This window comes from Hemibagrus wyckioides, linkage group LG20 (genome assembly GCF_019097595.1).
Source record: "Hemibagrus wyckioides isolate EC202008001 linkage group LG20, SWU_Hwy_1.0, whole genome shotgun sequence".
NCBI classification, from domain to species: domain Eukaryota; kingdom Metazoa; phylum Chordata; class Actinopteri; order Siluriformes; family Bagridae; genus Hemibagrus; species Hemibagrus wyckioides.
In genome coordinates, this window is record NC_080729.1 from 3,096,065 (window position 1) to 3,384,422 (window position 288,358).

General features: G+C 39.8%; 16 protein-coding genes, 2 long non-coding RNA genes and 1 other non-coding gene across 26 annotated transcripts in view; 9 read left to right on the forward strand and 10 right to left on the reverse strand.

The window, feature by feature from the left end:
• lg20h7orf25 (linkage group 20 C7orf25 homolog) overlaps positions 1-560 on the forward strand; it is a 2,751-nt gene extending 2,191 nt beyond the window's left edge. Inside the window, exon 2 of the mRNA XM_058419015.1 lies at positions 1-560. This exon is cut by the window's left edge and continues 1,175 nt beyond it. Coding sequence (XP_058274998.1) covers positions 1-117 — 117 coding nt within the window. The 3' untranslated portion in view covers positions 118-560.
• Positions 561-1,246: 686 nt separating this feature from the next.
• Positions 1,247-8,577, forward strand: ralab (v-ral simian leukemia viral oncogene homolog Ab (ras related)). Its single transcript, XM_058419016.1, has 5 exons — positions 1,247-1,688; positions 5,266-5,450; positions 6,473-6,681; positions 6,778-6,952; positions 7,039-8,577. Exons 2-5 carry the CDS (start codon positions 5,337-5,339, stop codon positions 7,156-7,158), a joined length of 618 nt encoding a protein of 205 aa, XP_058274999.1. The 5' UTR covers positions 1,247-1,688; positions 5,266-5,336; the 3' UTR covers positions 7,159-8,577.
• Positions 8,578-10,111: 1,534 nt separating this feature from the next.
• mplkip (M-phase specific PLK1 interacting protein) lies at positions 10,112-12,756 on the reverse strand. Its single transcript, XM_058419017.1, has 2 exons — positions 11,854-12,756; positions 10,112-11,242 (listed from the first exon to the last, which is right to left on the reverse strand). The coding sequence occupies exons 1-2, from the start codon at positions 12,184-12,186 to the stop codon at positions 11,039-11,041; spliced, it is 537 nt and encodes a 178-aa protein (XP_058275000.1). The 5' UTR covers positions 12,187-12,756; the 3' UTR covers positions 10,112-11,038.
• A 25,004-nt stretch (positions 12,757-37,760) lies between these two features.
• On the reverse strand, positions 37,761-52,378 carry LOC131371056 (uncharacterized). Its single transcript, XR_009207491.1, has 3 exons — positions 52,302-52,378; positions 41,051-41,327; positions 37,761-40,034 (listed from the first exon to the last, which is right to left on the reverse strand). It is a non-coding gene; the product is annotated as an uncharacterized LOC131371056 (long non-coding RNA).
• Positions 52,379-62,327: 9,949 nt separating this feature from the next.
• Positions 62,328-70,291, reverse strand: inhbab (inhibin subunit beta Ab). The gene is made up of 2 exons (XM_058372776.1): positions 69,051-70,291; positions 62,328-64,266 (listed from the first exon to the last, which is right to left on the reverse strand). The coding sequence occupies exons 1-2, from the start codon at positions 69,490-69,492 to the stop codon at positions 63,470-63,472; spliced, it is 1,239 nt and encodes a 412-aa protein (XP_058228759.1). The 5' UTR covers positions 69,493-70,291; the 3' UTR covers positions 62,328-63,469.
• A 5,554-nt stretch (positions 70,292-75,845) lies between these two features.
• On the reverse strand, positions 75,846-87,524 carry afg3l2 (AFG3-like AAA ATPase 2). 3 transcript variants are annotated; one of them, XM_058418780.1, is made up of 17 exons: positions 87,322-87,524; positions 85,935-86,025; positions 85,653-85,712; positions 85,409-85,539; positions 83,940-84,089; positions 83,761-83,835; positions 82,833-82,957; positions 82,336-82,609; positions 81,539-81,676; positions 81,032-81,185; positions 80,828-80,935; positions 80,617-80,742; positions 79,936-80,046; positions 79,691-79,806; positions 79,245-79,445; positions 78,351-78,545; positions 75,846-77,361 (listed from the first exon to the last, which is right to left on the reverse strand). In XM_058418780.1, exons 1-17 carry the CDS (start codon positions 87,412-87,414, stop codon positions 77,119-77,121), a joined length of 2,391 nt encoding a protein of 796 aa, XP_058274763.1. In that variant the 5' UTR covers positions 87,415-87,524; the 3' UTR covers positions 75,846-77,118. The 3 variants fall into 3 exon arrangements, with proteins under 3 accessions (XP_058274763.1, XP_058274762.1, XP_058274764.1); XM_058418779.1 differs by lacking the exon at positions 87,322-87,524 and adding an exon at positions 86,117-86,314; XM_058418781.1 differs by lacking the exon at positions 87,322-87,524 and adding an exon at positions 86,149-86,305.
• Positions 87,525-90,021: 2,497 nt separating this feature from the next.
• plcd1b (phospholipase C, delta 1b) lies at positions 90,022-109,699 on the forward strand. Of its 3 annotated transcripts, none has more exons than XM_058418244.1 (15): positions 90,022-90,230; positions 99,007-99,165; positions 100,941-101,169; positions 101,291-101,420; positions 101,527-101,755; positions 102,458-102,659; positions 102,956-103,100; positions 104,169-104,321; positions 106,489-106,632; positions 106,764-106,923; positions 107,026-107,145; positions 107,491-107,669; positions 107,874-108,006; positions 108,638-108,787; positions 109,216-109,698. In XM_058418244.1, exons 1-15 carry the CDS (start codon positions 90,203-90,205, stop codon positions 109,305-109,307), a joined length of 2,253 nt encoding a protein of 750 aa, XP_058274227.1. In that variant the 5' UTR covers positions 90,022-90,202; the 3' UTR covers positions 109,308-109,698. The 3 variants fall into 3 exon arrangements, with proteins under 3 accessions (XP_058274227.1, XP_058274226.1, XP_058274225.1); XM_058418243.1 differs by lacking the exon at positions 90,022-90,230 and adding an exon at positions 97,785-98,058 and having other exon boundaries at positions 106,767-106,923; positions 109,216-109,699; XM_058418242.1 differs by lacking the exon at positions 90,022-90,230 and adding an exon at positions 97,789-98,058.
• Positions 109,700-111,666: 1,967 nt separating this feature from the next.
• On the reverse strand, positions 111,667-128,920 carry ctdsplb (CTD (carboxy-terminal domain, RNA polymerase II, polypeptide A) small phosphatase-like b). Of its 2 annotated transcripts, XM_058418246.1 has the most exons (8): positions 128,124-128,920; positions 122,628-122,791; positions 121,749-121,781; positions 120,237-120,338; positions 117,848-117,904; positions 115,872-115,964; positions 114,310-114,495; positions 111,667-114,175 (listed from the first exon to the last, which is right to left on the reverse strand). In XM_058418246.1, the coding sequence occupies exons 1-8, from the start codon at positions 128,197-128,199 to the stop codon at positions 114,050-114,052; spliced, it is 837 nt and encodes a 278-aa protein (XP_058274229.1). In that variant the 5' UTR covers positions 128,200-128,920; the 3' UTR covers positions 111,667-114,049. The 2 variants fall into 2 exon arrangements, with proteins under 2 accessions (XP_058274229.1, XP_058274230.1); XM_058418247.1 differs by lacking the exon at positions 121,749-121,781.
• A 1,742-nt stretch (positions 128,921-130,662) lies between these two features.
• hhatla (hedgehog acyltransferase like, a) lies at positions 130,663-140,927 on the forward strand. The gene is made up of 12 exons (XM_058417966.1): positions 130,663-130,821; positions 132,751-132,890; positions 134,467-134,534; positions 135,244-135,357; positions 136,468-136,662; positions 136,819-137,028; positions 137,992-138,163; positions 138,740-138,884; positions 138,972-139,007; positions 139,167-139,368; positions 139,949-140,090; positions 140,505-140,927. The coding sequence occupies exons 2-12, from the start codon at positions 132,785-132,787 to the stop codon at positions 140,627-140,629; spliced, it is 1,515 nt and encodes a 504-aa protein (XP_058273949.1). The 5' UTR covers positions 130,663-130,821; positions 132,751-132,784; the 3' UTR covers positions 140,630-140,927.
• A 1,064-nt stretch (positions 140,928-141,991) lies between these two features.
• On the forward strand, positions 141,992-147,054 carry klhl40a (kelch-like family member 40a). The gene is made up of 6 exons (XM_058418829.1): positions 141,992-143,241; positions 143,598-143,758; positions 144,350-144,457; positions 144,553-144,738; positions 145,678-145,827; positions 146,681-147,054. The coding sequence occupies exons 1-6, from the start codon at positions 142,117-142,119 to the stop codon at positions 146,790-146,792; spliced, it is 1,842 nt and encodes a 613-aa protein (XP_058274812.1). The 5' UTR covers positions 141,992-142,116; the 3' UTR covers positions 146,793-147,054.
• Positions 147,055-151,293: 4,239 nt separating this feature from the next.
• zbtb47a (zinc finger and BTB domain containing 47a) lies at positions 151,294-157,508 on the reverse strand. Its single transcript, XM_058418828.1, has 6 exons — positions 157,089-157,508; positions 153,518-154,750; positions 153,163-153,310; positions 152,958-153,073; positions 152,739-152,883; positions 151,294-151,853 (listed from the first exon to the last, which is right to left on the reverse strand). The coding sequence occupies exons 1-6, from the start codon at positions 157,089-157,091 to the stop codon at positions 151,528-151,530; spliced, it is 1,971 nt and encodes a 656-aa protein (XP_058274811.1). The 5' UTR covers positions 157,092-157,508; the 3' UTR covers positions 151,294-151,527.
• Positions 157,509-158,170: 662 nt separating this feature from the next.
• On the forward strand, positions 158,171-158,244 carry trnat-agu (transfer RNA threonine (anticodon AGU)). The gene has a single exon. It is a non-coding gene; the product is annotated as a tRNA-Thr (tRNA).
• Positions 158,245-160,618: 2,374 nt separating this feature from the next.
• Positions 160,619-197,816, reverse strand: vipr1a (vasoactive intestinal peptide receptor 1a). Of its 2 annotated transcripts, XM_058418832.1 has the most exons (14): positions 197,610-197,749; positions 197,152-197,173; positions 192,820-192,907; positions 190,069-190,173; positions 177,857-177,957; positions 176,626-176,735; positions 176,068-176,197; positions 170,450-170,603; positions 168,953-169,013; positions 165,049-165,115; positions 164,881-164,972; positions 163,317-163,446; positions 162,545-162,586; positions 160,619-161,911 (listed from the first exon to the last, which is right to left on the reverse strand). In XM_058418832.1, exons 3-14 carry the CDS (start codon positions 192,905-192,907, stop codon positions 161,720-161,722), a joined length of 1,272 nt encoding a protein of 423 aa, XP_058274815.1. In that variant the 5' UTR covers positions 197,152-197,173; positions 197,610-197,749; the 3' UTR covers positions 160,619-161,719. The 2 variants fall into 2 exon arrangements, with proteins under 2 accessions (XP_058274815.1, XP_058274813.1); XM_058418830.1 differs by lacking the exon at positions 197,152-197,173 and having other exon boundaries at positions 197,610-197,816.
• A 3,106-nt stretch (positions 197,817-200,922) lies between these two features.
• LOC131341985 (polyadenylate-binding protein 1A-like) lies at positions 200,923-206,153 on the forward strand. The gene is made up of 10 exons (XM_058372691.1): positions 200,923-201,380; positions 202,188-202,381; positions 202,487-202,602; positions 202,806-203,136; positions 203,265-203,912; positions 203,994-204,089; positions 204,218-205,294; positions 205,458-205,508; positions 205,623-205,694; positions 206,007-206,153. Exons 1-10 carry the CDS (start codon positions 201,215-201,217, stop codon positions 206,151-206,153), a joined length of 2,898 nt encoding a protein of 965 aa, XP_058228674.1. The 5' UTR covers positions 200,923-201,214.
• A 17,617-nt stretch (positions 206,154-223,770) lies between these two features.
• LOC131371080 (uncharacterized) lies at positions 223,771-225,939 on the forward strand. The gene is made up of 3 exons (XR_009207495.1): positions 223,771-223,847; positions 224,019-224,055; positions 225,607-225,939. It is a non-coding gene; the product is annotated as an uncharacterized LOC131371080 (long non-coding RNA).
• Positions 225,940-228,432: 2,493 nt separating this feature from the next.
• si:dkey-29d8.3 (uncharacterized protein LOC556220 homolog) lies at positions 228,433-236,324 on the reverse strand. Its single transcript, XM_058418833.1, has 7 exons — positions 236,126-236,324; positions 234,061-234,205; positions 233,164-233,277; positions 232,409-232,553; positions 231,196-231,341; positions 230,965-231,104; positions 228,433-229,933 (listed from the first exon to the last, which is right to left on the reverse strand). Exons 1-7 carry the CDS (start codon positions 236,223-236,225, stop codon positions 229,797-229,799), a joined length of 927 nt encoding a protein of 308 aa, XP_058274816.1. The 5' UTR covers positions 236,226-236,324; the 3' UTR covers positions 228,433-229,796.
• Positions 236,325-239,982: 3,658 nt separating this feature from the next.
• On the reverse strand, positions 239,983-248,447 carry dnajc1 (DnaJ (Hsp40) homolog, subfamily C, member 1). The gene is made up of 12 exons (XM_058419019.1): positions 247,914-248,447; positions 246,068-246,169; positions 245,931-245,977; positions 244,268-244,433; positions 244,059-244,153; positions 243,760-243,850; positions 243,568-243,664; positions 243,194-243,354; positions 242,979-243,098; positions 242,851-242,899; positions 240,705-241,126; positions 239,983-240,520 (listed from the first exon to the last, which is right to left on the reverse strand). Exons 1-12 carry the CDS (start codon positions 248,055-248,057, stop codon positions 240,452-240,454), a joined length of 1,563 nt encoding a protein of 520 aa, XP_058275002.1. The 5' UTR covers positions 248,058-248,447; the 3' UTR covers positions 239,983-240,451.
• Positions 248,448-254,317: 5,870 nt separating this feature from the next.
• bmi1b (bmi1 polycomb ring finger oncogene 1b) lies at positions 254,318-263,882 on the forward strand. The gene is made up of 10 exons (XM_058372684.1): positions 254,318-254,773; positions 259,697-259,827; positions 259,940-260,036; positions 261,052-261,107; positions 261,429-261,479; positions 261,559-261,667; positions 261,827-261,869; positions 262,030-262,128; positions 262,262-262,342; positions 262,652-263,882. Exons 2-10 carry the CDS (start codon positions 259,710-259,712, stop codon positions 262,985-262,987), a joined length of 990 nt encoding a protein of 329 aa, XP_058228667.1. The 5' UTR covers positions 254,318-254,773; positions 259,697-259,709; the 3' UTR covers positions 262,988-263,882.
• A 3,681-nt stretch (positions 263,883-267,563) lies between these two features.
• The window catches only part of pip4k2ab (phosphatidylinositol-5-phosphate 4-kinase, type II, alpha b), a 22,447-nt gene continuing 1,652 nt past the window's right edge, over positions 267,564-288,358 (reverse strand). Inside the window, exons 2-11 of one of the 2 annotated variants that reach the window (XM_058372754.1) lie at positions 279,710-279,807; positions 278,619-278,715; positions 277,699-277,851; positions 275,110-275,256; positions 274,947-274,985; positions 273,340-273,438; positions 271,390-271,503; positions 271,010-271,262; positions 270,831-270,934; positions 267,564-270,624 (exon numbers count right to left, since the gene is read on the reverse strand). In XM_058372754.1, the coding sequence (XP_058228737.1) occupies positions 270,544-270,624; positions 270,831-270,934; positions 271,010-271,262; positions 271,390-271,503; positions 273,340-273,438; positions 274,947-274,985; positions 275,110-275,256; positions 277,699-277,851; positions 278,619-278,715; positions 279,710-279,807 (1,185 nt within the window). In that variant the 3' untranslated portion in view covers positions 267,564-270,543. The remainder of the gene's footprint in view (positions 270,625-270,830; positions 270,935-271,009; positions 271,263-271,389; positions 271,504-273,339; positions 273,439-274,946; positions 274,986-275,109; positions 275,257-277,698; positions 277,852-278,618; positions 278,716-279,709; positions 279,808-288,358) is intronic. The other variant, XM_058372755.1, reaches the window with a different exon arrangement.

Genomic DNA, 288,358 nt, shown 5'->3' on the forward strand with positions numbered 1-288,358 from the left:
ACCGCAAACAGCGGGTTCGTGCGTGCTGCTGCTAACCAAGGCGTGCGTTACAGCGTGTTTATCCATCAACCTCGAGCGCTGACGGAAGGCAAAGAATGGAGAGCCACGCCCATATGATGGACCTGAAAGTACAGAGCAAAATCATAACATGAACCCTGTGTGGAGTTACAACAGCACTTTAAACAATGCCTGATTTATTCCAAACACTTGCAAGAGGCATCTTTATTTTGATGTTTTCATGCAGCTGTGCACAATTTACACAGCTGGGCTGCTAATACAGACAGCATCCGTGCTGCATTTATTATTATTATTTTATCTCTTGCAGCATGATTTTTTTTTTCTGAATTCAGTGCCTCGATCTCAGCCTGCAAAGACTGAAACAAACCAAAAGTTTCGTCAAACATAGAACCACAGATATCATGCACTTCGTTTGTATCTCGAGAAAAGTAATAAAACGTTATTTGTTTTGCAGTCTGTATGTGTCGATCTGCAACATGGAAATCACAATGTGTATTTTTTGTTTTGCACAAAGTTCAAATAAACAGCCCCAAAAAAAAAAGTCTTGGCTTGTGTTTCTAAATAAAGTAAATGTTCATGAGGACTAGTGGCAAAGTTCAGGTAATGTGTAATGTCTACAAACACATAACAACCTAAAGAAAAATATGATTTATGAAAAATAATATGCAAGTATTAGTAGATAAGAGGAATTTTAAATGTGTGGAGAAAGTTTTCCAGCCCTGTTTGTCCTAGAGGGAGCACCTACAGTACTTATGCAGAGCCTGTAAACGTCAAGACCGTGTGACGTCACTGTCTGTCTGTATCCTGACATGTTGGAGTCGACTCCGATTCTGATTCAATTGTCGTGGTTTGTCTGATTGTCTGATTCAATCGATTCACGGTTCAAAAAAAAAATAAAAGGAAATATTTTGCATTATTAATTCATACGTAAGACACTTATTATTGGTGGTATTACGTGTGACAGTAATAATCTGGTGGTAATTATTAGAGCTTTAAAATTGTACAGAAAAAAAAAAGTTAACATTTTGCGATATGGCATTTTACGACATGTTTCTTTTTCAGGTCCGTTTTTACATTTTACGCTTCCAAAGAACAGACTGATCATATTTTATTTCCTATTTAAATGAGATATTTAGCAACGAAAACTCATTTTCGTTCTGAATCGATTCCAGAATTATGGAGTCGACTCGTATTGTCCAAAGCTTGGGAATAAGTGAATCGACTCTTTTATTTAGGATCTACTCCCAGTACTGTACGTCACGCGAGAAGGTACAAAACAAAGATGTCAAACTTGTCTCATAGCAAAGGGACACGAAAACCAGAAAACATTATCATCTGGGATATTTTTACACATTTTAGCTCTTAAACCCTTTTTTTAACACGGTCGTGACAAGGATCTAGGGAATTTGGTTAGCCCTCGAGCTAAGTTTACACAAGAATAATTAGGACGGAACGGTTGGTTAGTTTGTTTGGCGCTTTTTAAAAATACATTTATTGAGCGTGTTAGCTCATGCTACGAGTAGGAACGGGGTTCTGGTGACAGATGAAACCCTTAGCAGTGTGAGTAATCAGCTCTGGGCTTTACTGAGTCATCTATTTCTCACATAAAAGAAGAAAATTACCGGCAACATCAGCGGTACAGCACGGACATCATCGGCGCGTGACGCTTGGTAAGCTAACGCCGCTGCTAACTATTTACTTTTTTCCCCCTTCACACACTAAAGAAAAAAAATAAACAAAAACAGTAAGGATAGCTAGCTAACTAGTTTTTTGTGTATAAGCAGAGCGATTAAACTTTACGTTTGGATGTTATGTACGCGTGTAAGTTAATTACCTTTGCATGTATACGTAATAACTGGCTTGTTAGACGGCTAGTCAATTCATGCTAGCCATATAGAGTGATGATAAAATGTTTATTACGGTACAGGTTGCGCGTTTGGCGTCTTGTTTTGGGGGGTTTTATGGCCAATGCTAACGAGCTAATAGTTAGCCGACGGTCTGGTAAAAATGCTGAGAAACATAATGCTTCCGTTTATAGGTGGGAATTTCCTCTAGGTTGCTGCTGGAGCTAAATATAAGTGTGAAAGAGTCACGTATGTCATGATCAATGGCTTCAAGGTTTAGACCAGCAAAAGCAGTGAATACAATATCAGCACCACACCCAAACCACAGACTGGACACACACACACACACACACACACTTCATGAACTGGATTTCGAGGCAAACTGTACACACAGCTGGTAGAATATCATATCATATAATCACTTGCTATTTGACTGACGCCATTTTATACCGGCTGCTGTGATACCAGATTTGATTCACAGGAGCCTAGTTGTTTTCTACACTTTTCTACTGGTTTCTTTAATCCCCAGCATCACTTAAAGGGTTGGGTCCGTATCATTTTTTTTCCGCCCAGCCCTTACTACAGTAGTCTGGATTCCTGCGTAAGTAATTGAATTTCTGTCCAGATTGGTGAATAATGTTGTAGCAGGACGTCTCTAATGATCGTCTCATTCGTACAGGAGAAGAGACGTCCATAGAGATCTCTTCAGGACGTACGCTCATGCTCATACTCATACGTACACCTCATTTCAATACTAACTAATGTTCCTTTTAAGCTGCTTGTAGATCACGTGACTGAACACGTGTATGATAAGGATCGGATAAGTTAGCGGAAATCCACTGGACGCCTCACTTCTCACTAATCTTTTTAATCAATTTTGTGTTTCAGCAAATACCTGGCTCTGGTTTGGTTTTTCTGGCAGCTTCCTGAAGCCTTGATAGTAATAACATGACAGTAATTACATGTCAGTTACTGGCATGCCTGAGTCAGACACGACTAATATCCTGTAATTACTCCAGTAACAACTAGTTTACTAGTAAAACTAATCCAGAGCTCGTAAAATCATAACAATGCCAGGAGGATGTCCGAAAGAGCAAAATCGTCTGTGTTGTCGGGGTGGGAGGGGCTTCACAGTGACGATAGCCAATCAGTGGAGTTTATGAAGTCGTGTATGTGGAAGTGTGTGTGATGTGTGAACAGCAGGTTGTCTGGATTCAGGTAGGAATAGAGTTTTAACACTTTTAGTTCACCTTAGTGCCTTTAGTACCTAAAGTGCAAGCTCCCAAGTCTAAGAACTTTCATGTTAGAGTCTAGTATTTTTCTGTCCAAAAGAATCAACCTTTTGTTTGTCCACTGCAGTTTTCAGACGCTAATTGTGAATTACAGGCCATGTCCACACTAATACATTTTAGTTTTCGACAGTGAACGTATCTTTGTAAAAACACTCGCTCTCCAAAGTGGATCAATTTAAAAGCGCCGTTTTCCTGTCGCCGTGTGGACTGTGAAACCAGAGGCTTTCAAAAACAATGATGCATTTTTAGTCACGTGACCAATTCAGCAATTCTGCAACGTTTCAAAGATCCGGGAATTAAATAAACCTTTCAGTGTGGATGGGAAATGATTGAGGATGATAATGTGGACGCAGAGCGTTAGTTTAGACGGAAATGCCATTTTCAAATTTATCTGGATTAGTGTAGATTTTCTTATGGCAAGTTTCTAATGGCTCGAAATGAGAGGTAAAATCAGCTGGTTGGTGGCATTTCAGACTCACTAGAAACGATTATTGATTTAATTTCCGGAACTGAGCGGATGTGATTTAGGAAGTTTAATAACTATCGAGGTGCTTCTCCAGATACCTTGTGCTGATTACAGTATCCAGTGTCACATGGATGTGATGGTGGTACTGCACTCAAATTACAGAATTTCAGCAGTTTAGGAACGAAAACTGGTTTTGCAAACACGGAGACGTGCAGGTTGAGGAAAAAGTGCTGCTGTTTATCATAAAAAAAATACGTTACGTATAACCATTAAAGATATTTCTGTTGCAGCTGAAAACCAAACATCGTGTCCTAATGAAACGGACAGACGTTTTCCGGGCGGATTTACTATTCACAACCAGTATCCGGTACCTGGAGAGAATGGAGAGTGATGGAGCAGCTGGAATAAACATAATCCTTAATTCTTTTAGCTCTGAATGCAGACGGGAAACGGCGAGTCTCACTAAATGATCTTACATTCAAAATCGTGGGAAGAGTTTTTAATCACATTCCACAAAGCGCTGCCTGAAATCCGCCTCAGAAGCTGCCTTTTTAAAGGCTCATTAGCAAAGAGCAAGAAATGAGCTGAAACAACTGCAGGTAAATAAACCACAGTGGGAGGTGAAGCGGTTTATGTTTCATCCTTCTGTGACTTTGTCATGCATACGTTTTGCATATAGAGAACATGCTGGGGTTAATGTTTAGACAGGACTTCCTCGCTCACCCCGGAGTGCGTCCTCTGACCTTGTCGTGTTTACCGAGGAACAAAAAGGCCTGTTTTTAAGCCAACAGTCTCGTTCTAAACCAGTTTTCAGTCTGCTATAGGTGTGTTTCTCTGGCCTGCTGTGGATCAGTGAAAGAATTATACAAGTAGTAAAAGTCATTTAAAACAAAGTGGCTCATTTGTTTTGTTCTGTTTTCTCTCCCATTGTGTTGTGGTGTGGCGACGTGGCCTCTATAGGGCAGAAATGAAGGGTACATAAGGGGGTATTTATCATTTTTGACACTCCCTCTACATTGACTCTAAAGTGCTGCTTTAATTTCCATATAATTTTTTTTAATCACAATTTGTATTAAATTTACTGTAGGGTTTGCCGATATAAAAATACAAGGTGAGTAAAATAATGCAATATAAATTGGAGAAACTAATAAAAAATTATCCAAAAGGAGTAAAAAAAAAAAAGTTGAAGTTATCGAGTAGCACGTAAAACCTTTCCTTCTGCAAGTGACATCAGAGTTCTTAAATGTTAAATAAAACTATAATCAGACAGCACGTATTAAACAATGTAGAGATGTCTTCGAATTTTGTGATGTTTTTCTGTATTTTAACTCCTCACCTCGAATTCTAGACATGAAGAATATCTAGTGTTTATATAAAGTTGTTAATAAAATAAATAACATCATGGTACAAGTGCCTGGGGTTTTCGTTCATTACCAGCCATTAGTGTTAATGAGTGCAGTGTTTTCCCCTGAATCTGCCATGTGTCTCGGTTTGACTGCATGATGTCAGAGTCAGTAAATGAATAAAAAGTGCTATTGTTTAGTGCCTGACACATCGGGAGCGACACGTCATTGTGTTCCCATCATGCATTGTAATCACTGTGCTTTAAACACTACAGTAAACTGGTGGTTCTTTCTTTCCTCAGATTTCCTTCCCTACGCTGACTAAACCCCGCCTCCTGTCTGGATTACCTCCTGTGACTCGCTTTGCGGAAAGATGGCGGCAAACAAACCCAAAGCACCGAACTCTCTGGCCCTCCACAAAGTGATAATGGTGGGCAGCGGCGGAGTGGGCAAATCCGCACTCACGCTCCAGTTCATGTACGACGAGGTAGGAAAATAGCTAACGTTATTTAATTGTGCAATATTGCATGAATCTGCAGTAAAGTCAGGTTACTAAATGGTCACTATACAAACGGATAGTATTGTAAAATACAATTGTTCCATGGTATGAAGTCCAAAATTGATAAATAAAAATGCTTAAAATGCTCAGGTGGAAAAAAACAAGAAGTTACCCCATATGGCCAAAAGTTAACACCTGAATAACATCCACATGTGGTTCATCCTCAAACTGTTACCACAAAATCGGAAGCACTTTTTTGTATAATCTAGCGTTACAATTTCCCTTTACTGGAACTAAGAAGCCTGTACCTGTTCCAGCATGACAATACCGCTGGGTCAAGGTTGGAGTGGAGGAACTTGAGTTTCCTGCACTCTGACTCAACCCCACTGAACACATTTGGGATGAACTGCACCCCAGGTTACCTCATCCTCTGTCATTGTGTCTGATCTCATTAATGCTCTTGTAGCTGAACGAACACACATCCTCACAGCCACGCTCCAGCATCTAGAGAAAAGCCTTCCCAGAATACAAGAGAAGACAAGAGTGTAGATTATTATAACAGTAAATGGAGAATAAATGTGGAGTGGGAGGTTCAACATGTACACATGGGTGTCATGCTCTGGGAGCACAAACATTTGGTCATATGGTGTATTTAATAGGAATAGAATTTTTATTGTACTGTTGTATCAGTCTAATTTAAGAATGATCATACACTTTTGCCAAAGGTTTTGGGACACCCCTTCAAATCATTGAATTTTGGAACAGGAAGGGGTCATCCCCAAACTGTTCCCACAAAGTTGGGAGCATGAAATTGTCCAAAATGTCTTGGTATGAAGCTGAAGCATTAAGAGTTCCTTTCACTGGAACTAAGGGGCTGAGCCCAACCCCTGAATTCAGTGATTTGGAGGGGTGTCCCAAAACCTTTGGTAATATAGTGTATAATGTTTCTGACATATTAGTGGAGGGTTTTGCTTGTTTACTCACTCGTTAATGGTGTGGTTCTCTCTCAGTTTGTGGAGGATTACGAGCCCACTAAAGCCGACAGCTACAGAAAGAAAGTGGTTCTGGATGGAGAAGAGGTCCAGATTGATATTTTGGATACGGCAGGGCAGGAAGACTACGCTGCCATTCGGGATAACTACTTCCGAAGCGGAGAGGGATTCCTCTGTGTGTTCTCCATCACAGAATCCGAGTCTTTCGCCGCCACTGCTGACTTCAGGTTATAAAAATACCCGAGTTTTGGAGTTAGCGTGAACAATGTGCTTGGTTGGTTCATGATCGTCAAATGACGAATATCTGTGTGTTCGTGTTGTAGAGAGCAGATCCTCAGAGTAAAGGAGGACGAGAACGTGCCCTTCCTGCTGGTCGGAAATAAGTCTGACCTGGAGGACCGGAGGCAGGTGGGAGCGGAGGAAGCCAAAGCCCGAGCCGATCAGTGGGGCGTCAGCTACGTTGAGACGTCGGCCAAAACCCGGGCCAACGTGGACAAGGTTCCCGGATTTCATTTCGCTCATCGCCTAACGTCGTGCTGTAGATTCTGTCTGGATATTAATCTTCTCTTAATGTTTCCTTTCAGGTGTTTTTTGACCTCATGCGAGGGATCAGAGCCAGGAAAATGGAGGAAGGCAAGGAGAACGGGAAAAATAAAAGAAAGAGTTTAATGAAGAGGATTCGGGAGAGATGTTGTATTTTATAAAGACTGACTTGCTGTGATGTCACTTCCTCCCATTTTTAATGTCTGTCTAATTGCAGCTCATTTTATTTAACTTCTTTTCAGAAGGGTAACAAGGGACAGAAAATCAGGTATGTACATGTGTACTCGGGACTTGGAACAAGTCTCGACGAACAGGTTTCATTTCATTATTTAAATGTACATAGCTCATATGACACTACTGTGGGGTTTTTTTGTTTTATTTTTTTCTTTTGCCAGCACACTGAGGACCCAGTACTACCCTGAAAATATCACTTGGGCTGCTTTCACACTTGGAATGTTTTCTTAAGCGTCAGCGCATATATTACAGGAAGTGGATGCAAGCCAGGCAGAATGTGGATGCTTCTAAAAAGCATACCGGTCCTTAATGTTTCTTGGTCATAGCTCTTCTATAGTTGGGAAAAAAAGTGCAGAGTGATGCACACGGGCATCGTGACATTTTGACCAATTCGTTTGCAGGTTAGGGGCGAGCTTGAAAATCAAACATTGAAGGAGGATTTTTTAGGATGTTCACCAGTATATAGAGTAACTTCACTGTTAGTTCTCTTGAATTTCTGCCTCCAGTGTTACAACAAACGTAAACAACCTCCTCATCAGAGTCTTTAATTCAGTTAGGTTGTCTTTATTTGTCACATACATTACTGCACAGTGAAATTCTTTCTTCGCATATCCCATCCTTGGAGGTTGGGGTCAGAGCACAGGGTCAGCCATGATGCAGCGCCCCTGGAGAAAGGTGGGTTGGGGGCCTTGCTCAAGGGCTCAACAGTGGCAGTTTGTCGGGCTTGAACCCCGATCTTCCGGTCAACGACCCAGAGCCATAACCACCGCAACCATCATCTACATTACTGATTATAATCAGTCTAATTAGAGGGATGGGGTAGCTTAGAGGTCAAGATGTTGGACCACTGATCAGAAGGTGATGAGTTCACATCCAAGGTGCCCTTGAGCAAGGTCCTTAACCCTTAAATGCTCAGGTGTATGAAAATGGGACAATGTAAGTCACTCTGGATACTAGGACTGGTATGAGGAGTGTTGTAGTTATAGTCTGTTTTTTGGGCCAAACCAGTAGAACTCTAATCCTTTAATCCCTTGACCTTGTTTTGGATCGACAACAAAATGTTCATCAGGTAATAGCAAATATTCAAGTCCTACATTTAAGCACTTATTTCTAAGGTAATAGACTGACAAGACTTACCCAACAAAGTCAAACCTGGCCTTGAGATCTCTGTATGAGCAACAAGAAGGACGCTATCGAAGGAAAACTGTTTGACCTCGACTCTGCCAGGATCAGTTACAAAAATCAAATCACTTCATGCGCCAGAGGCATAAAAAAAATGCCAAGTGTAAACGCAGCCTTAGTTCACTACACGGGTTTGAGGTTATTTGGGTTCTGTGCATACTTTAGAGAAAGGTATAGAGCAAACACTCAAGTGTCCTCCTCACACAAGGATATTAAAATAAGAGACACTTTCTGGCTGGAAAATCTCCACACATAGGTCAAACTTTGGTCTGGTGAGGTCAAGGTTCTGGGTGAAGATCAGTGAACTAAAACGAGTGCCTTGACTTACCTAAAGCACTAAAGGGAAGTGTGACGCAAGTGAAAGTTTCAGACAGGTCAACAATTACAAGTTTCTCCTCACACTAGATTAGACATGCTTTAGATAAAGAGCTCAAGCTCTGTATTCAGCACCAAGCTTTTATAAACCTTACTTACCTCAGCACACTCAGAGTGAGGTTAATGAGGTAGGAGTGCCTCGTGTGTGTGTGTCTCAAAACAACCCTAACACTACACACAACTTTATCACATTAAATAGATCCTTTGGAAACAAATGTTTGCTGGTCAAAGTCGTTTTAATCCGAACTTCAGTAACTCAAAAACAAATAGCATTTTATTCAGAAAGCTGGATGAATTTCTTTTGTACCAATAGCGTGGGTGGCCTTCAGGATGAATGAATAATGTACAGTACTGTGCAAAAGTCTTCGTCACATGCACATGCGAAGAAATGCTGTGAAGCAAAGATTCCTTCAGAAATAATGAACATTTCTACATAAAAATCTATAAATCTGTTCTCAGAGATTCTACCAGAGTCCTGGAGAGCGTCCTACTCACCTCGGTTTTCGCAGATAATACTTACGGCTTTCATTATTATTTTATTTTAGTCTTAAAGATGTGTTTTATGTAATCTGCTACTTTCTTTACTAACGCAATAAATATTTCTGTAGTATAACCGGAAAACTTTTACTGAAGTCATAAAATAACTGTCTAAGACGAAACTGAGGTCAATAAACAGTGTGTGAGTTTTGCACAGTGCTGTATGATCACGAGCTACGGTCCCAAAAAAACAGCCAGTAGAACACACTGATGCTCGCTGAAAGAGGAAACACACAGAGACTGATAGCTTTTTTGTTGTTTTTAGCCATTTGCTTTCTTTTACTTCTGTAACGGAAAGGGCTGTTTTCTTTTCTTCCGTTTTCAAAAATCACGTCCATCGCTTTAGCTTCGAAAGAAAGAGCCGATCCTCATCTGATGCTCTGGTTTCGTATGGAAGTTTATGTGTAATATATAATGACAAGCGTCACTCCGTGTACGGCTCTGTCTTTCCTTGAACGATCCGGACGCTCGCTTCCTGCTAACTCTGTTCACTCCTGTGCCGCGAGCGCTGTTAGCACTTCAGCGTGGATCATTCCTGTGGCTTGAACTTTTTTTCCCTCTAGCGTAATAACTGATTTCTGGTACACGAGGGTAATGACGCCGAACCACGCTGTGCTCTGCCGAAGCCCTCGAGTACTTTTTCTTGTGTTAATTAACATATCTGTCTAACCATGAGCCGAAAACAACTATGAAAATACACAAGATTTTATTATAACTTTTTGTTTGGCTGGTGTGGTCCTTATATATCCGAACGAGTTTTTCAACAAAGAGTCAGACAGTCTTGCATGACTGAAATATATTTATGAATGGCGAAAGGATTTACAGAAACTTTTTTTAAAAAGAATTTTAAGATATAAAACAGTCGTGTGTTTTTTTTGTTCTTGTTTTTTTTTTTGTCTGTGGAACATAAAAGATGCCTCCAAGTCAGTAAATCACATCACGGAGGAAAAACATCGACAAAAGGGTTTAAATACAGTCTCTATTTTTTACCCCAAGTTAAGAGCAACTCGATTGAGGTACCTAAGCATTTAGGAAACCCTGAGAAAGTTAAAAAAAATACTAAAAAAAAAAACAAAACATTTTTCTAACTTTTCTTTTGTTTTTAACAAAAAAAAAATTACAGGTCTGAAATAAAATGAAAGACAAAAAGCCAAGGTTTTTTTTTTTTTTACAGAATGTACAAAATTAGAATAAAATCTAGAAAAAGGTTGTGCTGGTTGAGTTTAACAGCATGGGGTCAGAGGTAGATTAGACCTCTTAATGCTGTACACACACACACACACACACACACACAGAGCAATGATTATTTATCCCGAACAATTCCCTGACAAGGAAGCTGGGATGTGTTCAAGTTCGGATGTTGTGGTTTTTCCTTTTTCCTGATTTAACACACATTTTAGTGTGAAGTGATGAAAACACTACGATGGGAATTCTAAGAAATCCAGTTTAGAAGCTGATGGAGAGGTAAAGCACAACCATTCTTTAGTGTGTGTGAGCCAGTACGCCTGTTTGGATCCTATACTTCAAATTAAAAATGTACAAAAATGTACAATAGGATAGAGATATCCAGGATATAAAATCTAAAAAAGAAAATGCTGTAAACAGTGAGCACTGGAAGTGTTACTGCTGCTGGTGAGTCCAAGTCCGGGTTTGTTGTGTCCAAAAAAATTCTAAAATAAAATATTAATGGTGGGAAAAGAAAAATAAGTCTGTTTAAGCAGTGGAGTTTTTGTTGTAGTACCTCCCTGTCCTGCCTGTGTGTGTGGCCTGCTGGGAGCTGCATTTGGACTGGGTCTGGGTCACTGAAACGGGCTGGAGGTTAGCCCACGGGTCCTGGAGCATGGACGCTTTGTAATACTTATCCATATCGTTTGTGCCTCTGTCCCTGCCGTACGGCGTGGATGTCCGCGGAGAACCCTTTAGGAGACAATTTACTTCATGTAAAAAAAATAAAGACGACAAAAGAGAAATGTGTTGCGCCTGTGGCACAGTGTTGTGAATTATTAAGCACATTTTAAAGGGATAATTACACTCAAATCTGAGCTACTAGGAGTCTATATAAAGTTTATTTAATAGCTTCACTCTTTAAAAAAGGGGGGGGGGTAAACCGTACCTTGGTGCTGTAGTTTACTACAGGCTTGTGTAATTACATTTAAATCTACAAGATAACAACTATCACTTCTACAACCTGCTAAAGAAGGTAAAATAGAGGATGTGTTAGTGGAAAGAGCTCGATTTAACATCTATCCCTGTGTCGAAATAGACAACGACTTATAAATAAAATAAATCAATAAAAATAAAAACAAATTAATTTAATTAATTAATTAATTAACAATCCGTGGGGAAAATGAGAAGATTAAAAAATGTACAGAAATTGATGCAGGATTGAGGTTAGTGCTGTGAATCAATGTGGATCTAACACAAATTATAAGCTATAAAAGTGCCAAAAGAAGCCAGGCCAGAGAACAGTTTAGTACCCTTTTTATCTCTGAGTGTATCATGGCCTTTGTGAGGTTCTGGGTCTCTACCTGATATCCGCTGTGTGCTCCTGGACTCTGATATGGCGAGTGTCTGGAACTCGGACTACCGTTCGATCTGCGCGGTGTGTGTCCCGGGGACTTGGTGTTATATATCCCGCAACCAGCGCCTCTATTACCGCTAAACTCTCTTGGCGAGGTGTGTGTCACCGGAGAACCGCCATACGACCCGAACCTGGGTCCGTACGGCCCGTTCGGGAAAGCCCAGGGCGGAGAGGGAAACCTGCTGCCCCCTGCCCTGTCCATAGCGGGCGGAGGAGTCCGAAATCCTCCACCCCTCTGACCAGCTGCTGGATACGGAGATCGGAAATGTGGCCGCTGCATTCTGTCTATCGAAATCGCTTAAAAATGTTCCGAAACGGTTGATCACGGTTTCACCGGTGGGTTAAATGACCACACGCCGTTTCAGCGTCGAAACCAAAATACGCAAGCTTACACTAAAACCGGAACCGGAAGTTGAAATAAGCTGCTTTATCCGCGACGATAAATCTTTCTAATAAGCACGTTTTTTAATTTGCTCTTAAACATTTATTATACATTATGCACTAAATATACATGTAAATGTAAAAGTTTACTGTATTATTTTAAATGTATTCCAAATTAGCCTTTAATTTGTAGTGAACCGTACCAACGTTACAACCAAACAAAAAAAGAGTCCGACCTAAACACAACCCAAGTGCAAATTAGTTCCGCACACCAAACGCCGCAATCCTCTTCTTCTTTTTTTTCTTCCTTTATTTTTCTTGAAGCTATTGAAGCAATCCCAGAGGCTCCGGAATAATTTTTAATTTGCATTTCTAGAATGAAATTTCCATCGCTGTCCTTCCGTACGGAGATTTCCTTCAGTCCAGATCACCGCCGTAAACAGCCGAACAACACAAACCCTCTGCGCTCCTCGCGCTGCGGTGCATCCGTTTAAAGGACCAGAAGGGAAACGCGCAGCATTGTGGGTAATGTAGTATATTATTGTCTCCGTCATATCATTAAAATGTTAAGTTTTATTTTATCATTTTAAGTTTACACTTAAGTGTTTTAAAACAGGGGACAGCTACAGGGTGCAAATGCATTTTATTAGAGAGTTGTGTTTATGATCATAAATTGTGTTTTAATTAAAGGCTAAATATTAAAGGTACAAAAGATATATGCTTGATAATACCATCTCAATGATAAGGAAAGGTACAAGTCAGTCCTATATTTTTGCAGAGTGCATACTTTTATTTTGATGCACCCACAGATTACAGTCTAACTTTCCAATTTTCCTGTATTTATGTAGAATTACATACACCGAACAAGTGACAGATAAACAAACTTGTTCATCTTTATACATATCTATAATATAAAAACTCCAATCTAAATTAAAATGAATGTGATAACCTTTTGATTTGATTTTAAACAGAGACAGCTCATGTCGGACGTTTGGGTGACGAAGTTAGGGAGGCCAGATTAAGATGGTTTGGACATGTCCAGAGGAGGGAGAGTGAGTATATTGGTAGGAGAATGTTGGACATGGAGCTGCCAGGCAGGAGGCAAAGAGGAAGGCAAAAGAGGAGGTATATGGATGGAATAAATGAGGATATGAAGCTAGTGGGTGCAAGTGTTGAGGATGCAGAAGATAGGGATAGGTGGAGGGAGATGGTTCGCTGTGGAGACCCCTGAAGGGAAAAGCCGAAAGAAGAAAAAGAAGAAGAAATAACTGAATGAGAAATGTTTCAGCAGTTAAGTAATTGAGAGCAAGACATGGTTTCTGTACCACACAGAAATTCATTGTGGAAAGAAAGCTGCCAGAGAATGTTAACAGGCCCATTAACACCTCACAGGCACAGAGAAAAGAAGAACCCCACACTTATATTTAACCCATTCACACCTTAGTGTTTCACCGAATCTAAATGTAATGCAGTCAAACAGGCACTGATTTGTGCAACATGATTTAATTAAGCAAAATAAGTAACATTATTTTTTATCACCTGTAAATAAATAGGATATTCCATACATATTAATTTAATACCACACATCCACCATTCGAGGCCGCTGTTGCCCGTGTAACAATTCTGAATCTTTTCAGTGAGTCGAATCTTTCTCACCAACAAGAGTCGATTCTTTTTTCTTTTGTCGATTGTTTTTTCATTTTATCCCTCACAAAGTTTAGCTAAATTATAATCATTAAATGTTCTTTGCCTAAATGCGGTTGATTATCATGTCAGGAAATCTTTCTCAACCTTTAAATGGAAAAAAATCACATACAAAAATCGCCCTCATGTCATTAGCGTAGATGCTAAGATCACCACATTTTTCTAATTTAGTTCCAAACTTAATCCCGTTACTCATTTGAGAGCAAAAGGTGTCCGAGAAACCTCATCAAAATGACACAGCCGCCTGAGATGGATTAAGACATACCTTCTTCTTTTTTTATATATATTTTTGATGTTTATATATAGTTTTAAATAACATAAAGTACAAGTTAAAACAGTAACAAAAGCACCACCAGTGTGGGATCACACTGTTAAGGTTTACTGCTTACATTCAGTCACTCATTTATCTAGAATAGCTGCTTTATCCTGGTCAGGCTAGCTGGCACCATATGTCGGCAATACACCTACTGCCATTTTAGGGAAGATGGAGGAAACTGGAGAAGATGGAGTAAACCAACACAGCTACAATAAGAACATATAAAACTCCATACAGACAGAAACCTGATGCCACATGATAGAACCCCAGGCCCTGGAGCTTTCTGTTTTATAGGCTGTATGGATTCCATGTGTATACTTTGAATAATAACTTCCAAAGCTACACCCTCAATAAATAATGCATGAATTGGGAGATATTTTCTGCCATCAACTTAAAAGTAGGAAACATATTATCCTTATATGAACTCCCACAACTATCCTGTCTGTTGTGGAATGCCCGGGCATGGCCATGATGACCCATAATTGATTTGTTTTTATGTATTTTGTAAATCTGCACCAAAAACATTACTCTACTCTCCCAGCAATGTGAGCGATTCTCTCTCCAAGTGACCCAATTAAATTTCGTTCTTACTCATATGAGGGTCAGCAGCTCTCACATCACTGTTCTCATTAACAGAGAACGGATTAATCACGACCGTGACCGACGCCACAAAGGCACGGCTAAAGTAAGTACATCCATCAACAAAGCACGGATTTGTGCTTCGCCACGGCCTTGATGTGGATGTGACACAGAGGTTCATGGGACGGAAAAGTAGGAGTGAAGTCACGGACCGATTGTCCGACCAATGGACACGCTGTACTCTCTCATCGCTGTTCCAGACAGTGACCTCTTTCCTGTTTCTTTTGGGTTTCAGATAATCAGGATTTCCCAAACACAAGAATGACACCCAATACATTTACTCTTACTCCCAAATATCCCAGTTGGGTTGAGAGCTGGTGAGTCTAAAGGTCATAACATATCATTTCCATCCTGGTCAAACCCTTCCTTGAGATCTTGTGCCCAGCAGATGAGGGGTGGGGTCATCCTGGAACAGACCACGCCCATCTGGATGGAAATATGTCATTGTAGGATAAAGAAAAACTTCCCTTCCTTCTGCAGAAAAGTTCAGCCAAAGCAAAACCTCAGAGCATTACAGAGCTACTGTTTTAACTCAATTATGTTCTTAAGTCTTAAAGCAGTCAGTTCAGAGTTTTTAGGTATTTAGGTATATTTTTCACTGTTCATGTAGGTTTCCTTCAGGATGAACTCTACATTTCCTCTAGGTGTGTGTATAGGTGCTTGTGTGACGTCCTGCACTGTGCTGGTGTCACATCCAGGGTGTATTCCGCGATCACTCCCAGTGCTCCTCCATCAGACTCCGGATCCAGATGACCTTGACCAGGATAAAACACTTATTAGTATGAGTTCATGAGTTTAATCATTAAAGTTCATATTGAATGCGGTCATTGTTCAATATCAATTTTAATTCATGGATTTCAATTTAAAATGGATTTCAGCCTCCATATTGACATGACTTCATATGCCAAACTCGCTTTTCGTTTCTTTACTTTTTTAGAAAACTGTCCAGCTTTTCCGAAGAGAACATTAAGATCTTTGGTTTTTCTCAGTCAAAGGTTGGAAATTCTGAATTATGGAGCACAATGAGTCAGTAAATTAGGGCCTTGAGCACTTGAGTGTGACCCGACGATCACGACATCGCATCCCAAATCTGATCTAAAGCGAATTCCTGTTATCTGTCATTTCTGTATTTTATCAGAACATCTCGTTTCTCTTTGTCTGTTTTCTCGCTCTCTGTTATTCACACTGTGCTTTTTGTCACTTCTTTTTAATAGAACACAAACCTCTCATGAACCTGAGCCAGTGTCTCATCAGTAAAACAATGTGTGTGTGTGTGTGTGTGTGTGTGTCCAGACCTGAGGCTGGGTACAGTCATGCTCTAATAAATAATAAATCAGATCTTGTGACCAGGCTTCATGCTTTTCTGCTCTCATGCTATTCACACTCAGCGCTGTGGTGTTTCACGCTTTTCTCTTCTGGGCAGTTTGAAGTGAGAATTACTCATTCCTCGTCGCAAACACACTTTTGTTCATTTCTTAAATTAAAACCTGCAGGGCTGATATTTCATGAAAGGATGAAAATTTGTCAGGAAATATTTGTTTAGCATTGATGAAAGGAGTCTCTGGTGTCAGCAGGTAAAGTTTCTAGCTACGACAACAAGAATTTGTTCCACAGACATTCCACAGAATTGAACTCTAAATGGCTAAAAAATAAATGGCGAATGTGTGTCATATACACCGATCAGGCATAACATTATGAACACCAGCCTAAGATTGTGTTGGTCTCCGTTTTGCTCGTCCTGCACTGTGTATTCTGACACCTTTCTATCAGAACCAGCATTAACTTCTTCAGCAGTTTGAGCAACAGTAGCTCGTCTGTTGGATCGGATCACACGGTCCAGCCTTCACTCCCCACGTGCAGCAATGAGCCTTGGCCGCCCATGACCCTGTCTCCGGTTCACCACTGTTCCTTCCTTGGACCACTTTTGATAGATACTGACCACTGCAGACCGGGAACACCCCACAAGAGCTGCAGTTTTGGAGATGCTCTGATCCAGTGGTCTAGCCATCACAATTTGGTCCTTCGTCAAACTCGGGCTCAAATCCTTACGCTTGTCCATTTTTCCTGTTTCTAACACATCAACTTTGAGGACAAAATGTTCACTTGCTGCCTAATATATTCCACCTAATCTATCATGAGCAGATAATCAGTGAATAATACTAATTATGTCCTCATCTTGGCACCTATATAACAGGTGTCATGATGAGGAGATAATCAGTGTTATTCACGTCACTGATCAGTGGTCATAATGTTATGGATGATCAGTGTAAGTGTAATAAAACAGTTCAGGCTGAAAAATAATTCTGCTTTAACATTTGACTTTAATTATTTTCAACTAACACAACACCCTCAAATGATTTATTACACACTTAACTTAATGATTGTTAATAATTACGCAATAACTGCTCAGTAATTATCTCACCAAGGACACTCTGCTGAACTTCACCGTATGTGCAGAGAAAACTGATTAAGGAAACTTCGCCTTCACTCCCTTTAATACTCCAAAGGTGTGTATCTCTTCTCCATATGTCTGGCACAGCGAAGAGCCATCTGTTTGAGGATCAGACGGAGGAATGTCATAATCTCATTGTAACAAAATATTCATCTTAATCGGACAGATGATGACGCCGATCCAGCCAAGGATCTCAGGTGTTTGTCCCGAGACGGTTCCCTGACGGACGGGACGGACGTAAAGAGAGTTGATGGATGCGGCCGTTTTACAAAACCACTCACGGATGTGTGAAGCGAACGTGAGACAGCTCTGAATTTAAGTCCTCTCAAGGTGCTAAATATTTCTCCTCCACGCATCGTTTAGCCAAGCCGAGCAGGAAGTCGAGCGTTCACACTTCAGCCGACGTTGAACTTACGGCTCTGTTGTGATTCAAATCGCCGCCTGGGGAGCGTGAAGACTTAGAGCTTTTTTCACGGTGGAAAAGCAAAACAGAAAAATGACCGTGGGATCCAAACGACCTCGAGGATGAGTCGCTTCAACTCTTCAACTCAGGGAAAACAGCACAACATGTCATAACACGGATATTCATCTTCGATCTGCCTTATCGATGACCTTTTCGGAAGATTTTATAGGTCACAGTGTAAAGCTACACAACACAAAGGTTTCATAACTCTGTTCGATTTCAATAAATCAGTGTAGCTTTTTACTCTGCGAACAGTTCTGACATCTGACAGTTTCCAGGAGATGAACTGGATGTTTTAAGTAAAGAATAAATCACTCAGTGTCATGCATATTACAGGAAACTAATCAACCACTGGCTGGTTTGATGAAGCGCTGACTTTAACCACCCAAAAGATGATTATTTTCCAATAACCTGTCTCGAAGCATGTCGCAAAGTTTTTTATTCCTCCTGTTAAATTTAATGCTGTGGAACATTCAAGGTAATAAAAAAAATAAAAAAATAAAAAAAATAAATAAAGCAGTCATTCTCTCACCAGCCTTCGTTTTTCTCTCTCTAGTACAGAATAACTCAAAAATATGAAACTTAATAAAAAATAATAAATCAGAAACTGGAATAAATAACAAATAAAACAAAATATAAAACTGTCATGTTACTGATCGCAGCGTACCAGAGTTCTGACACTGGAGACTCCTTCGCTAAATATGAGCTAAATAAAGGATTTCCATCCAGAAACGCTGTGTGTAAAGGCCTTTTATATTTCTGCATCAATGCATTAAAGAATTTTTGCAACTCAGACAGGGGGATCATGGGAGAAACAATAAAATGCTAAACCAATCAAACTGGCCGTCTTCTCGTGCTGTGAAATGGATTTGTGTAGTCTGTGAACAACCTTGAAAGAGGAACACTACATTTGGCAGATGCCCTTAATCAGAGCAACTTACATTTTATACATCTGAGGGTTAAGGGCCTTGTTCAGGGTCAGCTTGGTGGACCTGGGATTCAAACTCACAACCTTCTGATCAGTATGCCAATGCCTGAACCACTAAGCTACCACATCCACTAGCTAACATGACATTAGCTACAAGCTACAAATACAAATTCAAACACGTCAATGCCTTTAGTCAGAATCCACATGGCTCATAATTTTTCTTCGGTGTATTGTTCCTCCAGTGAAACTTCACATTTAAGCTATTCTTCTCTATTTCGCAAGAACAATTCACACAGAAGTATAAATCCGCACTTTATACCCTTTATACAAAACATCCTCTATTGAATCTTCTGTTTAAGTAACATGTTATAACCGCGGTAATGGAAAATGAGTCAACAACGTCTGACCAATCAGAGTCCTGCGGTTACTGTTTTTGGGTGTCCCCCATTTCTGAGGATACGTAGTCAACAAATATTTAAACCTCAGTGACCTCGAAGTATTGGAAAGAATTTGAAAAACAGATAAAATGAAGACATCATGATCTCTTCAACTCGTCCACGGAATAATAAAAGAAAGAAATGTAAGTGAAGGCGAGACAAATAGAGGCATCTATTGACTTTGACACATCTTTTGTCTTCAGTGTGAGCGCTAAGGGAGAAGGTTTGGCCGAAGAAAGCCGCAAAAACAACATGAAATGGATAGAAATCCTCAGATTATACACGGACAAAAAAACAAAAAAAATATTACATAACAAGCATTTTGTGGTTCTTAATATGACTGTCATTCCTTCATATAATTACAGTACATAATAACTCACTGGTATTATATTATGTCCAACATTTCATCTCTTTTTGCCCATCAACCAACAGCAGCTCATATTTTAGTTAATCACATGCTGATGACAACAAAACAAAGGGCACACTGTGTTTTACACACAGAAAACCCTGTGGGTTGATAATTGTTTTTTATTGCTCTTGAGTAAGTCGGCCGCTTTTGCACGCTTGCATATGGACGGATGATTAATGCGTCGGTGCACTAAAATACGAAAAGGCCTTTCCAAAAATAAACCTCATTCTTGCTTAAAATGGAGAAGAAGCAGTTTTTGTAACCCTTTATGTTCCCAGAAAACCCAGCAGCTGGTCAGAGTTATATGTCTCACACTAGTAACTGCTGTAGCTGCGTACGGGTAAAAATCTCAATTAAAATGCAAAGAGGTGTTATAGTGATAGTTATGACACTCTTTTATATAGAAGAAAAGAGAAGGAATCATTTATTTGGCTCTGGGTTGTTGCTCGGAGGAGCGGGGTTCAAGCCTCACTTGGGCAATTGAATAAGGCCCTTAACCCTCTCTGCTCCAGGGGGCGCTCTATCATAGCTCCCCTGCACTCTGACCCCAATTTCCTCAGCTGGGATATATGAAGAAAAGAATTCCAGTGGGGTGTATTGTATGTGTGGCGATAATAAAGGCTTCATGTTTGTCTTTACCTACAACTGGGGGAATTAAAGCATCCACTAGCCTCCATGTCAGAGCCAAACCATCTCTGTCCATCAGCTTTCCAAATAGCAGAGTTCATGAACAGAAATGTTAACAAGCCAAAAGGTTCCACTCTTGTCGTGATTGTTGTCATGAGCTAAGTCAAAATCTTTCATTTATAAATCTGGAAATAATCACTCACTAGCTGAAATAGAAAACCAGTTCATGGTAGTACTCAATAATTGACTAGAATCAAACAGGTGCTCTACAGAATTGTCCCTCCATCCATCCATCCATCCATCCGTCCGTCCCTCTGTCCATACGTCCATCTATCTGTCCATTCATCCGCCCACCCCTCCGTCCCTCTGTCCATCCATCCATCCATCCATCCATCCATCCACCAGTCCATCCTTTTTCAGCCTATTACTCACATTTTTTGGAAATATGCTAACCACGATCCCGCAGTGCCCCTAGAATCATACATAAATATGAGATTTGAGACACAATGTTCCAGTTTGTCGCAGTGTGACCACAGTGTCATTTGCTGCTACATTTCCTCCACTGTTTACGTTGGGATTTCACCACACAGACATTTATGATAATTACTGCTATAAAAACGAGGATATCTACAGCGGCTATCTTGCATACTTTGATACTTATAGTGGGTAAACTGACCCCTGACAGGTCTCTTCAAATCTGAGTCACATCTGTCTATTCAACATGGCAGCTCCCAGACTCAACAGTGAACGAAGTAGCACTTCTTACGTTTAGGTTACGGTTGTATGTGACATTCTTCCGTAAACGAGACTTTTCAGGTTTATTTTTTACAAACTCACAAAAACATCTCTCTAATCTGTCATCTGATAAGGTTTATCAGTTCTTCAAGCTCCAACCCAATCTTTAGTGCACAAATTTATTAAGTAAACTTTATGATGTAGAATTTACACTTTAAAAGCTTCTGATGTGTTGGAAAAGTTTAGCCTGCTAGTTAAGAGTTGGAACTAAACCCAGGAGGGTGGACCGGCAGGATTCCAGAGGTTCAGCACCTCTGTGGTAACATCTGGAGTGACTCCAGTCCTTATCTGACTCTGATTTGATGACTTGTTAAATGTGGATCATGATAATACGACCTTTGTGAAACATCCCCTGATGATACGTGATCATCCAAAGCCTTTCTTCATTTCCAAAGCAGCATCAGTGTCCAGGATGCGATCTTCCTGTCATATTAGCCAGGGTGGAGACTACGTCAGGGTTACGGACTCTAGCCTTTTCCCGTATGTACGTTTTCACCTTCCTCGTTACCCGCTCGGACGGTCCGAGGCTGTTTCTGTTGGACGGTAATTAGAGAGGTTTTGTCAAGTACATGTCAGAAACACACCTCTTGTGGAAGTTTATCCTCACACACACCCTGTTTACCTTGGACGCATCTTCTAGGAGTTATCTGACAGATGAACGGGGCGTCACCCTTTCCTGCAGGAGTGTGAATAAGGGGCATGAGAATTACATCACCTATAATGCTGTGCACAAATGAACACAACATCTGTTTGATGCATGGTGTTGGTACGCCAGTGTTTTTGTGATAGTTATTACAGGAATTAGCTAAAATCTGCATTATGGGAAAATCTGGTTTATAAAATAATGGAAGTGAAATAAAAAATGGACAATTTTGACAGCTGAGGTTCGTTTGTTGCTTCAGTAATTATGCTGTAACTTCTTCTTCTGATTTTCTTCGTATAATTATTATTATTATTATGATTATATCAATTATTGTACTGCTTATTTCTATTTCTATTAGAAATGACAGAATTTTTCATATGGTGTAACCAAAGATTTTTCCAGAATGTTTTTACTAATGCATTGTAATCTGTTTGTTTATTTATTTATTTATTTATTTATTTATTTATTTATTTATTTATTTATTTATTTATTTATTTATTTTTGTACTTATTTATTTATTTATTATTTTTTATTTTATTTTATTTTATTTTATTTTATTTTATTTTATTTTTGTACCTGCTAACGTGTGACCTAATTCGTCAGGAGATAATAAAGCTCTTCATGGCTTTTATTAAAATCACACTCTAATACTCATCTGCATTTCTCCCGCTTGTATCCATTTAGACCTTTAGACTTTTTAAACAATGAACTTCACCGAGGTTACAGACAGAGAAACACAGTCTCCTCTTGTTTATTACCGAAATCCCTGAGGTCCAGATGATTAACAGGAAGACTGATCAGCACACGAGCAGGGATCAAAACATCCCCATAGCATCCACTTTTCCAATTTTCTTTCGTTTGCTGCAGCAGTTTGATTCTCTCTGACCGCGAGTCTGACCTGACCTCACGAAGACCTCGGTGTGATTGTAATGACTGACGGCGGTTTTATTGGCCGTCCTGCGCAAAAGCCTTAGGAGATGCTCTCACATGCTGTCCTCAATCTGTAACTTTTCAAAATAAATTTGCTTGTGCAATTTGTTTCCTCGCAGCAGCAGGAGCAGTTGTAAGGTCATCTTGTGTGGAATTGTAGTGGAAAACGGGCCGGTAAACATTCCAGCTGTACTGATGCAAAAATAAAGAGAAACATCAAACGAATGTCACGGGAAGAAAAGTAGTCAGACAGTGAGGAGACAAATATGGAGAGGAAAAACAAGAGGGAAAACTTGCACTGTCTTGAGGTTAACTGAATGGAATATAGGTTGGGTTATAGTTATTACTATTTAAATTCCCAGACAGAATACAGCTCACATGTACACCGATCAGGCATAACATTATGAGCACTGCCAGGTGAAGTGAATAACACTCCTGAATAACATCTCCTCATCATGGCACCCGTTAGTGGGTGGGATATATTAGTTTGACGAAGGGCCCAATTGTGATGGCTAGACCACTGGATCAGAGCATCTCCAAACCTGCAGCTCTTGTGCGGTGTTCCCGGTCTGCAGTGGTCAGTATCTATTAAAAATGGTCCAAGGAAGGAACAGTGGTGAACCAGATACAGGGTCATGGGCAGCCAAGGCTCACTGATGCATGTGGGGAGTGAAGGCTGGTCCGTGTGATCCGGTCCAACAGACGAGCTACTGTTGATCAAACTGCTGAAGAAGTTAATGCTGGTTCTGATAGAAAGGTGTCAGAATACACAGTGCAGGATGGGTCAGGGCTGTTTTGGCAGCAAAAGGGCGACCAGCACAATATTAGGCAGGTGGTCATAATGTTTAGCCTCAGGTCGGTGTATTTGGTTTCTAAAAAGTTATAATCTTTTAGTGCTTATTTAGTAAACAGGAATTCATGAAGTCTCAGGGAGTTTTTCCTTTGCCATCGTTACCTCTGGTTTGCTTAATAGACCATATCTATTGTTAAAAGGTCTATACAAATTGAATTAAAACTGAATTGAATGAAAACATGATCATTACCACCCCAAAGATTATTCTTTTCCTTTAACAGTACATACTGTAGGATTCTATTCCTCTTACACCATTTTCCCTTTCACACAACACAAAACATTAATTTACACCTTTACCTCCGGCTGTTACAAAGCGCTGACACTGGGGACTCCTTCCATGCATGCTAAACAAACAGAAAAAACACCTTATACACCTTATCTATAATTCTATATTTTTTACTAGACTATATGATGCGAATGGCTGCTAGAGAAACAATAACATATAACAAGGGTATTAACTTATTAACACCTTCTGACCAATCATATTCGAGAAGTGCTGTAGTAGAATAAATTATAATTTACATGTTTTATGTTTTTCTATAAACAGTTTGCAGTTATTTTATATTTATAGACATATATACAGGGTTATGGATTCAAACTGTAGCTATAATTATTTAATGATTTTATTTAGTAATAAACAAATGAACTCAAAGAGAGGGATGAATATATTTTTTATTCTAGATAGAAGAATATGGCATTTATTTTTATAAATCTTAAATATGTACATTATTATGCTATTATAATTAATTTTGAAATATATATATATTTCTATTTCTTATATAATTTTTGTTTAAAAATTATAATATATAATAATTAATGCAGTATATAATGATTACAGTGTGATAAGATATTGTGAGGATAAAAAACAATCCTGCACTTCCAGAATTTGTTTAGAATTGAATAAGAGTCAGAGCTGTATTTCTATTTTAAATTCTGTAATTTTAGAAATAATTTTAAAATACCGGACTACAGTTACAGTTCATTATTTCACTGAGAAATTGTATTTTCTTTGGGTATTTTCAAGTGGACACCATAAAATGCTTCCATGCAAAGCCACACAAAAAAATCTACACACACACACACACACACACACACACCAAAACAGCAATTAAAGAAAGAATTCAGAGCACAACAATAAAGTCTGGACCGCTCAGACTGTTCCAGCCCTAATTGACCGAGTCATAACGGCCCAATTCTGCCACATCTCCACTATGTGAGCTCGGGTCAGAGTGTGTGAACCCGGATTTTCCCCACCAGCTGCTCCTTTGTTTCTATATTCAAAGGCTAAGTGTTCCCTTTTTTTAAATATCTCAAAAACAAAAACAAACCCAAAAGCAAAGCGAGTTATAAACTGACACACTAGTGATACTGGACAGAAGAGTTCCTGTTATGGATCTTCAAACCCCAGACCCTTCATCGTATCTGCTTCATCTCAGTCCTCATCGTTATCCTGCCTATTTATACCGTAAATGAGGGTCGTCTGAGTTACTGAGTTAGAGCGCTTCCATTTTGGGAGCTTTCCTTTCAAAGGAAGATCGATGAAACTGACTCTTAGAACAAAGAGCATGAGAGAAGAGAGAGAGAGAGAGAGAGAGAGAGAGAGAGAGAGAGAGAAAGATCATGAGAAGAATGGGTGGAAATAGGCTAGGCTTGCCAGGGACTGCCAAAAAAAAATCCTAAATACCTGAGTTACTGTTCTTAGCTTCTTTTTGTTCACCTTAGCTTATTGATGCTAGACTAGGAATCAGAATTTTATTTAGTTTAATAGTGTGGTAAACAAAAATGACTAGCTAGCTCTTATAGTAATCATATTACATACAGCTTCTTGGTTACAAATGCAATGTTATTAGTGAGGGAATCCAAAGGGTAAGTCAAATGTTGAAGAAAAAGCATCCAGGAGACCAAGCATGTGCTCCAAAGAAAAGCCAGGAGCCATACTTCACTGTATGAGTAGACAACAATTTGACGAAATCTAATCTGAAGAAAAAATGGTGCATAAATCATATTATTATTATTATAAAAAGGAACTGAACAGTGAGCCGTCATACGAGGACCTTTATGTATGGACACAGGGGTTAGGGGTCATATGCCAGGATACTTTTTATGTTCTAGGCACGTACAGTGGATCTTGAAACACACATAAAAGTCAGGAATTCTTTGTGCACAGTATTAAGGATACACTTTCATAACAAAAAGAAAATATTCATTTTGCCTGAGCTGCTTTTATACCAAACAGTTTGATATACTTTGTTATAGTCCAAGTATTACTGACAAAAATGTCCCAGCATGCACTGGTTCGTCCTTTTCAACAAATTGTTTATATTGTATATTGGAAAATAATGACCAGTGTAAGGAAACGTTTGTTCAAGCTTAACGGAAGGAGTCTCCAGTGTCAGTGGAAAATAATCCAGGCTGGTGAGAGCTATAGTTTGAAGCTGCTTTAATATGCTGTTGTTGTTGTTGTTCTTTTCGGCTGTCCCCTGTTCGGGGTCACCCCTGCGGATCGTTTGGTCTGCATGTTTCGATTTGGCACAGGTTTTTACACCGGATGTCCTTCCCGACGCAACCCTCCCATTTAATCCGGGCTTGGGACCGGCACTAAGAGTTAACTCTTCAGTGGCTGTGTTAGCGCCCTGCCCGGGAATCAAACCCGGGCCGCGTCAATGAAAGCACAGGATCCTACTGCTGGTCCACAAGGAGGTTCTGAGCTGCTTTAATATGATGATGTGGGGAAATGTTTCAAAGACTTTCCTTAACATGAACTGTAGCTATAAATGGATAAAAAGTGACGTGTCTTGAACGTTAAAGAAAGATATTTAAAAATCGTTAGTGTTAGCCTAATGAATGTGGTGTAAAGAACTGGAATAGTTTGGGATATTATGGGGTAATAACACTTCAGGGTAACCCCATGTTATTTTCTTATAATAGGGTTTCTTAAACAGCAGAATTATTACTATTATTGACTTTGATTTGTGTTAATTCCTCTAAAAATAAAAATTACAGCTATTCTACTCCATATGAGATTTTTAATGTTGCTATGTTCCTCTGTTGCAGCTATCTGGTTTATTTCTAATTATCATTTTAATACTAAATGGTAACATTCACCTCAAGCATAACCTCAAACTCACCTCTACACTAATCCCAACTTTTACCTCCAGCTGTTATCCAGAGCAAGACGTTTATCCTGAAAGTAGGAACCTGCAGTAAATCTAAAGAGAACTTTCCCAATGAAGCAGAACCCATATACAATATCACAGCCGTGTTCTCGTATTATACCAGGTCTCTGGCTGTCCCGTGATGGTTATAATGTCAAGTTTTCCTTTTTAGCGTTTCTAGGGATGAGGACTTTTGGATAACACAAGACCTTTTTGTAGAGAAACCACAAGAAAGCGTATCCAAGCTGCCGTACCTGCACTGTTGAACCAGAGAAGTCAGGACGAGAGCCAGAGACGGAGATTTATAGATCTGGCCATGAAGCAATGGGAACTGCTTTTGTTCTTATCCTCGCCTCGCAGGTGTGGGATCTGTGAGGGGGAAAATGAGGCAAGGATTAGAACACCCAATATCAGTGCACGTTATCCAGCACAGTTCAAAAGGCCAACATTAAACAAATGCTTTTGTCAAATGGTTTTCGGTCAGGATTAAATCTCTAGGTGCTGACCTGAATCTAGAATGTTTGAGTGAGGGCAGTAAAGATTATAGCAAACAAATAAAATAGGCTTATGTTTACTGTTAGCCCAAATATAGTGACATATATCTGTTAACTAATTAACTGATGCTAGTTAGTTAGCTTACTTGCTTGCAATATGTTTATAGATTACGTCTATTAAATACCCAGGAACCAAAACATGGGAGATTTTGCTTGCCTGGTTGGCTAGCAAACATGTTTTACTGTGATATTCATTAACAACAGTGAGATTATACACTGACCAGGCATAACATTGTGAGCAATGAGAGGTGAAGTGAATAAGACTGAGTATCTCCTCATCATGGCACCTGTTAGTGGGTGGGATATATTAGGCAGCAAGTGAACATTTTGTCCTCAAAGTTGATGTGTTAGAAGCAGGAAAAATGGACAAGAGTAAGGATTTGAGCGAGTTTGACCATAAGGGCCAAATTGTGATGGTTAGACCACTGGATCAGAGCATCTCCAAATCTGTAGGTCTTGTGGGGTGTTCCCAGTCTGCAGTGGTCAGTATCTATCAAAAGTGGTCCAAGGAAGGAACAGTGGTGAACCGGTGACAGGGACGGTCAAGGCTCACTGATGGACATGGGGAGTGATGACTGGCCCGTGTGATCCGATCCAACAAACATGCTACTGTTGCTCAAGTTGCTGAAGAAGTTAATGCTGGTTTTGATAGAAAGGTGTCAGAATACACAGTGCAGGACGGGTCAGGGCTGTTTTGGCAGCAAAAGGGGACCAACACAATATTAGGCAGGTGGTCATAATGTTATGCCTGGTCGGTGTATGTTAGTGAAAGTGTGTAATTATGAAAAAGTATTTTTCTTGATTATGGATGATGTTTGGGAATCAGCAGGATGATCATCCAAAATGGGAAAAATAGGGAAATAAATAAAGATAAAAAATAAAAAATAAAACAAAAACCAAAATGGAGTTCTTTAAAAGGCATTTCAGTATAATGACTTTATTATTTTCCAGTAAAATATTTTATTTCATTGACTAATAATGAAAAGCATTAATTTGGTATTTAATCTTAATTTTTTTTTGTATTACATCACTAATTTGTGACATTTCTGTAGCATTGAAGAGTTTTAATTAAGAATACATTAAGTTCCCTAGCTTTTCTCAGTCACATTAGAACGAAAGCTATCCAGAAAGTTCCACAGGGCATCTGGTTCAGAGCAGGTATGACCTGGAGCGATGTAGCTGAGGATGAAGAACTGCAAAAGTTGATTAAAACGATGGAGTGCTTTATTTATTAGTGTAGACCACGCCCACTTTCAATTTAAATCCCAACAAAGATACAGGTCGATAGCATGAATGTTACATTTCCGTACCTGGAACAGCGACAAAGAAAAAATGTCTAGCTTTTTCGGCTGTTTTTCACGTTTCACGTCTTTAACCATGTCGTTTGTTGTCCGGATGAAAGCGAGTGATTCAGCGAGGCTCGGAGCTGGTCTGAAACTCTTCCTGTATGTTTTTTTTCCCCCTCCTTTCTTCATGTTCTCTGTGGAGGGGATTTGGTTTTCCAAGAATCTTGGTTTGGCTTTAGTGAGGAAGGAGAAATCCCCCTCTCACATCCTTACATCCTGTCAGCTCTGACTTTTCCATCATGACCACTTCGCTGGCACCGACAGCGTTCATTATTTTACAAAAAGGTCGTCGGTTCGAGCAGCGTAACACGGTAGTGGAGCGGCTAATACGCCGCTGTGATGGCTGGTTCCTGTTACTCGGACGCAGAGGGTGGTCAGTGCAAACCGAGGCATGGTTTGGGGGGTGTAGCTGAGGTGTAACTTCAACCTAAATTATTCCAAAAGAATGAGAACTGTATTTAAAAAATGAGCTCAATTTTTTTCAGCTACATGATCAACATTTTTTTTCTGGATGGAATGAAAAAATTTTTTTTACTGGTCTGCTGATATTCCAGTCTGAATTATTAGTAAAAACCCAGCAGTAATTTGGTGTGTGTGCTAGATTTTCGGCAGATGTTTCGGATATGACAAACCCTCAAACTTCATCCAAATGCCTTTGGTGAAGCTGCAGACGTCTTGGATCAGAAGCGTGTATGTCATATTCCAGACACACACACACACACTTTATTCCATTGTCAGATCAGACCATGTTTTCCGTCCTCCCCCAGCGCTTGGCCCGCACACTGTGGATTTAATAACCTCTCTAATCCAGAACTATGAGCTGTTTTTATTTCAGCAGTTATGATAAATTAAAAGAATTTGTCACTTTATCTTTCCAAACGGGTTCTGTTTGACGAGTGAGGAATGAAACGCGACATGTTGTGCTGTTAGAGGAAAATAATAAACTACAGGGTTATGTGATGACACGGATTTACTCAAGCCACCATGGAGTTGATTATTTTTCAATAACAGAAGTGTTTTGTTTTTTTTCCTCACAGCATTTTGTTAAAGATTTCATTTAGAATAAAAGTATGATGCTTTTTTTTTATCCATTTACAGTTACACAAAACAAACTAGTCAAAAGAATTCTGACCACTACATTTAAAAAAATATTTTTTTTATATTTGTTGAAGTGAACAAGTGACTAAAGGAGAGTTTTCAGACACGGTTGCCAGGTCTTTACGAATTCATCCATCTGTAGTTATTCATTTCAGAGCAGCATGGTGGCTCAGTGGTTAGCACTGTTGCCTCCCAGCAAGAAGGTCCTGGGTTTGAATCCCCTTCTTTGTAGAGTTTGCATGTTCTCCCTGTGCCTGTGTGGGTTTACTCCGGTTTCCTCCCACAGTCCAAAAACACATACATTAGGTTGACTGGTAATTCTAAACTGCCCATGAGTGTGCGTGGTCTATATATCTGGCCCTGCGATGGACAGGCGACCTGTACCCCTGCCTTTTGCCCAGTGTGAGCCCCGTGACCCTGCCCGTGATAAAGCGGGTATAGAAAATGGATGGATAGTTATTCATTTCCAATTTGTGATTTTCTTTCAGTTACAGAATTTTAGCTGATTTGTGAAAGAGTGAAAGTCAGAAAGATTTCTTTTCATTATACAACTTTTGGATGGGATTCTTTGACACCTTATCAGAATTGATGGGGGGGGGGGTAGAACTAAACGTTCTTATTGCATGGTTCGGGTTCTCTCATGCTCTTTTCCCAATCCTCTTCCCTTTCTATGATCACAAAGGATGCCCTGGCCTTTGCTCTTCTTACTGGTATTTTGATAGAGCTTATATTGATCAACTGGAAATCACCAAAACCTTCCTCTTTCTCAATGGATTAGAGATGTACTTTTTTTTTTTTTTTTTGGCAAATTGGAAAAGATTAGATTTTCATTAAGGGGTTTCTCCTAATACATTTGAGAAAATATCTTTTTGGAAAATATTTTTCCAGCTGGCTAAGAGGATAGATTTTTGACCCTCCTTGTTCTAACATGACTTTCTCGGATTGTCTGAGTGCTAGTATCATGTTTAGTGTAGTGAGGGTGATGGTCTGGTTGTTTATTTATCTATTACAGATACACTTGAATGAGAGTTGAGAGGAATTTTTCTTTTCTTTTCTTTTCTTTCTTTTTTAAGTTAATTTCTTTTTTACTTTATCTATATAAAATGTATCTAGAACTCTTATTATTTCTTACAATTGTTGTGTTGGCAACTGTTTTGTTCTGTAAAACCCAATAGAAAAATGTAAAGAAAGAAAGAAAGAAAAAATGAAAGAAAGAGAATGAACGTCAAAGTATCACATACAGAAAGGTCCGAATATCTTAAACCGCTAATAAAAATGATTCTAGGTTGTTTAGTACATGATCCTGAATTCGAAATGATATTATCAGCAACAACAGGAGTGAAAAGTAGAAATATTTGACACGAATTTCAGGATTTCTGAACATTTCGGTATATTCGAGTTTTGCTTTAATGACGGTGTGAATTCAAGTTGGTGTAGACTCGAGAAATTCGTGAAAAACCTAAAGATAGACCAAATCCATCAGAGTTTGGACTCTTAAACGACTTAAAAAAAGCACAGAATCTTGAATTTAGAGTATTTAATATTTAATATCTTGAACGTTCCTGTTCTTTGTTTCAAAATTCTCAAAATAGTAAAAAAAAATTCAGTTTCCAGTTATACATATACATTAAAAAAAATTCCAGCATTAGTGTAGAAAACAATTTCATAGTCTCCGAAATTTAGACTATCTCCAAATTCTCTCAATATTGAGCAACATGTTTTAAATATGTTTTAAATCAATGATGAAATAAAAATCAGTGGGTTCAAATAAACCCCTGAATCCCTACGGTCATCTTCATCACCCTCGTCATCATCCTCAGCAGCACCGTGTGAGAACGACTTCTTACAAAATAAAACAAATAAAGCTCCATCACTGACATTCCAAATGGACCTGTAATTTCCCGTCCTGCAGGAAACTGATCACACACCCGAGTCCTTTAATGGCAGATATCTTCACTCTCATGTCAGCTGCACAGCGAGCTCTGGACTTTTCTCTCTCCTCTGTGGCTCCCTGTAGTACTTTATTTCTAGTGATCTTTCAGTTGAAGGATGAAACCAAACTCACAGATGGTGTTTGAGTACACTAGTGTTTGCTTTTCACTTTTCTCTTCTTTCTCCAGCTTCATGCTGATAAAAAAAATAAATAACTGGTGGATCCAGAAACGCTGAGGTTTGAAAGGTTATATTAAACTGCGTCACAAAGTAGAGGTGCTCAAAACGAGCAAAAGGATTTACATTTAAGGCATTCGGCAGACGCCCTTATCCAGAGCGACTTACAGTTTAGCTCATTTTATACAAATGAGGGTTAAGGGCCTTGCTCAGGGGCAGCTTGGTGGACCTAGGATTTGAACTCACTACCTTCTGATCAGTAGTCCGCCAGCTTAACCACTAAGCTACCAAGATTAAAAGATAATACAATGGTAATGCAGCTAATGATAATTAGTTTTAGTAATAGTTAGTAGTAGAAGTAGACTCCAGTAAATCTCACAATGTATCAGCAAGTTCACCTGGTTTAATGCTGGTTATGGAAAAATGTGGTTTAAAAAATGTGGTTAAAAATGTTTATTTTTATTTATTTATTTATTTATTTATTTATTTATTTGTCAGTTAATTAATTATTTAATAAATTTATTCATTCATTTGTTAAAAAGTTTAATATTATTTTAACATTAGTTTAATATTTAATGAAGTTTAATAATATTCAATAAACAGTCGTGTGACCTGATTTTTCTTTTCCTCCTAAAATAAATATGTAAATTTTCTGCCTTTAAAATTCAAGAGTAAGTTAAGTCAGTTCTGCTAGTTAAGTTTTACAAATCAGTTTTTTTTTTTTATTAATTCCTCATTAAATTGGCTAGCTCGTGACACTGGGTGAATGATCTTGTTAAAATGACTAGCTAGTAAAGTTTTGTAAATTATTCATTAAATTAGGTAGCTAGTTATGTTTTGTGAATTGGCTGGCTAAATTAACTAGCTATAAAAAGATTTTGTGAATCGGCTAATCACAACATTAGCTAGATCTTTTCTCTCTTTTTTTTAATTAGCTTATTACATTAGTTAGGAAAGTAGCAAGTAAAATATTTGGAATTAGCTAGCTAGGTTTTGAATATCATTCTGTTAAATTAGCTAGTAACATTTTGAAGTTAGTTAGTTACATTTTGTTTGTCCAGATAGCTGGCTAGTTTTGTAAATCAGCCTGTTAAATAGGTTAGCTAGTAAAGTTTGATTTCTCTTCTTAATGTGCATTAGCATTTTTTCCCTAAAAGATAACTCAGCATTAGACAACATGCAAGACGAATTCCAAGACTGCAAGTCTGAGTTAGCATGTTTTCCTAGCTAGTGAACTTGTGGTCAGATCTTTAGAACTTTTTACACTTGTCTATGTTATAATGCAGACAGGTCACTTTAGGTCATTTCTGCCTCCAGACTCCTACTGTTAATTCAGTAAGAGATTAAAACAGTAGACAATAAACTTTCATTTGTAAGTACAGTGTCTCTCTCCATCTCTGGTGTTGCGTAATAAAACTCCCCAAGACAAAACCCTAACACTTCACATGATTCTCATTTTGCTTTGGATTTCAGATGAAACACCATCTTACCATCCTAACAGGAGCTTCAACCTTACAACCAGTGCTTTCTTTTAACCACAAGATGGCATTCTTATTTTTTTTAAAAAAACCCTCACATGCTTTATTTCCAACACAAACCACGTTTTCTACGGCGCAACACTGGAAAATATTTAGTTGTCAGAAAGTTCAGAGAGACCGTTGATGCTCACCAGTCGTCATGAATGCCGTTTTGTTTACACGTGCAGATGTTCAGATGCGTTTCAGGTTCTTCTAAGGTTCATGGAATTTCAGAGACATTGCGAAGCTCTTCAGGATACGAGACATTAGCTCTCAGCCTGGATTGTGTCTTATGGCCTGACAGAAAAGTCATGAATTTCCTATTTTCCTATAATCCTGTAATGTGGAGGCTGCACATGTGGACACGGTGGATACTTTTCACGCAATTTATTATTTCAGAAATTATTTTTTCACATGATTTTTCCGCACATTTGCTAATTTTCACGTGTCAATATTCCACATGGTCATTTTCTTGTGCAAATTTTTCACACAGTTTTATATTTTGAACATGATTTTAGAACTAAGATTTCTTTTTACACACATTGTATATTTTTATTCTTAATTTTCATCTGAATTATTATTTACTATTTACTATTATTTATTACTTATTAATTTAATTTAATTTAATTTAATTTAATTTAATTTAATTTAATTTAATTTAATTTAATTTAATTTAATTTAATGTAATTTAATGCCTGAACTTCTTGTGATATTCTTACATCCGTATTTATTTATTTATTTATTTTTGAGGTTTTATTTTATATTTGGGAATTTTCTTCTTCTCTGAAGTGCAATACATCAGTTTAGTCAGAAACTCAGCTGGTGTACGCAGACATTCTCAGGTTTTCTAATGAAGGGCCTTGTTGGCTCACACCTGCCATCTATTATTACTGTACAAACAAAGTAGTTAAAGCTTAAAAACATGTTTCCTTCTGATTACGGACTGCTCAGAGGGGCAATTTTAGCGTACGGTTTAACGGTAAATGATATGTCCAGGCACTGCGTTCACATTACGCTGGCTCTAAAATCACAGACTGCACCTTTAAGCTTGAAAAAAATCAAAACACCTGAAGGTATTTCGCTCGATATGGGATATTGAATCATGCAAGCTAAAGAATTTTATTGTCTTGTGGAAGATGAATGGTGGATGGATTTGGGATGGAAATGACATTTCCTGAGTAACAAAAACGTTCAGGATAGTGCTTTTAAAAAAAATGAAAAGAAAAAAGGGGGACAATGCGCATACTTTGGCCTGACTGAAACCACATGTCTGATGGTCAGATTCGGCTGTTTTCACATGTGCTCCACAGGAAAGGCCTGAGAAAATTAGCATCCGTTCCAGTTTCCAGGTGAAGTCGGATACGCTAAAAGGGGAACCTGTTTACAGCAGCAGGAACAAGCTCTTCTTTAATTATCACTTTGATGAAGATTCCCATCTGAGGAGACATCTCAGCATCCACGGTCTGCGCTCTCTGGTAAAATCACAAGCTCTGATCTTTTAAAGCTTTTCTTCTCCTTTGGATTGTTAATAAAAAGCATTAAAAAATTCCTTACAGAACTCACTTGTGGTTTTTTAGGCAAGTCACATGTTTATGTTTCACATTTTTTCATTTGTTTTAAGTGTTTTTATTTTTAACATATGACCCTGGTACGAGATTCCCTCATTTTCTCATGTGGAGAACCAACGATTTATTACTTGCATGTGATTTTTAAACATGATTTATTTATTTCATCATCTGATCTTGACAAATGATTATGTGATTGATTTTCATGTGTCGTATTTGAACATGATTCATTTATTTTCATGTGCGATATGTACAAGTGATTCATTGATTTTCATGAGTCGTATTCAAACATGATTCATGTATATCCATGCTTGACATTTACAAGTGATTCATTGATTTTCATGTGTCGTATTCAAGCATGATTCATTGATTTTCAGGTGTGAACTTTACAGATGATTCACTAATTTTCATGTGTGATCTTTACATATGATTCATTGATTTTCATGTGTCGTATTCAAACATGATTCATTGATTTTTATGTGTCATACTTGAACATGATTCATTTATTTTCAGGTGTGATCTTTACAAATGATTCATTTATTTTTATGAGTCATATTCAAACATGATTCATTTATTTACATATGTGATTTTTTTTTTTTTTTTACAAATAATTCATTGAATTTCATGAATCGTATTCAAAAATGATTCATTTATTTCCATGTGTGATTTTTACACGATTCATTTGTATTGAAATATGAGTTTAAGTGATTTAAAAAAATAAAATAAATAAATAAAATTCATTTTCATCATGATTTTCACACGATTCAATATTTCTTTATGCCAATCTGAATACATGATTCATTTCTATTCTTCTGTGATTTTTACACTTGATTCATTTTTCAATATAAAATATACTTATATTGACCTTTGTTTTTTCTTCCACACAATCATATATACCACACACAAGAAAAAAAAAGATTTGGCATTCTGGGTCGGAATATATTTATATTTTTATATTAAAAATATTCCTTATTTACAGAGGCTAGTAAACACTTTATAAAAGACCATAAAGGTAGCATCGGTCCTAAAACAAGGGACGAAAGTGTTAAGTGTTTTGTTGAAAGTGTCTTGCTGTACGTCCCTGTAATTTGTCGAACGCGAGCATTCATTCAACCCTGCTGAAGTGAACATGAGGATGAAGCGAGCGCCGAAGAACAAGGGATTCATTCCCTAGAGGTCACCTTGATGTCACAGCCAGCATGTTGCCCGTCGGACGTCAGCATTTCACAACATGAAAAAGCCCCTTAACCCAAAGAGCTTCCTCTGATGCCTCTCTGACTCACTGCAACGAGGAGGAGAGCAACAGGAGTCACACCAGATCAAGGAGAATACAAACACGCCATCAAACCCATGGCCACAGGGCCGTCTTTAGTGGTGGAAGCCCAATCAGACGCTTCCGATACGCCGTTAAAGCGGTGCTAAGCAACAAAAGCTAGACAGGAGGAAAATACATCAAGTCACAGTTTACAGGTTCATAATTAAAAAGTATAAAATTGGTTCCAGCTGTATGCTGTGCGGTATGTTTCCTACATATGACGCAGCCTGGGGGACCAAGGGCACAAAGAGTGAGTGAATCGAGATTAAACTGGATAATATATATTTATTAGTATATTATATATATATATATATATATATATATATATATATATATATATATATATATTGAGGAAGAAAATTTGTGCAGTGGTCTGGGAAAACCCTCCGTATGCTGAAATGAATACATTCTGAAACCTATAGACTTTCCTAAACTGAAACTATAGTCTTCATTATAAAAATCTGAAACACAAGGAACATTATGTAAGGAATAACACACAAGTGGGGTGTGATGATATATGAAAATAATCAAGGCGGAGTCAAAAAAAACGAGTTGAGGCGGAATTACCGATACCATACCAAAGTTAACTATTTTCCGTGCCCTAATTTGATATAAATAAATGAAATAAATAAAATAGAAAATTAAAAATAAATAAACAAAAAATAATCAGCAGCATCTGACCAATCAGACTGGAGAATTCAGCAGCACTGTGGTATAAATGATTTTTGTGCCAAAAAGAGGATTTAAAGGATTTAATTTAAACACCAAAACACTGATGATGGAAAAAAATTAACTAAATAAATTTGCATTTCAGCTAATATGTAATAAATAAGATAATATATAACATGACCATAAGATTTTATTTATTAGCAGCATTTATTCATAGCCTACAGACTGACAGGATTTTGCAGAAGCTCCACCCATCCAACCGTCATTGCGTGTTTTGTAATAATGTTTTATTTTATATAAAAGGGAAAATAATTTAGATTATTAGAAATAATTAAATAGAAGATTTGTAAGAAAAAAAATCGTAAGACTGCTTAATTACGCTTAATAACCCTGTTATTATCAGAATTATCTTAAACTAATTTAATATTCTAGCCAACAAACAGCAATGCCCTGCCTTCGTACTTGTCCTAACCTACTTATGGAAACACAGTGTTACTGCCGAAATAGTAAAAGGTCAAACGAGCTCATACTTTGATCCTCATCAGTTAGAGAGCATCACTTTGAGTTTTCATCATCATCATCATCATCATCATCATCATCATCATCATATGTACATGTGATTCAGTCTTGTTATTAACATCTTTACTGAGTCATTGAACTCGTCTATACAGCATCAAAGCGCTCTTCTGTATTTTGGTGACAATTTATTAATAATAGACAATTAAAAAAATAATTTAGAGTGAATATTTTTACTCCTGTGTTTTGTTAAACCGGCTCCTTACACAACAAGATGTTTACACTCAGATGCCAAGGAATGGGTAGAAATAGACTAAAAAAAATCAAAATGTAATTTAGGTAAAATATATTTACATTAAAAGAAAATAAATAATAATAAAAAAACAACTCTAAAAGTAAAAAAAAATAAAATATTTTTTATCCAGGAATCGCCACAGCAACATTTTGGCAGGTCGTTCGAAAATTAAATTAAATAAATTATTAAAATTATTTTTGCTCACAGATTGAGTTGGCAGTCCTCGTTAGGAACATTGTTATGAACTTGATTATGAAGTGTTGAACAATAAACAGCATCAAGAACAGGCAGCATGTCTATAAAAGCTCTGCATCTATCACACTTTTGGTCAACATTTACCACATCTTGAAGAGTGAAACGCTCCTGCCAACAGCTCCAGATGGGCTTCAGGGAATTATTAAAGAACTATGTTCATGGAGTGAATACAGCTCCCAGATGCATTGTGGGATACATCCCGAAACTGGCTGATGTTAGTGATCAATCACGGCACCTGGACACTTTTGGAGCTCACTGGACAATGCAACAGTTGTTGTGTTAAAAAGACGGTTAAAGACTCAGGAAGATTTCTGCTGTTGGAAAGAAGCTTCAGGACTGACCGAATGATGCGTACTTTGAAAGAATGTGCACATGATTAGTGTGTGTTCTAATGGTGCTTTTTTTCTGTAACATAGCCAGAGTCCACACCAGACACTCCCAGCTGCTGCTCGTATCAGATTAGGATATATAGATGATTGATTCAGAGGTAATGAAAAAATTTATGGAGAACAGGTGGACATGAAATGACTTCTGCAGTTTCACAGAACATAGAGAAGAGCATTAAAATGAGTCATTTTTCTTTTCATTATTGTTTCTGGGAGCGATGAAGAAATCAACAAATCAAAATCCACAGGTGATCTCGACGTACCTGCTCTCATGACAAGTTCACTGAGAAGGTGTTTACGTTCTCTCTTTTCTGGTCTACTTCCTGAAGTTCCCCTGATCCGAGTGATCCTTCAGTTCATGGGAAGCGGGGAAGTGACTAAATCTGCCTCGTTGCTATCTGTCTTCACATCTACATTCATCTTCGGTAACTGCTTTATCTTAGTCAGGATTACGGCAGATCCCGAGCCAATCCCGGAAACAGTCAGAGCGAGACGGGAATTCACTCAGGATGGGACTCAAGTCCACGACAAGGCTCCATGAATACCTACAAAGGAAATGAGAATTTCTTCCCAGACTGTAACTCAAGCATAACAGGGACCCTGGAGGTGTGAGGTATTGAGAGCTGGGGATAATGTGAGCTCGAATCCCAGCTCCACCAAGCTGCTGCTGTTGGGCCCCAGAGCAAGACCCTTAACCCTCAATTGCTCAGTTGTATAAATGTAAGTGACTGTGGATAAAGGTATCTGCCAAATGCCATAAATGTAAATGTGAGTTAATGCTACCAATCTCTCACCGTGAACCAGCATATGAAAACACTTCTGCAACATCTTGATGCACTAAAAGCATGAGGAATTTCTCTCATAACATATCCACCTGAGTGTGTCTATATACAGCTCAGCTCTTCATTTTGCAGCTGGTTAACCAACGAAATGCCACTTTGGGCTAAATCCAGTCAGGACCAGTTGGTTACCAAGCATTTGGATGTGGACACCACTCCCCAGACCTGGCTCCAGGTAGATTGGTAACCCTAGACCAGGCATTTTCTCTCAAAAACCATTTTCTCACCCAACTACATTCCCTTCAAAGGTGTTCACTGGGGTTGAGGTCAGAGTTCTTCTACTCCAACCTTGGCAAGCTATGTCTTGAGCACAGAGACAGGAACAACCTTTTAGTTCCAGTGAACCAACTGTGTCCTTTTAACTTTGGCAACAGGTTGAGAAGGAAGCAGATATAGATGTAAGGTTTCCATATTCTCCAGTGAACAAAAAAGCTTAAATCTTGCTAGATAGTGTTCTGTCAGATCCAGGGATATTTTGCTGACTAAATCTCTATCTAGAGGATATCTAGAGGTTCTGACCTGATGCTGCACTGGCGATCCTAACCTGTGTGTAGTTCACTTCTTCCTAAATCTGTCTTTGTGAACTTAAAAATGTCTGCTCTTTCTCAAGCACTGAGGAACACTGAATACCTGACACAGGTACGTTAGGAACCGGATGACCACAGAAATGTCGAACCATCTGGAGAAGTTTTTATCCGGATTCAGTATGTTTTGGTAAGCGTGCAGTACAGAGAGCCAGTGTCTGGTCCACCTGAGCACGTCTTTCGGAGGTTTACTTTAAATAAACCTGGATGTCGACAGCACCATCTGCAAGAGCGATCTGCCTCCGAGGCTGGGGGTTGGATGACATGATTGGATGAAAGTGTCACTTAGCATCCTGTTTCAAGTTTTAGGGAAAAGGTATGTTGTGGTCAGTAGAGGAGATGGAAAGCCTTTTCGATGTGGAGAAAGAAAGAAGAAGAAAGTTTAGCATGTTAAACATCTCTAATATAGGCAGATTAATATTATTTATAATATCGCACTTTAAAACGAATATTATTTTATCACTAATTTCAATTCTGTATAGGATTAAAAATTATAACTGAATATATTCATATTATGTAGATTCTAATATTAATCATTAAAGTATTTATTTCTAGGAAGGAGCAAAGATAATAGAATAATTGATATCAGTATATTAATATACAATATTATTAATATTAATATGTAAGATTCTTAGGAATTTTCACTGTGCTGTAATGTACATGTCGCACATAAAGCTTGTTTTGTCTTCATAATTAAAAAAAAATAATAGACATAATTATGAGATATAACTAATTGCAACAACCTCATAACTACACTGAATTATTTTCACACCTCAAGGATTTCAGTCAAGCCATAAATCTGTCAAGCAAAAAAATATATACCTACACTGATGGCTCGCATCCATAAAAACAAAACCCTCAGATTTTGGATATGGACCTGAATTTGGAAAGTGGCAACCAAACAACGGGAAAAAAACACATTATTTTTTAGGACACACTGCAATTTCAGCACAATCTTCATCAGGAACATGGTGTGCTGTTGCCACCCCTGGCACAATGCCGTGTAAAGTTGCCAATTTCAAGGACTAGCACCGGTTAAAATGAAATAAACGCTACATTCATGTTGTGTGTTTCTTTGTTAAAGTGCTGTCCAGTAATGAATCGTTCATCACGTCGAAGTGGAACAATGAGAACGTGTTTAATATTCTGACCGTGTGAAGAGAAGCGTGGATCGAAGATGAAAAAAAAGAAAAGGAAATTCTCACATACTGCTCTTCATTTCCTTTTTTAATGACAGTAAGGGGTTAACAGTGTTAAGAGTGTGTGTGTGTGTGTGTGTGTGTGAGATACAGACTATGTCAGGAAAAAAAAACTGCAAGTCACTTCTATCCCTGCTTTAATGTTATGCGTATAATATTCCTCACCTCTCTAAGTGGGCACCATCATCATCATCATCATCATCATCATCATCATCCTCTCTGAGTGATGGAATAGACCACGGGGTGTAGGTACACACAGTGTGAGAGCCACTAATATGAGAATGACACCTCTGCGCCCACACATGGCCTGTTCCTCACCAATCAGAGTCACTCACCGAGGCCTGGCAGGTGGGCGGACGCATCACGCAGGCGAAGTAATGAAGGTGTTGATGGAGAACACCACCGTTTTTCACACGTCACACTGGGAAGATTGGTCATAACGCTGAAAAAAAAAATAAATAAATAAATAAAACACAGTAAATCAGTAAATACAGACAGAAATAGTAATGATTCGCCTGAGACACATTTTAATTAACGAACATGTTCCCCCTCAGATTTGCTGCCCACATCTTTCCAAAGCCCTGGTGGCCTTTTTGAGGACCAAGTCTCTGTTTCTAGTGATTCATCTGTTCCCTGAACCACACATACACACACTCTGGCTCACCGAGGAACCACATCCTCAAAAGGAATCTGCTTTTCCAGTTCCTTTTAAATGAAGCCCTGAGGTTTATCTTCAAATCTGTTTAGATGGGCAAACTGAAACTGGAAAAAAGTCTTTCTTTATATCTTTATCTGTCCAGTTTTGATTCCTGCTATCAGTTTTTGTATCCTATTCTCCCTGATGTGCTGTGAGATGCTTTTCTGCTCAACACGGTTGTAAAGAGCGGTGAGTTTCCTGTCAGATTGAACCAGTCTGACGGCACCAGAGACTACTGTGCGTGAAATTCCCAGGAGTTTCTGAAATATTCAACAACCATGCCATGCAAATGAGATCAGATATTTGAAAAATATATTCTGATGAAGATGAAATGAAGCTCTTGAGTTGAGGTGTTGAAATTCTGATTGGATAATTGCACATTTCAGCAGGTGTACAGGTGTTCCTAATAAAGTAGATGTTTAGCGTATATTACCTGGGGTCATTTCTAAAAGGACCAAGCATCCACGTTCACTCGAAGTCCGTAGAAACCTACCGAAATGACGGATTAGGGCGAGACCTTACCTTACCCACCTCCGCAAATAAACCTATAAAGACGATCAATAAATCGTCCAATAAATGTCCCTTACTGTCACTTAAAAATAACTTACTCTACTGTAGCGTTGAGATTCAGAAATTGTTTTCTTTCACTTACCAGCTGGTCTACCAGCTTGACCAGCTCGGCCTGTGTTTTTGGCAGCTGGTCAGACGAGCTGCATTTTTCAGCAGGGATAAACTAATCGAACAAGATTTCTCAAAAGGGTTTAACTTGTAATCATCTTCACTAGATAAACAACTAGAATTTCTTGAATCCTTTGAAAGACAAAAGATTACACAAACACTCATTATCCTCATTCCCACCTAACGTGAGCTAGTTGAGCTGATTTGGCAGGATATCAAAGAAACCTTACCAATTCGAGTCCATCAATTATACCACTTTTATGGGCTGGGCGCTAGAATTATTTGACGGGCGTGTCTTTGAGGTCATGTTGAGGACACGCCTACCAGATTGTAATCTGCAGAAAGTCACTCCTTGTGCATATGAGGGTTAAAAGTTCAGATATCATATAAAACACTTAAAATGGTGGTTTCTGAAATGTCTCCCAAGATTTCTTCCTCAGGGAGTTTTCATTCACTCATCCTGGTGGTCCAGCTTGGTCTACCCTGATAGCAAAATATAGCCCGAGACCGTGTTTGAGAAAGTTTTGGAATTGCAGATACCAATTATTTTATAGGAAATAAGAAAATCTCATGAAATCTCAGGAAGCTGGGAAATGAACCAAATTCAAGAGGCTGGATCTAGTTTCCACAAATCTGCTCTAAAGACAAAAAAAAAAATCAAACAATGTAAACTGTAAGAAATAATACGGATCATTTTGGGACAATTTCTTTCTGTTAATAATCTTTTAAAATAAATCATTGAAATCCTGAGGTTTTCTATGAGATATTTATGAACCATTTTGGAAGGAGTCTCCAGTGTCAGCACTTTGTAACAGGCTGAAATCCGGTTTTCGGACATTAGAAAAGTTCCAGGACAGAGGGATTTGGATTTGTGGCTTCTTTTGTAACAGCAAGACTTTATTTAACTTTATTTATTTAAGACATATTTAACATAATCACATAATATCCAACTAAAGAAACTGTAAAATATAACAAGGTAACGTAACCAGTGAGGAAACAAATCTAGCTGCTATTATTAGCCACGATGATGGACATTCCACAAAAACAAAAGCAAAACAGACAAAAAGTACCATGTTATCCTTTCAGAAATGAAATAAAAAAAAAAACGACTGTGGTAAAAGTGGAATGAAACTAAACAGGACTTGCTATTATATACTGTGGGTTGGTAACATTTAACTTTGTTCCTGGTCCCTGATTGTTTCTCTATAAGGTCACGCCCTGATGTTTTATTCCTGAAATAATGTAGCAGGACATAATATAATCATAGTTAGGATTCATACCTGTGAGGAAATTCCTCAAGGTATATAATTAAAAAAAAAAAACACGACCAAGATAACATGTTAGCTAACACTAATGATGTTTTCTTTTTTCCAAGGAAGACTAAATGTGTGTCATCTGCTGCTGTAAAGCAGCCCATAAACAAGTCCAGAAGATCAAAAGAATTCCTGATTAGCCATCTAACTTTGCCAGGTGAGCATGTGTGCCTTAATGCAGGGACTAAGAGCAGAAATTCTTTCTGAGGCGTTACTTAAATGAAACTAAGCCAGTGAGTCATGAACCAACAACAACCTCTCAGACGCCATGAGACTCACAGAGAATCACAATCACAGCTCACCTGGCTAAACGCTAGACACTGCGTCACAGCAGCGTCTTCGAACGCGACGACAACCAAGACCGCTAAGCCACCGCTTACACAGCACTAAATCGTCCTTAAACTATACATTCCAACACAATAAAATGTATTATCGTTCGTTTTCGGGTCTGGAATATCTTCAGCAGGATGTTGAGATCATATGGGCAATGCGTGGTTACGGGTCGCGAATGCTCTGATGTCACACGCCATATATTCTTATTATAGACGTGTACTGTGCAGGGAGTGTATAAAGCAGACGGCTAATTTCGCAGCACTAAGTAATGAATGATCTCCTCTAGAGCCCACTCTGTGATCTCAGTGAACTATGTAGGAGTGTATTTAACACCGACTCTGACTCAACTGTGCATCTATATTTTTCCATTAACCTTTACTTTTTAACTTCATTACAAGTGAAGAGAGAAGGCAGGAAGCTTATTGTATGGAAGCCCAGTATTATACAGTTCTTCTAGTCTGGCGGCTTGATTATCTAATATATAAGGCAGATGTATAGATTTTAAATCTAAAACGTTAAAAACTCGACAAACTTCTGACATGTTGTGTCGGTTCTTTACATTTTAATGTGGAAGTACGCTGTAGGACGAGTTAACACACAAAAATGATGGTCCCCAAGTAAAAATGCCACATCGGCATATGTATTTTAAATTACTGACTATTATTATTTTAACCATCCCCCCCCCACACACACATACACACACAAGCTTTTTTTTACCTTTATACTGGTGTTGAATGGAATTGGACTCATTTTCAATCAGTATAAAGGAATGAGTCTGATCTAAAATGAGTCTGTTGGCTTTCAGTGTGTTTGAGACGTGTGTTTTTCCCTCTGTTGGAGAACCCAGAATTTTACAGGTTGAAGATGAAATCTGAGCTGCTTTGTAGATGAACAAACACTCGGAGCATCTCAGAGAGTAGGAATGGGTTTGATATCAACATTTACTTTGAAGATAGAGACATTTGTGTGGAAAAAAGTGGGTTTTTTTGGAACTTTTCTATGAATATATTGCTGCTAGTAGGCTAGGAAAAAACTGAAATACTTCTGAAACACTGCAAATTCTTAAAGACCTAGGTGTCTACTTTCATATGAGCTTCATATTAACCACCACTGTGGAGTGAGACATGACAAAGACATTCAATCATCAACACACACAAAAAAACCAGGAGCAAACTCCATTATTTGGACTTAAACTAACCGCATGGAAGCCACACCCCCTTCCCTTCCCAGTATCTCACATTATTAGACTGGTGCTCTCATCTTTTCATCAAATTTTCCTGAATTATAATAAACTAGAGAATGTATTAATGTGAAGTATGTCCAATTTTGGCCAATAAAAATGGTCAAAAACATTTCTTGGTTTCTATGAGGGACATTTTTGAGTGCACTATAGCAAAAACTTTACCGTTTGATTTGTTTACAGTTTTCTGTATTTTTAGCCTCTGCTTCCAAGCACTATTCATTTGCTGCATCCCAATTCACCTACTATCTGTCTTAAGTAGTATCAGAGATTAGAATTAGTGTGTCCCAAAATCGTAATATGCTGAAATGAGGATTGCAAAGGTACTGGGATGGGCTACTATTTCCATTTTTAAAGCAATACTGTTGCTAATTCGGTCTGAAACATTCCAGACAAGTGTATCAACATTGATGCAAGCGTAGATGTTAAGCAATAAATAAGTATTTTTATTGTCATGTAGGATTAATGGTTGGATGTTGTGTAGAAAGAGCACAATGTTTATCTTGTAGGCAACAATGTTCTCTTCCACACTAACATGAAGCTACACCTTCTAAAGTATGTATTGTAGGTGAATTATAGGATGCAGCAATTATTCCTCTTCAGGGTTAGCAGCCTTTGTTATTATCACCACACACACATTACAGCACAGTGGAATTCTTTTCTTTGCATATCCAAGCTGAGGAAGTTGGAGTCAGAACGCAGCGGCAGCTATGATACAGCACCCTTGGAGCAGAGAGGGTTAAGGGGCCTTGTTCAATTACCCAACAGTGGCAGCTTCTCAGTGCTGGGGCTGGAATCCCAGCCTTCTAATCAACAACCCAGAGCCTTAACCACTAGAGCTACCACTTGAGCTACCACTGTCTCATATTATAATCCTATATCAATATTCCATGGGCTTCTGTATTAAATTCAACTCCAAGTTCCATTCAAAGCTCATCTGTTTATTTCTGTGAATACTGGGTACTGGATGGCGTCCTTCTAGTTGGGAAACAGCTACTCTGATGTGGCTACTATCACATCATCATTCAGAAAGAGCCAAAACCACTCCACCCAGAGGCCACGGCAGAGATGTCAGAAGTGCGTGATAGTCCCTAATTAGCAAAGATTTCAGAAGGAAAAACAGCTCCAGGCCATTTAAGCCTTCTTTTTTTAATCTTTTCTATTATTCCCTCCTTTTTAATCCTCACATAAACCTTTAGAAACCACTGAAAAACTACAACCGCCATATCCGACAGACAGATACGTACTTGCACCGTATGAGATAATCGGCTATTGAGTCCTGTTGTTCCTTTCTTTCATCCCTTTAACGTCACAAAGAATTGATTTTCTATGCTACTGCATTAAAGTTTTTCCCGTTGTATTGTCATATCACGCTACTCTACGTTTAGAATTTTCAGTTACGCCAAGATCGCACAGGCTATTTTTTGTGTCCATTAGCAAACGCAATGATTTATTACACGCAGTCTAAAAGGAAAGGACATTAGAGGGAATGTGGCGGCTTTTTTCAGGCACCATAAAGTGACATTTATTGCATTTAAGTTCCCAACCAATCAGGACGCAGCTGTGAGGGCAAATGAAAAAACTAAACAACCAAAAAAACATTTCCAAATCTGACATATATCGGTATTTTCGATCCCAAGTGGCTGGTGTCCATCAACACATTGTTCCTTTTCGAAATCAGTGTCAGACTGTCCACGACCGAGTGAACTTTGACTTAAAGCATCAGGAAAAACAATTAGCTGCAATGAAACATACTACACAGGATGTCCTCGAAGACTTTCCCCAAATATTACGCGAAAATGTTATTTGGAGCAGTTTGTCTTTTTCAGGGAAAACATGTGTCTGGAAGTCTGCGTGGTAAAACGGCTTAAATGTTCATCACCTCAACCACATAATCTGTTTTGCAGTTCTTTGGTGAATATTTTTCAAGCCAACCTTTCGTTTACTATAGAAACCAGGAAACATACTCAAACATACGGAAGGATGGCCAAACCCTAGAACAAATCTCTTCTTGTTCTAAGTGGTGCTGCTGCAGTGAGGGGTAGTTCACTGGCAGCTCAATGACATCGTTGAAAGAAGAAGAAAAAAAACAGGAAAGTTTAGGAGAGGCCAAAGTGAGCGGTCAAAAGGTGTTTAATTTTCTGAAACAGCAGCTTTGTCAGTGGTTCCAACAGAATTGCTTCACAAAGTCAAAGTCATTCAGGCTTAATTTGCCCAGTCTGTGAACCTTTCATTAAAGAGTTTAAATCTGGCTATTCCCATCCACACGGGATGAACCCGACTAACCGGATGTTCCTCTGCTACAAAATCTGCTAGCTTTTGCTCTTTATCTGAAACTACGATAAGAAAATTTAAGGAAAATCCCGAACATTGTGTACCTATAGACACATCCAAAATTGAAAGAATGTCTTACCTTAGGCGTTTTTTTTATCTGTGAATCCACTCTGTGGTCTGTTCCTCTAGAGGTCTTTCTCATAGCTATGAGTCTGAATACCTTCACGCAAAGTCTCCTTATTAAACTGTCAACAAATCAGGGCAAGTGGGAGTTATTTGCATTGATCCGGCAACAATATGTGCACCAAAAGGCCTTAGGAGATTGGCTCAGAGCAATCCATCACTATTAGCATATCTGTCAAAAGAGCTAGTCAAGGTAACACTGGACCAGTGAAGCACACAATTGCAGAGATAAAACAAGAGTCTGCTTGTGAGAAACCTAGAGACACTATAAGCGCACTTTCTCTCAAAAATATGCCACTTGTTAGATAAAAACCGCAAACAACATCCTGAGGGCTTTCTTATGATAGAAAATGTGGAGAAAATTGGTAGAAAAAAATTACAGCTTTATTGTAGATTGTTACAAAGCACTGACACTGGAGACTCCTTCTCTCCTTCAAATGTGAAATAAACAGAAACCTTGGATGACCATTACACTAGAAATGCTAAGAAATGCATGTGAGAACATATGAACATGTGATTCGTGTTTCAGCCGGAACTACGGTCCGAGCAGTTGTTGTAGAAAACTAGGCAACATTTCCTGACCAATCAGACGCATCTGTAATATAAAGAGTTTTCTAAACAGCAGCAGAGTATTGTCAAATGCCACAGTGCGTCTAAAAACAATCCAAGCTGACTTTCCTTTTCTTCCGGTCATTCTGAGATGACTGAAATGCCGAAGCCTCCCACGCTCAGGCATTTTTAAGTGGAGTAATAGACTCGAATCAGTGAAGGTGTTTACTGACAGTAGGTCCAACCCTGCAGTCGCTCGTGTATGACTATGAGCAAGAAGCATCAGCACATAATACACCCAGCTGGAAGTGTGGGAGGGGTAATAGGTGGAGGGGAGCCGAGGGCAACCTTCCAAGGGCAGATCTGTAATGATGTTATTATTTTTCCTCTCTCTTAGGAGCATAGTGGGCAGAACTGACAGAGAGAACGAGAGAGAGAAAGAGAGAGAGACCACAAGTGAGTGAGAGAGAGAGAGAGAGAGGCCGGGCTTTAAGTGGGTTGCACTTGAGGGTGTGTATGTGGGGGTTAGGGCAGCACCATAGGGACAGCGAGGACGAGGAGAGGCATGTTGCTGCCTCGTGACGGATGTGTCATCATCTCAGCCAATGGCAAGACTGCACTCATTGTCAACCTCTTCAACAAGTATATATCTCCTTTAAGGCACTGTGAAAGGTTCAGAATTCATCATATAGCAAAATCAGTTTCTGACTCGTCTCATTAGAGCTTATACCCATGTAACAGCCCCATAAAACCAGTCAAAAAAACAGCAAAGGATGAATTGTACCTCTTCAACTTGGCACATACTCGAGTATATAATAAACACCAAGATGTCCTGGAACATTAAGAACCTGTTCATTAGGCGCATTAGCCTTTTAAAGGAGAGCTTGTTTGCCCATAAAGCATTAACTGCTTGTTTAATTTCTAAAGGTATTGTTCACTTACAGACTCTATCCTGTGTTATTTGGGATTCGTGTTTGGAATTGCAGGGCTTTATTCTCATTACTCATCTGACACATCCTTAAACAGAGCAAGTCTAAACTACAAACACACTCGCAATAACACTTTAGCCATTATTAATGAGCTCCCACACACCACGTGCTCCATGCTAATGGCTGGGTGTAATTTGCCACGGAGAGAGAAGTGTGATGCACATCAGCGTACTTTTGATTTAACTGACCTATAAAAATGGCAGCGCGTTTACAGGAACGTGACAGACCCAGGCAATAATGCAGGACGTGCACGCTGTATAGGTCTTCTTCTAGAGGATATGCGCTCTTGTATGTATGATTGAGTGCGTGCTTCCTGGCCTGGCACATGTGTGTGTGTGTGTGTGTGTGTGTGTGCATAGTATGTGGAGGTGGCACACATGGCATTTACACTTTAATCACCCACAATTGCTGTGCGAGTGAGTCAGCATCTCCAGGACGATCAGAGGAAAAATGCATGTGAGGCCAACACACCATGTGCAACTCACCATAATCACTTTACTCTTTCCCTTATTCACTGCCATTCAGTCTTTTTGTGCTCTGAATTCATTGATTCATTATATTTCGAATATATTCTTCAAAAAACAGACAAAAAAACTGATTATTAATAATTAAAGATCATAGAAGGTGCCTTTAGTTCATCTTGTATGTTTTATAATGCAGGAAATGCACTATATCGATTATGTACACCCATTTAGGTTGGCATGCTAAAGGCTACAAATTAATATTTGCTTAAATTAGAAAAATAAATGAATGCTCCCAATGCTACAGATATTAAGCTATCGAGACAGCCATGAGTCTTTCCAACTGTAGGAATCTGAGATATGGAGGAGATCTGAGAAAAAAATCGAACAGATATTCAGTATAAATATTCACTTAAAGATGTATTCGGATCGAACTAAGGAAAGAAATACGTTCATATTTCTTTTATTATTTTGCTAATAATAGCTCCATTAATACATTATTTTACCTCAGGAAAAAACTGTAAGATTGTTTGCTAAACAAATTTTAGTAAATTGCTCCTAATGCTTTACAAAATGCCTTTAAAAAAGACAAAAACAGTTGTAGTGTATGTTTTCTCGACAGCTACGAAAAGTCTTGTTACACAGAAAAAGAACAAAAGACACACAAAACAGTTAAGCTAGCTAGCTAGTCAGTGAGGTTGGCAGCTGCTACTGTAAAACGTCCTACAGTCAAATAAACACATATTCATTGGACGAAATGTAGAAAGCAAAATGTTTTATTTCTGATGATGTAGTCAAGGCAAAAAGGATTTGAGTTAATATACATTTAAATTAACTTATATTTTACCTCAGAGGAAATCGTCTGGTGATTTATTAGCAAACATTGCAAACATTACTGAACAACCAGAGTGTTTTCCCTGAGGTAAAATATGTGTGTTTTACTGTTAGTAAATTGTTTAGAATATGAGCCATTTCGTTAAAGCCCTTGAACAAGAAGAAAAATAGCTAAAGTTCTGGTTAAATACACACAAACTAGTTATTAAGCTAGCTAATCAAAAGGTTAGCAACTGTTACTCTAAAGTTTCAGATATGGAGAAAATCACATGAAAACATATTTACTGTTTTAAAGGTTATTTAAATATAATAAAGCTGTACAGATGGCATGATGCCCTAAATTTAATTTCAGTGTATTAAAAACTAGAAAGAATGACAGCTCGCCTAAAAGCACGCTAGCTCAAAAGCCGACAAAGCGTCAACAGATCATCTAGTGTTCTGAAGGTTATAGCTAATAGACATGAATCTGAAATTTTAGATTTAGGTTGGACAGGATTAGGAACGAGTACATCAGAGGGACGGCTCATGTTGGACGTTTGGGGGACAGAGTTAGGGAGGACAGATTAAGATGGTTTGGACATGTCCAGAGGAGGGAGAGTGAGTATATTGGTAGGAGAATGTTGGACATGGAGCTGCCAGGCAGGAGGCAAAGAGGAAGGCAAAAGAGGAGGTATATGGATGGAATAAATGAGGATATGAAGCTAGTGGGTGCAAGTGTTGAGGATGCAGAAGATAGGGATAGGTGGAGGGAGATGATTTGCCATGGCCACCCCTGAAGGGAAAAGCCAAAAGAAGAGAACAATCTCTGTAATGTTTAATGCAGTAAAATGTAATGAACAGATGACCGAGATATAATTCTGCTCCCTTTTTTCTGCTCTAAAGCAATAAGGCTAACTAATTAAGCTAATGAAATCTTAGTAGTGGTCAGTGGCACCATGCTAACTGCAGTGTGTGTTAAAATCATCTGCATGCCTGCTGTTAGACAGATTTGTGCCATGGTGATGTTATATTGTGGTAGTGAGTCAGCACAAAGGCGAGTCTATTTTAGTTTACTTAATGACCTGTTCGATGGAAGCCCGAGTGAAGTTTTCAGCAGTTTTCATTAGATATGTGTTAGCGACTTAAAGCTCTAATGGACAACTGAAGAAGCAAACTTTAAACACTTGAGGTAAGTGATCAATATCTGTATAAATGTTTTTTTTCTCTCTCTCCAAACCATTTCCTCTAACTGGATAATTCCCGTCTATAAATAGGGCATTTTCGAATGACCCGAGACCACAAGACACAGGAAAGCCAAAAATCAAGATGGAAGCAGCACATGTGCCAAAGTCATACAAAACGATTAAGCAGACACAGGCTTTTAACATGAATCGTTCAAGTTTAATGTTCTACAAGTGAAACCCATGCTGTAATCACATGAATTTGTGATATTTTGAGAGCTCAGTTCAAATTGCATGCTCATATATTATGGAGTAAACTGACATTTATTTTAGTAAACATATTTTCTGAGGTTGTGTATTTAGCTCTAGCTCAGTGTTCAGCTTATCTGGGATTTGATCCTGGGTGGCCATTGTGTGGAACGACAAAAACAGAGAAGCGGATCTGCTTAATCCTGTAAATTTGCCATAACCGTACCTTGCCAACTGTTAACGCAGTGCTTACACCTGATCATAAACATTTCAACACATCCCGAGTTAACTCCTGAAATTCCGTCAAATGAAATCTCCCTAGAAACCCATCCCAATTTTCTCGGATGCTGTTACAAAGTGATACCCAAACCTTATGAGAAAAGCTTTAATCAGATAATATTTTAGTGTAAAAAAAATAGACACAAAGAGCCTGTCAGCGAGACACTGGCAGCTTACCTCTCTTACATCTCTTCCTCCTGGGCTCAGAATAACAGGACGGATGAAGCACACATCATAGCGTGTCTTCAGACCTGGCTGCTATCCCAACAGTCCAACTCGTGCATGAAGGTTTGAGAACGGCTTCCCAAAGCCATGTGTCCCTCCTGTGGTCATGACTAAACTTCATTTCCAAAACCTCAACTTTCCAGGAGATTACAAACACCGTACGTACATTTCTCATGGTTTTGGTCAAAGCATACTTCTAACATGGGATTGACCCACAACTCTGAGATTTGCACGCATCCTTCTAGTGTGCTTGGTGCTTTGATGCTTAAGGGTTTGGCAGTGAAACTAATAAGTCATTTCCTAAGAAAATTACCAGAATTGACTTTTACAAATTGGCTCAACTTTGTGACTTACTTTTGTTGGGAACCATAATGACTTATTGCTTGGTGCCAGGGATGTTCTAGAAAATCCAACAAAAATAAAAAGGAAAAAATACTTTGAAAACACAAAGACCAAATGGGATGTTCTAGAAAATCCAACCAAAACAAAAAAAATGCTTAGAAAACACAAAGGCATGCACGTTTTCGTGCGTTATAACTCTGAATTAATGCAAATATGGTCAAGAATAATCCGCAAACGAGGTTCGTATGTAGCTGCTGCTTGTTAATTCTTATGTCTTGATTCTGATCAGAAAGTCTTTATTAAGTTTCTATAAGAAAAGCTCTGACAATAGTGTAGCTATAAATACAGTTTTATTGTACCAGCTCGTTCACAGGGTCTTGTACTGCATGTGGTCCACAAAAATCAGATCTAAAGATGTGTGTAAGTGTGTAATAATATGGTTCGTTTTTCAGTAGGGATTTTTGGAAGGAGTGTCCATTGTCAGTCATGACAAGCAGCGATGTCACTGATTGGTTAAAACATGCATTCATTTACATTTCTAGCATTTGGCAGATGCCCTTATCCAGAACAACTGACATTTATGTCATTTATACAACTGAGCAATTGAGGGCCTTGCTGAGGGGCCCAAACCCAATCCGAACCCTGGCTCAGATGCATTGCAGTGGCAGCTTGTTTGAAACGGGATTCGAACTCACAACCTTCCGATCAGTAGACCAAAACCTTAACCACTAAAGCGCTAAAGCGACCACATCCCCCACTCCTCCTTAAGAGAAAGAATACAAAGAGGCTGGTGAAGGAACAATTGTTTGTTTATAGCTGCTATAACATAAGTCAGAACAGGAACTAACATTTTTTTAGAGATGTTACATGACTTTGAACGTAACTATGCACAGAATTAAATTTATTGAATATCTAATTATCCATGAAAAACTGTAATTACAGTGCCATGAGGTAAACGTTGTGTATTCTGACATGATAATTGATTTGTTTGGATAATTTGTTTCACATGATATTGTTTGAACCATTCATTTGTTCTGTACCTCATGGTTTCCTGTTCCTTCATCCTAAAGACACGCACACTAACCATCCTGCCATCCACTATTTCTCAATGAAAACTAATACGACTAAAATGACAAGGAATGCTAGCACTCCCTAGGTTGGAAAAGAGAAAAACCACAAGACAAATACACAAGAACACTGTTTGCTGCTCTCATGTCCAGCCAAAGTGTGGTCAGAGTGTTCATGCTATGCTTTTTTAAAACCACTAGTGGTTTACAAATCATAGACAAGACTGATATGTTTTCACATGTCACTGATTTGCACGGTGCTTTAAAAATACAGTGGTGGATAAAGATAAAACATAGGCATGATCAGATTGCCTTTTATTTTCTGTGTGAGTTCTTGCTCTGAAAATTGAACTAATTACAAAATGGTCCAGTAACTTAGCGGTAACTCTATGACGTCTGTGACCTTAAAGCTGTAACTCTTGTTTTTTTATTAGGAAAGATGACAAGCAGAGGCAAGGGCAGAGTCTAGTTAGTTATTAAACTTATTGAAATGTTATGTAATGAGATATCCGTGTATGTGGCACTCCAACCCAAGCCAAAGTCGTTTATTTGGAATTCAAATGACCGCCATTAACGTGTTATGGTAATACTTTACATATACTGTACGTTTCTCTGAACTGCTATTATTTAACATGTTACACAACTTTCTTTGGAATTTTACTCAGATTCATTTGAGTCATGCATTTCTGGAGAACATTACTCTTACAATGTGGTCTTCTCTGCATCTGAATCATGATAATAGACAAACACATTCTGCCTTAGTTAATAATAAACTGATCAGGCATAACATTATGACGACCTGCCTAATATAGTGTTGGTCCCGCTTTTGCCATCAACCCGCACTGACCCGTCCTGCACTGTGTATTCTATCAGAATACACAGAAAAAGTACACTTTTCTATCAGAACCAGCATTAACTTCTTCAGCAATTTCAGCAACAGTAGCTCGTCTGTTGGATCGGCTCACACAGGCCGGCCTTCTCTCCCCACGTGCATCAGTGAGCCTTGGGTGTCACCGGTTCACCACTGTTCCTTCCTTGGACCACTTTTGATAGATACTGACCACTGCAGACCGGGAACACCTCCACAAGAGCTGCAGTTTTGGAGATGCTCTGATCCAGTGGTCTAGCCATCACAATTTGGCCCTTCATCAAACTCCCTCAAATCCTTACGCTTGTCCATTTTTCCTGCTTCTAACATCAACTTTGAGGACAAAATGTTCACTTGCTGCCTAATATATCCCACCCACTAACAGGTGCCATGATGAGGAGATCATCAGTCTTATTCACTTCACCGGTCACTGCTCACAATGTTATGTCTGATCGATGTAGATAATAGCTTTAATTTGGGACATTCTCCTGTAAAACATCAACTCATCCTGCTCTCATTAATCGAAGGCAGTTCTGGTTCCTGAAACAGGAAAGCAGCTTAAATCCACGATGCTCCCAACAACATGCTTCACACTGTGGACAAAGTGTTGGTATTGAACAGCACCACAGAGGACACCACAGTTTTCCAAAGTCTTTCTTGGATGTTCCTCAAGGCACCAGGGACAGATTTTCTGTGGGATCTTTGTAATAGAAATGTACAATGCTTTAAATGCTTTTAGATTTAAATGATAAAAAAAGCAAGTTTCTTTGTTTGTCTTGCTAGAAGATGAGAACATATTTCATGAGAAACTAAAGCAGAAAGTTCCAAAACAGAAAGTACTTTTATACCAAGTGTATAAAAGTACCTGGAAACAGATTAAACGCAGTATTACACACGATATCATCTTGCCACCCGGAAGGCTTTTTTAAACAGCACTGCCCCGCGCTTTGCTTTACCGTAAACTTCTGACACCGACGTTGGCTGCTGACCAAGACGGTCAATACACTCTTTCTGCTTGCTGAATAGAATCCTGAGTTTGAGTGCGGTTTCAGCTGGCTTTGCACACCGTCTTTGCACCAGCGCCATCGTTATCAGTCCAGCTCCAGTTTGCACATGGTGACCCTGGCTGACAGCGACACATTAATGAACTTTAGCCATTTTGTATTTTTTTTTCTTCTTTGGTTTGCTTCAGGGCAGTTGATTCATGCTCTAGTTATATTAAGGCTCTGTAACAATCTGTTCTATCTGTTCTATCTGTTCTATCAAAAGTGTCTGCGTTTTAATTTCGCCGGTACTGAGTGTTAAAGTAGTGTGTGGATTTCATAACAGAGACTTTCAAAGAGTGACTCAGCATTAATTGTGACCTTTTCGATACCTGCCTTCGGTACAGGGGCTGGAGATATGACAGAATGATCATATTTCCATTATTGAAGCCATTTACATTACACAATACATGATTGCATATATTGGGCCTTTTGGCTCATATGTAGGTCAGAAAGAAAAAAAACGACATGTGAAGTGTTTAAATTCATCGACCGAGCTATTTTTTTATTTGAGTGTTTAGATTGATCTCTCTTTTTTTGTTAAAGTTTCAGCAGATGTTTCACATTAATGGGTTTTAAAGACGTGGATATGGTGAATTTATTTGTTATAATAACTTCCAAAGAGAGAAAAAATGATGTTCACATTATATGTAACTATAAATAATGATTTAAAATATATCATGCTCTTAAATAAATAAGCAATTTTGCCAGAATGCTCAAAATGCTGTGGAACAAGAGGAATAAAACACTTCAGGATAATAAAGTTAATTAGGGTTATGCAAATATGCAAAGAAGGTCCTGGGTTCGAATCCCGGGTTCGAACAGACAGGGGCCTTTCTATGTGGAGTTTGCATGTTCTCCCCGTGCCTGTGTGGGTTTACTCCGGGTACTCCGGTTTCCTCCCACAGTCCGAAAACATGTACATTAAGTTGATTGGTAATTCTAAATTGTCCATAGGAGTGAGTGTGTGTGTGTGAGTGGATGTCTGTCTATATGTGTGGCCCTGTGATGGACTGGTGAACTGTCCAGGGTGTACCCCTGCCTTTCACCCAATGTCTGCTGGGATAGACTCCAGCAGACGCCCATGACCCTAATTAGGAATAAAGTGGGTATAGAAAATGGATTGATGATGTGGCTCGGGTTCTGATATAGTGAACAAAAGTTTATTTATTACAAAAGTGAATTAAAATTTCAGCACTACAGAAATCCAGTAATTTTCTTCGGATGTTGTACCTGCACTTGTGTTGACGGGACACTATTAATAATATATGTAATGAACGGTTAGTTTTAGTGCAAGAAACCTTCTCCTGAAGAACATCTGGAGCTCAGAAACACTTTTTCACGTACGTGTCACATGACAAAAACGGTACATTGATGAGATTTACAGGTCAGTGCGCAGACCGACCGGGTCGTGTAGGTCTTGATGCCAGGCTGTGTCTTATCTGGGTCCATTCTCTTGTCCTGAATGCACTTTCTGTGCCCATGGCAGGTATTACATTCCAGTCGTCCGAGTGCGAGTCGGTATACAGCGCACCATAAAGGAGTTCATGTCTCAGCAGAGAGGGAAGAGAAGGGTTCGTCGCGATAACACAGGAGCCACGCAGTCTGAACGTTGCCGTTCTAATTTTTCCCCCAGAACAAAGAGGCGAGTGTTAGATTTCCCAGTCACTCTCACTCCCATTGTGGAAGTGAGAAAGCCGACCAGGCCGGTGGACATGATACGCCGTTGTTCTCATCCTTGAAAACAATAGACCACCTTGTGTGGAGTTCTGCCACAGGTCAGTGCAGCAGGGCCGACTTCAGAACCAGTTTCCTTTCTTTACGACCTTTCTTCCCTTTCGTCGCTTGAAAACTGTCGAGGTTGGCATGACATGAAACCCTCGGCAGCCTCGAGATAACGACGATGGGAGTAAGTGTCCGTGCTAAGGTGCGGTCAGGGCAGGGGAGACGCTGTCTCAGGTGGGATGCGTGCTCGGCTTTTTTGGGCGACAAAACGTCACGGTCGCATGTAGCAGGAGGATATACAGCGATACAGCAATAATCAATAACCTCAAGGGAAACATCATACAAGCTTCATGATAGATCTTACATAGAAAATGAGCTTTTAAAGAAAACATGCTGATAAGAACTGGTTATTTTTTCCAGAATTTAATATATCATTGTTATTAGTCATAATCGTTAAGCAGCTTGCCATTAAAATAGAAAACACTTGCAGTTAAATTCTAAATATTATATAGGTAATTTCACACATATTTCCCATGGTTATCATGCGTGATTGTGCATAATTAGTCATTAGTTTTGTCTGCATATGTGGACTGAAAATAATTATATTAGAAAATTAATTATCATGTGTTTTTTGTGAAACAATAATATGTGAAAATCATAATGATGCTTTAAAATCAGGTTAAAATATATGTAAGAATCGTTCTTAGCGAAATAAAATAAAAATCATGTCAAGTAATTGTGTAAAAATCATGTTTAAGGAAATGACTTCTGTAACAATCGTGCGAATAGAAACGAATCAAGTTGAAAAAAAAAATAACATCCTCAAATAAGTGAATCATTTGAAAATATCATGTGAAAAATGAATCAGGATAAAAATCGTGTCCAAATAAACAAATCATGTGTACAAGGATAAAATCACATGTGAAAGTAAGTAAATCGTGGAAAAAATTTGAACTACAAAGAAATAAATTGTGAAAATAAATAAAGCATGTGAAAGAAATTACATGTGAAAATCAATCACAAAATTTCAAAAATATGCAAATAAATGATTTGTGAAATTAATGAAGTTCAATTTATGAATCTAAATATAAATGGATAGTGTATAAAATGCCACATGTGAAAGGAAAAAAAAGTGGTTTGAATGCAAATTGAAATTGAAATTCAAGAAATGTAAATAAAATTTAGGGAAATAATGAATATTTATCTTTCTTGACAGTGTTTAATGGTGCAAAAATGTAAAAAAAAAAAAAAAAAAGGAAACAAACTTTTAAGTATTGTACTTAAACTCAACAACACTTTACATTAAGCAGTCGGTCTTCATTCATTCTTTAAAAAGCATTTTTATTTGACATTTTATTAGTTGTTCTTCCTCCGTATGTGTATTTGTAGTCAATTTCATTTTACTTATATTTAACTAAATAATTTGAAAACATATTTTAATGATTTTTTATTTTTTATTGTGTTTTAATTTATTTATTTATTTCTATTGTTTGCACATGTTTAATTCTAGATTTGTGGCTTATATTATTTCCTTATATTTATTTTCTGTACTGATATTTTCACTTTTATTTTTTCCTCTATATTTATTTAATAAATTCCTGTTTACTGTGTAACTGTGCAGCATGTTAAGCTACCACGAGTGTGAAAAGTATTCCCTAAAGTATTATAATATTTTTATTATAATCAGGTTACTGAAATGGGACTTTACAGACAAGGTAAATATTGATTTTAGGGTCAGCTCATGTCCAGAGAGAGGACAACACTGTGTTCTCACTCTGAACTGTCACACTGTCTATGAGCTGAGAAATAGGTTAGAAAAAGATGCAAACAACTGAAAACCTGTGTGTGTGTGTGTGTGTGTTAACCTCTGGAATGTCTGCTGTTTCAAGAGCTTCTCCTTCATAGACCTTTAGGGTATAAAGCAGGCACTCTGAACACATGGCATGTGCCCTTGAAGGAAGAGGAATGCTCAGGCTGATGTTTTTTATTTGTTTGCTTGCTTTTTTTTATTTCAGCATGTTTCATCGTCTAGTCAGTATTGTATAACCTGCAGGTTTGATTCTTTCTTTCTTCTTCTTTTTTTTTTTTATTTCAGCACGATCTTACGCAAGGCATTCTCCGCATTCCATTAAGTAAATACAGACATGATACTTTTATTTATTTTTTTTAATTCCCTGACACATTTTTCTATACGATTGCTGCAAAGACAAGACCGACATGTCAGCACAGGTACTTTCGCAACCACTGTTTTTACAGTATGTCAACACCTTGCATATATGCACTCTGTGGATTAGCCAGAGTGCATGCAAGGTTTATATCCTGCTGAAGAAGCAACCGGGATGAGCATGTGTTGAAAAGTTTCAGCTAAGGCGTCTCAACTTATTTAGGTGGAGATCTGGCATGGCTTTTTGTTTTTTTACTCAGTTGCACAATGGGAATGTGCTCATGCTGTGAAATCCCGGTCCAGTTGGAAGAGAGGGTTTAATAATTGTAATAATGAAAAATAAGTGACTAAATAGCTAGAGAATTCTGTTGCCAAAAAACGTTGCAATACAACAATATAGTGATGAGTCACTATATATATATATATATATATATAATTATTATTATGTAAACAAATATGTGTAGAACTAAATCTGTTCTAAGATTTTCATTCTCTTTTTATACTTTTTATAATGTAATTCAGAAGATCCATGAGTGCAAAAAGTTCAAGAATGCCTGGCCTAGAGGTGTGCACATTTTTTTAATCCTACTTCTATCCACTCCCAAACAAATTCTGACCAATTCTTCCTGAAGAAATGTCTAACAATCCCACCTGCTCTTAATGGAATCCTGCCCACTCTCCAAGGAATTCAGACCAGTCCTGTATATTCCCAACAGAATTCTGAGGTCTCTTGCTTACTCTGAAGGTTTCTACTATCCTGCTTGCACTTTAAGGATTTCTGGCCAATTCTGCCTGTTCCTAAGGAATTCTGACCCATCATCAACTCCTAAAAGGAGTTTTGATGAACTCTTCTGAGGAAATCTTTACCAAAACTGCTGCCAAAGATAATCTGACCACTCCTGTCAAGTCTGAAGGAATTTTAGCCAATATAACTCAAGTCTTAATTAATTCTGACCACTCCTATCCGCTCCCAAAGGATTTCTGGCCAGCCCTGCACTAACCCAGCGGATTTCTGACCACTCCTACCCTAGCCCAAAAGATTTTGTATCAATCCTGACCACTCCCAAAGGATTTCTGACCACTCCTAACCTATCCCAAAGAATTTCAGATCACTCCTGCTCAATCCCCTAGAATTTCTTCCCACTCCTATCCAATCCAAAAGCATTTCTGACCACTCCAACCAACTCCTAACGGATTTTTTCCACTCCTACCAGATCCAAAAGGATTTCTGACAACTCCTACCCTATCCCAAAGGTTTTCAGATCACTCCTACCGAATCTCAAAGGATTTCTTCCAACGCCTTCCCAATCCCAAAGGTTTTCAGATCACTCCTACCCAATCCCAAAGAATCTCTTCCCACTCCTGCCCATTCCCAAAGCATTTCTGACAACTCCTACCCTATCCCAAAGATTTTTAGATCACTCCTACCCAATCTCAAAGGATTTCTGACCAGCCCTGCCCTATCCCAAAGGATCTCTTCCCACTCCTACCCAATCTCAAAGGATTTCTGACCAGCCCTGCCCTATCCCAAAGGATCTCTTCCCACTCCTACCCAATCTCAAAGGATTTCTGACCAGCCCTGCCCTATCCCAAAGGATCTCTTCCCACTCCTGCCCAGTCACAAAGGATTTCTGACCAGCCCTACCCTATCCCAAAGGATCTCTTCCCACTCCTGCCCAGTCACAAAGGATTTCTGACCAGCCCTGCCCTATCCCAAAGGATCTCTTCCCACTCCTGCCCAGTCACAAAGGATTTCTGACCAGCCCTGCCCTATCCCAAAGGATCTCTTCCCACTCCTGCCCAGTCACAAAGGATTTCTGACCAGCCCTGCCCTATCCCAAAGGATCTCTTCCCACTCCTGCCCAGTCACAAAGGATTTCTGACCGGTCCTACCCTATCTCAAAGGCTTTCAGAGCACTTCTGCCCACTCCTAAAGGATTTCTAACCACTTCCAGCAATACCTGAATACTTGAATTTATAAAGTTTGTATGCGCACTTTTTATTTTTGTTTGTACTTATCCATGATATTTCCTAGTGGCATTAGTTCATTCTATTTCCTAAAATATAAACAAATTAATGTTTTAGACCCAGTAAATTCCCATGGTAATGAAAAGGGTGAGCTTCATATCTGAAAGCCCACATGAAAGTAAAAAAACGCTCACTCCTGCCACTTTTTTGTTAAGTCACACTGGATTTCAGTCCCAATGCACACCTATAATGTGGCAAGGAAAGCTTTTTCGAAAGGTCCCAAAGAGAACTAGATAGCTTTCATTTGCTGAGTGATGAGAGCAGTAATTACCTCTGCACCTTGGCTCTGCCACTCTTATCCTTACACAGCAAGTCAGCTCAGAAGGAGATCTACAAGCAAAGGTTTTTTTAGACACAAATGAAACGGGTTAGATCTCTTCGAGTTGCATCTGTTTCTTTTTTTTGTTCCACTGAACACGTCTATGCTGATGAGATACATATCACTAATAAATATCAAATTGAGATGTTTACCGAGCATGGTTCCTTTGGTAAAAGTCAAAAATTAATTCGAAATTCAATACGTTCTCATGTCTGAATGGCTAACGTCCATTTTCCCCAGTCAGAGAATGTTTTAGCACTTCCTGTCCATCTGCTAAGCATCAAACCCTCTAATGAACAAATCAACTCCAGCTTCATGAACCTCAAGGGATACAGCTGCAAATCCTTAAATTAGCCACAACTGGCTGGGTCTCTAAATTAATAAATAAACAAAAGATCAGCAAAAGAGGATTACTTTTACAGTTCAGCTTTAATAGTGAAGCAAAGAGTATGCTGCAAAATAAATTAGATATAAAACATAACAAGCACATTTTGTACAACAATGCATCGTGTCACCTCATTAGAGATCTATACATTAAAAAGTTCATCGAAACATGTTCAACAATCCAAAACCTTCCTTCAACATATCATGGTTTGTTTTGTCAGTCATTTTCGTTCGTGGAAAGTTCATATTTTATCTTGGTGCATGGTGTCGTGATGTGGGTTTGTATGAAGGCTGTACGATCATGGCATCAGATCATCGCCTGGACTTTAAATTTGCATGAAAACCTGTACATTTAGGAAACACTGAAGAAAACTTAAAACTGGATCAGACAATGATGCGGTCAGTTGGCTGTGTATTTGTACTGTCGCTAATTGGGCGAATACCACAGTCAAGCTGGGTGTTGTGAAGGATCATTCTGAAAGCTATTATGATATGAAGGATCTTTGGTATACTATATATATATAAAGTTCCAAATGTACATCGTATTCTTGGGTGGCTGATATAAGAATGTTGGTTTAGTGCAAATCTTGATCACTTTTCATCAACATTCATAATTTATAGTGATAAGAAAAATAAGAAGTTTGGCTCCAGTAGCTGGTCCAACTACTTTTCTTCAAGTATTTTCTCTTTTTTCAAAACAGAAATACAACCAACTCTTTTTTTTTGTTGGAAAAGGGTTCACAAAAGAAAACCATAAAAACATGAATGACAAAATGAACATCCAATAACACCAGTTGCATAGTTCGTTTTTTTTTCCCTCGGATTCGTATTTCCGAGATGCTTCTTTTTATTGCAGCGCAGAGAACACGGAACAACATTTTTATCCTGACCATGCACCTGTTCCCTCATATTTCCGCCTTCCCTTCAAATAACAAAAATATATTACGCCTCTTTCTCATTTTTTTTTTTTACATTTATATGAAAGTGCCACAGAGATCACTCAAATCAAGAGTCCTGAATAGAACAGTTCATGAACAGAGCGTGTTCAAGTCAAAAAACAACGTCAGTTCGAGAAATGCTTGTGGGCCAGCCTAGGCTGCTAATCCACCAATCATGTGCTTTGACCTTGGCTAAGCAGTTTTAAACAGTTCCACAGGATTTGTGGTTAAGTTTATTAATTTTATGAGCAGCCACATTCTTCTACGATCATGTTCTGGATGTCCTTCTTGATGATCTTTTGCTCTTCGTTGTAGTAGAGCATGGACATGGCGCGGAGACGCGTGGGAACGCAGCACGACCGGATCCCTGCGAACGGGCTGTAGCCACGCATGCGATAGTGGTTGATGACGGTGGAGTGGAAGGAAAGCGCCGTACCCGCCATGTTAGCAGCGTGGCCCGGGCACTCGCCCTCGCAGTAGTTGGCGTGGTAACCTGAGGGCGCAATGATCCAGTCGCTCCATCCGATGTCCTTGAAGTTGACGTAGAAGTGGCGTTTGCAGCACGCACGCATGTTGCCTTCACACTCAAGGCCACGCTTGCTGCGCCGGTGTTGCCGTTCATCGGCCGGACGTAGCGCCAGCATCAAAAATGGGCGGTGTGATTGCGAGTGCTCCTTCCCTTTTCCTTCACCGAGGATTGGCACTGCACCGACGTCAGCGCACAGCGGGCACGACACACGAAGACGCAGCTCTCCGCCGCCCCTGTCCAGCAGTGCCTGCACGCTGGCTCCAACAGACAGGGTGTGCCAGCCGCTACGCCGGGCATCCACCATCTTCTGAGATACCAACACCTCATCCTGGGGGTCTGGATTTGACTCTGTGCTCACACTCGGGGTCTGCAGGAGCTGTAGGGAAACTTTGCCCTTCGCATGGCTTCCCTTTGCCAGTTTAAGGAAGATCCAAACATTGGCCTGCTCCACCACAGACTGTGGGGCACTCTCCTTTGAGATGTCAAATTTCACCATATCAGGAACATCAACTGCCAAAGACATAAGAGAAAGAAATTAGGTCAGATTTGAGCACTCTGAAATTGGTATACCGTTCTCCTAAATCTGGGAGAACTTGAGGTACTAAGTAGCAAAATATTACGTAACCTTTCTAGCATGATATTGTTTTGCAAAAATGCCCACGAGCCTCTCTCGAGTTTCAGTTCCCAAAATTTAAGCAGTTGATTTTCAAGTAAACTATCCGAATAATTTGGTGTTAGTTCGGTGTATTGGCATGCTAGCAACAGCTGAGTGGAATCAGGATCCCAGTCCAGTCTTAACACCACTAACAGAACCCAAACACTCTGTGAGAGAGTCAGAGCTGTTCTCCACCATCTGCAATCCTTCGTCAACACCTAGTACTTCTCCATAAAAACATTTCCTGCTGCTAAAATCCTGGCACTCCGTTTGTGTACATAAAGCGTGTCGTGTTATGACAAGGGCCTTCCCAATAACTTGCACATGACTGTGTAAGTCTGTAAGCCTGCTCTGATTCAGTTACAGCACATGATTTATTGATTTGAGATACAGCTCGCTCTCACACCACTCTCATCAACAGCAATGAGTTAGCGTTCATTCCAACTATTTAGTCAACACGTCTGCTTAAGATATATGATGTGTTACCTGATATTGGTAAGTAAAAGCCGACATAATATCAAAACCTCGCAAAGTTTTGGCCTCATATATACAATATTTTAGATGTATGTATCCGAGAATTTTCTGGAAATGGAACTGATGCTGAGATTTGAAGAGGAATCCAGGATATTTTCTTTCACCTTGTCATCTGATATTCCACTAATGACAAGAGCTCTTGAAAGTAAGAAAAAAAAGCCTTTTTTTATTCATTTGCTACAGGTTATCCAGGCGTTTCTTAACAATGTAGCAGCGATGATGCTATTCCCCTCAGAAAATCTGGCTCGATAGACCGCTGATTACATTCGCGACTTTGTGCTCGCTTGCCCTCCGGGTTGCAGAGTGGACCTGTATCTTCAATAAAATCTCTCACCAAACATTCTCACTAGGTCTGAAATCTTAGAAGGCTCTTCAGATCTAACATCAGAAGAGGGGTTTTTTTTAAACAAAGCAGAGCAGTGATACTTTTCCCATCCATGGTGGATAACAATGTCAAACACACTGCTTAGTGAAAGATCGAGTGTCACGATGATGGAGGGCCGACTTTACTAAGCTTTGAATTTCCTTCTCACTCTGCATGACTGATGGAGTGGCCTTCTTTTGATTTTACTCTCAGAAGTGTTGGCGAGAAACGGGTCTCAGGAACATTATAAAAACGTCAATCAATTCGCTCTGAGCAGAATTCTTACATTTCTATTCTTGATTTCATAAATCATCACAACATTTATAAGCTGGTTAGAACAAACTATTGTAGATCTTATATAGTCCTTAAAACGTATTAAATAGCACTGGTGCATTATACACCCATTTTCTGTAGTGCTTATCCTTCACAGGGACGCTGGGAACCTTTCAGGGGACTCGGCACACAAGGCGGGGGACACCCTGGATGTGGTGCTAGCCCATCTCAGACACACTTTAGAGATAATTTGGCAATCAGATTACAACACATCTTTGAACTAGGAGCGGAAACCTTAGTACCCAGAGGAAACCCACAAACCACGGGAAGAACTTGACCACAGATGGGAATCGAACCCCTAACTCAGGAGGTACAAGGCAAACATGCTAACCACTAATTAAATAATTAATTACTGCTTTTTTGTATTTAAGCATGACTAAAGAATGATCTGTCTGTAGCACAGTTTAACATCATGAGCTTTCATGGTAAGGAAACCTTTACATTAAGTTCTTTAAAAGCCATTACCGGTAAGGTTATAGCCTTGGCTGCTTACAGAATTTGATTTATTGACAGAAATGACGTGAGATTTGATCTAGATCCAGAAACACTTAGGAGATTGAATGTAGAGCGTAAATACTATCTGTAGTGAGTTTTTAGTTTTGTTTTAATAACAAAACGAGAAAAAAGAGAGAAAAATAAGGGCTAAGTTTGAATTTAAAAGGAATAAAACACATGAATCTGCCTCACTGTTAACTCTCCTATCCCTAATGACATAAAGCAACACAGGTAAGTATTTTATCATTTTGATTCAAGGTCTCTGACACACTTTATTGGTTATATAAGGGGTAACTTAAGTTCTCTCAGAGTAAAACGATGGCAGAGAGATACTACAGCACCGTTATCTCAGGTTTATCGACACTGGTTCCTGTTTGAACAAGATTTGACAATCGGAACTGCAAGCAGGCTGGACTTTATTTCTTCAACTACAGCGACTAGTTCTGTTTGCTCTGACAACTTTTGGCACTTGCACTCACATCCGTTCTCTCCTCTTTGTGGACTCCGATGTGACCTTTCATTGGTAGCATTGCATTGGTAGAGGTCACGTGTGAGTCTTAGCACGTAAACAGAGGGTCACGCCCCCCTGAAACGTCCACTGAGCTCCAGCGGTCATATCAGGGTTATCATGAGGTTGCCTTCCTGTGCCCAGTTTATCTGTGGAGCATGCTGTGCTGCTCCACAGATAGGCAATGTGGGATCTTTATTAAACAGTCAATCACAAACAAAAGTGCTTATGGGGTCAAAATGCTCACTAGACAGCACAAGATCTCCAACACTGCAAGGTAGAAAGACTCATACTCTCATTTGAAGCGAACCATATTTGAATCAGATCTGAATAAAAGGTGACTTTCCCATCCAAGGTGTATTCCCGTCTCATAACCAGTGTTTCCAGGATGGGCTACGGGTCAGTCTTAAACATGCCTAGGATAGAGAGCCTTACAGAATACAAATGAATGAAGCTTTTCCCTCTCCCAGGAATTGTCCTAACACTGTCCCAGGAATAGTCTTTAGTGTCATCTGACACTTCTGGTCAACTAGAATTCCTAACGGTTTCTCATGTCTTCTCTCTTTGACAAAGTTTGCATAGGGTCAGGCAAAGTGGTTGGTCCCATGTCTGCATAGTCAGTTTCAAAGAGCAAGGGGCAAGTGGGGAAATCCTGGAGCTGACCCATCATTGGCTCGGAAATGCTCTCTCTCTCTCTCTCTCTCTCTCAATCTCTCTCTCTCACCCCCTCACTTTGTCTATCATCTTCATGAATGAGCAGGCGGCTTGAATGGAACTGGTTTGATTGGAGAGGCGTTGTAGGGTGCTGCAGATAATCACAACAGCTGTAAATAAAGCTCCCTCGACACAAAGAAGCCGCTTCGGATTCCCTGATTTGGGAATGCGGCAATCTTGTTAATGATGCCTCTGGCTCATTTGGGAGAACTAAGGATGAGCCTCTCTCTCTCTCTCTTTCCCTTTTCTTTCAGTAAGCGCTGAAAGAACCCCCCCCCGTCACTTCCCCAGGCTCAGCTGATCCCTGAGCAATTATCGGGACGCATATTTTGATGAATGGAGTAATTATGTACAGCTAACAACCTTGGTGTTTGTATGGATGCAAAGCGACCACCCTCTGTGTCCTATTGCCTGGAGTATCGTTAACGCCCTCTGATCTCATAAAGATGTAGAAGGGTCCCTTTTTTTTCAAGCACAGGTCCGTTGAAACGGGGCTATTTATAGCTACAGGCTCTTACGTAAGCTCGCTTGCGTTCGTGTACACTAATATGCAATTAATCAATGCATAGGAGCACTATTAGACATGCAAAGAGGGCAAATTGTATACAATGGGGCTTTGTGCACTAAAAATAGACCCCACTTGTTATCTTTAGAAACATTCTGCCAGAGAAACGGTACCTCACCCCTCCCAAAAAAGGATTCCATCAGGTTGGTGGGCAAACTTCTTCACTGATAGAATAGCAGTGTAAAGAGGGTACAAAAAAAACAGAATTGCCCCCTTTTTGTAAAGGTGCCATTCTAATTTGTAGCTTGGTGACATTGTTATAAATAAGTCATGAGGAACCAATTAAAAACAGAATGCCTTCGCAGCGCCGGTCGTCCCACACTAACTGTGCCGGAGCCGCTGAGGCTATTAATGATTCCCGCAATGTATTCTGCAAGCCTGCACACTTTTCTTTAATGACCGGTTCCCCTCGCTGCGCTGAAGGCAGCGATGACATCCTCCTGTCTGAGAGCTACGCTGTGATTACAGGAGCAATGTCACAAATCAGAGAACGCCTCGAGCAAGCAGAGCGGCAGCTCCACAGCAGGTAGAGACAGCCTTGGAGAAATCTTAACTACAGGTCTGCATGAGAAAGCAGTCAAATGGAGCTTTAAACTTGGGCATAAATATAGTTACAAGCTCACTCTTTTCCTCAACGACAAATGCTGCTTGTCTTGCCAGTGATGACTAAGTTGCAACCTTTTGGTTTTCTAAAGCAGGTGGAGTTTCTCAATCTACAAGTGTGATTTTGTTTAATTAGGACTAATCCCTGGATGTAAATCTTCCCGTACTCTGATTTACAACTTACACAGATAGCGGATTTACAAGTGCAACTTCAAACAAAGCCCAAGATTAAGAGCTGCCCAGAAGACAATTCTGTCAGCAGCACAGCAGATCGTTACAGTTTCCTAGCTGAAAGTTCCACAGCTGGAGAGCATGTGTTTATTTCTGTAGCATTCTGGTCGGTAGCAATCTCTCTCGCTCTATCGTCTGTATTGCTGGATGAGAGACTAGACCTTGTGATCTGTAGGCACTCCACAGTGCACTTTCAGAGCTCATCAGAAACAGGACTACTTGCTAAAATCCTATTCTCTAGATAGCGGACCACATCTATAGCTATTTTCCCCAAACCCACTTTTTTACTCACCTGGCTCTGCAAAGGTGATGATTTCAGATGGTGGCTCGTCACCTGGAGCTCCAAGCTCTTCTGCATCATCCTCGATCTCCACCGTGCCGTCCTGTGCGACACGGCCCACGTGCAGCTTGCGCAGGGCATTGAGCAGGGCAGCGCGGGGCACCGGATGACTAATGTTGGGCGGTGCACTCAGGTGCAGCATGTTCAGGATGTGCCTCTTCACTGCCTCCACCATGCCAGGCTCTGAATCCCTGTCTAACTGAGCAAGGGCGCAGGATGGACACGGACTCACCACACCACCCTCCTCCTGCCGCTCAGCACCCTGAGACCCTGCCTGTCTGTCGCTCTCTAAAGGAGTCGTGCCTTGCATGCCTGAGGGTGTTGGGGAACAGCGTCCGGACAGGCAGCCGGAGAGGAGCAGTGCCAGAGCCATCAGCAGGGTGAGAGAGGGCATTGTGGGCACCGCCGCTTCTCGCGATCAGATGCCAGCTAGAGGGGACGAGCGCCCAGCCACCCTCAGGGAAAAAAAGTGAGCGTGGAAAGAAAGCTAAATTAATCCTGATCCGAAAGGTGTGAACATGCTGAAAAACAGGAAGCTGTTGTCACAGTCCTGGAGCCTCTGATCCTGTGTTTTTAGTCCTGGTCCTGGTTACGGTTTGGTCCAGTGAGCTTGGAGAGACCAGAGATGGCAGAGCTCTGAAGAGGAGAAACCTGACAGAGTGCAGCTCGTTACACCGGAGCTGAATGGTTTTGTAGAAAGTGGGCAGGGTTAGACAGTTCTCTGACTCTTTCTCTCTCTCACTGTCTCTCTCTCCTCTCTCTCTCTCTTTCCCTGTGTCTCCACTGTGTGTACCCTCTCGCTTTCTCTCTCTCTGTAATTATACCTTCCTCCCCCTTCTTTCCTCCCTCTCAGTTTATTACTATCTTCCTCACTACTTCTGAGTCACTAACTTCTACTTTCCTTTTTTGCGCTCTCTCTCTCTCTCTCTCTCTCTCTCTCTGCAACTCCCCCAGTAATATGTGTAACAGTTTTTTTTTCTTCCCTGGCAGAAAGATCCTAACACTCACTCACGCATGCTTTCTCTGTCACACTTTCCTCACGCCTGTACATCTCTTTTTCCTCAGCTCCGATCTATCTGCTGCTGTCCTGCTTAGTGTTTTAACTCCGTCCCGGGATGCGGCATTATGGAGAGGCGAAGGCTCAACATAGCTATCTCAACACACACAGACTCATTCATGCGCCGCGTCTCTCTATCTCTCTCGTATGCACACACAAGCACAGCTTGGGCATTTCCTCTACCGCTGGGGGTGTTCTCTGCACCGAATTAACTACTCTGCAGGACATTATCATAGGCCACATGGCCCAAACCTCCAGTTTGCTACATATTTAACATTTAATCATTAAACCGAGAGTCTGACTGCTCGCAGGAGTGATGCAAACATATGTCATGTCACCTGTTGGACTTTGTTAAAAATAGCACAGCTATTTATCCCAGCCCGTTGCTCGCGAGCAGAACCGAAAAACCTACTGAGCATGAACTTGTTTATTATTTTCAAACGGCCTGAAATAAATAGGAGTTTGTGTGATGGGATGACGCTGGAACAGAGCAGAAACATGACACCTGTGACAGGTTCCACCTGTGCCAAACGCAGCTTTGCTCTCGACAGGAGGCGTGAGAGTGACACCACATGACTCCCTCTTGTGGTACATCCCCTGTAACACCGGTTTCATTCTGTGAAAAAAGTTCCCAAATGATGTGAAACAATTTAAGAAAGGTGTCTCTGATAGAAGATTCCCAAATTCACAATAGGTCAGTTTCTCAATCATAAAAATCTGTAAAACAATCAAGGAAGGTTTTTTTTTTGCATGAATATCATGATGACTACGTTAGGTACGTTAATGCTGTGATATCATTGCTAGCTATCACAACTCTCCCTTTACAAAAATAAAGTCAAAACATGCATCAATCCAGCCTGATCTCTCCATCTCAGACTTCAAGACTATGCCAGATAGTAACACTTTTCCAGATGTTCTCACACACCAGATGTGAAGAAAACAATTGCTCGGCCACAGCCTGTGAACATGTGATAGACTGAGAGTGAGAGAACACATCACACCATGTGCCACAACCAGAGATAAACTGAGATGTTTGCACCTTGAAAATACTATTAGGCTGTACATTGTTTTAGCTAATAATTAGCTAATAACCTGGGTTCTCTCTCTCTCTCTCTCTTTTTCTTTCTGTCAAGCTACACATGCTGATCCTGAGATACCAGTGATCCTGACCATTACTACTCTCCAAACCTGCCAGGTCCATCATGATGCCTCACTTCTAGTTGGAGTTCTCATCACCTGAACACCACTTGCTGAGGATGGTGCCAGATGGACAGCATAAAGATCCATGAGATTACGGTGGATGGTACCACTTAGAAACCATAAACATGTCTCTGGACCACAGATTTGCACCAAGGAACAGTTAATTACTTCCACAATATAGACTTCACGATACAACAGAAATAACCCAATGCTCATCATTCCTGGTTAAACAATTGCAATGCTTTTTGAAGAATAGAAGCCTTTATTTGTCACACATACATTACAGCACAGTGGAATACTTTTCTTCACATATCCCAGCTGAGGAAGTTGGGGTCAGAGCACACAGGCAGCTTTGAAGCAGCAGAGGTTGCCCAACAGTGGCAGCTTGGCATTGCTGGGGCTTAAACCCAGACAGTCCAATCAACAACCCAATGCCTTAACCACTTGAGGTACCACTGACCTTTACCACTGACCATATAGTGCACAGTTTCCTTCCTCAAATCTTCTCAGAGAGTTTTTCCTCACCACCGTCACCTCTGGCTTGCTCACTAGAGATAAATTTACACATTTATATCAGGAATTTAGATATTTCTGTAAAGCTGCTGTAATGAGCATATAGTAACCGGCTGTACCAGATACCAGAATCAGTATGGGTGGATCCCTACTCAAAACACACTACAATATTTGTTCATAAACCAGTTTGATTAGCAAAATGTGTGAATATATGGACCTGTCATTCAGGTATAAGGAGTTTCTAAGCACTTTAATGTGTCTTGTAGGCTGCAATGTGTGTGGATGTGTCTGTGCATCTCTGCAAATTCTCAAGAAAACCAAGGTGAATGGATTTGCACTCATTGAAGCCTTTATTGATGTTAAGTGGAAAAACACAGTCCATATTAAGGCTCCGTCCCAAATGGCACCCTAAACCCTGTGGTCTTAATCCAAACCAGGATGTTAGTGACATCATTGAGGTATAGACTTATTTGGCACAGTTTTCAGAGAGCTGTTGCCAAGATCTCGAAAACAAATACAAAAACATACCAAAAAAATAAATCTTCGGTCCGTATTAAGGCCATATCCGAAATGGCACTCTAAATCCTCCTGCAAGTTGGTGACATCATCAGCCGTCTAGTGTACTCAAAAAGTACTCAAGAATTTGGGACAGGCCTGGACAAGTTCGACTACTTGTGTACAACCTCAGGCAGTGTTTCTGCCTCACAGCTCCAAGGTCCCTGGTTTAGTCCAGAGCTCTGGTTATTGTCAGTATGAACTTTCGCCATGTTCTGCAACTTCCTCCAAGTACATGGCTGTAAATGCATTGCCTACTTTGCCCCACACTTTGTTTGTGTACCCATAGTCACCAGGGATAGATTCTGGCTTGACCACCACCGTAACCAGGATAAATAATTTGATCCAGATGAAAGAATGATTTCTATATTTCAGAACTTTCACTCTGCTCTGGCGAACACCTAATCTTTTCACATCTTTCTGCTGTCTGGAATGTTCTCCGTTTCTGTAGCAGATCATGGTGATCGTTATATGATGTGGAATAAGTTGTAACTGTCAAGATATTCAGTCAGGACCGGAGACGCATCATATTTTCCACATCTTGTGATCCTGTTTATTATTACTTATAGCTTTGGGTGACTGTTGAACTTTGTAACTTTTCCCTGCTGCTATACTTTCTTACTTTAAAGTACAGCAGCTGATCTGTCAATGATGTGGGCAGAGGACACGGGCATCCCCCCACTCTAACCTCCAGCATCATCACATCTATTCTGGGCATGTTGTTCGTAAGCAAACAAGCACACTTCCATATAACTCCTTAAAAATCGTATTCTTAGCACAGCCACATGTTTGCCTGGGCAGTGTGTATGACTGACTGTGTCTACGTGCGCATGTGTGTGTGGTGAGCATGCTATTTCTGAAAACTGCCCATAAGGTGCCATCACACATCCCACTGACTGCGGTAGCTCCTCTCTGAAGCTGACACACTCTCACTACGATGTGTGTGTGTGTGTGTGTGAGTAATGATGTCCTTGTCATTTATAAACTTCACGTTTCACCGATATGTAACTGATATGAAACTGATATGAAACTTTCACTTTGCTTTGCATTAAATAAGAAATTAAACACTTCATGGTCCTATTAAAAAACATCCTGAAGTCCATCTTACACTTTGAATACATTTATGTATTAAATTACAATACAACATATCTTACTTTTCATCTTTTCACAGTTGTCTGTCTTTCAAAGGTGATAAATAATACAACCAGTGCAACTCGTCATGTTCCAACAAACTCCTCCAGCCTGAAGAGACTTTCCCATGGAGGAAAACCTAAAGTTACAGCTTTCCATCTGACTCTTACACCGACCCTTGAGACTCTTTCCATAAAAGCTAAAGAAACATCTTCGATGGCAAATAATGTTGTTACCATAGAAACCTGTGATTTGCTTTAAAGCTGGAAATACTGGCAGAGCTGCTGCTCTTATATGAAATCTTCTGACCAATCAGAATTAAGATGTGAGAAGATAGAATTATTGAATGAGTGTTCCACCTGGTTGACAAGCTGGATGGAGACCCTGAGGTAGACCCAGGGACCTGCTGGTGAGATTATAGTTGCCTTGGAAACAGCTTGGGACTATGTATGGATCCTGTAAGAAGAGGTGGCCAGGGATAGAGAACTCTAAAGGACTCTTATTAAGGAAAAAGAGTAACATTATGTATGAAACTTGCTTGTGATTGGTTAGAGACCCTTTGATTGACAGACAAAGGCTATTCACTCCTCTTAGAGAGCAGGACAAATGCTCTTTCTTGGCTCCTTTTTTTGGCTATGCATGGCTGTGGCATCATAATTCAAATGTATGATATTTAGTAACACTAGGCGCAAGAGATGAATACACCCTGGATAAAACACCACTCGTCTGGGAGGTAGGATGAGAACCTGGAGAACCCGGAAGATCTAACATGGAGGCAACATTAGAAAACACCACATTGACAGTAACCCAAGCTCAGGCTCACAACTGGGAACCCAGAGTTCTGAGGTGACAACAAAACCCATTGCCACTCCGACATGCCACTCCACCAAGATTCTTGGCCCCAATCATTGCTGCTACAGCATTATTTAGACCTCAGTGGTCGGTGAAGGGAAAAAAAACCCTCATCTGCAGTGATCCAAGGAAGTGTGAACAAAGTTGTTCTGAGAAGCAGTCACATGGCTTTGCATATTTACATACACAGTTCCTGTGGTGGGGTGTGTTTTACTCACGTTATGATGAGACGTAACTGATGTGTGTGTGTGTGTATGACGATGATGTTCATGATGATGTAAAAAGCAGTAACGAGGTGGCGAGGTGCGAGTTTTGGCAGGATAGTCCTCACCCACTGCTACTGTGCTCTGATTCAGAGCCTGGGAGAAATTTGGGTAGGCGGGATCCCTCCATCTCTCTCGCTCTCTCTCTCTCTCCTCACTCCAACGCACTCTCTCTCCCTCTCTTTCACCCTCTCTACCTGTTTCTTCACACATGCTGCTCAGAAGCGCCTTGATCGCCATGTCTGACTCATCCTCAAGTCACGTTTGTGTCCTTCCACCTCGGCCCTGCCTCTGCATCTCCCGTGGGAGCGACATCCTCATCTGCGCTCGCAACTTCTCCGTCATCGACAACAACATGAGTAACAGCTTCAGTAAAAACTCGCTCACTGACTTCAGCATCTCGAACGCGTGCAGTGTTAGTCTCGGTCTCATCCCTGATCTAATGACTAATTTAGCTTCTTCGGGGAAAAATAAATAAAACACAAAACTAAACACAGACGATGACTAAGCCGAGACAGAACTTAGCTAATCGCTAACTCACAGACGATCTGCGTGTGATGTCGTCGTCAGCTGGTGGGGAATCACTCCCTCTCAGAGCGCTCGGAGTCAGAGGCGGGAGTGAGGGAACCCTCTCCATGCCGGCCGTGACTAAACACGGACATCCTCCTTCGGCTACTGAATCACACGCCGCATGGTAGCTATTTTTTGATTGCTGCGTGTTTTCATGACAGCTCAACACGTGCACTCGAGCTGATCGTGCTGTCAGATCAGAGGTTTCATTTTTGTTTTATTTTCTCAGGGAGCAATAAGTACAACTTTTACTGCCAAAGGACGAAGAGTGCAAAAGTGAACTGACTCGTGAGTTTAACAGTTAAAGACACTTTGAAAACTCTGAGCACCGAGAAGGCCCGAGGATCCCTTATTGCTTGGGGAAAAATGAAAAAAGGTTTATTATATAATAATAACAACAACAACTCTATAAGGCATCCAGATTACTTCTTCAACCCTTTCTATTCAGAAAAAAACACATCTTTTATGTCACTCCTACAGATACTTTATATTTTATAGAAATATATATAATAGTATATATTTTATACAGAAAACAAAATCTCTTCATCCATCAACAATATTTTTTTTAAAAATCATTGTGATAAATAATCTCAAAATCACTTCCAATATCATAACCACATATTTATCTACATTTATTCAAACACTGCACAAAATACAACTACAATTAATAAGCAATGAATGAAACCCTCGGTGCTGAAAGGTGTGTGCTGTAGGTAAATAATCCATGGCACAGATTTCAGTTACCTCCTTGAAGTTGATTCATTTCCTATAACAGCATGGCCTTGTTTTTAAATTAAGAATTAAATGCCATATTTTAATCTGTCCATCATAACATTTGATGTCACGGAACAGCAGCTAGGTAAAAAGATGGTCAGTTTTAATCAGCGAAGGGGTGTACTATTGAAATTACTAATATATCCAAGCCAAATCATAGAGTAGGATTGTTTTTAGACAGAAATATACATTTATATATAATGGCTTATATGTTACAAAGCGCACAGATGATGTAAGTGCCTGCTTCTTCGCAATGTATTTTAAATCTAATATCCATCCATACCTCTGTGGATGTATCTGTACTGAGAAAAGAAGAAGGAAGTAAGCAAGATCATCACTTTGGCAGAGACTTTTAGGCTTCATTTGCAAATACACTTAAGCAACAGTCTTCATGACTCTTCATGATGCTTTATGTACATCGAGGACAGTTATAGAAATACAGAATCGGTTCCTCTCTCAGTACGGGGAAACTTATACACTACAGATGTAGTAGATAGACGTTAGATTAAACAACTCTGACGTATTTATTTAAATTAAAAGAAAACACTGCAGAAAATGCAGTAACCGAGTGCTCGACAACAGTGTTAAGATGACATCATGCTTTTTGTTGGGGGTTTTTTTCAGCTTTTTTCTCATATCTAGTGAAAAATCACAACAGTTCTGTTCCTTTCTATTGATCTGATTTGAGAAAGCAGACACGAGCGATGCACTGTGTGGTATGCGATCTTCACAGAAGCAACTATGAGCATTTAATTCCATTTTTTGTTTCTTCATACATCTTTTATATACATTTTCTTAAGGAAAATTCGTCATATATTACTTCTGCTCATTTTTTTTAAGTCAGTGAAGCAAAATTCCAAAATATGGATCTTCAGTGGCGCGTTCCCAAAACCCACCCGAGCAACAGCTAGAACATCTCTCCATTTAAAAAAAAACAAAACACCTTTCCATCTATGCAGCACACACACCAACCTGATACAGAGAAGGTCTGTGTGTGGATTCAGGAAGGTCACATGACCAGCCCCGACCCGACCCAAACCCAAACCTCATTACATTTCCCTCTGGCTCACTACTGTAAATGTCACCCTCTGGTGGAGGATTGGGTTTAGAACGGCATGCCGCCTCCGATCTGACGCGCCACCTGCTCCTCCGTGCTCTCCTCCTTCTCGCTCCCTCGTTCCTTATTCCAGTCTTTCAGTCCCTCGGGGAGCGACGTGTCCTCGTCCAGTCCTCCTGTGCCCTCCACGAATTCCTCGTACGTCGACTTTTCGGCGAACGGCCGCCGGCCCAGGAGCTCCACCATGTCGCTCTTATCCAAGACCTCCTTCTCCAGCAGACGTAGCGCCACCTGGTGGTTAACACACTCAAGATGATACATACAGCATTTAATCCCAAGTACCTGGTTTTACTGTAAAACCCTGTGTATGTACACCCCCACACACACACCGATTTTTACAGCAGGTCTGACCATGCTGTTTTAACATGTTGCACTGATGGACATGAGAGAGATTTTGATCACTTACGGTGCCTGAAAAGTGCACAACAAATCCGAAAACAAAATAAATCCAAAACCAAATGAACAAATCCCAAAACGCAAGGACAATTCAGACAAAGCGGAAAAGGTAGGTATAGTTTGTGAATGGAATTCTTACCTCTGATTGGACGAAACATCTGTCACTCAAGATATTCAAGAATTAGGAAATTGGGTATGTAACTATTTCTTGTACATGTGTATATTTTTAAGTTCATTCAGCGCTACTGTGAGGAATGAGGTTCATATGGAGTGATGTTGGATATACTGATAGCGTGTCATGGAGTAAAGATTAGTTTGCGATCTCTAAAAACACACCTGAAGAACGCAGGTATGTTCTGAAGACCAAACTATTCCAGACTAAAGGATGTAAGGAGCGCTATAAGAGCAGAGCTGTGTTCATACACACACCAATCCATTATCTACTGCTGCAGCTACTGCTGGACTTCCTGTATATCCTGAGTGACCGATGTCTCTTCCAATCAGAGGGAAGAATTCCATTTGCAATCTATACCTACCTTTTCCAGTTTATCTGAATTGTCCTTGTGTTTTCTGATTCGTTATTGTGTTTTGCACTTCTCGGCCACCGTCCTCTCTCATCATTAAAATTTGCCTTATACGATAAAAATGCTTACTTTCTACTTGTCTAATATTAGCTAAGTCATATGGAGACCCTAAAAAATGTATGTAAAAATAGAAAAATTTATTTCATTCTGGACTGTTGACTGTGAAATTTCTCTGCCTCCGGAATTCGAAACTGAAAATAAAAATGAAAAGAACAAAAGTTTACAGAAGAAGCCTTGTACCTTCTCCACGTCGGGCTTCTTCTCCGTCAGCAGCTTCTTTGTGCGCTCGTAGGCGTTGTTAATAAGATCCCGCACCTCCGAATCGATCAGGCGTGCCGTTGCCTCGCTGTACGGCTTCTCCAGAACCAGATCTCCCTGCCGAGGGAGGTCGAACGATACCTGACCCACCTTCTCGTTCATCCCAAACTGCACTATCTGTGGAGGGAAGTGCACTAATAACTCGTCTCATAATAGATGATAATTCAATTGACTAGATTCACTTCACTTCAATTCAATTTTATTTGTATAGCACTTTTAACAACAGACATTGTCTCAAAGCAGCTTTACAGAACATAAGAAACAAAAAACTTAGATGTTAGACAAAATCATCCCTAGTGAGCAGGCCTGAGGTGCCTGATGGCAAGGAAAACTCCCTTAGATGGTAAGAGGAAGAAACCTTGCAAGGAACCAGACTCAAAAGGGAACCTCATCCTCATTTGAGTGACACCAAAGAGTGTGATTATAAATGATTATAAACACAGAAGAGTGTGATTATGAACAATGTCCTTTCTGCAGTCATGTGCAGTGTGATGCAGATACAGCATATGTAGAATGTTTATTAATTAGGAGGTTGTTGTCATCCTAAAAGTCCACAGAGGGTACGTAAGGGGACGTAAATATGAAATGGAACAGTAAATCTTTTCTGGATCAATCTCGGGTTATTTCATCCACATGAGGAATTTATAAAATGATATAATAATCCCAAGAGCAAACCCAAGAACATATAAATAAATGAAGACTTGCATAGTAAATTTAAAGACTTGGCATTTCCACAAGAAAGAAAAGTCCTTAAATGGGAGAAAAAAAGAGAGAAGAAATCCTTTATTTAGTCCTAGCATATTAAAACTGGCCCACCTGTGCATATGCGCTCTGCGTCACCTTCCTCAGGTCGTCCTGTGCTCCGGTGGTGATGCGACCGAAGAATATCTCCTCGGCGATACGGCCGCCGAGCGTCATGCACATCCGGTCCAGCAGCTGCTCCTTGGTGTAGAGATACTGCTCTTTTGGAAGGTACTGGGCGTAGCCCAAACCTTTACCACGTGGGATGATGGACACCTGAACAGACAGTGTTATAACATCATTAAAATAATACAAGCATGATAATATGCACAGCTAGTCATGTGCTAGGCAAATAAAGAGGACATCCATTTGATGGCATGATTCGTGATTCTTTTGCATAACATGTGGCCTGTATATGCATAAAGGAACATGATTGGATCTCATATGTTAGTACGCAATAACAGTAAACACCCATAAAATCAAAAAATAGAAGCTTGATTGAGAAGGGCATTTATTGGTACCTTTAACAGAGGATCTGCATGCTCCAGGTACCACCCAGCTACGGCATGTCCAGCCTCATGGTATGCTACCGTTTTTTTCTCCTCAGGCTGCAACACCTGCGTCTTCTTTTCTAAGCCTACACACACACACACACACACACACACACACAGCATCTAAAGACTCAGAACCAAGGACAGCGGCTGCATTCCTAGTGTTCTGTTACATTACATTACACAACTATGTGTGGTTTTGTTTACACACTCACCTCCAATCACACGCTCGATAGCTTGCTCAAAATGTTTCTGTGTGATGGCGTCAGAGAGGTGGCGAGCTGCGATCAACGCCGCCTCGTTACACACGTTAGCAATGTCAGCGCCTAGCAACAGCAAAAACAATACCTGTCATGGACATTTCCCCTGCCGGAACACCAGAGGGCGGTCTAGCAGGGTTTTATTTACATCACATTCCCATGTGCTTCTGTTTACATAGTGCCTGCCCCACCCGATCCTTCCTCCCTTTCCCACCTCTGCACACCTGTTCATTATGTCTCAATAATTACCTTCCCTATAAATACCTGCTGCCTTGTGCTTGTGTTTTGCTGAGTCCTTGTCTTTTGTTACCTGGTATTGTTTCCTGGTTTCTGCTGTTTGTTTTGTGCTTGTTATTTTGTACTTAGTTGCCTAGGTTTCCCGAGCATTTCAAGGTGTCTGTAGTATTTTATTAATAAATCCTTATTTTATCCCTGCATTTGGGTCTGGATTTTGTATCCATGTAGGCACCCACTCCTGACGATACCATGTACCATCTCGTGTAGCATCCTTAATACACTGGTATTAAAATAGTACTTGCACAAAATTAGTGTTTGTTTGCTTAACAAACGACACAACAGAAGTCCAGAGGAAGTGTTGTTATTTTTTATTTAAGTTTTTAAAAAATGAACTTTTACCTGAAAATCCAGGTGTCAGAGCAGCCATCTTCCTCGCTAGATTCTCCTTGTCCAATTCTTCATCCAGCTTCAGTGGTCTTAGGTGGACTTTAAATATCGAAGCTCTGCCTTTGATATCTGGAGGACCTGCACAGAACAGTAGGGGTGTTGTTCCACTGATATGACAGAAATATCACAAATATATCAGATAAATCTGAACTGAACTACACACCGATGTATATCTGCCTGTCGAAGCGGCCAGGTCTCAGCAGTGCTGGATCCAGGATGTCCGGTCTGTTCGTACCAGCCAGAACCACGACGTTGGTGGCAGTGTTAAACCCTGAAGAGAAACAATACTCAGACTGAGTAAACACTGTGTTCACAGATAATGGTTGTTAATAATCAGGAACGTTAATCGTAAGCATCAGACACGAACCGTCCATTTCCACTAGTAGCTGATTGAGCGTGTTCTCCTGCTCACTCTGCCCTCCGAAACTGCCCCTGCCTCTTTTCCTCCCCACGGCGTCGATTTCGTCGATGAAGAGGATGCAGGGGGCGTTCTTGCGTGCCAGAACAAAAAGATCTCGAACCTGACAGACGATAAAAACAAATCTTCTCTTACACCAATTACATGAATTAAACATATGACTACATGTTCCGTTGCCAAAGGCATCCTATGAGGGATGAGACATTAATGGTCAGGAATTGTCATAGGTTTTATTGATATTTTGTAGAGATGTGGGCCAAACAATGGCATGACACAGAGGAAGTAATTATGTCAGCATGGATCATGTTTATATGTAGGCCCTCATACATGTACCCTCAGGGATGTCAAATTGCATGTGGCAGACATCTTGATTTTTACAGACAATATCATGACTTAGTAACAAGGCTCAGAATGACTCTGGCACTCACATCCTCATGTCAGTGTGAGGTCACTTACCCTGGCTGGACCGACACCCACAAACATCTCTAGGAATTCAGAGCCATTAACAGTGATGAAGGGGACGTTCGCTTCGCCTGCGGTCGCCTTCGCTAACAGGGTCTTACCAGTACCGGGAGGTCCGGTCAGAATGGCACCCTGAAACAAAACACAGTGACTTTGATGCTGACAGTCATTAAATGAATTTGTTGACTTGGCTAACAAAGACTGAAGGTAGAATGGGTGTGTTCTCAAAGGTGCCAAATACTGTTAATGAGATGATCCTAGCATGCAGAGAAAGATAGCATGAAGGAAAATAAACCAGAAGCAAATGCAAATGTCTTCCTGCTTTCTATTTTATTCAGGTTCAGTCCCAAAATGATAAACAATACGACTAAACCTGAGGTGTTCTAGCACCTCTGTGTTAGCTTTGTTTATTGCCAAAATGCTAACTAGTCACTACTACAGGTCACTACACTATATTTCCAAAAGTTTTTCAGGGGTTGGGCTCGGCCTCTTAGTTCCAGTGAAAGGAACTCTTAATGCTTCAGCTTCATACCAAGACATTTTGGACAATTTCATGCTCCCAACTTTGTGGGAACAGTTTGGGGATGACCCCTTCCTGTTCCAACATGACTGCACACCATTGACCAAAGCAAGGTCCATAAAGACATTCAAAGAATTGAAAAGGTATCCCAAAACTTTTGGCAATAAAGTGGATTTAGCAGTATGGTTGATATTATATATTTCTTAATTTTGTATATATTTTTGATATAATAATTTAATGCATGAAGCAGAATTCAACCCAAAGTCCAAACCTTAGGGATCTTGGCCCCAAGGTCCTGGTATTGCTTGGGGTTCTTCAAGAAGTTAACAAACTCCATGATCTCCAGCTTGGCCTCCTCGCAGCCGGCCACGTCCTTGAATTTGACGTCGATCTCGTCACGCAGAACTTTTGCCGTGGTCTCACTGACGCTGAACAGACCGCCCATGCCCCTGCCGGGCCGCCCGGCGCCCGCGGGTCCTCGACGCAGCATGAAGAGCAGGAAGCCGATGATAAGCGCAGTGGGAAGCATGCTGAGCAGGAAGGAGCTGGAGAGGGAAAAATAAACTGAATCAGTGCCACAGAGGCTGTTTCACCTTTATATTTATGTACTTACTGATTCGTTATTATAACGCATTATAATCCCACAGTGCTGCATTCTCCATTCTGATTGGTCAATATGTGTTGAATCACTTTCTGCAGTTCTGTGTTTTATTCCTGATATAATAAATTAATATTAAATCAACTGAATATTAAAAGTCGGAAAGTTACCCATCGCTCTCAGTGGAGTAAACCACAGGCAGCCTGTTCTCTCCTTCGATACCCAGCTCCATCTGAGCCGTCTCCAGATTCCGCTCAAACGTGTCCACGCTGCCGATGTTGAACCACACGTATTTCTTTAAAAACAGAGAGAAAGAATGAAAGACATTTCAAGATCATTTGATTCTTTAAGATGCGATTTGAACCAGCTAATATAATTTAGTAAAAAAAAAAAATATAAAAAATAAATTGTGCCAATAATCTAAGCTTCATTCACAACACTACTGTAAACATTATTGGACAAAAAAAAATGTATTAATTTTGTGATCTCCAATTCAGAATAATCTCAGATAGTGATCACTTTGTAAAATGAGATTTAAAGATACTTTTATTTAATGTCTAGAGAAATAACTTTTTAAAAATAAAATTAGAAAAATAAATAGAAAATAAAATAAATAGTAATTTAAAAATAAAATCAGAAAAATTGAGAAAAAAAAAATAATAAAAAAAAACAATTAGAACAACTAAGAACAAAATTAAATAAATAAGAATTAAAAGATAAAATTAAAATAAAATAAATAATAAATTAAAAATAAAATTAGAATAAATAAGAATAAAATTGAGAAAAAAATAACACTTTAAAACTGTACAACATTTAAGATTCATTCTGAAATTTCAACCAAAAATTAGAGTTGGGAATTGTCAGAAACAAAACCTGTAAACATTTTTTTTAATCTTGATATCGATATTACATACTCCTTTATTAGTTTTAGACTTATTTTTTAAAAAGGCCACAATATTTTTTTTTAAAAATTAAAGCATCTTATTTCAAGAAAGAAACTAAACACCAAAAAAATAATTCTGATAACATTTATAACTGCTATGACAAACATGTTTTTGAATTTCTTTGGAAATATTTTTCCTCTGAATAAAAACTCACGCCATCAGCTTCTGCTTTTCCCGGAGCGAATATAACTTTCACAAAGCGCTTGTTCACAACCTCCAACCGGTCGACCTGTACAAGCCGGAATCAGACAATAGAATTACACAACTTTATCCATCACACAGAGCAATAACTTTACGTTGATGAAGACAGAAGGGATACAGTAAGAAACTCACGACTCCTTTAGCCAGGTAGCCATTAACAAAGTCCTTCCAGGTGACTTCCTTTCCTGTATCCCGGAAGAAGAAATTAGCCACTACTGCCCAAAAAATCGCTGAAACCATTACATACATCCGGAAATCCTTGTCGTCCCACGGAATTTCCCCCTAGGGCAGACAGAATGATGATAAACAGAGAAAAAGGTTCCACATCTTTATATGTCAGATTCTCAAATCTGATTGGTCAGAAGGGGTTGATTGATGTTCTAGCACTTACTGATCCTGTCATAGAAACATGCTCATTTACAGGGACTTGATGTGGTGAAGTTTTTCTGAGAGGGTAAGAAGATGTTCATTTAACATTTACTATATGTAAATATGTAAATATGAAGTGTCAGAAATAAAGCTGTAACTCGAAATCTTCAACATTTTCAGGACTAACAAATTTACTCTTTGTAACAAGATGGGAAAAAATGAGGCTGGTGAGGGAAAGACTGTTTATTGCTGCATACATCCCTACATCTCATCCTATCATTCTATTCTATTCTGTTCATACGATTTATTTTATTTGTCTATTTAAATATGTGTATTTCTATTTCTTATCCTATTTTTTTTTATTGTCTGTGTATTGTTGTGCACTGGAGCTTGTGACACGAAAACAAATTCCTTGTATGCGCGAACATAACAGGAACAGGAACTAGCTTGTTGTAGCAGATGTTCAGCATCACTGGATGTACATTATATTGCCAAAAGTATTGGGACACCCCTCCAAACCATTGAATTCAGGTGTTGTTGTTCAGGGGTTGGACTCGGCCTCTTAGTTCCAGTGAAAGGAACTCTTAATGCTTCAGCTTCATACCAAGACATTTTGGACAATTTCATAATCCCAACTTTGTGGGAACAGTTTGGGGATGACCCCTTCCTGTTCCAACATGACTGTACACCAGTGACCAAAGCAAGGTCCATAAAGACATGGATGAGTGAGTTTGGTGTGGAGGAACTTGTCTGGCCTGCACAGAGTCCTGACCTCAACCCCATAGAACACCTTTGGGATGAATTAGAGTGGAGACTGTGAGCCAGACCTTCTCATCCAACATCAGTGCCTGACCTCACAAATGCGCTTCTAGAGGAATGGTCAAATATTCCCATAAACACACTCCTAAACCTTGTGGAAAGCCTTCCAAGAAGAGTTGAAGCTGTTATAGCTGCAAAGGGCGGGACAACTCCATATTACATTCACGTGCATGTAAAGGCAGCCATCCCAAACTTTTGGCAATATAGTGTAACTCTAAAAGGATGTTAGCATTGATATACTGTTGTATAAACACTTCAGGATGGTAAGAATAACTCTGCTTCATCACACTTGCCCGTCGTTGATTATTTTCCCATAGCTGCACGTCCCGGACATAAGATCACTTTTTCTTCCTCTCGCAATGCTCTAAATAAATACAATAGAACTGATCCACAACAGACAACTTTCATCGCACCTTTTGGAGACGGTTATACCAGGTGTTTTCATCCTTCTTTCCTCCCTTTTTGCCTCCACCCCCACCAGCTCCTCCTCCTCCTCCACCCTCAGACTTCCCAGAGTTCTTCTGCGCATTGTTCGGCTTGGCCTCTGGATTTAAGATGAGAAACAGAATGCATGACTAAATCTAATGTACAATTTCAAAGCTAGATGAAATAAATATAGAAACGTTTGTGCGGTGGTTGTGAAAAAGGACACGTCACCTTGGGCCTCTGCGTTGGGAGGTTTGGACTCGCCATTCTTTGGGAAGTATTTTTCAAATCCTTTTTTTTTTACAAGGGGAAAAGAAAAGACCAGACCCAGGCTTGTGAGTAACAAATAATAAATAAATCATTTTTTTCTTTTCTTTAAATTAAAAAAAATTATTCTAAGCATGTATATAAGGCATAAGATTTAAAGTTTAGGTTTTCAGGCAGCATTAATCCCTGAGTCTCTACATTTATAAGAACATCTACATTTTTTTTATTTTAATGCATGTAACACACCTTTCGGAGGCTTTGAGCATAACCTTCTGTACGTGTCCAACACCTGAGAAAGCAGCACTCGTTTCTGCAGGGCCTCGGTCTGCGTAGATACCTGAAAAAAATAAAATAAAATAAAATAAATAAATAAATTAATAAATTAGCCTCGTTCATCAACATTCACTAAAGTTTTTTAAAGGATTTACCAAACTTTCAGAAATGCTGATTGTCTTCCTACCCGTGTGTGTATGTTGATCGCCAATAACGTGCAAACTGTATTCCTGACACAGCTCATTTACAGTGAGCGACACCCACAAAACTCCATAAAAGGTCATGTGTACAGAGAGGTGGGAGCATGAAATGAACAATCAGGGTAAAACCTGAAAGGTTGAAGTGGACATTTGCCTCACTTCTCTACCAATAAACATATTTAATAATTTATTATATTAATAAAAATAAGTGTAAACATTCATTTGAATGTTTACACTTATTTACAAATAATTACATGATTTACAAATAAATCAGTTCGACTGACGAATGAGGCGCAATGTTGCCTGGTATTATACAAAATATCATAAGAGTAAAGGTTTATTTATTTATTATGGACATAAACTCACTATGTAAATATTATTCAAAGAAAAATATTTTTTATCTGAATGAGGTGTTTGTTATTTATTTAGAGAAACTAATTTGTAGAAAGATATCATAGACTACTATCAAAACTCCCAGAGCAATAAACTGTCTTTAACAAACACTCTCTAACAAAACTAAACGAATAATCTACAACATAACAAACATTAAACATTAAACTGGATAAACTGTGCAGTAACACAACGCTTAGATATTTTTCCACCCGCATTCTCACTAACCCCGCCTCCTGTGCTTCAATTGGCTCATCCCCCGTACTGACGGCGACAGTCAAACAAAATGACCAATCGAAACGCTTGATGGTCTGCGTTACTGACCAATCCTCGCTCATTTACCGGAATATGGTTAGGAGAAAGAAAGAAACACTAACATCTAGCATTGCTAACTAGCGGGTCCGCTTTATCACACAGCGCAGGGAGCTAGCAACCTGCTAACACAGCAATGTCATTTAGACTAAACGCTTTGTAGGACATAAACAACGACGCAAGGAAGAAATCTTAGTGTCTATTTTTTGTAAATAAATCATAGAACAAAACCGTTAGGTAAATGATATGAAAGCTACTTTACGTGTACTGTTAAAGTGTAGCAAATACTTGCTAGTAAGTGCAAGTCTCAGGCTGAATTCCAAACGACTGCACATTCCCTATATAAATACATTACATTGCCTTTGAATGTAATACCAGTTTAGTCAACCTATCTAGGACACTAGATATTACTTAGGAAGGCGTTTGAGATTCGGCCCACGTCACTGCTTGCACCTTACCAGTCGCGCCGCTTTTAGTGATCTGAAATTAGGCAGAAAAACGCTGTAAAGGTTCCTGCAGCCTCTGTAGAGGTGGAGATATCTGTGTGCCATGTCAGCACTGAGCGCACAGAGCTAAAATAAACAAAAATTGGTTTTAGATACAGTGAATAACTTCTGTAGCCATCCTACAACACATTCAGTTACAACACATTGCACTTCCGGTGCACGTTCAAGTTCAACACTAGGGGGCGAGTGAGGGTTCCATTCTCCAGCATGCTACCTTCAACGGCACCCAAGGTTTTTCAGTTTTCTTTTTGAAGAATCTTGGTATTTAATATCCTAATATTTTATTAAAGTGTAAAAATGTAAATAATACACCAAGTATTGATATATATAATCCCCTCCCAATAATAATTATTAAATTAAAGGTGTTTTTTTGAGTTTGTTCTTACACTATGCTACATTCAAGTGCTATCTGATTTAAGGTGAATATGAGTTTCCGACCTAAATACTGTACTGTTTTCATAGTAAGATTCTTGCACAGGTCTGGAACAAAATATCCATTCATTCATTCATTCATTCATTCATTCATTCATTCATTCATCTTCAGTGTGCTTTATTACAGGATCATTATGAACCTCACAGACACTGTGTGAGGAAGTTATACACATTGAATAGGTGTGCTATCACAGTGTATTACACATACACATGTTGACACACTGTTTTATACCTAGAGGGAATTTAAAGTACCTGCTTGTATTGGAGAGGTGGGAGGAAACTAGATAAGCCAGTAACTCACACAAACACAAGCAGAACATACAAAACTTTGGACGTATCTTTGTATGTGATCAGTGGATCCAGCCTCACAAGCCAACTTGCTTTCCACATCATGCCATACTGTGACACCGGTGTCGTAAGAACACACAATGAGGAAACAGCAGCTGAAGATTTGAAATAACACATGCAATAATAACCAAATATTTCCAGCTGGGCTTTCATACTTCGTAGCGTACTTACACAATTACATGAAAGGCAGAGGAAATTCTTCATAGGTTCATATGTTAATTATTCATTTTTCTTTATAGCCGAGCCCCATTCGCGCCAAGGCACACAAAGCTCTGCCCCCAGGACCTACAGTGGTCCCATTCCTCTGACATAAAATTTACAACTCTGTAAACATGCACAGTTTACCCTGTAATGATTTATGAGGTTGTAAAGGGGTGTGGGTGGTGGGGTTTCTGTAAAATTACTGACAAGGCACTAATCCATATACAAACATTCTGGTTTCCAAATTATGAGCTTAAAACATTATTTTGTATCATCGCTGCATACACCAATCAGGCAAAACATTCTGAGCAGTGAGAGGTGAAGTGAATAACAATGATGATCTCCTCATCATGGCACCTGTTAGTGGGTGGGATATATTAGGCAGCAAGTCAACATTTTGTCCTCAAAGTTGATGTGTTAGAAGCAGGAAAAATGGACAAGCGTAAGGTTTTGAGCTTTGAGTTTGACGAAGGGCCAAATTGTGATGACTAGACCACTGGATCAGAACATCTCCAAAACTGCAGCTCTTCCTGGTCTGCAGTGGTCAGTATCTATCAAAAGTGATCCAAGGAAGGAACAGTGGTGAACCAGTGACAGGGTCATGGACGGCCGAGGCTTATCGATGCATGTGCATCCAACAGACGAGCTACTGTTGCTCAAACTGCTGAAGAACTTAATGCTGGTTCTGATAGAAAGGGGTCAGAACACACAGTGCAGGACGGGTCAGGGCTGTTCTGGCATTAGACAGGTGGTCATAATGTTATACCTGATTGGTGTATTTTTCAACAAGGACTAGTAAGAAATTAAGAATTTTAATCATTGCACCTTTAAATGTGACTAAGAACAAATAACAAGCATATGGTGTTAATATATTCTGAATATAGCACGTGTTGTTCGATAATTAAAACAAAATTGTATAGTAATAAATCCCTTGCCACACGCGCTGTTTCCATCAACCAATCACTAATCATAATTCTTCACATGGGCCAATCACTGACCACTGTTTGTCTCACCCTCTTATTTTGAATGCATTTACAAGCAATAAAACTGAGTTTTTCAATTTCCTTTGGATAATTTGTCTGCGTTCTTGATAGAAGGTAAATTATTCTGTCAGTGCATTTGTGGTGCCGCGACCCGAGGCAATTACTTTCTTCTTTAAATAAGTTATAATATATTATTGCGCATTGAAATTTTTATTTCATTAAATTCTAAATGCCTTCAGATAATCTGTCTTGTTCATGTAAACTAATTCGCAATTCGATCAGCAAAACTGATCATGAAGATCCATCCATCCATCCATCCATTTTCTTTACCTGCTTTATTCCTAATTAGGGTCACAGGGACCTGCTGGAGCCTATCCCAGCACACATTGGGCGAAAGGCAGGGGTACACCCTGGACAGTCCATCACAGGGCCTCATGAGGATCTATGGATAAGAAATTCAGCCCGTGACGTCATCTGCGCGTGCTTTTTTTTTTCTTCTTCTTCTTCTTCTTCTTCTTCTTCCTAACAAGTGGTAATAAGGCTGTTTGCCTCTACAGGTGTGTTCGTTAATTGCCCTAATTATTCTCTTCACCTAGACCACCCTTGCAACACAAACAGGTGACTCCAGAGGGCGGCGCGGGTTTTCATCATGTTTAAACACAGCTCTATTTACAAGGTCGAGTGTTGTACCTGTGAGCAAAGTTTTAGAGCACAAACTCGCGTTAATCTTAGTCTCTAAATCTTATCAACCAGCTGTGCTGCGTTCATTAAACGTACAGGTTGCAGCTCTGAGGTGTTTGGTGCCGCGTTCATCAGCTTCGTGTTCAATCCTGTTTTTGTTATTTTTTTCCTTCGGTATTTCAGACAGTATGGAACCCAACGGCATGGCAACACAAGGTAAACTGTTTAAAGTCGCATTATTCATTAAAAACAGTCTATTTATTACTGAGAATTTATACTTTAAGCGGTTTCGGTGTAGCATGCTTCCACACAGGAGGAAAAGGGCGTGTGGTTCATAAGTTTTGTTTGATATAACAAACAAATCGGAAAAGTTTACTTAACCCTTTGACTGCTTGATTTTATTTATTTATTTATTTATTTATTTATTTATTTATTAAATATGAAGTTTCTTTACATGTTTTCTTAAACTGCATGTGTTACAAGGTGTGAAAGTGTATACCAGAATCTAGAACAGTAAACTAACTTACTACATACTAAACTCACCTGGTTTGTATCTATGGACCATTTTAAAGTTTCAGCTGTATTAAACTGTCTAACTGATGAAGCAAATAATTATAAAGATTTCCAAAAACCAGACCAGAGAAAGCTTGCTGCTGTTATGAGCTTGTTTCATTGTAAGCACTCTTCTTTGAGTGTTGTTTCGGACACAGCCGGACAGAGCATTCACATGAGAGAAAAGTGCATTGTGCTCTAGCCTGTACTTCAACCCAGCTTTATTCTTTTTATTTGTGTACAGAACCTTCAAAGTGTACACACAGACCTGATAAAAATGTTTTAATTCATCCTCCATCATGTAGTTTGCATTTATTTAGTATTATGGATTAGCCACGATGGTGACTGGGAATCTGATTGGCTGGCTGTTACTTTTTGGAAGGGGTGTGTTTGGAATTGCTTTTCAACAATTTCCTTAAATTAATCTTTGCTTATTCTTCCACCCGCTAGTTAGGTCCTCCATGTAAAAAAAAAAAAAAAAAAAAAAAAAAAAAAAAAAATTCCACAGAAGAGTTTGTTTGACTTCCTGCAGTCGAGTCGTTTCAGGGTCTGACTCGGACATGATGAGAAACCTAAATCCACTTTTCCACGAGTTTCCCCGGATGAACCTCCCCTCTGTTCATCTGTCTCCCCTCTCACACATCACACCTGGGTAACTGGGCTTTTGTGTCTCAGATAATTACAAGCTCCCAGACCGCAGAGACAGCACCTGGTTATGTTGAGCTCTTGTTCTTGATGAGCACAGGCGCTCAAATGTGTTGTAATAAGCAGCTTGTGGACCGGGTTTCTTCATAAACACTTATTTGTCAGCGGTGAAGACAAATAGGCATGCGTTGCTGGAAGGTTTAATATAAACCCCTGCCTTATTAACTCGTATGGTGTTGAACTGGTTTCAGTGTACATATTAAATGTTTGAGAAAGCCACAGCACCACTGCTCACCTCGGGGCTATTGTTAAAGTGACCTTGTCTGTCTTAAAGGACTCAGAACTGTTTCGCTTAGCACTTTGTTCGTTGCATGGGTAGTGTTGAGGATCTGTGCTCAGGAATGGAAAGTTGTAAGATTACACTAAAAGTTTTGGGATGTCTGCCTTTACATGCACATATGGAGTTGCCCCGCCCTTTACAGCTATAACAGCTTCAACTCTTCTGGGAAGGCTTTCCACAAAGTTTATGAGTGTGTATGGGAATTTTTGTCCAGTCCTCTTTAGAAGTGCATTTGTGAGGTCAGGCACTGGTCTGTCTCACAGTCTCCTCTCTAATTCATCCCAAAGGTGTTCTATGGGGTTGAGATCAGGACTCTGTGCAGGCCAGTCAAGTTCCTCCACACCAAACTCACTCCTCCATGTCTTTATGGACCTTGCTTTGGTCACCGGTGTACAGTCATGTCGGAACGGGAAGGGCTCATCCCCAAACTGTTCCCACAAAGAGCATGAAATTGTCCAAAATGTCTTGGTATGAAGCTAAAGCATTAAGAGTTCCTTTCACTGGAACTAAGGGGCTGAGCCCAACCCCTGAAAAACATGAATTGAATGACTTGGAGGGGTGTTCCAAAACTTTTGGCAATATAAGTGTAAATCCTGAGACTTGAAATGATCTCAATCCCAGAAATCTCAGTCTGCAGTGTAGTTCAGATTTTATATAAATGTCTCTAAAGGAATAATCTGAAAAGACTATGATTTTTAATCCAAAAACGTCTGATCGTATTCCCTTATTTGCTGTGTATCCAAATATAATGGGCAGATTATAGCTAACATGAGAAACAAATAATGTTCCGTGTGTAGATAGAGAAAGATACATTCATGCCACCCATTGGAAAAGGAAACCTATGTCTTTATATATCCATGTTTGGACTTGGACCCACTTAGGGTTACTTCTCCTTACTTCTAGCCTTAAATCATCCTCTTTTTGGTGACGTAATAACCATCAGATCACCAAGAGCATGTTACTCAAACTGGAGGAATACACTTAACAGCCGTGTTCATTCGTCAAGCCACATTAATTCCTAAATTACACTCTGGTATGTGCGGTATCCTGATTGCTTGCTGGACTCTGACGCAGCAGGACCGACTCCAAGCCGATGGATTTGTGTCACCGCAGTATGAGACCATCACTCGGATGTAAGTTATGACACTTCTTTGCACATTTAGATGGATTATGTACTTGTCACTGAACCACAGATTGCCTAAATTACTGTCAGGAATGTTTGGCTGTACTAATTGCATACACAACTGTGTGTGTGTTTGGGCTCACTCGAAGCTTTCTATCCTTCCTACTCCCTGTATTAGTGCACAATGTAGGCAGTGAAATAACAGTTGGTGTCTCCACCCTATGTAATGCACTGTGTAATCAAATTGTGAGTCATTTGGGATTCATCCAAACGGAGATAACTTCCAAAAAAAGATGATCTCGGTGAAATCGGGCACTGTAGTCAATCTAACACACACACACACACACACACAATTTACACCAAGTAATGTGTATTAATGCTTTAAAAAGCTGTTGATGGCCACAACACAAATCACAAGTGTACAATTACATGGTATGTAAGTAAGAAACACGCATGCAGCTCTTATTTAAACATTTTCAATTCTTTTACTTCAGTTCAATTGTTGGCCATTTGTGATTTTTCTGTATTATAACGACAGCATGTATACATTCACGTATTTGTTTACTCGTGTTATTGCCTTTATTTTTGTCCACCCATAAAAGCAGTTGCAGGAATAACCCTTAGCTAGGTTTGGTTCATTGGTGTTAGACTGATGCACACTATTAACACATCACTGCCGCCTAGTGGATATATTTGGAACTGCAGTAACAAGCACACTTGAATCTTGTTTCGCTTCCTTTTTAAGTCTGGTTTTGAGAACAAGCTTCTGGAAAATGGCTAGGGAGACTAACTCTTACTATGACTATGGAAAAGATCACTAGTGACACTTTAAATTTTAGTCTGCGATCCATGTATAAGCAGAGATGGCTCAGCTGTTGGGATTCTGCACTAGTGACCAGAAGGATGTGGTTTAAAGCCCCAGTACTGACAGGAAGCCATTTGACCTTTAAGTCTATAATGAACTCCCTGAAACTACACTGGCCAATTAGTTCAAGAGCCTTTGGTTGCTGTTGTAGAAAAGACATTATTTACATTGACATTGAGGATGTCACAAATGAGGATGAGGTTCCCTCCTGAGCCTGGTTCCTCTCAAGGTTTCTTCCTCATGTCACCACCGTCGTCTCGGGCTTCTCATTAGGGATAAAATAGTAACTTTGAACTTCATAATTTTTTTTTTTCTCCATGTTTCTATATTTCTGTAAAGCTGCTTTGAGACAATGTCCATTGTTAAAAGCGCTATACACATTAAATTGAGTTGAATGGAAATCTTTTTGGACTCCTAAGCAGTAAAACTCACTGTCCTGTCTCTTAAAGTGTTCAGAGATGATCTGGGGAAGAAAAAAATATGTTCCTACTATTGAAAATATTAAAGTATTGGTTAGATGCATCAACTTGTCTAAAAAAATTTTTTTTAGATAATGTCATGTTGCCTGAAAAACATCATTCAGTCTCTGTATTAATAAATTAGATGGCTTCTAAAGGTGATGCACTGTTTTTACGAGACTTTGCTTAATCCAACATTTTCCTAAGAAAGGGCTCAGGCGCTCATCCTCCACTTCAGCACTGCTGACCCTATTCCAATGCACACTGACCTCTAGATCACACTATATATAGCTTTATAACTACAGGATGAACTTGACTGGATGCTAAAGCGAGCCCATTCGGTTGATGTACAGACATTGGCTGGATGAGGGAAGCAGAGACCTTTTTTAGCATTTTGTAAGAAGGTCTAAATAAAAATGCAATGAACACAAGGCAAGTTTTGTTTCCTGGAAATGTAATTAGGTAAGTGTTCAATTTCTCTAACGCTCAATTAAGAATAGTAAGCATGTACAATCACTCAAGTGTTTTCCAACCCTGGTGAGGCTTCATCATGGTGCAGTGTTCATAACGAAAGCGACGGATTCTGGCACTGATGTGTTTACGTTACTTCTAAAGGCGCATCGTTAATGACTGTCAGGAATGTGAAGCATCCGAATTGCATGATGGACCGATAAACATATCGCAGTGAAGTAAACATCTGTTCACTTTCAGAGGATGGACTGTCTGCATCCGTTGATATTTTTTTTTTTTTTTTTTTTTTAAATAAAAATGATCCTTTCATACAGTATTCTTCTAGTTAAGAATCATATCTGAGCTTTTTATATGTTTTATATATTTAAATATTAAACCCCGAACACTAGTCAAATAATCTTTGGCTCATTTAGGGTATGATGGCTAGATTAAAATGTCTGTTTTTATAGTAATAAATAAATGTGGAATAAAAAAAAAGGAACTAATTTGTTTTGAGTCAGGAAATGTGTTCAATGGGTTACAGGAATAATATAATTTAGATCTTATCAGAAAACTAGAAAATTATTGTATTTTCTTTCTTTCTTCATGTGAAAGGTGTGTATCATAATATACAAAATAATATGAAAGATGCAAAATGATATGGAATAGAATAACTAATCTCTGGAGGGAAAAAAGTTGGATACAGAAGGGATCCAAAAAAAACAAAACAAAATGGATGATGAGCACAAAGTAATAAACAAAAAAAGTGCAGAGTGTAGTGGGGATGTGATGCATGGTGTGAGAATCTGTACAGTATATGCAGTATATTCTAACATGTATACAAGATAAGATCATGCATAATGAGACTATATGCAATATGAGATGATATACAATATGACATGCAGGATGATGTACTGTATTATATATTGTAAATATTCTATATACAATACAGAATGTTAACCTTGTGTTTAATATGAAGTGTGAGGTTTCATGATAAATATGGTATGTGGATAAATCACAAGTGTGAATCTCTGCACCTTTTGTGTTTGTGTGTGTTACTCAGAGTGACCAGTAGATTGCGCTGTTACCCTTAATGTAAGCTTTAGGTCCTTTTTGTTAGTTCTTTATCATCACACGGAACTATATATAATGTACGCTATATTGCCAAAAGTTTTGGGACGTCTGCCTTTACATGCACATGAATGTAATATGGAGTTGTCCCGCCCTTTACAGCTATAACAGCTTCAACTCTTCTGGGTTTCCACAAGGTTTAGGAGTGTGTTTTATGGGAATTTTTGACCGTTCCTCTAGAAGCACATTTGTGAGGTCAGGCACTGATGTAGGATGAGAAGGTCTGGCTCACAGTCTCCACTCTAATTCATCCCAAAGGTGTTCTATGGGGTTGAGGTCAGGACTCTGTGCAGGCCAGTCAAGTTCCTCCACACCAAACTCACTCATCCATGTCTTTATGGACCTTGCTTTGGTCACTGGTATACAGTCATGTTGGAACAGGAAGGGGTCATCCCCAAACTGTTCCCACAAAGTTGGGAGCATGAAATTGTCCAAAATGTCTTGGTATGAAGCTGAAGCATTGAGTTCCTTTCACTGGAACTAAGGGGCCGAGCCCAACCCCTGAACTCGATTTGGAGGGGTGTCCCAAAACTTTCGGCAATATAGTGTATGTCCTAGGTTATTTTGTATGTACAGATTAATTACTGCGTGCACACAACTCTGATAACCATACTGCATCTTCACCTTTATCTTAACTTCAAACCTCAAACTGCCTGTTTTGCACTGGTCAATTAATATAGAATTATTGTACAGTTAATGTTTCCACCTGCACTGACTGTAGTGTTGGTAGTTTAATTGTTTGCATTTTCACTTTTTATACAAAATACTGCACTATTAGTGCATATACACTAAGCAGGCATAACATTATGACCACCTGCCTAATATTGTGTTCTCCTTTTGCTGCCAAAACAGCCCTGACCCGTCCTGCACTGTGTATTCTGATTCCTTTCTATCAGAACCAGCATTAACTTCTTCAGCAGTTTGATCAACAGTAGCTCGTCTGTTGGATCGGATCACACGGACCAGCCTTCTCTCCCCACGCGCATCAATGATCCTCGGCCGCCCATGACCCTGTCTCCGGTTCACCACTGTTCCTTCCTTGGACCACTTTTGATAGATACTGACCACTGCAGACCGGGAACACCCCACAAGAGCTGCAGTTTTGGAGATGCTCTGATCCAGTGGTCTAGCCATCACAATTTGGTCCCTTCGTCAAACTCGGGCTCAAATCCTTACACTTGTCCATTTTTCCTGTTTCTAACATCAACTTTGAGGACAAAATGTTGACTTGCTGCCTAATATATCCCACCCACTAACAGGTGCCATGATGAGATCAGTGTTATTCACTTCACCTGTCAGTGCCCAGTGACCATCCTGCCCATCATGAAGTAAGCGCATGTGTTGCTAGACCCCTTTTAGTTGGGCACGAGACCGCGGTAAAACTTTCCTGATGAATTATTGCATGATGAGGTGAATTACAGTACAGTAGCACATATGTCTGAAAATAGGCTTCCCTATTCATCGAACATTATCATTTGAGTTATTAAAACGTGAAGGATCCTGCGCATCCTCTTCAATCACAGGCCCCTCCCTTTCACTGTACTCTTCCTCAACACACTTTTTACACTTTTATAACTACACAAATTTGTAAGTACTTTTCTAAGCCTGTACTCCCAGTATTAATCAAACTCCTTCGACTCTGAAGATGGATTTTTGCATGCAAACTATGTTGAAAACTTAGTTTAAACTAAAAAGGAGTCACGTGAAGATTGAACACACTCAGTCTTTTACGCAATCCTGACGTATCACCAGGAGTTCAGGAGTCTACATATCCTTCCTTTATCCTGCAGTGCTTTTATTCTGGGCGAGAAAAACGTATTGAAATTTTTGGTATGGAAGAATTTCCGACTAAACCGCGATATTTTTTCTAGACTATCATCTCGGATTGTTAATGCGTTTGGGTGTAAACACACAAGATGCGTAGTAGTTTTAGAAAGTAAACCGTACACGTCGTTAACCCATTACAGTGTGCTCGTAAAAATGAACAAAAGTGTTGAGTATATTAGCGCAGGCTGTAATGAGGAGTTTATGTAGTTGCGCCTATTTTTCCTGAAACGTGGCGCGTGCGTCTCCCTCGCGCTCTCGCATACATACTCTATCCTGAATACGTCTCCTATCCCCTACATCCGCGCACTACCCAGGGTTCAAATGGACCTCTCCAACGCCCTACCTAGTGCACTACGCCTGCAGCAGGTGGTTATTTGCGACAGGAGCGCTGATCGGCGCTCACAAAAGCGTCTCGCTCCTTCCAGGTTGTTTTGCTTTGTAATTCTAGGAGTGAACTTTGCATGGTCCACGCCCCGGGAGTGAGATATGAGCTCTGCACTTCCACGGCTGTGTCTTTATTCATTGGGGATCCTGACGGGGAAAAAGGGCCGACATGCAGTGCGTACGGAAGCAGCCGAAAAGGAGCAAGTCGCAGGAATTACTCCATAATGAGCAAAGCCGGAGTATAACCAGCGATAACCTGAAGCTCCTGGGTAGGATCGGCTTCATTCCTGTTCAGACTTGGGATGCTGTATGTCATTAATGCGCAGTGTTTACATATCCGAATGCGTTTTCTGTTTTGTTTTTAATGCTGTTTGATGTTTAGTTGCTTATTTATTGCTCTTGTATAGCTCCAGAAGAAATGTTGCACGGAAATGCGCCCTTTTCTTAATCCATGGAAACTCCTGTTTTCCCCCCGGAGTTACACATCCTGACTCGCTTTCTCTATGCCAGAACATAAAGATAAAAGTCAAACACAGCCTCCTGCGTGAAAGCGCATTCAGTGCAAGTCACTACATGTACATTGTGCTCGTGTTTTTGTATTTCTGTGAATGAATCGTGTTAGTGGGCTTGAAACTGAAACCTTTCATGTGGTGGTTGTTTTCATAGAGCAATAGGGTTTCATAATGCATAAAGTTTCACTTCCTGGTCTGCTTTTTGGTGTTAAAGACAAAACTGGATACTATTTCGTTTCTCACAATAACAAGTGATGTTGGCCCGATGTATTAAAATGCATCCTGAACTATGCAAATGATTCCTGCAACCAGTCTCTAAATGTTTAAGTGCTGTGATTATCCTGACCTTCATAGCCTGCAAGCAAATTTGTGTGCAATGGGTAAATCGCATTGTTTTGCATGAGCCAGTAAATGGAAGTTAGGTTTAACAAATCCAGGTCCATCAAGGTTTTAGTGTGTTCGCTAAATTGAGGATTTGATTCAGTTCTGATTCTTTTATACAAAGATACAATGCACTGTAATATCTTTTGATTTGATTAGACGTTCAGATGTGCTTGAAAATGAGCCCATGAAGTGGGTGGTATTTATTATTGTTCTAATAATGACATTCAATCTGTTCAAATCACTTTTTATATTGCTCTATGTTGTGCAGCTGTTGCTCAAACATCTCCTCTGGTGTGTGTGTGTGGGTGTTTCTGTTTGCAGGCATGGATGGAGATCCTGATTTGAATTTTCTCCTGAAAGGCGCAGAGCTGGTGAAGGTTCGTTCAGGCTCATGGAGGAAGGTGCGATTCTACAAACTGCAGGAGGACTGCAAGACCGTGTGGCACGAGTCCAAAAAAACCCTGCGGCCAAAGCACACCTGTGAGTCCATCCCACACTCGTGTACACAACGCAGTGACCGGTGTTATTTCAACACCTACTGTGTTTATACAAGTCCAGCTGGAGCCAGCCTGTAAGAGTTAGATGAATTCATAGAGCTCTGTGTCGATTGCGTTGCTTATAATAGATATTATTACACAACAGTGGAACATTTTACTGGTTGTGTGTGTGTGTGTTTTCCCACCAAAATGATGGGCACAGAGGCAACGCCTCCTTCAGTAGGACTGTCCAGCACAGGGGTCATGCCTTTCAGTAAGACTGACGATCATAAAGGACGCACCCCTTTACTACAACGCATAACTGAGGACACGCCTCCTCCTTGTGACTGGAAGGCACAAAGGACACGGCCCTTTGCTTCTGCCTTTGGCCTTAAAGTCTACCACAACTGGTCTTATTTATGTTTTCTGTTTGAGCATCCTGCTTGCCGAGGCAAAAATATAAATCATATAAAATAGTTAAAGCCAAGGTTTATCTGACGAATGTTTACTTGTTTAAGCGCTTATAACACCTCACGCTCATAAAAACGTACGGGAGGATGTGAATGATTCACAATCACTACTGAAACTGAATTTTAGATGATACCCAAAGGACTTTCTACTTTTAATGACTTGTTCTGTGTTTATAGATTGTCATGATTTCTATAATCTCTATTTGCAAGTGTACATCAGCCGTGAAGGGGAGGGGGGGGCACCATAGTTGCCATAGAGATGTCAGTTTATTGCTCCGACATCTGTGATAAACCATTAAGACCAGCTGGCTTTATATTGCTTTATGCAGGTTTTAGTTTAATAGACCTGATCACGCTTCAAAGCACAGACTACATACAGCACTGTTTATGGAGTGAAACCGAGCCTCTGCGAGACGATTTGTTGTGTATTGTGTCGGAGCAAAGTTCACCATCAACAGGATTGCCATCTGCTTCTGTTACCTGACACATGTACCTTTTAGTCCAGCATCCTGATCATCAGTCACTTCTTAACCTAGCTTAGATCTAGTGTGTGACGGTCTCTCGCCATGAATATAGCTATAGAAGCTGGCATGGCATTAAGAAAGAAAGTGTGTGATGAGAGCGTATCATGTACAAGACATTTTAAACATTTAGTGCAATCAGGACCAAGACGTTTTAATTGACGTTTGTAGAATTTACAGTTTTAAAGGGCTAGCACACATCAGAGGGCTTAATATAATTCTACAGATTTATTGTAAGGAACAAAAATGATGCTAGTGTTGTACCACTGATACGATACCTATAGGTCATAGGTTTATATTAATGTACATGTTTTAGTTAATGTTGTAAGTCACAGGGACTTGACTGTATAGTGGATGCTGTACATAAATCATTTTTTACATTTCTGTTAGGAGGGGGAAAGGAAAGTCTCCAGTGTTGGTGCTGAAGTTCCTGCCATGAAAATGGCTTCAGAAATACTTTTTTCTTCCTCTAGAGAGGAAAAAAGGGCTTGTGATGGAATGAATATTTATAGCTGCTGTAATATAAAGTATAAGTAACTTTAACATTAAATGTGTCTATAAATGAAGTAAAAACTATGCAGTGGTGTTTCTTTTCAAAAATTATTGCCAAAATTTGTATCATATTAGAGGGATACAACAATTCAGGATGATTCAGATTATAGGAAAATGATTATCTCTGAGGAGTTGTAACAGTGATCACTCCACACTGTTGTTGATGATTTTCCTATTCCAGCATGTTTTACTGTTTTGCATTAGCCCTAACTGGACCTTTCTGCTTCCTCCCACAGTTTCCATTGAGGATGTAGAGTGTGTGCGTGCCGGCCGGCACACGGAGGGTCTCAGGAAGTACACAGAGGAGGTGATGGAATCGCGGGCATTCTCCATTCTGTTCAAGGGCCACCAAAAAAACCTCGACCTGATCGCCAACTCTGAGGAGGACGCCAAGCACTGGGTGTCAGGCCTGGAGAAGGTCATCTCCAACACGAGCAAGCTTAGCCAACAGCAGAGGACTGAACAGTATCCTTGGCATTTTTTCCCCCCATCATGTAGCTTGCTATCGATTAGGCAGTGTCTTTAGGAACTTATAATTATACAGTGATGTGTGTGCAGTGGTGTTAGCCTTACATCAGTGCAACAGCTGGATCTTCAACTGTCTGCGTAAGGCTGACATAAACTGTGACCAGAAGATGAGTCCAGAAGAGGTGAAGAGCTTCCTGCACAACATCAACGTAGACGTGAGCGACGAATACTTCAAGATGCTATTTGAGGTGAATTTATTTGTCTTTTTCAATAGCTTACCTAACGCTCCTTATATTCTGTATACACCTTGCTGATTAGGAATTAATGAACATGCTTATCTTTTTCTATTTGCAGAAATGTGATGAGTCCAAAACTGGCTTGCTGGAGGGGAAAGAAATTAAGATCCTGTATGAGATCCTGACCGACAGGGAAGAGATCAGCGTGATCTACGGAACGTACGCGAAAACTGAAGGACTGATGAGTGCTGCCAACCTGCTGGACTTCCTGATAAAAGAGCAGAAGGAGAAGGTGGATCTCATTCACGCCACTCAGCTCATCGAGAAATATGAAGTAGATGAAATGGGTAAACACACGCACACCAGATGTAGTACATTAGACATTAAACTGCAGCAGTGTTGAATCCTTGCATCTGATTTTTACATTTTCATGCACTCATGCTCATCATATTGTTTCTATGGTAACAACTTGCACAGAAATATGCTTTTACATTATTTACACTTTTCGTAATCATTTATCACCGCCTCAAATTCAGGAAGTTCACCACTGCACAAGCCCAGAAAGGAGAATTAACACACAAGTTTGTCTAAAGTTCGAATGTTTTCTAAAACGTTTTGCATGATGCTCTGCAAGCAAATCTCAGCGCGGCAGTGGGTGTGTCCGGCAGTGTGGTGTTTCTGTTCGTTATTCTCCAGAAACAAAAAACCTCAGTAAAACTCAGACGAGTTTTAAGAGGCATACAAAAAGACTGCTGCAAACTGAATCCAGTTCATCGTGTTTAGTAATAGAATTATATAAGCAATATTAAACAGGTTCGTTCAGTAATATGACAACTAATTTAAAACCTGACCCAAACACACACTTCCTTTTTTTATTTAGATCTCTGTTAAAGATTAAAGTCTATAAACCTGGACTTCGCATTTAACAAAACATCTTCGTTCAAACGGCACCTTTTTTTGTTAGAAAGGGTTTCTAAACATTTGCTTTTGCTCATCATGCGCTCCTGCGACTTTGCATACATTTGCTTGTCTTGCCTCCACCTTGACAGCCAAAGCAAAGCAGCTGATGACGGAAGACGGCTTTCTGATGTTCCTGCACCAGCCCGAAGCGCTGATCATGAGCCCGGCCCATAAGGGCGTGTACCAGGACATGAGCCAGCCCTTAAACCACTATTTCATCTCCTCCTCGCACAACACGTACCTTCTGAAAGACCAACTCAAGGGCCCGAGCAGCACCGAGGGCTACATACGGTACGTCTGGCTCGGTTTCACACGCAGGCTGGACGCAGAATGTTGTTCTGTTCTAGTGTTAGTACTCAGAACACTCAATGTCGTACGTTTTTGTAATAGAAACTATATTTATGAAAATACTCCCAATATCATGTTGGAAATGACATGACTGAGTGACACCAAACAAATTTTATTAAGTTATAAAATCTTATTATTATAATAGTCACTGAACGTACAGCTCATGCCAGAAATCTCCTCCTGTGGTCTATCTGCCGTTACATATTCCACATGACGACTCTGTTCGATCCTCCTGACAGAGCTCTTACGAAAGGCTGCCGCTGTGTGGAGCTGGACGTCTGGGACGGCGCAGATGGGGAGCCGGTCATCTACCATGGCTACACGTTGACCTCCAAGATCCTCTTTAAGGATGTCATCCAGGCTGTTAAAGACTACGCCTTTAAGGTAACTGCAAGAATTATTAGATATTTCTCTTTCCAGCATGCAGGCAATCGAATATGATGTGTTTCCTGGTTAGTGCTTGATTTTTAACCCTACTGTTACCCTGAAATTTATAAACATCTTTTGCCCTTGGTCAATTTAGCCCCAGCAATTTTAACCTCCAGAATATAGTTTGTCTGGTAATGTATGTTTCTTTTTTGATGACCTCGATAGCTTTTTAAATAAAACACAACCCCAACCCTAAAACAGAGGGATGGATTAATATAGTGACCTCAATATTATCTTAAACAGCCTGAGGCTGTTGACCCCAAGTCAAAATGTGTACTGGACACTGAAAACATTTATATTATCGTGTTATGCTTATCTGGTTGTCCCCATTAAATTAGGAAAAGTCATTAAAAAGGAAGCAAAAAACACATTTAGAGACATTAAACATTGTTAAACACTGTCTAAGGCTTACATGGCAGAAAAGGAGCTAAGATCAGCGCACTAGCTAGCCAAGACCTGGTCTATAGGTCAGCATTAATTGTTCCTGGTAATGAAGATGAAATAAATATTGGTCCAAATCTGATGAGTTCCTTATATTCACTCACTAACAAGACAGCACTTGGTTAAAAGAGGTTAAAATAAATACACAAACATTTATCACTTCAGAAGCCATGTCTATAAACACTTTGGCTTCACAATGCCTGGTGTTTCTGCTCCACATTGTCCTTTTGGTCCAATTTCCCCTGTAGAGCATGATCTATTGTTCCTGTTAAAATATTCACAGTGCAGCCTTCATAGTGCACATGCTTTGTCATTTTTACACAATGTGCATGTATAGAGGTCATTAGATTTTGTTTGTATTCATTCAGCTCCTTTGTGGGCTTCTTTCCATTCCCTATGCTTGATATTTATCTCCTCTCCACCTCGTCTGCTGTCATAGTGACTGCTTTGAGCAACTCGTCTGACTGCATGCTGTGGTTTGTTTGGAAATAAAACCCCTCTTGTGACTTTCCAGGGTTTATAATGACATGTAGTGATTTGTGAAGAGTGTGAGGTGATGGTAAATAGAACGTTTTTCCTTAGACATCAGAGTATCCAGTGATCCTGTCCCTGGAGACCCACTGCAGCATAGAGCAGCAGAAGCTGATTGCAAAGCACATGTGCTCCATCCTGGGTAGTGCTCTGGTCACCAAACCCCTGGGAGAACACATGCCCACTGCGTTGCCCTCTCCTGAGGTCAGTACCTGCTCAGAGCGTGAGGAATTTCACCCTTTCTGCCACCCCCCCCCCCTCTCTCTCTCTCTCTCTCGCTCACACACACACACACACACACACACACACACTGACAAGGCTGTATTGTCCCAAGTTCGGTCAGTCCGAAGGCAGCACAGTTCCCAGACCAGTGCGGTTTTCACACTTCTGTTTATAGACACTTCTTGAGCTGTATTTTGCCTGAGCAGAACCAAAACTATAAAAACACCTAAATCGTTAGTCTATACGTCACTAACTAATATAGTGGTCGTAAAAAGGGGACACTTGAGGGTCAAAGACGATGTAAAAACATTTCCGATGTCAAATTTGTCATTGTTTCTCTTAAAGGGTTTTTAGAGGGGTTTAAAAAAACATTGACTATTTAAGCATATTTATAATAATTTGTATTTTTGTAATATTTTAGCCATATTCAGTAGAAACTTTTTTTTCAAAGTTTTGACACGCTAGATTGATAACTGAAAGACATTCTACATACACCGATCAGGCATAACATTATGCCCACCTGCCTAATATTGTTTGTCCCCCTTTTGCTGCCCATCGAGGCATGGACTCCACTAGATCCCTGAAGGTGTGCTGTGGTATCTGGCACCAAGATGTTAGCAGCAGATCCTTTAAGTCCTGTAAGTTGCAAGATGTGGACTCCATGGGCCTCACTTCGCAACTTACAGGACTTGAAAGATACTTTTGATACTGACCACTGCAGACCGGGAACACCCCACAAGAGCTGCAGTTTTGGAGACGCTCTGATCCATCACAATTTGGCCCTTCGTCAAACTCTCTCAAATCCTTACGCTTGTCCATTTTTCCTGCTTCTAACACATCGACTTTGAGGACAAAATGTTCACTTGCTGCCTAATATATCCCACCCACTAACAGGTGCCATGATGAGATCAGTCTTATTCACTTGACCCCTCAGTGGTCATAATGTTTTAATAATCGTAATGCCTAATCAGTGTAAATGCTTTACTGTGATCTGAGTAGTAGTGAGTCTGGATTCTGGGGGAAAAACTGGGTATAATGCAGAATTGCACCTTGGAGGGGATGCCCTGGGGGCACATTGCAAACACACACATTCACATCCAGGGGCAAGTTGGTCACCAATCCACCTACTGGCCTATTTTTGATAGATAGGAAGAAATGGAGAACCTAGTGATCATCCAAGTAACTGGATTAAATGTGAGCAATGCATGAAAAACCACTGTGCTGCTGGTCAGCCTGATATTTTAAAAGGAATCGAAGTGTTTACATCCCTCTTACAAAAAGTTGACGTAGCATCGCTTTAAATGCAGGTGTGTCTTCTGACTGAACACTAACCAAACCCAAGTATGCAAATATCCCTCCTGATGCTGGCTGCTTGATTAGCATATGCCCTTAAAAACCCTTTTGAGCCAATTGAGTTGTTTTTCTGAGTTGAGTATCAGAACTGAGTAATATATTTTCATTAGAATAAAAGAACTGTAAGGCTGTAGATGGAAGCTGAGAAGTGTGTGTGTGGTTGGTTTTGCTGGGATTTACGTTCTGTTGCGTTTTCATTCCAAACATCACTCCAGAATGCGAGGAATGCCGTGTCCACACCTACACACAGAGAACTAGATTTAGTTTGCGGCGGCAAGTCGGTCGAGCGCTTTCCTCAGTGACACATGGAGAGATAATGACTGAGGAGTTGTTTCGCTAGCAGGAGGCAGGCTTTTGTTTGCTCTCTGTTCACCTTAGGCAAGGTGTGGCTCTGCTTCTTAGCTACTCAATCTCAGAAACGCCATGGTAATATTTCACCCTCTGGCATTAATCAAAAACATGTGATCTACCTCCTTGGCTACCTCCAACATGTTGTCGTTCTGTTAAAGGGAAAAATAACAATCGTCTCTAAAGTCGATCATTTATCTTGTTACTAAGAAACACCAAAACTATATTTTTTTGTAATGAAGCACTGAGACTGGAGTCTCCTTCCATAGTTACTCTCACCATTACATTTAGGTTTAGATCGTGCCACGTTTACCATACAGATCAATCCTGAGTGACATTTATATTAATGTTATTGTTTCTAAAGTAACACATGTTGATTGAAGGATAACTGAAGACACAAATCGCAAGATTTAAGCATTTGATAAAATGTGTTTTTGTTGGTCATCAGGAGCTGAAGGGTCGGTTTCTGGTCAAAGGCAAGCGCCTGAACAAGCTGGAGGATTACTTCTCGGACCAATCCGCTACAGCAGAAGAACAGTCTGTGACAGAAGATGAAGATGATGAAGCAGTGGAACATTCTGAAAATAATAAGGTTTGCTAACACCTAGATGTCTGCATGCAACGTTTATTTATTTATTTATTTTTGCTAGAGTGGTTAACATTTATTTATTATTATTATTATTATTATTATTATTATTATTATTATTATTTCTCTGGCTTTAGAAGTCAAAGAAGCTGAAGCTCGCTAAAGAGCTCTCGGACCTCGCCATCTACTGCAAAAGCGTCAAGTTCCACGGATTCGAGCATGCGCGGACTCAGCAGTCCTTTTACGAGATGTCCTCTTTTAAAGAATGGGACGCAGTGAATTTCGCGGAGAAGTCGGGTAAGACTGCGTCGTATGGGACGTTAAAGACGGCGTCGTTTATATACACGTCTGGCTATAGGATCTGCAACTGATAAGGTTTTTTTTTTTTTTTTTTGGCAGCAAATGAATTCATCCATCATAATGTGGACAAGCTGAGTCGAGTTTACCCCTCAGGAGCAGGAAGGACAACTTCCTCCAACTTCAACCCCGTGCCTCTGTGGAACTCCGGCTGCCAAATCGGTGAGACTGAGGTGGTGTAGTAACGTGCAGGGGGTACAGTTTGGTGGAACAAAATGCAAAACAAGTTCCTCATGTTACAGCGGCTATAAACAATAAAACAGTGTATTGTGTTAGCTTGCAAAATGTAACCATTACAATGACTATGGGCTGTCTACACGGTCCACTTTAACAGGTCATTTACACTGTTATATCATCAGCCAATCATGTGGCAGAAGTGCAGTGGAGATGACGAGTGTGGAAAAATATGATCTAACTTGTGTTGGACCAAATATTCCCAGTTTGAGCAGACGGGCTTCTCGATCACGTTTCTGATTACTGTGCATCATCTTTCCGTCTCTCCTCCAGTGGCCCTGAACTTCCAGACACCGTGTGAAGAGATGGATCTGAACCAGGGCCTGTTCAGCCAAAATGGACAGATCGGCTACATCCTGAAGCCAGCCTTCCTCCGAGAAAAGGAGAGCGAGTTTGACCCCATCACGCTCATCAGAGGACCGTGGCTCAAACACCTCGAGTTCCATGTGATGGTCAGCACACTATTTCAGTCTTAAACCTACAACATGGAATTAAATAGGAATTTTTTGATTAAAAGTAAACACCTGGAATTTGAGGAAGTTTAATTGATTGAAACCAAAAAATGTTCAATGATTTGTTTCTGGAGCATGCTTAAGATTTACACTCTGTTAGAAAAGCACTGAGGTTTTTTATTCTTCCTCTTTCTGTGTGATCAGGTGATCTCCGCACAGCAGCTACCCAAACTGAGCGAGAAGCCGCTGTCCATCGTAGATCCTCTGGTGCGAGTGGAGATCCACGGCGTGCCTGCGGACACGTCCAAAAAAGAGACGCGGCACGTTAAAGACAACGGTACTGTCGCTAATGCATCCTTTTTCCAAGACGGTGGATATTTTTCCTAGTGGAAAAATACTGACTGAATCCTCTGTTTCAGAAACCTTTTTTTCTCCGGAAGGTTTAAATGAATTTAAGCTTCATATTAAAAATATTCAAACTCCCATAGCGGTGTCCTTCCAGTTGTTGAAGCAATTAAATTCTACCAGGAATCAAACAAGTCCGCAATAGTAGTTATAACTACAAGTTCATGTGAATTTACTTCCCAAGACCTTTAGTGAATTAAAGCATCAGAACAGGACTGAGTGGTTTAGGTTTTATATCTGGCTCAGCAATATAATTCAAGCGTTTGCAGAGTCATCAGAAAAGTTAGTGCCTCTGACCTAGTTTCCTCTTAGTAAACGGAAACTGGCTTAATACTGTTCCCTACAGAACAAACGACACCTTTTATTACTGTAATAGTCTGACAATCCCCTGGTCCTGAGTTAATACATGTTTGTCTCCTGATAAAAACGCTGTAATTTATAAAGTGGAGACGTCTGAAATCCTTCGCTCGAGGGTGAACCAGGATGTTTGAGTCTCGATAGTCCTCCATAATTACTTACTCCACAAAGAAATCACTCTCTCTCTCGCACTCTATTTTCAAAAGGTTTCAATCCCATGTGGAACGAGAATTTCCAGTTTGACCTTTACGTGCCTGAACTTGCGCTGGTGCGCTTCGTCGTGGAGGATTACGATTGCGTGTCCAGCAACGACTTCGTCGGCCAATACACGGCCCCCTTCGCCAGCCTACAGAACGGTCAGTGATCGCACCGCACCATTCAAACCAACCTTAACATATTTACTAATTAATGAGACTGGATTGTACTCGATTAACACAAATGGGGGAGGCATTTAAAGTGATGAGACAGACCTTATTGGACATCGAGTCCAAATGATGGTCTAATTCATTCCTGTTATCGTTTCCATAGTAACGACTTGCTCAGTCAGACGACCCCAAGAGTTGTCAATCTTTCTAATAATGTTTTGTTTATTTTTGTAAATGGGTGCATAATCCTGTTCACATTGTTTCATGACAAAGCGTCAAAAAAAGGCTGTAGTAGTGAGCCGATGTCAGCATGTGAAGTCGTCACATGATCGATTTTGAGCACAGGAATGTAGACAGATTTGGATTTCTCCAGAATTTTCTTGAATGAAAACACACTCTGTCCTTGTTTTCCTCTGCAGGATATCGCCATGTGCCGCTCTACAACCAAAACGGAGACCTCCTCCCTTCAGCTCAACTCTTTGTTCACATCATGGCCGTGGAAGCAGAATAAGCCTAAAGACCTGTCTTTATTCCAGCACTTCCCGTCCAGAGAAAGCCGAGCACAAGACTGAACTTGGAGCTGGACCAGAACAAAAAGAAAATCCTGAGCTGGATTGGGAACTGCTGTTTTAATCATTTACCCAGCGAGACACTGCAGGACCGTCAACTTCCTCGTAAACATCCATCCTGGTCAACTTTACCCATGTAGCTGTAGTACGATACACTGAGCAGTTAATGAACTAGATGAATATTTTCTTATAGATGGTTTTTAGATGTTTTTATGTTTGAGTGCTACTTGGCTTCTTAAACATTCCATTATTTAAGATTTTACGTGTGTGTGTATGAAGAATGTGTGAACTGAAAAACTAATAAATCGCCAGCTGTAGTGAAAACTACAAGCTGCTACTGATAAAAAATTTGCTGGAAGTCATTCCTCCTTCTTTCATACGCTGCCAGGTTGGAATGGTGAGCTGTAAACACAAGCTGTGCCAAGAGGATGATGGCATGCAGAAAGCAGATGAGTTCAGCTACTCGAGAATGAGCTGAGGAGTCTCTGCAGACAGCGTGTGTTGATTAGAGTTTATAAATACAGCCAGGTGTTTCCTGTTGGATCAAAGATGGAGAATTAAACCATTTCCTAAGCTGGCATAGGCATGTTTGTGTGAATTTAAGTGCTAGAAAGTAGAACCAAGTAGAAGATAATGTTTAATCCAATTCTACAAGCCACCAGAACATCTTGAATGCACTGGTGTTGATGGTGCGACTCTCTGGAACTGTACTGGAGTGATGGACACCATTCAGCTGGAAGATGTTGCTCTCAGTTGGTGCTTAGATAGAGATGCTGGCTGAATCTAACACCCAAAAAAAACCTAACTTTCTCCCCCCCAAAAACCTATGTTGAGATCTGGTGAGTGTGAAGGAAAAACTTATTTAGTAAGAACTTCTTGCAGTGAAAGCTGACAAGGTGAAGAGGTAACAACCCATGTGATCATAAATAAATGCCCACCCATAGCTAAAGTGTGTGTGTATATCTATATACATGTATACACTGATCAGGCATAACATTGACCACCTGCCTAATATTGTGTTGGTCCCCTTTTGCTGCCAAAACAGCCCTGACCCGTCCTGCACTGTGTATTCTGACCCCTTTCTATCAGAACCAGCATTAACTACTTCAGCAGTTTGAGCAACAGTAGCTCGTCTGTTGGATCAGATCACACGGGCCAGCCTTCTCTCCCCACGTGCATCAGTGAGCCTTGACCGCCCATGACCCTGTCACCGGTTCACCACTGTTCCTTCCTTGATAGATACTGACCACTGCAGACCGGGAACACCCCACAAGAGCTGCAGTTTTGGAGATGCTCTGATCCAGTGGTCTAGCCATCACAATTTGTCCCTTCGTCAAACTCGCTCAAATCCTTACACTTGTCCATTTTTCCTGCTTCTAACATCAACTTTGAGGACAAAATGTTGACTTGCTGCCTAATTTATCCCACCCACTAACAGGTGCCATGATGAGGAGATCGTCAGTCTTATTCACGGCACCTCTCACTGGTCATAATGTTATGCCTGATCTGTGTATATACACACTTCTTTGTAAGGCCTTGAAGGGTTGTGGCTACATTGATTACACATTGTGGTGACATTTCAATCACAAACTGCAATTCAATTACTTTTACACATACATTGTGTATTAATATGGAGGCCATACACAAACCTGCTGGCCTCAGGCCTAGTCCACAGATTTTTTCATGTGAAAAAGCAAAAACTGGACCAGCCCTGTCCACCATAAACTGGTGAAATGTGAAAGAAGGACAGGTCTAATATGGAAAAGACAGGGATTCTGGTGCTTAAAGAATCAGGATGTAATAAGACACTGTGACCTAGGTGTCAGGGCTCTGATCACACCTCTGCAGATGATGATGATCCCTGACCTGTATGAACAGGAAAGCCTAATCTGTGAGTGTGTTCAGCGAGAAACCCCACCCACGCGGTCATACGAGAAGTACGCACCACTCCAGTGTCATGCGAAACGTCCCAGTTGTCAGCAGTTGGTTAACGAATGGACAAAACCAGCAGTGGATCCATTCCTCCAACAGCTTCTTTTTTTTTATTCATCTACCACTCTATCAGAAAAGGGTAGGAGAAAGAAAGTGATCCTAAAAATAGGTGCAATGAATAATCACAGCACCTGTGTGAGTTTCGGAGCCAAAACAAACACTTATTAATACGGAGTCCAGGGGGGTTTTCTTTTGGTTAATATTAAATAATTCATCGACAATGGTATTAACGTCTTTACCTTTGAATCCACACACAATAGAAAACCTGGACCTGTTTAAACGTGAATGTTGAATTATAAACAGGAGTCGTTTCTTTCTTTTTTTTTCCTAAAAAGGTGCTTTAATATAACATCATAGTTTGGAAGAAAATTTGCAACAAACCATGGATCACATCACCTCGAAACAGACTGCAAAACGTGGCACTGCGCAGCATCTCGACGTCGATTTTCAGCGCTGCAGTGAATGTCTACATGGCTTTCAAAAAAAAAGAATAAAATAAGAACAAACAAAAAAAAAAAAGACAGAACCCCAAGTGGATGTAATGCTTAGCAAGTCTAAATGTAATCTGGACACGATAACTAGTTGTGCCTTTAAATATTAGTGAAAAAAAAAACTAACAACCTGGAAGAACAAAACGACGACAACAAAACATCCTCGACCGACACCGAAAGTGCTCCACCGCTTACAGCTTGGTTTATGTGAAAGGGGAAAGAAAATGTCCGAGATACCGATGAGGTAAGAGAAAGATCGGTGAAAGAGCAGTGTTTTGTTTTTAAATGTGAAAAGCAGAAACCACACACAGGGTTCAAATCAGGAAGAAGAAGAAAAAAAAACAGCAGCAGCAGGGTAATAAAAAAGGTGCCTGTTTTTGTAATGAAATACTGACAAATTAGCTGAAAAACTCTGGTGGAGAGAGAGAGAAGGAGAGGGAGAAGGAAGGAGAAGGAAGGGAAGAGAGAAGGAGGGGGGGGGAGGTAGCATGAAAGAATAAATTAAAAATAAAAATTGTGTAAAAATGGGAAATTAATGCGAACAGGTCATGGTGTAGTGTGTACAAGAAAACAGAACAACTTAAAATAATAAACACAGAGAGAGAGGTTATTGCGTGTTTGGCGGCTGATACACCGCTGCTCCTCTCCTAGGCACCATGGTGAGAGAGGTTCAACACACACACACACACACACACACACACACACACAGCACCCGGGGCAGAGAAGCACCTCTGCTCCAAACAAATCTGCAGATGGACCTTCAGTTAAACTGCACAACTGAGAACATTCTCACTCTCACACACACACACACACACACACACAAGAGCAGTGAGAGGGATGCTTTGTGTGTGTGTGTGTGTGAGGTACTGAAGTCTGGTGTGCCATAGCAGCGGCAGGGTGCAGCTCAGAATGAGTTCGAACGCTCACGTGATGAAGAACGCAACATGAAGCAAGGAAACTGTTCGGAACTAAACGGCAGGCATGTGCTGATCATCTGCTAACATACAACATACAGAGCGCAAAATACCATCCCTCGTATTAAAAGAGGGATGCTGCTGGGCAAACGTGTGTCGAGCCGTCGCCATCTCGCTCGCACGGCTTCATACAAGTTCTAGAAAGAACTGCATCTGTGATTAAAAAGATAAGATTATAAACTGATGCAATGACATGAAAGAACACATCAGCAAACACCTGAGGGACACGTTGGCAATATTTCTGCATCCTGTGATGATCAGGATGCGATTCTTTCGCTCTTTCTTTAGAGATATATACAGATATAAAATGAAAGGAGTAAGGGCTACGTTACACCAGCTTTAAAACGCAACGTAAAAACAAACTAAAAGCTTATCCATAACTAACTTGCGACGAGCGCTGAACCGGCCAGACACGATTGTCAGCATCTTCTGTACCATCGCAGGACCTACGCTAAAATTAAACTAAACAAGCCTCGGCGTGAAATGGCGTGGCGATCCGTTGGTACGATTTAGACAATCTCTGATCGCTCCTTGTGTTAACAACCCGGACTGAAGGAGTCGTAGCAGAGCGTACGATGAACAAGTGCAAATGCATTCCTTTGCTTTTACGAGACAAAAGTAGACACGTCTATGAAAGGGTCGATGTTTGTATAATGGCGCGAGTGAAGGCAAAAGAAAACAAGAACACTGATGGAGACAATTAAAAGAAAGACAAAAAAATAACAACCCTCCAGCCTTCGATAACACTGCCTTTTGACAAAAAAAAAAAAAATAACCTGCCTCTGTTTTTAAAGAGTAGAATTCTGAAAATCTCTGGAAATATTTTCATGTACAAAAATGTTTTCCCAGTAAAAATGACATTCAAAAAAGGCACTTCGTCGTGTAAGCAAAGAGGAAAGAAAACCCACAGTCCTTTAACGCCTGCATAGCAACAACCCAAAGATCTGGATTCTCTTTCGCTTCGTTAGGGAAAAGAAGGGGTTTGGCGTTTTTTTGGTTATTATTAAGCACTTAAGCAAGTGGGTCTCTTGTGAGCTGTAAAAGGTCTGTAGTGGACGTTCGTCGGCATGTGGGCCACAGACACGGGGGGAGTTGGGGGGCGGAGGCGTCTGCGCTTCCTGTGTAGTGAGCGGCGGGCTGCTGGGAGGTGAAGTCTGCGAGAGCAGGGGCGCCCTTTGCCCTCCGACCTCTCTGCTGTGCCCTTGTAAGGCAGGACGGTGCAGCTTGCTACCTGCCTCTGAGGTTCTGCAGAACTCCGTACACGTCCTCTTCCTTGCTCAGTCCTTCAAAGAATGGAAGCAGGTCCAGCAGCTCGGTGTCGGCCATGTCGTCGAACCACGACTGGACGGGAACCTACAAAGGAAAACACACAGAGTTACAGCTAACAGCCGGTAGAGTATCTGAGGCTGAGACTACAAGAACTGAAAACGAGCAAACAAATAAAAATGAAGCGTCTGGATCAGACTGGTGAGAGTGGTGAGGCTCACAGCGTTCTCGGGGTGGAAGATGTAGGAGGCGGGCGAGTTGTCCACTATGATGACGTTACGCAGCTCTCTGCCGAGGCGACTCAGGTCTTTGACGTAGTTTCCTCTGTGGAACACACAGGATTCACGAAAAAGTCGCGCCCGAAATACACCCCACTGGTCCAGCAGGTCAGCCACAGGGTCAGCATACTGCAGAACAGAAGAGAAAGTTCCAAGGTTTATAAGTTTAGCAGAGTAGCAGATTGGTGCTGTAACACTACAAGCTATCAGTAAGAACAGAGCAAATAGAACTGGTTCATCTGCTAGTTTCTAAGAAGAACCACAAAGTGACATGCAAATCCTCTGCTCCATAGTGGTTTTAGCCTCAGGGGACTTACCTGCTTCATTTAAATCAGGATAAATAAAGTCAAACGAGAGCGTTTAGATCAGAAAAGCCTAGCTAATAAGCATACAGCCGTTTGACTCTCAGCCTACCGGACATTATAAAAGGCAGGCTAGAGAGTGTCCTAGCAAACAAAGCGCTAATCTAAAAGCGCCAGCCTTTGACTCTGCGCCATATACAGCTAAACAACACAAACAAAAAGCAGCGTCTGAGACATCGGATACGATTCACGGCAACAAAGGAAAGCTTCACGAAGCATCCGGACTGAAAAGAACAAGACGTGAAAGCTGATGTAGGCTCTAGGCTCTGTGGGCTAACACGCTAAACACTACCAGCGCACATTCTGTACGAATCGTGGAGGCTGGAGAGACACTTACCCATGCATTAGCGGCTAAAACAAATGCTGGCCACACAGAGACAGAAAAAAAGGGTGGGGAGGGGGACAGGGTCAGATATCAGGAGGAAAAAAAGCAGAAGAGTTCACAACTCATTCACAAAGCTTTCTGTCTGACATGCACACATCAAGAAGCCCTGGCGTTCAATGAAAAACTGTTCGAAGGATTAAAAATGATAAATCAGGAATACAACAAGAAAAAACAAAAGGAAAAAAAAAAGAATCAGGGTAAATTTCTCACGAACTGAACTTCATATAAGGGCCTTTTTCCACTGCATAAAGCACAAAGGACAGAAACTTGCACCAGAAACTTTTTATGGTGCTGCCATCAGGTGCACCATGACCAAAATAATAATAATAATAATAATAATAATTTTAGATGTTTGAATTTTGGTTCCTTCTTAAACCTCAAACTAACCAGAATTAATAGCACTGAGGATGCAATTAGCAGGATTGTCAGTGGTTAACGTTTAATAATAGCTTGTCAGGTTTGTTTGGTTAATATCTGTCAATATGCTTTGCATTTATTTTTTGACTATTTATTTTTACACATCAAATTTCACAATAAAAATAATTACCAAGACTTTTTTTCTCTTTGCTGCCAGTACAAGCTGGTTGATATTTACTGTGCCGATTGTTGAAAAATGAACCGGGGCCTCAGGCATCCGTCGACATTTTGTCTTTGAATGCGCAGCGGAAAAACGATCTTAACGCAAGCACCTTTGTAGTGTGTATGAAAGTAAAATGTATTATTGAGGGGTATTATGGGATGTTGTGAGGGGTTCGAACCTTGGCTAGGCTGGCTGTGAAGAGCACGCACTCGAACAATTCTCCCATCTTCTGCAGGAACTCGTCTACATGTGGTCGCTTCAGGACGTACACCTGAAACGCAGACACGCCCTTTACTCCCACTGCGAGCAAACACACACTCAAATCCACTCAGGATGTGCATTGTACAGAGACGGAGGCAGACCTGACTATGCAAACACATGAATAATGGCGGCAGGAGCGCTTCTTTGTAGATGTAAAGCTGCCACCCAGTGCAAGTAATCATGAATAGGCCAACCAGGACAGACACAGCCTATCCTGGATTACTTGAACAAGGTAGCAGCCATCTTAAAGCTGCATTTTTTGACACTGAGTAACATTTCAAAACACATTTTTAAAAATATTTTTCTTATGATTTTTCTGAATCAGATGTACACTGTGTTGTCAAAAGTTTTGGGACGTCTGCCTTTCCATGCACATGCATGTAATATGGAGTTGTCCCACCCTTTACAGCTATAACAGCTTCAACTCTTCTGGGATCCACAAGGTTTAGGAGTGTGTTTATTCATTTTTGACTATTCCTCTAGAAGCGCATTTGTGAGGTCAGGCACCGAGATTGGATGGCTCACAGTCTCCGCTCTAATTCATCCCAAAGGTGTTCTATGGGGTTGAGGACAGGACTCAGTCAAGTACCAAGTTCCAGTCAAGTTCCTCCACACCAAACTCACTCATCCATGTCTTTATCTCTTTAGCCTGGCATACATTTAACACTTCCCATAACCTTGTACTCCAGTACATCTGATTAAATGCACATTATCATCTAGTGCTGCTAATATTATGAACAGCAGCTACGCTAATTCTGTTCCATCGTTTCCCTTCTTCTACCCATCTCGAGGCATACAGAGACTGTACCGGCTCCAGTGGCATCCAGAGATGGACCAGCTCCAGCTGGGTTCTACTTTGTGAGGATTGGGGTATTCAAAGCAACGCTGTCAACCTTATGTGGACGACAACAACCTCCTTATTAATTTACATAACATTCTACACATGCTGTATCGGCATCACACAATTGACTACACATAAATGCACAGTACAATCACACTCTCCACTGTCACCCAAATGAGGATGGGTTCCCTTTTAATTCCTCTCAAGGTTTCTTCCTCATACTATCTAAGAGTGTTTTTCCTTGCCACAGTCACCTCAGGCTTGCTCACTTGGGGTAACATCTAGGACTGTTTGTCTGTTTATATGTTTGTTGTTTCTTATGTAAAGCTGCTTTTAGACAATGCTCTTTGTTAAAAGCGCCATACAAATAAAATTGAATCGAATCGAATTTATGGACCTTGCTTTGGTCACTGGTGTGCAGTCATGTTGGAACAGGAAGGGGTCATCCCCAAACTGTTCCTACAAAGTTGGGAGCATGAAATTGTCCAAAATGTCTTGGTATGAAGCTGAAGCATTAAGAGTTCCTTTCACTGGAACTAAGGGGCCGAGCCCAACCCCTGATTTCAATGATTCAGAGGGGTGTCCCAAAACTTTTGGCAACGTAGTGTATACTGACTCCTCTAAAGAACTTTCCGGCTTTTGTAGCTGTTTTATCTTCATGATGCTGTTTGTTCAGATCTGGGTTCTTCCAGGAACATGAACAACAATACACTGAGACTGCATGACATTTAATCACACACAACTCTATTTAACAAATTCTATCCATCAGAACTAATTTAGGAGTTTCACAACAACGATTCAGATGGGGTGTATACATATGAAATAGTTACTTTTACAGTATCATTATTAGCAAATAATTTCATAAACTATACTAATAATCATGTCACTTCAATATAACTTCTACTTTGTGTAGATTTATTACAAATAAGTCCATTTTAGTTTCAGATATCACCACTACTAAATGTAAACAAATCAAATTCAAGAGGTGTAAATACTTATTCACTGCATTTTAGGAGTTTTTGATGAGCCAACAGCACTTTGGGTTACAGTACCTGATGCACTGTGCCGTCGATCTCCACCGGAACGATGAAATCTGCATTACTAATAGGCTGTGAGGAAAGAAAATGGCGTAATAAATCATTACTCACCAAAAAAAAACACCTCTATATCCGTAATCAACTCTAAAAAAAAAAAAAAACCATTTATAAAACAGACACTTGGAAAGTGGTGGGAGGGAAAATAAATTATTGTGCAACCCGAGTGACATACTGTACACACTGTAGTAGTTACTTTAACAAACAGCAGGGGGCGCCCGTGTGCTTACAACGCTCAAGAATATAAATAAGGATAAAAATAATACAAGTATGTAGTAACACTACTGTAATACAATAAATTATACATCTACATTATCTTGCTGAAGGCAGTACACATTAGGCATACTTTGCAAAGCGGGACTCTCTGAAAGCTGGATTATTTAAAGCAGAATTCAAGACCGCACATGCCCGGTAACTATTTGCCTCCTGGACAGTTTTGACTTTCGTCTTAAATTATCAGCCAAGAGACGAGGAATCTCCCGTCCTAAAATACGTGTTTAGTCAGAGCTACCACCAGCCTCTCCTAAATGTTCTTTTAACCGGGATTAACCAGATGACTAAGGAGGATTAAAAGCCCAGACAAATTTAATCTGAACAAATCGAGCTAAGGTCAGTGATTTGCTCAGAAGCTTTCGCTGACCTCTGCTGTACTCAAACACTAAAGCTCAGAGTTCAGGCACACAGAGAGCAGGATGAAAAGTTCACGTCTCACTCGAGGCGGCAGTGATGATGCTCTAAATTCTCAGCAAATTTTTAATCTAAGCCATCATTTAAAGGATTAATCATATATATATTTAATATTTATTTAACATATTTAATGTTTATTTTTAGATGAATCCAGACACCAGTTAAACTCAAAAACAAAGAATACACTAAATTAAAAAAAAATAGTACACACAACAGATTTTATTTTATTTTTACAAAATTAAGCTTTCCGTTTGCCTCACCCTCATAAACACGAAACACAAGTTTAAGCCAGCTGTAATAATAATCCAAATCTGTACACACATGTGCATACTATTTTTTCCTCTTCTATTTTTGTTTCCTCTTCCTTTTCTTTCCTTCCTTTTTTTACCCTCTCGGTCTCGTAGCAGTGGGTTCAACGTTCCGAAAGAACGTAACTTTATAATAAAGTCCTTATTGTGTTCTGATTAGAGAGGGGTGAAAATATAACTTAAAAATAAAACCCTGAACTGAAATGAAACTGAATCATACAGCAACGAAAAATGACATATATGAAACACAATACATTCCTTGCTTACATTTCCATTCCAGTGCATGTTATCTTTAGAAAAAGGCTGAGAGACGAAACAAACACCATACAGCCCCGACATGTGCTTGAAGCTTTTTATCGCAACTTAACTTAAATAAAAAAAAAACCTATAGGGTGTTTAAAAAGTCAGAAACAAAGGAGAGTAAAACTACATCTACTTCTATTCTCATTTACGATTTAGCGTATACGCTCTACGCATTCGTTCTACCCTCCACTGTGCCATGTTTCTGGGGGATTTTGCCGGATCCGTATTCTCAGGTTGGCTCGACATCTTCCTGTTTCTTCCTGACTTTTTGGGAACAAATAATCTAAATCATTCCTATAAAGCAAGCACAGAGAAGGGAAAGAACCTACAGAGCTGAATTTCACTCCAAGGGATGAATATTTCATTTCAACATTTTAACAACTACTTTCTTTTTAACATTTGGAATAATGATCCACGTTCCTTGCTAAATCCCATCTGGGATAAATTATTCAGTGATTTTTAGCTGCAATTTGCATCACACATGCACCAGACACACCGACAAGCACCTGAGACAAGCTGAATTTTCATGCTTGTGACTTATTAATGTTTTATTCCTAATTTACAACCAAGATGAAAGATTTAGAACTGAATTTATTTTTTGGGATCTATTTTTTTCCCCCTCATCCACTGACCAGAGAATGAAAATTAACTTTCCCAAAGCAAATATTTACGTTTTTATATAAGACGACATTCCAGTAGTGTCGTGTGCGTCACGATGGAGCCACACGGTCATAGCACACTCCAAAAATAACGAATATATAAAAAATAATACCTTTTATTACATATTGAATAAAATAAAGAGATTATTAGGTGTAGATGAAGACTACTGCTATGCACACCATCCTCCCATCTCCCCTGTCTCAGGAAGCACTTATTTTCATTACTCTGCATTAATGCATTTAAGTAGATAACTAGATAACTAGCTCAGGGTTCAATTTTATTAGCCTGTAGGTTCCTAAGCAACCAAAACACGAGACAGAGACGCACAGGACTGGACTTTATAATGAATTTACAGTTTTGCACTGCCCGGATGACACGTGTGAGGCTACCTTAAAGGAACTGTGCACCAGAGTCTCGTCCAGGTCTATCACCACACACTTCTTTCCGTAGTCGTTGATGTTCACCTCAGGAAGAAGGTATTTCTCTGGAGGCTGGAAGGGACAGAACACAGAGGATGAGTGTCCTGGGAAGGGAGAGGGTGTTAAGAGAGAACCTTCTGAAGCTGCAGGAGCTAATAAATGGATGTTAAAATGTTAAAAAGGAATGCAGTCAGCAGCAACATTCCAGCTCTACACCACAGAACCCGTGAAAACAAAAAAAAGGGGGGAAAAGGTCACACACAAACAGGAGGTGACGGAGGGTGGAACGGATGCAGCGCCATCACGTAACAGCGATCTTACGCTTCGGCGTGTCGGACAAATAAACACTAACGCGCATGTCCATGCTCTGGAAGGACAAACTCTTGCGAAAGTCTGATAAGCACCGCAAACATTAGAAACGTCCTGCAAATACCGCAGCGTTTTAAGGAAAATAAATCACTCTTCTATTCCGGGCTGGAATTTTATTAGGGAGACCATGCTGTAAAACTTTGCCTTGGATTCTTCATCTCCAGCGAAATGGGGCACGCATAATTACAACATTAAATCCAATTACGCAGCGGCGCGTGTGGTATAACAAAATATCCCTTAACCGTTACATCTGATGCTTATTACGATATACAGAATTAAGGGGGAAAAAACACAGTAGCTGGATTGGAAAATTATGAACGGCAAAAAAAAACCAGAAAGAGATAACAAAAACGGAGAAAATTTGAAAGAAAAAAATCTGAAAAAACTGACTGGTTAAAAATGTATTTTTTTTTTTTTTTTTTTTTACATTTAACAAAAAATTACCTGCTTCTAATAAGAGTTTTTTTTTTTTTTAACAAATAAAATAATTTTGCTAAATATTAACATTTTACAATTTTAAAAAATTATAAAACAATAAGAAAATGTTTTTAAATATTTAAGATTTGTACAAGATTGTAATGACTACTGTTTACATGCAAAAAATGTAATAAAACTTACATCTTTTTAAATAATTAAATACACAATCACGACACCTGATGCATTGCAGAAATTGTCACATGGTGCCTTCATCACAATACCGACATTATATCATCATGAGCACTAATACATACAAGACGAATACTACGCTACTGTTTTAACGTGTTTATTCCGTGTCTTATAACATGAACACCTGGTTTGTGAAAATATAAAGCCTCAGTACAGCCTACGCCTGCTTTAAAAGAAAAAGGAAAAAAAAAAGACCCAGGAAGTGTTGTCAGAAACATTCCAGTCAGTTCAGCGATTTTGGAAATGTAGCGCAGCATGTGTAGAGTCCAAAGCAAACAGGAAGTAGATTGGTGAGAGGAACTGAGCACCAGAGCCAGAACAGGGGAAAAAATGCAGTGTGCTTCGGTCCTTTGGCATGCAAATAATAAATTCATTAAAAAAAAAAAACACACACTCGCGCGCACACACACACACAAGCATGAGGAACAGAAAAGGAGTAATACATACACCGGGCACAGGGATGACCTCAGCCTGCTCACACTGGGCCACGACACACCGGGAGAGATGAAAACAGAGAGAATACATAAACACGGGACAGGGGTGAAGGGATACAACAAACACAACACGTTCCAGTGCACAGAGATGGCTGAAATGGGAAACGCAGAGCAAAACTAAATGTAAACAAAAAAAAAAAAAAAAGGCACGGGACGGTCCGGGTGTTTAAGATACATTCAAAGTGGAATATACACAAATCAGGCATAACATTATGACCACCTGCCTAATTTTGTGTTGGTCCCCAAGAGCTGCAGTTTTGGAGATGCTCTGATCCAGTGGTCTATCCATCACAATTTGGCCCTTTGTCAAACTCGCTCAAATCCTTACACTTGTCCATTTTTCCTGCTTCGAACAGATCAACTTTGAGGACAAAATGTTGACTTGCTGCCTAATATATCGCACCCACTAACAGGCGCCATGATGAGGAGATACTCAGTGTTATTCACTTCAGCTCTCACGGCTCTGAATGTTACGTCTGATCGGTGTATATGCAAGGATGATGCATTGATTATTATTATTGTTGATAATGTTATACTTTAAATATTATTATTAATAATACAATGATCACACTTGCCTCAAAATAAATGTAGAAATAAATTAAAATAATAGCCATTATCAATAAAAGCTAAAAACCTAAATATACATATTAATTATAATATTTTTCCCTATGATTTAGAATATTAGATTAAATAATATTTTAATATTTAAAATATTAAAGAGGCAGATCAGAGCTTCTCCTTGTGTCTGGATCAAAGGGGAAAACTTTAATTAATTATAATTATGACTAACCGACTGTATCACTGTATGTGTCTGTACGCTGCTCTTTCTCACCTTCGGTGGCGCTCCGTTCTCCTCCACGGGCGGAGGCAGAGGGCTGCTGGTGTTGTTGTTGGTGCTGGCAGGAGGATCGGCTTCATAACTCCGCAGGCAGCAGAAGAAAGAGCTGAATAAACTGCGGTGACTTTTCTTCTTCAAGCTGCTGCTGGACAGCGAAACTGGACCAGGAGAAAAGAGCCACAAAAATGTATTACAGCAAAGAATTAATGGGGGAGAAAATAACCTCAAGTACCAAAAAAAGCACTAGGGTGGATGCTATTACAGGAAAATAATCAGCAAAGGACTTGTGATGAATAGAAGCTATTGTTATTGTTTTTTTTAATGAATCAAAATCAGAAATTGAGAAGCACAAACTCTTTTGTCTTGAAGATAATAATACTGGACAATCCTTTCATAAATGTTCAACATCTTCCCCCATTAGTCTTAGATAATGTAGAGCAGCCATTACAGACCAAAAAAAAAAAAAAAATCAAAACCTTTCAACCGAACAGAAGTGAGAGTTCAACACTGATGTGGTATAAGGGCGATTACAATTAAATAAATAAGGTTTGGTTGAATGATTCGGTCAGTCACACTGGACTCCTCAGTTTAGCTTACTGGTGCACTCGAGTCATGGAAAGTCGACAAAAACATGCCTTTAGAACGAATATCCGAGTTTCCAAACTCTCCAAACTTTAATAAGAGATTTAAAGGATGTAACTGATAAACATGAATGTGAAAGATTTTTATAATTCGCTTTACAACAGCACTTGTACATCAAGTAATAATGGTTTTTCAAAACCACACAAGTGGCACTATAGTTTTCTCTCTGTACTAGCGTCACATCAAGACACATGAGAGAGGGTGTGTGCTATAAATATAAATAAAATAATAAACAGCTACGTGGTGCTTGGTGAGATGAAAGCTACTATCCTGCACTTTTCTTTCCCTTGGACTAAGAATGAATTCACGCTCCGGTGTGGCGAGATGCCATCCGAGTCACTCGCAGCTCTCTCTCTCTCTCGCACTAATAATAATCTTGTGCATACCAGAGCCCTTCGGCGAGCGCTCCAAACGCCGACACTGAGGTCACTGACGAGAGAATGCCCTTTTAAAAATAGGGACAGGAGAGTGAAGGGGGTTGGCGGGGGGAAAAAGGAGAAAATGAAATGAGAGACCCTCTCTTCCTGACTCCACCCTGTCGTCTATGGGCCTCTAGCTCCATTTTAAGGGCATGCTGGTATTTCGTTTCTTTTCCGGACAGAAGAGAGAAGGCTCCGGTGTGAGGAGAGCAAGCAAGAGATAGAGGAAAGAGAGAGAAAGAGGCACCACCAAATGAGGGAGGGGTCAAACGGATCTCACAGCCAATAGAAAGGCTGGATTCCTCTCCTGCCCATTTGGTGGAAAAAACACAGACAAAAATATTACAGCAATCTGTTCAAACTCTTATAATCTTATTAACCTTACCACTTAATTACTACAAACATGTTTATGTTAAAGTTTTTTTTAATATATTAAAAAAAAAAAATTTTTGATTCAGAAAATCAATAAAATACTACAGAAAAAAAATTGTATAATTATATTTATTTATTCTTTTTATTTTTTGTGTATTTTGTGTGTAGAAGACACTTAATCGTAAACTCAAACAATTTTTCTTTTAGTATTTTCCAGCTCTGATACACCCTACATGTAGTTTAAATGCTACTAAAAAGTTTTTTAAATGTTGTTTACATTATCATGATCTAATGTTTCTGTCTGACTTCCTTTAGAAAGTTCAGACTTGTCCAAAATAGCAAAAACACGTCTGTTTTTCTCCCTGATTTGGTCAGCCAGCTTGGGGAACTTACTCTGATGAAGTTACTCTTATTTCAGCACAACTTACTCTGATGAAAGTGTTATCAGCTATCTTTGGTCAGTGTTAGTGTGACATACAGAAGAAAGCGAGCACGCCCCTCCTCCTACATAGAAAGCACAACCGATTTTACTCCCAGCCACGGATAGCTGTCGCATCGTCGGGTTCCGAACCCAAGATCTCTTCATAAACACTCATCCGTCGCGCCATTCGGGAGCTGATGCGGCCTTTCTAAAAGGACGGACTTTCCATTAAAGAGTACCAAAATCTCATCGCTTCACAAATAATTCAGGAGTATGTACTGAACACAAATAAAATCAGTTTGATAAAAGAAAACACCAAGTACAAAAAACGAGCTGTCATAGATCATGCTTAAAAGAATCCGAGTTAAATATGTGCAGCGTGTCAGAGAGATATTATATATCCTTTGGTTAAGGTTTAGCCTAAAGGGTTTGTTGAAAACACACACACCGATAGTTTAAACTTTCTGTTCCAAAATTATTGGCACCTTTCACAACCCGAGAGCTATTTACGTGCTCAAACCTATAACAATATAAGCAGTATATTTAATTTCCTCTCTTAAAAAACACTGCTTTTAAAATTATTGCATCATATAAAAGCATCAGTAAACCTAATCCTTTAATATCCAACAAGGTTACAGTTTCTTTGAAGAAGAATTTTTCTATTCTTACGCTTGTGCACGTGAACATCAACAAATTTAGACCAAAGGGTTTCACCAAGTTTGGAAAAATATAATAGAATGACTGAGGGATTTAAATAATAGTAATAACAACAACAACAACCCAGCAGTCATCCTGGCTAAAGAGTTCAATTTTTGTTCTCATCAGACCACAACACACATTTCCAAACATAGTTCTCATATTTGTTTTTCCCCCGAGGAGGATTTAATGGCCTATGTTTTGAAATATTTTAAGGGATAACAACGCTGCATGTTTTGGAAACACGAAAACGTCTTGTAAGAATGAAGCATTAGAGGAAAGCGGTTTCTCTAAATTAGAACAAAATTCCAACGCTTGTGTGTAATGTTTCTATAACACAATCATTTTTGCCCGTTCTCTCTTTCTCTCTCTCTCCTGGAAGGTGCCGGTTGTTCGAGAGTGGACTGAATACCTCACCAGAGGAGACGAACGGACGGAATTACAGCATTTTACCAAACACAGTCACAAGCTGTGGAAGTAATGAGCTGTTCACATAAGTTTGTCTTTTCAAAAACACACTTTTCTCTTTAAATGACTTGATTCGAGTTGTTCTGCATCAGATCCCGTGATAAACTGACCAGACTTGTTCCTCAAGGGTTCCTTGAACAGTTTTTCCAGCTGTTAGAGAACTTCATTTCAAAAAAAAGATGTTTTATTCAGAACTTACTGCTTATTTTAAACCAGGCAGAGTAACTTAAGTGATTTAATTTCCAAAAGCAGAAATGTCAAGTTAGAACAAAAGAAATCTGGCCTAATAAAAACTCTTCTTAATTTATATTCTCAAAGTACTCTGCATCACAGGACCTGTCTTTTATTAAACTTTGATCCAGTTATAAGAATGACTGGAATCCATCTTCCTAAACAATTCAAAAAATTGTCTAAATCCCAAAACCACAAAACACCATCTTTACGTCATTCCAGATGAGAAAGCTGCTCTCTCGGGGACAAAAATGCTTAAAGCACTTACACCGACCAGGCATAACATTATGACCACCTGCCTAATATTGTGTTAGTCCCCCTTTTGCTGAAAAAACAGCCCTAACCCGTCAAGCACTGTGTATTCTGACACCTTTCTATCAGAACCAGCATTCAATTTGAGCAACAGTAGCTCGTCTGTTGGATCGGATCACACGGGCCGGCCTTCGCTCCCCACGTGCATCAATGAGCCTTGACAGCCCATGACCCTGTCTCCGGTTCGCCACTGTCCCTTCCTTGGACCACTTTTGACAGATATTGACCACTGCAGACCGGGAACACCCCACAAGAGCTGCAGTTTTGGAGATGCTCTGATCCAGTGGTCTAGCCATCACACTTTGTCCCTTTGTCAAACTCGCTCAAATCCTTACGCTTGTCCATTTTTCCTGCTTCTAACACATCAACTTTGAGGACAAAATGTTGACTTGCTGGATAATGTATCCCACCCAATAACAGGTGCCATGATGAGGAGATCATCAGAGTTATTCACTTCAACTGGCACTGATCAGAATGTTACGGCTGATCAGCGTACATAAACACACGCCTGTTGAAGACTGTAATATACAGAATAACTCATTACCAACGTGTCTACTTGAGGTAGATATGTTTCACACAGAAAATGTCAGCGTGCCGAATCCTGACCTCTGCTCTCTGCCTGAATGAAACAGCAGCTGTCCGAGAGGTCAAAGGTGAAAGCCTTGAAGTGTTCGCTGCTTGATTTGTCAGAGAGACCCGACACCCAGATCCGAGTCAGGTGAACGACGAGACAAAAACCGCCATCGGCCCTGTTACTTTTCACCACGTACGGTGCGGCATAAACACGTCCGGCTTTGCGTAAGGTGCAGACCCATCATTACGGAGGAACTGAGAGAACCTCAAAATGCAGGGTTACACTTACACAGTTATCATGTAACTGAAAAGCGAAGGTTTTTAAATGCAAAGTTGTGTTTTGAAAGCATTAAAAATGGCACTAATCTAGATTTCAGATTTTGTATGTCGTGTGGATATATATATGCATGAGGGCTGTGAAGGTGCCACTGTTAAAGGGGGGCGATTAAAATAAATTTCCATGTTTTATAACCAGCTTGTGGTCAGGCCACTTGCTCTTGACTGACCACAACACTGCTGTTATATTCTGGGCGAATGGACATCGTCTGTGTTTAATCCGATTCACGTTACGTCCCTGCCTCTATAACTTTATCATACACAACAGATATCAAACTCGTAGAACAACACGGCACAACTGAACCAAACAACCTTCTATTCCTGGCTCAAGCATGTCACTTTTCCTCCCAGCGCGCACTCTCTCTCTCTCTCAGCTCATTATGACAAAATGATAAATACTGACACTGAAAGAGATTTTGAGGAGAAGTCTTTCGAGAGCAATTAAAGGAGTTGATTGTTTTCTTGGTTACAAACAACATATTTTCTCTTGTGTTTCCTTTTAATACCTTTTTATATTTTTAGTATACCAACACTAACAGTTTTATTTACAAATTCAAGTAAACGACATAATGTATTCAAAACCTTTAAAAGCAACCCAAAATCTCATTAATTAACTCCCACAGTCATGGAGAATAAGCTTAATATCAATTATCAACTGATATCCAAGTGACACTAACACACGCACACAACAATAAAAAAAAAAAAGTATATCGTGTTATAATATCGCGATACTGATGCTGTCATATCGTCGAGCCCTGAACTGAATCGGTGTAATCGGAAATTAAATATTTCAGCTTTAAACTTAAAGTCTCGGAATGAAAAGCACTTTGTGTCTAAACAATAATATTATTAATGACCTAACCTGGCTAATATTCTAATAGCACCGAAGTGTGAGGAATAATTCCAGTTAGTTCGTAAATAATCTGAACCGCGGTGCCAAGCAGCTAGCTAACAAGGTTAGCTTAGCAAAGCGCGCGCACACATGTACATTAACGCACAACAACAAAACTCAAATCTTACCTTTTTCAGGATTTGACGATAGGATCTCCTCCTCCTTTGGATTCGTAACTTGCGTTATGATGGACGTGTTGTCCATGGAAACGACAGGTTCTTCCTGTTTCCTAAGCTAAGCTAAGCTAAGCTAGTTATAACGTTATATTCTCCACTCCGAGTGCGTAGACGTAGCTAGGGGGAAAAAAAGGGCTAATCGCGAAAGCAATAGCGGACTGGCAAAGCGAGTCCTGAGATTTTCTTCTTCTTAGTAAATCATTTCTCTAGCCCACTAACCCTGACGCGCACCGATTAGCTAGCTAACTAGCTGTGTGCTTGTTGTTGTTTTTTTGCGCTAACTTGAGTCGCGAGCTAGCAAAGCAGCGTTGTATTGAAGTGAGCGAAGTGGCGCGCGCGCGCTGGTTTAGCTATCTCGCTCACTCAAACCCCGTGTTACTGAGTCATTTGAAAAAAACAAAAAAAAGAAATATCCACATAAAAACGTTCGTCTAAGCTTTATATATATTTATATTTCTCTTTCTATATATAAACGCTATGTTGCTTTATTACTAGCTAGATAGCTGACTAGTTAGAGCTTCGCTACTAGAGAGTTGCAAACTGCGAGTTTACCATTCACCACGAAGCCCATAAACATGGACGGGTCCAAAAAGAATAAAAAGGGGGGGATTCCGGTGATCAAAAACGATGTAAGAAATCAAGTTATCATCAAAGCTGTTATTGCAATGTCCGTGTTTTCAGTATTCTCGTTCCAATATGGTGGCGGTGAGTGTTTAAAATGCAGCAGATACATCGCAGACACAGCAGGAGGAGGTGGGAGTTTCTAGGAACCCCCTCCCCTCGGATTAAAAATAAAAGCATGCCGAGCATAACATAACAGCCACCGCCTCCAAGGACTTTTATGACACCTCTTGGATAAACGTTAGTTAATTTTTTAAAAACATATAAATGAGGCAATATAATAAAACATTTCCAATACCGATTAGAGATTAATACCTCTCCATCTGTCTACTTTTTTCCCCCAAATATCAATCCACGCACGATAAACGCATCACACGCAATTTGATTGTGTACGCTTTCCATGAAGCATTACAGAACATTTGTATGAAGTATTATAAAATGAAAACGAGTTTAAATGCTCAGAAATGACCGAAAAGTCCTGTTCTTAATCTGCCAATGTTGACGGGGATTTCCTCCCAGTAAACTCTGTTATGTAGCGCCCTCTAGTGCTTAAATGGTGTTATAGCATTTATGTCCCTGTGCGTACTGCGCATGCGTCAAACATTCCCTATGTAATTAATAGTCCGACATACTGTACATCATTAATATCTATTAGCGGTGATTCTTTATATCCTAAATATATTTACCTGATGTCTATTCCTAACATAAATTAATTAATACTACACACTACACTACAATTAATATTACACTTAAATATATTTAAATTCCATCCAAATAATGGATTGTTCTGTCTGTTGTGGTCAACTGCTCTCCTTGAAGGCCAGCACAAAGAGAATGAGGAGGAGCTTCTTCCAACAGAACATCCGGGCCATGAGCAAGGACAACACCTATGAATAGACCTTGTATTTGTTTGCATCCACACCCACTACATTCCTGTTAATACACCTTTATTAACCATATTTATAAAGATGGTGGCTACTTCTCTGCAATCACCTCAGCTCATTGTTGCACAGCATTATCCTGCATACATCTGTACTTCATTCCACATATAGTCCATACTAATCCCATACAAATCCCCACAGCCACCCTCCAAAATCAAGTGGAAAGCCTTCGCAGAAGAGTGGAGGTCATTATAACGCATCAAGAGAATATATCTGGAACTGGATGTTCAACAAGCACATGAGTGTTATAGTCAGGTGTCCACAGACCTTTTATAACAATAGCTCTTTATTTATTTTTTGAGACAGGTATGCTTTTATTATTAAAAAAGATTCACTCATTAATTCATTCATCTATCCATCCATCCATCCATCCATCCATCCATTCATTCATGTATATAGTAATTAATTCATCTATTCACCCATCCCTCTATCCTTTCATCCATCCATCCATCCATTCATCCATCTATTCATTCGTTCTTCCATCCACTCACTTTATTTAACACTTATGGAAGGAGTTTCCAGTGCCAGCTTTCCATTTTAAGCACGCCTTGCGGTGAAGACATAAGTGGAAACCCTTTGAGATGTACTGTGAGAGTCCAGCATCCTGTAATTGATTATTTTCTTAAAACAGCACAGCACAGTGAGTTTTATTCCTTACACCCTCATTTTTTACACCTTAAAATTCCAGAAACATTGTCCCTTTTTTTTCAGACGGACAATTGAGTTCTCTGAAATGAAAATCAAACATGTACCCACGATGACAACTTCAGTGTGTAAAATGGCATGCTGGGCTTATCTTGTAGCTTACAGCAGGTTTATCTTACACAGTGCAGCGCAGCACAGCCATCCACTGCAGTGCTGGAGTGAGTGAGTGCTAAATATACCCCACACCCCCCCTCCTCCTTCCTCAACATCCACCACCAGCCGCACTGCCCGAACATCGGCACTCTCAATTCAGTACGGATGCATTAAGACAAACTGCACTTTCAACCCTCCCCCCCTTTTCTTTTCTTTTCTTTTTTTTATTTTGGTGGAAGGTTGATATCAGCTCTTCAAATATCTGGGCTTCCCACAAGAGTGGACCTGAGGTTAGTACTTACTGATCATCTTTCTTTAATCCACACATGCTTTTACTGCTACTATTTCTCATGCAGACCATCATTAAAGATAAATAAAAATGCAGTGTGCATGCTCATCATATTTACTTTTAGGTAAAAGTCATTAACTGCTTTAAATGAAGAAACCAAAATCAACTGAGCGCTATAGTTAAGGTTCACTGGGCGTTATTTATTGGACGCTAATATAAAGACCCCTGTAGTGGACTAAAAGCCCTTGTAGCAATGGGCAACTGCTCGGTCTATAATAGGAAGAGGTTGCTCCAAGCAGCTGACGGTGCTGTTTCTGAGGAGCTGTGAAATAGACACTCCCATTAAAGTCGCTCTACAACCTTTGAGTTCCTCTGAGAATTTGACAGGCAAATGGTTGCACTACATTTACTGAACTATTTTGCATCTAAATAAGATGTAATAAGATCTTTAGGTAATACATGACACATTAAGGAACGGTTGTTTATTCCGATTAACTGTCGGTGCTTATTTATGTATTCCTTACCATGATAAAATAAACATAAAACTATGTATATATACATTTAAAGTTATTTTTGTGAGAAATTGGATCACTTAGGGACATGCATTTATTTTGACTGGAGAGAATAATGGTGCATCAGATCATTACTCCCACCCATTCCCAGTAATTCCACTGCAATATTATCCAGAAGTCTGATGCCCATTATGAATCAATTTACTGAATCGAATCTTTCGAACAATCCGGTTTAAGAGAACGGAAACTCCGCAAAGTTCAATTCCTTTAGCTCAACACACAGCGCGGAAATATAATCAGAATGACATTTTCTTTAGCCACTTAATTAAATCAATAAATAAAAAAAGTAAAATAATTATTTCTATGGCTTGAATTGATTCACTTGAACAAATCGACAAGAGTCGTTTAAAAAGAACCGATTCGTTCATTCATTATGCATGCTTCAGAAAAGAATCGCTGAGCATAGCTTCTGCATAAATGATCATAATGTTTAACCGATTAATTGGAAAAATATCGATTTTTATAATAAAATAAAATAATGTTTACAAAATTAATAGGTTATAATATCATTCAAAATCCTAAAAACAAAGCTATTTGTGCTAAGTTACTCTGGAGACGCCTTGCCTAGTTAGTTTTTCCGTCAGATTAATAATACTTTAAATCGACACGGCTATACAAAAATATTAATATCGGCATTTACAGAAAATCCTCGGCAAAAGATTTACAGTACATGTATTTAAAATGACGGATGAAACCGAAAAAGTTTGCGATACACGATGCAAGCTAGCTGACTCACGGGAGAGCGCGCGAGCTCAAAATATTGGAAATAGTAGGCCACCTACGGTAACCATGGAAACGAATAGAGACGCGCGAGGAGGTAAAAAACTTTCAGCCAATCAGCGTTCAAATTGCTTGCGCGTGGGGAAATATATGAAAAGATCACAATGCCGGACATTTTAGATAATTGGTAAGTCTGTGCTACTAATCTAACACTTTTGTACTGGACTGTAATCGAATTCTGAATGTTTTTTATATTATCAAGAAGATTATAAGACGATATTCTTGTATTTTAGACCTAATATGTAGAAAAAATTGAAACCAATAAAGCAGAATTGAATTATTTTATGAATTATTGCATGAATGTCAGCAGTGCTGATCTCTACCAAGCAAGATTACAGATTACAGAGTAACTTAGAAGCTATTTAGTCGAATATAGCACCATCATTTTGATAATAATATATTTTCTGTTTACAGTAAAAACAAAATGCTGAACATGACAAAACGGTCTCATATGTTGCTTGTAGCTGTTTTTGTATTAAAATGAGTTGTACATTAAGGTCCAGTAACCGTGCTAATTTGAATAATATTCGCCTGTCTATCTGTTTGCCTGATGTTTTCATTTCTCTTTACGCCTGTAGTTTCCATTTTGGATTTTGGTGCTAGATTTGAATCATGGGGATCAAGGCGGCCATACCTAAGGCTGAGCTCTACCTCTATACCGCTGTCCTCTCTCTGGCTCTCCTGTGGGCAGGAAGCTGGATCATCGAGGCATCCAGCGGTGAGTTATACCACGTTTCTGGAAAAAGTGATGGGAATGTGGTTAATTCAGACCGTTTTGTGAAGGATGAGGCTATATTATACACCGATGAGAGGTTCAGACGAGTATATCACACACACAGAAGGAGGTCTAATTAATGAAAATCCCACAAGGAGGTCTAATTAACGTAATCTAATTAACATAACCCCAGGGATTTTGTGCTATTTTCACCATTATAGAATATTAAAAGGAATGAACTTCAGTGTAATTTTAGCCCAGTTGTTGAAAGTTGAAATGAAGAGCTCGGTTCAGGATCGGATTCGGTCTCATTTGTAGGTCACTTGCCAAAATGATAGATGAGAACTTGAGTACAGGCAGTGCTCACGAATCTGTATTTGATCTTAAGCCATTTTTATTTTTTAGTGACGTACCCCAGAAGATGCCGTCAGCATCAGATTGACCAGTTATTCATACTGACTCATGGATCAGTGTCATTTCTGAATGACATAAATATCACAAGGGGTTTTTAACGCCCACCATCCACCCACGTATTATGTAATATCTGTTTATTATTCATTTTCCAAAGAACACAGTCATGTTTTCGTTAAAATAGATGAGAGAGATGGAGATCTGAATGATTACTGATGAATAGATATATTGGTGAGATCTCTGGGTATGGTTTAGCTCAGTAGTCTTCCAGCTATCAGATCTAACTCCACCGTCTGGATGTTTGGATCAGATCTGACCTCACTCTCTGGATGTTTGGATCAGATCTGTCCCCACTCTCTGGATGTTTGGATCAGATGTGACCTCACTCTCTGGATGTTCAGATCAGATCTGACTCCACTCTCTGGATGTTTGGATCAGATCTGATCTCACTCTCTGGGTGTGTGGATCAGATCTGACCCCACTTTTTGGATTTTTTGATCAGATCTGACCCCACTCTCTGGATTTTTTGATCAGATCTGACCCCACTCTCTGAATGTTTGGACCAGATCTAACCTCACCGCCTGGATGTTTGGATCAGATCTGACCCCATGCTCTGAATGTTTGGATGGATCAGATCTGACCCCACTCTCTTAATGTTCGGTCCAGATGTAACTCCACCGCCTGGATGTTTGGATCAGATCTGACCCCATGCTCTGAATGTTTGGATGGATCAGATCTGACCCCACTCTCTTAATGTTCGGTCCAGATGTAACTCCACCGCCTGGATGTTTGGATCTGATCTGACCCCACGCTCTGGATTTTTGGATCAGATCTGACTCCACTCTCTGGACTTTTGGTTCTGCAGCTAGGGGTACTTTCTTTTCCCAGGAACACTGGATATAATGTACCTCAGAAGGGATGGAAGTTCATTCTCACACATTCACACACTCATTCACACCCATTCATTTTGCCAGTCCACATACTGGTATGTTTTGGGAAGTGAGAGGAAACCAGATGAAAGAGAAAACCTACATAAATTCCCCGTAGACAGTAACCTGAGCTCAGGATCGAAGCATCTAGCTGTGAGCTCTAAGATGCAACATTAAATCTACAGTATTTCCTTCACTAAGTGCATACTTTAAATTATTATTTTCTTTTTTCTTTTCAGAGAATGTTAACAGGAAGGCTTTTAAGGGGAGTGTGAAACCAGGATGGCACTACTTTGGCAGAAAAATGGTGAATATGCTAAACGTTTACTCTAAAAACATGGGGCTTATTATTTGCACCAAAAAAGCCATAATAAACAGACTGGGATTGCAGACATCAATTATTCAGTACAGTATTAAGCTCCATTATTACTCTTGATACTTGATATGATTCAACTGTGTCAGGAATAAATTATTTAGGAATCTGATGTCTCAGTCCCAAACCTGATTATTTTTCTAACATCACAAACTGAAGTGTCTTATTTCTTCTTTTAAAATCACAGCAATTTTGTTTTTATCAGTTTATAGTTACATTTGAGATTCATGTGAAACATCCGGGAAACTTAGCATAAAACAGTTTAAAAAAAGATAGCTGAAATGAATGATATAGAATGTCTACATGATTCCACATAATATAATAAGTTTTTAGTACAGAAACGAGCGGTATTTGAATAAACACATAAATATAAACTACTGGAACTGGTGTCAGAGCTCAAGCATTCAGATGCATGATTTTTGAAGGAGTTACATTATTATAATATACATATAATCATTATACTATCATTATATTATAATATTCATGTGATTTCTTTTTTAGAATAGTTACACCGTTTTAGCTGTTTGCCTAAATAGTTATTTAATAAATATCCTTTTATTTATTTTCTTATTAAATAGGATCAGCTCTCTGTAAATAGACGTCTGGGTCTTTATGTACTAACTTATTTTCTGTCTTCAAAAAGGACGTAGCTGACTTCGAGTGGGCGATGTGGTTCACCACCTTCCGCAACCACATCTTGTTCGCCCTCTCTGGTCACGTGATCTTCGCCAAAATCTGCTCCATGATTTCTCCCAAGGTGGGTGGGATTGTTTCCCAGTAGCACATTTCTCCATAACAACTAATGTGCATTTACAGACAGAACGGCTTGATATATATCGATATAGCTTAAAACTTATTATTTTTTTATTAGAGTGTAATTAATAAACTAGCACCTGTGTGTTTATGACATGAGTTCTACAATAATTCTCTTTGAGTAAAACATTAGAAAGCTGTATCTTACTGCCCCAATTTTGTAATAAATAGCACATGCATTGTGATTTTTATTTTTTGCTGTCTGCTTGCTGTGAAGATTGGTAAAAATGGATTGAAGGTAACATTGTGACGTGCTTTAACATTTGCGTATTTCATTTCCGTTAACTCATCTTAATATATCTTATACTGCGCATCACATTGCTTATTACTTATTATAACATGCTTATTACTTAATATGCATGCTTATTACATTTTACTTCAAATCATGATTCAAGTCTCAATTCTGATTGGTTAGAAGATGTTCAGTCAAAGCGCTTGTTCTAGCATGCTACTGTTTCTATAGTAACAGGGATTAGTATGATGGAAATTCCACATGAATGGAATGAAAATAAATAAAGATGCACAATTGCTGATATGTGGAGAGAAATTTTCACTCGTTATATCCAGTAAGAGTCGGAAATAAAGCTTTAAAATTGTTCAGGACCGAGGGATTTTAAACTTCTTGGCAACATGAAAAACAGCATTTATTATAAAGAGGCTACAGAGGGAAGGACTGTATTATTAATATCTTTTTAGTGATAACAGGAACTTGTGTTTCTATAGACATTCGACAATAATTAATGTAATTGTAAATGGATAAAAAGCCATTTTTATTAATAAATAAAGTTTCTTAGCATAGGTTGTATAAGAGGAATAAAACACATGGTGTTGATGTGTTTTATTCATAACAATGGTAAGTATATTATTATATTAATTATTATAATAATAATCCTGTTAATTTAATACAACTCATTATATTGTCCACTACCATCAATATATTGATTTATAATAGTACTAATGCTCTTTTAACAAAACCTTTTCTGATGTTTAATCTTAGTTCTGCTCAGAACAGATTATTTAGCTTTTCTAATACGTTCTTTATCCTGATCCACAGCACAGGTCTCTGATGTACATGCTGTACGGCTTCGTGACGACGCTGGTCATCATGGGCTGGACGTACGTCTCTCTCATCCTGTCTCACTGCATCCTCCTGTACAGTGTCGCTCTCATTAAGAGGAAGTGGCTGTGCTTTCTGGCTGGACTCACCAGCCTGGCCACCTTCAAGATGGAGCCCTTCAGCTCTTGGCAGGTGGGCGGCTGAGCTAATGATTTATTCTCCTTCATTTCTCGCCTACATCTAAATATACCGTAAATAAAACGCCACCATTTTACGTCACCCTGTTTAAACATCTCAGTAAACTAAGCTTTGATTGAACATTCTGTTAATGTTCTTTATTTTTCTTAGGCTGGATTCGTCACTGGTACCTTCAACCTTCAGGATATCCTGTTCTACGGAGGCTGTGGGTTCTCCATCATGCGCTGCATGAGTTTCGCTCTGGAGAACTGCGAGAAGAAGGATGGCCACTACAGCTTCATGGATTTGATCAAGTACAACTTCTACCTCCCTTTCTTCTTCTTCGGACCCATCATGACATTTGATCGATTCCATGCGCAGGCGAGTTCCTTATGTCTCACTGCTAACACCTGAGGATTAAATTTATTGCTAATATTAAACACTAAAGTGCTACATAGTCAGTGAAATAGAGGATTATGTTATCCTGCTGAGGAAAGGGCCTAATGGAAGTAGTTGCTAAATCCAACAATAATGCGAGTGGAAAACTATCATCATTAAACTATAAAGCTCCCAAGATGATACATACATGAGAGTAAACCTCACCAAAGTTCTTGTTATGGATTTTTATCTTTCCAACATACCTTGGTTTGCATATACAGTGGAACCTCGGCATACGAATGCCCTCCTTTCTGAATTTTGACCTTAAGGATTGAAATTTTGCAAGGAATTTGCATCGGCATACGAAGCATACAAGCGAACCGAACCGAACCCTGGCTAAGTTGTGCGTACGTCCATGAGCTGTTCAAAACTTGTTAGCGCCAGTGGAAAGCCACGCTAAGCCAACCGAAGCGAATTTTACAAATTTTTTCAGGCAGTGAAAGACGTTTTGAAAGAGTCAACGTTGCCTTCATCATGCGTCAAAAGCTAGGTGATTTTCCGGGCGTTATTTCGTTGACAGATTGGTAGTGTGGGTGGTCTGTTCTATTTTTAACCCAAGCTTGGTGGGATGACTTCCTGTGAGGACCCTTGACATTAAATGCTTGGCTTGGGTTAGTTCTTTGTGAGCAGCCGTACAGTTATTATCTGCATCTACATTATTTCTTACGGGAAAATTCGTTTTGCAATACAAATTTTCACCTTAAGAACTCGCCTCAAGAACTCGCCAAGGTTCCACTGTACTGTAAAAAGTCACTTTTTCTAAAGGTTTTGTATTGTCCATGCAGCAACAGATCCACACAAGCAAAAATCCAGACAAGATGATTGTCTCTGATGGTCACATATATGCTACATGTACATTAGGTGAAAGCTTAAGTGGAAAATAACAGGATGTTGTTTTATTTTCAGGCCAACAACCCTAACCTGATTCGTAAAGATCGAGAGATGTGGAACATCACCATCCACGCTTTGGTGCACCTTGGAGCCATTTTGGTGGTGGACGTGTTCTTTCATTTCCTTTATATTTTGACTATCCCAAGTGACATGAAGCTGGTGAAAGACTTGTCTGATTGGTCATTAGGTCAGTTTCGACTTCCTAATATAACATAACACAGTCATCAGAAGATATTGGATATATGCGACAAAACTGAATGAAGCATCCTGAATTATCAGGAATTATCTTGAATAGTCCACAACAAAGACTAGATTTGCCATAGACCCATTTTTGACATTAGTAAAAGGTAGAGCAAAAGAAATGAAAGAAAATAAAAATAAGAGTTTAGAATAAAAGAATTCGGGTCTGGTAATTAAAAATTAGCAGCTTTTTCCATTTTTTGATCAACCATAGTGATGAAATTATACCTGGAAATTAGAGGATATGGGTTTTTTGTTTTTCTTGATGGCTACTTTTTCTGAAAAAGCTAAAAAGCACACTTTTCAGGTGTCTCCTGAATCACCTGTATACAATAAACTCAAAATACAGCTAAACAGTAGTTATTCACACCTCAGTGGGCGTGTCTGGGGTGGAGCCAGATTAGTCAAGACTGACAAAAACCTGCCAAGGCTAGCTGTACACACCGCAAATCAAATTCCTTTAAGTAGAACTTTTCCAGAAGTTTCATGCATCGACACGGACGGTGTTTTGTCTCCCTTCCAGCTGGCTTGGCGTACTCGAACCTGGTGTACGACTGGGTGAAGTCAGCCGTCATGTTTGGCGTTATCAACACCGTGTCTCAGCTAGACCATTTGGATCCACCCCAACCGCCTAAGTGTATCACCATGCTGTATGTCTTCGCCGAAACGTAAGTTTAGATACGCTACATGTACTTTGACACAGAATTAAAAAAAAAATTCTATTCAACTCATAAAATTTTGTTTTAACTTTCCAGGCACTTTGACAGAGGCATCAACGACTGGCTGTGCAAGTGAGTGAAAATTCCCACTCGTGTGAAATGCTATAACAAAGCTAACAGATATCTTATCATATAAATATACAGAATATATAGAAACAAATGTTCAGAATGGAAAAAGGGCTTATAACTTTACGCTGTGAGCTACAAGTCTTCCTTTTGTTTACAATCAAGGTATGTGTACGACTACATTGGTGGAAATCACGATGGAATCTTCAAGGAGCTGGTGGCTACGATCTGCACCTTTAGCATCACTACTCTGTGGCTTGGACCTTGCGAACTGGTGTACATTTGGTCCTTCTTCAACTGCTTCGGCCTGAACTTTGAACTGTGGGTGGCTAAGCTCTTCTCCCTGCCTCCTTTGTCTACCATTGAGGTATGACTGTCAATCACCTGTCAATCAAAATTCAGTTCTTTACACAATGATGAGGCACAGCAGTAGTTTTGGATTATAAGGAACATTACTGGACATGCAAACACACCTCATAGGAACATAATAAAAAGGCAGGGCACTGTGATAGATCCTGTAGTAGATTATTTCCCTTTTATAACATGCGCTGAAATGTTTTATTGCGCTTATACATTTGTTTATTACGTTATAGCAGCATAATTATTCCATCATTCTCTCCGAAGCATTTCTTTTTCTCTCTTGAAGATCAAAAATTAATGAAGACTTTCACATGGTGGAAAACCTAAAGTTACAGCTTCAAAGTGTGAAACCAAAAATGTCCTCATGGAAAACTTCACCATTACGAAAATTAAACCTGTTATAAAATATTTTGGGTAAATGTTGTGTCTGATGTTTAAGGCTTTGTGTAAGTTGTTACTACAGAAACAGCCTTCATTATAGAAAATCTTCTGACCAATCAGAATCCACGATTCAACAGTGTTGTGTCTATAAATTTGTTTTAATGCAGTTAAACTCAACATTATCTTCTTGTTGGGATTTTGTATAGGGTCTTATGTCTGAGGCAATGTCACGGCGTATCCGAGGGCTGTTCAACGCTGTTAACTTCTGGCAAATCGTCCTGTATAACGTCCTCGCACTGAACAGCCTGGATTTTGCCAAGCTGGTGGCTAAGAGACTGTTGTTCAAGGGTAAGTCACATTTTAACATACTGTAGTATTATAATAATACAGAAATATTTCTAGCATAGTCCAGTGTAGTACAAGTGTCATGCTAAGTCGATACTTTTAGCCGAAAATGAAATACTCCATTCTCTGAATAGTGTTGATTAGAGGACGGGTTTTTGTTTGTATTTTAGTGTGAACTGAAGCTGTTAAGCTTGTAGCTATCAAAGTCACGCAAAATCTGTCTTACCTAACAAACTGGGTTCAAAACATGTGAATTTACAACTTATTACGTTTGTGTAATAACAATTGTTATAAACAGTGAAAAAAATAAAATTCCTTCATGAATAGGCTGAAAGGTGATCTGTTGCAAAATAGTGAACAGAACATGACGATCCTTTTCTAAAATCTGCCCTGTTTGCTGTTGTTTCTCCTCCTCAGGCTTCCCCGTGTCCACTCTCTCAGTGCTGTTAGTGACCTACTGCGGAATACAGCTGATTAAAGAGCGCGAGCGAAAACTGGCCCTGCTCGAAGAACCCGAGCCGAGCAAACCCAAAACCGATTAGACGAGCCGACAGCGCCGTTTTGCCGTATCCGAGCTTCTCATACCAAAACCCAAGCAGCTCCCGTTACCATGGTTACTGCTCGAAACAAGCCTGTTTAATAAGCACAGGGTGTTTTTTTTTAACTGTGAATAGGCCTTAAGTGCACTTGCTGTACAAGTTCTCAGAGACTGCTGCGTGTGAACCAAGTGCATTTTTTTATTCATTTTAATGAAATCTATTATGGATTTTCTGGAGAATGGGCTTGCCAAATATTTTATGCAGATATAATATATTGAATTAAAGATGGAAAAAATCTTTACGAATCTGTGTTTGTTGTCTGTTGTTGTTCTGACCATCATGAAATATGGCTCAATCTCTTCAAATCTGTTAACCCTCGTTCAAGTGTTTGCTGAAGACACAAATATATTCATTATATAAAAATATTCAATATATTCACACAAATTCTTTCATAAGAACCATGCCCTACATAATCAGATATAAACCTGAAACTCTTGACTAGTTACTGATTTGTGTGTGTGTGTGTGTGTGTGTGTGATATTTATAAGCTGTGTGATAAATATTCTATATCTGATATTCAGTCCACTTCATCTAACATTCATTTGAACAAAAAGGATTCATGCTAAAAAGTGAAGGAACCTTCTGTAGAAACCTTCATCAAAGAATTGTCCTTCTCAATTAAAATTCCTTGTAGAAACCACACAAAGAACTCTTAAGGAACCCTTTTAAGATGGCATAACAAGGTTCCACAGTTCATATACTGATGTCCAACCTAGCTTTCTCTGCTCTAGCACCACAAGGTGATGGACTGGTATCCCATCCAAGGTGTATTCCTGCCACATGGCCAGTGTTCCTGGGATTATCTACCATGACCCAGACTGGGATAAAGCTCTTACTGAAGATGAATGATTGAGTAGTCGAGTTGTGAAAATGCTCTGAAGACACCATATCATGAAAAGGAGACCAGAAAAATGAATGTAGTTACAGAAAGAGTTAAAAATATCAACATTATGGAAGGAAGAATGGATGGTAGAAAATTGTCCTGGAGCCTCCTGGGTTGGATTGGGAAACAAGTAAATAATAAAAAAAATTCAGGGAGGACATATACACTCTCATATGTTCCATTATATAAGTGATTTCCATTCAAACTCATGTCCCTGAGTATTTCTTCCTTGGTATGGTCGACTTCACCAACATGTCAGCTGTTGGAATGAGCCTTCTGGTCAAGATGGTGGCAGTAAAGGGGGAGGGAAGATAACGTTGTCTCAAATGTCAGGCCCTCCAAATGTGAGTCCTGTGGCTTTACTCAGGGCTAAAATTAAACACACCTGATAGCCAGTGGCAGCTGAGTGGCAAAGCTACACTACACCAGCCTCTATTTCTCTCTCACAGTGTCACACTGTTAATCCGACCAGTCCAGCAGTGGGAAAGGAGCCGGACACCCTCCTACTTAAATACCACGCTAACGGTGCCCACGAAACCTTGACAAGATGGCCGCCGTGCCAGTGGACCCAGAGACAGAGCCACGTATGTACCAGCAGTCGCTTCTTCTGGGTGGCCTCTGTGAACTTCTCGAGAATGACAAGTTTGTGGACTGTGTCCTGAAGATTAAGGATCAGGACTTCCCTTGCCATAAGCTGGTGCTGGCTGCCAGCAGCCCTTACTTTAAGGCCATGTTTCTGTCTGACATGGAGGAGAGCAAAAAACGAGAAGTAATCCTGAAGGATGTGGAACCAGGCATCATGGGGATGATCCTGAGGTACATCTATACCTGTAACATCGACCTGACTGAGCAGAACGTCCAGGATATCTTCATAGCGGCAAACATGTACCAGATCCCTTCCATCTTTAGCGTATGTGTATCCTACCTGGAGCATAAGATGGTCCTGAGCAATTGTCTAGCCATCTTCAGGCTCGGACTACTGCTGGAATGTCCGAGACTGGCAGCAAAGGCTCGGGACTACATTTGCGAACGTTTTGAGGTCATCATCCGTGACCAGGACTTCCACCAGCTGGGACCTGGAGAACTGGCTGCCATTATCACATGTGATTCCCTTAATGTGGAAAAGGAAGAGAAGGTGTTTGAAGCTCTAATGCAATGGGTCCAGTATGATCAGGTTGAAAGGCTGAAGGATCTCCCAGAACTTCTACACTGTATACGATTTCGTCTGATGCCAGCTGCTTATTTTAAGGAGAAAGTAGAGGGGCATCGATTGATCAAAACCAACCAGGAGATCAAGAAAGATCTGCAGCTTATCAAGGATGCACAAAAGGGACTGCTGCCCAAAGTCAGCAGGCCATCAGGCAAGAAGGCAGGAGCTGCAAAAGGTGATGATGAAGATGAGGATGAAAATGATGAGAATCTGCTTCCTGGGATCTTAAATAATAATCTACGCTTTGGGATGTTTCTAACAGACTTTATATTACTGATTAGCGACACAGGGACGGTTGCCTACGACCCTGCTGAAAATGAATGCTACTTAGCTTCCACATCTACTGAGATACCAAAAAATCACTGCAGCTTGGTGACCAAAGAGAATCAGATCTTTGTGGCTGGAGGACTCATTTATAACGAGCAAAACACAGAGGAACCGTTCACTTCTTACTTCCTACAGGTAACATTTCAGAAAACCGATCATTCATGTGATCTTATATTGGTGTTATTTTTTTGCTTAGTTGCTTTGTATAGTCACTAAATTCGTCTGCATTACAAATGCATGCAGTATGTCACGCATCACGAAGCCTGTGATTCATCAAGCTATCAAAACAGCTGTTCGTGCTACAATGCTCATGAATCATTTTGCCTATTTTATACACCGACTTCTCTGATCCTATTATGACATCATGAACTTTGTGAGCCTTAACTGTTTTCCCCATCTCGGCGATTTAGCCGATCATGTGAACAATTTAAGCAAAGAATAGCGCTAGCTCATTTGTATGCTGGATGTTCTTCCACTTCTCTCTCTGCCAGTTTGACCCCGTAAGCACTGAATGGCTCGGGATGCCCTCTCTGCCAACCCCCCGCTGCCTCTTTGGGCTCACTGAAGCCCAGAATGCCATCTACATCGTAGGTGGAAAAGAGCTGAAAGAGGGAGAGCATGCTTTAGACACTGTCATGATCTACGACCGACAGTGAGTACAGCCGAGGATTCGTTTAGAAGGTTCATAAAATGTTTGTTATTAATGTGTATATTATCATTTCTATAGTTTCAATAGCAAATAGGGACTTGAATAATGTACAAAATTGGGTAATTATAGATAGGGCGAGTTGCCAGATACCACTTTTAGTAGTTTTGGAAGGAAGGAGTCTCCAACGTCAGTGTGCGGATGTAGAGGGAACAACAATTGTGCAATATTATAACTGATAACAGGAACTAGCTTGTTTTTTTGGGAACGTGCCACCAGATTATGAAAAACATCAGTCATGTTTTATTGCCAGTAGTAACTTTGTGAGCTCCAGCCTCGTGGCACTTGATTTTTGATTTTGAATTACATGTTAAAATGTAATTATACTATAATTAAATATAATTATAGTTATGGTGCCGTGCATGCTGTCTGTTTTCAATGTAATATTTGACTACAAGCATTAAGAGGCCTGTGAACAGGAAATACAGATATTTCATTCTCCTACACCTGAATTAAAAGCTGTTCTTAAGCCAGGACATAAATATGTTCTCCTCAGCTGCAATAAAAACCTCTGTGTGTTTGTTTCTCTTCACATAGATCTTTCAAATGGGGCGAATCAGACCCGCTCCCGTATTCAGTCTACGGCCATGGGACCGTCTCACATAACGGCCTCGTTTACGTCCTGGGTGGAAAATCAGAGAGCAAGTATGAACTAGCTAAAGAAACACAGTGATATTATGTTAGAAAATCCTTTAGCCATCTATCATGACCACAGATTCGGGGTCTATGTTATATAACAGGAAGTGCCTGAGGAGAATGTGCGTCTACAACCCCATGAAGTTTGAGTGGAAGGAGCTGGCGCCTATGCAAACCGCTCGGTCCCTGTTCGGTGTCGCCGTCCACAAGAACAAAATCTATGTGGTGACCGGAGTCACTGATGACGGTCTAACCAGCAAATCCGAAGTTTATGACATCGCTAAAAACACGTGAGGTTTATCACACGCTCATCTCAAACCAGACTTTTCTCCTTTACATCTCGCAGTGAGCTTCCTGATCTTAATCTTCTCAAGCCTGAATTTTAAGCCAAATCTGGAACAAAGGGGTGGATGTTGATCCCACCTTTTTTACAGAACTTTTCTAAAGTGGCAGAGGTTAGATGGAGCTGATGCCATCACTGCCATCTACTGGGCTGGGGTGGAGGTGCAGGTTATGTTTCAGGGCATTTTCTAGAAACTAAACGCCCCATACATATGTTCTAGATCCAGACAGAACACCTAGATTTTCTTAGTACTTTATATACCTAGATTCTCAGTGCCACAGTTTTCTAATGCTAATCATAACATGTGTTACGCTAAATCCCAGCTCCACCCCAAGACCTACTGTTTGATTTTTTATTGAATACAGTATTTAAAAATTTTTACATTTATTTTATAGTTAAAAACACAACAATTACTCATTGTGATGGACGAAAAGTTAACCCAAGCTAGTTGTTAGGCAGCCGGACAGTTAGTCATGCAGTTACAGCAAATATAGCTACAACTAATATGCTAATCAACAGATCTGTTAACTTAAAACCTACAAACATAATGTATACACCACAATCAAACTTAATCATAGATTTATATAGCTATAAGCCTTATTAATCCTTAGTAATATTAATAATATAGCTAGCTAGCTAGTTCCCATGCTAGCTCTGTTGATGTGTGTAGAATGAAATATTTAAAAGGTTAAAATATGTCTTATATACCGGATTTCCAAATCATCGGCTAATTATCAAGACCTGGGCGAGTTTAAACAAAAGTCAGTATTACAGTAAGAGTAGATTGTGTTGTGGCTCTATGTTCTGTTCACACTGTCAAATGGAAATTATGATGATTTTTAAAAGCAGGGTTAAAAACTAAAAGAAGCTCTGTTCTGTGATCCAGGTGGTCCGAGTTTGAGGACTTCCCCCAGGAGAGAAGCTCTCTGAACCTGACCTCGCTAGCTGGCTGTCTGTACGCTGTGGGAGGCTTCGCCATGATGCCCAACGACACCACAGAGAAGCTGGAACCCACTGAGATGAACGATATCTGGAGGTGAGTGTTGTATAATATTAGAAGCTGCTGGACCCCTCGATTTTTAAAATAAATATCCACTTTATTATATTTTGGTGAAAACTTTTATATCGCAGGCAGCTACACAGGGGAACCTTGTGTGAAAAGAATAGAAACTTTTTTTTAAATGTTCATTTTGTCTTTTTGTTAGTGTGAATCTTACTTGGCTGATGATACAATATATTCCCAAAAGTTTTGGGACACCCCTCCAAATCATTGAACTCGTGTTGTTTTTCTTGCTCGGCCCCTTAATTCCATAGAAAGGAACTCTTAATGCATTAGCATACCAAGACATTCTGGACAATTTCATGCTCCCAACTTTGTCCTTTGTCCACAGAATCCTGACCTCAACGCGACAGAACACCTTCAGGATAAATTAGAGCAGAGACTGTGAGCCAGACCTTCTCGTCCAACATCAGTGCCTGACCTCACAAATATACTTCTAGAGGAACGGTCAAAAATTCCCATAAACACATCCGCTCTAATTCATCCCAAAGGTGTTCTGTGGGGTTGAGGTCAGGACTCTGTGAAGGCCAGTCAAGTTCCTCCACACCAAACTCACTCATCCATGTCTTTATGGACCTTGCTTTGGTCACCGGTGTGCAGTCATGTTGGAACAGGAAGGGGTCATCCCCAAACTGTTCCCACAAAGCTGGGAGCATGAAATTGTCCAAAATGTCTTGGTATGAAGCTGAAGCATTAAGAGTTCCTTTCACTGGAACTAAGGGGCTGAGCCCAACCCCTGAAAAACAACACCTGAATACAATGATTCGGACGGGTGTCCCAAAACGTTTGGCAATATAGTGTACTAATCCTGATCTCCTGGATCTTACAGGTTTGACGAGGAGGAGAACTGCTGGTCTGGTATGCTACGGGAGATTCGCTACGCTTCAGGTGCCTCAGTGTTAGGAGTACGCCTCAACACTTTACGACTCACCAAGATGTAATCGTCAAGCCCACGACACATATCGCACATGAAGCTTAGCGTGTGATGAGCACTGGAACTGTTAGCGGACTGTTGACACAATCGACTATACCTGCATGATGTTTGTTTGTTTTTTTTCTCATGGAAGATGTATGAGTGTAAAAACTGGACAGCAGGTGGCGCCAAAAGAAACGGACCATTTTTTTTTTCCATTCAAGACGTGAAATGCAGAAAGGTGTGATGTGATTTCTACACGTTTGAATTAAAGACATCTTTATTAGAGAGTTATGCTGGATTGGATTTTGAGTAGTATATGCTTTCCAACATCGCAAAACCGCCATGTCATCCATAAAACGTACGAGGTAACATGGACGCCATTGACGTCATTATAGCATGTTTAAACAAAGAGAAAACAAACAGAACAGGACAGAATGATAGAGCGTTCGGTGAAAACACAGAAGTATGAACAAAAAGGAACTCTCTTTTGGCTTTCACAGACACAACAGTACAGCAGAGAGAATGGGAAAATACAGACCAGGGTTAATTACACTCGATAGAAGGTCCTCTTTCAATGCACGCCACGTACAAACGGTATATCAGACACGCTGGTATCAATAGAAACACTGAAATCCTTTCCATTTGAAATAATCATAAAATGACAAATCTTCATATTAAAGGAAGGAATAAGGATTGTAGTTTCTGGACTATAACCATACTGTAACATCGTATGTAGAACATCCTGAAGTGTTTTATAGTGTTTTTATCAGTTTAGAGTTATCTTTAACATTGAAACAAGTTAATTTCTATCTTCACTTATGTTATAGCAGCACTCATTTCCCTCACTAATCTCTCTCTGAAAGTTAATACAATAAAAACTAGCTTGTCTTACTGTGTTACTAGAAACTGCTGCTGGAACTTTTTACCTCTGATTGTTACAAAGGGCTGACACTGGAGACTCCTTTCATGACTGGAGTCTCCAGTGTTGTCTATATAACTTTATTCATCATATAAATGATTGCATCTCTCTCTCTCTCTCTCTCCCTCTCTCAGTATGTACTGTTAATTCATTGAAACGTAACATCCTTCAAATTCAGCAACATCCTAATGATTTCTGCCACACAGTTCTCCAAAATACAATCCTTTATTTGTCGCATAAACATTCCAGCGCAGTTCTTCGCATATCCCAACTATGGAATACAGCGCCCCTGGAGAAGTGAAGGTTAACAGTGGCAGCTTGGCAGTGCTGGGGCTTGTCACCACTCATTAGTTTTCATATATAGGACAGTAACACTCCATTAATTAACAGTACATACTGCATTGGTTCACATAGGAACAACCCATGAACTTTAGTGTTAATAAACTAGAAGCATCTGGTGTTCATCAAGGAGCTGACCGCATGTTCTTTATTTATAATCATTCATAGAACCTCGGAGTACGAACGTAATTTGTTCCTAAATTCTGGTCGCGACCCTGTTTGATCGTAGGCCGATCTATTTTTTCCCATAGAAATACATGTAAATAGAATTAATCACTACGAACCATATGTAACGTTTTATTAAGTTTGATGGTTATTTATCTTTATCACCTTCTTCCCACCATCACTACCACTCTGCACCCCCTTACGGGCCGTGATGGAATTATTTTGGATAGTATAATACGAATAAATTCGATAACGTTCACAGCTAGTATGTACACGTAAGATCACGACCGAAGTCTGATTAAAACTGACGCTGTATGACGCATTGTGCATTTGTTTACCTGATAGCGTCGGCTTGGGATGGCGGTTCCCGGGTTGTACTCGGAAAAAATGGCCGTAAGTAGAAGCGGATTTTTTTGCGGAACCCGATTTATACGTATTTGGGGATGTTCGTGCTCCGAGGTTCTACTGTACATATTTTTTTGTAAAGTATAAGACAAATCAATTAATATACTGTTAATCTTCATACCTGTGTATAATCACTGTAGTACATGGCTTCTTCATGTCACTTAGAGTAACCTTAACGTAAAGCTTTTACTGTTTGCTGTTATGTGGAACATCTTCTTAATCTTCTCCACCTTCTGTAAGGATGGGAAAATTTAAAAGCTTTAATTGAAAAAGCTGGAGAATGAATTGGCCTTTATAGTCCAGAAATTATGGCACTCTTTGTAGAATATTATATAAAAAAGAAGTTTTAAAGATAAACTGCAGCAATAGAAGGTGGGCTTATACGATACGAAATCACATTAAATTCTTCAAACTAAGACAAGAGAATATTTGGCCTCAAACAAAAACTCATCTGACGCAGTACAAGATATTGAACACTGTATTAAACAAGTCCGGTCCAGCTCTTAGAGGCGTGGAGGTAAATGTGCTGAGTAAATCTTTACCTTTTAAATCATTCGCAATCAGATTATATTAAAAAGAAGAACGTTAAAGATTAAAATCTCGACTTGTACTGATATAGTGATGGATTATAATAATCAACATTTCAGCACATCAAAATATTGTTTTTAATACACAGTATTGTGCAAAAGCTTTAAAGAAAGCACTTGTAAAGAGATTCTGGAAAGTAGAAAAATAATTCAGATATGAATACAGTAAAAAATAAGCAAAACTTTACATCACGACGAAATTCGCCTTTGGGTAAATTAAAGGTAAAATCCAGGGCCAGGAAATTGGCTAGTAGGTTGTTTGAGGCTACATTTCTCCTCCAAGCTTGTGCCAAAACATATTAAAAAATTTCTCTCTTCATATTTTTTTCATATCAAATCATATCATTTCTATTTTCTACTACATGAATATAAAAGACATAAAACAAAAAATACGCATTTAAGGAAAAATATCTATAGAAAATATACTCTATGTTAATACTTTTGCACAGTACTGTATATAATAACGTATGTGTTAATCAGCCATCGTTTAAAATCCTAAAATTCAGCACAGGCTTTATTTGCTAATTTCCAATATTTGCAGAGGAAAAGTTTTACTTTTGGCTTAAGTTCTTTGAGATTATAAGTTTTCTGCTTAAGTGAGCGTACGATGAACAAAGCTGTGAATTCATATTTAAGTACAACGTATTTATTAGTATTTAAAGTGTGTATATACACCGATCAGGCATAGCATTATAACCACTGAGAGGTGACGTGAATAAGACTGATGATCTCCTCTTCATGGCACCTGTTAGTGGGTGGGATATATTAGACAGCAAGTGAACATTTTGTCCTCAAAGTTGATGTGTTAGAAGCAGGAAAAATGGACAAGTGTAAGGATTTGAGCATGTGATGGCTAGACCACTGGATCAGAGCATCTCCAAAACTGTAGCTCTTGTGGGGTGTTCCCGGTCTGCAGTGGTCAGTATCTATCAAAAGTATCCTTTAAGTCCTGTAAGTATCCTTTAACCCTCTATGGAGGCCCACCTCTCAACTAAAGGATCTGCTACTAACATCTTGGTTCAGGGCTGTTTTCGCAGCAGAATGGGGAACAACACAATATTAGCCAGGTGGTCATAATGTTATACCTGATCGGTGTAGATTTATTTCAGTTCATACAGTCAGTTTTTAGTGCTACATGAAGATCGACCTGATTCATCAGGAATGAACAAATATGTCTAACTGATAATAACAGTTTGTCTCGATATATCACATAACCGTGATATATTATATATACTCCAGACTACACTCATCGCCTTTACCGACCGTAAGCACCGAGTTGCTACATCCATCTTAAGAAAATTCTAAATAAGGCTTATAATATAGAATATTTTTTATCTCCATTTCTGCTTTGAGCATGGTGAATAAATGCCTTGGCACTGGTTTGGATCGTCTTGGACAAACATCCCGCTCCGACAACGAGGAAGTGCTTCAAATTCTGATTATAAGGTGCAGTATGCCTTATTATTATTAACACACGCTAACGTATATATCATGACATCAGATTGGAAATCACGTGGCTTTTTTTTTTTTTAAACACTAACAAACAAAAGACCAAATAAAAAGAAAGCTTTCGATATCTAAGACAACTTAGAAAGAATTATAGAAGAAAATAATATTCTGATCTCTAACGCGTATCATGAATTAAATAAAAATATAAATTTGCCAAAAAACGCTATTCTTTCTTCTGTCGCTACAGAATAAATGGAAAAAAAGGCATACATTAACATCGCTCCAAACGTTCACGTACATTCTTTTAACAATCTCTAAAATAAATCTTAGCACAAAGGGCATGAATAATAATCCTTCAATTTGGTACAATTCCAGCTTTATAATTGAAGTAGGCGGGGCCTACCTGGAAACTCCATTTCAAAATAGTTATGTCATTTTTATCTTCTTTGTCTTTGATCAATAATCATCTATCTTGTCACGTGTCCTTAGATCAGGTCACATTCCCAGGGTAGGTTTTTGATTGCTTTAGTCGAGTTCATCTAAAACAAATACTGCATTTCCATCCTCCTGGATTCCCATGGAATGCTAAGACAAATGTAATGCTATTATATGACAAGTAAGGACCTTAAACGCAGCTATAATTCTCCGGTATATTTTATATATATATATATATATATATATATATATATAGCAAATATAACTATACTTACATACATAGATATTTTGATTTTAATATTAGTGGCAGCTACATCTGAAGGCTATTATACTGTAATACCAAATATGGCACACTAAATTTTTTTGACCTCTGAGGAAACTGAGGAGCTTTAGATACTTGGTTTACACGCAAAAGCTAAACAGGAAGTACCTCTAGCTTGGCAAAGGAAACAGTTCAGTAGTTACGCGTCTCTCGAGTGGGTCCGTGCGCTCGGGAATACGGAACATGTTCCCGGGTCCTTTGGTTCTGAAGAACTCTGATCAGTCACATACGACGGCGTATCGTCAAGGGCGGGGTCAAACTCTGTGGGCGGGGCCTCTGTGGTAGGGTTCCTGACCTGAAAGCACTTCTCGCGGTGAGCTTTCAGCATGTTGGAGAAGCGGAAGCGCTGGCCGCACGTCTCGCACGGGTACGGCTTCTCGCCGGTGTGTGTGCGCCGGTGCCTCTTCATGTTGGGACGACTGGTGAAGCTCTTGCCACAGATTTCGCATATGTACGGCTTTTCACCTAGGACATGTGAATAGGAAGGCTTAGCAAACACCTACAGCTCAGATATGAAGAATGATAAAGAAATAACATGTAAAATACTGTTTTTGGTTGTGAGTCCATTGTAATCTGTGTCGTGAAAGGAAAGGAAACATGGAAAACAAGCACTTGATCCTTCACTTTTTAACTTGATACACTTCCCCTAAGTAAGCCTTGAAGATTTTAGCAACAATTCAATCACGTATTCATTCTTCTTTACTAACTACTTCATCTGATTAGGTCAGCATGATTACGGAGTCTATCCCGAATGCTAGGTGTGAGGCGAGAATACCCCCCGAACAGGCCACAGTTCATCACAGGACACTATATATATATATATATACACATTCACACCTTGGAGCAATTTAGAGTCACCAATCCATCAACAATGTTCTTAAGAGACAGGAGAAAACTGAAAAACGCAGAGGAATCTCATATAGACATAGGGAAAGCATGCAGACAAGCAGTTTTCTGACTATTAGTGGTGATGACATGTCTCTTTGGTGGCAGTTCCTCTGTTCTCGTGTCCTGGTCTCAGAAAGAGGAACTAGGGATGCAAGGAAAGGATACGCGATTCAAGGCTTGTACACCTGAGCCTCTAAGAGGTCATGTGACTCCTGGGAATCATCAATGTGCACAGAGGAATGTTCTTTGAGGTGTGAGTGTAGAAGTACACCTGAGGTCAGGATCGTATATCACAGTGTCACCTGTGATAGGTTGAGGTTGAGCATTTACTGCTTTCAACAGTAAATTGACCATTAAATGGGAGCTCTAAGTCAGATTTCTGCTTTTTTTTCCCCGGTAAAAACAGCTCTCATTAAAGAATGAAGCATAATGGAGATGAGTAAAATCTTAAATCTGTGTCACCTGTGTGAGTTTTCATGTGCTCGTCGAAGTACTGCTTCATGTTGAAGTCTTTGCCGCACCACTGACACATGAACTGCTTGTGTCCAATGTGGATGCTCATATGCGACCGCAGCTGGTACTTGTACTGGAAGCGTTCGTTGCAATTCTGCCAAACATGCAGCCAGACATTAAACAGATGCCGTTCGTCTAACGTCTACGTCTACAACGCTAAACACTTACCTCACACGTGAAGGGCTTCTCTCCTGAATGCTGGAGGAAGTGGACTTTGAGAGACATGCTCCGTTTGAAAGACTTGCCACACGTCTCGCAGGTGAACGGCATTTCCTTCGTGTGAGCTGAAAACACAAGCAACTGTTCAGGAAGCTTTAAAACACGGTGGCTTCTGGAGGAGGTCCAGATGAATGTGGAAAGGCTGCTAACTCACCAACCATGTGCTTGCGAACATGAGCCATGGTAAAGAATTTCTTTCCACATATCTCACACGTGAACTTTTTCTCGGCATAACTGTGGACGATTTTATTGTGCTCGTGCAGGGACCAAAGCTTCTTGAAGTCTTTGCCACAGGTAAGACACTGCAGAGGATGGAAGACAAAAGCATGAGGAAGAAAAGATGGCAAAAATAAATGGCAAAACGTTGTATACAGTAAATTAAATCAGAATTTAGGAGAATTTAGGAGAATCGTGCTTTATTATCACTTTAGTAAGTAAGGATATGTGTATGTTGATGTCATTGCTACTTAAGCAGTGCTCTGTGTGTGTGTGTGTGTGTGTGTGTGTACCTGTAAATTTTTCTCACAGTCAGTCTGCTGATGCAGGAGCAGCTCACTATCCAGAAGGAAGCGGGTGCCACACTTCTCACAACCCTGCATGTAGTTGTGTTCGACGTTGGCGTGCATCTCCATGTCCCAGCTGTTGCTAAAAACCTGTGGGCACCTCACGCACGGGAAGCTCCGCCTCTCCTGCAGCCTCACATCCTGTCCAAGCCCTTCCTCTTCTTCCTCCTCGCCTCGCACACCCCCACGTCCGCCCCGCCTCACCCTCATACTTGTTCTCATCGTTACTGTAGCCATGGCATCCACCGAGGATCTGGTTTGTCTGCGAGACCTCTGAGGCAGGAATTTGGGAATGCTGTAATCCAGGTGCGCTGCTTCTCCTGCCTCGTCCTCGCTCGTCCCTCCGGGTACCTCGTCCTCGCCGTCGCTCTGCTCTCCGTTTTCCTCCGAGTCGCCGTTGTCCCTCTCTGCCTCAAAGCCGGTGGACGCCGTCGAGGAACAGCTTCCTTCCAGTCCTTTGGACAGATTTAGAGTCTGGTTGTTGAGATTGAGCTCGACAATGATTTGCTTCCTGTTGAAGGAATCTTCCGAGTCTCTCGATACCTCCATATTACACTCCTCCTTGCCAGGCCCCAAATGCTGTCTTTCTCCAATGTGTGCGACATACGGACTCCTTTCGCTCTTGGTGCCAAAGATTTTGGCGCTGGATGCATCCTGCTCCTGCTTGATCTCCATTGAGAAGTTAGAGTCACTGCCTCCTCCATTTCCGTTGCTGCTGCTCCAGGTATGAATGTCCCTCTCAGGCTGCTCATCCTGCAGCGAGCCGCGTGAGAGCAGTTCACGGCATGACGATGCCACGTTGGCCATCTGAAGCACGGTGGCCGCGCGCAGCACATCCCGCGCATTTCCACTGTTCACAAGTAGCCTAGATGTGTAGATGAAGTCAAGGATCTGCACGAATCCTTGCGGTCGCAGTGCCTCTAGAGATAGCTCCACGCGCTGCAGCTCTTTACTAGAGGCGAAGAGCGAGTGGAAGAAGGGGCTGTAGGCAGCCAACACGCCCTTGTGTGCCTGGAACGTTGCCTTGTGGCGCAGAAGCACGATGTCCACGTCGCACAGGTCCGGCTGCAGCAACCGCTGCTCGTTCAGACGCTCCATCAGGAAAGTGCAATGCAGGGCCATGTCCTCCACCACGGAGTACTCCCCTGATGGGTGCTCAGCGGTCTTCTCCACTATCAGCTGCATGGAAACAGGACAATATGTGAATAAACATGACCGTGTAGCACTCGTACATCCGCATGACAAAGAACTGGATTCTTAAAACATGCAGCAATTATTTAGTAAGATTTTCCGCAAGTCTCTTTTTCCTATCCAGGCTCCTGTATCAAACTCTGAAGGCTGATTTCCACTAGAATTTTATGTGCCTGATTGAATTACGGCTTTCTGAAATCCCCAGGCTCAGCCAACAAACACCTTGTTATTCACAAATCCAGTCGACGTCAGGCCCGTGATTCAAATTGAAATCTGTTTCTGTCTCAAAAGCTCCTTTAATTCTATAAAATAAAGAACCCATGCATCCTGAACTAGTTAGTGTTGAACAAGTGCCTGAGAGAATAATGATGATGAAGAGACATTAAAAATAAACGTGTTAAGGTGGAACCTCCATTCTTTGATCTAGAATACCAGCAAAATGGCTTCTTGAACACTAGTGCAAGACCACAAATACTTTTTTACTCATTTAGAAATGCCTGAATTAGAGAACTTTTTAGTCCTGACTTAAACATCGCTGCAAATATATCTAATGCATCCAAGAGACAGAATGTCCTTCGGCTTTTTGTTCCGATCCATTACGGCTTTCACAAATTACTCGTAGTAAGTGTGATGTGTGAACTGTGCCATTTTATCCACTCTCCTCTCGAACTCTTCTCTTTCAAGCATTAAAAAGCAGCAGTTTGTGATTTTAGAGGTCACCACTCTCCGTGACTGCGGTGAGAAAATTGACAAGGCATCCCCTTTTCCACTAGTAGGCTGGCTTTTTAGAGGGGTGAAAGGTGCGAAAAGTACTTTTCTAAGTGAAATTACAAGAGCATCGTCTGAGATGCATTAGCAAACCAATTAAAAAAGCAGGAATGGCATTTACAAACAAACTTCCTTCTGTGTTTTTACACCAACATGATAATCTACCTCAGCGGTTTAACTGACATTCTACATAAGAGTTTCAGATAGACATTTATCTATCGACATTTATATACTGTTTAATTTTTTTCTTTTACCATAAACTGCAGTAAAAATGCCAAGGAGAAATAAAGTGTAGATTTTTCATATTTGAGAATTAGTGTAATGTCTGTATATTAAAGTTATAGACTGATCAGGCATTACATTATGACCAACTGCCTAATATTGTGTTGTTCCCCCTTTTGCCACCAAAACAGCCCTGACCCGTCCTGCACTGTGTGTTCTGATTCCTTTCTATCAGAACCAGCATTAATTTCTTCAGCAGTTTGAGCAACAGTAGCTCGTCTGTTGGATTGGATCACACGGACCAGCCTTCGCTCCCCACATCCATCAATGAGCCTTGACCGCCCATGACCCTGTCTCCGGTTCACCACTGTTCCTTCCTTGGACCACTATTTGATAGATACTGACCACTGCAGACCAGGAACACCCCACAAGAGCTGCAGTTTTGGAGATGCTCTGATCCAGTGGTCTAGACATCACAATTTGTCCCTTCGTCAAACTCGCTCAAATCCTTACGCTTGTCCATTTTTCCTGCTTCTAACACATCAACTTTGAGGAGAAAATGTTCACCTGCTGCCTAATATATCCCACCCACTAACAGGTGCCATGATGAGGAGATGTTATTCAGGGAGCGTTATTCACTTCACCTCTCACTGCTCATAATGTAATGCCTGATCTGTGTAAGTGCATTAAAATGCTGACTTAATTGTTGTTGTGTAAGCATCTGATTTTGGACAGAATTATTTGGCTGTCAGTTCATTATAGGCGATTTCATTTCCTAAAAAAAAGTTGAACGAAATGGGCTCCTGTCAAATATCCTTCTGTGAGGGGCGGAGCCAAATTCCGGTCCGAGAAACTGTAAACAGGGGCGTAATTTGCATAAATGATGCATAATCAATATAGGGAGATATTCCAAATAACAGCGTCCTTTAAAGAGTTTAAAAACTTTACGGATTGCAAGGAGCGTTTTTAAAGAGACAGGTATGTGTGTGTTAAACAGGTTCCCAACCTTCTGTCCTGTACATTTTGAGCTCTAATACACCTCCATCATATCAGTTAGATCGAAGCAGGTGTGTTAGGTGCAGGAAAAACACTAAAATATTCAGTAAACAATGCTGAGATCTGTTTACACACACACACACACACACACACAGGCAGATCTAAGTAGAAAAGTGAGGCACAAATAAATCATGCACTTGAAAGCTTTGGAAATGATTGACTAAGAGAAATGAAAGTATGCTAGGAGCTGGTCAGGCCTAGAGCCACAGATATCATGAAAAGGTGTAAAGCGTTTGCAAAGGCCTGAGCTGTGAGAGCGATCCAGAACAGAAGATCAGACCATTGTAATGCGCTGCTCTTTGGTGCAAACCAGCTCCGATTCTCCTCCCCGGGATGCACGCTGTCCCTCTCCATGAAAGAACCGATTTTTTCCGCTTCACATCTGCGCGGCGTCCTTTCCATTCACCCGACTGCCCTTTTCCTCGCCATGTTCGCGTGCGGAATGAGGGAAGTGGTGATTGGAGCTCGAAAATCATATGGGGCGCTCCGGTCCGGTGCAGTTAAAGCGACAGCGGTGTGATTTCCCTCCGCGCGCGCGCGCATTTCAGTCCACTTAGTATTTTATTTTTTAATTATTATTATTATCATGTATTATTCCAACTCACGTAATTTTGCCTACGTGTCAAAACTTATAGAGCTATTATTTTTGCGACAGGTTTGTGTTGAATTTTCACATAATATTAATATAAATTAGTGCTCCAAAAAGTTTTTAATACCGCATCTCTCTCTCTCTCTCTCTCTCTCTTGCGCGCACGCGCTCTCACGCCTCCTCCTTCCTAGCGCCGGGTCGTGCACGCGCGCGCGACTGCCGGGTTCAGCGAGTTCGTGGCAGAGTTGAACGGGTTCAGCACAACCGAGTGAACTGAGCTCGGTCATTACACGGACAGCACAGCTCTGACCACTGGGGGGCGCGAGAACACCTTAGACGTGACTGCTGCGTCCGAGGAAAGCGCGCGAGGTTAAGAGGCAGATTTGCAGGGAATTAAATTATCATTAAGCTTCACAAATCTTCTTAAACATCCGGTGATTTATTTAATTCCATTGGAAATACGTTACTTTTCTTTATTTTTCATTACATGTTTTCTAAAGCAATTTTTTGAGTTTTGTGAACCTTGAACTTCACTTATTCACATTATCACTGTTAGTGACGCTGCAGATAAATTCTATTTTTTCTGCATGTTTAAACCATTTTAATTTTATTACTATTATTATTATTATATGTATTTTTTCTGATCCCTTAATCCGTTTTAGTTGGTGGTTTCTGACTCGCCAGGTGAACCAAAACAGGTAATGATATAAATAATCCGGTTATTTTTGCATATAACGACGCTGGTCTAAATCAGGAACGGCTTTGACGCGCACGGCGCCGTGGCTTAGTTGGTTAAAGCGCCTGTCTAGTAAACAGGAGATCCTGGGTTCGAATCCCAGCGGTGCCTTGATGAGGGGCCCCTTGGAGTGGCTAAATTTTCCGGATCTGTAGATGGATATTTCATGAACCATTATCAATAGAGCGCAAGCTACAGAGGGGTGTGAAGATGAGGCGATTCAAATAAATCCGTTCAGCCATCAAAAAGCAGGCTAGCAAGATGATTTGTCCTTAATTCTGATAATTACTAAAACACTCCTCTGCATTGTTTGAGTCTTAACAGTAGATCTACCCCAGATTCTAAACGAAGTTGGGTTAATTAATCGAATTGTATTGTTTCATCATGCCACTATAGCAGATACAATGTGGTCTCATCAAATCTCTAATTATTGCTATCAAAATCATTATCATATTTTTTGTGTGTGGATGTCTGAGGTTTTCACACATAACAGACAGATAATCAAACAGGTTATTGTCTTCTAAAGATAGATAGATAGATAGATAGATAGATAGATAGATAGATAGATAGATAGAATATAAACTGATGGTTATATACCTGATATTTAATCACACACTATGCTGATCCTACAATATGCAATAACACACTACACAGCTAAAGATTTGTGGACATCTGACCATAACATCCAGTCTCCCTGTGCTGTTATAACCTCCACTCCTCCATCCACAAACATTTGGACATATAGCACTAAAATGTACAATATAGTACAGTAACACATTACTCACAAAAATGTCAGAATGTAGGTGACTTCGAAATATGGGCGCTGTAAAAGCAAAGTTACTGATTTATTTACTCTATTACATGTTTATGACAAATATGACCCCTGAAAATGTAAAAAAAAATAAATCAAAAATTACAGAAAAAAGTCATCACTGTAATAGAGTAAGCTGTGTGACTGAATCTTGTAGACAGAAATGGTTTATTAAATTGCTATTCCATGTGGCAGATTAGCGTGAAATCTCCACTGATTGCATTGTTTTATTATGTAATACATCACCACGTCTTGGAGACAGCAGCTAATTATTTTCTCTTTTGTTCTCGTGGTTCAGGGAAACGCATTTAAACTGTGAGTCAGTCAGTTGTGCGAATAAACAAATCCAAAATAAGCCGAGTGTTTGGCTACGAGTTAATAAAAAAACGATTGACATTAGCCAAGGTTCGGATCTTCTGAAATTACTGGTTTATATTAATGGGGTTTTCATAATACATTAACATTTCTAAAGAGACAATTCAATCTACGCTCTGAGAGTAATAATAAAAAACATGTTCAAAAGTGTTTATTATTTAACAAAGAAAGCATCTGATCATTGAGATGGTGAAGATTTCTGAAAATAGATTAGGGGAAGGTGGAAGATTAGTGGTTAAGGTGTTGGAGAACTGATCAGAAGGTTGTGAGTTTGAATCCAAGGTCCTTATCCCTCACTTGTATAAATGTAAGTACAATATATTGCCAAAAGTTTTAGGACACCCCTCCAAATCATTGAATTCAGGGGTTCGGCTTAACCCCCATATTTCTAGTGAAAGGAACTCTTAATGCTTCAGCTTCATACCAAGACATTTTGGACAATTTCATGCTCTTTGTGGGAACAGTTTGGGGATGACCCCTTCCTGTTCCAACATGACTGCACACCAGTGACCAAAGCACGGTCCATAAAGACATGGATGAGTGAGTTTGGTGTGGAGGAACTTGACTGGCCTGCACAGAGTCCTGACCTCAACCCCATAGAACACCTTTGAGATGAATTAGAGTGGACACTGTGTCAGGCCTTCTCTTCCCACATCAGTGCCTGACCTCACAAATGCGTTCAAAAATTCCCATAAACACACCCCTAAACCTTGTGGAAAGCCTTCCCAGAAGAGTTGAAGCTGTTATTCCTGCAAAGGGGCGGGCCAACTCCATATTACATTCATGTGCATGTACAAGGACATGTCCCAAAACTTTTGGCAACATAGTGTATCTCTGGATAAGTGGGTCTGACAAATGCCAGAAATGTAAATGTAGTGTTTTGTAGCTGTAAATTTTTAACACCACAGACATTTAGTTAAGCTGGACTAGGACCAGCCTCTGCTGGCGGATCATCCAGTTTATTAACAACGGGATGCTCAGGATTCCTTATTAAATTAGAGGTCGAGTCTGGCTCCTGCATCTGGTGGGGTCAAGTGCTGCGTGTCGGCAAGCAGGGGGCAGGGGATGGGGAACGTTTGGTTTATTGGGGGTTTGATTTAACAAGGGATTTAGAGGATAAATAACAGATGGAATGTATTTAAAAGTGCATGTAAACAAAGATGGTATCTCTCGTACACTCAACCCCCGGCGTCTATTTCATTCTTATTGGCTGTGTTCATGTCCAACAGAACCGACAGCCATCGTTCCACTTATTACATGAAATCTAACAGCGAAAATTCAGCAGACGTGAGTGCAAAATATCTGCAAAACTATTTATTCGACCGATCTCAGCATAACATCGTGTACATAAATAAGCGCTCTCTTCTACACACGTATTCAGAGCATGCATGTAAACATTCATGAGACTCCACAGAATAAATCATTTTTGATCAGTTACAGACATTTTGGTCCCTACGTGTAGAAATATAAAAACAATCTGAGTATTCTAAACTGTCTGAACTAATATAGCACAATAAAACACTTCATGTACAATACAAATCTTACAAAACGTACAATGGCAACATTTACAGAGAGATCTAAAAAAAATAATAATAACAATTACAGGCACAAAACACCCTGAATATATACATACACGTGGACGGACATGATAAATAAACAGGAATTCAAAGGAAACATTCTTTATGACTGTCAGTGGAACAGACCTTATAGTCTGCAATTACAATAAAACAAGGAAAGGATAACAAATAGGAAAAGCAGACAAGAAGACTGATTGTTCATGCTGGGTGCATCCAAGTAATAACGAGAGCACTAATCAGGAATAAAACAGGCCTAATACACACCTCTGAGGTCACCGCACAGGTAATTAAGGGTTTGAAAACAGACAATCGGATCCAATTTGTGTGTGTTAATGAGGCAGAGATGAAAGGAGATGACAGCAGTAAATGTCAGCTCACAAATCCTTGCCCCGAACCTGGGGTGTGTGTGTGTGTGTGTGGGACAGGACAGGATAGGACATACTTCACAGAATGTAATCTTCTGACTCTGGTTTTGACAACTGATGCTGATTAATAATATTTGCATGTCACAAAATGTTCCTGATTATGACATTTCCCAAAACCATAAACGAAAGACCCCCCCATCCCTGCCCCCTCAACACACACACACACACAGAGTCTCCCTCGCTAAAGGCTAGCGTCTAGAATGACTAAGAACATCAGCGTTCACATCATGGATGCACTCAACCGCATGCCTATTTAACACCGACCGTCTAAACTCGGCTGCATTCCACTGCCATGCCGGTTCACATTGCGATGATGGAAACCAGTTCAGGATTGAACTCGGCCCAAAACTGTGGGAGAGGTCGGGATATCTGGATATTAGCTCATTCAGTAAGTCATCTCAAATGGTAGAGAATTCGTCCATGCAGCTGGAGACGCGGTGCGTGGTGGGGCTGCACTTGGTCAACATGGTGATCTGGGTGTTGGAGGTGCTACCGTTGCTGGCCAGAGAAGGATGGTGGTATTTGGTGTTGGTGCCCAGAAACCTCTGCATGTGCCACCGCCGCCACTTCCGCTTGATTTCAGACTGGACCTGAGGCGCAATTTGAGAAAAAAATATTTTTACAAGATTTTAACTGAGGAAATTAGCAATGGTGGTGATCATAGGCAGTTTGGGACGTCTCTTAATCCAACATGCACAAGGACGTTTCTAACGTCCATCAGATAATCTCATGATGTTGGTGGTTTTGTGGGCGGAGCCTGATTGGTTTGCCCATGCAAATAGGAATCAAGACAATGGGAAGTTCATTCCAACATGGAGGCTTGGTCCATATTTGATGCTGATTGGCGGTGACACCAACTGGACACCTGTTTACAACCATCCTTTTGTTGTCCATTAACACATCACTCAGAATTTGCTTATTTTGTTGACAGAAAGGACGATAAAATGCCTTTATGCTAATTCCAGCCCTGCATGCAGGTACAGTTTGTCACAGCGATATCATAATTAACCACCATTTTATATATCCTCTTTATGTTCATACAAAATATATCCAGTGGGTGGCGATGATGTATCAACAAAATTGTATTAACACTAACGAGCTCTGTTCCATGGCTGTGCTGCTTTCTGAAATTTACAAATGCCACCTTTAATTTGTTACACTCTTTACTAAACCCAGTGGTTGGTTAAATATTGAATAAAAAAGAGAGTGAATGTTAGTATTACCTCTCCGTTTAGGAAACAGTACAGGATGGCAACGCAGAAACCCTGAGGGAGGAAAAATGGTGAATGATGAATTATTAAGATAAGATTCATTATTGTTATTGTACATGAGCGGGAATTTCATTTAGCAGTAATATAACTGACCAGAAATGTATATTTATTATAATATATTGTTGTACTTGTGAAATTGTAATAGAACAGATTTATTTATTCGAACATGATCCACACTTTTTCATACTGTAAGACCACACGTGATCATTGTGCGTTCTCTACGTTCTGCTTGCATCGTTCGTCCCTTTAAAAGTATGGATTCTCAAAACAAACAGCTGAACTTGTTTGCTCCATAACCTTTCATAATGCTTTGGGGAATTCTGCTTATTAGAGCCAATCTAACAGATCCAACAGAGCTATATTTACTGCTTAAAGACATGGTCATATTTCACGCTCTACATATTTTATTAGACTCTGGAGAAAGAATGATGAGATGGGATGCTGCTTTTTTTTCCCCTTGACAGCCATTTTGGGCTTAAGAGCAAACAAGTCTGGATTAAAGGGAGGGGAAATGCAGATCCCAGGATGAATTCATCACTGCCAGTTTATGGATATTCCTGGCATTTCAGGAATCCGAACCGGATAAACAATGAGAATGAAATAAAGACTAAATTAATTTTGTGTGTGAGTGTGTGTCTGAGTGTGTGTGTGTGTGTGTGTGTGTGTGAGAGAGAGAGAGAGAGAGAGAGAGAGAGAGAGAAAGAGACAAACCCCAAATGTATACCTGAAAAGAACCCAGGATAAGATCAACCACGAGCCGCATGTAAGACTGCACCTGATGAGGTATGAAGGCGAAGATGATGTAGTTGATTCCAAACAGAGGAATCAAAAGCAAAGTGGATTTCGCCAACCTCCTGCAAATCACAACAAGCGATAAACAGCATCCTTATTATCATAAATTCAGAAACTTAAGTTCATTTGTTACATCAGTGTTTACATGAGGAAACCTCCTTGCATTCAGAATTGGTTTATGCACGCAAACAATCTGCGTGTAGTTCACTTCAGTAGAAAAGTCTAAGACTGGTTTTATTAGCATCTAAACCGTCGCCTTTAAACCTAAACAGCTGGATTTAAGCAAATAAAAAAACCTCGGATAGAAAATACAGACTGCAGAAACAGATTGAGTTTGTTTCTGAGTTTGTCAAATGTAGTGCACATGTAGGAATCTGGTTTAATTTAACAACATGACTTCCAAAGTCATGAACAGCACATGATACCGTGATTATTTTACATTTCATTATTTTATAATCTGAATATACAACTGATTATATGCACGACCTATGCATAATTTAGCTAGTTACATTCACAATTAATAAAGTAATGCCAGTGTTTATGTTTTGGTTCATTTGATGCGCTTTCCTGTGAAGAAAACGTACCGCTTTAAAGGATAAGCTTACCAAGTACTCGTCTGCTGCACTGACAGCTCACTCTAACTGCTGTTCACATTATTAATTAACGTTTATCAAAGAACATTTCAGTCCTCTGATTAAGATGAGTCTTCTCTAATGTTTGTGGAATTTTGAGGAAAGATACCCTAGTTTGCCAAAAGTTTTGGGACATCTGCCTTCACATGCACGTGAATGTAATATGGAGTTGCCCCGCCCTCTGCAGCTTCAACTCTTCTGGGAAGGCTTTCCACAAGGTTTAGGAGTGTGTTTATGGGAATTTTTGACCATTCCTCTAGAAGTGCATTTGTGAGGTCAGGCATTGATGATGGACGAGAAGGTCTGGCTCACAGTCTCCACTCTAATTCATCCCAAAGGTGTTCTATGGGGTTGAGGTCAGGACTCTGTGCAGGCCAGTCAAGTTCCTCCACACCAAACTCACTCATCCATGTCTTTATGGACCGTGCTTTGGTCACTGGTGTGCAGTCATGTTGGAACAGGAAGGGGTCATCCCCAAACTGTTCCCACAAAGAGCATGAAATTGTCCAAAATGTCTTGGTATGAAGCTGAAGCATTAAGAGTTCCTTTCACTGGAACCAAGAGGCCGAGCCCAACCCCTGTTTTTGGTGTCCTAAAACTTTTGACAAATTTGTGTGTGTGTGTGTATGTGTGTGTGTATATATATATATATATCACTTCGAGGTCAGAATTATGAGAACAAATATTATTTCACTCAAACTGCTGTATATGAAAAAAGCTCTTTAAATAGCGCTGGAGTCTGGAGATATGTGTGCAGTTTCTATAAGTGAATCCTCATTACAAGCAACATCAGTGTAATGACACGACACAATTTAACAGAGTTTCTAAACCATCTCTGATTTCTGTCATGCGCCACAAACTCACGAGTACTGGTTCGATTCGTTTCTGCCGATGTCCCTGCAGTTGATTTTCTGCCGAAGAATCCGGATGATGCATATGAAGAGGATGAAGTTCAACTGCAAACATCAACAATCGATTAGGACACATTTCCAGCTGCGATTCTTGGCTGTAGTGAAAATCTAAGCAACTCACCAGGATTATTAGCAGAATGGGGGTTTTTATAATCCACCACAGATTGTCGTCAATAATATCCCAACATCTGCAAAGCAAAGAAGACAATGCTAGTTTTTGTTGGATATATTCAGATTTTTCCATTCTGATTGTCATTTGGTTTGAACAGAATGATCGCACTGGTTTAATGATGATTGGTTTAATTGGGTCAAAATGAATTTTTTTTCCCCAAAGTACCTCAAATCAAAGACATGTGTGAATTTTTATTTTTGTTTATGTAGTTTACAGACTGAAAAACGCAGCTGGGCTCAAAAGTGCCAGCTGAATTTAAAAAGCTTTTTTAAAAAATATTAAATAACAAAAAACATATTAAAAAAAAACATGCACTTATACCTCACAAAATAAAATGTAAAATAAATAAATAAATAAATAAAATAAAATAACTGTTCAAAATAAATCTCAAATGACTCGAGGACTATATTTTAATTCCAATCACATATAAAAATTTTCTTATTTTTCATTTAAAGATAAATTAATTAATTAAAACTAAAAAAAACTATTAGAACAAAATACAACACATTCGATGAATTAATAAACAGGAAGAAACATACACACATAACTTAATAAAATAAAATAAAATAACTTTAAAAATACACACAAAAAAAAAATAATAATAATAATAAACCAAATGACTCAAATCACATTACATACAAATGTTCTTCTTTTTTATTTCAAAATAAATATATAAATTAAAAATAAAAAATGATTTAAAAAATACAGTACATTAAATAAATAATAAACAGAAAGAACCATGGTCAAATGGCTTAATAAATAAATACATAAATAGAATGTAATTAAATAAAGTAAAATAAAAATAAAATAACCTGAAAAATGAAATAAAATAACCTTTAAAAATAAATCTGCAAATGACTCTGGAACTATATTATCATTCAAATCACACTCGTCTTCTACACTCTCACAAAAATAACCTGCACTACACCTTGTCTCTGATGTGCTAGCCTCAAGCGCACACCTTTAGCCATTAGTATGTATCTCCTAGATAAAAAGCAGCTTGTCATGTAGCTTTAACTCTTAAATCCCTTTCAAAGACACACTATACACACATTATATACAGTATATACTCACTACACACCCAGTGACAAAATAGTTTGATGAATGTTTGAATCATTAGAATTTATATATTACATACACATCATATACTGATACACAATAAAACAAGTAAAGGTAAAGTTTAGTAACCCTAACCCTAACCCTACTAGAGACGATTCAGCAGCTTTTTGCTCAGAGTCATCACTTTGTCCATATTTACAGAAAACGGAGTTTCAGACGTCACATGTCTGCTGAGTAAGTTTTTTTGATGAGGATATTTTTGGACAATGTTAAACTACTGCTTTACAAGCAGCCATCATTTATTATCTATCTATCTTGGCTAATCTCCTGCTTTTAAAGAAGGTTCGAGCAGATTTGTGTCATTTTGTGTTTTTTTGCCAAATTCTTCGTTCACTTCCAGGCAGCGTGATTCATGAACTGAAACCTGGATCTGAGTTTCGTTGCTGCTGAGCCGCGCTGAGCCTTATGTCTACCAGATTTACCGAGGGGAGTTAATCCTGTTTTCGATATATTTCTGAGGCTGAATTACGAGAAGAAAAAGGACTGGCTTGTATTTCTGCTGGTCCAGGTGGATCTTCTAGGTCTGGACAGCGTTAATGGACATTAAGCATCTGTCTGTTTACTCTGAAGAATACAGGGCTGCTGTGATCGGTACAGAAATGACAGGGACATATATCCGGATTTGTTTACACACACACACACACATACACACACACACACACACGGGCAGGCAGACGTTATGCAAGTAAGTGTCTGAGTGATTAAGATTTTGTGCTTCTAGGAGTGCTTTACAATAAAAATAACTAAATGTGTGAATACTTTTATTATTATTATTATTATTATTTTTATTAGTGGTGGAAGTAATAGAATAGCACCTGTCATACATAAAGTACAAAGCACTTCACATAGAAATTTGAAAAATAAATAAAAAACACAATAATAAGAGACAGATTATTATTATTAGAGACAGAATATAAGCTATAATAGTCCATTCATCACCGTGCCTTTCTGCAGTATGCAAGGGATTTTTATATTTATATATCATTTGTTATTTTGTTTTAATCAAACCGGCAATTTTCCACTCGAACGGTTTCCGTAACGCAGGGGTTGGCAACCTCGTGACCTCAGCACCGACTTCATCTAAAGAACAACAAGGCAAATTTCTACCACATGTTCCAAATATGCTCCATTTATTCAAGCCATTAGAGCAGTTTTATTCCAGAACTTTCCACTCCGTCACATGAAGGAACAGCTGGCATCATAGTTAAAGCAGTGAGTAAAGCTGAAGCTGGATTCGAGTTAACGTTACGAACTTGTGTTTAGATGAATCCCTGTCATTTCTCTCATGGTTTATTGGCCCGTTAACACTTACTGAGCTTACACTGAGAAACATGGAGGTAATGATGTCATTTCCAGCAAATAAATAAATAAATAACCTGATATCTAATGTTCTTAAGCAGAAATTTACAATCTTGCAATATTTTCAGCAAAATCTCACTAGGTCAGGGATTTAAAGAACCACAAATCAAATTTTTTCTTACATAACAAAGCACTTATTCACTAAAAGCACTAATGATGTGTAGTTTCAACGTGTGAAATGCTGAAACTTTTTCATTTTTAAACTAAAACACACACATAATCCTGTCCTCATGACTATAAATAATTAAATAAGACACATCAACATACATAATATTGCCAAAAGTTTTGAGACACCCGTCCAAATCATTGAGTTCAGCTGTTGTTTTTCAGGGGGTTGGGCTCGGCCACTTAGTTCCACTGAAGGGAACTCTTAATGCTTCAGCTTCATACCAAGACATTTTGGACAATTTCCAATGACTCCTTCCTGTTCCAACATGACTGCACACCAGTGCACAAAGCAAGGTCCATAAAGACATGGATGAGTCCTGACCTCAACCCCATAGAACACCTTTGGGATGAATTAGAGTGGAGACTGTGAGCCAGGCCTTCTCGTCCAACATCAGTGCCTGACCTCACAAATGCACTTCTAGAGGAATGGTCAAAAATTCCCATAAACACACTCCTAAACCTTGTGGAAAGCCTTCCCAGAAGAGTTGAAGCTGTTATAGCTGCAAAGGCGGGACAACTCCATATTACATTCATGTGCATGTAAAGGCAGACGTCCCAAAACTTTTGGCAATATAGTGTATTTGTGCCATATACTGCCATACACTATCACAACAATGTTTTTTTTAATATTATTATTTATTTTTTGTACTGCAGCCTTCATGAGAAGAATGTAAGTTGTGTAAGTGTATCTTGTGTGAGTGATATCGGTGAGAGCGACGCTGTTATATCATAGTTCAAGGCTCTTAATCCGCGACTGGATTAAACTCCGACTCATTTGTGGGCTGCTTTAAACATAAAAAGCGTTGGAGAGATTAATAAATATAAATGTGTGCTCTGTTCTATAAATATATATCTGACCTTTCAGATGATGTGTTATCTCCAGGACAATAACTCTCTCCTCAGCTGTTTGTATAAATGATGTATATACGGTTTAGTGTGTACTCTGGACACTGAGCTCGCGTTGTAGGTGAAGACGCCTTCCTCCGTCTTGTAAACACAGCCTTACGACCCACTCAGGAATGTGTTTTGACGCGACATTTCTTTTGTGTACACTGAACCCTGATAGTGTACTGCATGGAGGTTGAGTAAGATTCTCGCCAGCCATCTGCACGCAAGACCTCTTCAAGAATAAATGTATGTTAAACAAATGTGTGTTGGGTTTTTTAAAAGGCTCTGGGGAGGAAAAAAACATTAAAAAAGCACTTACCCGACATCATGCAAGTAGGCTTTAGTAATGCTCCATGTGGTGATGAAGAGTGCTGGGACTCCTGTAAGAGAGACAGGCGAAAGGAGAACTTTCTAAGCACAAAGAACTGGTTGCAAAAGAAAATATTTTAGTTGATGAATTTGATGTTGAGGAGTGAAGATAACTAGACTTGCATATTAATCTTGAAGATATTTCCCCAACATTTCTGCAGAGTTTTATCAGTTCTACCAAACAGTGCTGATTCAAATGTGTGTGTGTGTGTGTGTGTGTGTGTGAACAGGACAGGACATACTCCACACTTAAGTGCTTCACAGAGTGCAATTTTCTGACTCTGTTCTTTGCTTAATGATGCTGATTAATAATGTGTGTGTGTGTGTGTGTGTGTGTGTGTGTGAGCGAGATTCACCCCGGTGATATCATGAAAAAGTTATAACGCCGCGATCCAGAGATATGAATCAGCGTATACTGTTTTCTCTCACAGGACCGACTCGGACTCCTCACTACTATTTCTTTTCCACATATCAGATCACCTGTCAGCCTAGAAGACCATTCAAATGTCAGATTAACCTTTTTTTCCCTTTTCGCAAGTTTCGTTGTTGCATCAAGCTGATTTATTTGATAATAAATAAGCCTTTACGCAATTTTAAACCAGATCATGTGCACCAACACAGAGATCGAGACCTATGATATTTAAATAAAACGTGATGGAAAACAGATTCATTTTGGAAAGTTCGTACTAGACTGTACAGCATTAATCAACCTCGTAATCCTGATATCACTCGCATTCATCCTGGGCTATTCATCACATTCTAATGTTTATTCGTGGCTATGATAACCTCTGCGCTGTTCAAGTCTCCATTCTGATTGGTCAGAAGGTTCTGATGAATTTTCTATAAAAGCAGCTCTGCAGAGGGAAATCATAGGTTTATATTAACACACTTCTCCTAATAGAAACAGCTTTTTCTCAATAGATACTGTATTTATTTATCATTTATGGTCTCCGATGTCAGTGCTTTGTAACACTTAGAGATAAAGCCTTTAAAATGTAAGCTTTCCAGTAAGACATCATGGTTACACTTTAAGGTTTGGGAGTAAAAACCTGCAAATTTAAATGCAACTATAAACAGATAAAAAGTACACTCTGTTCTTTAACGATTAAAAAAACGTAAAGATTGGCTTAATGCTGATGTAGAAGAGGAATAACACTTCAGAATGTGCAGTTACTGTAAAATAACCAACTCAGAGACCACCTCATGGTTGATTAATTTCTCATAACAGCACAACACAGTGTTTCTTACTTGTTTCTAAGCATAACCTCAGGCCATTTTACTTTACGCTGAAAAAACCCCCAATTTATCTTCCTAATAAAACCTCGTTTATGTTTACTCCGCTATATTCTGAAATTCCAACACGCAGCTGTTGCCACAACGTGGCTTCATAGTAAGCGTGGTGTTGATACGGACATCACCACAACCATAAATCTGCTGGCTCACTCACCCCAGCCAATCAGGATGTACCACCAGAAGTACTTCCTGTGGGAGAAGAAGGAGACGGCGAGGAGTGCATGTAAGTAGAGGCCCTCCACCAGCAGCCAGAAGAAGCTGGCCATGACGCCGTACTGGAAGAAGACCATGGCAGCCTTGCAGCCTACCTGTAATAAATAAAGCCCTTGTTTACTATGGTGTGTATAAAGAGCATCACGTTACTGCCACATGTTTATCTACAGAGGACACATGGCTCTACAGCTGCCAGGACATCAGGGATGTTAGTGTTGTGTAACGTCAGCTAAAAAAAGAGGATGTGAAAGGAAGTGAAAGTCGCTTGTCAGATAAAAAAAAATTCAGTGTCAGGGTTATTAGGGTTGGACTGTTAGACTGGCATTAATGTGTGACGATATACTGGGATAAAGAAATCTGAAATACTCAGATACTGACGTTACAAAAAAGATAAACATGCTTCGAAATGTTAAAAGAGTAAAAAAAGACACATTTCTACAGAAATATATAGAAATATTCTAGGATTTTTAATGATTAATGGTTTGTTAATTTCACCAAATGCATTCAATAATCAAGATAAGTTTATTTACTTCATCGGTTTTGTGCTAGATCTGTGAGTCTAAAGACACTTTTATTATCCAAAATGTGGCTCATGATACGCACACTCATCATAACAACCATTATAACCAGTTATAGCAACCATAACACTGTACACCATAACAGCCATAAAAATGTAACCATAACGACCTCACCACTAAAACAAACATAACACTGTAGCCATAACAACCTCACCACTATAACAAACATAACACTGTAGCCATAACAACCTCAACACCATAACAGCCATAACACTGTAACCATAACAACCTCACCACTATAACAAACATAACACTGTAACCATAACAACCTCAACACCATAACAGCCATAACACTGTAACCATAACAATCTCACCACTATAACAAACATAACACTGTAACCATAACAACCTCAACACCATAACAGCCATAGCACTGTAACCTTAACAACCTCAACACCATAACAGCCATAACACTGTAACCATAACAACCTCACCACTATAACAAACATAACACTGTAACCATAACAACGTCAACACCATAACAGCCATAACACTGTAACCATAACAAACTCACCACTATAACAAACATAACACCGTAACCATAACAACGTCAACACCATAACAGCCATAACACTGTAACCATAACAATCTCACCACTATAACAAACATAACACTGTAACCATAACAACCTCAACACCATAACAGCCATAACACTGTAACCATAACAATCTCACCACTATAACAAACATAACACTGTAACCATAACAACCTCAACACCATAACAGCCATAACACTGTAACCATAACAATCTCACCACTATAACAAACATAACACTGTAACCATAACAAACACAACAGCCATAACACTGTAGCTATAACAACCACAACACCATAACAGCCATAACACTGTAGCCATAACCACCTCACCATAATAACAAACATAACATTGTACACCATAACAACCACAACAGCCATAACACTGTAGCCATAACAACCACAACACCATAAAACCCTAACACCATAACAACCATAACAATACACACCATAACAATAACAACCACAACAACATAACCATAACAACCTCAACACCATAACAACCATAATACTGTAACCGTAACAACCATAACATCATAATAACCAAAGCACTATAACCATAACAAACCCAACACCATAAAAATCCTAACACTATAACAAGCATAACAATGTAACTATAGCAACCACATCAAACTCAATAGCATAACAATCCTAACCTGATAATTTATCAGCAAAGCTAGTTAACACAGCTAGCTTTAGCTAGCAACTGTTAGCTCACTTTCTTAGCCAGCACAACCCACATCTACAGAAGATATTTACCTGTAATACAAGTTTTATGCTAGCTAAAAAGTAAACAAGCTATCTAAATCAGCTGTGGAGTTTTATATCAGCTCACTGATATCAGAACTGAAATGATAGCGTGTTAACTACCAGTAACAGGATATCCGAAGTTGTTCATAGATTTACTGCCTCTTTGAAGTTGACAGGAGTTTATATATTTCATCTCACAAACATGAACCGTTTGCACTGTCGAAATAATCACATCAAATCCTGCCACATATATTTATTCAGTAGCTTTACAATAATGACTGATCAGGGATCTGCTTCTGGGGTTTGATTGTCATTATCAGACGTTATCGGTGTGGTTTTGACTATCAGAAATAGTGCCATAAAGCCAGAGCGCTGCATGGAACATTTCTAGAGCTCTTTAATCAGGTGTGGCGTGTTGACCAGCGCTGGATGAGTGGGTGAGCTGGAGGAACTGGAGTGTTTGCACATCGCCGCTGTGACAGACGTGACGTATCCTTCTGGCCAGGCAACACGTGGAGTGTTTATACAATAGATTACTGACTTAAACTACTCCATACCACACACACACACACACACACACACACACATACACACAAGACAGAGGCCTATAAATGTTTTGTAGCAGACAAAGCTGAAGAGAAGCACTTTGTGGAGTTTCACAAGCCTTAAGTAAAGAATAAAACACTCAGGGTGTGCTGTCATAGGAAAAGAATGAACAACCGGGTGGTGTGATGTGGCTCGATGAGAGGAAGAGTAACTCTTATCAACCTTCATCTATAAAAACACATCCTGAAGCATTTTGTTCCTCTACTAAGTCAGTAATTCTAGAGCCAATCATGTTAGCCCTCTAGCTCCTAACTACACGTGATGTAGCTGGAAAACTCTCAGAGCTTCTGTTACAGAAAATCAATCAACACTTTCAGTTATAGAAAACTTTATAGAAAACTTCGACTCTTTTCTGTCAATCACTTTCTGACCAATCAGTATCAAGCATTCAGCAACACTGAGGTATCATCCAGAGTAACGTACAGGAATCAAACCAAACCAGTTACGGTCACAGCGTAAACAAACCAAGAGCAAACATGGGCTCGTTACACACCCTGTTTAAGCAGACCATTAGCAACCTCTCCAAATGCTCTGAAGGATCTGACAAACACCGTGCCTCACACTAAACCCAGCAAGAGAGCCCACGGACTGATTTAACACTGTTTGTTTCAGGGGTAACGTTTTCTCAAGCTCCACAGATAGAAAAACGCACCTCAGAAAGAAATGATAAATTTATAAAAAAAAAACAAAAAAAACATGCGGCACTTAAATTGTACCTAAGAGTAAAAATTTTACCTCAGAAAAAAATTAATTAAAAAACATTTGGGACTGAAATTTTAAGTCACAAAAAATAAACTAAAAAACACCCAGGACTGAAATTTTGCCTCAGAAAAAATCATTTAAAAAAGCAGGACTAAAAATGTTTTTACCTCAGAAAATAATTGATCAAAAACCATGCAAGACTGAAATTGTATCTCAGAAAAAAGAAATAACTAAAAAATGTCTGTGACTGAAATTTTACCTCAGAAAAAATAAATAAATAAAATGTGCAGCACTAAAATTTTACCTCAGAAAAAATAAACTAGAAAACATGCAGGACTGAAATTTTACATTAGAAAAAATAAATAAATAATATGTGCAGCACTAAAATTTTAACTAAAAAAAAAAATTAACTAAAAAACATGCAGGACTGAAATTTTACCTCAGAAAAAATATGATGTGAATATGAAATATTGAATATGAAATATGAAAATAAATATGATGTGAATTGTTATGATTCAGAAAATGTGAAAAATCTTCAATTAATCCAGAACTTTCTACATGAGACACATTAAAGTATCTGTAGATAATTTGTCACAGCAGTTTGTTTGTGTCACTTGTAGTGCCTGTAGTGTTAGCAAGTAGCTTACGCTACTGTTGACGCTTGTGGGTAAGATAAATCAGTTTGAAAATTGGTTGTTTGTTAATTGTTTGGACATGCTAGACATCATTCTCTTTTCAGATTAGCAAAGCAAGATAATTTTGCTAGCGACTTACGCTAACCACAAGCACCAAAAATCTCCACTAATACTTCCCCCCCAAGCTTTTTTCCTTTTTTTCCCCCCAATAATATCTCCACACACATTTAATAAGAAATGATATATGACTGATGGCAAAGGATTTCATAGTGAAGCCACAAAAGTTAATTCATCAAGAATTTAAAAAAGTACCCCACTGTAACGGCGTGTATAAAAAGTAGCATTAAAAGTCACTCAGAGGGTTAAGAAGAAGAAAAATCCCCTCACGCTGTGCTGTGGGTCTCAGCAGCTGGAGTTTGTCACCCGCAGGCGGATTTCTTTTCATTAGGTGTCATCTGTTTGTCGAATTTGGAAAAGGGCTCCTGAGAGAACACTAGCGAAAAAAGCTCTAAAAGCCTCCCATCATTGATCCCAGATGAGAAATGGGACTGCAAAAGGTGCGATTGTGAACCCTTAAGGCTTCACCACCGGTCTCGAACGATATAAAACTGTCTCGCGCTAGAGAAATTTCAACACATTAGCAAGGTGTAAAGCCATGGGCTGGACTCAGGACCAAGAAAAATCACAAAAACAAAGCGCAAAAAGGGTCTAGGGGATTTATGGAAAGGATGAAAAAGTAAAGTAATTAAAGTAGAGAATAAAACATAAAAGTAGAATACATAAAAACATGCCCTGGAAGAACAACGAGCAGTGATCAATGGTGTAATATATATGTAAGAAATAAATCACTCAGGAAAATAATTACAATAAAAATATTCCCCAGGCCACATCCAGCTCTTCAGTAAAATCACTCAAACTTCCAGAAGTGATTTTAGGACACAGTGTGACGTACTGAAATCTCAAACATGAACAAAACCTGAGCTGAACTGGAGCCTAACGCAGCCATTTTGGATAACAGGATAACCTCCATCAGTGAGAACATAATCTGGGACATAATTAATACATATAGTAAATAGATTTTTGATCTTTGATTATGGATAGTTGCTATTTTATGTGAAAATAACACTAATGTTCAAAGCAGGTATACAAACTTGATTTAAACTTTTGGGTCTTTTGTTAGCTGAAAGCTCGACTAGCTTTGTAGAATAGCAAAGATCAGACAGAGAGAGAGAGAGAGAGAGGTTGTTATTGGTGCTGTTCAGCTTTCTGAGGTAGCAAGTAGCATCTGAATTCCTCACAGAAGGTTTAACAGCTCTGAGCAGCGATTTAGCCTCATGCTATGACCATTAACCCATGACAGACACTCCATTAGAGCCCCAACAGATCAGCAGTCCTGATATGAAGCACAATAAACCGCTCAAGCGCTGACTGTAAATGCTGAGATAAAGCGTGAGGTGCTATCTCTCCCGAAGGAGCACAGAGGTGAAGCTGAAGGTCGGATGTTTCTTTTAAAATCAAAGGCAGAGATCCCACACGGGGATTCAGGGGCGATTAGCAGTTTAGATTTGTTTACACTTGATATGTAAATTTGCAATAAGTCATATATTACATATTATATATAACAGTAATAAATATCTATGTGAAATAATTGAGATTTTAATGCTGAAAAAATAATTTTTGTTTTATTTGTCGGTCAAATTACCCAAAGTTTGATTTTTTTTCTTTATATAAAAATGATGTAGTGAAACTGCTTACAGAACCAGGAATGCACTCATCCGGATCCACCTCATAGAGCGCCACGTCCTTCATTATCACCGCAATGGCCTTCAGGATGAATGACAGGAAGAGGTGAATGTGGATGAAGTTCCTCGTACAGTGGAGTTTCCTGGACATGAAGCATCATAAAACCATCATCTATCTCATCATCATATATCTGTCAAATACACAACTTGCTTTCGTTTCTGCCACACGTCCGAGTCTAGCTATTAGTGACTGCCCTAGAGAGCATCTACACGCAGAGGCCATCTGGTGTGTGTTGTTTCCGTTTGGGGGACGGCGGCGTGCGTGAGGCACATTTTATTGTTTAATTGACTGTATGATGCTTTAAAAGGCACAAAAAAGGAAGCTACCAGCAAACTGAGGTGTGTTATCAGAGCCGCCTCTGTGTGATGGGAAAACAATGACGCCTTCATCTAGCGTTCCTGCTAATCGTAATTCTAATGGACAGTAAATTGCGTAATTCAGTGACACACTACGAAAACAAATGACTGCATGCCGTAACCGGTTCGAACCGGTGTGAGATCGCTGGCTTACCTGAAAAAGCACAAAATAAAGATGGCGATGACGAGGGACGTCAGAGACACAGCGTGGCCGATGGTGTACCCGATCCTCACCGAGCGGAGGAATTCACCGTGAGAGAAATCCTGCACAGAGAACACACTCGTATGACTAGATACAGGCTTCATTTTCAAAATAGTTATGAAGTAATAAATAACTAAAGAGTATAACACATGGGTTGTGCTGCTACAGGAAAATAACCAACGACAAGGTGGAGCGATGAGGAATGAGTTAATGAGAAAATATACTGCTTTAGTATTACATATCTAACAAATGCTTTTACATTTACAGCATTTGGCAAAAGTCCTTATCCAGAGAGATTTACATTTTTATCTAATTTTATACAACTGAGCAATTGAGGGTTAAGGGCCTTGCACAAGGGCCCAGCTTGCATCCCAATGCCTTTTATTCTGCTTATACCTCAACAATATGGGAACAATTACAATTATTCATTAAATAACAACACATACCATATTGTATGTGTGTGATTTGTATAAAAAATGAGACCAAGATAAAGATATTTGTTCAAGACAAGCTTCAGATGCAGGCTACAGCGAAACATGGTGGTGGTAGCATCATGATCCAGAGACCCTTTTTATCACTTTTCATTAAGAGCACTTGCTTCATTTTGCAGAAAAATAAACCCAAAACCTAAAGCCGGTAGGAAAATACACATCAAACTTCCAAGTACTCATATGCAGGGGTTGAATACTTATTTATTTATTTTTACAAATAATGACTTGGAATATTTCATTTAAGCTCATTCTGATCAAAATACTGACTGACTTTCTGATCCAGAGGAATATTATAGCTCTGGGGGTTGAATACTTTTCAAAGGTACTGTATATGAAGAGAAGTCGTGATTTATCATTGGGTGTAATGTTTTGATTTATCATAGGGTTTAAATTGGCATAATTAGCTTCATTGTTTTTGGAAAACGTCAAGAAAAACAATGAAATCCAGTGTTCGAGAAATATTTTAATATTAAAAATACCCAATGTAATCTGTTAGCTTTGGTTGCTAAGCAACATACCACCCAAAAAGGGTTAGTCAATGGATAATATAGCTTAAGATTAACGAGTTTATTGGTTAAAATCCTGCTGTATTAATACATTATATGATTATTGTGATGCAGTTGTAGGTGTGTGTACAGTATATTGACCTTGACAAAGAATTATTTATCCATATTAAAAGAATTCTTTATCACCTCCACTTCGGTGATGTTGAGGCTGTAGCCGCAGTTCTGAGCGCTCACGGTAGGGTCAATGTTCATCCATCCCTCCTCTGTGCATAACCTTGATATATTACCTACAGAAAGATGACAGGAATTAGCTAAGGAAAGGATGATTCAGTGAAATAATATCTCTAGCAGCAGGAGGAACACAGCTAGCCTGCAGAGAAAAAGAAGCCGAAATCAGCCTGTAGGTAAATGACAATAATCCTTCGCAGGTTTTAAACAGAGCAAAACTTTTTACAAACTGCTCTCAACTCCCAGATGTTCACATCATTAGCAGCTCCTCTGAGGTTTCATTTGTTGTGAAATTAAACACCAATGACAACCAACTGGAGTGGCTGAGAGCTGACAGTTCAGGATTCAGATCCTGCTAAATGTTCTTGGAAATCGAAAAAAGAAGAAGAACCAGAGAGAAAAAGTGTTTGAACAGGGTCTGATTTAGTGAGGAGGACGAGAAGATGAGAAAATCCTTCATCTCCAGGGTAAGAGGTTCTTCTGAAGGTGAAGAAAGACCGAAAGAAAAAGTTAATAAAGTTTTTAACTTTTCATTTCCACCTGCAGGGAAGTGACAGAGAGACCCAGGAGCCGAGAGTGAGTTTCCGGACACATCTACCTGATTTCAGTCACGTTTGACCAGAGCAATAACTCCATAACTCCATAACTAATGCAATTTATCTCGAGAACTTTTCCTCCGATGGCTTAATTGGATTTGCGCCGACTTTTTTAAAAAGTCACCTAAAAAAACGGCAAGATGAAACGTAACGTTTCCTGTTCAGTGAAAGATTTTGTAATTAAAGGCGAATTAATGTGTTACTTTGCTTGTGAAGTGCGAGATTATTCACCGCAAGCAGAGAGATGAATTGAATAAAATGAATAAAACATCGTCTCCTCTTCTAGAAAATTCTCCTCTAATTAGGGCTCTATTTACTCCCGAGGAAGACGGGAATCAAGGCGTAGAGCTTTATGTAAATGTCACGAGACGCAGATGCTCTGAATCCAACGTCTCTACCTGGTGATTAGTCTAGTTATTTTTCAATTTTCCTTGTTATACACACGCTAGTATGTAATTATCTCATTTCCTGTTTTCCTAGATTTATTCCAACTAACTTGGATGATATAATGACATGATCCTGTAATACTGTATGTTGCACTTTAAATATTTCTTAAACTTAGTTATTAGATGTCACAGTCTTTTTATTTTGTTATCACTCCACCAAATACCCCAAATTTCACCACATAAATGGATTTGCATTATATTTGGTTTATATTTGGTTTTGTTCTGGTTTTACCCACTTCTCCTTTTATATCTTCCTGATTATCTCTCCTAAACCATTCTTTTGACGTCACAATTCTCGGATATCTAACATCGACTTCAGCGAATTCGCGCTGATATCATCAGCATCAACCCCTTATGGCATCTGGCATAAAATGCAGCTACATTATTATGGTGGAAAAAATAACTTTCTGTGAATGTTGGAATTCGGTGTAATCAGGAATAACGAGCAGCATGTGGGAATCGTTAATCATTACTCAGCAAGAAGGAAACAAAAACAGGAAACACATACCATATGAAAACAAAGCAGAGCTCATGTATGAACCACGTGATCATTAGTATTTATTCAAATTATGCTATTTTAAGTTATTCAGGACTGAATGCAAATAACTGCAGTGCCATTTTCCAGAGCGTTGCTGGATTATGATTGCTCATATGGTGGTAACATTTGGCCCTTATCCACAGTGACTTACATTTTATTTCATTTTATACAACTAAGCAATTGAGGGTTAAGGGCCTTGCTCAGGGGCCCAGCTTGGTGGACCTGGGGACTTTCAGATCAAAACCTTTTATCCTGCTTATACAACAACAATATGTGAACAAAAAAAAATTAAGCTGGTTAGAAATTACACATCAGACCTCCAAGTACTGGTAAGAAGGAGTTACCTCCTTGCACTAGTTATAAGTAACTAACTATAAGTAAATAACTAGTTATAACGAGAACAATGTAGCCTTTTCTGATTTAGCTGTAAGTGATAACTTTTATGATGAAGGTCCACATCAATTAAAGTAACTGTAAATGGATAAATTATGACAGAGTATGAGGTGTTTTATGGTTTCTTGGCGACAAGCTGCCTGAAGAGAGGAAAAAAAGAGAGATGCTGGTGAGGGAATAATGTTCGTGTTAAACGACAACAGAATAAACTTGTTCCACAACACTGCGATCGTTAGCGAATTGCTGTGTTATAAGAAACATAAAAAACGTTAGGACATGCTGTTATTAAAAAATAATCAATTCCAGGGTGGAAACAGGAAGGATTTCTGTTTTGTTTTACTATAATAGCATAACCTGTGTTTTATTCCTTATATATATTATAATGACAGGGACTGCATATTGATTTAATATGGATTTCTGCAGAGATGTACACACCGATCAGAGAAAACATTAAAACCATTGTGTAGATCCTCCTTGTGCCACTAAAATATCTCATCAAAGCACAGACTCCACAAGACCTCGGAAGGTGTGATGGTATCTGTGCCCAAGATGTTAGCAGCAGGTCCTGTAAGGTGTGAGGTTGGGACTCCACGGATTGGACTTGTTTGTCCAGCACATCCCACAGATGCTCCATCTGACTGAGATCTGGGGAATTTGTAAACCGAGTCAACACCTTGTCGTGTTCCTCAAACTGTTCCTGAACATGTTTTGCGGTGTGTCAGGGTGCATTATTATTATCCTGCTGAAAGAGGACACTGCTGTTAGGGAATACTGTTGACATGAAGGGATGTGGTTGGTCTGTAGCAGTGTTTAGGTAGACTGTATTGCCAAAAGTTTTGGGACACATGCCTTTATCATGCACATGAATGTAATATGGAGTTGGCCCGCTCTTTGCAACTATAACAGCTTCAACTCTTCTGGGAAGGCTTTCCACAAGATTTAGGAGTGTGTTTATGGAAATTTTTGACCATTCCTCTCTAGAAGCGCATTTGTGAGGTCAGGTACTGATGTTGGATGAGAAGGTCTGGCTCACAGTCTCCACTCTAATTCATCCCAAAGATGTTCTATGGGGTTGAGGTCAGGACTCTGTGCAGGCCAGACAAGTTCCTCCACACCAAACTCACTCATCCACGTCTTTATGGACCTTGCTTTGGTCACTGGTGTGCAGTCATGTTGGAACAGGAAGGGGTCATCCCCAAACTGTTCACACAAAGTTGGGAGCATGAAATTGTCCAAAATGTCTTGGTATGAAGCTGAATCATTAAGAGTTCAGGTGCCAAGCCCAACCCCTGAAAAACAACACATGAATTCCATGATGATTCCAAGAGGTGTCCCAAATCTTTTGCCAATATAGTGTAGGAAGTACATGTTTAATCCAGGATCCAAGGTTTCACAGCAGAACTGGTTTCCCAGAGCATCACACTGCCTCCGCCTTCTTCTCATAGTGCCTCCTGGTGCCATCTCCTCCTCAGGAACCCATGACACTGTAACCAATTCAACTGTTGGCCTTTTGTGGACCACTTCTTGTAGGTTCTAACCACTGCATCCCAGGAACACCCTACAAGACCTGCTGTTTTTGGAGATGCACTGATCCGTATATTAAGGTCATCGATATTTAAAGCAAATCATCACCTGTCAACTAAAGCTGCATGAATATTAAAGCCACCGTATAAATGATTCATGGTCATCTGTTCGAGGCAGCTCATTTTCCTCAAGAAAAAGAAAACTGGTCAATAGCTCTTTAGGGAACGTTCTGTAAGTTCCTGGAAAAGTCTGATGTCGGAGATATCACTGGAATTCCTCAGTGGAGCAGCTGAATCGCTCTCCCTGAGGAATGGATGTAATTGATGAGGGTATCATGTTGTCCAGAATTTCAACTCGCGTTTAAATAGCATGAGACGTCTTACAGGCTCTAAAAGCATTCGGATCATGGAGATATCTCTTTGGAATTTGAAATAGTTCGGAATTCATTTCATCTTACCTCAACGGATGGAGTAAAGTGATAGCATGTGATATTAATGTTATACAAAATGATGTCAAGTCATACTAGAAGAAAATACTTTGGGGAAAAAAAGGGCAGAAATGAAACAACTTGTCCAGACTAGCAAATAAATAACAACATTTTTAAAAGCTTAAACACCTGAAGCTAACTCAGATACCAGTTATTGCATCAATATTATATGATCTTATCACACAGTCTTACTGGAATGTAAACTACAATCCAAACATGTTTGTGTATACTGTTGCACATGACCTAGTTCTCATGAAAATCTCAGACTGGACAGACGAGCTAGACAAAGTATCTGCTGCCATTACGGGTCATGTTGTTGGCATGATTTCGTCAGTCTGAAGTGCAGGAGTAAGAGATTGGGCGTGTTGTGTTGTTGTAGTGAGTGCTTTAGCTAAACACAGGATGGTGCATGCGATAGTACAGGCAGAGAAAATTAAAGGTTCTACAATCTCACAAGTGCAAAAAATTCCAAGAAGATATCGTAAGCGGAGTCATCAATCTCTTCACACGCACTGTGAAGTCCTGAAAGTGTTTCTCGGAAGATCTGAGTGTTTAGGATTTGCCTGAAAGTTATGACCAAATGGGAATCTACGGGATGAACAAATATCTGGAAGCTCACATTAGAACTCAGAACTCATAGTCAACCCTGACATGCAGTTTTATTAGGCCACACTTTTGTCACCATGAACAGAAATCTGCTCAACTATACTAACTGTTTAGTTACACTGATCCCATGTCAGATGTTGCTTCAGATTCTCGTTCTTCACGGACAGCATTGGAACGCTAATGCTGCTATAGACCAGGATATGTCCAAATGTGACAAATCTTGTGTCCTGATATGCTTTTCAGGTCACCACAGCTGTACAGAGTGATTATTTGAGTCATCAGAGCATCTCCTAAACTGCAGCTCTTTAGGGGTGTTCCCAGACTGCAGTGGTCAGTATCTATCAAAAGTGGTCCAAGGAAGGAGCATTGGTGACAGGGTCATGGGTGGTCAAGGCTCATTTATCCGATCCAACAGATGAGCTACTGTTCCTCAAATTGCTAAAGAAGTTAATGCTGGTTCTGATAGAAAGGTGTCAGAATACACAATGACGGGCCAGGGCTGTTTTGGCAGCAAAAGGGGGACCAACACAATATTAGGCAGGTGGTCATGATGTTATGTCTGACTGGTGTATATTTCATGCCATTGTGCTATAGAGTGTTTTTGTAGCACTTTTACTTTTTAAGTGTAATTCCTGATGAGTAATTCCATCAAAGTGCTAATACAAGTGGTTTAACTATAAAGTGCGAAGACACAAATTCCCCTGATTCCATGTAATAAAAGAAAAGCTAAACAAATAAATACAAGAATGGAATAAATGGACATGTTTAAACGACAGGCAGAAATAGTTTCTTTCCACCAAAACAAAATAAAACTAGGTATTTATCACAGTGACAGGTCAATCCCCAAAACAGTCATCTTTACTGATCTGCTCTGACGGTTCCTTCTTGCTAACGTGGCAGTGGTGTGAGAACGCTCTCTGTTTTCACAAAGCTAAGTTATGACCAAAGAAAGCACTTTGTTCATAAAATAAATGACTGTCTACTGTAAAGCTTCTGGGTAAAAAGTTCAGATGTGTCAGGACACGCGAGGGCTCGGCCTCTCTGAATTTATGACATGTTCCTGGATCTAAGTGGCTCAACGTTTCGTAACACTTGTTTTCCAGTTCACTTTGTTGCACTGCGCTGATTCGACTTTATTTGCCTTCGGATTGCGGTGAGTGAACACCGTTAAAGGCGATTCAACATCGAAGGTGTCGCGCACGGAACAATAAATTCAACAGAAAAGGTATTAATTCAACACTGCGAGGGGAAATTTAGCTTTTGCAGACTGAACTCAAATAAAGCTGATCAGATAAACACAAAAATGAACACCAAACTAGCTTGCTAACAACCTTAAGTAGCTTGCTAACAAACAAAACTAGCTTGTTGACAACTTAAACTAGCTTGCTGACAAACCAAAATAGCATGCTAGCTAAGGTCAGCTGAACCACAACATTTTCATGACATTCTCACACAAAAGAAAATATTAGTGCTGTGTTTCATCAAAGCTCAGAGTTATCTCAGTTCTTTTAATCTGGCTTCTGAACTAAACCAAAAGCCGAGAGCTAGCAAGAAGGGTGAAGTCACTGCACTGATCACTAAAACAGCTCAGGTTAACTCTTTCAAAGACTTTTTCTTTATTAGAACGTGCTAAACTAACACCTACACATAGATAGCAGTTTCAGTAGCTCTTTTTTCATCTTGTTTTCTCTTAATTAGGTCATGTTTTGTCAATTCTCACCTGTTATAGCTAGCTAACTAGCACTAGCATGTACTTTATTTGAGATACAAAATGGTAGGCTTGGGCTAAGGAATGCTCATGGATGATCAAGGCTTGCTAAATTTACTCAGATTTTTTTTAGATTTGTGCTCTTTTGGCTTGGGCTATCATTTTATAGGGTAAGTTTAACATAATTAGACAATTAGGAAGTTAGAAAAAACGCATAATGGACCTGGTTAGAGAAAGGCATGATGGGGCATGATGGTTAGAAAGCACCTCACAGCTATTTATCATCAGAATCAACATGAAGCCAGATACAGAAATATTTCCGTGTGCACTTTATGCTCCTACCTGAGTTTCTTATCAGCAGGTGTTGTAAATTCATAAAAGCTTCCATGTCAAAAAAGTATTATGACTTTTAATGTTTTGTGCGCTGCCAATAAGACCGGATTTTCAGAAAGACATTCCTGAAAGGTCAAAAGCAAAGTAAAGCCAAATATTAATCTCTCAGTCTGTTTGTTGTAAATTTTCCTGCACCGATTCGCTTTGTTCCTTTTTTTGTTGACGACTCAAAGAACGTCAATCGTTCAATAATATATAGGGCTTCATCCTCGGTAGAGTGCAGCACGACATTCCATTGATTCTTCATCTGCTTTTTCTATAGTTACCCTGAAGGGGGGCTGATTGTATTGTCAGCTCATCCCACCCCCACGTCTGCAACAAGCTTCTCTCCCATCACATCTGGCTAGTATCTCCAGAGGCTTTCGACATCAGGACAATAAATCCTTGCCACTTTCGCCCTGAAGCATCTAAATCCCTCAAACCCTGTTTGGAATGAGCTTTGAAAAGAACTCTCTCAGAGGCCTGGTTTACAGGCGAAGCTCGTCCCTTTCATCGAGAAGGAGCCGTGACCTGATTGACATGAAGTATCTCTGGACTGGGTTTGTAGGAAAAGGTTAAAGCTAGACGTGGACAGGGAGCCAAAAAAAGTTTACAAGACAGTCACGCTAATAATGAAAAGAAAGCACAGATTTATATAATAATGCGCTTTACACAATTTACACAGGAAAGTATTTCCATAGTAACAACCTACACAGGAAAGTGTTTCCATTGTAACAACTTACACAGGGATTTGTTCCCATGGTAACAACTTACAAAGAGGACGTGTCTCCATGGTAACAACTTGCACAGGAAAGTGTTTCCATAGTAGCAACTTACACAGGGATTTGTTTCCATAGTAACAGCTTAGTAACACAGGGATTTGTTTCCATAGCAACAACTTACACTGGGATGTGTTTCCATAGTAACAACTTACAAATATCCATGTAGCCATAGTAACAAATTACAAAAGGATGTGTTTCTATAGCAACAACTTACAAAGGGACATGTTGCCATACTTACAAGTTACACAGAAACTTGTTTCCATAGTAACAAAGTTTTCTCTATGGAGATGTTTCTGTAGTGTTTTTGTAACAAGTCTAACTTTTTCCGACATTTTTAAGACAAAGGATGGTTTATTTCTGCAGGAAACTATAAATGGATAAAAAGGTGCGTATTATACAGTACATGGTTCTATACTAAATATTTAACAAATGAAGAAACACTTCAGTGTTTATTGTGAATAAAAAGAGGAGTAAACAATTCATGATTTGTTATTTGTGGCACTTCACATGAAAGTTATTTAATATATATATATACACTATATTGCCAAAAGTATTCGCTCACCCATCCAAATAATCAGAATCAGGTGTTCCAATCACTTCCATGGCCACAGGTGTATAAAATCAAGCACCTAGGCATGCAGACTGTTTTTACAAACATTTGTGAAAGAATGGGTCGCTCTCAGGAGCTCAGTGAATTCCAGCGTGGAACTGTGATAGGATGCCACCTGTGCAACAAATCCAGTCGTGAAATTTCCTCGCTCCTAAATATTCCACAGTCAACTGTCAGCTGTATTATAAGAACGTGGAAGTGTTTGGGAACGACAGCAACTCAGCCACGAAGTGGTAGGTCACGTAAACTGACGGAGCGGGGTCAGCGGATGCTGAGGCGCATAGTGCGAAGAGGTCGCCAACTTTCTGCAGAGTCAATCGCTACAGACCTCCAAACTTCATGTGGCCTTCAGATTAGCTCAAGAACAGTGCGCAGAGAGCTTCATGGAATGGGTTTCCATGGCCGAGCAGCTGCATCCAAGCCATGATCATGAGAACGGCGAGGAATCAGCCCAGAATTACACTGGAGGATTTTGTCAGTGATCTCAAGGCAGCTGGGACCATAGTCACCAAGAAGACAATTGGTAACACACTACGCCGTGAAAGACTGAAATCCAGTAGCACCCGCAAGGCCCCCCTGCTAAAGAAAGCACATGTACAGGCTCATCTGAAGTTTGCCAGTGAACATCTGAATGATTCAGAGGAGAACTGGGTGAAAGTGTTGTGGTCAAATGAGACCAAAATCCAGCTCTTTGGCATCAACTCAACTCGCCGTGTTTGGAGGAGGAGGAATGCTGCCTATGACTCCAAGAAGACCATCCCCACTGTCAAACATGGAGGTGGAAACATTATGCTTTGGGAGTGTTCTTCTGCTAAGGGGACAGGACAACCGCACCGCATCAAAGGGACGATGGACGGAGCCATGTACCATCAAATCTTGAGTGAGAACCTCCTTCCCTCAGCCAGGGCATTGAAAATGGGAAAACGTAGATGGATATTCCAGCCTGACAATGACCCAAAACACACGGCCAAGGCAACAAAGAAGTGGTTCAAAAAGAAGCACATTAAGGTCCTGTAGTGGCCTAGCCAGTCTCCAGACCTTAATCCCATAGAAAATACATATGTGTTTTCTTCATTGGTAGGGGTTTAATAGAAGAATCCTGTGCTTGTGATTTCACCAATTCAATAAAAAAAAACCTCTGGAAGTTTGCAAATACACACGCGCGCACACACACACACACACACACACACACACACACAAACACACACACACACACACACACAAAATTTGAATTTAAAAATGAATTTAAATGAACCAGCAAAAATCTATTTGAATATGCATTTGAATTGACGAGTAACACTGTAGATTTGCAAGTAGAGTCTGTGTGTGTGGTTAGTGAACGTGTTGCAGTTATGAAACAATGTTCTTCAAAGACTTCTTATATAAAAGAAACAATTTTCGATGTATTCTCTGCCGCCCAGACATCCACTCTATGCACTCGTCTGTTTCAGAATTTAACTCATCTCTGGTTGGATTGGAGTGGATTGTGTCTTTAAAGCCAGGACTTCCACACTGACCCCGAGTAGCCATCTGTTGTTTGTGTAAGATTTATTAGACTAAAGTCATAAAGCAAGTCAGGTCTACACTGAAGTAAAAGCACATCATTTTCATATTATACATATATATATATATATATATATATATATATATATATACATATAAATTCTGAAACAGACGAGTGCATAGAGTGGATGTCTGGGCGGCAGAACCTACATTGAGAATTGTTTCTTTTATATAAGAAATTTTTGAAGAACATTGTTTCATAACTGCAACACGTTCACTAACCACACACACAGACTCTACTTGCAAATCTACAGTGTTACTCTTCAATTCAAATGCATATTCAAATAGATTTTTGCTGGTTCATTTAAATTCATTTTTAAATTCAATTTTTGTGTGTGTGTGTGTGTGTGTGTGTGTGTGTGTGCGCGCGAGTGTGTATTTGCAAACTTCCAGAGGTTTTTTTTTATTGAATTGGTGAAATCACAAGCACAGGATTCTTCTATTAAACCCCTACCAATGAAGAAAACACATATGTAATGACTTTGTAGCAGAGCTGTACTCATGTTCCACACACACTTGAACGGAAGAGCGCTTTGGCTGAACGTGTGTTGTGATGACATCACGTGACACGACTCGGCCCAAAATCTGAAATATTTTAAGCTCCTCCAAATGTCTAGTCGTTGGCGTGCTTATTCTCTACCTCTACACTATCTCTACACATAAACAACCGAGCATCTGTGCAGATTCCTGCTGGGGAAGACATCTTACTTACCAAAAGCAGAAGTACTCGAGGTGAATTTAAAGTAAGCAGCTGCAACTGCGTGGTGTCATAAATCTCACCGCTTTGGAAAAACGACCTTTCCACTGGGAGGTCTGAGGTTAGACTCGTGTGTACAATTTATTAACCAGTACCACGTAACGATGCTTTCTTGGGAATGACATGAGTGCAGCAGAGTACATGTGAATACTGAACAGAATTTCATCGAACGTATGCATTCAAGCCACTGGACACTGACATATAAAGCAATTTCTAGATGAGAATCAGCATCTCAGCAATATCATCTTTCTTGCTGCTCCACAGATCCACTGCAGAGATGGATGGATGATTCAATGAATCTGTAGTGTAATTTGTGTTCCACTGATAACAAATACAGTGGAACCTCGGCATACGGGTTTAATTCGTTCTGTAGGTTGAGTTCTTAAGGCGAACGTTTGTATTGCGAAACAAATTTTCCCATAAGAAATAATGTAAATGCAGATAATCCGTTCCAGCCGCCCAAAAATATAACCGATACGAAGTGTACGTAAATGGCTGCTTACAAAGAACTGACCCAAGCCAAGCATTCCATGTCAAGGGTCCTCACAGGAAGTCGTGCCACCAAACTTGGGCTAAATGTAGAACAGACCACCCACACCACCAATCTGTCAATGAAAAAAGTCCGAAAATTCACCTAGCTTTTGAGCCGAAGTCGAAGGCGACGTTGGTATTGCGGGTTGACTCTTTCCAAACAGCTTTCACTGACTGAAAAAAATTTGTAAACCTGTTTTGGTTGGCTTCCAGAGGTTTTTTTTTATTGAACTGGTGAAATCACAAGCACAGGATTCTTCTATTAAACAAGCACAGGATTCTATTAGGCTTTCCACTGAAGCTAACAAGTTCTGAACGGCTCCCAGACATGGGTTTCAGTTTGTTTAGTTTTGTTTGTATACCGAAAATGCTTCGTATGTTGATGCAAATTTCCTTCAAAATTTCAATTCCTAAGGTGAAAAGGAGGCCATTCGTATGCCGAGGTTCCACTGTATGTATAGAAAGATAAAAGATATTTCAAATAAAGCATTAAACACTGGTCTAAATCTACAGCACATAGTCGTCTCATGATCAGGTTTTTCCATAAATTATCCAGGACAGCTCATAAAAAATGTCTAGTTTAGTTCCTTCTTTCAAGTCTGTTCATTTACCTTCCACACAAGGCTGATGTTTAGCAGGAAATTCAAATTTCCTGAAGATCACATGAAGAAGAAAACGACCATCTCTCGTTCTTTTTCACAACAAATAACAGGTCCCAAATAACTGGCTGAAAGTGAAGTATTCGTGTAAAGGAATAAAAGGTGCGGGCCAAATCACACGCTTACCCACGACCCTGTGAGATTTTTGAAATGTTTTATACAAATGTTTTCTTAGATTCGGTGTTGGAAATGAAAAGGTATACTTCTCAGTAAGATCACACCGGTATAAATGAATTCAGCGTGAAAGAATAGTGCCATATAGGTCTGTGAACACTACAAGCTTCACAAATATTCGCTACTCGGGAATGACGATGCAAATTTCTTCGGACGAAAACAGAAAGAATCTCAGTGAGGATTTCAAGGCTTTTAATTCAATTCAGTTTCAATTCATTCAAACCGTGTGCTCTTCTCTCCTTGACCTTTCCACTTTTTTTTGGTTAATAAAATCTGCACAACCAATTACGAATTCTTTTCGAAGTCTGAATGTAAAATTATGAGGAAATATTTGCTCACAAAATCGCTACAGCTTTCACTAAATTCAGCAATGACGTAAACCGTTGTTTTTTAAGCATTTTATCTATTACAGTAAAGAAGTTACCTTCCCGGTCACTGACATGAGTAAAGTATTTGGGGCAGGGGATGGTGACCAGTTGTCCAACAGACGCCGACGGCCAACACGCAAAATCCCACTCACCGCTGCAGCCTGAGGAAAAAAATGGTAAAAAAAAAATTAATTACAAAAATAAAATAAAATTTCATTATAAACATATAAACTCAAAAACCCTTCAGATTCAACTGTTCGTTTTCCTAAAAATAGAATCAAACAGAAAAATAAAAGAATAACAATAAAAATTAAATTTAACTGTACAGATAGGAAAGAGGAAATAGAAAATATAGAAAGTAAAAATATAAATACAAAAAGATCAGCCCAGAAAATTTGATCCACAACAACTGCACATTCTCGATTCTGATTGGTCAGAAGCTTTTCTACAACATCTATTTAATTTATATTTATGTTTATATTAATGCGCGCATTTACATGGTATGTTTGCATTCCAAATAATCCAAAAATAAATAATGAAATGTAGTAATAATCATTCAAATAATACATTAATAACAGTGGTAATAATTTAGGAATACATTTAAGAAAGAAATGTTGTTTTATGGTACTGTTTTCTCTTGGGATATATTTGTTTAACATTTATTCCAGTATCAGTAAGTAAAAAAAATATATATATATATTTTTTACCTCCAGAAAGACTGACAAAAAACAGACTGGTGAATGAAGTGAATGCTTATAAGTGCTGTACCATACGTGAGGATTTGTCTTGTGGTTGTTCCGCAACATTAAATGTCACTAAAAACGGATAAAATTATGGTGTAACTGTAATTGTTGACAAACCCTGCGTCCCAATTTAGTATTATCCGTACTGTTAGAGATTAGAATAAATGAGTCCTTAATCGCAGGATATTGAAACGAGTGTCCCTGAGGTACGAATTTCCAGGACATTTATAAAGTGTGGATTTGTGGACAGCTAATATTACCCACAGTTGTGCCAGATTTCTTCTTCTTCTCTCAGCTGTTTCCTGCTTCCTGGGGTCACCACAGTGGATCATTTGGTCCACATGTTTCGATTTAGCACAGGTTTTACGCTGGATGCTCTTCCTGACGCAACTCTCCCATTTTATCTGGGCTTGGGAACGGCACTAAGAGTTAACTCTTCAGTGGCTGGGTGAGCACCCTGCCCAGGAACCCAACCCGGGCTGCAGCAATGAAAGCATGGGATCCTGCCGTTGGACCACCAGGAAGCTCAGTTGTAAATAATATGCGAAAAAATAAAGAAATCAAGGAACTATAAAAAGCTGAAATGCAGCAGCGTTCTCTTCAGTGACATGACATATTTCAGTATGTCCCAGTACTCGCATACTCTTTTGCTACACACTCAAAAGTATGGCCTTTTGAGTGACATGAAGCATAAGTGAAATAAAACACCTCAGAACATGCAGTTCTTGGAAAGTACTTAACTTTGTTCAGGTAACAGTATCTCCTCTCCCTCTCACCCTCGCTCCGTCCCTGTTTATATTCCTGTAATGTGATGTCCCACTGTGTTCTCTTCCTTATTTTCACTCCACTCATCATTTAAGAAACAGTATACACAGCTCACACCAAACCCAAAGCAATTATTTCAGAGCTTACTCACATACCCTCTCTACCTGACAGGGCGCCAGAACGATTTCTCCTACGTTACCCTGCGGGAATTCTGGCCTTTTTTATATTAAAGTTAGCGTTCCACTTAATCAACGCTAAACTTTAGACTGTCTCCACTTGTCATTGCTTCAGCTATTAAAAATGTAATCAGTAGATTAGTTACGTCTGGCTGAGAGAATGGACTCCACTTCATTCTGATTAGCTGCAGCTGAGAGACCGACAGGACATCTTCTATTAAATAGTCAACAAACCCAGATGTGCGTATAATTCACCGCTGCTTCCTATCCTCACGTCTACTTCACAATTACTGACACCAAGCATGCATAAGAGAACGGGATGTGATGCGGTAATATTTGGGGTTGTGTCAAAGGATGGGAGATACACTATATTGCCAAAGGTTTTGGGACGTCTTCTTTTACACGCACATGAATGTAATATGGAGTTGTCCCGCCCTTTGCAGCTATAAAAGGTTAAACTCTTCTGGGAAGGCTTTCCACAAGGTTTAGGAGTGTGTTTATGGGAATTCTTGACCATTCCTCTAGAAGCGTATTTGTGAGGTCAGGTACTGATGTTGGATGAGAAGGTCTGGCTCACAGTCTCCACTCTAATTCATCCCAAAGGTGTTCTGTGGGGTTGAGGTCAGGACTCTGTGCAGGCCAGTCAAGTTCCTCCACACCAAACTCACTCATCCATGTCTTTATGGACCTTGCTTTGGTCACTGATGTGCAGTCATGTTGGAACAGGAAGGGGTCATCCCCAAACTGTTCCCACAAAGAGCATGAAATTGTCCAAAATGTCTTGGTATGAAGCTGAAGCATTAAGAGTTCCTTTCACTGGAACTAAGGGGCCGAGCCCAACCCCTGAAAAACAACACCTGAACTCACTGATTTGGAGGGGTGTCCCAAAAGTTTTGGCAATACAGTGTATTTAAGGAGTTGGGGAGGAACTGCATTAAGACTGACCCTTCTGGACAATCTCAGTGGATAGATGGAAACCAGGAGAACCCGGAGGAAACATACAAACTCCACACACACAGAGCAAAGACGGGAATAATCAAATATTTATTTAACTATATTAAATATTGTGTGTTACATATCACCCAAACACGAGCGCTATTATAATGCGAAAGAGATAACCAACCTGATGTGACATTTTGCAGCTTGGCCAAGCACTCATCTCTCTCCATCTCCAGGTCTATCCTGATGTCGCACATCTCCACCGATAACATCTGGGCAAACAGATAAGACGAAGGTTGCGGTATTCTGTACGCATTTCAGCGATTCGCATTTTCATTGACATTCACAGAAAAGGTTACTGATGACATCATTTTGGACGACGTACAGCATTAATTCCCTGCTGAATGCTGAAGGGCTAGGAGTGCTTCTAGAAAGTTCTCTTTAATGAATAGCAATGAGAAAAATGAGTCGTTTATGCTAAAAGCTATCAACACACACACACACCTTTATACACAGACAGCTGCATTCCTCATTTAAATTTATCATAAGTGTGTCTTCATGCTGTTTCCTCCGATACTGTAACCCTTTCAAAAGCAGTAACCCCCCCCTCTTTCTCTCTCTCTCGCGCTTTCTCGCTGTCTCTCTTCTCTTTCTCTCTCTCTTGCTCTCTCTCTTACTCTGTCTCTCTTTCGTTCTCTCTTTCCCTTTTGTATAATTTGTGCATTTGTGGTTAGTCTGTCTATTATTCTTCCTCTTCTCTTCCCAAAGCATTATGGGAAAACCATAACAGAGTAAATAACCCACCTCGTTCACATTCATTACTCCCGGGACTCGATATAACGATATTATTGTCTCTGAATGATTTCACACTTCTATGATATCCAGTGACGTTTATTCCAATGATATAATATTACCAGACCTGCCCATCTTTGTGTATTTTGTGTAAGAGCTCTGTATTTTAACATCGGCGCTTGCTAGGATGGGTTATCGCTCAAAAATACACCAGTTTCTCACCAGTAACAGGGAGATAAACAACACAGTAAACTGGTCTGATCCACAGAAGTGTTTTTAGGCAACTCTCTAGAATTAACTCACACTTCTAAAACCCCAGCCATCCTTCAATGCTTGCTTTTAGTTTTTTAAACATCTTCATTTCCGTTCGTTAATGTGTAATAAATCTATCGATCATTCGAGTTAGCAAAGATTAAACAAGTAAAGAGTCATTAAGAATGCTGCTGAATATGGTAAAAAAAAAAAAAAAAAAAAAAAAAGCTAGCAATTTTGACCTTAAAAGATTAACAGGCCTCAAATCTAACACTCTAACATACACTGATCAGGCATAACATTATGACCACCTGCTTAATATTGTGTTGGTTCTCCTTTTGCTGCCAAAACAGCCCTGACCCGTCCTGCACTGTGTATTCTGACACCTTTCTATCAGAACCAGCATTAACGTCTTCAGCAGTTTGAGCAACAGTAGCTCGTCTGTTGGATCGGATCACACGGTCCAGCCTTCTCTCCCCACGTCCATCAATGAGCCTTGGCCGCCCATGACCCTGTCTCCGGTTCACCATTGTTCCTTCTTTGGACCACTTTTGATAGATACTGACCACTGCAGACCGGGAACACCTCCACAAGAGCTGCAGTTTTGGAGATGCTCTGATCCAGTGGTCTAGCCATCACAATATGGCCCTTCGTCAAACTCAAATCCTTACGTCCATTTTTCCTGCTTCTAACACATCAACTTTGAGGACAAAATGTTCACTTGCTGCCTAATATATCCCACCCACTAACAGGTGCCATGATGAGGAGATCATCAGTCTTATTCACTTCACCTCTCACTGATCAGAATGTTATTGTTAATGCTGATGATAATTAAAAAGTGGAGAGCAGAACAATGAAAATGTCAGACACGTGGACATCATGCGTAATGTGATTATATACTGTAGTAAACACACTGTGTTAGGCTTTGTTTACGGTACATTGCTGCAGAATCTCCTAAATCTCCATCGTCCAGCTGAGGTTTACACACTTGCCACTGCCAACAAGCAGCACACGACTACAGCTGGTACCATTATTATTAAACTCTCACCTGCTCTCCTTAAACCGGGTGATAATGCTCATTTTCCTGTTTTATTTTCACTTCAATCCTTAGTCATCATTTTATAACACTCACACAAGCATAACAAAATGTACTGTCCAGTGTAGAAGCCACATGACCGCACGTATCGTGTTTAATCTGATTATCTCGTCATGTTCTCTCATTGGATTCCTCACGACACGCCCAAGGTTGATGAGATTTATCAGCGCTGTCCATATTGACATAAATCTTTTTCTCTGCTAATGTTAGCCTCAAAGGAGAATCACGTCTACTCCTCCGAGTCCGAACCTTTGATACGAGCTACACAGCTGGACTACGTAGAGCCCAGTGATGACTCACTCACTCACAGGCTTACTTCATCTAGTCTCGGTTACATACAGCTTCTCTCCTTGTGTCAACGCCTTCGGTAAGGATTTGGGAATATTTTGGTTCCATCGGACCGGGTCGAACATTGGCAGCAGTGCGTACAGATGTGGACAGCTGATTCGATGCATGCTTTATTGTATCATCAATAAAATGTGCCATCTATTCAATGAAAAGGAACATTTTAAATCAAGGACATTGCTGTCGTATCGGCACGTAAGCAGCCGGTAATGAAAGCGGTTGCCATGGTGTTTCATCTCGCATAGAAACCTAAGGCATCGTTATTCTGAATGAAACATTCCTCTAAAGAAGATCAAACGCTCACTAAGTATCGTGGATGCGATTGGAAATGAAGAGACCCCTCTACAGCAACACAATACTCATGAAATGACATCGATAATCAGATACGCAGAGGAAATCATGACGTAAACCGGTGACGCAGGAAAGTCTAAGAAAGTAAAGCACAGCTCGATGGCCATGCTGCTCTGAGTGGAGTCAATATATTTACTTACTACAGCTATAAGCCTAAAGGGCAATTAACCTACAGTATATAAAATAAATACTATTTAAGGTCAAATCTGAAAAAAAAAGCTACTACAATAAAGATTACAATGCATATTTTAACACTGGTTTGTGTTCTCCAAGCAGAAAACTCAGGAACAAAAAGCTCTCATGAAGTGTGTTCCTTAGCCAGGGCGTCCTTACTGATTATTTATTTAGATATTTATTTTATTTCATTTTATCATAGTGGTAGAAATCACATACTGTTAATAAAGTTATTCTATTTATCCCTAAAAGTCTCTAAAGTTTGCAGCGCTCTTGACTCGTCACTTGGATTAAATGGTTTCAACTGAAACCTTGAAGTAAATAATGTGAACTTAAATCTTTACTAAAAATCTAAAATCATAAAGAGTAAAAAAAATCTATTGCTTCAATAAAAGCCCTAAAACTTGAGTAAACATTTTAGAAACAATCCTACTAATAGTATAATTGGAATATATTCATAAAATGAATATGTTCATAAAGTAAATCTGCACACGAAGAATCTTTATGAATTGATTTTTTAATTAATTCTTTCTTTTTTTATGTTTGTTTTTCTTTATACAAATAAGGGGTTCTCTATGTGCTAAAGCTTTGAGAACGTTGCTCTAGATTCAGAAATGAGAAATGAATAGAAATCCAAAAAATCTAGCGTATTCATGACACCTATTTGCGATAGATCTGTCGTTCAAACACCTCATCTACGACCGTCATGAATCTTCCTGAGCAGATAAAGCAGAGTTAACACATCCTACAGCAAAACTAACGAGAACAGAAAACCTACAGAGATCATTCGTACCCAGACATGTATAAATGTCTTTAACTAAACACTTTCTTGTTTCTACACAAGAAGTTTATCCAGTAGACAGAATATAGAAAAATTCCCACTTCGAGTGTTTACGTAAGACCAGCTGGATGCAGACGAACACCGGAGTGAAGGCTAAACGGTTAGACCTCATTCTAGCATTTCAGCTTGTCGTTATATCAGTTGTTATAATCAAGTAGCTGTGAAAGGAACAAGATTTAGCCGGTGGATCCATTACAGCAACTGTGACCAGGAGAAAACGGGTGAAAGACCAGCTAAAACAATCTCCCTCTAATCATAATCTCTATGATAATAAACGGACTGATTAACACATCCTGTGCTTAGAAATAAAACCTGAACTTTAGTCTCCTACAAGGTGAGGAGAAGACACTTCTTACATGGATGTAGAATGCAATCTTGTAGTATTCAAGAGCATAAATTTATTGATAACATTTACACGTCAAAGCTCCAGGGTTTCATCCTGAGCTGAGGAGTTAAACATGGTCTCCACATGTCTGTGGAGAGGAATCCTCTCTGGGTTTTTCTCCTGTCTCACAAAAATGTCATTATTTAAAAAGAGTGTAATGAGTGTGAATGTGTGTGTGTGTGTGTGTGTGTGTGTGTGGTGCCCTGTGATAGACTGCCTTCCTATCCGGGGTGTCTTCCTGTCTCACACACAGCATTCCTGGGATAGACTATGGATTCACCTGGATCCTGATTAAGCTCTTTCTGAAGATGAACAAAAAATATATAAGACATTTAGCTTATAATTTTAATTAACACTCCGTTATTTTATAATAGTTATTAGTTATTGTGATTTATTATTATTATGTGGAACAGGGATCAATAAGGCAATAAGGCAAGCTCATTATTTCATTTCAAACTATATTATTATTGTTGTTGTTGTTGTTATATTTGTTTACATGTTATACGTGCCATGCAACCAGCAACATCAGACTCAGAAAAGCAAAAGCATTTGTATGAATGGAAAAGTTGTGATATTTGTACTCATCAGTCAGCGATGTGAACGACTTAAACAGCACACTGGAAAATAACTGCACACTTCATTCAGTGCACTTTTCTAAATCAGGTGTGCTTGAGCAGATTTTTACACTGAAACTATTATGCGTTTGTGAAAAACTCAGAAAGCTCAGCTTTAACTCACCGGTCCGAGTGAACAGGTCAAACACAGCACGAGCGTTCTCCTGAACACCTCCATTGTCTCATTTAGATCTGTGGGGTTTTTTTCTTTGTGTGAAATAATAACAATAAAATAAACTTCAGCCCCCGCACCGGAGCCCCGCAGTGTAAACTCCGCTCGTGACCCTAAACCGGATCGTCCGCGTGCGCAGCCTTCACACTGAGAGCCGCTACGGGAGAGCACGCGCTATTTAAGCGCCTCCGTTTCACAACGACGCCAACGTTCAGTCATGTGATCAGGCACGAGCCAATAAGACCTCGAGATAGATAGATAGATAGATAGATAGATAGATAGATAGATAGATAGATAGATAGATAGATTTTTTTATTCCACTTATTTTATTTTTTGCTAATTGTAGATAGGTAGGTAGAGAGACAGAGAGAGAGAGAGAGAGAGAGAGAGAGAGATGAAATGAGTGAGAAAGTGATACAGGTAGATTGATAGAAATATGGAGAGAATGTGTGAGTAATCTATTGATTGATAGAGAGATAAATGTAGACAGTGTGTGGCATTAGATAGATAGATAGATAGATAGATAGATAGATAGATAGATAGATAGATAGATAGATAGATAGATAGATAGATCCGGAAACAAGCACCGGAATAGTCATACTGGCTGAAACACATACACACACAACACACATACATACAATACACATAAACATAATACACACACATGATACACATACACACAATACACACACATGATACACATACACACAATACACATACACACAACACACATACATACAATACACATACACACAACACACATAAACATAATACACACACACAATACACATACACACAATACACATACACACAACACACATAAACATAATACACACACAATACACATACACACAATACACATACACACAACACACATACATACAATACACATACACACAACACACATGATACACATACACACAATACACATACACACAACACACATACATACAATACACATACACACAACACATATAAACATAATACACACACACAATACACATACACACAACACACATAAACATAATACACACACAATACACATACACACAATACACACACATGATACACATACACACAATACACATACACACAACACACATACATACAATACACATACACACAACACACATAAACATAATACACACACACAATACACATACACACAATACACACACATGATACACATACACACAATACACATACACACAACACACATACATACAATACACATACACACAACACACATAAACATAATACACACACACAATACGCATACACACAATACACACACATGATACACATACACACAATACACATACACACAACACACATACATACAATACACATACACACAACACACATAAACATAATACACACACACAATACGCATACACACAATACACACACATGATACACATACACACAATACACATACACACAACACACATACATACAATACACATACACACAACACACATAAACATAATACACACACACAATACGCATACACACAATACACATACACACAATATACACACATGATACACATACACACAATACACATACACACAACACACATACACACAATACACATACATGATACAAATACATACAATACACATACACATGATACACATACACACAATACACATACACACAATACACACACATGATACAAATACATACAATACACACAATACACATACACACAATACACATACACACAATACACACACATGATACAAATACATACAATACACGAACACACAATACACATACACACAATACACACACATGATACAAATACATACAATACACATACACATGATACACATATACACAGTACATATGCACACAATACACATACACACAATACACATACACACAATACACATACACACAATACACCTACACACAATACATATACACACAATACACATACACATGATACACATACATACAATACACGAACACACAATAAACATATATGCAATACACATACACATACACATGATACACATACACACACACATCATACGTATGGTACACATACACACAATACACACACACAATACACATACACACTATACACATATACACAATATACACACACACAATACACACACATTACACAATACACATACACACACAATACACATACACACAACACACATACACACAATACACATGATACACATACACACAATACACATACACACTATACACATATACACAATACACATACATGCAATACACACACAATACACATGCATACAATACACAAACACACAATAAACATAAATACAATACACATAAACAAAATACACACACAATACACACACATGATACACATACACACAATACACACACATGATACAAATACATACAATACACATACACATGATACACATATACACAGTACATATGCACACAATACACATACACACAATACACATACACACAATACACATACACACAATAAACATACACACAATAAACACATATGCAATACACATACACATACACACAATAAACATACACACAATAAACACATATGCAATACACATACACATACACACAATAAACATACACACAATAAACATATATGCAATACACATACACATACACACAATACACATACATACAATACGCATACACACAATACACATACACAATACACAAACATGATACACATACACATGATACACATACACACATGATACAAATACATACAATACACATACACATGATACACAGTACATATGCACACAATACACATACACACAATACACATACACACAATACACATACACATGATACACATACACACATGATACAAATACATACAATACACATGCACATGATACACAGTACATATGCACACAATACACATACACACAATACACATACACACAATACACATACACATGATACACATACATACAATACACGAACACACAATAAACATATATGCAATACACATACACACAATACACATGATTATCTGGATCATCTGGATCTCTGTGTGGAACTGTATTGGGAGATGAACTGCAGCTTGTGGTGTTTGCTGTACAGATGAAATACAGTTTTTATTAATGTTAATAAAACTATTAATTTTTATTAATATTTGTAGCTGTACTGAGTTCACTTTATTGTTGGACTGGAAGCTTGTGCTTAATGACCTCTGACCTCAGGTTTGAAAAAAAAAAAAAACAGGTTTAGAATGCAGTGACTCAGTGACCCATAGAAACAGAATTCTAGGTTCTATGACAGCTATGTTACAGTTCAGTTACCTAGGAAACGCGTTCACTTACTCAGACCATCGATAGATAGCGAAAGAGCAACACCTTTTACAGCGTTTTGTAGCGAAATTTGTTGATATTAGCAGTGTTTAGCAGCGTTTAACAGTTTTATCAGCATTTTCCCAGTGTTTCACAGCATTTTAACAGCATTTTGCAGTGTTTTAGCAGCATTTTAGCAGCATTTCACAGTGTTTTAACAGCATTTTAACAGAGTTTTAGCAGCATTTTAACAGCTTTTTGTGTGAAACCAAAATGGCTGCACTGTATGTTAGAGATCTTGACCCAGCAGTGACAGAGGAGATGCTTGCGTGGAGATTCAGTCCTGCAGGACAAATTCACTCCATCCGTCTCTGCAGGGACAGATATACCGGCTCCTCACTCGGCTGTGCCTACGTTAACTTCTGGCATCGAGGCGACGGTAAGGCAGACCAGACACCAGACACACTGTTTTCTACACTACTTCTTCACTCTTTACACACTTTATTATCAGTTTATACCTCACTTAAGGCAACATGTGTAATTGATCTAGTATTTTACTGCTTTATTTCTTGGATGTGGTCAAGTTCTGTGCCTCTAAAAAGTACAAAGATATTTTTTTTATACAAGAGTTGTTTAGTGTTTTAGAAGAAATACTTCACTTAAAGCTTCAGTACATTTTTTCGTAGTGTTTTTCACTAATCTGTTGTAACGTCCGGGACCCCCGCCCTATGCGGGGCTCGAACCCAGACTCCCGTGGTGTGCGCGCACGCGCCAGCACGCGGTGGAATGAGACCCATTCGCAGGATTCAGTGAAGCACTGCTTTTATTACGTTTAAGACACGAAATAGGGAAACAAACATAACACAAGACATGGCATGGATAACCAAAACGAGAACAAAACCTAGATCTTAACTAGGCATGGAACTTAAACAAAACCCAGACACAAACCACGGTACAGGTAACAATCATAGACAAGGACACAAACACAAGGATCCCTATTTATAGGGGTAGACATTAGGGCTCATGGGATACAGGTGACACAATCAGGATTAGAACAATGGGAAGGGCGTAACACAAAAGACACACAAAGAAGCAGGCTTCCAAGGTTCACCTGCCAGCGCCCTCAACTGTCCAGCTGTTCCTGACATCTGTACAAAGGGTGCCAATAATTCTGGGTAATTCTGAATATGTATACTGTAGTTTTTTATTGAAATGAATGATCTTTCACTTATTTTTCTTCTCTCAGCTGAGCGAGCCATCGATATGTTTCATTTCGAGCTCCTTCTGGAGAGGCCCATGCAGGTGATGTGGTCTCAGTGGGAAACGACCTGGAGAAACCAGGAAGTAGGAAAAATCATCCTGAAGAACCTGGACAAGTCCATCGACAACCTGGCCCTTTACGACACCTTCTCATACTGCGGGAGGATCCTGTCGTGCAAGGTTCGGATCTGAATAGCTGAATATCTGTGGAGCACGATTAGCATGTGTCTTAGCTGAGTCTGATTGTAAACTGTGTGATGACATGCTGCCGTGTTTTTCCTGAAGGTTGTGAACAACGAGTCTGGGTCCAATGGCTGTGGCTACATTCAGTTTGAGACTGCAGAGGCAGCGGAATTGGTCATTGAGCGTTTCAACGGCAAACTGTTGAATGGCACCCAAGTGTAAGTGTAAATGTCAGGATTTTTTTAACACTGTGCTTTAACTAACTGTATCTGATGTTTATTAAACTCTTTATATTGTTGTGTTTGGTCTTGCAAGCGTGTTTCAGTCAGCATCAGGTTGTAATTTTTTCTTGCGAAGACGAAATGTCTAACAGCAGGGTTTAGATAAAGAGTCTAAGAGCAGTGTCTCTGTTGTGTTACAGGACCATTGAACACTTCAAGACTCCTGAGCAGCGTGAGGCTGAGAAGAAGGAGAAGAAGGAGAAGAAGGAGAAGAAGGAGAAGAAGGAGAAGGAGAGAGACCAGGCTAATGTAGAGAGACAGACTCAGCTCAGGAAGAAGACTGAGCAGGTAAACACACGTAACACACACACACACGCACACACACACAGACACACACACACACACGAGATACTAACTCTTCTTTCTCTGCTCCAGAATCTGAATCTCTACGTAAAGAACCTAGATTGCAGCGTGGATGATGAGCGTCTGTACACGGCCTTCTCTCCGTTCGGCACCATCAAGAGTGCAAAGGTCATTTACAGCTAATAATCCCTCCATTTTATCCCTTTCCCAATAATCTCTATCCACTTCCCCTGACTCTAGAGTGTAAAAAACTTCATCTGTGCTCATTATTTTATTCATGGTGCTGCCTCCTACAGGTCATGATGAAAAACGGCCGCTCCACGGGGTTTGGCTTCGTGTGCTTCGAGTCATCCGAGGAAGCCATGATCGCCATTCAGGAGATGAATGGCAGGTTGTTGTGCGGGAAACCTTTGTACGTCGGCGTGGCTCAAAGGAAAGAGGAACGCCAGGCTTACCTCACCCGCCTGCACAACATCCCTGCACTGGTTCATCAGCAGACCAGAAGCACCGAAAATCCATCAAGCAGTCAGGTGCCATGTGCCAGTGACGACTGCACTAAAGTGTCTACACCAACATCTGTAGACACTGCTCCAGTACCATCTGTGGAGCAACATCCAGCTGTGGACAGTGTCCCAGCTGTTGAAACCATTCAGTCTGTGGACAGTGTCTCAGCTGTTGAAACCGTTCAGTCTATGGACATTGTCCCAGCTGTTGAGGAGCTTCCATCAGAGGACAGTGTCCCAGTTGTTGAGACAGCTCAACCAGTGGACACTGTCCCAGTCCTCGAGAACTCGCCATCAGAGGAGAGTGTTCCAGTCCTCGAGACACCACCAGCTGTAGTTACAACTCCAGCAGAAGTTCCAGCTGCACAAGACGTCCCAGAGACAACTCCAGCACCTTCTACGTCTGAGGCATCAGTGGACAAAGTCCAGCCGGACACAAAAGTAAGAATAAAGCACACACACACACACACACACATACACACACACACACAAGAGATACTAACTCTTCTTTCTCTGCTCCAGGGTCTGAATCTCTACGTAAAGAACCTAGATTGCAGCGTGGATGATGAGCGTCTGTACGCGGCCTTCTCTCCGTTCGGCACCATCAAGAGTGCAAAGGTCACTTACAGCTAATAATCCCTCCATTTTATCCCTTTCCCAATAATCTCTATCCACTTCTCCTGACTCTAGAGTGTAAAAAACTTCATCTGTGCTCATTATTTTATTCATGGTGCTGCCTCCTACAGGTCATGATGAAAAACGGCCGCTCCAGGAGGTTTGGCTTCGTGTGCTTCGAGTCATCCGAGGAAGCCATGATCGCCATTCAGGAGATGAATGGCAGGTTGTTGTGCGGGAAACCTTTGTACGTCGGCGTGGCTCAAAGGAAAGAGGAACGCCAGGCTTACCTCGCCCGCCTGCACAACATCCCTGCACTGGTTCATCAGCAGACCAGAAGCACCGAAAGTCCATCTGTGGAGCAACATCCAGCTGTGGACAGAGTCCCAGCTGTTGAAACTGTTCAGTCTATGGACAGTGTCCCAGCTGTTGAGGAGCTTCCATCAGAGGACAGTGTCCCAGTTGTTGAGACAGCTCAACCAGTGGACACTGTCCCAGTCCTCGAGAACTCGCCATCAGAGGAGGGTGTTCCAGTCCTCGAGACACCACCAGCTGTAGTTACAACTCCAGCAGAAGTTCCAGCTGCACAAGACGTCCCAGAGACAACTCCAGCAGAATTTCCAGCTGCACAAGACGTCCCAGAGACAACTCCAGCAGAATTTCCAGCTGCACAAGACGTCCCAGAGACAACTCCAGCAGAAGTTCCAGCTGCACAAGACGTCCCAGAGACAACTCCAGCAGAAGTTCCAGCTGCACAAGACGTCCCAGAGACAACTCCAGCAGAAGTTCCAGCTGCACAAGACGTCCCAGAGACAACTCCAGCAGAAGTTCCAGCTGCACAAGACGTCCCAGAGACAACTCCAGCAGAAGTTCCAGCTGCACAAGACGTCCCAGAGACAACCCCAGCAGAAGTTCCAGCTGCACAAGATGTCCCAGAGACAACTCCAGCAGATGTTCCAGCTGCACAAGACGTCCCAGAGACAACTCCAGCAGAAGTTCCAGCTGCACAAGACGTCCCAGAGACAACTCCAGCAGAAGTTCCAGCTGCACAAGACGTCCCAGAGACAACCCCAGCAGAAGTTCCAGCTGCACAAGATGTCCCAGAGACAACTCCAGCAGATGTTCCAGCTGCACAAGACGTCCCAGAGACAACTCCGGCACCTTCTACATCTGAGGCATCAGTGGACAAATTCCAGCCGGACACAAAAGTAAGAATAAAGCACACACACACACACACGCACACACCAATATCACAATATATTGTATGGTAGACTTTGGTACTAATTGTGTGACAATAATAATAATAATTATTTAATAATTATTAAAACACTCTTGCATTCCCTCACTCCTCCTGTGTGTGTGTGTTGGTAGGTGAATGAAATGGACGCTCTCCTGAAGGCGAGAGAAGCTGGTTACAAGCCGGTGAGGATCTTTAATCAAAACTCCTACTGATTCCTATTTAAAAGGATCTTCTCATCACAGTATACATGTTTAAAAAAAAAACCAAGGTAATTTTCTTCTGCATTTCTCTTTCAGGAAGTTCTAAAGAGAACCTCTAACACCAAGAACAACAAGAAGAAGAAGAAGAGGAAGAACAAGAATAGAAATGTTACATTGATAAATTACATTAGTTTCATTAATTAATTCATTAAAATGTGGAAAAATAAATTGTGTTCATTTATTTATTTCCAACTCAAATCTAATCATCTCATAAATCTTATAAGTGAATAAGTTTGGTTATAAAAATAAAAGAAAAAATAATGTAATAAAAGTATGAACTGAAAAGAATAGTAATAAGAGGAATAAATGGTGGTTTAAATGCATGAAAGAAGGAAATATAAAAGTCAGTGAGGAAAATTTTCCTGAACACAACAACAACAATAAATTAACAGTACAGAGTGAAAACCTGTCTGTGTGAAGAAGATGAAGATGAAGATGAGTAAACGGCTGAGTTGGATACAGAAGGAAGGTTCAGCTGATGCAGGGACTTTAGCATTAACTGCTCCACTTCATCCAGACACAATCTCACTGGCATTGTTCCACTCATCTGCTGCTCAGGATCGCTGAGGCTTCGGGGAAAACTCTGAGAATAATGTCTTGACAAATCTGAGAATAATTTCTCCAACAGAAAGGAGCTCAGATCTTTAATTCCTTTCTTGAACTCGTTACCTGGACAGATGAAATGAACAGTTTGAAATGAAATAGCTGATTAATTCAATTTCATTGAATCAACTCCATATTACATTCATGTGCATGTAAAGGCAGACATCCCAAAACATTTGGCAATATAGGATAGATAGATAGATAGATAGATAGATAGATAGATAGATAGATAGATAGATAGATAGATAGATAGATAGATAGATAGATAGATAGATAGATAGATAGATAGATAGATAGATAGATAGATAGACCGACAGACAGATACATAGACAAACAGCCAAAGTTAAAGAAGAATCCAGGAAAACATCAGTCTAGACTTCAGAAGTGGTATAAGACAGAAATGGGACTGCAGTGGAATTTACTGACACAGAGCCAGTGTTTACATTTATTTTATCTTGAAATAACGCCTACAAGACTTCCTTTCATCATCTTCCATTATCCAGCATATGGACTGAACTCAAACCATTACTGCTGCATTTGGCCAAACCTACAGGTCCTGTTTATTAAAATACATCTAGAGCAGAGTGACATCTCAGCCCTTTACACACACACACACAAAAACACAACAAATTCCTTTTTTTCTCTCCAACAAGTCAAAATACAATTAACCACTGAGTGCAGCCTTTTCAATTCTAGCCTTTATATAACGCTTAAAAGCAAAAAAACTTCTCACAGTGAGAGTCTGAGTGGATCGGTCCGTCACGAAAACAAGCATTAAACAAAGTGTGCACTAACACAAGCACAGAGGAATAATCCAAAACAAATCCTCTCTGGAAAGTGAAATTAATTGTGGATTTCATATGGTATGTACTGGACCTTTTAAAATGTGGCTTGAAGCCAGTATGTCTGCTGTGTAGAAAATTCAGTGATTGCACCCTAAAATATCGTCCCTGAGCTCAGGACAAATCCATCCTGTGAGATCTTTAGTTATATAAACATTTATTACATTATTATTAGTTTTTTATGTGAACTACTTTTATCAACACGTTGATCTATTTTCGACTTTGCTTAACACTTTCCTACATTACCCACAATGCCATGCGGGTGATAATGCTCCAGAGCCATCTCTTTATTTCTACCTAAAGTGAGCAATGCAGCGGCACTTTAGTCCTCTAGTCTGTCCATCTGTTTTTATCTTCTAGTCTGTACACACTATTTAAACAGATCAGCTTCCAAAGTGTCTTGCTAACACCACCGTCAAGCCTAGATCGCTAATTAGCATCTCTGCTGTAACTGGTATAGCACCATTGCATTCTGGGACCAGTGTTTCTTTTTAACATGAAGTTGAACATCAGTGGAGAAATAAAGAGCTCTTTTTATTAGTTAACAGCAAAGCATGAACATTGTCTCTCAGGTCAGTTAATATCAGTGTAACAGCGCTAACGCTAACAACGTCGCCCTGTGATGTCATTATCCGAAGAGAGCTCCAGCTAAAGGTCAATAAATCATGTCCTGTGATGGCGTGGAAACAGCAGGATTCAAACTTCTCCCTGAATAACGCCCTCATGTCATAAATCAATTCATAATCTTACGCTTGCTTGGTGTATTTTGGACAAAACACGCCTAATTCTGCAGATATGCTGCCCGGTTATAACGATTAAAAATACTGTGCTCTGAAAAACGCAAAGCAAACCAACACGCCAAAGCAAACACTCCCGAATCGTACCTTACTGCCAGCTCTTCCCTTTATATGGGATTTTCCCACACTTCCCTCTTTGCAACAGACAGCCCTTTATTTTACGCTTTTGTCCCGTTTCCACTGAATCGGTTTAGTCATCCGTGCACGCTAATTAATCCGGCTAGCAGAAGCTGGCGTGCGTATTGTGTGGATTGAACCCGAGTAGCTTCACGTTTTGTTTACAAATCAAATACATTTTTTTAGGGTTGCTGAATGAGACAGAAGAGAAAAAGTGCTAGGATAATGAATCTACAAGTCCGCCAGGCATCGATGAATAAAATAGTGATTGTTCTTGGCGCCTGGTGTTGACCTTTACAATGCTTTAGAAACTGCATTCCTTTGTAAAAAAAAAAGAAAATCGATATAGTTCATTATATGAAGTCAATTTAAATGATTGGTGGGTTATGAACCGACATTCCGGCGTTTGTTAAAGTTTGTATGAAGAATCGGGACGTGTTTTGTTTAAAAAATCGGTTTGTGAAGATTTATATAAGTGTGCGTATCACATCAAGGACATGTGGACATGCGTATTTTCATTTTACTGGACATTTTTCTTGTATGAAAACCTTCCCAGATGTGTGTGTGTGTGTGTGTTTACCTATTATCAGCTTAACTCAATAAGACTAAAGCAGAATCCTTGAGGATCCCTGAACCCTTTTGTTGAGAGTCTGAAATACGAGCTTTTTATTTTAAAAGCATGTTGAATTCCTCTTAAGGTTTCTCTCCAACCCATTTAGCCTCATCTGTGTGTCAGCGCTTATTCGTTTCATTTTAGAACCCCGTCCGAGGTCGGGAGATGAGGCAGAATTATCGTTATTATTATTATGATTCGTATGAAAAGTCTTTTTTATTACTAACACGTCTACGTCAGCTCACTAAATCATCAGGAAGAGGTCATGATTTTATAACCACTATACCATGAGCACTTCCTCTTCCTATAATTTAAGAGAAAAAATATATATTTACTCAGCTATTTTCAGCTTGAAACATTTCAAAACCTCGGTCGCGTCCGCCTGACTCGAATCCTGGGTCTGATTTCTTGAAAAACAATGCCTCAATTAGCAGAAAATGAATCAGTGCTTTGTCCAAGAATATCAGAGCAGGCAGTAATTGACGTATGAAGGTTACAGGCTCCTCTGTCAAATTTATTGTTATGATGACGCTCAGTCTCGTCGTGCAAAAATTCCTCTTCCTCATTTCACCCACGTATAATTGATGTGCCGCTAACGAGCCGTTAGGAAACATCCTTCTGATTAATGCTGCTAGGTTTTAAAGGAACGAACTGCAAAACCTTCCCAGCTCTGACATCACGTCATAACCATGCAAGATATTTTCTTTCCTCAGTTTCATAACCAGCAGGCTTAAAATACACTCCAGACTTCTTTTTTTTCTTTTCATCATTTGGATCTAAAGGCTATTTTCCACAAGCAGTTTTTTCCCCCTGTAATTTAGCCATTAAATCCATTTTAATTACTATAGAATGTCATTTGGGCAGCATGGTGGCTTAGTGGTTAGCACTGTTGCTTCACAGCAAGAAGGTCCTGGGTTCGAACAGGAAGGGGCCTTTCTGTGTGGATTTTCTCCCCGTGGGTTTACTCCTGGTACTCCGGTTTCCTCCCACAGCCCAAAAACATGTACATGAGGCTTCCAAAGTTTCTTGCTAACACCACCGTCAAGCCTAGATCGCTAATTAGCCGAGTTATAGCATCTCTGCTGTAACTGGTATAGCACCATTGCATTCTGGGACCAGTGTTTCTTGTTAACATGAAGCTGAACATCATTACAAAAATAAAGAGCTCTTTTTATTAGTTAACAGCAAAGCATGAACATTGTCTCTCAGTTCAGTTAATATCAGTGTAACAGCGCTAACGCTAACAACGTCGCCCCGTGATGTCATTATCCGAAGAGAGCTCCAGCTAAAGGTCAATAAATCATGTCCTGTGATGTCATGAAAGCAGCAGGATTCAAACTTCTCCCTGAATAACGCCCTCATGTCATAAATCAATTCATAATCTTAGGCTTGCTTGGTGTATTTTAGGCAAAACAGACAGGGCTTTCCTTCTTTCTTTCTTTCTTTCTTTCTTTCTTTCTTTCTTTCTTTCTTTCTTTCTTTCTTTCTTTCTTTCTTTCTTTCTTTCTTTCTTTCTTTCTTTCTTTCTTTCTTTCTTTCTTTCTTTCTCTCTCTCTCTCTCTCTAACTGTCTGATAGCACAGTCTTTCCAGACTACAGGCCAGAATAAATGTCCCTTCCACAGTGAGTCTCTCCATGCAGTCAGAAATCTACACATGAAAGGTATCTGTGTGTCTAATCTCTCCATCTCTATAACTAATCTCCAGTAAGACCTCCGTCTCTTCAGGATATAATCAACACCTCAGAGGAGGACGTTCTCACGAGTGTCCCTTTAATTGGTCTCAGACACTTGTCCCCTCCTCATCGTCGTCCTGAGTGGAAATCTTCACTCCTCTTTTCAACACTGATTATTCCTCTGGATGATGTGGATCTCCACTGATCTCCAAAATCACTTCTAGTGTCGGTTAAATCAGTGGATTTCATCAGGTGTGAAGATCTGAGCATGAAATCTTACGTTCATTACAAATCCCCAGCTCTGCTCCTGATTGGTCAGGTGACAGAGAGACACGTCTATATTCTGTATAATGAGGAAGATATGCTGTTGTCTTAGCGACCCAGATTAAGGTAGATTTAGCACAGGATTATTTATCAAGAAAACAAATCAAACTTATGGTCATGGTGCTGTGTTTCTACAGAACTGTCATAAAGTCACCACAGAGAAATGAACTGAAACTCCTCCAAATAAACAACTGTTTATTCTTTAAAATGAACATCTATAATACAGTAAACTGATCGTTTTGGATGTGTACACTGACACTGAACTGAGTTTGTACTGGAATGTCCACAAAGAGCCCTTTCTTTCTTTCTTTCTTTCTTTCTTTTCTGATAATGTCTGATTGCACGCACTTCCTTCCTTCCTTCCTTCCTACCTTCCTTCCTTCCTGTCATTCTTTTTCTTTCTTTCTTTCTTTCTTTCTTTCTTTCTTGCTAATGTCTGATTGCACTTTCTTTCTTTCTTTCTTTCTTTCTTTCTTTCTTTCTTTCTTTATTGATAATGTCTGATTGCATGTTTTTTCTTTCTTGCTTTCTTCCTTCCTTCCTTCTTTCCTTCCTACTTTTTTTCTTCCTTCCTTCGAAAACACATCCCACACCCATCCCATCCTCTCATATCACACACAATGTTCCATGTATATTTACATTAATGGAGTAATGTGGCTGTAGAACCTCCATGAAATTATTTGTAGTTCCTGTTATCACAAAAAACCTTTGTTACAAACAGCTGACACTGGAGACTCCTTCCATAAATGATAAACCTCTCCTTACAGAACACTTCATCCATTTAGTTGGAGCCTCTGACCCTGGGTAAGCGGTTACTATAGAAACGATATTAGACGTATTAGAGCGAGCGCATTAAATCTATTATTTGCTGTTACTGAAAATTAATCAACGTCTTATTTTACACGTCTCGGATTGAGGAGCGCTGCGGTATTCAACGGTCTAATGAAAGATAAATTCTGAGAATAAACCTCTTTAAGGCGAACAAATTGTTCCCAAGCAGCCACCAGAACTGTGCTCTGCTAGGAAGAATGCATCATTAAAGACGCTTTTGTTGAGGAGGATAATTGAATGGTGAGGTGACGTGATTGAGCGCTGAGAAATTCTATTGAAGCACAAAAGCTCTGACTAATCAGTTCTGAGTCGATGCTGCAGGGTCCCTTATCCACCTCAATGACCAAATAGCTTACCTCACTCACCTTTCTGACCACACTGAAGCGAACATTAGATCTGGTTAAAGTGGGACTGAAGGGAAGGTCAGGGACAAAAGTCCTGGCTTAGAGTTACAGAGTGTTCTAGGCGAGGCTAATAAGTAAACGAATCGTTTCCTTTCACTCAGAAAAGGAGATTTACAATATGACCCTGTTTAAGAAAGAAAAAAGCGTCAAACACACACACACACACTTCCTAGTATGAATTGTTGACTTTCCATCTGAGCAGGGAACTGAAATTACTGTTCAGGACAGACTCCAAATATGAAATCTCTGTGTGTATATTACACAATTAACCTCTAGAGGACACTGACTTAAACCACCATTTAATTCTTCATTCTGATTGGTCGGAAAATGTTGCGTCAGAAATTGTCGTTCTCATACGTTATTGTTTCTATAGCAATCATTTTTTTTGTTGGAACCCCACACATACAAGTGTACTTTCTAATTTATACAGGTTTCCCAAAAATCTTTCATAACTAACATAGTACAGAAATTTGCATGTAAATTATTATTATTATTATTATTATTATTATTATTATTATTTCTAACCATCCATTTTCTATAGTGTTTATCCTACACTGGGTTTCAGGGTGTCTGGAGTCTCAGGGGAATCAGGGGACACCTTGGACAGGGTGCCAGACCATCACAGGACACCATCACACACCCATTCACACACTATTTAAAGATGACAATCAACTGCATGTCTTTGGACTGAGGGAGGAAACCGGAGAACCCTGAGGAAACCCCTGAAGCACAGGGAGAACATGCAAACTCCACACACACACACACACACACACACACACAGAGAGCAGAGGCAGAAAAGGTGCAAAGGAATATGTAGTTAGTCAGATTTAAGATAATTTTTTAACATTGTCTGGTTTACAAAAAAGTCATTTTAATTTAAACTAAAATTTTAATCCATTTTAGCATGAATGAGGTTTTTTCTTATCAAGTCAGTCTAGCATTACTGTGATGAATTAAACCATTATGTCAGTGCTCTCATCTGCAAATAAAATACAGATAAAAAATTAAAAAATAGTTCTATAAGAAAAGATATTGATATCTAAATGCTTTGATATATTTATATATACGCACTGACCCGTCTCAGGGATAGTGACCAGTGGTGCATATTTTTGGCGCAGAAACACAATCTGTAATTGGTGGCTCAAGTGGTTAAAGCTCTGGGTTGTTGCTCGGTAGGTCAGGGCTCTGCCAAGCTGCCACTGTTGGGTAATTGAGCAAGGCCCCTTAACCCTTTCTGCTCCAGGGGCGCTGCATCATAGCTGCCCCTGCGCTCTGACCCCAACTCCCTCAGCTGGGATATGCGAAGAAAAGAATTCCAGTGTGCTGTAATGTAGGTGTATGTGGTGATAATAATAAAGGCTTCCTGATATCAGGTTAGTGTTCTTGTGACTGTTTAAACCTTTCATTTGAGCTTAATCTCTGACTATAGACTAGTATAACAACTTTTATGCTATACAGCACATGCATACTTATCTATCAAGTCTGCAGAAGTGTTGCTCGGCTCAGTCAGTGTGACACGACTGTGAAAAGCAGGTCTAAGTAAAGGATCTTCAGATTAACCACAACTGGGACAAGCTGTAAAAGCATTAAAAAAATCTTTTGTCTGCAAAAACAGAAGGGAAATAATGTATGTATGAGAAGAGAATAGGTATGCGTTGACAGATCTTTGTGTTCAAACGTCAATTTATGACGTGGGAAGATATATAGAGTAGATAATAGATAAAGTCGAGCTGTACAAAAGCCTGTACGAGGTTTTTAAAGGTAAAAGTCTTATCTCAGATGTGGTTTTTATGATTGGATAACGCAAGACATATCACGTATAGAACATAATCACATGATCGCACAGTTTCTGTGGACTTTTCATAAAATGTCTTCGCCTAGCTTTCTTTCTCCTAGTCAGCCAATCATGTAACCATTTGTCATCTCCTCAAAGAATTAAACATGCTAGTAAGATCATTCTCGAGTGCAATCAAAATGTCTCTACCACTGAATTAAAAAAATTCTAACATTTTAAAAAAATTAAAAACATTTTTTAAAATTAATAACAAACATCAAACTAATTAGGACTAACTAAATAGATTTTTCTAGGGTTTATTTTATATTTCTAATTTGCCCACAAGGTCAAATTATCCTAATTAGTTTGATAATGATGGCCCACATAATTTCTATTTCCTCCCATTTACAAATACTTAAATACCACAGATCGAATATTTTCCTGGTTTAAATAAAAACCCTGACTGCACCTTTAACAATAAAGAATAAACACTGACTGCACCTTTAACAATAAAGAATAAACACTGACTGCACCTTTAACAATAAAGAATAAACACTGACTGCACCTTTAACAATAAAGAATAAACACTGACTGCACCTTTAACAATAAAGAATAAACACTGACTGCACCTTTAACAATAAAGAATAAACACTGACTGCACCTTTAACAATAAAGAATAAACACTGACTGCACCTTTAACAATAAAGAATAAACACTGACTGCACCTTTAACAATAAAGAATAAACACTGACTGCACCTCTAACAATAAAGAATAAACACTGACTGCACCTTTAAGCTTCAGCAATAAATCTCTGGTTTGTTTGACCCATTAACACTCAGGATTCCAGGCAGCAGATATGAAGATAGGCAGTTTTAGGGATTTTCATTTAAAGTATAAAGATATTTATAGCTCTGTCAGTACAGCTCTGTCCTCTGGCTGGCAGCTGGGGGTGATTTAGTGAAGAGCAATGCTGAGAGGGGAGGCGACACAGCAGGCCGTTTTCCCAGGCACTTACCTTCACAAACAGCTCTACTGAAGCGGGAACTCACTAAAAACATCTTACTTTAGAGTTATGACAAGGCCACCTTGCCTGTACATGCACTTCAGTCAGAGGCAGCACAGGTAAAACTATATATAGCTAGGCATGTGAGCCAACACCAGCATAATAATAATAATAATACCCTCATAATGCCTTATAATCACTGTAGGGTCTATAGGGTTTACTAGAATAAACCATGACAAAGACATTACGTCAAAATGTAGACATCTGGCAAATTAGATGACCAGGAAAGAAGATATTTGGTCAAAGAAGCCACAATAAATGAAACAGGCAGGAGGAAATGCACTTCTCAGAAAGGTTCATTTGAAGGAAACTGCAACAAAACAGCAAACAGTTTAATAAATTAGAACTTCTTAGCATGAAATCCATTGCCAAAACACCACCATCCCAGCTGTGAAGCGTGGTGGTGGGAGCATGATGTTGTAGGGATGTTTCTCATTTGCAAAGACAGGAGCTGTTTCTACTTAAGAAATTTTACTGAAGCTGACACCCAAAAGTAAATAAATCGACTGTAGATTTATTGCTGAAAAAGCACTTTTTTTTTTACAGCAAAGGAAATGCTTCCTTGAGAACGTGCAAAATGTCAGCACTCTATCAACAAGGAAGGAAGTGCATCAGGTCAAAGCATGCTTAATCAGTTGTGGGTTTTTTCTTAAGATTATTTTGTCTGATTGCCTTGTGTATTTAGGACAGACTGAAGGCATGAGTTTTTTGTTGCTGTCTAGATGATATTTTTATGCGAATCACTGGAGTTGACACCCAGCATAGCTAACAGACAACTGTGACACGGGTACTGCGTAACACACAAATAACATACAACAACTATAACACTTCTATCCTGTGGATTCAGTTTTTAAAAAATTAAGCCACAGGAAATGTGTTTAACAGTGTCTAAGCGGAAGTGAGCACGCACCTGACTCGGACATACAGTAAGTCCATCTTAAAACCTAGATAAAATCTTTTAAAAAATTTTATGATGTATTGGTGACGGTCGTTTATTAAAGTAAATTATAGTTTTACAGCAAAATACCATAAGGAGCTTACTTCAAAAAAGTAAAAAATATTTATTTAGTGGCTCAAAGTAATTTGACCATGTCGGTAAGAGTTAAGAATTAAACTTTTATTATTTAATTTATTTAAATATATACAAATATATATCAATCAGGCATACCATTATGATCTCATCATGGCACCTGTTAGTGGGTGGGATATATTAGGCAGCAAGTCAACATTTTGTCCTCAAAGTTGATGTTAGAAGCAGGAAAAATGGACAAGCGTAAGGATTTGAGCGAGTTTGATGAAGGACCAATCTGTGATGGCAGATAGACCACTGGATCAGAGCATCTCCAAAACTGCAGCTCTCATGGGGTGTTCCCGGTCTGCAGTGGTCAAAACAGTGGTGAACCGGTGACAGGGTCATGGATGGTCAAGGCTCACTGATGCACGTGGGGAGCGAAGGCTAGTCCGTGTGACCGTCATCCAACAGACGAGCTACTGTTGCTCAAACTGCTGAAGATGTTAATGCTGGTTCTGATAGAAAGGGGTCAGAATACACAGTGCAGGACGGGTCAGGGCTGCTTCAGCAGCAAAAGGGAGACCAACACAATATTAGGCAGGTGGTCATAATGTTATACCTGATCTGTGTATATATTTACAAATACTTATATCTCTGTCAACTTTGGATGTTTTTAAATGTGCTATATGAATAAATTTGAATCCATATTGGAAATCTAAGGTCTGATAGGTGATCCTAATGTGGCAAAGGGGCGGGTGTCCGACCCAGTTTTAATGTACATGCAATAAACCAATTGGAGGCAAGATTTTGAATTTCAACCAACTAAACCGACTACACCACCCTGTTAGGTACAGGGAACCCTTGAACAAGAATTCATATAAGCACAGGTTCGTTAGTCCCAAAAAGGAGGCAAAGTAGTGGATGCAGAAATACAAAAATGCAAAAGCTTTATTAACAAAAACAGTTCGTTACATACTACTCAATACAATTCATTAAAATCCCCAGAACACAAAAATCAACCACTACAATAAAGACCGGAAAGGACTGTCACCCACTTGTCTACACACAGACACACACACACACGAATACAAAGAAGCAAACGTGAATACACTAGGAGCCAAAGTTAACCCAGGCCAGGCAACCCAGCCTCAACTTCCTTATTGGCCTACTCAAAAATACCTTGGCAAATACACACTCAACTCACTCACACCGCACGCTAGTGAGATCAAACACAGCCACACAGCACGCAGTGAAGGAAGCACCACCACCAAACAGGAAGGACAACTTGAGGCCTGCCCTGGGGCTTGACTCCTAGGAAACACGAAATAAAGAACACAATTATACATGCACAAAAACTATACAAAATATAATCAGGCACGTAAAGAAAAAGAAAAAAAAACAATTTACAACTAGATCGCATGAAACACGGAACAGACAAGCCAAACGATACAATGTTGGAAAATATAATCCAGGGCAAAGTGTCCGTAGAAAATACCAAAAAAATAATTTAAACAAAATCAAGAACTACCCGTCTCACCCAGCACCAGGAGACACTGCACCTGCGGAAGCAGGAGGCGCAGCCGGTGTAACACCAGCACGAGACAGAAAAGAAACCAAAACCAAAAAAAACACAGACAAGCAGAAACAGCCGTGTTAGCCAGGCGGCCTTAATCCAATAGCAGTTTCATTAATAAAAGCAACAGTTTCGGCAGTTTAATTCATAAAACCAGTAGCTTTCATGACAGTGAGCGCACTCACAAAATGGGGTTGGGGGGCCAACGGCCCACACATCCACTATGATGACTGAAAAATAAAACACTATCAGCTAAAGGGAAGAAAGACAAAAAAACCCCCAAAGATCATAAAGCAATCTAAATAGCCTTAGCCAAGTAGACACGATACATACCGTGAACGCAGCAGAGGCCCTGAGCTATACCGGAAATAGGCTGTCCCAAAGCTATGATGCACACCGGGTGGCGCCCCATACCCCGGAATATATATACACTCCCCAATCATATTGTGATTAAACTACGCCCTGCTCATTACAGCTCTGCTTTGGCACACAATCCAAGTGTGTGACTCACTACAATCTGCCCCACGCTCTTGGATCGTCGTCCCGACGATCACCAAACCACCACAATTAATCCCAAGGTCTAAAATTGGCCATGATAGCACTAGACCTAGCCTGAGGAGCGCTCCCATGACCCCCTTCTGTGGATCGAGGAAGATGATGGGGATTGGAGTGGCAACCGGCCGTTGCCCGCCCTGTTCTTCGCAACCCCCTCCCAGCCTCTCCAACTGGAACTTCTACCCTCAACTCCCCTCTACTAAGGAGGTTCCCATTAACACCACTTAGATCCTGCTGGGGCCTCTGACCTACCTGTACTGGACTTGCTGCTGTTGACCGGCCCAAAGAACCAAACTGTCGGTGGGCTGTTGGCTCACCTGCTGGTAGTTCAACCCACAATTCCATCTCCTCATCTTCATCTGACAAAGACTCACTTGATGTGGGGTCCTGGGCGCCATCCACTGACCCACTAGCTGCCAGTTCTTTCTGGACTCGACCCTTTAGTAAGGAACGATGCACATTCTTAACTTTAGTCAAATCATCCACTGGGGCAATAGTGTACACTACACCCCCCTCCTTAGGTGCTCTAACCACCTGATACACTACCTGGCTCCGCAAGTCCTGTATTTTATGGCGTCCCCTTAACCCATACTCGCAAAGGTACACCAACTGGCCTCCTGAAAGGTCACTTGCAGTCTAGTCTGATGTTCCACTATCCAGTCATGCACACTGCCTACCGGAGGTTCCAAGTTCCTCCCCAAGAGAAAATCAACAGGCAACCGGGGTTCTTGGCCAAACATCAAAAAGTGTGGTGACTCTCCTGTTGCCTGATGAGGGGTAGTATTATAACAGAACAATACCTGAGGAAGGCAAGCAATCCAGTCTTGTTTCCTAGAAATGGGCAAAGCACGCAACAAATTATGCAAGGTATGATTAAAGCGTTCACACTGGCCATTGCCAGCTGGATGGCACGGTGTAGTATGGTATGTACTCCATACCATAGAGTGCACATAACTGGCGCAACAGTGAAGACTCAAAACTACGCCCTTGATCAGAGTGAAGGCGAGTTGGCACACCAAACTTATAGAACCACTCTGCCAACAATACCTGGGCCAGTCTCTGCACTCTGATCCCGAGTGGGAACCACCAAAGTATACTTGCTGAAAACATCAGTCATCATTAGCACATTCTCAAAGCCAGCACTAGATGGCTCCAACAGAGTGAAGTCGATGGCTAAAATCTCATTTGGCCTTGTGGCTAACAAATGACCCATAAAGCCCTGTGAAAACGGCTGTGTATCTTTCGCAGCCTGGCATCGATCACACTCTTTGCACCAGCGAGCAACATCCGAAGAGACACTAGGCCAATAACACCGCTGCCGAACCAGCTCTGTAGTGCGCTCTATGCCCTTATGTCCATGTTGCTGATGTAACTGCTGCAGTACCTCAAGTTTCAAAACCTCAGGCAAGACCAATTGGAGAAGCTCCTCTTTACCACTGGGGAAAAACACCCGACGATAGAGCACCCCATCCCGCTCTACCAGCCGGTCCCACTGGTGAAGCAAGGACAAAACCGACCTAGACAAATGCCTTCGTTCTTCAGGGCTGGGGCAAACTTTGCGATTCCAAAACCGCAATGCTTCTCTAATCGTGGGGTCAGCGGTCTGTAATACATGCAAATCCCCGACTGCATACCCAGGCAGTGTAGTGACTACACACTGAGCTACCACCATGGCAGGGTCTAACCCTGCCCACTGCCTCAGGGATGCTGGAACTGCAGTACCCGGGGCCAACCTACTTAACACCGTAGGATCTGGTGGATCCAACCGAGAAAGTGCATCTGCGTTCCGATTACTCCTACCTGAACGATACTTGATATCAAAATCAAAAGTAGCCAGCTGGGCAGCTCACCGCTGTTCAGTAGCACCAAGCTTGGCAGACATGAGATGGCTCAGTGGATTGTTATCTGTAAACACAACACACTTATTACCCAACAGGTACTCCCGAAACTTCTCGGTCATTGCCCACTTAAGCGCCAAAAACTCCAACTTCATGGAGCTATAGTTGGACATATTGCGCTCAGTGGGCCTAAGGCTACGACTTGCAAAAGCCACTGGATGCACCTTACCTTCCTGTTCCTGTGAGAGGACTGCCCCCAACCCTTGGTGGCTAGCATCTATCTCAAGTACAAAAGGCTTAGAGAAATCAGCATAAGCCAATACCGGGGTAGTGGTAAGCTTCTGCTTCAATCCCTCAAAACTCTCCTGACAGATCTTATCCCACACATCAAGGAAACTTCGGCCCAAATTCTTCCTAGGCTTATTCCGACCACCTGCGAACTCTCCAACCAACCTATGTAATGGAGCAGCCAATTTAGCAAACCCCTCAACGAAACAGTGGTAATAACTGGCAAAACCAAGGAAAGACTGCAATTCAGTGATGTTAGCAGGTCGTCGCCACTGAAGCACTGGCTCAATCTTAGCTGGATCGGTAGCTACCCCCTGGGACGAAATAACATGACCGAGGTATTTCACCTCTTGTTGGAAAAAGGCACACTTCCCTAATTTAACCTTTAGACCTTCCCACTTCACGCAACTTAAGACAACCTCCAACCTTTCTACATGCTGGTCAACAAAGGAAGAGAACACTACAATGTCATCCAAATACAAAAGTAAGGAACGACATTGCTGATCTCCAAACAATCGTTCCATCAACCACTGAAAAGTTGAGAGAGCGTTACAGAGTCCAAAGGGCATTCAATTCCACTCAAACAAGCCAAAGGGTGTACAAAAAGCAGTCTTAGGCTTATCTCCCTCAGTGACAGGGACCTGATTATACCCACTGGCTAAATCCATCGTGGAAAACCAGCAGGCCCCCGTCAAAGCATCTAATGATTCCTCAATGCGTCGTAAAGGAAACGCATCCTTTCTGGTCTTAGAGTTAAGCTGACGGTAGTCCACACACAAGTGTAGACTACCATCCTTTTTCTTCACTAGCACAATTGGTGATGCATATGGGCTACTACTCTCCCTTATGACTTAGGATTCCAACAGCTGATTAATGTGGGCTCTCAACCTCATTCTGAAGGGGGAATACGGCGATGACGCTGCCGTACAGGAATCTCATCTAGAAGAGGGATATCATGGGAAATAAGATTGGTACATCCCAAGTCACCCTCATAAGCTGAGAAAACTGTCTGGTACTTCTCAAGCAAAGCCTTGACCTTCCCCTGCTCCCTTTCAGGCAACCCTGAAAGGTCCACTGTGCGAATCTGCTCCAAAACAGTTGAACCCACGGTCTGGATGGTTTGGGCAGACATAGTGGCAATTTCTGGTCTAACCTCGGTAATACCTGCGGGTAAGCTGAGTACATACACACTAGTCAGGGTACCCAACACTCTGCGTGGAAAGAGTAAGACATCTGACATGCCCACGTTGACCACTGGCACATACACAGTGCCTCCAGTCACCCACAACAATGAGGGAGATACCAACAAACCCTAAGGTAACCCTGACCCTAAGGGCTCAAGAAGCACGGCACTACTGGCAAAGTGTTCTGCACAGGTGGCTGCTACGAACTTCATAGTCCCACCTGGGATGCGATACGCCCGTGGACCACGCACCTTAACCTTGGCCACACCCCTTGACTGACCTTGACTTTGATGACAGTGCTGCAAAGCTTGAAACACAGAGGTTGGAACACTAGAGACCGATGGAGATTCAAAAAGTGCAGGGCCATGCTGGCCGAAAAGTTCCTGGTAACACCGCCCAAGTACATTCATCCCCAACACACCAGGGACTTGGACATGCAAGCCCCCCAGAGGATCTCTGACCACCAACACCCCACATTGCGGAACTATTTTACCAAATAATTCAATATCCAGCTCCATATACCCAACATAGGGGATAGAAAGACTGTTAGCAGCCTGAATCTGCAGCCAGGAACAGGATCTAAGGCGCTCATAACCCCATGGTTCAAAATGCTGTAGAAAACAACTCTCCGTAATTGTTGATACCATAGAACCTGTGTCTATTAAACATGAAACAGACACATCACCAATAAGAACATCCAGATGTGGACAGGCTGACATCAGGTTTGGGACAGAATTAGAAGGGACATTGATATCAGAGCCAACCTTCCCCCCAGCCGAACTGTGGCTCTTCAGCACGGCGGGAGCTAGTTTTCTGAAGGCTGAGTGGACTGTGGCTGTCCGCCCTCTGACGCCCCTAGATTTCCTTGAAAACACACAGGAGGGTGAGGAAGAACACGCTCTTCCTCACACTCCCGAGCAAAATGACCAGGCTTATGACACCGTCTACAAATAACTGGGCCCTTTCGAACAGGGTGGGAATGAATCCCCTGCAAGCGTGCAATACATTGGGTGAGTTGATTCAACTGTGCCTTCGCCCCCTTACCCCACCCAGTCAAGGTCAAATCAGGTTGGCGATGGACCAATTGTTTTAACTCACAGCGAAGGGCATTATCGGAAACATATTCCACAAATTGATCCCTCAACACTATCTCTGCATTTGGAATAGCATTGGGGGACCTCTGCCTAATTTTCTCCAGCAGGCCCAGGAGGGTAAGGGAGAACTCTAAAAGGGTTTGCCCCTCTTGCTGCCTCCGAGAGAAAAAGGCTTCCTGCAGGGCAACATAGGACTGGGAGCAACCATACAGCTCTCTCAAAATGGAAATAATTTTGGTGGGATCTTCAAGCTCAACTGTGGGACGATAACGAATCTCTTCACGGGCCTCTCCCTCTAAATGGTCAAGCCACTGATAATCGTCGGGCACAAATACAAGCTTGCGCTTCATCCACCCATTCGTCTATACCAACCCCTGACCGACCATTAAATTTTGGACATTTACGATCCCTTGGTATAAACACAAATTGCTCAACCGATCATGCAGTAGCGCCAAGTACTGGTCCAGTAGGGATGGACGAAGTTCCACTAGAAGGGCCCACGGAAAGCCCAGGTGAAGCAGCCTGAATCTGCTCACGTCGCAAATTCTCGTTATCTGCTCTAAGTTGAGCCACCAGCTCCCGTAATTCTTGTAACTCTTCTCCCATTCTCTATCCCTTAACAGCACCTACCTGCACACTAGAGAAGAAGGGAGATGCAAGAAAATTTGATCCCAGGCTACTCCGAATCCGATCCACCCACAGCACTGTTGTTTTACTGCTCAGAAAAGAAAACAACTCACTAAAAACAACCAAAAAAAACAAAAAAACAATGCAATTACTCTTCATCCATGTCTTTACCTCAATATGGAACCATCCTGCTGACTACGCCAAATTGTGGCAAAGGGGCGGGTGTCCGACCCAGTTTTAATGTACATGCAATAAACCAATTGGAGGCAAGATTTTGAATTTCAACCAACTAAACCGACTATGCCACCCTGTTAGGTACAGGGAACCCTTGAACAAGAATTCATACAAGCACACAGGTTCGTTAGTCCCAAAAAGGAGGCAAAGTAGTGGATGCAGAAATACAAAAATACAAAAGCTTTATTAACAAAAACAGTTCGTTACATACTACTCAATACAATTCATTAAAATCCCCAGAACACAAAAATCAACCACTACAATAAAGACCGGAAAGGACTGTCACCCACTTGTCTACACACAGACACACACACACGAATACAAAGAAGCAAACGTGAATACACTAGGAGCCAAAGTTAACCCAGGCCAGGCAACCCAGCCTCAACTTCCTTATTGGCCTACTCCAAAAGGCCGGGGGGGTGGGGGGGTGGGGGGGGGGGTCAGCCAACGGCCCACACATCCACTATGATGACTGAAAAATAAAACACTATCAGCTAAAGGGAAGAAAGACAAAAAAAAAAACCCAAAGATCATAAAGCAATCTAAATGGCCTTAGCCAAGTAGACACGATACATACTGTGAATGCAGCAGAGGCCCTGAGCTATACTGGAAATAGGCTATCCCAAAGCTATGATGCACACCGGGTGGCGCCCCATACCCCGGAATATATATACACTCCCCAATCATATTGTGATTAAACCACGCCCTGCTCATTACAGCTCTGCTTTGGCACACAAACTCACTACACTAACATCCTTTTACTTTTCGGCAGACAGCAGGTCTCACTTTTCTGAATTTTGGGAGAGAGTTAAGGGTAAGACTTTAAAGATCCTCATCATTAATAAATTATTTGATTGCACCAAAAGGCTCAAATGTGCCTACAGAAAACTGAGCTTTGTAAATGAATTAAGAAATAAATTTGTAAATTAAATAAGTCGCAATTTATCACAGGACTTTGATCAGTTTTCTTTATCTTTTTTTTTAGAACTGTGAAGAAATGAACAGAAATCAGTATGATGTGTGTAAGTGATGCACACATTTCTTTTAAGATTATGAATGATTGTCAAAAACAAAAGTAACGCCCAGCTTCAGATGTAAAATGGCCTGCTAGAGTATTTGCCTTTTGAAAGATAGCTCTGAAGGTTAATTTGGATAAAGTATATTTGCTTAAATATTTGCCTTCGCTGACCTACAGCCCCAGCCATGGGTGGAAAATACCCATGTACCCGTTCTTTGTTACAATATTTAAGTATTATTTGGGGTACTTACACTTTTTCTTCACCCAACACTATGCTAATTTGTCATCTGCAGTGACCATCTCATGCTAAACAATACAGTTAGCACTATAGCTATCCATGTGTGTTTGAAAATGAATAATCCACCGGGCTGCAGTGTTAGACATGAGAATGGTCATCTGTGGCTTTACCTTAGAAATGTTTAAAAGCATGTTGATAATTTGCTAACATTAAGTAGTCATATTTAACCGAGTTAGCCTTTTCTATTCTTTGCTAATGCCAGAATAGACTAGCTTCACCTGTGATAGCTAACTTAAGCTAGGTGGAAAAGGTGGGTAGTTTACAAGATATTTAACTTGTGATTAATTAACTAGCAAACAATACAGTGTTAGTCATGTGTCTGACCAGCAAAATTACTAAATGTTGTCAGGCAGAAGATCATAATAATAAAGTAATGTAAATGTCTTTACACATGAATCATGACAATACTTAAATCTTTAACTTAAATACCGGCTGAAAATATATCCTTTTTAATACTTATATAGTTATATGTATAGTTTGGGCTATGAATATTTTCTCTCATTTTTTTTAATTTTGAAAAAGATTTTATATATTTTTACCTTAGTATACATCGACCAGGCATAATATTATGACCACCCGCCTAATATTGTGTTTGGCTACCAAAACAGCCCTGACCCGTCCTGCACTGTGTATTCTGACCCCTTTCTATCAGAACCAGCATTAACTTCTTCAGCAACAGTTTGAGCAACAGTAGCTCGTCTGTTGGATCGGATCACACGGGTCAGCCTTCACTCCCCACGTGCATCAATGAGCCTTGACCGCCCATGACCCTATTGCCGGTTCACCACTGTTCCTTCCTTGGACCATTTTTGATAGATACTGACCACTGCAGACCAGGAACACCCCACAAGAGCTGCAGTTTTGGAGATGCTCTGATCCAGTGGTCTAGCCATCACAATTTGGCCCTTCGTCAAACTCAGGCTCAAATCCTTACGCTTGTCCATTTTTCCTGCTTCTAACACATCAACTTTGAGGACAAAATGTTCACTTGCTGCCTAATATATCCCACCCACTAACAGGTGCCTTCACCTGTCAGTGGTCATAATGTTATATCTGATCGGTCAAATCTCTCAGTACTTTTTCCACACCTAAAGCTGTCTGTTTTTTATGCTTAACTTCTTGTCATTTCTTTTAAACTAAAAAAAGAACATCCTTTCATTTTAACAGTATATAGATGTCATTACAGACATTGTGGGGTGATCTGGGATTTATATGCTAATAAATCTTTTTTTTTCCACTTTCATTCTTGATGTACAGCTTTTTATGCCGATTTGTTTCGTTACCTCTTGTTCTTCAACTGGGCTTTGGTGATTGCACTGATTTGGATTACATACCTGGAAATGGATTTGAAAAGGAAAATCAGAAATTTCCATCAATCTCAAAATTCCGCTGATGCAAACAGCGTTTCTGAGAATCTATAGCCATGAAGCGACCTTGAACCTTCACCACCAGGACATGATGGCACATGTTGTAATGAAAGTCTTGTTCTTTGCTTTGCTCGAGTGATGTATCTCTTCTTTGACCTCTTTTTGTTTTTGTCTATCTGTTAAATACATTATTGTATTTTCACTTCTGCTTTGTCTGCTGTTGCTCTGGTCTCTTAATAAAGCCAAACCTGTGCAAAAAATATTATGACTGTGAATAAGGGGAAGCCTTGAGAGTTAAATAGTAAGGCAGAGTTCAAATCGCAGGGTTGTGATAGAAAAGATGGAATGAAAGATTATTTTGCTCAGTTTTTTATATCTTTGCAGTGTCTAATTTTTCTTTCTGCATTGGTATCTTGGTATTGGGGGAAAAAAACTACTTATCTTCTGCTTATCTAGCTTATCTAGTTTCACACATAACAGTCTCTAGAGATTAAAAGACTTACAATATACAATATATATATATACAGTATATATACATTACACAGGAAATTCTTAGGAGATCTCTCAGGAAATGTTTTGTAGTGACCACGAGTGAGGCTTAGGCTCTAACTGCTAACGAAACTGCAATATTTGCTAAGAATAAAGTAAGCACACACACACACACACACACACACCATCATCATCATATAGTCTGTCGATAACAGGGCTCCAAAATACACAATCACACTATTTACTCTGACACAGGTGTTGATTTCTCCAGGGCGCAGGACACATCCTGTGGTTAATGCCAAGGCCGAAACAACACACTGACCTGGTAGTCAGCAGATAGATACAGCTATGTGACACCTAACACATTAAATTGTTTGGTTTAAAAAATACATTTATTAGGTTCATCCTAAGGGTGTACAAAGTTTTGCACTCCACAGTGAACGCAAACACGAGATTAGATTGTAGGCTCCTGTCCAGCCAGAGATCACATGTTAATACACGATATAAATGAAGCCACATGTGTTCCTGAGTGGTTCCTGTTTCTCTTATCACAACTGGAAATTCAGAATTGCCTCACAAAACAAAATAAATATCCATCATGCAGGCTAATATTAGTCATGTGCTTTCGGCTTTTCACAATTTTCTGTCATCTGGATCGGGAAACACTTTGTTTTCATCTCATCTGTGGAAGCAGCCACAAGCCTCTTATCTTTAAGAAGTACAGACCGTTAGCGAAATCCATTATTATAAACCATGCCAAACTTTCACATACTTCAGCAAACACATCAGTCGTCAGAAGATTAGACCTGTGTTCTGCTAACAAATGAGAAAACGGCTAAATGCACAATGCAGAGGCAGCAACGTGTCCATTGTGGGCGCGCACACACTCCAGAGGCTTGATGAGACACCTCGCTCAAGAATACAAGCACACATAGAGATATCGTGTTAGCATACCATTTCTGAGTATTGATATAGAGGAAATTATTCAGGGTCATCTCTTATCAAAGCTATAGGAAGCTAGCTAAGCGCTTATTTTTGTGCTAGACTAGGTGTTTGAATACTTTAACCAATTACCTTCGGTCCAGTTTCTGTAGCGTTTATCCTACATGGCTCTGGGGGACACCCTAGACAGCGTACTAACCCATGACACACACATTCACACACTAGGGACAATTTAGAGATGCGAATCAACCTACAGCAGATGTCTTTGGACTTGGGGATGTCCCTGGAGGAAACCCCTGAAGCGCAGGGAGAACATGGAAACTCTACACACACACACACAATCTGCTCCAGGGGCACTTCATCATGGCTGACCCTGTGCTCTGACCCCAACTTCTAAAAGCTGAAGGTCTTCTAAAAGCTGTTACCTGTTGAAGCTGTTATCACATTTCTTGGCTTCGGTTAATCACATCATGTGACCAAGACCTACACACCTACACACTGGAAGATGGTGTTTGACTAAGAATTTCAGATTTTAATGATGAACATTTTCTCCAGAATACAGTTATTATACATTGTTCTGGAAAGTGGATCAAGTGACGTTGTTCCAACTCAGTCCAATAAAATTGTTGCCTTCAAGACTCCAAAGTTTGTGTCCTGATAAAGGCCAGAGTGTGGAGACAACATGAGCTGAATTCTACAGACACTACGAGATAATCGTTGATGCTAAGCGAAGGTGATCATCCAAAACTCCTTTCTGTTCTTGTGGTTTTTTAACAGCACCACCTGCAGTACTGGAGAGCTCATAAGTTATACGAAATAAACAACTCAACTCAATGTAAACGTCAGCTCTGTGTTACGGTCAGAGTTTCTGAGGCTGAGAACAGTTAAAACTTTACATGTTCTTTATGTGAGATGGATGCTGCTGCTCTGACAATGTTAAAGTAAAGCTAAACATGCTAGAAGGAGAGCACTAACCTCTTTACTCTTTATAAATATGCTGATAGTGAATTTCTCTTCCTTCCCTGAGAGCAAAGCAAGGGTTTTTTGCACCGATGGATCACTGAGGCCCCATCAGCTCTGAGAAACTTGACAGCTGCCCTATATTTAAATATTCTCAAGCTTAGATTCTGTCTCTAACCTAAATCACTTTCAGCTTCTGCCGAGTGAAAAAATGTCACAGCTTCTAAATATATCTCTTCTTATATCAGTGTGATTTATGTGAGTTTATTAGTAAACATGAATATCAATAAGAGTATCCATGAAACTTTAGAGTATATTCATTTATTATTCAACGTTTATAAAATAATATTATTCACACAGTATTACAAATGTATTAAAGCATCCAATCATGACTTATTTTAGTACATTCTGGCTTCAAGGCAAATCTCAGGTTTATATTAATGCACACGGTCTAATACCTTATTATTTCTATAGTAATAACATTAACACAGCTTTTATAAATGTGTAACTATTAATCATATTACGCTTTCTATAACAAGACACTTACTGGAATGAGTCTCCAGTGTCAGCGCCTTGTAATGGTCAAATGTTTCATTTTTCTGATACAAGAATCCTTATTTAAGTTTCTGTAAACAAATACACAGTTTAATAGTAAACCCGTTAGAGTTAATATGATAAGCTGGTATTAGTGATCTCATTTAACATGAAAAAGAAAATCAGAAATAAACAAAATGACATGTAAGAAATAAACCCTAATGAGACTAATAAACATCGCTGAGGTGCTGTGCAATTTGTGCAGCGTGCGTCATTAATCTGTTGTAAAATGAATACACATGTGATGGGACTGAAGGAGGAAACTGAAGATCACACAGGAAACCTCCAAAGCAAGGGGGGTTGGGGGGCTCATGTAAACTCTATTTGAGGCGCAAGGCAAACATGCTGAACACAAAGCCACCATGACCTATGTATGAATGTACATATTTTTTATGTGTATAATAATTCACGCGAGAATGAATTATTCTTTCCGCACCAACTTCATGAACCATTGCGACACTCGTTGTGACTCAAGTGAGAACATCTTCAAGAAAAACAATCTTGATGAATGTATTTCCACAGTAATTGAGAACCCTTTCATTGCCAGAGCGCCATTGTTGGACTCTTAATCAAAGACCTTATGCTCTATGCTTAGATTATTGTTTAGAGTTTTGGACTGGACACATGCATGTCCTGCCAAGGGAATAAAAAATGGAAATGTTTCAGAACTTGATAAGATTACAATGAATCAATTCGACATCCTGGCTCAAACATAAGGAGAGTTATAACATGAAAAGAATTGCTAGTTTAGCGTACTAGATTTCACGTGGAATTATTCAACGCTAAAAATACGGCCTCTTCGTTACTCTTCTTCTCAAATGATCCGAGCCGACTCAGTGTGGGAAAGTGAGTAAAAAAAATGCCCGAAATAAGTCTGAGCAAATATTTTCTCACGGCCCTGTATGAATGTATGTTTTGGCCGTGTATCAAAGCAGTTTCAGGTTCATATGGTTACTGAACATGAATAAGGAATATGTGGCATACATCATCATCATGGCACATCATGTATTAGTGTTAAAGGCTGGGTTTCGTTACAATGGAACAGGGTCAGGAAAAGGCTTTGGTGTTTCATCCACTGTATTAACAGCCACCCTGCTACTCCTCTGTAGTGTGGACAGAAGTCATTAGCCCTTCAGCGCTCCCGTCTTGGAAGAGAGGATGAGTACGGTGTCTCCAAACCACCAGAAAAAGTCGGACCAGGAAGAAAACGCAGGCCATCGCCAAGAGAACAGCTGCAGTCAGAACATAAACAAAGAAGAACGCTCAGAACATCTAAAAGTGAAACAGTAGACATGCTCTGAACATCTCCTCTGATCAACCTAGCTAAAGCCTTTAAGCCTTTTATAGAAATCAAAACAAAACAAAAAAAAGAGCCAATAAAACTACCTTCATCACTTCCACTCTAATCCCTTAAACTACATAGCTTCATAAAAATCCATGTAGGAGAAACAGGAGCAGTTCCTTGATGGAAAAATGTAAATCACAGAGACAGGTAAATGACCTCTTTGCCTATGAGTCCCAAGGAAGGAGGCGTGGCTTGTATGCCTGTCAGGATTATTGAAAGGGGTGTGGCTTCTGTTTCTGTTGGTCCCAATAAGTAAGACTTGTCAGACCCAGTAAAGTATAGGTGTGGTTTATGTACTTATCAGTTTCTGTGAAGGCAAACAGTTCTGCCAAATGGGGCGTGGCTCGTGTGTCTGTCTGTTAAACAAGGCGTGGCCTCTGTACAACAGCTTCAGTGTAGTGGGTGTGGCTTGTTTGAAGGACATGTAAGGCTTCTATGTGTCACTTTTAGAGAAGGAGGTGTGGCCTCTATATCTATATGTGAAGGAAGTATTGTTTCTGTGAAAGTCAGTCTCAGTGAAGGAGGTGTGGTTTCTCTTCCTGTCGTGGGTTGTGCCACACCTCCAGCGAAGGAGGTACGGCCTTTTACTTTCATTCCCAATGAAAGAGGTGTGGCTTCTCATCCTGTCAGACTGCTGAAATAGGTTTGGGTTGTGCCACACTTCCAGCGAAGGAGGCGTGGCTTTTTACTCTCATTCCCAATGAAGGAGGTGTGGTTTCTGAGCTTTTCAATGAACACCACATGTATCCAAGTAAGGAGGCGTGGCTTTACAGCTTGTCAAACCTAGTGAGGTAGGTGTGGCTTGTGTATCTACGCTAAAATCAAACTGTTTGCATGACTCTGAATTCCACCGTATCCTATCACAACTCTACAAAGAGTGTAATAAAACTGCTACCTACTGACTTCCTGTCCACTCACCTGAAAACACAGCGTTTCTGCCCGGATCTGCTGCATCATAGTGTTTGCTCAGGCTTCCACTCAGAGCGAAGATGATGACGGGGTAGACGGTCAGAATGTAGCGCACATGTTTCTCAATCACAAAGTTCTCAAGAACAAACCTGCACATGGAAAAATGTTGGTTTCAGAAGAATCTGAAACAATACCACAAAAATACATCTAAACTTCTGAGGATGGAGTTTGAGGACTAACCACACAATAACTTCTAACAGTAGAAGACACAGAGACACAGTGGCCGCGTTGGTGGGGGACATGGAATTGATATCCAGCACGACGGTTAAGTTGAGGAGTGTAGCTATAGTCGTCCATGTTGCGTAAGCGGCGATACTGTTCTGAACCTGAAACACAGAAATTCTGTTAGCATTATGCTATATTGTTATTCCAAAAAATATTATTTCCAGATATTTCCAAATATGTGACAATACTAAATGAAAATGATAAATTCAACTGTTAAAAAGTAATATACATTTTCATATCTCATTGTTTTACTCAACCAATAATGATAATATTCAATAATTGAACAGTATCATTAACTCACGTGAAAAAAAGAAGAAGTATATATTGGAAAATAATAATAATAAAACAAGCAAAAAATAGATTTTATCATTTTTATTATTATTATTATTATTATTAGGGGTAGTAGCATTAGTAGTAGTGGTGGTAAAAGTAGTAGTAGTAGTAAGTAGTAGTAGTGGAAGTGGTGGAAGTAGTAGTAAGTAGTAGGAGTGCTAGTGGTAGTGGTGCTAGTAGTGGTAGTGGTAGTGGTGGTAGTAGTGGTAGTGGTAGTGGTAGTGGAAGTGGTGGAAGTAGTAGTAAGTAGTAGGAGTGCTAGTGGTAGTGGTGCTAGTAGTGGTAGTGGTAGTAGTGGTAGTGGTAGTGGTGGTAGTAGTAATAGTAGTAGTAGTAGTGGTAGTGGTGCTAGTAGTGGTAGTGGTGGCAGTAGTAGTAAGTAGTAGTAGTTAGTAGTAGTGGTGGTAGTAGTAGAAGTATTAGTAAGCAGTAGTAATGGTAGTAGTATTAGTGATAGTAGTGGTAGTGATAGTAGTGGTAGTGATAGTGGTAGTAAGTAGTAGTAGTGGTAGTAATATTAGTGATAGTAGTGGTAGTAAGTAGTAGTAGATGCAATATTAATATTAATATTAAAGTACAATATGTTCGTTTATCTGTGATCTTCTATTTCCACACTGTGTGTCATTTACATAAAATAAATCAGAATCATTTTGATTTAAAATTTCACTTTTGAAGCAAAAATTAAAAGTGGCCATTATCAGTGCCTGCAGTGTAATTGTACCATTCATGTTTCATATCACTCCACCGCTAGTGCTGAGGTTATTTATAGATATGCAATGCCACATGATACACACATGTGCTTCACACACACACACCAGCACACACACGTACACACCAGCACATAGATGCAGCAGAGATCTGTGAGATGGTTCTGTTTGAGCCAGGCTCCGTGAGCTCGCAAACCAACACAGGAGAAGAAGATCAGAAGGTAACTGGTGAACGCAATCAGCGCTAAACATATTAGTGCTGGAATCATCAACCTGCAGAGACACACACAAACACACACACACACACAGTATCAGCTCACTATTACTTATCACTCTTCAGACCAAAGACCCACAGCTATTTAAATGACTGTTGTGTTATCTACAACGTAACATAAAACTACGTTTACTTAATCTCTCTTTCTCAGAGTTCGTTAAGTGCCTCGTTTGATTATAGATGTTGACATAAATACCTGAGAATGAGTAAACCTATTCCTAGAAACACTACAAGCACAGTTAGATTAGTAGATTTTTGAATTCTTTTAATATATTTTACAATCTATTACACACAATACACCTTATATATTGTTAACTTACATCTAAGTATTTTTTTATCTGGCTGCTTGTTAAAAATTGTTTTAAAAAAAAAAAGATTAAATCTGAATTATTTAAGTTAGATTTCAAGCATAAGCACAGGCCATATACAAAAAAAAAATGGGTCTAAGATGCAAGTCAAACCTGGGTCAATTCCACAGGATATAACCTGGATCTCTCAAACCTTACAATCTTTAGCAGCACTGCTAACACAGCTAACAAAACCACTTAAGAATATGTCTGGCTGAGTGTATTAATGCTTCTGAGGTTCACCACAACGATTCCTACTTACTCTCGATCCCATAACAGGAGCCAGGTGATGTTCAGGAGCATGTTAATCATCCAGGAGAGGAAAAAGCCGTAAGGAAGTACAGCAGGACTACAATACATCCATCCAGTGGTAGTCCTTCACACAAAACATACAGATATTTAAAAAGGGAATTTTCTAAGCAACACTATATTGCCAAAAGTTTTGGGACGTCTGCCTTTACATGCACATGAATGTAATATGGAGTTGTACCGCCCCTTTACAGCTATAACACCTTCAACTCTTCTGGGAAGGCTTTCCACAAGGTTTAGGAGTGTGTTTATGGGAATTTTTGACCGTTCCTCTAGAAATATATTTGTGAGGTCAGGCACTGATGTTGGATGAGAAGGTCTGGCTCACAGTCTCTGCTCTAATTCATCCCAAAGGTGTTCTATGGGGTTGAGGTCAGGACTCTGTGCAGGACAGTCAAGTTCCTCCACACCAAACTCACTCATCCATGTCTTTATGGACCTTGCTTTGGTCACTGGTGTGCAGTCTTCAGAATTTACTAATATTGGAATAATAGCTAAATAATATAGAATAATTACACCTGCTCGTTAATTATTTTCCTATAAAAGCATGACATCTTAAACAGTTTAGTCTTTTGTGGTCTGAGGAAAATATTTACACAAATGACGCTGATGGAGACAGACGTGTTCATTTGTTTCAAAGGCAACATTAACCTCAGAGCTTCAGCACAAACCAAAATAACATCATTCATCCAACACGTCTCGGGTGACTGACCGCATTCTGACTAATGTGTAAAATTAGAAAAAAAAATACACTAGATTATTCTGGAACGTTCCTTTCATCACTGGCAATATATCTGTTTAGATAAACAACTCTAGTGTATGAACTGATCACTGGTGTGTTTGTGATTACCGTCTGCAGATGCAGCTCAAAAAATACAGGTTCATCAGCAGAAGCCAGGAGTAGATAATCCCCCATATGGAGAAGGTCCAGCCAGCGGGGGTGATTTCTGTCTTATACAGAGCTGACACATTTCCTGTTCTGTGTAAAAACGGTCCTGAAACACAAACACACAACACATGTAACACATTTAAGACTCTTACAAAAGCAAACAAATTAATTTGCCAAAACATTTTGCCACAAGTTTGACAAAGCTGACATAATAATTGATCCTCTATCAACATATGGCAGAAAAGTGCAGGCAGATAAAATGGCATACTATGCCACAATGCTTTCCCAATCAGTATGAACTTGTGCAAAATTTGTGTCAACATTTCCAGAGGTTTATTACAACTGTTTGCCAGAATTTCTGCAATTTTTGTAAAGGTGTTTTTCTGAGCTACTGTATGCATGATGCTTTCATAGCTTCAGATTTGCTGTAACTGCATTGCAAATTAACTAAAGTTAAAAGCTAACAATTAGGAATTGTGATTACAATTAATAAAATTAATAAAAGATTAGGGTGTAAATATTTACTGTTTGCCCCCAGCAGAACATAAGCCTTCGTAGTTAACCATGTAACATAGGGTTTAATGTGAAGAACATGTAAATGTGTAAACAGATAGATAGATAGAGATAGATTTTCCAAAAGTTTTGGGACACCCCTCCAAATCATTGAATTCAGGTGTTGTTTTTCAGGGGTTGGGCTCGGCCCCTTAGTTCCGGTGAAAGGAACTCTTAATGCTTCAGCTTCATACCAAGACATTTTGGACAATTTCATGCTCCCACCTTTGTGGGAACAGTTTGGGGATGACCCCTTCCTGTTCCAACATGACTGCACACCAGTGACCAAAGCAAGGTCCATAAAGACATGGATGAACAAGTTTGGTGTGGAGGAACTTGACTGACCTGCACAGAGTCCTGACCTCAACCCCATAGAACACCTTTGGGATGAATTAGAGTGGAGACTGTGAGCCAGACCTTCTCATCCAACATCAGTGCCTGACCTCACAAATATATTTCTAGAGGAATGGTCAAAAATTCCCATAAACACACTCCTAAACCTTGTGGAAATCCTTCCCAGAAGAGTTGAAGCTGTTGTAGCTGCCAAGGGGGGGACAACTCCATATTACATTCATGTGCATGTAAAGGCAGACGTCCCAAAACCTTAGGCAATATGGTGTAGATAGATAGACATATAGACATATAGATAGATAGATAGATAGATAGATAGATAGATAGATAGATAGATAGATAGACGGACAGACAGATAGATGCATTAAGTCATCTGAGTACATCTGGAAATATCAGTTCAATACTGGAGTATTAACAGTATAAAGCTAATATAACTTCATATATACTGTATATAAAATCTGTTTTAAAAAATTGTAAATATGGAGTCAAAAATGTACTTGATTAAAATAAAAAGATTTATTTAGCTTGCTGATTAGCTAATGTTTAATATCCCCATCGGAAAGAATGCTAAATTGGCGTTAGCAAAGAAAACAGAGTTAGCTAGCAGATTCCCTGAACTTCATTTTACCTCAGATTGCTTCTTTAAACTACATGATGAACTTTTTAAAGATGAATATTGTGTTGTTTATGTGGGAGGGAAATGAGTCAGCCTGTATACAACTTTAATACAAACATGGAAAGAGAATATTTTACAAAAGCAGCGATGTGAATGTGACTGGAGGAGGAGGAGGAGGAGGATGAAGATGTTTTTAATCATTTAAAGGAAGCAAGAATGCCGATGAAATTTCTCATGGCTTTTTAGTTTGTAATGAGTATTCTGGAGGTCAAAATGGGAAGAAATGATCAAAATGAAGTCTCTCTTGTGATTAAAAGGTTTAATTAAATTAATCTCTCACGTGTGGTCACGTGAATGATACGTGACCACAAGCACTAAGCAGAACACAAGAGGTGTATCAAATTTGCATGTGCGGCTTTTCTGCGCTGTGATTGGCTAAAACCTAAGAGTGGGCGGGGTTTCACAGAAAGTAGATTTGGTTATGAATACTCCTGTAGTTTAACTAACCTTTCCCCGATCCAGCCAAAGCGTTGATGGTCAAAGTAATGAGATAAACCAACACAGAGAGAAGAAGAACCAAAATCCGTCCGATGTTATGCTCCTCCATTTCTGAGCTCCGAATAAAAATGCGTCTTTTTCCAGTCTGTCCACTAAACCCGACTGATTTTCCCTTTCGAATTGCTATTAAAGTGTAGTTAGTCTGCTGCTAACACGCTGTATATCTGCACGCAGCAGCGAATATAAATGATCTTTGTTATTTAGTGTAAACTCCGTTACATTAACGTTAACATCCTCAACACGCAACACTGTTTACTTTCAGCTGCTGTAGACACGTGGTGGTTTCATAACTTCTCTACTTCCTCCACTATTACAAAGCGGGACTGAGTGAAAGAGCCAGGTTTATACCGCCACCTGCTGGACGGAGAGTGTAACGACAGAGGATACAGCAGAAAGAGCAAAGCAACAAAAACGGCGTTAATGAAATAACAAATAAATGCAAAGAAAAAAGAAAGAAAGAAAGAAAGGCATCATGTGCATCACCAGTTTATGTAATGAAGGGAAAGAAAGAAAGAAAGAAAGAAGTGCATCACCACTTTATGTAATAAAGGAAAAGAAAGAAAGAAAGAAAGAAAGAAAGAAAGAAAGAAAGAAAGAAAGAAAGAAAGAAGTGCATCACCACTTTATGTAATAAAGGAAAAGAAAGAAAGAAAGAAGTGCATCACCACTTTATGTAATAAAGGAAAAGAAAGAAAGAAAGAAAGAAGGGCATTGTGTACATCACCAGTTTATTTAATGAAGGAAAAGAAAGAAAGAAAGAAAGAAAGAAAGAAAGAAAGAAAGAAAGAAAGGAAGGAAGAGCATATCATATAACAACTGATATAAAAATATTACTAGTATTCAAAAAGAGGTTTAAAACACAGGAAAGAAATTAGGAGAGGTTTTGAAAGTAGGAAAGTTGAAACAAAAACCTACTGCAATTCTGAGAGATTTAATAACTCACAAGCCAGGAAGGATAAAGAAAAGAGAAAAAGAAAGAATTTATTCATAAAGAATTACCATATCTGCATTAAGATATAATTATTATAATTGATTAAAAAAATGTTTTGTCTACAATTTAAGAATGTATGAAAGAAAGAATTAATGAAAGAAAGGATTAAAGACAGAAAATAAATTAATTATGGAAATATAAATATTATAAAACTTTATTATATCTTTATTATAATACAAAAACGAAATATTTATTAAGAATTTATTAATTTATATTTATAATTTAAAATGTTTTATTTTGATGAATAATACTAATATATGTAATGTATTAAAGAAAGAAAGAAAGAAAGAAAGAAAGAAAGAAAGAAAGAAAGAAAGAAAAATCATTAATTATTAATTATGCGGGATCATGTGATTTCTATACATAAAATTGTCAGTGTTTATCTTTTTGTTAACTGAATATTATATATATATATATTCAGTATCTTTCAGAAAACTGTGGAAAGATTGCTGTGTCTATAAATTATACTATATAATATATATAATATATACTATATTATTAAAGAAAGAAAGAAAGAAAGAAAGAAAGAAAGAAAAATCATTAATATGCGGGATCATGTGATTTCTATACATAAAATTGTCAGTGTTTATCTTTTTGTTAATTGAATATTTTATATATGTATATCTTCAGTATCTTTCAGAAAACTGTGGAAAGATTGCTGTGTCTATAAATTTTGCTTTGTTACTAAAAGAGTCTAAACAAAATAAAAAATAATAAATAGATTTATTTTCCTTCTCTATTAGCACGTGCAGCAAATATGTCCAAAAATGAAGGGGAAAAAAACAGAAAACACAGATAACACGTTATAATCCATGTATTTAATATGTATGTAGATATTAAATATAGATATAAATATAGAGTTAATGTATAAGGGTTTGTAAAAGCCTTGTAATTTATGAGAAACAAGAATTTTTTTTTACCATTCGATAAATGTTTATTAATTTAGCCTACACGATCTGTGTCAATATGAAAAATAAATACTGTAAGAGTTTTGTTGGTTTGCGCCCGTAAAAGTATCTCAAACCAAACGAGAACGCATTTTAGGGAATAAAAAAATAAAAATTAAAATTAAAGTCGCAAATCAGACGAGAGAGTAAAGAAAAAGCACTTGATACATGTGCAGTCAAATAGTATGTAATAATCGAAATTAAATGTGTCCATCATAACTCCATCACATGAGTAAATTAGCTGTTTAATGGGTGAACTATATTTTTTTATATCTAATATGGCACTAAATTGTACAAACAGAGCGTACAAAAGTGAAGCAATAATTTCATTTAGATCACAAACACATCACTCATTAAACTGCTTTTCTTTATTTCCTAAAGAAATGTTACCTTTGACTGGATTAGTGCGCCACCTTCTGGACTCTTAATATATTATTATAAGCCCTGTATGTCTGAATTATTCCTAAAATAAATACAGATAATCATTTAGAAAGGGAACAAAAGGTGACATTTGAGATGTAAATCCTGACAAAGACAACAGAAAATATAAATTATGCCCTGATCAGGCGTAACATTATGACCACCTGCCTAATATTGTGTTGGTCCCCCTTTTACTGCCAAAACAGCACTGACCCGTCCTGCACTGTGTATTCTGACCCCTTTCTATCAGAACCAGCATTAACTTCTTCAGCAATTTGAGCAACAGTAGCTGGTCTGTTGGATCGGATCACACGGGCCAGCCTTCGCTCCCCACGTGCATCAATGAGCCTTGACCGCCCATGACCCTGTCGCTGGTTCACCACTGTTCCTTCCTTGGACCACTTTTGATAGATACTGACCACTGAAGACTGGGAATGTGTATGACTGTGTAGAAATAAAATTTGAATTTGACTTATCAATAAACAGAAGTGCTAATCATTTTAAAGATTGTCACTCCTATATTTTTAATGATATTTTATGGTTTAATGGTTTTATAGTTTATGGAGAATTTTATGGATCTCAGCAGGACAAACTGCTGATCTGCATCTTTCACTGACCAAACTTGTTTGAGTTGTAAAAGGAATCTGAGGCAACAGTGGGCACCGGCTCACCGGTGATCAGCTGGAGATTAGAAAAAGGCCAGGAGACATTTTAGGATCTTCACACATCCTGTTTTGTAAATCAGTCACCCATGTAGCCTCAGGTTGTTGTTCCTGGCTGAAAGGAGTGGAACCTGAGGAGGTCTGATGAGGTACAACAGCAGAGCAACACATGGTTGTAGATGCGTTTCTTCTCACCACAGGTGTAATGAGTGGTTAATTGGGTTAATGTAGACTTCTTGTCAGCTGATATATCAGCAAGGTGTTTCTTCCTGCAAATCTGACACTCACTGGATGTTTCATTTATTTATTTTTTGGCTAAAACCTGTCCAGTACCAACAATCGACTGTGATCACCCCCCCAATCATGTTTGATGTGAACATTGACCACAGATCTTGATCAGAATCTATATGATTTTATACTGTACTGTTCGGCTGACAAGACTGTCTGCTGTATACACTCCAAGTGAAAAGGTTACATCTGGAGAAAGCCAGAATCATCATCCTCCCAAAGAACTCTCTGGAACATTCTTATAGTGTAAACTTTTAAGTTCATCACCTAAACCTATTCTACAATCCTCTTTGATAGTAAAGCATCTGGATTACTGTCATTAAATGTACACCAAGACACACCAAACCAGCGTAAATGATTTATGTTTCTTTAACAGATAAAATCAATGCCGCTCTCTGAAAACAGAGGTGGGTGTGAAAGTCAACGAACATCATAAGAAGCTTAGCTGTTTAGTTCCTCGGGTATTAAGATACAGAGAAACGAAGGCCACAGCAGATATAATAAATAATAAAACTGATTTATGCACATATGCAGCTGTACATAATACAGATCATAGATGGGTTTGTCCAATACTGGAGGACTGGTTTATGCTTCTGCATCTACGTATTTGTGAACACGCTTAAAACGCTTGCAAATGAACGGGAACCTGCACATGTGCTTTAGGGGAAAAACAAAACTACAGAATAAACACTGAGGATCACTGCTTTCTATCGGTTCTTAATCATAAATACTACACTTTCGGGTAGATAAGTGAATCAGGTGAAAAAGGAACCATTTGAGATTTTCTCATGTGTGAAAATGGTGAATGTAAATTTGGAGAATTGCATGCGAGTCAGTCCGTGCAGAAGTATAAACCAGGCAGCTGGAGAAGTGCTCCAGCTGATATACAGCACGATTTTTGGCAAAGCTAAGGCACATGACGAGGAGAGAGATGTAGGAACAGGCAGAGAAGAAGAGGATCGATTCGTCAGCTCTTCGCCTGTTTCTTTTTCTGCACCAGTTCGGCCAGCAGCTTGTACCGGATCATACACTCCTCCTGTGGACAACACAGAGATCGTAATGAGGGTCAAGGGTCATGTATCATCACACACATTGTGGAGTGCTGTTATAGCAAAATAATGACCACTAAGCAAATTAATTATGAGGCCCTGACACTGGAGACTCCTTCCACAAAGTTGTAATAATTGTCTCCTTACAAATACATCAGTGTAACAGCTCACCTTGCTTTTTCCAGGCACCACTTTGGCGATCCTGTCCCATCGTTCTGCGGTGCCACGTGGGTATTGCTGCAGCGCCAGTTCCAACAGTCTCTGCTGGCTTTGGGTCCAGACCTCATCGGCAGCGCTCGGCTTTTCCTTCGACTGCTTTTTCTCCTCTTCGCTGTCCTCGTCCACGGCTGTAGGGTCGAAGTCTCTCTGTCTGCGGCCTTTCACTTTTTCCTTTTCCTCCCCGGCACTTCCTGTCCCTGCTGTGGATTTTTTGGCTCGTCTCCTCACGGTTTTGCTCTCAGTTTCCTCGGGTGCGTCAGGCTCCGGTGGCTCTTCAGGAAGCCTGATCTCTTCTCGCTGGGTCATGAGGCTATCTGGGACGGCACTTTTTCCTACCACTGCACTACTTTTCAGCTCAGAGAGCTTCACCAACCCTGAGGTGGAAAAGAGAGAGAGAGAGAGAGCGCGCACACGAGAGAGAGAGAGCGCGCACACGAGAGAGAGAGAGCGCGCACACGAGAGAGAAGCGCTGAGAAGCGCACGAGAGAGAGAAAGCGCCTACGAGAGAGAGAGAGAGAAAGCGCCTACGAGAGAGAGAAGCGCACGAGAGAGAGAGAAAGCGCCACGAGAGAGAAGAGCGCCGAGAGAGAGAGCCACGAGAGAGAGAGAAGCGCCTACGAAGAGAAGAGAGAGAGAGAGCGCCTACGAGAGAGAGAGCGCCTGAGAGGAGAGAGAGAGCGCCTACGAGAGAGAGAGAGAGCACCACGAGAGAGAGCGAGAGAGAGAGAGCGCAGAGAGAGAGAGAGAAGCGCCGAGAGAGAGAGAGAGAAGCGAGAGAGAGAGAGAGCGCGCACGAGAGAGAGAGAGAGAGAGAGAGAGAGAGAGCGCGCACACGAGAGAGAGAGAGAGCGCACACGAGAGAGAGAGAGAGAGAGAGCGCACACGAGAGAGAGAGAGAGAGAGAGAGCGAGAGAGAGAGAAAGCGCCTACGAGAGAGAGAGAAAGCGCCTACGAGAGAGAGAGAGAGAAAGCGCCTACGAGAGAGAGAGAGAGAGCGCCTGAGAGAGAGAGAAGCGCCTACGAAGCGCCTAGAGAGAAAGCGCCTACGAGAGAGAGAGAAAGCGCCTACGAGAGAGAGAGAAAGCGCCTGAGAGAGAAAGCGCCTACGAGAGAAAGCGCCTTCCTACGCCTGAAGAAAGCGCCTGAGAAAGCGCTACGAGAGAGAGAGAAGGCGCCTACGAGAAAGCGCCTACGAGAGAGAAAGCGCCTACGAGAGAAAGCGCCTGAGAGAGAGAAGCGCCTACGAGAGAGAGAGAAGCGCCTACGAGAGAGAAGCGCCTACGAGAGAGAAAGCGCCTACGAGAGAGAGAGAAGCGCCTACGAGAGAGAAAGCGCCTACGAGAAAGCGCCTACGAGAGAGAGAGCGCACACGAGAGAGAGAGAGAGCGCACACGAGAGAGAGAGAGAGAGAGAGAGCGCACACGAGAGAGAGAGAGAGAGCGCGCACACGAGAGAGAGAGAGCGCACACGAGAGAGAGAGAGAGAGCGCACACGAGAGAGAGAGAGAGCGCACACGAGAGAGAGAGAGAGAGAGAGAGAGAGCGCGCACACGAGAGAGAGAGAGCGCACACGAGAGAGAGAGAGAGCGCCTGAAGAGAGAAGGCGCCTACGAGAGAAGCGCCTACGAGAGAGAGAGAGAGAAGCGCCTACGAGAGAGAAGCGCCTACGAGAGAGAGAGAGAGCGCCTGAGAGAAAGCGCTTTACGAGAGAGAGAGAAGCGCCTTCCACGAGAGAGAAGCCTTCACAGAGAAGGCGTGACCACGAGAAGCGAGCCTACGAGAGAAGCGAGAGAGAAGCGCCTACGAGAGAGAGAAGAGAGAGAAGCGAAGCGCCTACGAGAGAGAGAGAGAGAGAGAGAGCGCACACGAGAGAGAGAGAGAGCGCACACGAGAGAGAGAGAGAGCGCACACGAGAGAGAGAGAGAGAGAGAGAGAGAGAGCGCACACGAGAGAGAGAGAGAGCGAGAGCGCACACGAGAGAGAGCGAGAGCGAGAGAGAGAGAGAGAGAGCGAGAGAGAGCGAGAGCGATTTTTGTCACGTCCTTCAAGTAGCAGGTAGGATTTTAATGTAAGAGCAAAATGCTTTAAATAATACTGACCTGATGTGTTGGAGACACTGTCTTTGACTTGTTTTACTTTTGTTGTCACCTAAAACAAATCACGATTTATAAAAAGGTGCAAAAACATATTACATCATAATGAAGTCACACACTGCTCCAACACCCACATCAGTGACTGATCTGCCCAGCTCATGAGCGATCTTCTCCCACCGCCCCGGTGTTCCTCCAGGAAACTTCGCCATGCAGCGAGTCAGCAGACTGAGGTCCTCGTCTGTCCACTCTGGACTCTGAAATCATCATGATTTCAACAACTTGAGTGCTAGAGCACCACTTAGAATAACCTTCTAGAATTCCTTTCAAATGTGACAAGTGAAAGACTAACTTTCTTTTTTTGTGTTTTCCGATCTTCCAGCCAGTCGTCCATTTGATCCTCAATGTCCTCGATGGAGGCTCCCTGGTCGTACGCAGGGATGTAAGCCGTCTCACTGGGCTCGTAAACCGGAAACTCCATTTTGGGTTTCTTCACCTTTGGCCGTTTCTCTCCTGCAGGTCAGTGAAGGTGATAATTTAATTACACAACAGAATATGCTGTTTACTATAGTTCCACTGCACAAATGACCCAAACATGTCCAAATTGCACCAAAGTGTTGGTGCACACTGTATGAGTTGAGGCAGTTCACTACCTGTTCTTTATGCTTATCCATATTGGAGTTTTAGTATAAATATGTCTTCACAATTGTCCTGTAATGGTCTTACTTTGCTGCATTTCTTGCTCTGCTTGTGCTTCTGCTTCTGCTTGCTCTTTCTCTTTCAGTTTCATTTCTTTGTAGTCTTTGTAGTACTGCTTCACGTCCTGAGATAAAAAATAAAATAAAAAAATTGTCAAACATGGACCACGGAGTTAGAAAGTTAGTAAGTAATGGCACCCACGCTGTAGTAGGCACCTACCTGTATGACATGAGGAAGAGACTTCAGTGAGTAGTAAAGCCAGATGCTCAGCTTGAGGGGCAGAATATCATGCCAGTGAGGTTTTTCTGACCTAATGAGGGAATAAAATTGTTAAGAACAATGTTGGGCCATGTTCAAAGCACATGAAATGATGTAAGATTAATTTAGACAATGAGTGTCACCAAGATTAGGAACTGCTTTTTAAATACCAGCCCTGGAGGCTGTACTAGAGTTAGGCTTCTCAAATAATGATTACTGATGTATGAGGACATTTCCTTTGATGCACCAAAGTGGCTCACTTCTCATTTTTCTCTTGCCCAGTCTTCGGCTCCTCGGATAACTTGCTGCTTTGTTTCTTCTTCTTCTCTCGCTTCTTCTTGCTAAGGAGATCGTCCTGAGTAAAACAGACACACACATCGCGTTATCAGCGATGAATCCGATCTTCCTGATGTCACACTTTTCTCAAAGTTGCAAATGATGCCACCCGTGAACATAACGCAACATTCACCAATTGCTTCTCCAAATAAATGGACCAGATCACTGCATAATGGCCCACAGTGAGGATGAGAAAGAGGAGGAAGCCAAGCTCTCCGTTGCTCATCTTCCTGACACGGCGGTAGTAGAATACGGGCTGTCTCCAGTCAGGAAGCCCATTAACCAGGATGTCATCATACCTTTGTGAGAGAAGATTGTGAAAGATTTAACCAGATCGCAAACCAAGTAAGATTCGCCTACAATTCTACAACCCGAATTCCGGAATTGTTTCATAAAAATTGAATGAAATGAAAACAAAGACTTTCCAATCACATGAGCCAATATTTTATTCATACATAGATGACAAATGTTTAAACTGAGAAATTTTACAATTTTATGCACAAAATGAGCTCCTTTCGAATTTGATGCCTGCTACAGGTCTCAAAATATTTGGGATGGGGGCATGTTTACTACAGCGTGGCATCTCCCCTTCTTTTCAAAACAGTTTGAAGATGTCTGGGCATCAGGGTTATGAGTTTCTGGAGTTTTGGTGTTGGAGGTTGGTCCCATTCTTGCCTGAAACCCATACAGCTGCTGAAGAATTTGTGGTCGTCTTTGACGTATTTTTCGTTTAATGATGCGCCAAATGCTCTCTATAGGTCAAAGATCTGGACTGCAGGCAGGCTAATTCAGCACTCGGACTCTTCTACTACGAAGCCATGCTGTTGTAATAGCTGCACACAAGGCATTCCCTGAACCAGACGTCGTCTGGAGGGGCGCATATGTTGCTCTATTATATACCTTTCAGCATTCATAGTGCCTACCAAAACATGCTAGCTGCCCATACCGTATGCACTTACGCACCCCCATACCATCAGTGATGCTGGCTTTTGTACTGAACGCTGATAACGCGCTGGAAGGTCTCCCTCCTCTTTAGCCCGGAGGACACGGTGTCCGTGATTTCCCACAACAAAAAGGTCTTCGGCCTTGTCCTTTACGCACAGAGATCTCCACAGTTTCTCTGAATCTTTTGATTATGTTATGCACCGTAGATGAGATTTGCAAAGCCTTTGCAATAATGTTGTTTTAAATGTATTTCACAGTCTTTTTACGCACTCTTTCAGACTGGAGAGCCTCTGTCCATCTTTACTTCTGAGAGACTCTGCCTCTCTAAGACATCCCTGTTATAGCTAATCATGTTACAGACCTGATGTCAATTAACTTATTTAGTTGGTAGATGTTCTCCCACCTGAATCTTTTCAAAATTGCCTGCTTTTTCAGCCCTTCGTTGCCAACTTTTTTGAGACCTGTAGTCGACATCATATTTGAAATGAGCTCATTAGGTGGATAAAAGTGTAAAATATCTGTTTAAACATTTGTTATGTTCTATTGTGAATAGAATAGAGGCTCATGTGATTTGAAAGTCTTTTAGTTTTCATTTTATTCAAATTTAAAAAAACGTCCCAACATTTCCGGAATATGGGTCGTATAAATAAAAAAATAAAAAATTAATTAAAGCCCTGACCACTAACCTCACTTCATATCCTAACCTTAACTGTTGGCTCATGTCATGAAAGCATGTGGATTGACTTAAGATCAGACATGTAACTGCTGCTCTACACAAACAACATCCCTGTCATGTCATTTATGAGTAGAAATGTAGAAAGCAATTTTGAAAAATTCTAATGTCCTCCTACGTTTTTCTCCTTTCTTCATCCTTAAGAACTTCATAGATGGCCACAAGCTAGAATTGAAAGCAGACACAAATGTTTTATTTTAAATGCCACAACCGTAAATGAGAAATCACCTAGCTTTCTGTTTGAGCTCATCTTACCTGGCGGAACTGGGTTTCAGCATTCTCATCTTTGTTTTTATCAGGATGAAGGATGAGGGAAAGTCTCCTGTATGCCTTTTTGATCTCAGACGATGGTGCATCCTATGAAGGAACATGGCTTTACTAAATTACAACTGCACAGGTTGAGACATAGGAGACAGTAACTCTTCCAACACCACTACTTGGTATCCTGACTCTGTTTGAACCAAGTCATCTGAGCAAAATGTTCCAGTTCTGTCTTTCCATCATGTCTGATGATGCTTGCTATATAACCTACTGACTTTTTTACTTTACAAAACACATTGCACTGCAACATTGATTTGTATCCATATGTAACATTGATATACAGTCTTAATTCATTATTTTGTGAATTATACAAATACTTTCCTGCTTGCAATATGTCTATTAGGATTGCATTTTGATCCAGATATTATGTAATGCACATACACTATATTGCTAAAAGTTTTGGGACACCCCTCCAAATCATTGATTTCAGGGGTTGGGCTCAGCCCCTTAGTTCCAGTCAAAGGACATGGATGAGTGAGTTTGGTGTGGAGGAACTTGACTGGCCTGCACAGAGTCCTGACCTCAACCCCATAGAACACCTTTGGGATGAATTAGAGTGGAGACTGTGAGCCAGACCTTCTCATCCAACATCAGTGCCTGACCTCACAAATGTGTTTCTAGAGGAATGGTCAAAAATTCCCATAAACACACTCCTAAATCTTGTGGAAAGCCTTCCCAGAAGAGTTGAAGCTGTTATAGCTGCAAAGGGGCGGGACAACTCCATATTACATTCATGTGCATGTGGTGTTCTACCGGGTTGAGGTCAGGACTTACCAAACTCACTCATCCATCTATATGGACCTTGCTTTGGTCACTGGTGTGCAGTCATGTTGGAACAGGAAGGGGTCATCCCCAAACTGTTCCCACAAAGTTGGGAGCATGAAATTGTCCAAAATGTCTTGGTATGAAGCTGAAGCATTAAGAGTTCCTTTCACTGGGACTAAGGGGCCGAGTCCAACCCCTGAATTCAATGATTCGGAGGGGTGTCCCAAAACTTTTGGCAATATAGTGTATATGCTTCATTCATTTTATAATGCTTTTAGGAATTAACCAATGCTGTACGTGAAGGTCATTCGTGTAGATCTGTTTAATTTGTCACAATATTCTGTATATACAAAACACAACTAGAACTTAGTGCTCAGATTTCTGTCTAGCTGCTTTCTGATATCTGCCACCACACACAAACATACTAAAATTATAACGACTAAACAAGACAAGTATATGATCCTTAAAGAAAAACAGCAAAACACAACGCATGGTCTTTCGCATAATAAACAGGAGTCTGTGCTTTGGGAAATGTTTACATGACTCATCCACTTTAAACACTTATTAAAAATTAGTTAATTTGCTTTAAAACGCAAATGAGTGAGTGAAATCCTGCCAGACATTTGCTTCGTTTTGAACCAAAGTGCCCCTGCTGCTAGGCCTAAAGCCTCGGTGTTTCTTACACACTGCTGCCGCTACTCAGGCTCTGTATCCGGGCAAGGGGATCTACAACACTTCCGCTAACCCGTTATCCTCAAGAAGAAAATACAACAAACAACTAAACAAACAAAAAAAAGTAAAGATGGTGTGGATTTTAATTTTAGATAAAAGTATTTGTAAATTCAAATGTCCCTGTTTTACATGTGAGGAGCTAAATTTACGTTATATCCTCAAGCGAAATAAACTGCACTACTGAAGACAGAAGTAAAGCCGGCTGCTCCAGACTTCCCTCACAGCGCAAAAACAAGCTAACAAAATAAGAAAAAAGGGAAAGTCGAAGGAATCGGCGCTTTACCTGGTTAACAGACAGGAATTCGTAAAATGTTTGTGGGATTTCCTCAACCAGGTCGAACAGCTCTAAATCTGCGTCCCACGCTGCAGTCGGCTCGGTGTGGATGAAGACAAGGCCCGCGACCAACAACACAAATCTCAAAGCCATATTGTGAACGCTCTAAAAACGTGTTGCGGTTAATTTCGGTGATCCATTCCTGAAAGTCGGTGTCTACACACAGCTTGGCATGGCTCCCCCTGTAGCCGAATCAAACGTGGCCACTTCGGCGACGTGGAAAAGCTCCGCGGCTGCAAGTTTCACACGCAGCCGCCACAAGAGCGACCAATCAGGGCCGAGCTGCTCAGACACGTCGCTGTCTGTGTGCCGAAAACATTCAAACGGATCCCTACAGTGGGAGGAAAAAACACACACCGAAAGGCCGCATCCTAAATATCTGTCTTCTCCCTATATACGTAGTCTACATCTGAAGTGAAACGATATACACAATTGACTTGATGTTGATGGAAAACGGAGTGATTTGAGATAAGCCCAAGAACTGCAGGGATCTCACCCTGAAGCTCTGAGCCATTCAAAAGGTGGATCCCTTGGGACCTGAAGGAGGTGCTTTTAGAAAGAAAGAAAGCACAGTGGTGATTCATTCATTCATTCATTCATTCATTCATTCACACTCTCCACAGCCGAATATTTATCTTCATATAAATTAGCAGCACGTTCTTAAATGAAACCTCTTGGAAGCATTTCACTGATTTCCGAGCAGAAAGCTTCACTAAGCTAATGACATCATCGGGGTGTTTTCAGTGTTTTGACCACAAGCTCCTTTCACATAGAAAAAAAATGCTTTTATTATACTGATCACAGATAGCAAATATCATTAAGTCGGATCTTAGATGATTAAGGTGGCATGGTACAGAATACATTGGAACGTGGGCATGTCATGTATTAATTTCTTTTGAAAATACGCTGTAAACTTTCATAAATTATATTTGTGTCACTTTTATAGTGTGATTTTATCTTGTGAAAAAATACAGGTCTTTGAAAAGACACCGTCATAGAAACTCTTTGCATACATTATACGATAAGTTCAACCAGAACACACTGTAGGACACCAGATGAGCTGAGTATCAGTATCCTGAACCACATTAAGCTTATCTTTTTATTCTTTTTTCAACGCACTGCTTTCCCAAAGTGTCTTTATTCTCGTCTTTTTCCTCCCTACAAACATAAATGTATCCTACCGATACAACAATCGATATTAATAAATATCTAATAAATATGAAATATTAACTTTAGGAAACTTCTTTGCTCCACTACATTCACAAGTTTAGAACACAGACTTTTATTCATTTATTTGTCTGCTTGCTTGTTTATTTTATTAAACGCCGATAAGAATATAAGACTTAAATTAATCAGCATTTTGAAATGAATTCGTGAAAAAATAGTTATAGATTTGAAATAAAATGACATTTACTTACACCAGGAACAGCTAGTCATATAGTTATCACTTTATTATGAAACTCTTAATGACGAGAGAAAAACTTTGTGCATTTAAAACAAATGAATAATATTTTGATCACGAGGGTAAAATATACTGTAAAAGAACACCACCACCACCACCACCACCAATATTATTATTATTATTATTATTATTATTATTATTATTTATAATAATAATAATAATAATAATAATAATAATAATAATAATAATTATTATTATTATTATTATTAGTATTATTATTAGTATTATTATTAGTATTAGTATTGTTATTATTGTTGTTGTTGTTGCTGGTAGTGGTGGTGGATTATTTATTGAAATAAATGTTGAAACTGCGAGGAAACAAATAAGTTAAATAATTGCTAGAAAAAGGTTAAAATAGTGTAATTTAAGACATTTGTAAAACTCAATTTGCATTCATTATGCGCCGGTTTTAAATTCTGAAGCGGAAATTAAACTCCACCGTTTTCTTTTCTTTTTTTTACATTTATTATTATTATTATTATTATTATTATTATTATTATTATTATTATTATTATTATTATTTATCTTATTCGAGATAATGGGGAGAAAAAATATATTTAGTTACCGATATATGAGCTTAGTTTTGGTTTTGTCTCAGGAAAGTGAGTGATGGTCATGCCATCTGTGACTCTGAGATCTGCAAACTCAGCTGCACAACTCGTGACCTCCATCTATCACTTCAGGCACAAATCAATCGATCAGTAGATCAATCAATCATCAATAGATCAGTAAAATGGTTGGGCAACAGATCCTAAAAGACACACATGAACCAAACTAACTGGTTAAAATGTAATTGTGCATTTGTACTTGAACTAGACTTGATTAGACTGTTTAGCATTTTATTTAAATGATTGCCCTTGCCTGTTATTTCCACAATATTTCTAGATTGCATTACTGCACAATATATCGCTTGTTAAGTCTTACCGCGATATTATCATTGGAAATAATGGAAATTAACTTTAATTTTAATTATTTTTTTAAATCTGGGGCCATTTTGATCTCAGAAGCTCTATGTGAGTGCTATCTTGAATTTATTAAAAGATAATTAAGACGGATTATTTTTCACCCATAATGCCGACCTCATCACAGCGCCATCAAAAGTTTTGCGTCAAATGAATTTTTAGGCTGTATATTTAATTTAGTAGCTTGCGGTTGCAGAGGGTTAGTCCATATTGGTTACGTGAATAAAAACAGCATTATAATGTAATCTCAGTGTTCATGTAATCAGGGAGTTTCAGCTGTGCGTGTGGATGTATAGGGGAAGTCTTCGGGTTTGTTGTTGGATGATATGATCAGATAAGTGAGAAATGAAACGCACAAGGCTACATCTGAAGGGAAATTACCGCACTGGTTAGATTATTTACATCGTCACAACAGCCCAAGTTTAGGTAAATACCGAAAAATTTACTTTTAAGAATTTCCTTAAGTACCCATTCGCACCTCTAACGTCTTAAGGTCCGGCGTTGCCAGATTGGTTAAACACGTTACATGTCATCGCTTAGATATTTTTTCCCAGACTCATAAGACATTTTTTCACAACACACTGACCACGTGAGGAAAAGAAAAATGATATAAAGCAAAATAAAATACATGAGCCTAAAAATTAGTGAAAAAAATTAACATTACTTAACTAACGCAATCAGGAGAGTAGACGGTATTAACCACATGGTTACGCAAGGCCATTTGCTGTATTTTATTAAACAATTATTTCTTTCTTGAAATGCAGTCCGAGTGAAAAGACGGGATATCTGGCAACACATGTTACGTCACTGTGTGGTTCGTGCGTTGCTGCCTTGTGCTCTAGTGTCCACACTGCAGTCTCTGACCTGCCTCAGGACCCGAGTCCGATTGTATTGCAACTAAAGCAGAATGATCAGAGACTCTCTATATTATTAAGTTAAATATTATTAATTATTAAGAAAAATAAGTCTGATCAGGTCTTGTCTGATCTGCACGCGTGATCGTTTGATCTTAAACACTGTGGAAGTTAATTGATTAAAAACTGCAGACTTTGCTTTAGGACAAAATTGCTTTCTCATATATTGCTTTCGGAATTTTTCATAATATAAAACAACAGATAAATATTCTGCGACTTCAGTCATTATTAGCTGCGGCGATGGATATAATTTACATTTATAACTCTCTCTCTCTCTCTCTCTCTCTCTCTCTCTCTCTCTCTCTCTCTATCTCTACAGAATATGAAACTGATAATATCTATCTATCTATCTATCTATCTATCTATCTATCTATCTATCTATCTATCTATCTATCTATCTATCTATCTAGTTTACAATTACAATATATCTATCCAGACAACATACTCTCAACATTCTCTCTCTCTCTCTCTCTCTCTCTCTCTCTCTCTCTCTCTCTCTTTATAGAATATGAAGCTGATAATATTTTCCTATCTATCTATCTATCTATCTATCTATCTATCTATCTATCTATCTATCTATCTATCTATCTATCTATCTATCTATCTATCTGTCTATCTATCTATCTAGTTTACAATTACAATATATCTATCCAGAAAACATACTCTCAACATTCTCTCTCTCTCTCTCTCTCTCTCTCTCTCTCTCTCTCTCTTTATAGAATATGAAGCTGATAATATTTTCCTATCTATCTATCTATCTATCTATCTATCTATCTATCTATCTATCTATCTATCTATCTATCTATCTATCTAGTTTACAATTACAATATATCTCTATCCAGACAACATACTCAACATTCTCTCAACATTCTCTCTCTCTCTCTCTCTCTCTCTCTCTCTCTCTCTGTCTCTCTCTCTCTCTCTCTCTCTCTCTCTCTCAATCTCTCTCTCTCTCTCTCTCTCTCTCTCTCTCTCTCTCTCACACACACACACACACACACAGACACACACGCACGCACGCACACACACAGCAAAAATGGTTCGTTCTTTATCAGGTGTCGCACTGTACGGGTGAACATCCGGTCATCATGTTTAAAAATAAATTATGTGTGTGCATGCGTGTGTGTGTGAAAAGGGGATCCAGCAAATTAAATGATATCCAAAGCGGCTGTATTATTAGGCTGTCGTATTTTTGTAATGCATCATTCTATAAGCATGGACATAATTCTGCAAACAGTTATTTTGTTCAGTGGAAAAGTAACAACGCAATACGACGTGATGATGTGATTAAAGATGTAGTTAACTTTTAGCTTTATTCTGTTCAATTTAACGTCCTTTATTGAACTCTGTCCACTCAGGTGTGGTGTTATAAAGCTTGTGCATTACATTACAATTTAATTATCACCACTAATTAAATTTATTTTTTAAATTTATTTTTTATTTTCTGTGAACGCCTTGTCGGGCTGTAGCTTCACCCAAAACCGCATACCAAAGCCTGAGCCTCTTCCGACTTTCACTTCCATTTGCGCAGTCATGGTGACATATTGTTCTAGTCTACTATTCCCACACACGTTCTATCTGATGAGGACAAAGCCTGCGGTAAAGGGCATGTCGGTTCTTAAGGATTTCCCCCAAAAATAAAAATAAAAAAGAATTTTCCCAACACACCCGGAACACGGTCACACCTTTATAAAGCAATCCGTCCTTTCGGGGACAGTAACCAAGAAGCGAGACGATGATTAAATATTGTAGATAATGTTTGCGGGATCAAAAAGGACTTGGGTAATCTCCCTGTTAATATGTTCATGTTTTAGCATGTGTACTTTTCAGGAAAGATACCCGAGACTTCTGCTGTGTTCCTGAAACTTAATACGCAAAAACTGCGAAGCAAGTTTCTGGAGAAACTGTAAGTCTACCTTTGAGGCTATACTAATGACTGAAAAAACAAAAGCTGTTCAAAAATGTTCACCAAAGTTCATTTAAAGTTCCTATTTTATTTTATTATTTTTATTTTTGATTAGTTTGGCCTATCTACATTAAGAGCACACTGTCCATCGGTTGCGACTCAAATATTATGGCTCCTTTATGACCTTTGTAGAGGTTCTCAATAAAATGAGTAGGTACCAAAAACCTCTAGGGAGAACATATAAGGGTTCTGGAAAAAAAATACTTCGAGTTTTTCTTTCTTTCTTTTTTTATGTAAAGCCTTTCTATCTGAGTACGCTCTTTGCGCATATTTTAACCCTCCTCTGCAACCATAACCCTTGACTGTGAAGCTGCTATGAACAGCTTTACATGTTTTTTTTTTCTTCTTCAGTTTTCTTTCACTCCCAGAAGACGAAGAATTTCTTGTCGCTAAGGTGATGCCCTTAAGGCTACATATATTTGAATACTCTAAATTTGGATATAGTGTAGTAAATAAATTATTAAAAGCAGGCAACGTGTAGCTTTTACAATAACGCGTTGCACACAAAGATCCACATACAACCCTTGAGGGTATTGTACCACACTACAACATTAAAAAACAAAGGTACTAAAGATGAGGTACTTGGCCCTGAAGTGGGAAATTTTGGTGTTTATCTTTTACTGAAAAAATGTGCAAGAAATGTATTGTTTTTTAAATGTTTTAGCCGAAACTAAAGGCTAATGAGGTACAATAAGATCTTATTATGGGCTTCTTGAAATCATTTTAGATCATTATATTCATATTATTATGTAAAATATACACAGTAAAGGTACTAGAGATATGATTGCCACACGAGTGCCATGGAATATCGATTTTTGACTCGTTATTAAAAATGGTGAAGGTATTGTTGTAAAATCATAAAGCTGGTGTTTTCTATATATATTTTTTTTGCATATATATTACACTATATAGACAGGCAGTCTCACACAAAGAGTGTATACCGCTGGGTGGATAAGTGGGGGTCTTCTATTGATAATACCCCCCACCCCTTTCTAATTCCCAGACCGCCCGTAAGGAATGAGACCACGTGACCGCGTGCGGGGCGGTCGAACTAAAGCCATTTTGGGGACGGTGGTGTCAGTTTCCCGAAGCAGCACCTTCCTTAACCAGCGCTGAACGGGAACAGAATAGCGATCTTTACCGGGATTTTACCATTAACCTTTTTTCGCTGTTGTTTTTGTTGTTGTTATTGTTCTGAGATCTGTATGTGGATTCCGCACCGCTTGTGGATCGGATCGGATCGGTGTGCGGGGATTTGTGGTGTAATTGTTTCTCTTTTTTTTTTTTGTCTGCGCGTGTGAAAAGGCGTTCTCTCACCGAGGCTGCGATGAGCGCTTCGGCTTTGCTACGTTAGAACCGCTGCAACTGACAGGCAGTGTGCACTTCACTCCAAGATGGCCGCTTGGTGCTTAACGCTGGTTTTTTGCTGATCCGCTCTCAAGTTTCGTCGTGTGCTTTATAAAAAAAAAAGCTGGTGAACGAGCGACTCTCGCGAAGCAGAGCAGGTAGGTGCTGTGCGGTTCGATCGCGCGTGAATACCGACTTTATACCGCGTTCTAAGCTGTGTATGCTTTCTGTTGCACACCGTCACTATGTTGCGTCCTGTTCCTAGATCTCTCATAGCCTGCATGAAGAAGAAGAGAGAAAAAAAACAACGCGTTTATAACCGTCGTAGGTGATTGTTTGCTTAACATTCAAAAGAGTGTCATTATAATATATATAATATATACATATGCGTGATTCTCACGGAGTTGTTTTGTCGTTCACGCGCTTTGTGCATCGACTTTGTTCAAGTTAAAAGAAAATAAAAAACCCCGCAAGAGCCATGAGTCACGCACCCGCACCACTTTCTATCATTTGTTCTGGGCAAAATATTAAACAACTGTTGTTTCAGCTTATACAGTCGTGTTGTCTAGGCTGTGTAGAGTTTCAGAAAATCGACATAACCACTAACTGCCATAACAACCCGATTTTATTAACTTAAACGCACGCAGTGGTCCTTCTTCTACTTCTTCTTCTCAGTGGTCTTTAAGATGAAGTGAAGATGCGGCCTGCGACTTCTTGTAGGTGAAATACAGAATTATTGTAGCATTGTGCTTTTAATAACATTGTATCAGGGGGAAAAATCAGATGTTTTATACAAACGTATTTTATCCGATTCTCTTCGAACAGCAAACTGTGATCAGCATTGTTCAGACTCTCACAAGAATCTGAATTTAGCGATATCGGTAAAATGGATCAGAAGCAAACTTGTTTGTAACAAGTTGTTCAACACACATTGGGTTAGAATAAAATTCGAATGAAGTCGAGAAATAAAACGTCGGGCGAAGAAATGGCACTCCCTCTGTCTGAGAGCTGTCCAGAACTTGGGACAGGTTTTGTGAGGTCTTCTGGGTTTAAAAGCAGGTAGATTGGAAGTTTAATAGTTCATGTATGGACTACTACATGATACATATCTGACAACTTATTGACAGAGTGTCATGTCTCCTCCAGTGCCGCCTTCTTTATTCTACATGTCCCTTAAAAAAGATGACAAGTGATAGGCATGGATCTGTAAACAGTAACATGGTGGATTGTAATATGTAATCTGTCACAATCTTGATTTCTAACTTTAACGTGACATCTGACGAATTCCTGACATCTAACCCCACAATCTTTCTTGCTTCCAACTGGCTTGTCATTTTGGGTTAAGATTATAAATTCATGGGAACAGCTGACAGAATGAATGACAAGCAATTAGCAGCAGATGTGTTGATGAGCATAATAAGGCCATGAGGTCAGAGAAAGTCTTTCGGTTAGATGGCGATTAGTCTGTGATTTCTGCAGTAAGGCTGTAATGTTGCTATAAGAAAATTTGATATTATAAGGATTATGATAACATATTGATGTTTGGACTTTGATGATGATTTTTTTTTAAATAAAGACAATAGGTGACAAAATAGTGTTTTTAAAGGCTGGCACGTTCTTTTTATTATTTGTAATACATGAATATTCAGTAGTATTTGAATTTTATTTGTTTATAGCTAACACCGCTATAAGCTTTTCGGCTTTGTCTTTCCTGCTGAAGAATCTAACGGGACTCGAGGTACAGGCTAAGATTAACGGCACGTGATATATTTATTTTTTAATAAGACATGATGAATAGGATATACAGATCCGGCATGTGGTATTATTTCTGGCGCGTGCATACCCCGGTGTGTGTGTGTGTGTGCATATGTGTGTGTAGAAGACGGCGTGATCGCGGTGCAAGCTCTCGGGCTTCCTCCTTTCGACTCGTAGGAAACGACAAGGAAGGCGGGGTGCTTATTTACGCGCGCTACCTTTTCAAATCCTTCCTACAACTATTCCAGTGAGGCTCAGATGTCTGGAGAGACGCGGACGAAAAGCGATAAAAGACCGTCACGCGTTTATATCGAAATATAGGCGCTAAACAATGGCGCTCGTGCCGAGACCGTGTGGCAAAATGGCAGCCGAGGTAGCGCCTTCCAGTCTGAAACATATGCTGCATCAGAGGGGAGTAGTGAAGCATGGTGTAGTTCATTGCGCCTTATTAATGGTCGTGTGTCATAAGCTGATGATGGACCCGGTGAATCCGCGCAGCTCTCCACCGACTGGCAAGGTGCCAACTCTACTATAGACTAAGCGGGTCGCCATAGCAACAGCGAGCCTCGGTAACCCGTAGTCCTCCTCATCCTCTTAGAAATCACGAAGCTCTGTTTCTCCCCTGACCTACAGTCTTTAGCTGGTCTTAACCTGGCACCATATCATAGCTGTGTCGTGGATTTGTGTTTGAGGGACGCAGCCCCATGCCGGTGTCTCATCCGAACCGACAAATGCACGTGAATTTCATTTCAACAAATGGTTTGCGCTTCCCGATCAAGTCAAGCGTGGGTTGTCGACCTGGTGATACACGTGACTGAACCGTCTTTTCACAACAGTACAGTTCGAGCTGTCTTTTAGCATATTCTCAATGCTAACAAGCAAACACACTGCTTATCTACAGGCTACCTAGAATATATATCGAATAAATAATCCACGGGTCATGATATTATAGGAAAACAATCAACAGTCTAAAGCATTAAAACGATTACATTTTTTTGTTTAATAATTAAAGCACGTGCTCATATATATATATATATATATATATATATATATATATATATATATATATATATATACATATATATATATATATATATATATATATATATATATATATATATATATATATATATAATCAATTCAAGATTCAAGAAGCTATATATATATATATATATATATATATATATATATATATATATATATATTCATAGTTACTGTTAATATTCCGCCCGACAAATTAGTATCTGTGATATCTTTATAGCAGCTATAAATAGTCGTTCCATCACCCTTTCTTTTTGTCTCTCATGAAGTTTATAACATACAAAACACCTCAAAAAGCGTAAACTCCTCTGTTAGGAAAACTTGTAAATAATCTTAAATCAACATCTCCTTATACAAGATTCACTATATAATCAATTACATATTTTTCATGCTTAAATAACAAGACAGGGTTTTTTTCCCCCGTTTATTATTAGGTCCAAACGCGCATTAATACTTGAAAGATGTGATTTGAAGCCGAAGCTGCTGTTCCAGAAAATTAGCCTGCATCTTCTGACCAATCAGAATCGAGAATCAAGAATATTAGCCTTTAACTCTGTAACTGTACAGGGCTGTTAAGAGTAAACAAATGCACAATTTTTTTCTGACCATAAATTTAGGTCATTAGACTAAAATATAAGCAATCAGTATATGAAATTATATCCTAGATGTGCAAAAAAAAATCAAATCAAATCAGGGTCCATTCGAGAAATAGAAATGCAAGCAATTTACCTTCATGAACGTATGACTTGTGAAGGTCCAGGAAGTAAAGTGAAGAGACAGGAGACAGAGCTAAGCATAAAGGCCTGATCAAGATTCTGGTTCTTCATCTCGTTTAAAGAAAAATAATGCAGAATTTGTATGGGGATAGCTGTAAACTGTCATTATTTCCCCCTGGTCTCAAGTTGATTCCTGACCTAAATTGTTTTGCTCATACCACACATTGTACTTACGACGTCATAACACATTCCCAGTTATTCCAAGCTCCTGATTTAGGCTTTTTTTTTTTGTTAGAGGCACTTATAGTGATAATTACAGCAGTTAATGAAATCAGATCTCAGCTTCACACACTGGCCTGACAGTCTATAATCTCTCATACAGTTTTCCTTTTTTTTAAACTCACATTTACAGCTTTTTAAATTTACATCAGAAAATAAATTCAACATTTGTACACTCTAAAAGAAAAACCCCAGGAGCAAATGTATTTGTCTCTCGTCGTATGGCCTTAATGGCCTGCTGTAACAGTTCAACTACAAAACGTCTTATATGAACATAATTATTCCAAATGAATACGTTATTAGTGCCAGAACACAAAGGGAAGCCTATAAAGCGAAAGCTCTGTAAACAAAACGACTTAATTACCTACTAGCAAGATGTGTATTTTTAAGGACAAAATTTATACGCAAAATTTAGTGTCTTTTTTTTTTTTTTACCAGCGTAGTAATAAGGCAGAAAATGCCATTAAAACTATATATCTGTGGACAGATCACTGATGATTAATTACTGGAGTTTCAACTATACAGCTGTGAAAAAGTGTAAAAAGTTTGTTGCTCCGGATTTGGGAACATAAACTAAGGTAAATTACAGACGGTTTTTGTCGGCTTACTTGCATAAAGCATGCACCTCACATTCGTGGATATTTTCCCTAGACAAATTCGCGCATTTTTGAAGTAAGACAGTAATTATATTTGGTTTCAGGGAAAAAAATAAAAAAATAACTTTATAGTATCTCCATACATGATGTGCATACTGCTCAGTTTCTTTTTTATTTGCCCTTGAATCATGCACCACCCTAACAGACTTGCATATTTACCTATAACTCGACATCTGCATATGAGAAAATGTCTGTAACTTTTCATTCATTGAATGTGGAAGATCTTATGCCGCAACAGACCAGGTCATTTTAGAAAAGAGAGAAAATATGCTCTTATCTGCTGAGTTTTGTTCCTCGTGGTTTGGTAAAAGAGACAGGTTTTATTCTGCATGTCAGTGGACTAGTTGACCTTCATGCGCCTCTCACACAGCTTGGGTCCAGGGTCCAGGACATCTAGGTCCCAAAAAAATTGTATTTTATGAGTTTTAAAATTTAAGAACATGCTTAGAACATGTTTTTGAATAAACCGATAAACTTTTTAGTATGCAAGAGAAGTAAAGGCACCCATGCCATTAAGCTCGCCCTTTGAGTTTAATAATATTAGATACAGCGCGAATTTGTTATTATGAATAATTATTTGTATATGTAAACATACCATTTCAGTTCATGTGTCTCGTGTGTGTTTATCGGACAGGTAAGCGAGCCTCATGACGATGCACCGAACCACGCGTATAAAGATCACGGAGCTGAACCCGCATCTGATGTGCGTGTTATGCGGCGGTTACTTTATCGACGCGACCACCATTGTTGAGTGTCTTCATTCGTGTAAGTGCATTTTAATATATTAGCAAGCCCCCCCCCCCCACCCACAGATACACGTGTGTGTGTGTGTGTGTGTGTGTACTGATCGTTATTTCTTTGTTTTTATTCCCCACAGTCTGTAAAATGTGCATCGTGCGGTATTTAGAGACCAGTAAATACTGTCCCATATGTGACGTACAAGTCCACAAAACCAAACCACTGCTCAATATCAGGTACCACATTTTATTGATTTGATAATAAACTCATATCTCATATATAGTGTTTATATTTGACTTTATACTTTATAGCCGGGGAATTAGCTCCAGCTGAGTAATTGCGTGTTTTGCGCATGCTCAGACGCTGCACCCATGGCCTACATACAATATACACCGATCAGGCATAACATTATGACCACCTGCTTAATATTGTGTTGGTCCCCCTTTTGCTGCTGAAGCAGCCCTGACCCGTCCTGCACTGTGTATTCTGACCCCTTTCTATCAGAACCAGCATTAACTTCTTCAGCAGTTTGAGCAACAGTAGCTCGTCTGTTGGATCGGATCACACGGGCCAGCCTTCTCTCCCCACGTGCATCAATGAGCCTTGACCGCCCATGACCCTGTCGCCGGTTCACCACTGTTCCTTCCTTGATAGATACTGACCACTGCAGACCGGGAACACCCCACAAGAGCTGCAATTTTGGAGATGCTCTGATCCAGTGGTCTGTCCATCACAATTATCGGCCCTTCGTCAAACTCGCTCAAATCCTTACGCTTCTCCATTTCTCCTGCTTCTAACACAAAGGACAAAATGTTGACTTGCTGCCTAATATATCCCCCCCACTAACAGGTGCCATGATGAGGAGATCATCAGACTTATTCACTTCACTGGTCACTGCTCATAATGTTATGTCTGATCGGTGTATAAGACTAAATGTTTCTTCAGGGATTTGTCATAGTTAGAAACATGATTTCATGTCTACACTTTTACAAATAAATGTACTTAACTGTACTGGTCACTTGGATGGGAAATTTCTAGCCTTCTTAGTACAAGAGTGACTTCCTCATGCTAGTTCACCAGGTCATGGACTTGGACAAAACATCTAAAAAAAACAAAACAAACCCACGTTGTACGTTTTGTATGTACGTTTTATCTGGAAAGACGCAAATGGTGTATGTTTAGCTTAAGGCAAACATTTTAGTATATAAAATAAACTTTTTACATGTAATTTACATTGCCTGTGAATTCCAGGTCGGATAAAACCCTTCAGGACATTGTGTACAAGCTGGTGCCTGGTCTGTTCAAAAGTAAGTGTTTAATGTTGAAATAAAAAATAAAAATCATGTGTTTTCTGTGCAGTTATTATATGGCATGAAGCCACAGGTTTCTAACACTGGTCCTGGAGACTCTAGCACAGTTTAATGCTTTAACTGCTCTCCAAATTAAAGTAATCACTCTTTAATGAGTTGAAATGGGTGTGTGAGAGCAAGACAGGCTGTTCTCCAGGACCAGCTTTGTGAACCTGTGCATCAGGAAACGGCACCAATTTACTTCATATAAATTATGAATTAACGTTCCACCACCGAGCGTTGTTATTCTGACGTACTCCTCTAACATGTGTCCTTCAGATGAAATGAAACGAAGACGAGATTTTTATGCAGCGCATCCATCTGTTGAAGGTGAAACATTAAAACATAATGATAATAAAATCCCCCTTTCGAGTCACAGGAAAGTTTGACACCCAGTTTTTTTCCACAGCAACTAAAGGATCGAATGAGGATCGGGGAGAAGTAGCTGACGAGGACAAGAGAATCATTGCTGATGATGAGCTCATTAGTCTGTCGATTGAGTTTTTTGATCAGAACAGGTAAATCCAGTTCAACAGCATCATTGTGGTTTCTCATCATCCTCATTATCGTTAGCAGTTACATATTCAGAGCATTGCTGGGAGGTCAGGTTTTGGATTAATGATACCAAAGAAGATATAAATTCACAAACAGTGGATTGTTTCTTTAACTGTTATCAGATTTGGAAGTGGTGATGGAGAACATAAAGAACCCATAAAAGAGGTAACAAGTTCTTAAATTTGTTTTCCAACATACAAGAAATAACTAAACACGTAATTATAGACTTTTTTATGAATCAGTAATAAATGACTCAAGCAAACAATGTAAACATTAAACACCAACTAATGTCTAAAAGTCATTCATAATCATGTCACTTCCTCAGACGACTGTAAAGCGATATCTGCAATGCCCGGCTGCTATGACTGTGATGCATCTCAGAAAATTTCTCCGAAGTAAGATGGATATTCCGTGTAACTTCCAGGTAAGTACTTTTATTCATCTACTCTTTTGCTATTGCAGTGATTTTCTGAAGCCTCGCTTTAACACGTTAATAACAATACTGTACCCAGAATGATTTAAAAGGACATATAATGTGACTTTTTTTGCACCTTCAGATTGAGGTCATGTATGAAGACGAGCCTCTGAAGGATTATTACACATTAATGGACATTGCCTATATCTACACCTGGAGGCGGGTAAGAGAAATACTTTACTCCTTTTTCTACACTCTATTCTCCTACTCACTTTTAGAAACAATATATTTTCCTAAAAACAAAATGAGAACAGTTTGAGACCATGGAGAAAGTTTTCAATATCTTATTCTGTGAATTAACACGCGACTAGATCCGTGCTTGGATTAAAATGAGACATAAATCACTTCAGATCACATTTCAGGTTATTACAGTAAATCTGTCAGATAAGAATCTGAGCCATTACATATCACCCAGACCTTGTAGGAATGTAAATAAGCAAAAGTCGTCTGCTTCTCTTATTTTTTCCCACAGAACGGCCCGCTGCCTCTGAAGTACAGGGTTCGTCCCGGTTGTAAGAAGTTGAAGCTGAGCAGCGCTCCGAGCTGTGAGACGGCAGGTCGGAAACCCGAAACTGAGAGCGACTCGGGAAGTGAAAAGCTCAGCAGCCCAGTCCATCACACTCCTACACCTTCCACATCCTCGTCTCTCATTCAGAGTCAGAGTGCTCCGGTCAAATCCTCACACTCAAGCTTCTCGCATCTCTCACCTGTCAACGGAGTGTCCAACAAATCAGGCCCTAATGGTCAAGTCTCATTCAGCAGCAAAGCCAGCAAGGGCTCGGTCAATGGCTCCAACTCTCTGGGGTGACGAAAGGACTAATGGACACAAAAATCTGTGGAAGAGAAGAGCCGCAAACTCGGACGCTTTAAAGTTTGTATAGGAACTTCAGCGAGCGAGCGTTGGATTTCGTACGTAGAAAAGCTACGACCGCTAACTCGGTCCCTTACGAGTCAGCACATGCAACTTTTTATGACTTTTTGCAATTGGGAGCTGTTTTTCGAAAGGTTTCATTACCGAACCACCGTTTTCCGTTTGTATTATGTATGTTTAAGTATGTATGACTTCTTATGTTTCTGTTTAATTACTAAACTTTCATCGGTTGAATAAAAATCATGAAGTATATTTTGTGCATGAAGAACCCAGGGTGAATGCCGGGAATCTTCTGTTGTATAAACTCCAAATCATTCATGTAGGTTAGGGCAATCGGTGTGTAGGAGATGATTTTCTTTTCTTTCAACAGGAAGCAGTGTTAAAGGACGATTAAAAATGAAAGGTTTTTCTCATATTTTACTGAAACGTTAAGCTACGTCTACTTTTCATATATCTGGGGGGGGGGAGGGGGGGATGAAGGATCAACTAGGAACTTTTGGATGTTCTTGTTGAAATGAATCCAAATTAGAGTTCCTTAGGAAGCTTCCTCAAATGGTTCAGTTTAACCGGCTTCAGTAACCACGATGAAGTATGACCTTCGGACAGGTGGCTTCCTTTCTTCTCACATCAGTGGACGTTAGAAATGACCAGATTAGATTGATTTCTCATGCCTTAGCACATTTCAGTGTATTTTTTTGGCCCAAGAGGACACGTCAGTTTATGTCTTTTGTGCTCCAGAACTGTCTTGACAATTATTTTTGGCCGACACTTTCAGGCCTGTGTATTGTTTTCTGCTGTACAATATAAAACCTGTATCTGAATTAAACATTTTACGTTTTTATTAACTCAGAGGTCGGGTTTTGTTCTCAGCTTTTCGTCTGGTGAAGTGGAATTAGACAGTGATGTCGAGTTAGCAACTTCACCAAGCTTTTATAACTGAGGGAGTATTGTGTAGAGCTTGTTTTTAATGGGGGAAAAAAACGACTTTCAACATTCAAGTTAATTTTCGGGGAAATATATTGTCTGGAGGTCTGCAGCATGAACATGGACTTCCCCGTTTGTTCCACATTATTATAATGATCAGAACAGTGTGGTGTTTGAACACTTTAGGCGGTGTGTGTGTGTGTGTGCGCGTGTGTGTTTTCCGTCGTTTTAGCAGCAGCGAGGCTTCCGTAGCAAAGAAGCAGCTCACGCCTCGCCCCCCCCCCATTTTTTTGTACTTTTTGGAAGTTTCCACTTCATCCCCTGTTTATTAATTTGGTAGCGTCCGAAGAAGCGACCCGCGAGAAAAACAATTCTGAGGCGACATTTTTTATAATCAATCAGCGTCTCATTTGCGCAGAATGAAATAAAAAATAAATAAATAATTCAGGTAAGTTTGAAGGCCATTATGTTTATTAAAACTCCTGTATTTATGTCCTTATGTTGGTTTAACGTCGCTTTATGGACAAGAGGACAAGATAGAGTGTCGTTAAATCGGCGGATATAAAAAAACAACAACAGAATAAAGAAATAAAAATAATTAAAATTATTTAACAGTAACTGTGTAAGCTAGAAAAGACAATATATATATATATATATATATATATATATATATATATATATATATATATATATATATATATATATATATATACATACATACATACATTCATACATATATATATTCATTCCTGGTACAATATTCTTACAGTGTCCCTTCTGTAGAGGTCAGATAATACAGACCTTTCTATTGACAATATATTTTATTATATTTACTGATTTTAAAAATGACTTTTAGCGATGGATGAAACTTAAGAAAATATATTGTTTTTAAAGTAATTAATCTCCGGAAATAATAACCCTGGCAGGCATTTTTACTTTATTTTATTTTATTTTATTTTATTTCATTTTTTTACGTTATATAATTAGGCATAGTGTAATTAGACCGAATAAATAAATAAATAAATAAGCAAACAAACATATAAACAAACAAGCAAACAAACAAATAAATACTGGGTAATAATCCGTGTTCTGGTGTGATCTGAGATATAAAAAAAAAAAAATCCAAAACTCTAAAGATAGAGAATGCATCACATTAAGGACTCTAATAATAATAATAATAATAATAATAATAATAATAATAATAATAATAATAAATAAATAAATAAAGTCGAAAATATATTATTGTTAATTAAGAGGATGGTGTAAACATAGCCGGATAATAAAGTATTTATTTATTTATTTATTTTTACAGGTCTTCAAGAAATCAAATGCTTGCAATTTAACTATAAAACTGGTCTCAAGTCTCCTGACCATGTGCTTAAACACTGCCGATTGTTCCAGGTGTTTATTTAGGAGTTGAATAAAGTTAGGGACATGTATATGGATCATTTAATCATCCTGTTCTTTATCCAGAACAAGAAATGAAAAGCTTTAGAAATGAAACAAGAAATGAAAAGCTTTAGAGTTGTAAGATTTGACCTAAACACATTACATAGAGTTCCTACAGAAAGGGGTTTTATCTGGGGCTTGGAAAGATAAAATCTTGTTAAAACATTCTTTCGAAATTATGAATGAAAGACGGAATCCTGAAATCTAGGGGGGGGGGGTATCGTAAAAAATGTTAATTTAGTTTGCCTTTAGGTGTCCTGTCCTTGAGAAACAAACAAACAAACAAACAAACAAACAGAAGTAGTAGATTGTCATTTATCACACAGTTTGTCACATTGTTCACACAAAAAAGAAGAAGAAGAACAAACAACTTACCAGTGGACAGAAACCTCCAGACAGACGACTGACCGCTGCTGCTAGACTTATTAACTCTTTATTAAATTCGACAAAATGATTATAGACAATAAACAGACGATATAAACACATATATTAATGCCTGATTAGTGTCTATGAAAATCATGGATGCTGATTTTTAAAACAAAAAACAAAACAATAATTCAGCTTTTAAACGCAATTTATTGCACAAAGATTAGACACAGGCTGAGTAACTTTCCATCCAACAGACTAACTGACCTCATCTGCTAAATTTAACTGAATTAATTAGCACAATTAAATCAAGCAGCTTTTGCGCATTAGCGCTGTGAAAAAAACCCCTAAGGCCTCACGCGTTCCTCCTTGCGCCCTCTGCTGGTCACCTGCAGAACTGCAGTCCTTAAATTCTGCTTGAAAACAAATAATACAATCCTGAATCTGTTTGTGTTTCTTCAAGCTTATTAAAATAGAATGGCTCCAAATCATCTGTCATGCCTCAATATGGTCTCTTAATAATGATTTAAATTCATTTGGCATACGCCCTCATCCAGAGAAACATCTCATTTCATGCAATTGAGCAATTACAGGTTAAGGGCCTTGCTCAGAGGCCCAGCAGTGGCCGCTTGGTGGACCTGGGAGTTGAACGCTGACCTCTCACAGAGCTGGAGTGTTTAAGATTCTAACAGATAGGAAGGATTGCCGTAATAATCAGCAGTAAAAGACTTCAGCCACATAAATAAGAAAACACTGTGTATTCAACCATTTTTATTCTTATAAATAAATAATAATAAACAAAGATTTGAAAATATTTTTTGAGGGGTTTTATCAGTTCAAAGTAGTGTTCTTTTTATGCATTGTTGTTTCCATGTATTCTGTCTTTTGGTGTATTGAGGTTTTATTTATTTACTTCAGCTTACACAGTGACCTGTATGTTGACCTGTATGCTCCTTATATGGTGAAGGTTTCTATATTTTCTTTTCTATTCTATCTTTATTAAACATTTTGACATGCAATTTTTTCAGAGAGAGAGAGAGAGAGAGAGAGAGAGAGAGGCGAGTGAGGGAATGACTGATATAATGTATGTGATAAGAAGAAGAACATTATTGCCAGTTTTGGGACACCCCTCTAAATCATTAAATTCAGGTGTTGTTTTTCAGGGGTTGGGCTCGGCCCCTTAGTTCCAGTGAAAGGAACTCTTAATGCTTCAGCTTCATACCAAGACATTTTGGACAATTTCATGCTCCCACCTTTGTGGGAACAGTTTGGGGATGACCCCTTCCTGTTCCAACATGACTGCACACCAGTGACCAAAGCAAGGTCCATAAAGACATGGATGAGTGAGTTTGGTGTGGAAGGGGTCATCCCCGAACTGTTCCCACAAAGTTGGGGGTCATCCCCAAAATGAAATTGTCCAAAATGTCTTGGTATGAAGCTGAAGCATTAAGAGTTCCTTTCACTGGAACTAAGGGGCCGAGCCCAACCCCTGAACTCAATGATTTGGAGGGGTGTCCCAAAACTTTTGGCAACATAGTGTATCTTTTTTCTTGGATGTTGCTCAACATTAAATGCAACTATAGATGGATATAAAGTTCCTTCGTTCTTTAAACTCATTCAGGAATCAGAATAAAACACTTCAAGGTGTTAAAGGAGTGCTTCAGCATGGTAACATTAAACTGATTATTTTCCAGTTCCAGCACTCCTTCAGTTGTTTTCTCGAACAGTGCCGAGGCTCACGGTGCATTATGTAGTATTAAATCAGACAACCAGGTTGAGTAAAGCATCATTTTATTAAGCGATGCTGATGTTCGAGTGTCTGAACACATACATGGGAAAAAAACTGCACACAGTCATGACAGGATTAACGACAGCGATGACGAGCAGGCAGACGGCTGGTCGTGTCGTAGCGTGTGTCTTTCACAGCGTTCTCTTAAAGGGTTTTGTCCTTTTCTCCTTTCTTCATCCACACTGGAAGCATTTCCATATCTTTCCTTTGACACTCGTTACGACACAAAGTGCAACTGGTCATTTTCAGGAGAGGTTTTTGCATTGGAAAAACACATGAGGGGGAAGAGATATATCTTTGTACAGTAGTGTGTGTGTGTGTGTGTGTGTGTGTGTGAGGCTGAAATGTCATGAACAGACATCAGGCAAACGGAGTACGGTCCACGCAGAGGTCTGTAACTTTCAGGGTTAAAAAGTTCTGCCTTAAAAATTCACACGGCATGGCTTATAGTCTTTCGTTTGTAGCTAGGAAATCAGATCCACTGACATTAATACACAAGACCAGCACTGTACTGTGAATACCTTTTTCGAAAAATCTCTTTCAAAAGCTGCACAAGAAACATCGCACTTCAAATATATCAAACACTGAGACACAACTGCTGGATTAACTCTGGAGTCGTCCGGAGCGACGTTCAGTCATTAGATATCTTATACTAATATATTTACACGTCACGGGAAGAGCAAAAGCGCCGCAGGATTCGCCCTGATCACCTGTCCCGTTGTAGAAAAGGACGTCTGCAAACTTCTCTTTAAAAACAAACGAACGAACGAACGAACGGACGGACGATACAAAATTAAATGATCCCGAGTTAAAAAAAGGCACACTCTTGCACAGTGTAAATCGATGATGGCGAGATATACGGGCAGATGGTCTGAGTGCCAGGACGATATTCTGGAGGAAAGAAAACATACAGCTAGAACTACATGGTTATATAATACTAACGTTCAGAGTTACAGGCTTGAGAGGAGAGAGAAAAACACACAGACGGCAAGACGCAGAGCTGTAAGAATCATAAGAATCATTCTCCTGGGTTTAGCTTAGTTAGCTGAAAAGTTAAGCAAAAAACAACGATTATAAGAACATTCCTAGTGGAAGAACGGTCCATTTTAAACCTGCACAAATGCATTGCTGCAAAAAAAAAAAGAAGAAGAAGAAGAAAAAGGGACACAAAACTTTCTCCAAGAATAAAAACATTAGAATGTGCTAATAATAATAATAATAATAATAATAATAATAATAATAATAATCTCTATTCCTTCTATAATCTAATTCAATCTAAATTGAAACACAGCTTCAAGGAAAAATCCACCCTGAATACGTTGCATATTAATCTGCACATCTGGATTTATTCTCAACATTTATGTTGTATAGTTTCCTACATTACCCACAATGCTGTGCTGAAAGCTGTCCAGTGTGATTCAGCCCTCTATAGACAGCAATGCGGCGACACTTTAATCCTTTAGCCTGTCCAGACCTTTCACCAGTACTGCCGTCGCCTCGTCATCTCACAGCTCGCCGATTAGCTGAGCCTGGTTTCTGCTGGGACTTTTTTAGTCTGCGGTAAAGTCTTTGCTTCCTCTATATATATATATATATATATATATATGATGTTGGAAGAATAATGTATTTGTTTTGGCAACTCTGTATTCAAGAGCTATCTCTGAAGGCATCGGCTAACTAATTAGCCCCAGAATCGCTAAACACGTCACAAATATTTCAGAATAAACCTATTCATCTTATCCTTCAGGGTGGAGTTTCCCTCTAAGATCTCACTACAGTCTCACTACTATTGCATAACCCTCGTGTCAGTGGTAAAATTGGCATGACTTGCATAAATATTTTGGTGCAGTAGATCAGCGGTTCTGGAATCCAGCCGTCGAGTCTTCTCCTCCTGATCTGACCGAGTAAGAGGTTTAAGATTGACTGTGTGGCTGGATCGTACTCCGAACCCCCGCTGTAGATCACGTGCAAACGACTTTTATAGGTCTTCTACTTATAAGCTTCTCTAGAATAAACTCTGCTGCCGGCTGTGAATCTAAATAGACTACAAAATCTCATTATTTCTCTGTCTAAAGGGAAAGGGCACAAGTGCTTAGGGGAAGATTAAAAACAATCCAGAATGGATTTATAATTTCAAATGCAGTTAGATCAATCTGTAGATACTAAGGACCAGCGTTTGCAGCGACAGGTAATCATTTGTGCTGTCAGTGTGAGATCCCTGACTGAAAACCCTCGTCAGGCTGCTTTCACACTCGTCGTGCAACATTTCGCATGTAAGCCTACGGGACACGGTTGCGGAGTGAATATCAGGAGATTTACGACATGCTGACTAGCAAATGTTTCTCTGCCAAACGTCGCAGTGTAAAAAAACAACATCAGTGTCCACTTTTGTGATGTCCAGCAGTACGTGATGACACGCCTCAATTTATCTCTTGTTTTTTTGCCTCCATAGCTACAGCGAAGGCAAACAACCTCCTCATCGCAGAGTTTTCGTGTCATCTGCATTGCGAAGAATAATAAATCTAATCCAGCGAGCAAGATAGAGGACACTAGTTAGGAGCGTTGTCATGGTTACAGGGCGACTAAAGTGTAAAAGCAGCCTTGGTCTAAAACAATGCCTTCCCCAGGCTTAGAAAAGTGGCCTTGTCTTCTTGCAGTAAACAAAGACGGAATAAGAGTAAAAAGCAGCTTTGAGGTTTCCACATGAACACACAATGACATCACTCAACATCCCAATCAACGATATCTAATACAGATATACAGCACAGTATAACGCACAGCTATATGTTTGTCCATCCACAGCCATAAACCTATTTATTAAAGTATTCATTTAAAAAATAAACAAAAAAAAACAAAAAACAACTGTAAACAGACAGCTCTAGTAAATGTTCACGGATCCCATTAAAAGCCTTTCTGTAGGTTGGAGGCCTGAACTCAGGGTCTTGATACTGACCTCAGGCAACGGTTAGGACAGAATGGTGGTGATGAAGTCGTACAACCTTTTGGAATATTGCTCCGGATTAACCGTGGAGATTTCGGCTCCAGCCTGAAGCCAAGAGGAAAAACGTTAGAAACAGAAAATCCACATCACATTGGTCAAATTTGGTCACCTGCCAATTCACACTAATTCACGCTTTTGTTTTTAGGTCAGAAGTTTACATTATAAACAGCATTAAAGTACTGTTTCATTTCACTGAACGATTCAGCATTCATGAATTTAAAACTTGTAAGCCTGTTAATGAAATCTTTTACCCCGTGCTTCACTGTCTTAGCCGCATGTGCTGCTTTCTTCTTAGCGTCGTATGGCGTTAGGATGTCGATTACTGCCATGAAGTACACCTCTCTTTTTGGGGCATCTGAGAGGAAGTATGAATATATTTCTCTCAGGTATACTAAACATCACAGCATTAAAAAAATGTTAACACACTCACTCTCGTGACTGCGTATGGCGTAGACGTCCACGCTGGGATCGAACTCTCCCGGCCCCAGTGGCTTGTTGCTGTCGAGTGTGTTGCTGGGACTCTCGGGTGGTGACCCGGTCACTCCTCCATCGCTCTCGGCTCCCTCCTCCTCTCCTCCTTCGTTCTCTTCGATCTCCTCCTCCGGCTGTTCCTGCTCTCCACGCTCCACATCGTGGAGTCCAACAAGCAGGCTGTAGTCCATTAGCTTCAGCTGGGCTAGAAACTGCGTCAACACACACACACACACACACACAACTTCGTTCAGCAATGAGTGACCAAGAAGAAAAATTTAAGAGAAACAAATCACAGTTATGTTTCGGTACTAATGTTTTATTTAACGACTCACAAACCTCCACATCGTTCTTTAGCTTCTCCAGGAACATCTTCTTGTTCTCATCATCTATATAGATCTTCTGTCCATCGTTGATGAAGTCGTTGTCTTTGTACGTTGGGAGCTCCTTAGTCTGAAGTTCACATTGCAGGGGGAAAAGGTATAAATCTTTAGGCAATGCCAGTAAACAACTGACTTTAGAGTAAGAGTGTGTGTTTCAGGTGGATAATATTCCTCTTCTACATTGTCAGTGAACATATTTTGCATAAAGTCACCCTGAAACTTGTTTGGAAGAGCACAAAAACGACAGGAAAACAGCTCAGAAGGGCCTAGAAATCCAGATTCGATGAATATGCAAATTAGAAATGCTCTCAATTTGCATACTGGAAGATCATGGGCTTGAATATTTTATGATGCAACAGCATTTCCTTGTCATGTCTTTCTGTAATAATGCTAACTTTCTCAGTGAAATGCTCAGCTTTATTTAAAAGAACGCAACAACAACTTTCATACTGAGACTGTCTACACAATGAAGATTAAATCCTTGGAAAAGGTTTTCTTATAAAATAAAAATGATATGAGCCCTGAAACCTCGCAACACTGAGCTGTATTAAAAACAGGCACTATTAAGCTTCAGGTAGGCGTTTCTGAGCACTGCTTTTGCACTTGCCGTCACACACATTACTGCCAGTTAAAGTGTCATTCACAATGTCTCTTTTGTTTTATCCCCAGTTTTAGAATAAATGAAAACCTTCAGGATAGGAACACAAATTCAACACTTTGCACAGACTTTAGAGAGAAAATAAAACATTTAAAATAGAATTTTTCTCACAGAGGATCCATTAGACAAAGAAGTCAGTCTGTAGATATTATGAAAAGCACAAAACAAAGTGGACAGGTGAAGACAGTGAGTTCACAGACGTGACATGATATGAAAGATTCAGTACAATAACTGAATAACAGACACACTGGAATCCTGAATATTCCAGGGATTTTTTTCCCTTCGTATAATAAACAAGTTACGAATTAAGCAAGGAATAAAAACACGTGTGGCTGTGCAATAATAAGAAAATAATCAACAACATGATGACGACGATGATGATGATGATGGAGTTACTCTTACCACCTGAAAGCTGATTAATTTTCCATAACAGCACATCCTGTAGTGTTTTATTCTCTTTTATACCACAGCGCTTTGCCAAAATTACAACTTTACATCATCTTTTATCCATTTATATCAACATTTTAATGTTGTGGAACTGCTGTTTTAACCAATCATCCCTTAAACAGGGATGATTGGTTTATGTGACAAACTGCATTTATTTATGTGACAAACTGCATTTTCTTTTTCTTTAAGAGAGAAAAAAAAAAAAGAGAATGGCTTCTTATTTTTTCTCTCTTAAAGAAAAAGAAAAGGCAGTTTGTCACATAAATAAAACAGGTCAGGTTCCTCTGCCCTGAAGTCGTTTTCCATAAACGTTAAACATTTTTCGATATTAAATAACATTTTTATTTTGTAAAAATGCCCTTTTTAACGTACTGTATGCTTCAGCTGCACTACTGTCAAAGCTTAATTATAGAAAAATAAATCTTCTAATCAATCAGATCTGCAAATTCAATCTAAACACCCAGCAGGACCTGATTCTTGGTCACAGAATTGTCTGAAACATTTCAATTCTCATAAGAGCAAGGTCCAGCTTTGTTTGTTTTAAAAAAGCTACACTAAAGTGCCCCTTTAATTATATACTTTAACTAACTGGCTCTAGCCTGATGATTCTTTTCCTCTGCTTAAGGGAGGTGGTAATTATAGCCCCATAAACACACTACAGCTGGTCTGATGTTCTGTTGTAGACACTGTGGAAGAAAGCATGACATAAAGTCCTGGACGTGATTCTGAGCCTGCGCTCTCTCGGGGGATCCGATCAGGACAGGGCGTATGTGTGTGACGTCTTTGCGGGTGTGTCCTTACGTGTCTGATGGCGCAGTAAAAGCGTGTAGCGATCCGAATAGTTTGGAGCTTTTGGCTCATGCGAGATTTGGCTGGAGCTCCATCTTCAGGTGGGCGTGGCTGTTGGAGAAGAAAGGTGACAGGCATGCAGCTTCACTCATGAGCGCATTTAATACATCTATCAGCCTGGCTGGCTTTAAAATAAAATTAGTCGCTTAATAAATTTTAAGGAAATGGTGGGTTTTACAGCTAGTTATAAATATATAAAAGAAAAATGGGTACAAATTATACATAGAGTACATGCATTAATCAGGGAAAAAAAATGTTGTTCACAATGTTTAGAAAATAATGGTTCAGAGAGTGGCAATGATTTCGAGAGAAATTCTTACTTAATAACACATTTACAGACATAACAAATTTACAGAAATAGTTCATATTCGTATGCGCAAAAGAGCACCACATCCGTCTGGAAGTACATGCCAACAGGGGGTACATGCACAACGAGGCAGAGAACAAAGATACACATGCAAATTATTCACATGCCTTCATTTATGCATTATGCATGAGACGTCACAAAGCCAGCGGCCCCTTTGCTGGATCCCTACTTCACCGGATTCATAGTATTTTAGAGCCGATACATTTACTTTGGTATGGGCTTACAATCTGGGAAAAACATGATTTATCCATAAATGTCAAGCTCGACAAATGATTTGGGCATGTGTACATTGGTGTTCTGGCCAAGGCTAGGAACAATAGGTTCGAAATGATCAGCCATGTTTGTGTACTTGAGCACATATATATACGACACAATAAAAAGATTATGGTCAAAATATTTGTGGAGCTCATTATTTATACAGTAATTTCCCCAATAATTGCTTATAATAATAATAATAACAACAACAACAATAATAATAACTATTATTATTTATTATTATTATTAATAATAATTATAATTATAATAATAATAATAACAACAATAATAATAATAATTTATTATTATTCATTATAATTGTTATAATAATAATAATAATAATAATACCGTTATTTAACTTAAATATCTTGATCACAGAATATCATTTCAATAAGATAATTAAACACTCGCAATTATTAACCATTATTTTCCTTTTCCTTTTTTTTTTTTTTAAAGAGCTCAGCTTCATGCGTTTTAGAAAGTACGACATGCCACTATGCACCATAAAGTTCACATTTTCACAGTCAGGCAAGAGGAGGGATAAAACAAAAGAAATCATTAAGACACTCAACCAAGATGCGGCACAAATTCAGTGCCGTTGAAGAGGAAGGCAAACGTTTCTTTTCTCCTTCGGGCGTTATTTACGTTATTTATTTTATTATGAATTTTTTTTTTTATTATGAAAGTTTTATATGGATTTTTATACATGATTAACAAAGAAACGTGAAGCCAATGAAACATTCCAAACACAGCCACCTCGGATTCCTCACACCAGTAACAAACATACATGCAATGTACTGAACGTGCAAGTGCATGCTTATTTCACGGCAGTCGTATGAGTAATTTCACACGTTTGATGTCTGCGTTAAGCATCAGAATTATCTCTGAGAAAAAAAAAAATATCCTAAAGATTCTGATGTAATAAAAGTGACGCTACCTTTTCTTTGTCGCTAGCCTCTCTGGACACTGTGGACCCCTGAGAAATGTATTAAAAAATCATTTACTTTAGTTATCAAGCATCATATACCTGGCTGTTATTATGTGTAAATATATCGTCTAATCCTCAAAACTAAGACAACAAAAATGAAGTCTTAACTCACTTTCAGGTCGTATTTTTTGTGCACAGGTAGACGGGGACTGAACACGTTGCGCGTGACGATCATGTATGTCTCGTCTCCGTCCACCGTGAGGCGGTACATGCCCAGGAACTGAGGCAGGAGCGTGTTGCCATGGCACTCCACTATATACTGCAAACAGAAAAAACACATACAAATGAGGCTCCAGCTCACCAGAGTTCACCGAAAGGGTGACTCAGCTGCTTCACAATGACAGCCTTGTTCCAATCATAGCTCCTACACACTTCTCTTATACACTTGGCTGCAGGCTTTCAGACTGCTGGACATGGCAATGTTTAATGTTCCTGTCCATTTTCTGGCAATGTTTAATGGCCATGTTCTGTTTTTTAGCTTTGGAAAACGGCAATATCCATAAACTTTAAGTATGTGTGTTTTACGGATTACCTTTTATTCTGATAAACACTTAAACAAGCTCCAAATCAACACAGTATTTTATAAAAGAATTTTTTACCATAATATCCTAACTACTATATATACACCGATCAGGCATAACATTATGACCACTGAGAGGTGCCGTGAATAAGACCTGTTAGTGGGTGGGGTATATTAGACAGCAAGTCAACATTTTGTCCTCAAAGTTGATGTGTTAGAAGCAGGAAAAATGGACAAGCGTAAGGATTTGAGCGAGTTTGACGAAGGGACAAATTGTGATGGCGGATAGACCACTGGATCAGAGCATCTCCAAAACTGCAGCTCTTGTGGGGTGTTCCCGGTCTGCAGTGGTCAGTATCTATCACAGGGTCATGGGCGGCCAAGACTCATTGATGCACATAGGGAGTGAAGGCTGGCCCGTGTGATCCGATCCAACAAGGTTAATGCTGGTTCTGACAGAAAGGTGTCAGAATACACAGTGCATCGCAGATTGTTGCGTATGGGGCTGCATAGCCGCAGATCAGTCAGGATGCCCATGCTGACCCCTTGCTGTATGAAACTCTATTCCCTGAGGGCTGTGGCCTCTTTCAGCAGGATAATTTGCCGTGCCACAAAGCAGAAATGGTTCAGGAGTCTGAGGTGTTGACATGGCCTCCAAATTCCCCAGATCTCAGTCCAGTCTAGTATCTGTGGGATGTGCTGAACAAACAAGTCCAATCCATGGAGGCCCCACCTCGCAACTTACAGGACTTAAAGGATCTGCTGTTAACATCTTGCTGCCAGATACCACAGCACACCATCAGGGATCTAGTGGAGTCCATGCCATGATGGGTCAGGACTGTTTTGGCAGCAAAAGGGGGACCAACTCAATATTAGGCAGGTGGTCATAATGTTATGGCTGTGATTAACAGCAGAAGGATGTTTTATTTTTTGTTGCCACCAGGGAGCGCTAGTATGTATATTTCACCAGGAAACTTTTGAAACTAAGGTAAGATTAATAATCGGACCAGAGGGACCACACTACAAGGATCACACTGTTTTCTTCTCCTAAAAATACTATATAGTAAAGGCACTGAGGATATTGAGAAAGGCACCTTTGATGCTACAACCTGTATTTCTGAGTGTCAGCTAATATGCATAAAAGGTTGGAACAAAACATCTAATCAACTTAATGGTATGTCAGTAGAGAGAGAGAGAGAGAGAGAGAGATTACATTTAAAAACAAAGAAAAAGAGAGAGAAAGGAGTGACAAAAGGTGAGAAGAGTAAATGAGCAAAGCAAGAAAAGAGAAAAAATTAAAGAGGGAGACCAACAGAGGAAAAATAACGAGATAGAGAGAGAAAGAGCAAGAGACAGACAAACACAGGGAAGGGGTGGAAAGGAGAAAAAAAGAAAGAATGAAAGAAAGAGATAGAGAGAGGGAAGAAGGAATGGAGACAGAAAGAAGGAGAGCGAGAAGGAGACAGAGGGAAAGAAAAAGAAAGAAGAGAAGAGAAGAGAAGAGAAGAGAAGAGAAGAGAAGAGAAGAGAAGAGAAGAGAAGAGAAGAGAAGAGAAGAGAAGAGAAGAGAAGAGAAGAGAAGAGAAGAGAAGAGAAGAGAAGAGAAGAAAGGAGAGGAGATGAGAGGGGAAGACAGGAGAAGAGAACAGAAGAGAGGAGAGGAGAGAAGAGAAGAGAAGAGAAGAGAAGAGAAGAGAACAGAAGAGAAGAGAACAGAAGGGAGGAGAGGAGAGGAGAGGAGAGGAGAGGAGAGGAGAGGAGAGAGGAGAAGACAGGAGAAGAGAACAGAAGGGAGGAGAGGAGAGAAGAGAAGAGAAGAGAAGAGAAGAGAAGAGAAGAGAAGAGAAGAGAAGAGAACAGAAGGGAGGAGAGAAGAGAAGAGAAGAGAGGAGAAGAGAGGAGAAGAGAACAGAAGGGAGGAGAGAAGAGAAGAGAAGAGAAGAGAAGAGAAGAGAAGAGAAGAGAAGAGAAGAGAAGACAGGAGAAGAGAACAGAAGGGAGGAGAGGAAAGGAGAGGAGAGGAGAGGAGAGGAGAGGAGAGGAGAGGAGAGAAGTTATTAAATTAATGGTAAGTCAATATTATGATAATAAAAATCATTTTCAAAATAAATATTAAGCTCGACCATTATCCATGATAATAAGGCAATGTTTACAAAGTGTCTAAGGAGGATGTCCTTTCACCTGATGATACTTCTTCAGGATGTTGTGCATCTCAGCCACATCTTCACTGGTGATAATCTTGATGACGTACTTCTTGTTGTAAGAGGTGTGAAAGCGTGCGCCGCTGCGTCCCTGGGCGTCGCTCGGTATCGGCGCGCTCCGTGTCAGAGAGTTCTGCGGGAGGACAGGCGTGTTACAGATCGCACTGACATCCATGCACTAGACTCAGATTACAGAAAGCGTCGCTCTTCCTAACGGCGGATAACGGGAAGGAAAAACACCTTTGGTCTGCAACATATTTGCTAAAGGTCTGATTTAATAGCATGCAATTGTTTGTGTAGTTTCTGCTTCTGTTACTGCTGATCAATATTCATATTCATATCACACGAGCTGTAACTATTGATTCGGAAGATGAGTGCACGGTAATATGCCATACTCTTTTACACTGCTGTGAACACTGTTGAAAAAAAAAAAGCTGTAATGGACATTAAATTAAACAGGAAATCTGACCACACGGTTTTTTCCAATTTCTCAGTAAATAAGCAGCAACTGCATGCCATTGGACTGTGATAATGTGTGATGTTTAGACAATCCCGAGACCTTTCATTTCATTGAAATGAGGCAAATGCTGTATTTGTAAACAACCTTTATCTTTCTTCCAGGATAAAGCCTGACATTTTGACTGCTGATGACATCAACACCTTTCTGCTTTGTCCTTTTCTTTCCTGTTGTAATGTTATCTTGGCTAGCACTAACAGCTAAACTGTGTTTTTATATTGTTTCACTTTACTGTTATTTACACCTAATGGAAATATTTTCGAGTGTGTCTTCTATGAATGTATCATCTAATGTGGGAGGACTTTGAACGAATTCATTATCATGCATTAATGGGATAAAATTATTACATAACGAGTGTATTTTTTAAAAATAAATTCAGGCACCTGATACTCCTGATCGTCGATGGAAAACCTCTCCCTCAGATTGCGGAAGACAAGAGGGCAGTACTCTTTAAACTTGAAATGGCTTGGCATATTCTCTCTGTTTATAGAGAGAGAGAGAGAGGGAGAGAGAGGGAGAGAGAGAGAGTGAACGAGAACAAGAACGAGGTAGGGAGAATGAGAAAGAGAAAATAAATGAAAAAAGGAGAAAAAGTGAGAGAGAGAGAGATACAGAGAGAAAGACAGACAGACACAGGGAAGGGGTGGAAAGGAGAAAAGAAAGAAAGGATGAAAGACAGAGATAGAGAGAGGGAAGACAGGATGGAGACAGAGAAAGAAGCAGAGACAAAGTGAGACAGAGGGAAGGAACATAGAAAGAATGGGGTGAGAAGAGAAGAGAAGAGAAGAGAAGAGAAGAGAAGAGAAGAGAAGAGAAATGAAGAGAAGAGAAGAGAAGAGAAGAGAAATGAAGAGAAGAGAAGAGAAATGAAGAGAAGAGAAGAGAAGAGAAGAGAAGAGAAGAGAGGAGAAGAGAAGAGAAATGAAGAGAAGAGAAGAGAAGAGAAATGAAGAGAAGAGAAGAGAAGAGAAATGAAGAGAAGAGAAGAGAACAGAAATGAAAAGTAGAGAAGAGAAGAGAAGAGAAGAGAAGAGAAATGAAGAGAGGAGAAGAGAAGAGAAATGAAGAGAAGAGAAGAGAAGAGAAGAGAGGAGAAGAGAAATGAAGAGAAGAGAAGAGAAGAGAAGAGAAGAGAAGAGAGGAGAAGAGAAGAGAAATGAAGAGAAGAGAAGAGAAGAGAAGAGAAATGAAGAGAAGAGAAGAGAACAGAAATGAAAAGTAGAGAAGAGAAGAGAAGAGAAGAGAAATGAAGAGAGGAGAAGAGAAGAGAAATGAAGAGAAGAGAACAGAAATGAAAAGTAGAGAAGAGAAGAGAAGAGAAGAGAAGAGAAGAGAAGAGAAGAGAAGAGAAGAGAAGAGAAATGAAGAGAGGAGAAGAGAAGAGAAATGAAGAGATTAATCAACACACAAAATGCAAGAAATAACAGGAGCCATAAAGCTGTGATTTTATCAGGCTCTGGATGTCCACTCGTACTTGTTGAAGAGGTGATTGTCCACTTTGATTTTGGAGTTGGCTTTGAAATCATCAGGCATCAGCATGACAGGGATCTGGATGTGACTGAGGTTATTTATCTGGAGACACACAAACAGAAGAGACACAGACGAGAGCTTCAGATACTCAGATAGTCATCGCTTTCACACAGCAAACACGGGGCGCTTTTATCGAACCCTTGTCATCACGGCAGCTTTCTGGAGCTGCTCCCAACAATCCGATCGGACTGACCTCTAATTCACTGAGAACCGTGGTGCACTGGTGGCTCACGGCCAAAACGCCACCTTCCTCCTCTACACTCACTGCTATTCACATGCATCCATTTTCTTTACTTTCCTACGGTTTAAAGGTCTGTATGGGGATGATTCCTGAACACAGACGACTAGCGCAGATGCACTATTTCTATTTCAGGATCCTGTCAGGGGGGCCATATATTGTCTGCCCTTCACTCTGCTTTTTATGACACTCCCTACATCATCTAAACACAAACACACACACACGCACTTTATCAGTATGACGCAGAAGGCTATTTCAGTGCACCTTCCTCTGTGTCTCCATCTGTCCTTACTGCATCAGGGGGTACTGCCTCGTGTCTGTTAGCGAACCTCGTCATTAATCTGTATAGCGGGTAAATGTTTCACACAAGCTGTTGATGAACGTCGAACACAGACGTTTGGACATTATTTTTTGTAGTGCTAGTTAAATTCCTGTGTTTATACTTTCATGCTGGACGGAGAAAGCGAGTAATCTGTAAACTGTTATCCTGCTTCCCCCTTTCACACTCTGCTGCCAGAAAATGTGTCTCATCTAGCAGGCTAAACAGTCTGGAGAGAGAGAGAGAGAGAGAGAGAGAGAGAGAGAGAGAGAGAGACAGAGAGAGAGAGAGAGAAAGAGAAAGAGCGATAGACAGAGACAGAGAGAGAGAGATTTCTCTTAGCCAGCACAGGCCATCAAGTTCATTCCTCTTCATCTTAGAAGAAGGACACACTGTACACGTTTTTCTATAAAAAAACAAAAAGACAAAAATATGTGCCAGTATGTCAGGCCTGAGGGCGAGTTAGCAGCTGTACCCACCTTTAAGCGCGACACAATACTCTCCTAAAAATATCTGCTCCATTTTCCCACAAACAACATTTTATCCCAAGGTGAGCTTCGTCTACCATCTTATATGATAACATCTCAACGGCATGGTAACGGTGATACGTCACTCACAAATATATCCATTCAGCTTCATCACTTACTTCTGTATTGAATGGCACTTCTCAAAAATGACATTATTATTATTATTATTATTATTATTAGGGGGCCAAGCACCATATGTGCATAGACACCATTGGTGTTCACAAACAAAAAGACAAGCTCGCCAAAATACTTAAATTAGCTGACGCTACATGGTTATAATATGACTAGAGAATCTGACAGGAACTTTATTAACAATTCTGATTGACATTACTCACTTATTATCGTGCATCAACACTAAAAGACAGGGAGCGTTAATCGGCTGAAGATCCTTCGCTCTGGCTTGTCACTCTGTTAGAGATCCTAAGCAGTGCTCTGAAACTCTGAACTTTTTTTTTTACCAGGGAGGAATTTAATTCGTACACGTCTCTTCATGTTTACGACTTTGCTATTTATGTTACATTCAAGTTGCACGATTACAGCAACGTAAAAAAAAGAAAAAAAGTGAACAAAGGTGACTAAATGTGTTGACTGCAGGCAAAAACGTGACCTAGCTACACTAGTTTTTGGGACACCCCTCCAAATCATTGAATTCAGGTGTTGTTTTTCAGGTGTTGGGCTCGGCCCCTTAGTTCCAGTGAAAGGAACTCTTAATGCTTCAGCTTCATACCAAGACATTTTGGACAATTTCATGCTCTTTGTGGGAACAGTTTGGGGATGACCCCTTCCTGTTCCAACATGACTGTACACCAGTGTCCTGACCTCAACCCCACAGAACACCTTCAGGATGAATTAGAGCTGATTTAGGCCTTCTCGTCCAACATCAGTGCCTGACCTTACTCTGTATGCAAGTAAAAGATCATGTCCTAAAGAGATTCACCACTAGGGTGTGCTATAATTCACAAATTAATAACATTGCCATTATTGGCATCAAATTAGTACTATACACTGAACAGCCATAACATTATGACCACCTGCCTAATATTGTGTTGGTTCCCCTTTTGCTGCCAAAACAGCCCTGACCCTGTCGAGCATGGACTCCACTAGATCCCTGAAGGTGTGCTGTGGTATCTGGTACCAAGATGTTAGCAGCAGATCCTTTAAGTGGGGCCTCCATGGGCCCCACTTCCCAACTTACAGGACTTAAAGGATACTTTTGATAGATTCTGACCACTGCAGACCAGGAACACCCCGCAAGAGCTGCAGTTTTGGAGATGCTCTGATCCAGTGGTCTATCCGCTATCACAGTTTGGCCCTTGGTCAAACTCGCTCAAATTCTTACGCTTGTCCATTTTTCCTGCTTCTAACACATCAACTTTGAGGACAAAATGTTCACTTGATGCCTAATATATCCCACCCACTAACAGGTGCCATGATGAGGAGATCATCAGAGTTATTCACTTCACCTGTCAGTGGTCATAATGTTTTGCCTGATCAGTGTATCTCCTGTAGTTCCCGATGGTGTCTGTTCTTCCTTCAGCACTAAATAATTATATTAGTAGTAGTAGTAGTTATAGCAAAAAAAAGCTATATTAATTTATCTTTATTAAAATCTTTACTCTGGTCATTGAGCGTGTGTGTGATGTGTCATGAACATTAACATTCAGTCCAACGCCTCTCACTGTCCTACAGAATGCCCTACTGCTCACACGCCACATTTCTCTGAGGAAGTAGTCTTTGTCCTTCCAGGTATTTGCACAACAAGATTTGCTTATTAAAATGGGTCAAAGTCATAAAAACATAAAAAACAATGATATAAAAATATTTAATACACATTAAGAAGCAATCGTGACGCATCGGTGTAATGTGTCGGGAATTATTTCAGTGGGTGATACACTGCCTACTATCAAAACTCCTTGCACATGAAACACATAATCCTTGGTGTGAAACAGGAAGTGGGTCTGTGTAATTATTTTTAAAGTGAATCGTTATGTCATGTAGTGGCTCTAATTCCCCTGATGGGTATACAGGCTTAGAGAGCTTTCGAATGTGTTGGGTGAACTGCTAGCTCACATTTTACATGTAATCTTATTTGAACTGGTTTCAAGGATCGCAGCAGAGCTTCTAGAATTAGAGTTCAGTCTGAGTGACGTGAAGATATTCTTTATTCTCCTGACCAATAAGTTTAGGGGCAAACAAATACGGAGGACGACGAGACGGAGAAAATGAGTCTTAGAGCGAATATTACAAACTTATGATGCATTTCCAGTATTCCAATTTTGTGGTATAACAATAAAGACAGACCTGTCTAATTTTAGACAGCAAGCTATCAGATATTAGACAGGACTGGGATAGAGCGTTGTTGTGAAACCACTCTTACATAATACATAAAAATGGAAAAAAGGAATAGATTTCCAGACGCATGATAGTGTTATCTCTAATGATCATTATTAATTTTTTGTTAGTCAGGTTGTTTATACTCGGCAGAAAGACAGACACTTGACAAAATGTGACAGGAGTGCTCTCTTGGGAATTAACCAATACAATTCTAACTAGCTGCTGGATCAGATCTGGGATACGAGTTCCTCCTTTTTATCTATTCAGATTCCACTTTATACTCCCTTATGCAATCACAGCAATAAAAACACTCCTCTGCGTCAAACTAGGAATGAGAGAGAGAGAGCTTTACTGGCTTTGGAGGGAGGAATAATAATAAAAAGAAAGAAAGGGAATGAGTTATGTGCCAGAAGGAAAAGATTGACAAAGAGCTGAAAAGGCATGAAGTAAGAAGCCAAAGGAAAGGATAGGCCTGGACATAGAGCAGCTTAAAGGAAGCAATGATCAAGGAGGAAGCAATCTAATGGCGTAATTAATACCCACACTAGAGGCAAAGAAGCAAAGCACTAATCAGACAAAAACATGGCCGTGATCAAGCTGTGCAGAAACGTACTGTAATTACAACTAAACCTCAACAGCAGGTTATAAAACCACTGCCTCTCGTCGGGACAGAACTCGGTCATCGGTCTCACTCCTATCTCCCGTTAGACTGCCTTTGTATCCGGAAAGCATAATTAGAAAAGCATCCAAAACAGAACTGCCTGCTGTAGAGTATGGCAGAGATTTATTTTCTCTGCTCTGAAAGGCAGAAGTGGAGTGTAAGCGGTAGTTATGGCTCCAGTCTCCAGGGTCAGGAGAGAGAATTAGTCAGCCATTTCTCCTGGCCATCTCTCCTTCAGTCGCTCTGAGTATGCCAGGTTATTTTTTTAGAGAGAGAGAGAGAGAGAGAGAGAGAGAAAGAGAGAGTGAGAGAAATCCAGACTCAGGAAGGCCAGAGCTGGCACTCTGAACGAGAATCTAATCCCGCTGTTCAAAAACTCCAGCTTCCCCCAGATGAGGACGTGGGTTTGAAAGGCTTGTGAAGTGGATACACACACAAGCCGTCTGCATATGCCCACATTTGTGTCATCTCCGCTAGTCTTTCGTTCAGATGAAGAAACAGCAGCACTATAGCATATATTATTGACTTCGCTTTGACCAAGTACTTATATCTGCACAGTCCATGAATTTCTTACTCAGGCAGAATTTTCATGCTGCAGTCATGTCGATGCTTTTGTTATGGATACCAGACAGGAACATTACTGTAGAACAAGTCACTTGGGGCCATTGTGTTTGTAAAAGGATAATATGGGAAAAAACCTGCTTAATGGTCCCTCTGGCTCATCTTTTAGCAGCAGTGGGGCATACCGGTGGGACGTGGTGTCCGATTTCATCTGTGATGTGCGTTATTGACAGAGTTAAGGATGTAGAGATCACGGCAATTTAACTTGGAGCAATTTAATCTTCTAACATGTATATCTCCATCATCTGTAATCTATAAGTTATGCTCTAAAACATTAAATACAATTATCTAATTGGTCTTAATACTTGGAAAATAAAGACTTTTCCATTCAATCTCTTTCACTGTCAGTATTTACCCCACTGCTGTTATAAGCTGAGAAAGAGAGCAGGTGGGAGGAAAGGTGAGGCGCTGAGCCAAAAATAGAACATTGTTTGATTTAGTTTTGCTCAACAATGCTGGGTTATAGCGGGCGCTGGATAGCCGTCATGTACAACAAAGTACCTAAGCTAGCAATGTCATTTTTTCTACAGAAGCAGAGTAAACGAGTATACACAGATCAGCCATAACATTATGACCACCTGGCTAATATTGTGTTGGTCCCTCTTTTGCTGCCAAAACAATCCTGTGATGCTCACGTGCACAGGGGTCAGCATGGGCACCCTGACTGGTCTGTGGCTATGCAGCTCCATATGCAACAAACTGTGATGCACTGTGTATTCTGACACCTTTCTATCAGAACCCGCATTAACTTCTTCAGCAATTTGAGCAACAGTAGCTGTTGGTTGGATCGGATCACACGGGCCAGCCTTCTCTCCCCACATACATCAGTGAGCCTTTTGCCGCCCATGACCCTGTCGCCGGTTCACCACTGTTCCTTCCTTGGACCACTTTTGATAGATACTGACCACTGCAGACCGGGAACACCCCACAAGAGCTACAGTTTTGGAGATGCTCTGATCCAGTGGTCTAGCCATCACAATTTGGCCCTTGGTCAAACTCGCTCAAATTCTTACGCTTGTCCATTTTTCCTGCTTCTATCACATCAACTCTGAGGACAAAATGTTGACTTGCTGCCTAATATATCCCACCTACTAACAGGTGCCTTGATGAGGAGATCATCAGACTTATTCACTTCACCTGTCAGTGATCAGAATGTTATAACTGCTCTGTGTAACTGATCTTGGTGTAGTTGTGTCCCTGGACTGAGAAACGCAGAAAGGGACGAGAAACATTTGAAGGAACTTGAGTAGATAGACTGTAACAGAGAGAAATGCATTTTCTTTGGTATTTTACAAAAGTAAGATCTGAGGTAAACCTTTACATTTACAGCATTTGCCAGATGCCCTTAGTAATCAAGCAGAAGTTTGGGAGTGTGTATGTTCCCTTTATTTTATTTAATCCATGTGTAATCCATGTCCATAACCAGGTGTAATGGGTACTAAATTTTTGGCGTTCTTTCCAGTCAAATAATTATCTGAGCACATTCACTGCACCTTCTTTAAAGTTGGATATAAATCTGTATCAGCTCTGTGTCACTGACAGGAAGATTAGGGTTTCAGAGAACCTGAACCGTGTCCGAGCACTAACCTCTGTCTGAACTGGTAAGGATTGTGTACTGTGATTGTGTTTATCTAGCTAATGTTATTTCTCATTTCAGATCCATTTTAAGGTGCATGGGATAGAAATGTAAGTTTGAAAAACCATTTGAATAATAAATTGCCTAACATTATTATATGAGAGGCACTAACATCACTTCTGTTTTTCACCTGTAGATATTTTTATTTGAATAGGGGAAAACAAACGTGTGATTTTTAAGAACACTTCTGAACCATTAGTGAGTTTTTTCAGCCACTAAGAGCCTGATCCACACTTTATGCAAAATCTCACTAACGATTGTCAGCGGTGGCATCCTAGATAACAACCTCAGAACCTTTGTGAAAAGCTTCATAGATCATGTAATAGAAACAGTCGCACATCTGCACAGACCTCATAATGCTGGATGGCTACCGGGCATCCTGAAAAGCATTTCATCTCAGGATTAGCACAAAGCTTTCAGACGGAGTCCCAGGGGCCCAATTATCGGTTTGCAGTACACCTGGGAAATATCCTTCTCCTCAATTAAAAAGCAGACAACACATGACTGTACAATGGCAGAAATCAGTAGGTTTCCCTGTAGATATCATAAAACGATCATTTCTTATGTGATCCGATCTCAGACGCATATAGAAACAAGATACATCACGTCTGTCCGAAGAGATTGAGGATGTATGACCTACTGCAGCATGTGGAGGTGGGAAAAGGGGAGTGGTTTAAGGCAGTACAATGCTAAGCCACAATAAACAGTCTTAGTGTCCCCTGTATAAGTCCCTGTGTTTGAACTGTTACTGTAGAAAAAGTAACGTATTACAACAAGCGCATTAATATAAACCTCATCATTCATTCAGACCGTCTGAGCCGTCCTGTTATACAAAAATGAGCCATACTTTCTGACCAATCAGATTTGAGAATTCAACCACGCTATACTACAGGGTGGGGCATAAAGATCTCCCACATTTTGATTGAATATAAAAATCAACCTTTCCTTCAAATCCTCAAGATTTCGAGGACGATGTCGGAAAACCTTTTCCTTTAGGTATCCCCAAAGGAAAAAGTCACAGGGGCTTAAATCTGGTGACCTTGCCGGCCACCCCACGTCTACCCTTAAAGAGGTCAAATGCCCAGGAAACATTTCCCTGAACACTGCAAGCGAACGTTGTGCTGTGTGAGCTGTGGCCCCGTCCTGCTGAAACCATACATGTTCTGTATCCAAGTCGTCCAGTTTAGGGCGCAGAAAGTTCTCCAACATTTCAATATGAAAATGGTAGAGCCTAGCCTACCGAATGAAACCTGTCCCGCCTCTCTACTGCCACTTCAGCCCATACGGCGGCCACTCCAAATGTGGGAGATCTTTATGCCCCACCCAGTATAACAGGAACTTGTCTTGCGGACATCACGTGAGCACCAATATTTGATTTTTAAAGACTTTACAAGAGACCTAGGCTATATATCACGTTACTTTATTATACAATAAACATAAACGGCACTTTAAAAAAAAAATCTATGTAAATAAACAACAAATAAGAATCAAGTAGTCAGACCAAGTCACCAGTCGCTCTCACTAAGGTTGATGCTATTGTTTATGAGTAGCTTTTTTATGTAGCTACGCTATATCGCCAAAAGTTTCCAAATCCAAATTCCAATCTAGTTCTCCTAATCAGTGAGTTCAGGTGTTGTTTTTCAGGGGTTGGACTCGGCCCCTTAGTTCCATTGAAAGGAACTCTTAATGCTTCAGCTTCATACCAAGACATTTTGGACAATTTCATGCTCCCAACTTTGTGGGAACAGTTTGGGGATGACCCCTTCCTGTTCCAACATGACTGCACACCAGTGACCAAAGCAAGGTCCATAAAGACATGGATGAGTGAGTTTGGTGTGGAGGAACTTGACTGGCCTGCACAGAGTCCTGACCTCAACCCCATAGAACACCTTTGGGATGGATTAGAGCGGAGACTGTGAGCCAGGCCTTCTCGTCCAACATCAGTGCCTGACCTCACAAATGCGCTTCTAGAGGAATGGTCAAAAATTCCCATAAACACACTCCTAAACCTTGTGGAAAGCCTTCCCAGAAGAGTTGAAGCTGTTATAGCTGCCAAGTGGGGGGACAACTCCATATTACATTCATGTGCATGTAAACGCAGACGTCCCAAAACTTTTGCTAATATAGTATATTTCAGATTAGGGCTGGCATCTATGTGAAACCTGAAAAAACTCCAGAATCTGGAAATATTGTAACTGCGAAACTAATCCAGTGTGTGGTTGTAATACACCACACTGTTTTCCTACAACAGCACTCC

Coding starts and splice junctions, on each gene's coding strand:
- plcd1b (XM_058418242.1), top strand. CDS start 97,959: ATGCAGTGCGTACGGAAGCAGCCGAAAAGGAGCAAGTCGCAGGAATTA. Junction 101,170..101,290: donor CAACAGCAGAGGACTGAACA/GTATCCTTGGCA, acceptor TCAGTGCAACAG/CTGGATCTTCAACTGTCTGC. Junction 107,670..107,873: donor ACCTCGAGTTCCATGTGATG/GTCAGCACACTA, acceptor CTGTGTGATCAG/GTGATCTCCGCACAGCAGCT.
- vipr1a (XM_058418830.1), bottom strand. CDS start 197,663: ATGGAGGTGTTCAGGAGAACGCTCGTGCTGTGTTTGACCTGTTCACTC. Junction 192,908..197,609: donor TGACCTGTTCACTCGGACCG/GTGAGTTAAAGC, acceptor CTGTTTGCCCAG/ATGTTATCGGTGGAGATGTG. Junction 169,014..170,449: donor GTACATCCTGATTGGCTGGG/GTGAGTGAGCCA, acceptor TCTCTCTTACAG/GAGTCCCAGCACTCTTCATC.
- afg3l2 (XM_058418779.1), bottom strand. CDS start 86,245: ATGACCTTTTATGGAGTTTTGTGGGTGTCGCTCACTGTAAATGAGCTG. Junction 80,936..81,031: donor GCTACTAGTGGAAATGGACG/GTTCGTGTCTGA, acceptor GTTTCTCTTCAG/GGTTTAACACTGCCACCAAC. Junction 79,446..79,690: donor ATGCAGATCCTCTGTTAAAG/GTACCAATAAAT, acceptor CTGTCTGTTCAG/GTGTCCATCATCCCACGTGG.
- inhbab (XM_058372776.1), bottom strand. CDS start 69,492: ATGCCCTCTCTCACCCTGCTGATGGCTCTGGCACTGCTCCTCTCCGGC. Junction 64,267..69,050: donor CATCACCTTTGCAGAGCCAG/GTGAGTAAAAAA, acceptor TGTCTTTGGCAG/TTGATGTTCCTGATATGGTG.
- si:dkey-29d8.3 (XM_058418833.1), bottom strand. CDS start 236,225: ATGGAGGAGCATAACATCGGACGGATTTTGGTTCTTCTTCTCTCTGTG. Junction 231,342..232,408: donor TCTGCTGCATCTATGTGCTG/GTGTGTACGTGT, acceptor TCTGTGTTTCAG/GTTCAGAACAGTATCGCCGC. Junction 229,934..230,964: donor CAGAAACGCTGTGTTTTCAG/GTGAGTGGACAG, acceptor TTCTGACTGCAG/CTGTTCTCTTGGCGATGGCC.
- bmi1b (XM_058372684.1), top strand. CDS start 259,710: ATGACGATGCACCGAACCACGCGTATAAAGATCACGGAGCTGAACCCG. Junction 261,870..262,029: donor ATAAAGAACCCATAAAAGAG/GTAACAAGTTCT, acceptor TCACTTCCTCAG/ACGACTGTAAAGCGATATCT. Junction 262,343..262,651: donor ATATCTACACCTGGAGGCGG/GTAAGAGAAATA, acceptor TTTTTCCCACAG/AACGGCCCGCTGCCTCTGAA.
- ctdsplb (XM_058418246.1), bottom strand. CDS start 128,199: ATGGACAACACGTCCATCATAACGCAAGTTACGAATCCAAAGGAGGAG. Junction 122,792..128,123: donor ATCGTCAAATCCTGAAAAAG/GTAAGATTTGAG, acceptor CTCCTGGTCCAG/TTTCGCTGTCCAGCAGCAGC. Junction 114,176..114,309: donor TCTTCCACCCCGAGAACGCT/GTGAGCCTCACC, acceptor TTTCCTTTGTAG/GTTCCCGTCCAGTCGTGGTT.
- mplkip (XM_058419017.1), bottom strand. CDS start 12,186: ATGCAGCGGCCACATTTCCGATCTCCGTATCCAGCAGCTGGTCAGAGG. Junction 11,243..11,853: donor GAGCACACAGCGGATATCAG/GTAGAGACCCAG, acceptor TGTCTCCTAAAG/GGTTCTCCGCGGACATCCAC.
- klhl40a (XM_058418829.1), top strand. CDS start 142,117: ATGGCCGCCGTGCCAGTGGACCCAGAGACAGAGCCACGTATGTACCAG. Junction 143,759..144,349: donor GTCATGATCTACGACCGACA/GTGAGTACAGCC, acceptor CTCTTCACATAG/ATCTTTCAAATGGGGCGAAT. Junction 145,828..146,680: donor GAGATGAACGATATCTGGAG/GTGAGTGTTGTA, acceptor TGGATCTTACAG/GTTTGACGAGGAGGAGAACT.
- ralab (XM_058419016.1), top strand. CDS start 5,337: ATGGCGGCAAACAAACCCAAAGCACCGAACTCTCTGGCCCTCCACAAA. Junction 5,451..6,472: donor TCCAGTTCATGTACGACGAG/GTAGGAAAATAG, acceptor GTTCTCTCTCAG/TTTGTGGAGGATTACGAGCC. Junction 6,953..7,038: donor CCCGGGCCAACGTGGACAAG/GTTCCCGGATTT, acceptor GTTTCCTTTCAG/GTGTTTTTTGACCTCATGCG.
- hhatla (XM_058417966.1), top strand. CDS start 132,785: ATGGGGATCAAGGCGGCCATACCTAAGGCTGAGCTCTACCTCTATACC. Junction 132,891..134,466: donor GATCATCGAGGCATCCAGCG/GTGAGTTATACC, acceptor TTTTCTTTTCAG/AGAATGTTAACAGGAAGGCT. Junction 134,535..135,243: donor ACTACTTTGGCAGAAAAATG/GTGAATATGCTA, acceptor GTCTTCAAAAAG/GACGTAGCTGACTTCGAGTG.
- zbtb47a (XM_058418828.1), bottom strand. Junction 152,884..152,957: donor AGAAGCCCTTCACGTGTGAG/GTAAGTGTTTAG, acceptor CATGTTTGGCAG/AATTGCAACGAACGCTTCCA. Junction 151,854..152,738: donor GCACATGAAAACTCACACAG/GTGACACAGATT, acceptor CACATGTCCTAG/GTGAAAAGCCGTACATATGC.
- dnajc1 (XM_058419019.1), bottom strand. CDS start 248,057: ATGGCTTTGAGATTTGTGTTGTTGGTCGCGGGCCTTGTCTTCATCCAC. Junction 243,665..243,759: donor CTCTTCCTCATGTCATACAG/GTAGGTGCCTAC, acceptor TTTTTATCTCAG/GACGTGAAGCAGTACTACAA. Junction 241,127..242,850: donor CAGTGTCTCCAACACATCAG/GTCAGTATTATT, acceptor TTTCCACCTCAG/GGTTGGTGAAGCTCTCTGAG.
- LOC131341985 (XM_058372691.1), top strand. CDS start 201,215: ATGGCTGCACTGTATGTTAGAGATCTTGACCCAGCAGTGACAGAGGAG. Junction 201,381..202,187: donor CTTCTGGCATCGAGGCGACG/GTAAGGCAGACC, acceptor TTCTTCTCTCAG/CTGAGCGAGCCATCGATATG. Junction 203,913..203,993: donor AAGTCCAGCCGGACACAAAA/GTAAGAATAAAG, acceptor TCTCTGCTCCAG/GGTCTGAATCTCTACGTAAA.